The 261,121-nt window shown below is 53.5% G+C and overlaps 13 protein-coding genes and 1 long non-coding RNA gene across 20 annotated transcripts; 8 read left to right on the top strand and 6 right to left on the bottom strand.

The window, feature by feature from the left end:
* Window positions 1-27,221: 27,221 nt before the first annotated feature.
* Window positions 27,222-33,332, top strand: TMEM161A (transmembrane protein 161A). The gene is made up of 11 exons (XM_058821129.1): window positions 27,222-27,370; window positions 27,450-27,530; window positions 27,810-27,907; window positions 28,207-28,363; window positions 28,576-28,727; window positions 28,930-28,990; window positions 29,353-29,496; window positions 30,340-30,453; window positions 30,916-31,090; window positions 32,113-32,209; window positions 32,657-33,332. Exons 1-11 carry the CDS (start codon window positions 27,273-27,275, stop codon window positions 32,920-32,922), a joined length of 1,443 nt encoding a protein of 480 aa, XP_058677112.1. The 5' UTR covers window positions 27,222-27,272; the 3' UTR covers window positions 32,923-33,332.
* A 4,102-nt stretch (window positions 33,333-37,434) lies between these two features.
* Window positions 37,435-52,201, bottom strand: SLC25A42 (solute carrier family 25 member 42). The gene is made up of 8 exons (XM_058821096.1): window positions 52,188-52,201; window positions 46,090-46,206; window positions 43,883-43,994; window positions 42,131-42,156; window positions 41,179-41,345; window positions 40,367-40,483; window positions 39,883-40,034; window positions 37,435-39,252 (listed from the first exon to the last, which is right to left on the bottom strand). Exons 2-8 carry the CDS (start codon window positions 46,165-46,167, stop codon window positions 38,927-38,929), a joined length of 978 nt encoding a protein of 325 aa, XP_058677079.1. The 5' UTR covers window positions 46,168-46,206; window positions 52,188-52,201; the 3' UTR covers window positions 37,435-38,926.
* An 838-nt stretch (window positions 52,202-53,039) lies between these two features.
* ARMC6 (armadillo repeat containing 6) lies at window positions 53,040-59,526 on the bottom strand. Of its 2 annotated transcripts, XM_058820959.1 has the most exons (8): window positions 59,464-59,526; window positions 58,851-59,007; window positions 58,342-58,424; window positions 56,901-57,495; window positions 56,133-56,278; window positions 55,234-55,365; window positions 54,519-54,656; window positions 53,040-54,200 (listed from the first exon to the last, which is right to left on the bottom strand). In XM_058820959.1, the coding sequence occupies exons 2-8, from the start codon at window positions 58,969-58,971 to the stop codon at window positions 53,988-53,990; spliced, it is 1,428 nt and encodes a 475-aa protein (XP_058676942.1). In that variant the 5' UTR covers window positions 58,972-59,007; window positions 59,464-59,526; the 3' UTR covers window positions 53,040-53,987. The 2 variants fall into 2 exon arrangements, with proteins under 2 accessions (XP_058676942.1, XP_058676941.1); XM_058820958.1 differs by lacking the exons at window positions 53,040-54,200; window positions 59,464-59,526 and adding an exon at window positions 54,254-54,367 and having other exon boundaries at window positions 58,851-59,120.
* SUGP2 (SURP and G-patch domain containing 2) lies at window positions 58,970-73,330 on the top strand. The gene is made up of 13 exons (XM_058820957.1): window positions 58,970-58,999; window positions 60,175-60,286; window positions 61,245-61,383; window positions 61,444-62,846; window positions 63,788-63,905; window positions 65,033-65,345; window positions 65,790-65,946; window positions 66,591-66,702; window positions 67,569-68,071; window positions 69,337-69,401; window positions 69,990-70,126; window positions 71,637-71,757; window positions 72,392-73,330. The coding sequence occupies exons 1-12, from the start codon at window positions 58,970-58,972 to the stop codon at window positions 71,755-71,757; spliced, it is 3,210 nt and encodes a 1,069-aa protein (XP_058676940.1). The 3' UTR covers window positions 72,392-73,330.
* Window positions 73,331-76,445: 3,115 nt separating this feature from the next.
* On the top strand, window positions 76,446-92,147 carry HOMER3 (homer scaffold protein 3). The gene is made up of 9 exons (XM_058821030.1): window positions 76,446-76,466; window positions 85,527-85,683; window positions 86,420-86,551; window positions 87,083-87,190; window positions 87,356-87,477; window positions 87,931-88,087; window positions 89,438-89,548; window positions 89,847-89,927; window positions 90,555-92,147. The coding sequence occupies exons 1-9, from the start codon at window positions 76,462-76,464 to the stop codon at window positions 90,741-90,743; spliced, it is 1,062 nt and encodes a 353-aa protein (XP_058677013.1). The 5' UTR covers window positions 76,446-76,461; the 3' UTR covers window positions 90,744-92,147.
* Window positions 92,148-92,731: 584 nt separating this feature from the next.
* Window positions 92,732-101,286, bottom strand: DDX49 (DEAD-box helicase 49). Its single transcript, XM_058821011.1, has 13 exons — window positions 101,118-101,286; window positions 100,740-100,863; window positions 100,459-100,544; window positions 99,632-99,753; window positions 98,966-99,153; window positions 98,289-98,429; window positions 97,694-97,769; window positions 97,536-97,612; window positions 96,825-96,922; window positions 96,038-96,112; window positions 95,170-95,258; window positions 94,980-95,051; window positions 92,732-94,258 (listed from the first exon to the last, which is right to left on the bottom strand). The coding sequence occupies exons 1-13, from the start codon at window positions 101,284-101,286 to the stop codon at window positions 94,055-94,057; spliced, it is 1,521 nt and encodes a 506-aa protein (XP_058676994.1). The 3' UTR covers window positions 92,732-94,054.
* A 422-nt stretch (window positions 101,287-101,708) lies between these two features.
* COPE (COPI coat complex subunit epsilon) lies at window positions 101,709-108,419 on the top strand. Of its 4 annotated transcripts, none has more exons than XM_058821033.1 (10): window positions 101,709-101,847; window positions 102,025-102,087; window positions 102,725-102,831; window positions 103,534-103,686; window positions 104,121-104,174; window positions 104,383-104,464; window positions 105,149-105,265; window positions 106,526-106,594; window positions 107,334-107,408; window positions 107,877-108,419. In XM_058821033.1, the coding sequence occupies exons 1-10, from the start codon at window positions 101,731-101,733 to the stop codon at window positions 107,922-107,924; spliced, it is 885 nt and encodes a 294-aa protein (XP_058677016.1). In that variant the 5' UTR covers window positions 101,709-101,730; the 3' UTR covers window positions 107,925-108,419. The 4 variants fall into 4 exon arrangements, with proteins under 4 accessions (XP_058677016.1, XP_058677015.1, XP_058677017.1 ...); XM_058821032.1 differs by having other exon boundaries at window positions 105,110-105,265; XM_058821034.1 differs by lacking the exon at window positions 104,121-104,174 and having other exon boundaries at window positions 105,110-105,265.
* A 3,158-nt stretch (window positions 108,420-111,577) lies between these two features.
* On the top strand, window positions 111,578-124,130 carry CERS1 (ceramide synthase 1). The gene is made up of 7 exons (XM_058821201.1): window positions 111,578-111,799; window positions 118,891-119,050; window positions 120,136-120,316; window positions 120,859-121,020; window positions 122,101-122,248; window positions 122,818-122,954; window positions 123,778-124,130. Exons 1-7 carry the CDS (start codon window positions 111,578-111,580, stop codon window positions 123,818-123,820), a joined length of 1,053 nt encoding a protein of 350 aa, XP_058677184.1. The 3' UTR covers window positions 123,821-124,130.
* Window positions 124,131-125,657: 1,527 nt separating this feature from the next.
* GDF1 (growth differentiation factor 1) lies at window positions 125,658-127,494 on the top strand. Its single transcript, XM_058821010.1, has 2 exons — window positions 125,658-125,961; window positions 126,695-127,494. The coding sequence occupies exons 1-2, from the start codon at window positions 125,658-125,660 to the stop codon at window positions 127,492-127,494; spliced, it is 1,104 nt and encodes a 367-aa protein (XP_058676993.1).
* Window positions 127,495-130,825: 3,331 nt separating this feature from the next.
* Window positions 130,826-150,477, bottom strand: UPF1 (UPF1 RNA helicase and ATPase). 2 transcript variants are annotated; one of them, XM_058820917.1, is made up of 24 exons: window positions 150,229-150,477; window positions 144,937-145,079; window positions 144,336-144,425; window positions 143,837-144,004; window positions 142,882-143,062; window positions 142,277-142,438; window positions 141,599-141,683; window positions 141,355-141,453; window positions 141,046-141,163; window positions 140,112-140,271; window positions 139,876-139,994; window positions 139,478-139,642; window positions 139,183-139,297; window positions 138,928-139,071; window positions 138,040-138,253; window positions 137,400-137,517; window positions 136,276-136,432; window positions 135,191-135,333; window positions 134,309-134,483; window positions 133,598-133,679; window positions 132,631-132,792; window positions 132,332-132,549; window positions 131,883-132,005; window positions 130,826-131,645 (listed from the first exon to the last, which is right to left on the bottom strand). In XM_058820917.1, the coding sequence occupies exons 1-23, from the start codon at window positions 150,451-150,453 to the stop codon at window positions 131,886-131,888; spliced, it is 3,363 nt and encodes a 1,120-aa protein (XP_058676900.1). In that variant the 5' UTR covers window positions 150,454-150,477; the 3' UTR covers window positions 130,826-131,645; window positions 131,883-131,885. The 2 variants fall into 2 exon arrangements, with proteins under 2 accessions (XP_058676900.1, XP_058676902.1); XM_058820919.1 differs by having other exon boundaries at window positions 141,046-141,154.
* A 2,365-nt stretch (window positions 150,478-152,842) lies between these two features.
* On the top strand, window positions 152,843-157,444 carry LOC131569025 (uncharacterized). The gene is made up of 3 exons (XR_009275760.1): window positions 152,843-153,274; window positions 154,138-154,273; window positions 156,403-157,444. It is a non-coding gene; the product is annotated as an uncharacterized LOC131569025 (long non-coding RNA).
* A 10,824-nt stretch (window positions 157,445-168,268) lies between these two features.
* On the top strand, window positions 168,269-182,654 carry COMP (cartilage oligomeric matrix protein). 2 transcript variants are annotated; one of them, XM_058821259.1, is made up of 20 exons: window positions 168,269-168,431; window positions 170,802-170,885; window positions 172,061-172,149; window positions 172,560-172,611; window positions 173,230-173,402; window positions 175,090-175,227; window positions 175,760-175,837; window positions 176,246-176,413; window positions 177,170-177,274; window positions 177,392-177,499; window positions 177,871-178,030; window positions 178,816-178,934; window positions 179,210-179,262; window positions 180,051-180,244; window positions 180,620-180,798; window positions 180,958-181,006; window positions 181,176-181,372; window positions 181,479-181,651; window positions 181,821-181,960; window positions 182,106-182,654. In XM_058821259.1, exons 1-20 carry the CDS (start codon window positions 168,362-168,364, stop codon window positions 182,150-182,152), a joined length of 2,376 nt encoding a protein of 791 aa, XP_058677242.1. In that variant the 5' UTR covers window positions 168,269-168,361; the 3' UTR covers window positions 182,153-182,654. The 2 variants fall into 2 exon arrangements, with proteins under 2 accessions (XP_058677242.1, XP_058677243.1); XM_058821260.1 differs by lacking the exon at window positions 170,802-170,885 and having other exon boundaries at window positions 168,347-168,431.
* Window positions 182,655-183,209: 555 nt separating this feature from the next.
* Window positions 183,210-228,217, bottom strand: CRTC1 (CREB regulated transcription coactivator 1). The gene is made up of 14 exons (XM_058820961.1): window positions 228,092-228,217; window positions 209,490-209,606; window positions 205,353-205,490; window positions 204,698-204,759; window positions 203,853-203,947; window positions 202,273-202,358; window positions 201,851-201,894; window positions 200,871-201,091; window positions 198,867-199,000; window positions 197,880-198,131; window positions 195,519-195,620; window positions 191,783-191,869; window positions 190,309-190,489; window positions 183,210-188,280 (listed from the first exon to the last, which is right to left on the bottom strand). Exons 1-14 carry the CDS (start codon window positions 228,215-228,217, stop codon window positions 188,069-188,071), a joined length of 1,857 nt encoding a protein of 618 aa, XP_058676944.1. The 3' UTR covers window positions 183,210-188,068.
* A 10,164-nt stretch (window positions 228,218-238,381) lies between these two features.
* On the bottom strand, window positions 238,382-254,266 carry KLHL26 (kelch like family member 26). Its single transcript, XM_058821172.1, has 3 exons — window positions 254,163-254,266; window positions 242,588-242,770; window positions 238,382-239,996 (listed from the first exon to the last, which is right to left on the bottom strand). The coding sequence occupies exons 1-3, from the start codon at window positions 254,207-254,209 to the stop codon at window positions 238,415-238,417; spliced, it is 1,812 nt and encodes a 603-aa protein (XP_058677155.1). The 5' UTR covers window positions 254,210-254,266; the 3' UTR covers window positions 238,382-238,414.
* Between the last annotated feature and the right edge of the window lie 6,855 nt (window positions 254,267-261,121).

Below are 261,121 nucleotides of genomic sequence, written 5' to 3'. Positions count from 1 at the left end.
CGGCGGGCACCGGACACCGCGCGAGGCGGAGGTAACGGCGGCTCCCCCAGCTCCTCGCCGGCGGCAGCCCCGGGACGCGGCCGGTGGCACCGGAGGGATGCGCGGCAGGTGCGGGACCCGCAGGTGGTGGCGGTACCGGGAACGGCGGCAACTTCCCGGCCCGGGGACCCCGCTCGGTGCGCTGGGACGGGGCCCCGCGGCCGGCCGGGCTGTGGGGGCTCCGGGGGATGCGGGGCCGCCGTGCCCAGCCCCGCCGCTGCCTCCCGCCGAGGCGGCCGCCGGTTCCTGCGGCGAGCGCCGCGCTCGCACCGGAGCCCAACATGGCTGCTCCAGTGAAGGTATTTCAGCACACGGGGCTTGGGCCAGGGCACAACGGGGCACCGGGGGCGCCGGGGCCGGCCCCGCGCCCGCAGCCGCCGGGGAACCGGGCGCAGGCGGGCGAGCAGCCGGTAAGCGGCGGGAGGAGCGGGCCCGGGCGGGCCCGGTGCAGCCCCGGGCGCGGACACGCGTGGGGCGGCCGCTCCCCCGGTGCCGCCGGTGCCCGGCTCTCCCCGCGCCTCCCGGGGCCGCCGAGCCGTGCCCGGCGGGCACCGGAGAGCGGCGGGGCCGAACGGGGCCCTGCGCGGTGCCAGCGGGGCCCTGGGCGGCGAGAGCGGCACCGGCGGCGCCCCCGCTGCCCCGAGCGGCCCCTCTCGGTACCGGGCCCGGGCCGGAGCCGCTCCCGGGGCTCCGGCGAGGCTCCGCCGGTGCCGTTCGTTCCCTCGGCGCTCGTTGCTGGGTTTTACCCTTCGGGCAAACGGGACCGAGCCGTGGGCAGCGGGACACGGCGGAGCGGGCGGGCACCGGCGGCAGCGGGGCCGGGGCCACCGGCGGCCAGGGCGGAATCCCTGAGCCCCGGCTGGGAGGTACCGGCGGGGCTCGGCCCACGCGTAGAGCGGAGCGTGCCGAGGATGGCGGGCGGCAGCACCGGGGCCGTGCCGGGAACGAGCCGGGAATTTGGCACCGCTGGCACCGCGGCCCCGCTGGCCGCGCTCGGCCGCAGCCGCGGGGACGGTAACGGCGATAATTAATAGCCATAATAATGATAATCAATTAGCGGCAGCTCGGTGGGAGGAGCACGGACGAGGCACGACCCCGCACGGCCCCGGTGGCGGCGCGGCCGCCGTTCAGCACCACGGAGAGCGGCGGGGCCGGTGCCCGGTTGCCGGTGCCCGGTGGCGGCGGGAGGAGGCTCCGCTCGCTCCCCGCGATGCTGCGGCCGCCGCTGGCAGCTTGGAGGGCTCCGGCCCGGGGCTGCCCGGCCCTGGGGGTGCCCGGTGCTGGGCAGAGAGCCCCGGTGATCCCGGGGAGCGCCGGTGCTGGCGGGTTGGCATTTCCGCAGGCGCCGCCGTTCCTTCCAGCGCGGATATCCCATATACTCCATGGGTCCCGTAGATTCTATAGGTTCCATATATTCCATATATTCCATATATTCTGTCTATATAGGTGTGGGTATATAAAAGGCCGAGTGCGGGCAGCAGGGCCCGGGTCGGATCTCTGCCTCCCTCCCGAAACCGGAGCACCGGGCGCGGGAGCCGGGCCCCGCCGCCCAGCCCGAGCGGCCGCTCTCGGTGTGCATGGCCGGGGCACAGCGGGCACAGCCCCGGCCTCCTGCCGGTTTCGTTTTCCGCCGTTTCACCGGGGCTCGGGGCCATGAGGCGGCCCCGGGAGGGCTGCGGAGCCCGGGCCAGGCCGGGGGACCGGGGACGTGCCGAGCCTGGGGACAACCGGGGGCACATTCGGGGGCCCCGCGTGGCTGTGGGTGCGTGTGCGGGGACGTGCGGGCACCCGGGCGAGTGTGACCGTCGGTGTGAGCGGTGCACCGGGCAGAGGCGAGCGCTGCGTGTGCTCCGGTGTGCCCGGGCACCTCGGCGTGCTCCGTGCCCGCGGGGGTCGCGGCTGTGCCCCCGGTGGGTGCCGGGGAAAGGCCCCGGTGCCGCCGCCCCGGCCGGTGCCGCCCCGGGAGAGCGGAGCGGGGCCCCCGCACCGGGCAGCGCCGGCGGGACCGGCCCCGGGCGGCCGCACGGGGGGGACGTGGAGCCGGACCTGGGCCCAGCGCGCCGGGCCTGCCCCGCCGCCCCTCCGAGCCGCGGCCGCGCTTTCTCCCGGGCCAGGGGGGCTTCTCCGCTTCTCCGGGCCCGTCGGTGGGCTCCGTTCCACCGGGGATAACGGGTGGTTCGAGCCCCGCTTGACTCCCGAGCATCCTCCAAATTTCCCTCTGCGAGCGGCTCCCTGAGCGCAGCCCCGACGGGAGGGACCCCGCACCCCGCACCCCGGGGCCGCTGCTCCTCCCCGGGCGCGGGGATTGAGCCCGGCCCGGCCCCCGGCAGCGCCCGGCCCGAGCGGGGTTACCCCCGGGGCGCCGCCGCCTCCCCGACGGGGCGGGCCGGCTGCGGCGGCGGCGGCACCGGCGGGGCCCGGCCCGAGCAGACGGAGCGGCCCCCGGGGACAGCGGCGGCCGTGGCGAATGGCGCGGCCCCGCCCGGGGGGTGACCCCTGCCCCGGCCCCACGCCCGGGCCGTCCCAGCCCCGCCGCTCGGGCTTTGTCCCCGCCGGCCGCCCCGGCCCTCCCCCGCCTCCCCGCCCTGCAGCCAGCCCGCCTCTGCCTCAACTTTAGAGACAGGGCCCGGAGGCGCCGGGCGGCGGGAGAGGCGCCGGCACCGGCACCGGCACCGGGCGGGGATGGCCACCCCCGTCCCATTCCCCTTCCCCATTTCCGTCCCGTCCCCGTCCCCGTCCCCGTCCCGGACCGAGCCTCCTCCGCTCCCCGCCAGCCCGGGAAGGAAGCGCTGACCCGGAGCCGTCGGCAGCCGCGGGATGCGCAGGTACCCCCGTCCCGGGAGCTCTCCCGGGGCTCTCCCGGTGGGCACCGGGGCAGCCGCTCCGCCGATTCCCCTCCGAGCGGCCGCAGCTCCCCGGGAACGGCCCCGCCGGTACCGGGGCCCTGCCCGGAGCCCCCCGGTGGGGACGGGGCCATCCCGGGTGATCCCCCCGGGCAATTCCCGGCCCGGAGCCGCGGGAGGTGCGGGGTCCCTGCCGGGTTTGCGGGGCCCGGGAGCGGATGAGGGAGAAGGGGAGGAAGAGGAGAAGAGCGCGGGGGGACCCGGGGGGACCTTTGGGGCTGGGCCCGTCGCTTGCCCGGGCGCTTTCCTGACTCAGCAGTTCCGTGCCGGTAACTCCGGGAATTACCGGGTGGGCTGGGGCTGGGGCTGGGGGCGAGTCTGGGAATGCCAAGGACCAGCAGCTGGCACGGACCTGGCAGCGCCCTGGGCCTGTCTCTGGGGCTGTTCCTGGGGGGACACGCGGTGCCACTCCTGCCCTGTGCCACCCCTGTCCTGTGCCATCTCCACTCCCTGCCACCCCTGTGCCATCCCTGTCCTGTGCCACTCCTGCGCCATGCCACCCTTGTGCCCCCCCTGTCCCGTGCCAACCCTGCCCCATGCCACCCGTGTTCCATGCCATCCCTGTCCTGTCCCACCCCTGCCCCTTGCCATCCCTAGGCTGAGCCCACTTTGGGGTCCGGTTCCTTTTGGGGGCACCAACATCCCCCTGTGGCTCTGGGGTGGGCACCGGGGGTGGCAGTGCCACATTCCAGGGCGCCGAAGCCCATCCCCGCTGTGCCACCCTGGGGTTCCCTCGTGGTGGCACCGAGGGGACAACGCTGGGGCACCGCGGTGGCCCCGGGGCGCCGATGGCCGCAGAGCTGGGCGGGTTTTTCTCTTTGGTTATCTAGCTGTATGAGTGTATGTGATATCATAAAGCTAGAGAACCGAATGTAAAAACCCCCTCACCGTCCTCCAGGATTGGGGGCCTCGCTGCCCTCCGGGCTGCCCGAGCCTCCAGCCCCGCTGCCTCCACGGGATTTTACCTTTCATCGATTTTACCCAGGCCCAGAGCAGGTGCCTGTGCCTGGCTGGTGATTTCACATCCAAACTCCAACACCGGTGCTTTTATTTGACTAATTTTTCCTCTTTTTTTTAATTTTTAAATTTTTTTTAAAATTTAAAATTTATTTTTAATTTAAAATTTATTTTCTTTTCAATTTTAAATTTTTTTTTTCTTTTAATTTTTTTTTTTTTTTTTTTTTTTTTTTTTTTTTTTTTTTTTTTTTTTTTTTGCCTCCGTGGTTTTAATTTCCACCCCGACAATTAACTGGCGCCGCAGAAAAATGAAACGGGGCCAGCTCTGAAAGAACCCCCTGAGAAACGCTGCTTATAACCGAGTGGAAGGAAAGTTGCTTAAATATATTACAGCATGCAAATTTTAATTTAGCGCCAGCCCCGTTCCAAGGCCGATTTATCTGCCGGGGAAGGGAAATAAATCATCGCCGCTCTCACTGCGTCTGCGGGGATATCGCAGCCTTGTTCTTCCAGAGGGGGATTTGGGAGCATCAGATCCCCCCAGGATCCCCCTGGGATTGGGATCCTCCTTCCCTCCTGCTCCTCTCCATTGCAGGGATGTGGGGCTGCCCTGTGGGATCGGCCCCAAGGACGGTGCTGGGGTGAGGGACGGCTCCCCAAAAATCTGACCCCAAAGGCTGATCCGTGCCCTGTTATTGCTGGGAACCCCAGGAAGGCCTTGCCAGGAGGGGTTTGGTGACCCCAAAGGCTGATCCGTGCCCTGTTATTGCTGGGAACCCCAGAAGGGCCTTGCCAGGAGGGGTTGTGTCTCCTCTTCCACCCAAAGGCTGCAGCAGAGGAGGAATTTGGGTGGAAATCAACAGGTTTGGCCAGGAGAGGAGCAGATTCCCCGTCCTGGATCCCTCCCTGGGGTCCACCCCTGGCACTGATCCTGCACCCCTGGCACCCCTGAGCTCACCCAGTTCGGGGCCTTTCCTGGGCAGGGAGGACCTGGGCCGTGTTTGTGGTGTGGGATGGAGCAGGGGCGGCCCCAGACACCCCAAAATGTGCTGTGGGGTGAAGAAGCGATTCCCAATCCCCCCGTGCCCCGTGGGGGTCCCACACGGGCTGGGGCTGGGAATGGCAGCGCTGTGGCCTTGATGTGTCCTTGGGGCTGACCCCGATCCCGAGGGGAATGTGCCCTGAACTGGGGGTTCTGCCACCCTGGGTGGGCTCAGGGACCCTTCCCCGTGCCCCCGGTGTGTCCTTGGGGCTGACCCCGATCCCGAGGGGAATGTGCCCTGAACTGGGGGTGCTGCCACCCTAAATGGGCTCAGGGACCCTTCCCCGTGCCCCCAGCTGTGCCCAAGGGCTGTGGGAGCAGCGTTTCCCTTCTGCCACCCCCGGCTCCCCCAGCTCTGATCCCGCGGCTCCTGTGAGGGTTTGGGCAGAGAATTCCCGAGGTCCCGAGGCTGGAAGGAGCCTCTGGCTGATGGGGACAGCCGGGGACAGCCAGGGGCGGCTGTGCCACCCTGAGGGGGACACACAACCAATGCCACCCTCAGCTCTCCCACTCCCAACCCCAAAAACCCCAAATCCCAAATCCCAGCTGGGACCAGCCAGGGGAGGGATGGGGCCCAGAACCCTCCCCTCCCTCCTGACGCCTTGTAAACCTTTTAGCAGGAATTGCTTAAAATAGGTTCCACTTTAAGGACTTATCTGCTGAATACCATTAATTTTCTGGGGTTCGTTAAAAGCAAACTTGGTCTCATAGCAACGGAATCTATTCCAGGGAAGCAGCCAATTGCAGGGTGTGCAAGCCAAGGCTCAGAGAAAAGGAGCCTTTCAGGTTTATTCCAGGCCTCTGTGCCTTTTTTTGTTTCTTAAATTTATTTTTTAATTTTTTTTTTCTTTCCCAGAGAAGTTTTTAATTTTCAGTGTTTTTACTCCCCGGTGGAATATTTCAGATTTTCTACCCGGCAAAAAAAGGAAAATATTGTGGGGTGTGTGCGTGGGGTGGGTGAAATCGCTGCGGTTGTGTGGTGTTTGTGGGCAGGGATGGAGCCTGTTTGGGACAGGGGGTGGCACTGCCAACGTCACCCTGCGGTGGCACTGCCAATGTCACCCTGGGGTGGCACTGCCAATGGCACCCTGGGCATGGCATTGCCAATGGCACCCTGGGCATGGCACTGCTGATGTCACCCTGGGCATGGCACTGCCAATGGCACCCTGGGGTGGCACTGCCAATGTCACCCTGGGGGTGGCACTGCCAATGTCACCCTGGGCATGGCACTGCCAATGTCACCCTGGGGTGGCACTGCCAATGTCACCCTGGGGTGGCCCCGCGGGGTTTGGGAGCTGCTGGAAACGCGGGGCCGTTAATCCCCGGCTCATTCCCGGCCCGGCTGAAGGAATTGTCATAATTTCCCTTTAATCCCATCTCCTTCCCCGCCTCCATCAGGCCTGAGCTGCAATCTCCTTCCCGGGGAGGTTCCCAAGGGAAGGGAATATCCCACAGATAATCCCACAGATAATCCCGCAGATCTCGGGGGGCCCGGGCACTCTGGGGCAGGGGGGGTTCCCAGCCCTGGGCAGTGATGATGGGTTTGGAATGAGCTGGGAATCTCCATCCTGATTCCCAGCCACGGATTTGGGATAAACTGGGAATCTCCATCCTGGTTCCCAGCCCTGTTAGAGGATTTGGGTGAGCGCCCCAAACCCAGCACAGCAGAGCGAGGAGGGGGCAAGGGGGTGCTCCCAAATCCCCTGAGGATGGGAATGGCTCCGTTTTTGGGATGCTGGGATGGAGCTGCTGGTTCAGGGCTGGGGTCCGGCTTTGGGATCGGGGTTGGGATGAAGAGGAGCCCTGGGATGAGCAGTGCCAGGTTTGGGGTGGCGAGAGGAGGCAGCTCCACCCCGGCCTGGTGGTGGGATCAGCCAAAAACCCCAAAAACAACCCGACCTCCCCCCAGAAGCACAACATCCAGGATTTTATTGGGAATGGGAGTTTGGAGCTGTCCACACCACCAGCATCGTTCCCAGAGTTCCTGATTTTAACCTCAAATCCCGAATTTTCCATCCCTGGGCCAGCAGCCTGTGCCGCCCTCCAGCCCTGACATTTCCCACCCCAGTCTGACAATTCTTCAACCTGACAGCAGCGAGGGAGAGAAAATTATAAAAGTCCCACTTAAAGGGACACAAAAGGCTGGAAATCCCGGACAAAACCATTTACAGGATGGAGGAAATGGAAAATCCAGGGATGGGTTTGAGCTGAGCCTAATTTAGGAACCAGCAGAGCCCTGGCCATGGTGAAGAACGATTCCTCCCCATTGGGTTGGGGAAGATCCCGGATTTTTACCCTTTAGATGCTGATTTTCATGGATGGAAATTCCAGCCTGGAAAAATCAGGGGCTGGAGGAGGTGGTGGAGGAGGAGGAGGAGGAGGAGGAAGAGGAGGAGGAGGAGGAGAGATGGAGGGATGGAGGATAGAGGGATGGAGGAGGAGGAGGGTGGAAATTCCAGCCTGGAAAAGGAGGAGGAAGAAGAGGAAGAGGAGGGAAAGGTGGGAAACCCTGGCAGTGCTGGAGGGATGGAGCTGAGCCCACCTGGGCTGGTGCGACCCCAACTGCAGGGACAGTCCCAGGACATCGGGATCTGCTCCCAGCAGTTCAGGATTTCTCCCCCAGATTTCTGGGATCTGTTCCTCCGGTCTCTGTTCCCAGCCCCACGTGCTGCAGCCACGCGTTCTCTCCCTGGTTTTTTATTTATTTTATTTTTTTCTTAAATGGAGAAATTATTATTTACAGTTTAATATCTTCATGTTTCTATGGAAACTGCGCGGGGCGGGGAAGTCCAAACCAGCCGGGAAAAGCGGGAATGTGGGGAAGGAGGGCTGGGAATGCCCAGGGGGACGGGGATGCTGGAAATGAGAGGAGCAGGAGCTCGGCCTGGCGTGGGGACAGGACCCAGGGGTTGGTGACGCTCAGGGTGTGGCTGTGGGGTGGCTGCGCTTTGTCCCTCTGCAAAACCAAACCCAAACCCAAATCCAAACCTAATTACAAACCCGAATCAAAATGCAAACCTAAATCCAAATCCACGGGATTTCTATGGGATAATTTGATGGGATTTCCAAGGGATATTTCCATGAGATTTCCATGTGATTTCCATGGGATTTCCATGGGATCTCCATGGGATTTCCATGGGATATTTCCATGGGATCTCCATGGGGTTTCCATGGGATATTTCCATGGTATTTCAATGGGGTTTCCATGGGATAATTCCATGGGAGTTCAATGGGGTTTCCATGGGATATTTCCATGGTATTTCCATGGTATTTCCATGGGATATTTCCATAGGATATTTCCATGGGATCTCCATGGGATCTCCATAGGATTTCCATGGGATCTCCATGGGATATTTCCATGGGATTTCAATGGGATTTCCATGGGATATTTCCATGGGATTTTCATGGGATATTTCCATCATATTTCCATGGGATCTCCTTGGGATATTTCCATCATATTTCCCTGGGATTTCAGTGCCCGGGCGCCGCGGGCACCCCAGGCTGGCGCTGGCGCCGTTGCTGGTGCGGAAGGAGCGCGGTGGCGCGGCCCCGTTGCGCTAATGGCAGGTGACAGGGACGCGCCCGTGGTGACAGGGACGCGCCCGTGGCCACGGGAGGTGTCCCCGGCCCCGCTCGTGTCACAAAGGATCTGATCAGGAGCCACCAGGAAAGGTCAGCCAGGAAAAGCACCCGGGGATGTCACCGTGTCCGTGCGTCCGTCCCGCTGTCCTCGGTGCCAGAGCGAAAAACAAACCCGAGCGCTTCAAAATAGAAATGAAAATGAAAATAAAATTAGAAGTAAAAATGAAAATAAAATAAAGGAATAAAAAATATTGTAAAGGTAAAAATAAAATAATAATAATAAAAATTTAAATAATAAAAATAATTAAAATTTAAATAATAAAATGTTTTTTAAATTTAAAATTTAAAATTAGAAATTAATAGAAAGAATAAAAAATAAAGATAAAAATAAAATAACATTAACATAAAAATAAAAATTAAAAAACCAATATAATAAAATTAAAATTAAAATATAAATAAAATAAAAATTAAAATTAAAAATAAAGATAATAAAAATTAAAATTCTATCGGAGGGTTGTGCTGGTGGAGCTTTGGGGATGGTGGTTTTGAGGTTTCCTCTGCCGCCACCAGAAATGGATTTATTCTTTTAATGGAAATCATGAGCCCGGTGCTGCTCTGGGGGCTGAGGTGTGGAGTGACGGGGGTTTTTGGGGTCAAAAAGTCTGTGAAGTGTGCAGCGATGGGGGTTTTCGTGTCCCCATGTCTGAAGTGCGGACTGCAGTGTAGGACGGTGATTTTTGGGTCCCTGTGTCCTGCAGGACAGCAGTGTCGCCGTCCCCGTGTCCCCTCCCCTCTGTGCTCCCACGCCAGCCCCGGGCACCGCCACTTTCCAAACCTCATTTTTAACCCAAACCCAAACATTCCAACATGGGGGCCAAACCGGGGAGGGGGACAGAGACCCCAGCAGAGGAACCTCCCAAACCCCAAACCCCAAACCCCAAACTCCAATTCCCATTCCCCATTCCCCATTCCCAAACTTCTCTTTAGGGCTGAAATCCCTCCCCAGCTGCAATTGCCAAACCTTGGAGGGGCCACACCCCGGCCTTGCACCCCTGGCCTTGCACACCTGTGTGTCCCTGCCTTGCACACGCGTGTGCATCCCTGGCTTCGTGTACCCGTGTGTCCCCGCCGTTCACATGTGTGTGCACCCCTGGCCTTGCACACCTGCGCCCCCCACCCTTGCACACCTCTGTGTGTCCCCCACCCGGTGCTTTGCTGCTCTCCGGGAACAAGGAGCTGTGAGTTTGTGCTTTGTGGGTTGGTGTTTTTGTGGTTTTTTGCGGTTTTGTGGGTTTTTTTGCGGTTTGTTTTGTGGGTTTATGCTTTTATATGCTTTTAGCCACTCGTGAATGGGCTTTTTTTTTTTTTTTTTTTTTTTTTTTTTTTTTTTTTTTTTTTTTTTTTTGGCGCTGAAGGCCTGAAAAGCCGGCGGGGAAGGAGGGGAGGGAGGGCAGGGAGGGGAGGGGAGGGGAGGGAGCCCGTCCATTAGCTCAGTGCCGAGCGAGAACAGCTGTGAAAGGAGCCCGGGCCTTTTTCCCACGCCCGGAGCAGCGCGGGCAGGGAAGGAGCAGGAGCGCGGCCGGCGGGGTCAGGGCCCGGCAGCGACACACGGACACACACAGGGACAGACGGACGGACCGACACACAGACACACAGACAGACAGACAGACAGACAGACAGACAGAGACACACACACACAGACACACAGACACACAGACAGACAGACAGAGGCACACACACACAGACACACAGACACAGGCACACACACACACACAGACACACACAGAGACACACACAGACAGACAGACAGACACACAGACACAGACAGACAGAGGCACACACACACAGAGACACACACAGACAGACACACAGACACACAGACAGAGGCACACACACACAGACACACAGAGACACACACAGACAGACACACAGACACACAGACAGACAGAGGCACACACACACACAGAGACGCACACAGACAGACACACAGACACACAGACACGCACACACACACAGATATGCACAAACCCTCCCCGTGCCACCAGGGAGGAAAAAAAATTCCTCCTTTATGGGATGACGCAATGGAGAGGATGGAGATTCCATAAACTTCCCCCTTTTGGGATGGTGTGATGGGAAGGATGGAGATTTTCACCTCTTGGGGGGAGCTGGGATGGGGGGGAGAGAGAAATTCCAAAAATTTCCCCCTCTGGGGGATGATAATGTGGGGGAGATGGAAATTCCCCCATCTCTGGAGATGCTGAGATGGGGGAGATTCAAATCCTGCTGCCGGCACCCAGGGCGGTTTGGGGTTGGGTTTTCATTGATTTTGTTGGAGTTTTTTGCTGTTGTTGTTTTATTTTCCATCCCTCCTGTCCCTGTCCCGGCTCTCCCCACAGCTGACCGAGGCCAGGCCGGGCGGCGGCGCTCGGGGCTGGGGCTGGGCCCGCAGCAGCTGCAGGAATGCGCCCGGAGCCGCAGATGGGCCCGGGAGGGGCGGCAGGGCCGGGCCGGGGGAGAGCGGGGGCGAGAGGAGATGGGGAGGATGGAAATTCCTTCCTTCCTTCCTTCCTTCCTTCCTTCCTTCCTTCCTTCCTTCCTTCCTTCCTTCCTTCCTTCCTTCCTTCCTTCCTTCCTTCCTTCCTTCCTTCCTTCCTTCCTTCCTTCCTTCCTTCCTTCCTTCCTTCCTTCCTTCCTTCCTTCCTTCCTTCCTTCCTTCCTTCCTTCCTTCCTTCCTTCCTTCCTTCCTTCCTTCCTTCCTTCCTTCCTTCCTTCCTTCCTTCCTTCCTTCCTTCCTTCCTTCCTTCCTTCCTTCCTTCCTTCCTTCCTTCCTTCCTTCCTTCCTTCCTTCCTTCCTTCCTTCCTTCCTTCCTTCCTTCCTTCCTTCCTTCCTTCCTTCCTTCCTTCCTTCCTTCCTTCCTTCCTTCCTTCCTTCCTTCCTTCCTTCCTTCCTTCCTCCTTCCTTCCTTCCTTCCTTCCTTCCTTCCTTCCTTCCTTCCTTCCTTCCTTCCTTCCTTCCTTCCTTCCTTCCTTCCTTCCTTCCTTCCTTCCTTCCTTCCTTCCTTCCTTCCTTCCTTCCTTCCTTCCTTCCTTCCTTCCTTCCTTCCTTCCTTCCTTCCTTCCTTCCTTCCTTCCTTCCTTCCTTCCTTCCTTCCTTCCTTCCTTCCTTCCTTCCTTCCTTCCTTCCTTCCTTCCTTCCTTCCTTCCTTTTCGCTTTCCTCTTTTCCTCCTTTTCGCTTTCCTCTTTTCCTCCTCCTCCCCCTCATCTCCGCCGCCAGTCGCTGACACTCCATGGCAGCCCATTCAAAATGCATGCCCTCCCCTTTCCGAGCGCCCCGCTCCTTTTGAACTAAAAGGATTTTCTCAGAGGCTAAGTTCAAATGTACGGCCGTTATTTATTTATCACCCCCGCTATGTATTATTCATTTATTTAAAAATGTATGGCAGCTGGGAGCCCCGTGTTTAATCACCCCACGGATGGCGAGGGCCAGGTGGGGCCAGCCCCTCGCCCCGCCGCTAACCTGGCGCGGCGGCCGCACGGCTGAGCGAGCACGGAGCGAGCCCGGGCGTGCCAGCCTGGGCACGGCCTGAGGGGATGGAGGGGATGAGGGGATGGCGGGGATGGAGGGGATGAGGGGATGGAGGGGATGAGGGGATGGAGGGGATGAGGGGATGGAGGGGATGAGGGGATGGAGGGGATGGAGGGGATGAGGGGATGGAGGGGATGTGGGGATGGAGAAACTGCGGGGATGGAGGGGATGGGGGGGGGATGTGGGGATGGAGGGGATGAGGGGATGGAGGGGATGAGGGGATGGAGGGGATGAGGGGATGGAGGGGATGGCGGGGATGGAGGGGATGAGGGGATGGCGGGGATGGAGGGGATGAGGGGATGGAGGGGATGAGGGGATGGAGGGGATGAGGGGATGGAGGGGATGAGGGGATGGAGGGGGTGGAGGGGATGGAGGGGATGTGGGGATGGAGAAACTGCGGGGATGGAGGGGATGGGGGGGGATGTGGGGATGGAGGGGATGTGGGGATGGAGGGGCTGCGGTGCCCCCCGAGGGACGGAGGGGCTGCGGTGCCCCCCGAGGGATGGAGGGGATGCGGTGCCCCGGTGCTTGAAGAGCTGCCGTGCCCCGGTGGAGCTGCCGTGCCCCCGGTGCACGGAGGAGCTGCCGTGCCCCCTGTGCATGAGGAGCGGCCGTGCCCCGGTACCGGTGCCAGGGCTGTTTTCGCCCCCCCGCGCTGCTGTTCGGCCTTGGGGACGTTGCCGTGCCACCCCGCTGTCCCCAGCACAGCGCAGGGAGGCTGGAAGGGGCTGGCACTGCGCTCCGAGGAGGCAAAAACCGGCAGAAAAGCGAGAAAAGGAGAAAAGGAGCAAACGAGGCCGCGCTTTCCCTCCCGCAGCCCTCGGCGGGAGGAGGAGGGGACGCCCGCAGCCCTGCCGGCATCCCGCTGTCCCCGCAGGGCTGACAGGCCCGCCAAGGGTTAAGGATGCCGAGGGTGCCCCCCAGGAGCCCCCGCACCCCGCTCGGCTCGGGACAGCCGCTAATTGAGACACTCGGGCCGCCGCCTCCTGCCGTCCCCCGGGGCCGCGCTGCCTCTGCCCAGGGGGAGCGCATTGTCTGCTCGGGCGGGTTGATGTAATCCCTCGGCCCGAACAATGCCTCCCCACCCCGCTCCGCTTGAAAGGGTATTACCGGCCCAATGAGATAATTACTGCGCGGGCCACCCCAAGCATCCCCTCGGTCCCCGCCGCTCCTCCCGGAGCCGCCCGGCCCGGCCCCGGGATGGGGGTCGCGGTGGGAGCCGCTCGGGGGTCGTGCTGTGCGGGAACCCTGAAAAACAGCAGGGAAATGGGCCGGGAAAAGGGGAATGTGGGATCCGGATGGAACCTGCTGGAGAGTCTCATCCTACCCTGAAAAGCAGCAGGGAAATGGTCCGGGAAAAGGGGAATGTGGGATCAGGATGGAACCTGCTGGAAGGGCTAATCCTACACAGGAGCCCTAAAAAACAGCAGGGAAATGGTCCGGGAAAAGGGGAATGTGGGACCAGGATGGAACCTGCTGGAGAGTGTCATCCTATCCTAAAAAACAGCAGGGAAATGGTCCGGGAAAAGGAGATTTGGGGTTGTGGTGGAACCTGCTGGAAGGGCTCGTCCTACACAGGAATCTGAATCCTAAAATCCTCCAGGAAAATGTTCTGGGAAAAGGGGTGTGGGGTCGGGATGGGACTCACTGAGGAGCTTGTCCTACACAGGAATCTGGATCCTAAAAACGGACAGGAAAATGTTCTGGAAAAAGCGATTTGGGGTGGGGATGGAACCTGCTGGAAAGGCCAATCCTGCCCTAAAAGCTGACAGGAAAATGTCCCGGAAAGGAGGGATGTGCGGTCCGGGTGGAACCACTGAACCCCAAAAGCAGCAGGGAAACCTTCTGCGCTCCCGAGGTGCCACCTCCAGGCTGGTGGCTGCTGTCACCTCGAGATGTCCCCGGGAATCCCGGGGAGCTCCGGGCGATGGGATTTGGGATTTTCCCGACGTTCCGACCCCACCGTGACCCCTGGGAGGGTCTGGGCTGGTGCCAGATGTCCCTGCAGGGCTGGCAGCACACGGGGAACCCGACGGGCTGGTTGGAATTCGGGGAAACACAATTCCATGTGCTCCTTGGATGTCAGCACTCACAGAATAACAAAAGTCCAGATTCCCAGAATTACGGAATCCCAGAAGTCCAGAATCCCGGGATCCCAGAATAATGGAATTCCTGAATCCCAGAATCCGAGAATCCCAGAATCTCTGAATCCCAGAATCCCAGAATCCCAGAATCCCAGAATCTCTGAATCCCAGAAACTCAGAATCCCAGAATAATGGAATTCCTGAATCCCGGAATTCCTGAATCACAGAATCTCTGAATCCCAGAATCCCCAAAAGAATGGAATTCCTGAATTCCAGAACTCCTGAATCCCAGAATCAGAGAATTCCAGAATCTCTGAATCCCAAAATCCCAGAATCCCAGAATGCCACAATCCCAGAGTCTGGAGGCGCTCCATCAGGATGTGGAGCTGACAGAACCCCTCATATCCCGTTTTTTTCAGACCAGAGCTCCCGCCTGGCCCCGATGCATCCCCAGGAGCCTCGGGATGATCCCAAGCCTGGAGATCGCGGCCGGAGCAGCCCCGGAGCTGCCGCGGGCCGGGATTTCCTGCCCTGGAATCCCCGCAATTCCCGATTTCCCGGGAAAGGCTCCGCTTGCCGAGGCCGCACGGGGTAAGTTCGGGCTTTTCCCGATTTTCCCTCCTCTCCTGCAGACCCAGAATTGGGGTTTCCATGTGGGATCTCCCCCAGGGGTTTGGGGGATTCAGGGAGCAGCTGTGAGGCCCCATCCCGATCCCTTTCCCCCTCATTTTGTGGGGAAAACCCTCATTTTTATCCCCATTTTATTGACATTCCTCTTGGGAAATATTCAGATCCCTCCCCCTGCCGGAGCTGGTGGAAAACCAGATCGTTTGGGATCCCAAAAAAAATCGGCTTTTCCCCCATTTCCCTTTTAATTTACACCCCAAAATCTCCTCTCCCATCCTTTAATTCCCTTAAATGGGAATTTTCCTCCATTTCCCCCCTGCTTCTCCATCCAATCCCGATATTCTGTGATTTAACCCCTTCAAATCCGATTTTCCTGGGGTTTAACCCTTCCATCCCCATTTTCCTGGTGTTTAACCCTTTCCAACTCGATTTTCCTGGGATTTAACCATTTCCATCCCGATATTCCTGCGGTTTAACCCCTTCCAGCCCGACTTTCCTGGTGTTTAACCCCTTCCAGCCCGATTTTCCTGGTGTTTAACCCCTTCCAGCTCTATTTTCCCGTTATTTAACCCCTTCCGGCCCGATTTCCCCGGGGTTTTTGGGGTCCCAGCGCCGTCCCCCAGCTCAGGGCGGGCCGTGGGGATGAGCAGAACCCGCAGCCGCGGCTCATCCCATCCTCGGGAATCAGTCGAGGGGAAGGAATCCGCATCCCCTCAGGTCCTCCCTCCTCCGAGTTCTTTTTTTATTTTCCCGTTTTTTCCTTCCCATCTCCACGTGACAGAGCTGTCCAAAACATTAGGAAAAACAACTTTCACCTTTCCCGGGGTGAGCCTGGCAGCCTGGCCAGGATTTTCCGCAGGATTTGTTCACCTCAAGCAAGGGGGATGAGGGAAATAATCCAGATTTTCCCCCTAAATAATGTTAAATGGGGTTGGGTGGAAATGTGGGATCAGCCCTGGAGACGGGGCTGGGATTTTGCTGTGGGTTCCTCCTATCCATGGGGACACAAATCCCAAATTTGCCTTTGGGATGGGGGTCGGCTCTGTCCACCAGCCTGGGCTGGATTTGGGAGCCCCAGCTGAGCCCTCAATACCCTGAAATTTGGGATTTTTCCCACATTTCCCCCTCATTCTCAGCTTTTAACCCTCCAACGCCGTGATGGGGCTGGATTTGGGATCCCCAGCTGATCCTGAGGCCTCAAAAGCCCCAAATTCCAAACCTTTCCCACATTTTCCCCTCATTCCCACCCTTGAACCCTCCAAGGCCGTGATGGGGCTGGATTTGGGATCCCCAACTGAAGCTGAGAGGCCTCAAAGCCCTGAAATTTGGAACTTTTCCCACATTTTTCCATAATTCTCAGCCTTGAACCCTCCAAGGCCACCATGGGTGCCCTCAGCAGCTGCTCGATGCTGGGGCAGGGCCACCTTCATCATCCTCATCATCCTCATCCTCCTCGTCTTCGTCCTTCTGCTTTTCCTCCTCCTCCTCCTCCTCCTCCCACTTTTCCTCCTCATTTTCTCCTCTGCCTTCTCCTCTTCATCCTCCTCCTCCTCCTCCTCCTTCTTCTGCTTTTCTTCCTCCTCCTCCTCTTCATCCTCCTCATCCTCCTCCTCCTTCTTTTCCTCCTTATCCTCATCCTCATCCTCATCCTCATCTTCATCCTCATCCTCCACGTCATCCTCCACATCCTCCTCCTGTTTTTCCTCCTCATTCTCCTCTTCCTCCTCATCCTTCTCCTCCTCCTCCTCCTCCTCCTGCTTTTCTTCCTCCTCCTCCTCCTGCTTTTCTTCCTCCTCCTCCTCCTCCTCCTCCTCCCGGGCGGGTTCAGATCCTGGGACCCCATCTGCAGGGCCGGTCCCACGCCCGCCGTGCCCTTTTTATGCAAAGGGGAATTAATTAGATTTGAATATGGTAATTAGGCCACCAGCCCCCCCTGCCCTCCCTCGGCAGCCGGGGGCTCATCACCACATTCCCTTTTCTCTCCTTCCTCCCGGCCTTTCTTCTCAGCCCCTCTCCCTCCCTTCCCTTTTTTCCTCTCTTTTTCCCCATTTTCCCCAATTTCCCCCCTTTTCCCCCGAGTTCCTCCAATTTACCCCCAATTTCCCTCAGTTTCCCCCCATTTTCCCCCCCATTTTCCCCCATTTTCCCAATTTTTCCCCCATTTTCCCAAAATTTTTCCCCATCCCCAATTTCCCTAATTCTGCCATATTTTCCCAATTTCCCCCAATTTCCCCTCTTTTCCCACAATTTCCCCCATTTTCCCCAAATTTCCCCAAATTTTCCCAATTCTTTCCCCATTTTTGTGCTTTGAGCCTCTCTGATCCTCAAATTCCCAAAAATTTCCTTTTTTTTTCCCCCCAGCCTTGGATTGGCATTTTTTCGGGATTTCTCCCAGGGTTTTTTGGGGATTGGAAAGGAAAGAATTGAGGATTGAAGGAGATTCCAACACACACACAAAAAAAGGATTTTTTTTCCAACTGGGAATTCAAGACTTTCAAGGAAATTAAAGGAAAATAAATCATTTTGGGATATTTTTATAAAATTATATTTTATAATTTTATATTTATATTTGTATTTATTTCCCTTTTTTCCCCCAACTCCACTCATAAAACAAAGGAAATTTGGGAAAATTCCAGAAAAGCCCCCGGGGTTTTTTTTGGGAGACCTGCTGGGATTGCTTTGTTTGAAATTGGGAATATTTTAAGGGAATATTGGGAAGATTTTAAAGGGGCTAAGTTCCAGGGAAACTCGAAAATTCACCTGGAAAAAAGAAATAGGCTGGAATTATAAATATACAAATATATATAAATGCATAAATGAATAAATATATAAATATATAGATAATATATTTATAAATATATATGAAATAAATAAATATAAAATTACAAAACATAAAATTACAAAAATATATATGTGTATAAATATATACATATAAAATATGTAAATAAAATATATAATTATATAAAATTGCAATATAAAAAATTATAACAATATATAAATATCTAAAAATGGGATTTTTTAAACCCTGGCTCCTCCGTGGGCAGAGCCAACAGGAGCCAGGGGGGTTGGGATGAATTTTAGGGTTTTGGGGATGAATTTTGGGCCATTTTGGGATGAATTTTGGGTTTTTTGGGGGCTTTTGGGATGAATTTTTGGGTTTCAGAACACCTGGAATTTCCAGAAAAAAGATCAGGAAATGCCCCCCAAATTCCCAGGGAGGGAAAAAAGGGAAATGGGGAGAGAAAATATTTCTCTCCACAGAGCAGGAGAGAAAATAAACCCAAGAGGGAGGAAAAATGGAGCAAAAATCCTTAAAAAGTGGAGAAAAAGAGGGGAAAAAAAAAAATCGATATTTTGGCCTCCCTGTGTCCCTGTTTTCCATCCAGGTGGGCAGGAGGAAGGGCCGGGCTGGAAATCTCCCGTGGAGCTTTTCCAGGCAGGATTTATTTCTCCTCTTGCCACTTTTTAAATTATTTTTTTTCCCCTTTTTTTCCCCGCCTTCCCCACGTGGATTCCCCGCGGCAAAGGAAAACGAGCCAGGATGATTTTTCTTTTTTTTTCCCTTCTTTTGTCTCGGTTTTAATCCAGCCCAGCCTCCTCCTTTCCATTCATAATTTTCCTCCATAGCTGAGGAAAAAAAAGGGAAAAAAGTAATATATTTAAATTTATTTTTTAATAAATTAAAAAGGAGAAGGAAAAGGAAGGAAGGATGGAGGAGACCTGAGACGATCCCAAGGGTTCCATTTCACCTCCCAGTAATTCCTATGGATTAAAAAATATTAAAGAAAAAAATAAAATAAACATAAAAGAAGCGCTCAGGATTCAGAGAGAGATGGGGGAAAAAAAGGGGAAAAAGGAAAAAAAATATGGGCAAATTCAGCTGTAAAGGGGAAATCTCATCCTGGAAAACCCTGGAAATTTCGCTGTAGGGCTGAAATTTCATTTTGGAAAAATGGGGAAATTTGGCTGCAAGGGGGAAATCTCATTTTGGAAAACCAAGGAAATTCACCTGCAAGGCCAAAATGTCCAAATGTTGAAAAAACAAAAGAGGAAATTTACCTGCAAGGCCAAAATCACCACATTTTGCAAAATCAAGAACATTTGGTTGTAGGGTCAAATTCTCTCTTTGGAAAAAACAGAGATTCAGCTCTAGGGCAGAAATGTCCGCATTATGGAAAACCAAGGAAATTCCCTTTAAGCCCAGATTCCCCCATTTTGGATAATCAAGGAAATTCCCTTTAAGGCCAAACTCTCCCCATTTCACCAAACCAACTTTAAGGCCGAATCCCCCCCATTCTGGCAAACACAGGAAATTCTCTTTGAGTCCAAACTCCCCCATTTTGGCCAACCAAGGAAATCCCCTTTAAGGCCGAATTCCTCCATTTTGGCCAGCCAAGGAAATTCTATTTAAGCCTGAATTTCCCTCATTTTGGCAAACCTAGGAAATTTCCTTTAAGGCCGAATCCCCCTATTCTGGCAAACCCAGGAAATTCCCTTTAAGCCCGAATTTCCCCCATTTTGTCAAACCTAGTAAATTCCCTTCAAGCTCGAATTTCCCCCATTTTGTCAAACACAGAAAATTCCCTTTAATCCCGAACTCCCCCGTGTTGGGCGCCGCTCTCGGTTCCTTTGTGGGGTCTCTTTGTTCCTTCCCCCCCTCCCCGAGGAGCAAATCAGCGGCGTTTGCATATTCAGAGCAGGTGGGGGCCCAGATGCAGAGCAAATTAGCCACCACCGCCACCACCACCATCATCATCATCATCATCATCATCATCATCAAGAGCTGCTGGGGGCAGGGCTGCTAATTACGGCGCTCAGCGTGGGCGCTCAGCTTTGCCCCACAATTAAACCGAGCTCAGATAAACTGGAGATGAGGTTGGGCCCAGCCGAGGTTCCCCAGGGGTTCTGGGGAGCTCAGGGAGGGTTTTTTGGGGTTTGGGGGTTTTTTGGGGGGGTTTTTAGGGTTTTTTCCTGGGTTGGTAATTACGGCGCTCAGCGTGGGCGCTCAGCTTTGCCCCACAATTAAACCGAGCTCAGATAAACTGGAGACGAGGCTGGGCCCAGCCGAGGTTCCCCAGGGGTTTTGGGGAGCTCAGGCAGGGTTTTTTGGGATTCGGGTTTTTTAGGGGTTTTCTGGGGTTTTTTAGGGTTTTTTCCTAGGTTGGTAATTACGGCGCTCAGCGTGGGCGCTCAGCTTTGCCCCACAATTAAACCGAGCTCAGCTAAACTGGAGATGAGGTTGGGCCCAGTCGAAGTTCCCCAGGAGTTCTGGGGAGCTCAGGGAGGGTTTTTTGGGGTTTGGGGTTTTTTGGGGGTTTTTGGGGTTTTTTAGGGTTTTTTCCTGGGTTGGTAATTACGGCGCTCAGCGTGGGCGCTCAGCTTTGCCCCACAGTTAAGCCAAACTCAGCTAAGCTGGAGACAAGGCTGGGCCCAGCTGAGGTTCCCCAGAGGATTTTGGGAGTTTGGGAAGGGTTTTTTGGGTTTTTTAGGATGTTTTTCCCAGCTGGTTTGAGGCAGTGCCCCAGCGCCTTGGCCACGTGGTTAACACACAGTTCCCGCCTGGGTTTCTCCGGACGTTTCCAGAACGTTCCGTGTCCCTCCCTGTGTCCCTGCCCTGCATGGACAGCGCACGGAGCCTCCAAAGGAGCTCTGCTTTAACAGCTTTTTCCCAAAATCCCGAGGTTTTGGCCTCTCAGCCCCTCCCATCCTGCCCCGCTGTTTCCAGGGGGGCGTTGTCACTGCGGGAAGGGTGGGAGGTGACACCGGTGACATGCAGGGGGTGACAGCGGTGACATTTGGGATCTGGGTGTGGCTGGCGCCGCTGCAGGGCTGTGCCAGGCAGCGCTTCCCTGGAGGAGCCCCGGGAATGGGAATTGGAACGGGATTGGGAATAGGAACGGGAACGGGAATGGGAATGGGAATGGGATTGGGAATGGGAATGGGAATGGGAATGGGAATGGGATTGGGATTGGGATTGGGATTGGGAATAGGACTAGGAGATGGAATGGGAAGGGCGTGGGATTGGTAGTGGAGATGGGAATAGGAATGAGAATAGGATTGGGGTCAGGAATGGGATTGGGAACAGGGATGGGATCGGGAAGGGAAGGGAAATGGAATGGGAACGGGACCAGGAGATGGAATGGTACTGGGATGGGATCAGGAATGGGACTGGGATTGGGAATGGAATGGGAATGGGAGTGGGAATGGGACTGGAATGGGGACCAGGAAAGGGACAGGGATGGGACAGGGAAGGGACAGGGATGGGACAGGGATGGGACAGGGATGGGACAGGGAAGGGACAGGGATGGGACAGGAAAGGGACAGGGATGGGACAGGGAAGGGACAGGGATGGGACAGGGATGGGACAGGGATGGGACAGGGAAGGGACAGGGATGGGACAGGGATAGGACAGGGATGGGACAGGGATGGGACAGGGATGGGACAGGGAAGGGACAGGGAAGGATCCGGGAGGTTCTCGGTCGCTCGTGGCCCCGCCTGGGGAAGAGGCCGGCCCAGAGCTGGGCTGGGTGCCCCGGGCACTTCCCCCCGAGGAAGAGGAGGAAAATCCGGGATTCCCTCTGGGAAAAGGCGGGAAATGGCTCGGGACCATCCTCCTCCTCCTCACTCTGTGGGGTGTTTGGGGTCAGGAGACAAAATTCCCACCCAGCCCCAGGGAAAATCCCAGAATCCAGGCCCAGGCCCAGGCCCAGTCCCAGTTCCAGTTCCAGTTCCAGTTCCAGTTCCAGTCTTTTTCTGGGAAAAAACCAAAAAGGGAAAAGTGGGATAATCTCCCCACCTGCTTGGTTTTAAATTGGGCTTTGGGTTTTTTTGGGAAAATAAGAGGGGGGAATAAAGGGGAAAAAAGGGAAAAGAGGGGAAAAAATGGGGAAAAGAGAGAACCCCCCCACACCTGTTCGTTTTTAAATTGCTGCTTTTTTTTTTTTTTTTTTTGGTTAAAATAATGGGGAGAAAAACCAGGATGGGAAAAACTCCCAGGACGGGGGAAAGGCCCGGGCCAGGCCGAGCAGCAGCTGGAAATCTGGAAATGCCATAAATCCCGCGGGTGTCGCGGGCACCGCCGGCCCCATAAATATCCCGGGAGGGGACAAAGCCCCCATTGAGCCCCGGCAGCTGCGGGGACGGCCGCGGGTCAAGGGCGCCGCCGCTCCCGCCCGGGTTCCCCTGCGTCACTCATCAAAATCGCTGTTTGTCACCCCCAGCCCCGGGAAAATATTGGGGCATTTGGTGATTTTGTGGTTAAGGGTTTTAGGGAGATTGGGTGGGGTGAGGGGGTGATGGAGGGGAAACTGAGGCACGGGCATTGAGCCCAAAATGCCTTTTACATTTATTATTTTATTTTATTTTGTTTTATTTAATTTTCTAAATTTTTAAATATTATATTTTATTTTATTTTATTTTATTTTATTTTATTTTCGTTATTTATTATTTTTTGTTATAGTTTTATTTATTTTATTTTATTGCTATTATTGTATTTCATTTATGCATTCTATTGTCTTTTATTTATGTATTTATTTTATTTAATTATTGCTTTTTTATTTGGTTATTTTATTTATTTAACTTACTTATTATATTGTATTTAATTTACGTATTCATTTTATGTATGTATGTATGTATGTATGTATTTATTTAATTAATTAATTAATTAATTAGCACCCGTGGGTTTCCTACTATGGAAATTCCCTTTATGCATCCCAAATTTCTCTCATTAATGGGAATTTTAAAAATCTATTTACCTATTTTTATTTATTTATTTAATTTGCTTATTCTATTGTATTTTATTTATGCATTCATTTTATTTATTCGTTTATCTGTTTAATTTAAATATTTAAATATTTATTTATTTATTTATTTAAAGTTTTATTTTATTTTATTTTATTTTATTTTATTTTTTTATTTTATTTTATTTTATTTTATTAGCATCCGTGGGTTTCCCACCGTGGAAATTCCCTTTCTGCGTCCCAAATTCCTCTCATTAATGGGATTTTTTTTTTTTTTTTTTGAGGGGAGGCTGCGATTCTTGGGAAGCTTTTGGGGGGAATTTGGGGAATTTTCCACCCTTGGGAGCGGAGATTTGGGAGGGTCGGGATGGGCTCCGACATTCCCCGGGCTGGGGAGGAAGGGAGGAAGGGAGGAAGGGCGGCTCCTCCTCCTCCTCCTCCTCGTTTCCCACCTCCCCAGTCCCACGGGCTGCCGGGAAGGGTGGAATTAATCCCTATGGAAATTTATTTAAATGAATTCCCGCCTGGACACTCAAGCTGTTCCCAGCCTGGCGAGGGGGGAGGGAGTGGAGCCCCCCGGGATCCCAAATTCCCAAATTCTCCCCCTTTTCCTGGGGTTATTCCTGGCTGGAAGTGCTGAGTTCTGCCCCAAATCCACTTTTGGATTTTTGATTTTCCCCAGGGGGTTCTCGGAGAGCAGGGAGGTTCCTGTGGCTCTTGCTGTGCCCTGGAAAATGGGATTTTTTTGTGTTGGTTTCACCCCAAAAAACCCTCGAGTCTTGGTTGTTCCACGAGGGGAATATTGAGGATTTCCAGAGATGGGAAATCCTGGGTTTCCTGCCCGAAATTCCTTGGTTTATTTGTTGGAGTTGCTCTGAAACAGATCCAGCTTTTCCCAGATCACACGGATCCAAATCAAACAGATCCAAATCGAACAGATCCAAATCGAACAGATCCAAATCAAACAGATCCAAATCAAACAGATCCAAATTGAACAGATCCAAATCAAACAGATCCAAATCAAACAGATCCAAATGAAACAGATCCAAATGAAACAGATCCAAATCAAACAGATCCAAATCAAACAGATCCAAATCAAACCAATCCAGCTCTTCCCGTTCCTATCGGGATGGGACAGAGATTTCCTTGGGGTCATGGAGACAGAGTGAGCACCAAAATCCTGGGAATCCTGGAAATCCTGGGAATTTTGGGATCCTGGAATCCCTGGGGGCGTCCTTGGGGCCGGATCCTCCCCTGGCCCTGGATCCCAAAGATCCCGGGAATTGGGGCTGGGGGAACCAGCAGGGACCCCAAAAACAACACTGGGGTTTGTGCGTGCAGGCTGCCCTGATTAATTAACCCAGCTGATTAATTAATTAATGAGGGAATTTGGGCTCGGGCTGTGTGAGGGAGAGGCTGGGGTGACGTGGGATAGCCTGGGAGATGGGAACTGGGAACTGGGAATTGGGGACTGGAATTGAGAACTGGGAATTGGGGATTGGGAATTGGGAACTGGAATTGGGAATTGGAAATTGGGGATTGGGAATTGGGGACTGGAATTGGGAATTGGGAACTGGGAATTGGAAATTGGGGATTGGGAGCAGGGACATTCCTGGGGACTGCAAGTGACATCAGGTGTGTCCATCCCTGTCTATCTGTGTCCTCCTGTGACCATCTCTGTCCATCCCTGTCCATCCCCAGGCCGCTGTCCGGGCTCTTGGCTGACCACAGCCCCTGGCCAGGCCATCGGGCCCCCCTCGGGCCACCAGCAGTGACCAGGATGTGAGTGTGGCACTGCCACCGCCTGTCCCCGGTGTCCCCAGGAGAGCCCGCCCAGAGGAGGCGCCAGGTGAGGAATCCCTGGGAGGGGCAAATGTCACCTGTCCCCTTTCCCCTGTCCCAAAGTGTCACCTGTGCCCTTCCCCCTGTCCCAAAGTGTCACCTGTCCCCTTCCCCCTGTCCCAAAGTGTCACCTGTCCCCTTTCCCCTGTCCCAAGGTGTCACCTGTCCCCTTCCCCCTGTCCCAAAGTGTCACCTGTCCCTTTCCTCAGGTGGGACAGGTGGAACAGACTGGGGACAGACTGGGGACAGGTGGGACAGGGTGGGGAGAGGTTGGAGACAGGTGGGACAGCTGGCACAGGTTGGGGACAGGTTGGGGACAGGGCCAGGTTGCCCCATCCCCATGAGCTCCATTCCAGCCCCACAATTCCCTTTTATCCCATTTTTAAGCCAAATTTCAAGGCAAGCCCACAGCTCCAGCAGGAGAATCCCAGAGTTTGGTGACTCCAGCCCTGTCCCCTCCACAGGGGACAGCTCCAAAATGCCACCAAACCCTTCTGGGTGACAAGAGCCAGGCCAAACCTCGGCGGGGACATCCCCAAAACCCCCGAGCCCTCCCTCCCCCAAATACTGAGCTACCCATTGAATCGACGGTGGGAAAAAAAAAATTAAAATAAATAAATAAAATCAATAAAAGCGCTAAAAGGAGGGAGGAGGCCGCACGGGAGGGGAAGCGTGGCAGTTTGTTATGCTAACCGAGGGGGGCTCCGCTCGGGGGGACGAGTCGGAGAGGTCTGAAGAGCAAGGAGTTCACAGGCCCTCTCCCTTTGTCATGCTAAAAGTGCAACACAGAAAATATACACGGGCAGCTGCTCGATGGAGCGTGAAATACGAGCGATTTCTGCGGGCCCCGGGTAATGCGATGCAGGGCCGGGACAATGCCCGCCCGCCGCCTTTGTGCGCCGCGGGAAACTCGGGGTTTGTTTTTATTATTTTATTTTTATTATTTTATTTTTATTATTTTATTATATTTATTTTATTTTATTTTATATTTTATTTTATTTCAATTTTCCTTGCAGGGAGGGGGCACAAACGGCCGCAAAGAGAAACTCGGATTTTATTTATTATTTCATATTTTATTTTATTTTATTTTATTTTATTTTATTTTATTTTATTTTATTTTATTTTATTTTATTTTATTTTATTTTATTTTATTTTATTTTATTTTATTTTATTTTATTTTATTTTATTTTATTTTATTTTATTTTATTTTATTTTAATTTTCCTTGCAGGGAGGGGGCACAAACGGCCGCGAAGGGACGGAGGCGGGAGCGCCCCGAGCCGGGACGGGCAGCGCGGTCACCGCGGCTGGGATGGAGACGGCGCCGCCGCAGGAGCGATTTGGGGACACTCGGGGACACTCGGGGACACTCGGGGGCCGCGCACGGGCCGCGTCCCGCGGCGGGCGCTGCCTTTGCTGATGCTAATGGGGAGCGCTGTAAAATCGGCGCTCAAAGGCGCCTTTGTGTCCCCGGGGTGTGCGAGCATCCATCTTCCACCTTCCCCGCGGGCTCTGCGGCCGAAAGCGGCGCCCTGGGGGCTCCTGCGGAGGGGCCCAGCGTCAAATCTGGGGGGATCTGGGGGTTTTGGGGGGCTTAGAGCATGGAGGCAGCGAGGGTGATGGAGCGGGAGGTTTCCCTGGGCTCTGGCTCATTTTGGGGGGATTTGGGGGATTTTTGGCTCCGCATTCCATCAGTGGAGGGGCTCGGGCGGGGAGCTGCCCTGGGGAGGGGTTTTGGGGCGCCCCGAGCCTCCGGGGATGCTGCGGGCGCGGGCGGAAGCGACATCTAGCGGGAAGCGCATCCCGTCGCCAAGGAGATCGATATCCATGGCAACCCCCGGGAGCGGCCCGGGCTGGACCGGGGGCACCGCCGGGCGCGGGGCACCGGGCCGGGCCGGGAGGAGGGAACAGCCCGCCGGGGTGCCCGTCCTGGCACGGGAATGGGGGTCATGAAACCGAGATTTGGGTCCTGGCCCTGAGATTTGGGTCCTGGCACTGGGATTTGGATCCTGGCACGGGGATGGGGGCGGTGGAACTGAGATTTCGTTTTGTTCTTCATGATGCTGCTCTGCTTTGGTTGCTAATAAATTAAATTAATTTTCCCTAGTCGAGTCTGGTTTGTGTGGGTCAGCTGAGGAGGGAGAGTTTGGGTCAGCTTGGGTGGGTCCCTGGCGTTTGCCCGAGGTTATCCCAGGGTCGGGATGAGGGAAGACACGCGGATATGGTTTATTACCGATATTATCGATTGTCGATTATCCCGCGCGGGCTGGGCTCCGCCGGGACTCGAACCCGCGGCCCCGCTGCTCCCGGGAGGCCCCGCCCGCGGAACCGCGCGCCGCGCAGAGCCCGCCCCTCCCACAGCCGCCCTGCCATTGGTCAATAACTTGCCAATCAAAAGGAACACACCCTTGGATTGGTTGATTAGGGGGGCGTGGTTGAGGGGGCGGAGCCGCGGGCGGGCTTCCTGCGGGCGCCTTTGCGCTGACCCCCGGCATGGTGGGACCGGGACGGACCGGGGGGGAACCGGGCATGGACCGGGATGGAGCGGGGGGGAACCGGGGGGAAACCGGGGTGGATCGGGGGCGGAGCGGGAGTTCTGAGCGGGGTTGCGTGGCCAGGCTGCCCGGAGGGTCCCAGGGTTGGGCACGGCCGGGGGGTCCCGCAGTGACCGTGGGCAGGGGGTCACTGCCAAGTGACCACGGTGACCGTGGCCTGGGGGGTCACTGCCCGGGGGTCCCAGGGGGTCCCCACAGCCCCCCAACCCCAGAGGTGACCCCGGGTGTCCCCACGTCCCCCCAGCCCCGGTTAGCCGGGGGTGTCCCCAGGTCCCCCGTCCCCGCTGGTGACCCGGTGGCTGTCCCCGCAGGCGGTGATGGGGGTGCAGGTGGTGGTCACCCTGCTGGCCGCCAGCCTGATGCAGAAGATGGCCCCGCACTGCTCCTTCGCCCGCTGGCTGCTGTGCAACGGCAGGTACGGCTCTGTCCGTGTCCCCCGTGTCCCCCGTGCCCCCTGGGCACACCCCGCCCCTGTCACCCCCCTGTCCCCGCAGCCTGTACAGGTACAAGCACCCCTCGGACGAGGAGCTCTGCGCCCTGGCCGGGAAGCAGCGCCCCAAGAGCAGGAGGGACAGGTCAGCGTCACCTGGGGGTGTGAGCGGGACACGACTGGGGCTGGGGACACGTTTGGGTTGGGGACATGATCAGGGTTGGGGACACGTTTGGGCTTGGGGGCACACTTGGGGTTGGGGACACATTCGGGGCTGGGGACACGTTTGGGGTTGGGGACATGTTTGGGACTGGAGACGCGATCGGGGCTGGGGACAGCGGGAGCCACCCCAGGGTGCCAGGGGGGACAAGGGGACAGCCGGGTGTGACGCAGGGACAGCCAGGCGCTGCTGTGCTCCCTGCAGGAGGGCCAGCGGGGTGGCCGAGGACAAGCCCCTGTCGGTGCCACGGGACATCGAGCTGCAGCTGGACACCAGCCCCATCACGGCCGTGGACGCACTGGGTAACGCCCGGGGACGCTGCGGGGCGTCCCAAAGCGGTGACAGATGTGTTCCCAGCATGGTGACGTGTCCCCAGCCCAGTGCCATGTCCCTAGCATGGTGCCATGTCCCCAGCCCAGTGCCGTGTCCCCAGCGCAGTGCCATGTCCCTAGCTGTGTCCCATGTCCCCAGCTGTGTCCATGTCCCCAGCGCAGTGCCGTGTCCCTAGCATGGTGCCATGTCCCCAGCCCAGTGCCGTGTCCCCAGCCGTCCCCAGCTGTGTCCATGTCCCCAGCCCAGTGACACGCGTGTCCCCATGCAGTTCTGCGCCATTTCCTGGAGTACCAGTGGTTCGTGGATTTCTCCGTCTACGCCGGCGCCGTGTACGCCTTCAGCGAGGGCTATTTCTGCCTGGTGAGCCCGGCCCGGGAGAGCAACCTGGGCGTGCTCTGGTGCCTGCTCACCGTCCTCTTCTCCGTGTATCCTCAATTCTTGGGGTCCCACACAAAAAGGGGAGCCCCAGCACCGTTTTTCCACTCCCATCTGAGGCATAACACTGAATTTTAGGGGTTATTTATGAGGAATTCTGCAGGTGCCCCACAGAGGAGCTGGTGGTGGCTTCGTGGTGGGGATGGTTGGGGGTGAGCAGAGCTTTGGGGTCCCCATTTCCTTGACGCCATCCCCACCCCAGCAAGGTGTTCTGCGTGGTGATGCGTCACTATTTCCGCTCCGAGGAGGGCGGCGAGCGCTCCGTGTGCCTCACCTCCGCCTTCTTCTTCCTGCTGCTCGCCATGCTGGCCCTGGTGGTGCGCGAGGACTACCTGGAGTTCGGCCTCGAGGCCGGTGCGTGACGGGCACGGGGACGGGGACAGGGGAGGGGGCGCTGGGGACCCCGGCCAGGGGGTCACACGTCCCTGGTCACTCCCTTGGTCAGTCCTCCCTGGTCACTCCCCAGTGGTCACTCCCTGGTCACTCTCTGGTCACTCCCCAGTGGTCACTCCCTGGTCACTCCCCAGTGGTCACTCCCCCGTTGGTCGCTCTGCAGGTCTGGCCGGAGTCTCCTCTAACCTGGAGCCCATCCTGAAGCCGCGGGGCTGGGAGTGGACGTGAGTGGGGACCAAACCCCATTTTGGGGACATTCCTGGGGAGTTTGGGGTGGGAACTCTCCAGGAATGGGCACAGCAATGTCACCCTGTCCCCTGTGTGTGTCCCCAGGCTGGCACAGCAATGTCACCCCATCCCTGTGTGTGTCCCCAGGCTGGCACAGCAATGTCACCCTGTCCCCTGTGTGTGTCCCCAGGCTGGCACAGCAATGTCACCCCATCCCTGTGTGTGTCCCCAGGCTGGCACAGCAATGTCACCCTGTCCCCTGTGTGTGTCCCCAGGCTGGCACAGCAATGTCACCCTGTCCCCTGTGTGTGTCCCCAGGCTGGCACAGCAATGTCACCCCGTCCCTGTGTGTCTCCAGGCTGCCCCTGGCCAGGCTGGCCTTCAAGCTGGGGCTGGTGGCCCTGAGCTCCTTTCTGGGCGCCTGCCTGACCTTCCCGGGGCTGCGCCTGGCACAGACGCACCTGGACGCGCTCAGCATGGCGGCTGGCAAGCCCCTGACACAGTGAGTGGCACCTGGGGACAGCAGGGACACCTGGGGGGACAATGGGGACACCTGGGGATGAGGGGGCACAGACGCACCTGGACGCGCTCAGCATGGCGGCTGGCAAGCCCCTGACACAGTGAGTGGCACCTGGGGGGACAATGGGGACAATGGGGATACCTGGGGACACCTGGGGAGGGAGGGCTGGGCACCAGGACCCCCCAGCTCTGGAGGAGGTTTGGGGTGGGAGGAGAGGGGTCTGTGGGGGCTCTGTGGGCTCTCTGGGGTCTCTCTGGGGTCTCTGGGTTGGTGACAGTCCCTTTCAGGCTCCTGCTGCACGTGCGGTCTCTCTGGGGTCTCTGTGGGGTCTCTGGGGTCTCTGGGGTCTCTATGGGGTCTCTGGGGTCTCTGTGGGCTCTCTGGGGTCTCTCTGGGGTCTCTCTGGGGTCTCTGGGGTCTCTGTGGGGTCTCTGTGGGGTCTCTGGGGTCTCTGGGGGGTCTCTGGGCTCTCTGGGTTGGTGACAGTCCCTTGCAGGCTCCTGCTGCACGTGGGGTCTCTCTGGGGTCTCTGTGAGCTCTGTGAGCTCTCTGGGGTCTCTATGGGGTCTCTGTGGGGTCTCTGTGGGGTCTCTGTGGGGTCTCTGGGCTCTCTCTGGGGTCTCTGGGCTCTCTGGGTCGGTGACAGTCCCTTGCAGGCTCCTGCTGCACGTGGGGTCTCTGGGGTCTCTGGGGGGTCTCTGGGCTCTCTGGGTCGGTGACAGTCCCTTGCAGGCTCCTGCTGCACGTGGGGTCTCTGGGGTCTCTGGGGGGTCTCTGGGCTCTCTGGGTCGGTGACAGTCCCTTGCAGGCTCCTGTCCCTTGCAGGCTCCTGCTGCACGTGGGGTTCGTGGCCCCCGTGCTGGTGGTGCTGCTCTGGGTCCGGCCCCTGGCCCGGGATTTCGTGCTCCAGGCCCCGCTGGGCAAGCAGACGGTGCAGATGTGAGTGCCACAGCTGGGGGACATCCCCGGTGACCCCCGCGTGTGACAGTGTCCCCACAGTGACCCCCTGTGACACCCAGTGGCCCCCGTGACCCTCTGTGTCCCCCAATATCCCTCGAATGTCCCCCCAATGTCCCCTGTGACCATCCGTGACCCTCAGTAATCCCTGCGACCCCCAGTGTCCCCCAATGTCCCCCGAATGTCCCCCCAGCGTCCCCTGTGACACCCAATGTCCCCCAACAGCTCCTCAATGATCCCCTGTGACCCTCTGTGTCCCCTGTGGATCAGGGATCCCTGTCCCTATCCCTGGTGCCATCCCCGGTGTCCCCTGTCCCCATCCCAGTGCCATCCCTGGTGCCATGCGCAGTGCTCCCCCGGTGCCATCCCCGGTGCCATCCCCAGTGTCCCGTGTCCCCATCCCGGTGCCACCCCGGTGCCACCCGGTGTCCGGTGTCCCCGCAGCCTGTCGGACGCGGCCTTTGACACGCTGCGCCTCTGGGCCGTGGTGGCGCTGTCGCTGCTGCGGCTGCTGGGGACGCGCCACCACCTGCAGGCGTACCTGGCGCTGGCCGAGCGCTGGGTGCGGCGCATGCGGCGCCAGGCGGGGCGGATCCCGGCCCGAGACATCCAGCGGCAGGTGCGGGGCCGGAACGGGAGCGGGGATGGGAGCGGGAACGGGGATGGGAGCGGGGATGGGAACGGGGATGGGAACGGGAACGGGGATGGGAGCGGGAACGGGGATGGGAGCGGGGATGGGAACGGGGATGGGAATGGGAATGGGAACGGGGATGGGAGCGGGAACGGGGATGGGAGCGGGGATGGGAACGGGGATGGGAACGGGAACGGGAATGGGAGCGGGGATGGGAGTGGGGATGGGAATGGGAACGGGGATGGGAGCGGGGATGGGAACGGGAACGGGGATGGGAGCGGGGATGGGAACGGGGATGGGGATGGGAACGGGGATGGGAGCGGGGATGGGAACGGGGATGGGAGTGGGGATGGGAACGGGAACAGGGATGGGAGTGGGGATGGGAACGGGAATGGGAACGGGGATGGGAGTGGGGATGGGAATGGGAACGGGAATGGGAATGGGAATGAGAACGGGAACGGGGATGGGATTGGGGATGGGAGTGGGGATGGGGATGGGAGTGGGGATGGGAACGGGAATGGGAACGGGAACAGGAACGGGAATGGGGATGGGAACGGGAACGGGAATGGGGATGGAACGCGGGAACAGGATTGGGATCGGGAATGTGACCGGAATCAGGGTCAGGATTGGGATTGGGACTGGGAACGGGGTGGGGATTGGGGTTGGGATCAGGATCAGGGTCAGGGTTGGGATGGCGATGGGGATGGGGACCAAGACCGGGATTTGAGATTGGGATCAGCATCGGGATCAGGATCAGAATCGGGATTGGGATTGGGGCATGGCTCCCAGGATTTGCGCTGGGGACTCCCGCATTCCCTGTGAGCATTCCTGAATTCCCTGTGAGCATTCCCGCATTCCCTGTGAGCATTCCCGCATTCCCTGTGGGCATTCCCGCGTTCCCTGTGGGCATTCCCGCATTCCCGCTGGGCATTCCCGCATTCCCTGTGAGCATTCCCGAATTCCCTGTGGGCATTCCCGCATTCCCTGTGGGCATTCCCGCATTCCCGCAGATCTCCAGGATTTACTGCTACGTGTCGGTGGTGAGCCTGCAGTACCTGGGCCCCGTGATCCTCACGCTGCACTGCGCCCTGCTGCTCAAGACGCTGGGTGAGCAGGGGCTCGGGGGGCTCGGGGGGCTCGGGGGGCTTTGGGGGCGGCAGGAGGCCACCAGGACCCCAACTGTCCCCAGCTGTCACAGCCCCCAGCTCTGGATGTCCCCTGGTTCAGTCCCCCGGTTCTGCTCTGGTTTGCAGTGGGGACAAACTCAGTGCTGGGACTGTGCCACCAGCAGGGCTGGGGCACAGGGACATGCCAGAGCTGTCCCCTGTGTTCTTCAGACCCCCAGACCTGTCCCCTGTGTCCCCCAGACCCCAGACATGTGCCCTGTGTCCCCCATGCCCCAGACCTGTCCCCTGTGTCCCCCATTCCTGTCCCCTGTGTCCCCCATGCCCCAGACCTGTCCCCTGTGTCCCCCATTCCTGTCCCCTGTGTCCCCCAGACCCCATTCCTGTCCCCTGTGTCCCCCATGCCCCAGACCTGTCCCCTGTCCCACAGGTCAGCACTCCTGGGGGCTGTACCCCGCCGTGTCCCCCGCCGTGTCCCCAGCAGCGCCGGTGGCCCCGCCGCGCCCCGAGGGTGGCCCTGGGGACGCCGAGGACGTGCAGGTGGTGGTGCAGGAGATCTCGGGGCTCCTGGGCTGCATCTTCACCCCGCCCTTCTTCCGAGGACTCTTCTCCTTCCTCACCTGGTGGGTGGCCGCCTGCCAGGTGATCACCAGCCTCTTCGGCCTCTACTTCCACCAGTACCTGGCAGCGTCCTGACTGGGGGGACTGGGAGGGACTGGAGGGACTGGGAAGGACTGGGAGGAACTGGGAAGGACTGGGAGGAACTGGGTGCTGCCGGTCCCTCATTGCTGCTTTGCCTGCTTGTGCCACTTTGAGGACACCTGTGGGGACATTGGTGCCACTTTGAGGACACCTGTGTGGACATTGGTGCCGCTTTGAGGACATTGGTGCCACCAGGACGGGTTTAGTGCCACCGCTGTGCCTGCCCCTCGTGGGGACACTCCAGTGCTGCCTTTTCCTGGCGGGCAGCGGCTCCTGGCGTGCTGGGGACACGCTGGGGACATCCAGGCGTGGCACCAGAGATTTTGGGGTTTTTGTGGGGTCTCTGCACCCCCGTGCTCCGTGTGACCCCAGCAGCCTCGGGAGTGGCTGCTCCACAATAAACAAGTGACACCAGTGTCGTTGTCACCCAAAAGCTGCTCTCGGTGTCCCCAACTCCTACAGCAGGTCCCACTGTGCTGCTTTAGGCACCACCTGGGAGGAGCAGACCTGTCCCTGTGGTCACCCGGTGCTGGTGACACTGTGGGGTGGGGACACGCAGGGTCCCCGTGCTCTGAGCTGTCCCTGGGGTGGGGTGCTGCAGCTCCGTGTAACGGGATTAGTCGCTCTGGGCTGCCCGGAGAAAGGGCCGGGGCTCTCATCCTGTTTGATGGCCTTGTAATGGTCCCTGATTCCCTCTGCCAGCCCGGGAGCAGCAGCAGCAGCAGCGCTGGGCCGGGGTTAACTGGGCTAATCCAGCTCCTCTTCCTCCTCCTGCTGCTGCTGCTGCTGCTGCTTCCTGGGAATCCTCGCCCTGGATGGTTGAGGGGAAAAAATAAAAAATGAGGGGGAAATTCCCATTTTGTAAGTGGAGAATCCAAAGCCCAGCTCAGTGAGAGATGGGGAATCCAAACCCCAGCCCAGCCAAAACCCAGCGCAGTGGGAAATAGGGAGCTCAAAGCTCAGCCCAGCAGGAAATGGGGAACCCAAAGCCCAGCCCAGCTTAGTGGAAAATGAGGAATCCAAAGCCCAGCTCAGTGAGACATGGGCAACCTAAAGCCCAGCCCAGTGGGAAATGGGGAACCCAAAGCCCAGCTTAGTGAGAGATGGGGAATCCAAAGTTCAGCTCAGCCCAGTCCAGTGAGAGATGGAGAACCCAACGCCCAGCCCAGCCGGTTGGGAAGGCACCGTGCGGGGGGATTCCCGCAGGGTTTGGGGTTCCGGGGTGCACGCGCTGTCCCCGCTGTGTCCCCTGTGCGGTGTCCCTGCCCCGCTCTGGTGTCCCCTGTGCGGTGTCGCTGCCCCGCTCTGGTGTCCCTGCCCCGCTCTGGTGTCCCCTGTGCGGTGTCGCTGCCCCGCTCTGGTGTCCCCGCGCGCTGTCGCCGTGCCGCCTGTCGCCTGTCGCGTTGCCAGGGCCGGTGGCGGCGCAGGCAGACACGCAGCCGGAGCGTCCCGCGGGAGCTGCCCAGACGGGTGACCCCGCCCGGCGGCGACAGTGACAGATCGAGCAGCCGGCGGCGCAGACACGGCCCGGGCACCGAGGGGCCCCGCGGGGTTTGGGTCTGGGGGCTGCAGAGCAATGGGGCGGGCACGGGGGCAACGGGAGGGGATGGTGGTCCGGGGAGCCGGGGGATCCCATGGCTGGGGGGGCTCGTCCTGGCAGGGAGGGATGAGGGGAATCCATTTCCACCCCATTTTGTCCCAAATGGGATCCCTGGCAGGGAGGGATGTGGGGAATCCATTTCCACCCCAAATGGGATCCCTGGCAGGGAGGGATGTGGGGAATCCATTTCCACCCCACTTTATCCCAAATGAAATCCCTGATAGAGAACTCTTTCCCATCCCATTTCCACCCCGAATGAGAACCCTGGCAGGAAATATTTCCCACCCTCTTTATCCCAAATGAGATCCCTGACTGGGAAACCTTTCCCACCCCATTTCCACCCCAAATGGGATCCCTGGCAGAGGGGGATGAGGGGAATCCATTTCCATCCCATTTCCATCCCAAATTGGATCTCTGGCAGGGAGGGATGCAGGGAATCCTTTCCCACCCCATTTTATCCCAAATAAAATGGCAGGGTTTGTGACGGGATTTTTGAGGGGTTTTTGGGGGGGGTTTGAGGGTTTTTTGGGAGGATTATTAAGGAGTTTTAAAGGTTTTTTTGGGAGGATATGAGGGTTCTTTTTTGAGGGTTTTTTGGAGGTTGTGAGGAGATTTTGGGCAGAGGATGTGAGGGGGGTTTTGGGGGGTTATGAAGGGTTTTTGGGGGGGATTATGAGGGTTTTTTGGGGGGGGTTTGAGGTTTTTTTTTTGAGCATTGTGAGAAGGTTTTTGGAGGGATTTTGAGGGTGTTTTTTGAGCTTTGTAAGGGGTTTTTTTGGGGGTTATAAAGGTTTTTCTGGGGGGCTTATAACGGTTTTTTTGGGAGTCCGGAGCGGTTTTTAGGTTGGAAGCCCCAAAGCCGAGCTGGGGAAGGCTCCACTGCCCGAGCCGACAGCGCCACCTGCTGCCACCGCCTGGGGACAGCGACAGCGCGGGGAGCGCCGCGGCTCCTTCCCTTCCTCGGGATCCCCAAAATGCAGCAAAGCCCCAGCAATCCCCCCGAATCCCAGCAAACCCCCAGCAATCCCCCCGAATCCCAGCAAAGCCCCGACACAAAGCACGGCAGGAGATCAGTGCGGCCAAGGGGGCACAACCCTCAAAAAAACCATTAAAAAACCCTAAAAATCTTCACCAGGACCCCCTCAAAAATCCTCACGAGCCCTAGAAATATCCCTTCATAATCACCCCGAAAAACCTTCTCATAAGCACCCAAAAATTCCTTTAAAAACCCTTCATAATCCCCCCCAAAAATCCCCTCAAAAAACTGCAAAATCCTTTCATAAACCCTCATAATGCCCAAAAAACCCTCACAGCCCTAAAAAATCCCCTCACAACCTCCCCAAAAATCTCCTCACAAACCCCCAAAAGTCTCCTCATAAACCCCCATAAATCCCTTCAGAAACCCCTAAAACTCTCCTCACAAACCCCCAAAATCTCCTCATAACCACCTAAAAAACCCCTCAAAATCCCCCAAAACGTTCCAGGCCTGAGAACCCAGAGAAGCCGTGCAGAGCCCCAAAGTCAATCATATTTTTTATTAAATATACATCCTCTCTTGGCACAAATCTTAAAATATATAAACATTATATAACAAAGTGTCTTCACTGCAATAAAATAGAATCCAGATCCAAGAAAAGTCGTCAAAACCGACACGCACACGTGGATGGTGAGGGCACGGGAAAAAGGCAATTAACAGTGTTTGTGCTAATTCATTAATTAACAGATGCATAGACCACACAGGCAGTGACCGGTGCTGGGACACCCTGCAGCTCGTGGTGATTTTGGGGGGAAATGGGGGGAAAAAAGGAAGGGGGAAAAGAAAGGGGGAAAGAAAAGGGGGAAAAAGAAAAGGGGGGAAACAGAAAAGGGGGGAAAAAGAGGAAAAAAGGGGGAAAAAGAGGCAAAAAAGGGGAAAAAAAGGTGAACAAAAGGGGGCAATCAGCCCCTAGAAGGTACAAAGTGAAGATCCCAAACCAGCCAAGGAGCTCAGAAAGTTCCCCCAAACCATCCCATGGTGCCTGAAGTTCCTGGAGCATCCAGGCTGTGAGGGGAAAACGTGCTTGGGCTGTTGGGAAAACGCTAAAAAGCTGCAATTTTGACGATTTGGGTGCATTTTTCTGGACCTGGTTTTCTCGAAGTGCCAGTGCGGGGCTCAAGGTGCAGGAAGAAGCAGGAGGGGGGAGAGGGAAGGAAAAACAAAAAGCACAGATTTGGTGGTGATGCTTTAAGGACCCGTGATAAAGGGGAGTGGGAAATTAAATTTGAGAGGAATAAAGTGGAAAATTAGGGAATTGCAGGAAAGGAAAAAAGGGAAAAAAAGGGAAAAACTCCTGTTTTGAGTTGTTTCCTTTCTCAGAGTTCTCCCTGGCCAGCACACCTCAGAAAAAATCTGGAACGTGTGTGAATCCATGCAGGGAAGAAGAGAAGGGAAGGGAACACTCTGTTTCCCCTTTTCTACATTCAAAAAAGGGAAAAAAGGAAAAAAAAAAAAAAAAAAAAAAGCTTTTTAAACCAACCCAAAGCAGCAACAGGCTCTGAGAAACAAAAGCACCAAAACCATCAGAGGCTGAACTCAAGGACAAACACCCAGCCTGCAAAACTTGTGGGGAAATTGGCTGAAATTCCGAATTTCAATCAGGTGCAGCTGCTAATTAAAGAAGGGCTCGTCAGCGCCCCCAGGCTCCTGGAATTCCTGCTTTTCCCAGCGGGGAGGGGACCAGGAGGGACAGGACACGAACACTGCTGGGAGTTCCTCCCTCTGGATCAGGACTAGAGCAGGGTAAATTGGCTTCTCCATTGGAGAAAAGAAATGGGGGCCTGAGCAGGGGAAAGCAGAGCTGGGAGTTTTCCACAGCCCCCAGACAATGACACAGAACTCCTCCCAAAAGGCCGGGGAGGCCGCCACCTCCCAAAAGCCCGGGGATCTTCAGTTCCCAGGGAAATCAGGGAATGTGTCGCCCTGATAAAATAAATGCCAGTTCCAGTGTGCCCCTTCCAGTGCTGGGAACACGCTGTGTGCCCACACCCCCTGATTGCTAAGGAAACATTTGGCATCGGGAGCAGCTCCGTGCTCCCAAGAAGTGCAAAGACAAAAAGGAAAGGAGAAGGCTGCTCCTGCCCCCTTGTGCAATTCCTTCCACTGCCACCCATCCCATCCAGCTCAAGTACACAACAACCAGGAAAGGACAGGCTTGAAGGTAAATCTAATCTTTTTCTCACATTATGGACTCTCTCTGAAAAAAGGGATTTTTTCACCTTGGTTTGTGTAATCTATCATCAGAGGAGCCTGAAGTCTGCTCTGACCTCTGAATTTAACAGAGGGATGGATCACCCCACCAAAAAAAAATCTGCATTTCCCTGAAAACTGATTGGAAAGAGGAACAGGGAGAGATTAATCCCAGCTGGAAGTGATTGGCACGGCAGGGTTAAACTCCAAGGGGATTTCAGGGCTGAAGCAGCTGAGGGGATGAGTCAGTGAGCAGAGGTGCCAGGACCTACACAGCAGGTACCACAGGGGACACCAGGACAGCTCTGCTGGGGACAGCCCGGGCTGCAGCAGGGCTTGCTCTCCCGGGTGCACAGAGCAGCGCTAACACTGAATGAGACACACGCTGGGGGTTTGCAGGGTGAACAGCTCCTCCCTCAGCGCTGCAGCCCTGGAAAACGCTGCCTCTCCAGGGCAGGGCACACACGGGAAACACAGAGCAGCTGGAGCGGATCCAGTCTGCAATCCAGGCACAGCCCTGCCCGGCGACACCGACAGCACACAGAGGAAATCTCCTTCACGGAAGGGCCAGAACTGCCCTCCTCTGTGCCTCCAGTCTTTGGTAATCTCAGAGGGACACCACAAACGAGGGACATCGATGCAGCGCAACCCAAAAGCAACGGGGAAAGGGCAGCATTCCCAGCCAGAGGAAACATTCAGCTTTCAGAACAAGTGTAGCGTCCTGGGCCTGCTCTCACAGCCCAGGGGAATCTGCAATTCCCTACGGCCTACACTGGGGTATTGCACTTGGCAGAGTGTAGGGAGCTACAGCACTGCCCCTTCCCAGACCCAGGGGCTCCTTCCCACCAGCTCCGAGCCCCCTCTGCCACCACCCACCGCCTCCATGTGCCCACGGGGAGCCAGGTGAGGAGCCAGGAGCAGCACGGGTGGGTGGGAGGCTCCACTCCTGGGGCAGAGTCCAGCAGAAGGCTGAGGCAGCTGCTTGGGAGGACTCAGCTCTGCAGAATCGGGAATTTCTCACTCGGGGAACGGTTAGGCTTCCAAATTAAAAAGGGGAAAAAAAACCAATCCGGGAACAACAGGGGAAAAACCCCACCAAACGGGCGAGTTCCCAGCTGCAGGAGCACGTGGGAGGCCAGGGAAGAAGGAACTGCTCTCTCTGCAGGAAGCCACTACCTGTCGAGGCCGGGGCCGTGCTGCAGCTTGCGAAGCAGGATCTGCGTCAGGTCGAAGGTGGTGAAGCTGATGCCCACGGCGATGGGGCCCTTGACCCAGTTCATGCTGAGCCCCTTGTAGAGGCCCCTGACGAGTCCCTCCTCGCGCACGATGTCCTGCATGGTGTGCAGGATGGAGCTGTAGGTGTGGCCCAGCACGCCGGCCGTCTGCATGCGGCGCCGCACCACGTCCAGCGGGTACGAGGCCGACTGCCCGATGAGGCCGGCGCACGCCCCGAACAGCAGCCGCTCCGGGGGCGAGGGCTGCACCTTCCCGCTGTGCTCTGGGGGACACACAGCACAGGGGGTCCTTGGAACTCACTCACAATTAAAGTTTTGTTACCCAGCTTTCATTCCCCCCTCGCCCCGAACAGCAGCCGCTCCGGGGGCAAGGGCTGCGCCTTCCCGCTGTGCTCTGGGGGACACACACAGTGGAATTCACTCACAATTAAGAGAACAGGATGGAAGGATGGAGGGCTCCTTCCTGAGGTTGCGCTCGTGAGGTTTTGTTACCCCCAAAACTTGGGTTTTGTTTTCCCGCAAGTTGCTCTCCCGAGGTTTTGTTGCCCAGAGAGAGCTCCCAAAGCTTTGTTTTCCCCAAGTTTTGCTCCTCAGGTTTCATTCCTGAGGTTTTGTTCCCCAAGTTTTGTTCCCAAGCAAAATCTTCAGAAAGGCTCCCCAAAATCACTAGAAAAGGTCCCACAAAACAAAATCCCAAGTGATGAGACATTTACTGACATGTCACAGCTACAACTCCCCAGGTTTTGCTCCCAACTTAGTGCACAACCAAGTCCTTCTCCACCTGGAAATTCCCCTTTTTTTCCCTGCACTATTCAGGCCCAGCTTTCCTTGTTCCCACCTGGAGCTGCTCAGACCCCTCAGCACCCCAAACCCTGCAGCATTCCCTGCTTTACCTGCGTGCACTTTCTTCAGTGTCTCGTAGGTGAAGAAGCTGAGGCCAGCGTAGGGGATGACGCCCAGGATGGTGGGAGTGAAGCCCCTGTACAATGTTTTCAGCCCCTCCTCGCGGGATATGCGGATGAAGACATGCACAATGCTGCTGTACCTGCCGTGGGGACACGGGGAGAGCAGACCTGCGCTGGTCAGTGGCTGGGGTGCTCCCAGCAGGGCTCCCTGATGGATTAATTGGTAATTAATTTGGCTCCGAGCTCATCGGGCAGCTCGGAGGGGGTTTCAGCTCTCTTGGGTTCTCCTGGGTCCAGCTGCCCTCCTGAACTGGTCTCCCAGTACCCATCTCCTCCCACATTCACACCTCTGGGCATTGAATCATTGCTCAGACCCCGGAGCTTTATCCCACCAAAGGAAATAACCCAAAAAAGGGCAATAAAACCACGTGACCTCTTAAAAAACCCATAAAGTTGTGTATGAGGCACTTACATCTCCTTGGGTGTGACAGCCATGCGGGCACGGACCATGTCCAGGGGGTAGGTGAGCATGGCAGCCGTGGTGCCAGCCAGGGAGCCGGCAATGAAGCGAGGGAACGGCGTCAGTGCCCTGGTGTGGGGTGAGAGAGGAGACCAAACGTCACCTGCAGCTGCAGATCCCACTGGAGCTTCCCCCTCAGTTTCCTTCCCCCCAGAGCTTCTCCCTCAAAGGTTCCACCTCACAGCTTCCCCTCGGAGCATCCTCTTGGAATCTCCCCCTCAGAACTTCCCCTCACAGGTTCCCTTCAGAGCTTCCTCCTCAGAGTTTCCTCTCGGAGCTTCCCCTCACATCTTCCCCTCAGAACTTCCATCTTGGAGCTTCCCTCTCACAGTTTCCTTCCCCTCAGAACTTCTACCTCAAAGCTTCCATCCTGGAATTTCCCCTCACAGCTTCCCCCTCAGAACTTCCCCTCAGAGCTTTCCCCTTGGAGCTTCTCCTCACAGCTTTTCCCTCAGAGCTTCCATCTCAAAGCTTCCTCCCCAGAGCTTTCCCCTCACAGCTTCCACCTTGGAAGCTCTACCTCAGAGCTTCCCCCTTGGAACTTCTTCTCACAGCTTCCCCCTCAGAGGTTCCACCTTGGAGCTTCTCACAGCTTCCCCCTTGGAACCTCCACCTCAGAGCTTCCATCTTGGAGCTTCCCCTCACAGCTTCTCCTCAGAGCTTTCCCCTCAGAACCTCCACATCGGAGCTTCCCCCTCAGACCTTCCATCTTGGAGCTCACCCCTTAGGACCCCAGCAGGACCCCGAGTCCCGCTGCATCTTACTTTCCCTGGAATCCGTAGTAGTTGCCCAGGATCTGCTTGTACTCCTCGTGGGCGCAGAACTGGATGGCGGCGTAGGGGATCACCCGCACCATGGTGGCCGAGTTCCCCCTCCAGAGGCTCCAGAAGCCCTCGTTGAGGTAGGTGTGATAGATCAGCCTGTACGCTTCCTGAGGGGAAAAACCACCCATGGGGAGCAGGCCAGGGGGATAAGAGTGGATAAATCACCCGTGGGGAGCAGGCCAAGGGGATAAATCACCCGTGGAGAGAGGAAAAATCACCCGCGGGGAGCAGGAATGCAGGGCCGGGAGCTGACCCCACAGATAAACCCCTCCAAGCTCCTGCCCATGGCCTCCCCGGCACACCCACATGCTTTAAAATGCAGTTTGTGTGGGATAAATGGATAAATAAATAGAAATTAATTAAAGGAAAATATTGAAATTGCACTGTGCACTTGTTTTTCAGAGCATTTCCATGCCCAGATCCCAGAATCCAGCAAGGGCAGAGTGAAGCTCCACACAAGAGCAAGGAAGGGTTTTTAGATCCCAGCCTGCCTCAATTTCCCTCTCAGGGAAGGCACAATTTACACAAAACCCCTTCCCCAACCCAAATTCATCTCCCTGGGGCCAGGCAGGAACATTTGGATCACAAACACCACACATAGAAAAGCTGGAAAGGCACTCAGGAAGTCAGGAGAGCGATCAGATCCCGGATTTAATTCCCTATAAATGCTGGAACAACTCCTGTGTGGTTGGGGAAGGGAACGAGCACTAGAAATGGTCCCAAGATCACCAGGAAAGGTCCCCAAATCATGAGGAAAGGTCCCAAAAACACCATTCCCAGTCTTTCCCTCTGTGTTTTCATGGAATGCTGCTGATAAATCCCCAAAAAAGTGAAATATCAACAAAAGATTAATTAAACACTTCAGAGCAACAGCAGACAGACATCACCTCACCTTGGCAGAAAATCTTTTTGAAGACACTAAAAAGAAAAACAACAACAAAAAAAAAGATTAGGGCTTGCAAGACATAAAAATAAATATTGATCCATGAATCCCTAAATAAGGGATAAACAATCAGGTGTTTTGTCTAAAGGGATAAAAATAGAAGGAAAAGTATGAATGCAAGAGGAAATAGAGATTCTTTGTCTTCTAAATGCTCACATAATTTAACACAAAAGTAAATTTTTTTCCCCCTGCTGCCTGTTAGGAAAATTCAGTTTGTGCAGAATAAATGAATACATAAAAACAATTAATGAAAGAAAACCCATCAAAACTGCACTGCTCAGTTATTTTTCAGAGCATTTCCAGCCTCATTCCAGAATCCAGCGAGGGCAGAGCGAAGCTCCACGCAAGAGCAGCTCCAGCCCAGCCAAACTCAAATGAACTCCCTGATTTTTCTATTTTTTCCCCCCTTCCTTTGCATCCATCCAAAGTGACAGCACCTCCTTATCTGTGCAGGGTTTGGGAGCAGGATTTGTCTGGCAGGAAGGGAAAGCCCTGGCTGGAAAGCTTTAATGAACGTGGCTCCAATTAAGGGGCTGCTGCAGCTCCTGCCTGGCTCATCTGAGGCGCTGGGAGCCTCTCGAGTGCATCCAACAATTCCATGCAAATCCAGTTTTCCCCACTGCTGCTCCCCTGTGCAATTCAATGCTTTTATTTGGAATTTTTCTTTCTTTTTTTTTTTTTTTTTTTTAAGGAATAAAAACTACCTCGATGAACAGTGATGGTTATCAAGGGGGTTTTGTTCCTTTAAAAATTATTTAAAATAATAAAACGATTGAGTTGTGGGAAATTCACTGAGTTTGGGATGGCAAAGCTCATCCACCCCTCTGCCATGGACACTTTCCCCCATCCCAAGCCCCATTTCTGACTCAAGGCATCACTTTGATGATCCAAAGATATTTTCCCCTCCTCACAGACAGGGAATAAAACCCCTTAGGGCAGCAAGAACCCAAAAACCCTATCACATCCCAAAAAATTGCTCCCATTGGAAGATTTAAATCCCATCCTGGGATGGGCTGAAGCACACAGGGATTTTTGGGAATGCCCAAATTCCAGGAGATCCCCTGGCCCAGCCCAGCTCCGTGCCCCTGATGTTTCCACCCCAAAATGAAACCTGGGTGTGTGGTTTGGGTGGGAAAACCCCAAAATTCAGGTGCCAGGGGCAGCCCCAGCCCCCCTGATCCACATCCAGCAATTGCAGAGCTCCTTGCTCTGCCCAGAATGAGAATCATGTGAGCAGAAATCAATTCTAAATTAAATGTCAGCCAGGGATTAGGCTGAGCCCAACTCAGTTAATCTGGGACGTCACCAGGCTTAAAATTCTTGGCTTTCCCAAATGTCCACTGAATTAAAGGCCTGTGCTGTTCCCTTTGGGGTAATTGGAGGAGTTGCAGTGCAACAGATCCCACAATCCCCAAATCCTGCTAAACACAGGGAAATTCTCTGTTCCACTCACAGGAATGCGATTTTCTGTGGCAATTCAGGGGTGCCAGAGCACACAGATCCGGGCGTGAGCAGCTCCAGTACCTGCTGCCTCTCATTCTGGGGAGAGCTGACACCATTTGGGCACCCAGCCCTCAGCAGGGAACCCTCACAGCCCAATTCCCCCTTCCCAGAGCCCCCACATCTCCAGGGGAAGGAGCTGGATGAGCACAAAGGGCTCAAAATTAAAAACAAATTGGGAAAAAAGCCCGGAGGAGTCACCTTGGAACATGATTTTTGTCCTGTCCAGAGGAGCCACTGCAGTTTTAGCCACAGCCCCAGCCAGAGCCCCGGACATCAGCGAGTTCAGCACTTTCTTCTTCTCCTGGTTATCCTGGCAAAAAAAACATTGGATAAAGGGAAAAAACATTAAAAATCAATGCCACAAGGAATAACATTTCACCTTTTGTGCAGCATTCCCCCAGGGCCAGGATTTGGGTCAAAATGTCTCACTGAGTTTCCAGCACAGTGCACTCACTGCTGGTTGGACTGGGAGGCAGAATTCCAAGCATTCCTCCTGCATGTGTTGTTTGCTCCCTGTTATTTCTCTTTTTTCTCCCTCCCCACGATTTTTGGGCACGGGCAGAGGGGAAGTTTTGGAAGAGAAGCACCCCAGCCCTGTTCCCACACCATTCCCAAGCTCCTGAGGGTCAATCCAGGCACTTTCCCCCTTCTGTGGTGGAATGAGAGGGATTTTGGTGCTGGCATTCCTGCCACAGCTCACAGCTATAAAATCAGCATTTCTGTCCCACAGGGAACAACAACAAAAAGCCACAAAATCCAACCCAGTGGAGGCTGGGCAGTGAGAACAAGCCCAGGCTTGATGTGTGAACTTTTGCCACTCCGTGGAGGAGAGGAGTTAACATTTTCCTTGTGTTTCCCAACCCCAGAGTTAATGTTTATGACCCAAAACCCCTGGGTCAGCTCAATTCCCCCTCCCCAGCTGTGCAAAGGTGAACTTCAGCCCCAGATCTGGCTTAAACCCAGCAAGGCTGGGAGGAATCTGCCTTCTCCTGAGCTTCCAGGGGCAGGGAAAGCACAGAGTGGGGCAGCCTGACTAGGAATGGTCCTGGGTGTCACTGGGATTGTGTCCTGTGTGTCCCTGGGAATGGCCCTGGGTGTCACTGGAATTGTCCTGTGTGTCACTGGGATTGTCCTGTGTGTCACTGGGAATGGTCTGGGTGTCACTGGAATTGTCCTGTGTGTCACTGGAATTGTGTCCTGTGTGTCACTGGAATTGTGTCCTGTGTGTCCCTGAATTGTCCTGTGTGTCACTGGAATTGTGTCCTGTGTGTCACTGGAATTGTGTCCTGTGTGTCACTGGGATTGTCCTGTGTGTCCCTGAATTGTCCTGTGTGTCACTGGGAATTGTGTCCTGTGTGTGTCACTGGAATTGTCCTGTGTGTCCCTGGAATTGTCCTGTGTGTCCCTGGAATTGTGTCCTGGGTGTCACTGGGAATTGTGTCCTGTGTGTCACTGGAATTGTGTCCTGTGTGTACCTGGGAATGGTCCTGGGTGTCACTGGGATTGTCCAGTGTGTCCCTGGAATTGTCCTGTGTGTCCCTGGAATTGTGTCCTGTGTGTCCCTGGAATTGTGTCCTGTGTGTCACTGGGATTGTCCTGTGTGTCACTGGAATTGTGTCCTGTGTGTCCCTGGAATTGTGTCCTGTGTGTGTCACTGGAATTGTCCTGTGTGTCACTGGGAATGGTCTGGGTGTCACTGGAATTGTCCTGTGTGTCACTGGAATTGTCCTGTGTGTCACTGGAATTGTGTCCTGTGTGTCACTGGAATTGTGTCCTGTGTGTACCTGGGAATGGTCCTGGGTGTCACTGGGATTGTCCTGTGTGTCCCTGGAATTGTCCTGTGTGTCCCTGGAATTGTGTCCTGTGTGTCCCTGGAATTGTGTCCTGTGTGTCACTGGGATTGTCCTGTGTGTCACTGGAATTGTGTCCTGTGTGTCCCTGGAATTGTGTCCTGTGTGTGTCACTGGAATTGTCCTGTGTGTCACTGGGAATGGTCTGGGTGTCACTGGAATTGTCCTGTGTGTCACTGGAATTGTCCTGTGTGTCACTGGAATTGTGTCCTGTGTGTCACTGGGATTGTCCTGTGTGTCACTGGGATTGTGTCCTGTGTGTCCCTGGGAATTGTGTCCTGTGTGTGTCCCTGGAATTGTCCTGTGTGTCCCTGGGAATGCCCAGCCCGTTCCCAAGGGGACGGGAAGGTCTGGATCCCCTCCCACCCCATGGACTGCAGCTTTTGGGAGCCCAGAGCTCAAAGCCAACTCCTCCAGACCCTTCCAGGGCTGGAAGCAGAGCTGAGGCGGGGTCCCACCTGAGAGGGGGGAATGAATTCCCTCCCTGGAAATGCAGGTGGGGTCTCACCTGGGAGGGAGGAACTCTCTGCAGCCCAGCCCAGCCCCTGCTCTCACCTCTGCAGGAATCCAGGCTGGGCCGGGCTCCACATCCCTCTGGAATTCCACTGGAGCTTCTCTCACACCATTACCCATACCAGTCACACTGCCGCGGGGCCAGCAGAGCTCCAGCTCCTGAATGCAACCCAAAAAACAGAGGAAAAACGTCAAAAATGGGAAATATCCCGGTGATACAGCACAGGGTTAGGGAGCGACCCACCCCCAGCTGAAATGCCTCTCCCAGTTCCCAGGAAAAGGGCATTCCCAGGATCCTGGTGCCATTTCCTTCCTTTAAGGTGTAAATGGATTTTTAGGGGGGGCAGATAAAATTCATATCAACCCTTCTCACCCCACAAAGAACTCAGCTGCAATAAACCACCAAAATATCCACAATTTCCAGAGAAAAGGGGCAGATCCTGCCCTCTCCCCATGAGCACTTTGGTGGCTCCTTGGGACTGCTGAATGAGACACCAGAGAGGGAAGGTGGACATTTAAAACATCCATAATTTCCAAGGAAAGGGAGCAGATCCTGCCCTCTCCCAATGAGCATTTTTGGCTCCTTGGGACTGCTGAACAAGGAGACACTGGAGAAGGAAAATGGAAATTTAAAACCCTCTGGAAAAAGGGGAAAAAATAGTGCCAGGCCTGAGTTCCCCAGGGCAAGGGGAGGTTATTTTGGGCAGAGAGGGATCCAGTGCCTCACACGTGCCACAAGGGCCATTGTGGGTCTCATTGCTGCCTTCCAGGGCTCCCTCTCCTCCCAGGCTTTTCCTGCTCTGAGATGGCCCCAACCCAAGCTACAGGAGGAAAGGTCAGCCTGACCTTGGCTGCAGAGTGTGGACAAAGGAATAATTCTGTTTAAATGGAGTAATTCGCTGTTTCAGCTCTGACTTTCTGATATTTCTGCCTTTTACGCTGCAGCTTGTCCAGCCTGGAATCTGCAGGGCTGGGATTGCCGCTGTGCCAACCCCGAGCTGGCCCTGGAGCTGCTCAGAGGGGCCCTGCAAGGACCCAAATCCCTTTTCCAAGGCCCAGAGCTGCTCCCACAGCCCCATTTGGAGGGTGAAACCCTGCAGGGAAATGATGAGGAAATGAGAATTCCTGGATTCAGGCACCTCCTGCCCCCAGCACCTCCCTCCCTCCGATGCCTGCGAAACCTCGGGCACAGCAATTTGCTTACGTGGGCATAAAAATCCATTCCCAGCCTCTTTTCCCCCCTTTTTTTGACAATCTCAGGTACTTTATGCTTGTCAGCACCTTTCAGACGTGCTGACCTGCTTTTTCCCCCTCATAAATGAACGCCAGCCCTCATTTCCCAGCCTGGCAGCAGATTTCAAACACAGAGCTCAGCCCTGGCTGAACTCAGGCATGACCAATTTGGGATGAAGGAGCCTCACCCTCGCTCTAGAGTGGGGAAAACACACCTGGAGGCCTTTAATTATCCCACAATTAACGATGCTTGGGGTCGGGAGGACTTTTAGGATCATCTCATCCCACCCCACACCTTCCACCACCTCGAGTTGTTCTAATCCAGCCTTGGGATGGGGCGGCCACGGCTCCTCGGGGAATTCCCTCATCCCAAAATTCCTTCACACAGCTAAAATTCCTAAAATTCCTTCCCAATTAATTATCCCAGAATTAACGATGCTTTGGGTCAGGGAGGACTTTTAGGACCACCTCACCCCACCATCTCAAGTTGTTCCAACCCAGCCTCGGGCGCTTCCAGGGATGGGGTGGCCACGGCTCCTCTGGGGATTCCCTCACCCCAAAATTCCTTCCCACAGCCAGAATTCCTCCTCAATTAATTATCCCACAATTAACAATGAGGACTTTTAGGATCATCCCATCCCACCACCTTGAGTTGCTCCTACCCAGCCTTGGGCGCTTCCAGGTTTGGGGCGGCCACGGCTCCTCCGGGAATTCCATCCCCACCAGAATTCCCTCATCCCAAAATCCCTCCCCAATCTGCCAGTCCCACGTTCCCTTTCCCTGTGTGAAGCCGTTCCCCTTTCCTGCCTCTCCAGCCCTGGCAATCCCCTCCCTCTCTGTTCTGTTGTCCTGTGCCCCTCAAGGGCACCGTTTGGTGTCCCCAAAGCCTCTCCCCGCTTGCCAGAACTCTGGGGAATTTGGGAACCCCAAACCCAGGGGTTCCGACCCCTGAGGGCACTTTGGGAACTCAGGGAGGGACAAATGCAGATTTTATGGGATACAACACCCCACGGGACCAGAGCAGCGCTGCTGGAAAAGCTCCCTCACCTCACCCGAGCCAACACAAACCCCGCGAGCATCAGGAGCGGATCATCCAGAATTATCATTATTAATTATTCCCAATTAATTCTAATTCTTTCTAATGACCCACAGTCATTTCCTTCCCTTCTCACTCCTCCTTATCTGCCAGGCCTGGAAAAACACTCTTTGTTTCACACCTTTCAATTTTACACCTTTGGCTGTAAAATTCCCTTTTTTTTTTTTTTTGGACAGGTGCAGATTTTATCCCTGCCCTGCCTGCAATAAATGTAGGTCACAATATCAGATTTATCCCTGCCAAAAATAAAAATAACCCTCCTTCCCTTCACCCCCCAGAAATGGTGCTAAAGGGCAAAGGAAAGCAAAATGCAACTTTCTTTTAAAACACAACAATTGGGAAAGAGAGGCCTGGAGGGAAATTTGCCAGATTTAAATGATGGCATTAAGGCTGGATTTATTTTTGCATCATTTACTCCACAATATTCCCTTTTATCCTGTTCAGCCACATTCCTTTTCTATTTTTGGTGCCTGAGCCTACAAACACCTGTTTGTGTGCTCCATTTTACACATCAGCATGCACAGGCTCCAGAGCAAAAATAGCTTTTATTCATTTATTATTTTTATTCCCTTCTGCTGGCCCCAAAGCTGGATTTCATTCTGGCCTCGGGCTGGATTCTGAGGTCAGGGGATTATTCTGACCAAGAATTCACACCGGAACCACAAAACCCAAAAATTATCTTAAAATTCGGTCTGAATTAAAGTTTTGGTCTCAGTTTGCAGTGCCTGGATGTAATCACAATAATGGGAATAATCAGAATAGCAGGAATAATCAGAATAATTGCTCCTTCCCACAGCCAAAATCCCTTCACACAGCCACAGAGTGATTATTCAGATTATTGCTATTATTAGATTATTCCCATTTCCCCCATTATTCTGATTATTCCCATTATTAGATTATTCCCATTTTTCCCAGTGATTTGGGAACCAGCAGAGGGAACCTTGGCAAGGGAACACAGAGAGATTATTCAGATTATTTCCATTATTCAGATTATTCTGATTATCCCGATTATTCAGATTATTCCCATTTTTCTGATTATTCCCATTATTGGATTATTCCCATTTTTCCCAGGGGTTTGGAGCCAGCACAGGGAACCCTGGCAAGGGCACAGAGAGGGATTATTCTGATTATTCCCATTATTCCAATTATTCCCATGATCCCCATTATTCAGATTATTTCCATTATTGGATTATTCTGATTGTTGCCGTTATCCCCGTTATTCAGATTATCCCCATCATTGGATCAGTCCCATTTTTCCCGTTTTCCGTGGGATTTGGGAGCCAGCAGAGGGAACGCAGAGCTCTCCCTCCATCCCCCAGAGCAGCAGCCCTTATCAGCAGCAGCTTTATCTCAGGGAGGGCACAGCTCCTGCAGCACCAACAATTCTCCTTTTTCCAAGAAAAAAACCCAACCCCAACCCCTCCCTGAGCGCCAACGAGTTGCTTTTAAAATTTAAATTTGATTATTTTCTGGAAAATCAGGCAGTACAATTGCTGTTATTCATAATAAGCATGAAACAAAATTCATTCACAAAAAAAAAAAAAATTATTCACTTTTTGAAGTGAAAAAAAAAAAGGAAAAATCAGAATAAATCCTCCTCCAAGTAGCAGCAAAGTCACTCAAAACCAAAATAACTCCTGGCTCCTGAGGGTTTTATTTTTTATTTTCCTGACAGAAACCTGTCTGGCCTGTCCCAAACCCATCCCAGCTCAGGGCCCTGCTCTGAACTTTGTGCAACCTCCTGAAGCCAAACTCGTCACACCAAAACCACCTGGAGCAGGGCAGGGCAGGGCTAAAAAATAAAATAAAATAAAATAAAATAAAATAAAATAAAATAAAATAAAATAAAATAAAATAAAATAAAATAAAATAAAATAAAATATGAAATTACTAGGGTTGCCAAATTCCCTTGTCAGAGGATTCTTGCTGAAATCCAACCCCAGCCCCTCTTTTCTTCAGGTCCCAGTTTGGGAAAATAAAGATAAAATAAAAATAAAGATAAAATAAAATAAAAATTTTAAAATTAAATTAAAATAAAATAGAATAAAATACAATAAAAATAAAATAAAAATAAGAATAAAATAAGAATAAAATAAAAAAAATTAAAATAAAATGAAAATAAAATAAAATAAAATAAAATTAAAAAATAAAACAAAAAATAAAATAAAAACTCCGAACTAAACAGGACACGCACAGCTCTGTGGATGCTCAGGGCTGGAACCCAGCCATGGTTATTCTGAATTCCTGTCAGCCACAGGTTGGATTTTCTGAGTTGTTTAAAACCTCAGGATGTTGTGAAAATACTCCAGAAATGCACCTGAACCACGGAGGAGCAGCCAAACCCACACACACACTGAGGGTGGTGCAGCTTCAAAGCCACTCCAAACCAGCAGGCAGGAGGGAAAAACACCATAAACACACCAAAAAACGGGAAAAATCCATAAAGCCACACAAAAAATACGGAAAATCCCTAAAGACACAGAAAAAATTACGGAAAATCCATTAAGACACAGAAAAAAGGGGGGAAAATCCATCAACATACATTAAAAAATGGGGGGGGAAATCCATCAACATACACAAAAAATGGGGAAACAATCCATAAAGACATAGAAAAGAATGGAGAAAAAATGGGGAAACAATCCATAAAGACATAGAAAAAAATGGAGAAAAATCCATAAACACATACAAAAAAAAGGGGAAAAATGCCATAAATACACACAAAAAATGGGAAAAAAAAATCATTACTACCCCAAGCACATCCCTGGCAGCCGGGCGCAGGGTTTGGGTGGAACCCCGCCAGTTCCCCTGCACAGGCTCGGGCTGACCCCGCTGGGGCATTTCCAGCATTCCCGGCTCGCTCCGCACCCCGACAGCTCCAGCCCAGCCGGGGGCTCCGCGGAGCGCAGAGCCGGGAACCGTGCGAAGGTTTTGTTCCTTTAATTCCACATAATCTCAATTTCACACCCCCTGTGCAGGGGAGATCCCGCAGCACAGAAACTTCCCCGGGCTGGAACTTCAGTTTCTTGGAGATTGAAATGATCAAAAAAATTCACATTTATGGTTTGGGGCAGGAGGGGAACAGAGGCGGCACGGAGGGAAGGTGGCAGGGAAAGGGACACGGGGGTGGCAGGGCAGGGACGGGGACACCGGGACAGACTGGGGAGGAGAAGGGACACTGGGACACAGCGGGACCGGCTGGGAAGGTGGCAGGGCACCGAGAGGGGCTGGCAAGGTGGGAGCGGGGCAGGTTGGGGCTGGGAAAGTGTGGGAAACAGGGAAAACAGGGGCTGGAAAGGCAGGGAAACGGGCAGGGAAACGGGCAGGGAAACGGGCAAGGAAAGAGAGAACAGGTGGGGAGAGCTGGCAGGGGGGAAAGCAGGGAAAAGGAGCAAGGAGGAGAGCAGAGGAAAAGGAGCAGGGGAAGCGCAGCCCTCGCTCAGCGCTCCCGGAGCCGTCCCGGGGCCGTCCCGGAGCGCTCGCTCAGCCCCGCCGGGAGCGCTCCCGCAGCCCGGGCACTGCGGGCCGGGCCTCCCGCGCGGAGCCGCGGCCCGGAGCGAGCGCAGCCCAGGCAGGCCCCGCTCCCCGCGGCTCAGCCCGGTCCCGTTCCCCCGAGCGCACCGAGCGGCCCCGCCGCAGCCCCGGGCCCGCCCGGCACGGGGTGACCCCGCGGGAGGCCGCGCCAATGTCACCGGAGCCCCGCGCCGCCGCCACGCGCGGGCCGGGCGCGCCCCGGCAGCCAGGCCGCGGTGCTGGGGCACCGGGGCCGCGTCACTGCCCGCGGCGGGGCCGGCCCGGCCCGGCCCGCACTCACCGGCTCCGCTGCGCGTCCGCCCCGGCCGCGTCCGCCGCCGCCAGGCCGCCCCCGCTGCGCCGCGGGAGGCGGGGCCCGCCCCGGGGCAAGGCCAATCGGCGCGGCGGGGGCAGAGCCCCGTGCGCGGGGATTGGCTGCGGGTAAGGATTGACAGGTGAGGCGGCCAATGGATGAGGGGGGCGCGGCAGGAGGCGGGGCGCCTGTAGCGGCACGGGGCGGGCGGGGAGCGCTCGGTGCGGGGGCGGACCCGGGGAAGCGCCCGGGACAGCGAACGGGACAGCGAACGGCCCCAGGGCACCCCGAACGGCACCGCCGGGACTGCCCGGGACCCTGAATGGCCCCGTCGGGAGCCCGAACAGCCCGACCGGGACCCCGGCGAGTGCCCGGCTCGAGCAGCGACAGTCCTGCCCGGTTCCCCCCTGCAGCAGCGGTGCGGGGAGCGCCCGGGGATCCCATCCCGGGGATCCCGGCCGGTTCTGCTGCCCTGCACGGCCCCGGTGTCCTGCGGGCAGTGGCTCGGCCCGGTCCTGGGGGCAGTGGCGGTGGGCGCTCAGCTCCAGCCGCTCTCGGTCAAAGGGGATGGAACTGAAATCCCGCGGGTTGGATTCTGCCCCAGCCCTTGGGAAGGAAATGAAATCCGGCAGGAATCCCCCGTTTGATCCCCCCCAGCCTTTGGAGCTGCTCTCCCACCCCAAACCCACCAGGAAGGCAAAGCTCGGGAGCCCCGGGCTGCCCCAAACCCACTGCCCTCAGTTCCCCCCAAAACCCCCCAAAGATGTCATTCTGCACCTTCTCCCCAGCTCTTGCCCCTCTGGGGCCCTTCCAGCCAGGCTCACAAAAAGAGCCACGCAGTCCTGCAAAGTTTGTGTGTTTTATAAGGTCACCATTTTTACAGAGAGCATCACATTAAAAACATCCACTCACAAAACTGGCAGCGGCACAGGAGGAAGGCTCAGCAGCAGAGCCTTGAGCTGAGGCTTCAGAGCCTTTCTGGCCCACAGAGCCCCAGCTCTGCCTCCGTCTGTGAGGTTCATTGCTCACTGCAATGAAACGTTCCTGGGTCCCGGGCAGTGCCAAGGGGTGACAAAGCCTGGGATGGGATTGCCAGTGGCACCAGCGCCTGCCTGGTCCACACCACTGCCAGTCTCTGCCCTGCTCCTCTCACTGAGGGAGAACGTGAACTTTCCTCCTGGATGCCAACAGTTCCTTTGGATGTCATCCCAAATCCTTACTTTGCCTTTTTTTTCTTTTCTTATTTTTTGTATTTTTTTGTTGTTTTTTTGTTTTTGTTTAAAACATTACGCTGGTGGAAAAATCCCAAACAAAGCAGCGACACAAGAGTGGGGTCAGCAGTAAAAGAACAGGGCAACGGGACAGAGAGAGCACATTCACAAACGCTGGGGCTCCTCCTGACGCAGCCCCTGAGTGGGGCACAAATGGAACCAGCAGCAAACCGGGCAGGACAGAGCCAGCCCTGCTGTCACCGGGGCACCGGAGCAGGGACAACAGCCCCGTCCTGCCTGGGGGAGCAGATCATCCTCGGCCATGAGACGATCCAGGCAATGACCACTACACAGAGCTGGTGTGCAGGCTGTGAATGCAGAAGCCGTTTCAGCTGCAGCTCCCCAGGTCCAAGTTCCCTGCAGCCTCCCCGGGCTGGGTTTGCTCCGTCGGGCAGGACCATCCATGGCAGACCCATCCATGGCAGACCCATCCAAGGCAGCTCCATCCAACGCCGCCTCCGCCAGGCCCGGGGGCTCGGGCACTCTGCACCCTCCCTGCTGCTGCTGCCAGGAGCCCTCACTGAGCCAGGCCGCCCCTCTGGCCCGTCCAGAGCTCCCGCAGCTCCACCTGGCAGCCCAGGTCCCTGAGCGCGGCCCTGGCCACGTCGTCGCAGTCGCGGTGGGCGGCGCGCGCCTCGGCGATCAGCACCTCGGCCCCCAGCGCCAGGATGGGCCCGCACAGCTCCCGGCTGCGCGACACCAGGTTCCGGATCAGCATGCACGCCTGCTTCTGGGGACGGACACACGGACACACGGACAGACAGACAGACAGACAGGGTCACTGGGGGCTGCAGGGAACAATGGGGCTCACAGCTCCCGGCTGCGCGACACCCAGTTCCGGATCAGCATGCACGCCTGCTTCTGGGGACGGACACACGGACACGGGGTCACCAGGGGCTGCAGGGAACCGTTGGGTCAGTGGGTGTTACAGGGAAGCCCAGAGGTCTCTGGGCTTTGCAGGCAAGCCCAGGGCTCAGAGGACTCCTGAGGACGCCCAGGGCTCAGAGGACAGCCCTGCCCGCCCCAGCCCGTGCTGTGAGGGACCCACCTGCACAGCCACCTCCCGTGGGTGAGCCTTCATGGCCTGCAGGGCAGCCAGGGCCCCGCCGCCCTCCACGATGACGCTGCAGTTCTCGGGCTTGCGCAGGGCCAGCACGCACAGGGCAGCGCAGCCCTGCTCGCAGATCTGCAAGCACAGGGAGCACTGAGTCAGCTCACTGCCTGCCCCCCTGCCCTGCAGCCAGGGAAAGCGGCCTTCCCTTCCTGGCAGGGCGCTTTTGGAGGGGTTTGAATTGTTTTGAAGCTTCTCCCGCTGCTCTGGCACGTAAAGCAAGGGGAGGGTTGGGATTGTGATCTTAGAGATATTTCCAACCTTGATAACTGTGTGTTTGCACACCAACCGCCATCCCCGCCATCCATCTCATTGAGGAATAAGAAAAATAAACACTACAAGGTGGAAAACCCCTAAATTCACACAAATATTGGATTCTGTGGCCAAGGTCAAGGTCTATGCACTGCTCAGCTGCACACACACATCCTGCAGCTCCAGCAGAGCTCCATCCCCACCCAGAGGGGCTCCCAGGGCTCTGGGGAGTACCTGAGGGTGCTCAGGGGGTACCTGAGGGTTGCCCAGGGGTCCTGAGGGTGCCCAGGGGGTACCTGAGGATGCCCAGGGGGTACCTGAGGATGCCCAGGGGGTACCTGAGGGTTGCCCAGGGGTCCTGAGGGTGCCCAGGTGGTTCCTGAGGGTGCTCAGGGGGTACCTGCGGGTTGCCCAGGTGGTGGCTGATGGCCAGCACGATGAGCTCGGTGGCCCCGGCGTCCACGAGGGCGTCCTTGACGTCGTCGTTGCCGGCCATGGCGCGGATGGCGCTGAGCACCTGCTTCACCACGTCCTGCCCGCGGGAACAGCAGCTCAGAGAGCAGCACAGAGCTGGGCAGCTCAGAGAGCAAAGCACAGCATCCCCATTCCACGAAAACGCCTGTGGTAATTATCAGCTACCAAAACTCTGCCCGCAGTCACTGCCCTGCTGCACAAGGGACCTTGGAAACCTCTGCCAGAGCATCACCGAGGCTGAAAAAACCAGACACCAACCTCTGGGACCTGAGCATCCAAATGCTTTGTTTAAAGTCTCTTTTTGGGGGAAAACCAAAACAATTCAGTGTCCCTGTCATATTTTCTGGAAAAATCCCTTTGCCAGGATTTCTCTCCTGGGAAGCTGAGAAGCCTCAGAGAAAAAGGAAAACAATAATCATCTCATTTGCTTCTCCTGTGTTTTGCTGCTTTGGAATGTGGTTTGGAGACTGTTTGGTTGGTTTCATGTAAATTGTTTTAACTTAATGACCAATCAAGGTCAGGCTGTGTCAGACGCTGGAAGGAGTCACGAGTTTTCATTCTCATTCTTTGTAGCCTTCTGTCTGCATCCCTTCTCTATTCTTTAGAACAGCATTCTTTAATATAACATATTCTAGCATCATGAAATAATAAACTAGCCTTCTAAGAACATGGAGTCAGATTCCTTCATTCCTCCTCCGTCTGGGGAACCCAGAAAGCACCACAGGCCGAGGCTCACCCACTGCCATGAGCCCCTTGCTGGGGATGAGATGCCCCCAGCCCAGCCCAGCCCAGCCCAGCCCAGCCCAGCGGCTCCCCGCTGCTCACAGCGTGCTCCATGCAGTCAGCCAGCAGAGTCACCATGAAATTCAAGCCCCCCAGGTCCACGATCTCCTGGCAGAACTCGTTCCTGACGGAGAGGCGGGAGAGGGTGGCGCAGAGCTCGCTGAGAACCGCAGAGTTATCCCTGAAGGCTGCGGAGGAGAGAGGGATGCAGTCATTACTGCACCATTAACGGGGTTTACTTTGGTTAATTACGCAGGGAACACTGCATTTTGTTCTATGTATTAAAGCAGGGGAGATGACACCTGCTCACTTTGTTCACAATGTCCTCTCTGGACCAGAGGCAGTGAGCAGAGACCAGAGGGCCCTGAGCCTGTAAAACTTCCTAAATACACTGAAAAACTGTTTTGATCATCTGACTGCCCCACAGGCTATCAGCAGCACCACAGTGGCACTTTCTGGCTCTCTCAGGGCACATTTCAGGGATAGAACTAAACCCCAGTTGAGTTACAAATTCTTTAATCACCTCCATGAATGAGCTTCAAGTTATGACAATGAGAGAAGAAATCAGAGAATGGGAGAAGAGAAATCATAAGGGATTCCTGAGACAATGGGAGAAGAAATCATGAGTGATTCCAGAGAAGAAACCACAAGTGATTCCTGATATAGTGAGAAGAAACCGCAAGTGATTCCTGAGATAGTGAGAAGAAACCACAAGTGATTCCTGAGAAGAAATCACAAGTGATTCCAGAGACAGTGAGAAGAAACCCCAGGTGCTCCCCACGAGGATCAGCATCCCCAGGTCCCTTTCACCTTTAGCAGCCTCGATGAGGACTCTCAGCCCGTCGTTCTCCAGCACGATCATCTTGGCGTGGTCGTGGGCGTGCCCGAAGGGCACTCGGATGTCATCGTCGAAGGTCATGACCCTGAGGGCCGAGGCGGCGGTCCTGACGAGCTCGGCGGCGCTGCCGCGCCGGGCGAGGGCCCCGGTGATGGCCCCGGTGATGGCCCCGGTGAGCGCGGGCAGCACGCCGCCCCGCACGAAGGCCTGCCTGTTGTGCTCGTGCTTGAGGCAGGCGTGGCGCACGCAGCGGATCCCGGCCAGCGTCAGCTCGGCGTCCCCGCGCCGCTCCCGCAGGCTCCGCAGCAGCAGCTCCCGCCCCGCCGCGTCCAGCAGGTCCGGCTGCCCGTCCAGCAGGGCGGCCAGCGCGGCCAGGGCCCGCAGCAGCAGCTCCCTGTCCCCCGCGGCCAGCCGGCAGGCCGACAGCACCGCGGCGTAGGCGCCGTGGCGGCCGGCCAGGCAGCGGAAGGCGAGCTGCTCCTTGCACTGCGCCGCCAGCGCCGCCAGCTGCTGCGGCAGCTGCGCCACGTCCTGCTCTGCCACGGCCCTGGCCAGGCTCTCCAGGGTCTGCGGGACACACCGAGGGTTAGTGCTGCACCTCAGCGTGCAGGGGGAAGAGCGGGGTGGGGGTTCTGGGGCTGGAACTCGGTCTGGGGTAAAGGGAGCGGTGGTTTATGGTGATCGGGATTCGCGCACACAGCCCCTGCCGGGACAGGGGCTCCCCGTGCCCGGGGTCTGGGGGACGCACCGAGGGTTAGTGCTGCACCTGAAGGGCTCAGGAGGAACAGCAGCGTGGGGGTTCTGAGGCTGGAAATCAGTTTGGAGTAATGGGAGCGGTGGTTTATGGTGATCGGGATTTGCGCACACAACCCCTGCAGGGACTGGGGCTCCCTGTGCCACCACTGCCACAGCTCCCCTGGGCACCAGAACCAGCTGAACTGGGTCTAACCAGCTCATCCCAGCTCTGCAAGTGTCCACAGCCAGGCTGGACAGAGCTTGGAGCAGCCTGGGCTAAGTGAGGCTGATCCCCACCGTGTCCCCAGCCCAGAGCCACCTCCTGTCACCCATGGGACACCTCCAGGGACGGGGACCCCAAACCTCCCTGGGCAGCCCTGAGCACCCTCCCCACGAGGAAATCCCTCCACATGTCCCACCTGAGCCTCCCCTGGCACACCCTGAGGCTGTTCCCTCCTGTCCTGCCCCAGGAGCAGAGCCTGAGCCCAGCTCACCTACACAGAGCCCTCCCTGCAAAGCGCAAGGTGCTCCTGGAATGTTTTATATTTGCAGAATAAATAGGATTAACTGCCTGAAGAGCTCCCAGAGAAATGGGGCAGAGACAGAAGTTGGCCTAGTATTTATGTTATTATTATTATATAACCCTGAGAGAGAGAGAGCAGCAATCTGTGCTCCTACCAGCAGGATTTGGTGCTTTTCCCTTTGCCCGTTCTCAGAGGCAGGAGGTCGTACAGCCTTCACAATATTGCTCAGGTCCACACCTAAAAGGGGAAATAAAACCAAGTTTAATACTGGTTCCAGGACAATTGGAGTCAAATAAACAGTATCAGTTCCAGTTCTAGGGAAAAGCTGCCAAGGTAACCACAGAGAACAAAGATGAACTTGTAAACATGCTGAAATGTTCAATTCTGACTGTAAGGCCAGATTCTGCCTGGAACAAAGCTAGATGTCAGTTGAGGGGGGCAAAAAGAAGGAATTTAATTTCACTGACCAAATTTTGCCTTCCAGCTTCCCTCTAAGCAGTTTTGCAGTCATAATTAATCCACAAAAGCAGGTCAGCATTAACGGTGTCTCTGCTCCATTTCACAAAGGCTCCTTTCCAATGCTGCACGACCCACCTCTGCCTGCGGGACTCCTTTAAACCCTGAGGATGTGTAAAAGAGCCCAGCCTGCAGAGTGCACGGTACCTTGGGCCTCGAACTGCAGCACGGCTTCTCTCACAGCCTCCTCGGGCTCCATCTCGAACTCGGTGATGTTCTCCTGCACCGCCTCATCGAACGTCTCCTGGGCGATCTGCTTGGAGCCCATGGTGCCGGCACGGGCTGGGGCCGCCTCGGTGTCCTGCTGCTGACAGAGGCACGGCTCGTTTGGTGTAAAACCTTCTCAATGCCTAAAACCTTTCAGCAGAGCCCGAGCAAGGGGCCGGTTCCTCCCGCAGACAAAGGCTCAGAACTCTGAATCAGATACCCGCTGCTCAAAGGCACGGCCGCTGTTTTAGTTAATGGGGAAAGGACAGCAGGGAAGAGGGATAAGGAGGCATTTCAGCAGCATTTCTGGATTTCCGTGGGGTTTCAGAGTTGCCACCGTGACGGGGCTCTCGCTGCAGCGCTGAGGGCACCGCGCCCGCTCACGGCCCCGGCCCTCAGCCCGCCCTGCCCTGCTTCCCCCGGGCCCCGGCGCATCCCACAGCCCTCAGCGGGCCCCGCAGCTCCCAGAGACGCGGAGAGAGCCCCGCAGGGAGGCGGCGGTGCCGGGGGAGCTCCGGGCGCACCCGCGGCCCCGCTGCCCCTCACGACCCACCTGGGCTCCCGCCGGCCGCCCCCGCCGCACAAAAGGCGAGGGCGGGACGGCCCCGCTCGGCCGCCGTACGTGCCCTCTGCGCGTGCGCCGCGGCCCCAATTCGCACCGCTCGCCCTCACGCCGAGCGAAAAAGAACGCGGAGGGCGGCAACGCGCACGCGCGCCGCTCCCACGCACGCGCAGTAGGCGCAGCGTGCCCGGGCGCGCCCGCAGGGCAGCGGCGGGTCCCTCAGAGCGGGAGGCCGCGGCCCGCTCCCCTCGCTCCCGTCCCGCTTACCGGCAGCGTCCCGCGCCCGCCCGCACGGCTCCGCGCAGCGCAGGCGCGGCGGGAGGGGGAGGGACGCGGGGGCGTGGTTAACGCGTGAGGAGGCGTGGCCCGTGCGGAAGAAAGGCGTGGTTATACCGGTGCGGGGGCGTGGCCTAGGGGGGCGTGTCCACCCGGTGTCTCCGGGAGGGGCGTGGCCATCAGCGGGAGGGGCGTGTCTACCGGGGAGGGGGCGTGGCCAGCGGGAGGCCCCGGTGTGGCGGGAGGCGGCGGCGGCGCCGGGGCCGCCTCGGTGAGGGCGGGCCGGGCTCGGGCTCCGGCTCCGGTTGCTCCTCCCGGCGCTGCGCGGGGGGCGGCGGGGAAGCGTGCGGCTCCCCTCAGGCTGCGCCTCCCCTCAGGCCGCGGCGGGAGCCCGGGCCCGCGGCAGGCCGTGCCCGGTACCGTGAGGGGAAGATGGCCTCTCGGAGGATCACCCGCGACTCGTTCGAGGCCGTGGTGCAGGACAAGGTGAAGCGGTACCGGAGCGGTGCCGCGGGGGATCCCGGCCATCGTTTCCCAGGTAGGAGAGCCGGGATGGCGGGAGCAGCCCGGCAGCGCCTGCCATTTATTGATTAATTAATTAATTAATTAATTTATTTATTGGCCTGGCGCCGCTGTTTTTCCACATCCGTTTTAATGGAAGAGGCAGCAGAACAGCTGGGCAAGGACTGGCACCGGAACGGGGATAAAAAATGGGAATTGAGACAAAGGAATTGTCTTCAGCATGGCAGAGCGGGTCCGGGTCCAGGCGGGTCTCCAGGGCTGCAGGATGGAATTCTGGTCATGGATTAGAAGTTAAATAAATGCAGGAGTGCCCTGGAAGCCTTTGGGTCTTTGTGCTTGGTGCTGTTTTTGGGGAAAAAAGCTCAAAGCAGGGCATTGACCTCATGAACGTAACGCAAATGGTGGTCCCGAGATTTGGGATGTAAAATGCCCAGCAAGACACTTGGGTTGCATTCCCAGGGATGGACATTCACAAGAGAGCTTTAAAATGAAGTCTGGCTATTTTTAGAGTTGCATGAGCCCCGAAGAAATCATTCATATTAAACACTTCTATTTTTTTTTCCAAGTATTCTTTACTTTCTGAATTGAACCTCTGGGACTGGGGAACAAGGGTCTTGGGTAATGAGAATTTCCTGCGGTAACGAGAGAATTGTGGTTGAGTTTGCAGAAAATCCGAGTTCCTGTCCAGCTGTGGAATGGGAATTCTGGGCTGGGTGGCGAGGTGGGGATTGGCCAAAGCTTGGATGTCTTTGACAATTTATAAATTCTGGGAAAGCTGAAAGTTCAGAGTTCTGGTGGGTTTTGTGTCTCAAGTAGAAGACCAAGATGAGAAGGAAAAATTTGGTTTGGAGGAGAACTTGAGCTCTTGAACTTAGGGATTGGAGTACGGGGATGGGAATGTGCTGACGTGGATTTCCCACAGAAATCTCCCCATTTTGACTCTTTTCACCCTCTGGTTTAATTCCTCTGCCCAGCTCCCTCCCGGCTGCCCCGGCCCCGCTACCACGAGAGCTTCCAGCACGACGGGCGCTTCCCTCCGGCCAACTGCCAGCACCAGGACTGGAGCCAGGAGCCCGGGGAGGATTACCCTGGGGAGAGCTGCCCCGGGGAGGAGTATCCAGGGGAGAACTACCCCGGGGAAAGCTACCCCGGGGAGGATTACCCCGGGCAGAGCTACCCCGGCCCTTCCTACCGCGCCGCCAGCCCCCTGCCCCGCAAGGAGAATTATTTCCACGGACGCTTCTCCCGCCCTGCGCCCCGGGAGCGGGAGTTTGGCCAGGATTACAGGAAATTCGGCCGTGCGGCCGCCCCCAGCAGGGAGTTTGGGCAGCGCCCCGCTCCCCACGGCCGGGAGTACGGGCAGCAGGAGTACCGGGATTACGGCCCCTCCTCGGATTGCTGGGAGCCCGGCGGGCGGCGCGCAGCGGGGTTCGGCTCCCCGGAGCTCCTGGGGGATTTCAGGTCCCCCGGGCTGATGGAGGAGGAGGAGTACGGCAGCGCGGGGGATCAGGAGCACGAGGCCGAGGACGGCGAGTTCCGGGCGCGCAGGGGAGGCACGGGCAGGGCGAGAGGGCTCAGGGGGAAGCGCCTCAGCAGGGGCGTGCTGAAGGCCAAGGTGTTCAAAGGAGACCTCAAAAGCCCCCTCAAGAAGTGGAGCGTGAAGAAGGCGCAGCCGGGCCTGGATCCCAAAGCTCTGGAGCAGCCTCTGGAAGTGGGTGAGCAGAGGCCGGGGCCCCTCCAGCAGCACCCCAAGCTGCCCCCGCACCCCGTGGCGCCCCAGAGAGCCGTCCTGAGGCTGCCAAAGCCCGCCCACGTCTTCAGGAGCCTCAGCCTCGACCCGGTGGACAAATCGGACATCTTCTCCACCTTCGGCATGGAGATCATCAGGTGGGCCGGGTTCCACGCCGTCCGCAGCGACGCCGAGTTCTCGCGGCTCTTCGGGGCCCTCTTCGAGCTGGAGACCGAGACCTGTGCCAAGATGCTGGCCTCCTTCAAGTGCTCCCTGAGGCCCGAGCACAGGGATTACTGCTTCTTCACCATCAAGAGCCTGCAGCACGCCGCCCTGAAAACGCCCAAGGTGGACAACGAGTTCCTGAACATGCTGCTGGACAAGGGCGCCGTGAAAACCAAGAACTGCTTCTTTGAGATCATCAAGCCCTTCGACAAGTACATCATGAGGCTGCAGGACCGCCTCCTCAAGGGGGTGACCCCTCTGCTGATGGCCTGCAACGCCTACGAGCTGAGCCTCAAAACCAACGGCTTCGGCAGCCCCCGGGAGATGGCCGGCGCCTTCGAGACCACCGTGTCCCTGTGCAGGAAATCCCTGGCCCTGCTGGGCCAGACCTTCGCCCTGGCCTCCGGCTTCAGGCAGGAGAAGATCCTGGAGGCCGTGGGGCTGCAGGAGATGGCCCCGGCGCCCACGGCCTTCCCCAACTTCGACGACTCCACGCTCTTTGGCAGGGAGTACATCGAGCACCTGAAGGCCTGGCTGGACAAGAGCGGCTGCCCCATCCAGATGAGACAGGCAGGGGCAGGAGCCGGGGAGCAGCTCCGAGCAGCCTCCCCCGAGGCCAGAGGTAACGGGCAGGGAGCTGCCCTGCAGCAGGGGCTTCGTTCCTGTGCTGTGCTCAGGGAGGGAACTCCTGACTCGGGAATCCCACTCAGGGAGGGAATAACAGGTGAATTCCAGGTGAATCCCACTCAGGGAGGGAATAACAGGTGAATTCCAGGTGAATCCCACTCAGGGAGGGAATAACAGGTGAATTCCAGGTGAATTCCAGTCAGGGAGGGAATTCCTGACTCGGGAATCCCAGGGGAGTCCCCACTCAGGGCTGGAATTCCAGGTGAATCCCAGTCAGGGAGTCTGTGGGAGTTTTTGTGGTGAAATTGTGTCCTTTCTTCTCCTTCTCTCTTAAATCCAAGATTTTCACCCCAATTTCACCACCTCAAGGCAGGGAAACCAGGACCAACCTCTAACTGCCTTAATTGCAGAGTAAATATTTGCATGTATGCAAATCTGGGGATGTCACCATCACCACTTTAATCAGATCCACGTGCATTCCCTTGGAGGTGTTCAAATCCCATCGCTGAGCTGGGCCAGTGTTTCCTCCTGCCTAAAACATTCCTAATTCGTCCTTTTTTCCCTAAAAACCTATTTTTTCCCTAAAAACCTGTTTTTTCCTTGAGCCTCAGATCCCTTCTCAGGGAGGTTTTGCAGCACTGGCACCAAATGGTTGAAAATTTCTCACCCAGCCCTCAGAGCAGCATTCCAATAAACTGATTTTCCACCAAAACTCCTTTTGCTGCAGTAAGAAATTGCCTTTTTAAGGATGATTCCACTCGCCTGGCATGGCTGTGGACGTGTTTTTTAAACCAGGGTGTTTTTAATAAATAATAAAGTTTTGCTGCTTTTTTTTTTTTTTTTTTTTTTTTTTTTTTTTTTTTGCGATTTATAGATATATTTATTGTATATTTATTTATGTGGGGGGTTTTTGATGGGATTTCTTTCTCCCCACAGCCCCCCAGCGAGCTGACAGGAGGGTTCTGGATACCATTGAGCAGCTGGTGAGCAGCATCGTGGCAGGAACTTTGTCTGCCAAGGACAGGAATGCCCAGAAAAACTCTCCTGAATACTGGTGGGTGTGTGGGACCCGGCTGGCAAATTCGGGTTAAATTCATTAAAACTTCAGCCCTTCACTCCGTGGGAATGATCAAAGCCTGTTGTATATTTTTTTAGGCTTTTTAAATTTTTTAGGGGTTTTTAATTTTTTTTTTTTTTTTTTTTTTTTTTTTAGGGGGGAAATGTTTTCCTGCTATTAATTATCCCTGGAAATGCTCCTGGTGTTTGTGTTGTTGCTTTTGATGTGTCAATAATGGCTCTTTGTGATCCAAATTCAAGGTGTTCAAAGGAATTTGCATTTTAGGAGCAAATTCCTTTGCTTTTAGGAGCAAATGATGGAGACACCCAGCGAGGTGCCAGGGTTTAGAATTGCAGGGAAAACTGGAATTTGGAAAAGGGGGAGCTGAGGCTCCTCCAGGTGTGTGAGCTGATGAACTCCTGTCGATTATTTATTCCCTTGATCCCAGAAAAACCTGCTCAGCCTCATGCTGAACACCTGGAACAAACAAATGAACTGGAATGCTGAGGGGGTTTTGCTTCAAAAATGGAGATTTTGAGCTGAATTTTCCTATTTCTAAGTTTCTCAGGTTCCTGGGTGATGAGGAGTACAAATATCACAGTAAAAAATTGAGATTTTCAACAGATCCCTCATTTTTTTTGTGTTTCTGAGGTTCCTGTGCGATGAGGAGAGCCTGGAGTACAAATACTACAGGTTGAGACTGTAAATATTGAGATTTTAATCAGGTTTCTCCTTTGTTTTCTGTTTCTTAGGTTCCTGTCCGAGGAGGAGAGCCTGGAGTACAAATACCACAGTAAAAAATGGAGATTTTGAGCTGATTTCTCCATTTTTTGTGTGTTTCTCAGGTTCCTGTCCGAGGAGGGCAGCCTGGAGTACAAGTACTACAGTAAAATATGGATATTTTGAGCTGATTTCTCCATTTTTTGTGTGTTTCTCAGGTTCCTGTCCGAGGAGGACAGCCTGGAGTACAAGTACCACAGTAAAATATGGATATTTTGAGCTGATTTCTCCATTTTTTGTGTGTTTCTCAGGTTCCTGTCCTAGGAGGACAGCCTGGAGTACAAGTACCACAGTAAAATATGGATATTTTGAGCTGATTTCTCCATTTTTTGTGTGTTTCTCAGGTTCCTGTCCGAGGAGGACAGCCTGGAGTACAAGTACTACCGGCTGAGGCTGTCGGAGGTGCAGAGGAGCAGCCTGGCAGGGGAGGCAGCAGCCCCCGAGGCCCTGAGGGCCATGCTCTATGCCAGGAGGGTGGCCAGCATCAAAAGGAGACTTTTCAAGAGGAAAAAACCACCTGGGCTTGTCCCTGCCCGTGCCAGGAGGGTGAGGAGGGCGAGCACTGGCACCCAGACCCTGCTGTCGGCGGGCACGGGAGTGAAACACCCTGAGCAACATCTGTCAGCTGGCACGGGAGTGAAATGTTCAGACAGAAATGTTCCAGCTGGCAGAGGAATGAAACACCCAGACAAAAATGTTCCAGTGGGCACAGGAGTGAAACACCCAAACCAAAATCTGTCAGCTGGCACAGGAGTGAAACAGCCAGAGCAAAATGTTCCAGCTGGCACAGGGCTGGAACAGCCAGACAGAAATGTTCCAGCTGGCACAGGGCTGGAACAGCCAGACCAAAACCTTGCAGCTGGCACAGGAGTGAAACAGCCAGAGCAAAATCTGTCACCTGGCACAGGGCTGGAGCAGCCAAACCAGAATCTGTCAGCTGGCACAGGAACGAAACACCCTGACCAAAATGTGCCACCTGGCACAGGGCTGGAGCAGCCACGCCAAAACCTTGCAGCTGGCACAGGAATGAAACAGCCAGAGCAGAACCTCGCAGCTGGCACGGGGCTGGAACACCCACACCAAAACATTCCAGGTGCAGAGCTTGGCCTGGCCCAGCCTGGCCCCGGTGCCACCTGTGCCCCACAAGGTGCCAGCAGCAGCTGCCAGGTGCCCGTGGCAGCAGAGGGAAGAGCAGATCCTGAGGGTTTGGCAGCAGATCCTGAGCTCCTCCCAGCGCTGGGATCACAGTTTGCTGATGGTGAGTGCGGCCTTGGGGCTGGGTTTGGGGTTTTAATTATGGCAGGGAAAAAATTAACTGACATGGGGTTGGATTGGGAATGTTAAATTATATCCAGGAAAAGCAAACAGGGGTTGGATTGGGAATTTCAGTTATAGCAGGGGAAAACAAACAGGAATTTTGGGAATATTAAATTCTGTACAGGAAAACAAGCAGGGGTTAGATTGGGAATTGAAATTGTAGCAGGGAAAGAAGTAACTAATGTGGGGTTGGATTGGGAATTTTTAATTATAGCAGGGGAAAACAAAAACAAAAGAAAAACAAAACAAAAAATTTTGGGAATATTAAATTGTGTCCAGGGAAAACTAACATGGGGTTAGATGGAGAATTTAAATTATAGCAGGGAAAAAACTGACGCAGGGTTAGAGCTGGGATGTTACATTATAGCAGGAAAACCAACAGGGCTACGTTGGGAATTTTGAATTACAGCAGGGAAAACAGACCGGGGTGAGATTGGGAATTTCAAACCGTGTCCAGGAAATAACCCAAGCTGCAACCCACACACAAATTCCTGCTGGAAGCCCCAAACCCCATTTCCGTGACCCTGAATTTTGAAGCCCTCAGCTTTGCTGCCCCGTTTCACCAGAGCACTTTGCTCCTTGCAGTGGATGCCAAAACCATGGAGACTGCAGAGAAGCTGGCCAGGTTTGTGGCTCAGGTAGGGCCGGAGATTGAGCAGTTCAGCATTGACAACAGTGCAGACAACCCCGAGCTCTGGTGAGTCCCAGCTCCTGCTCCCTCCCGTCCCTGCCCACATCCCTGCCCTGCCCTTGGGGCTTTAGGAGCACAGGAACTGGGGGCAGCGCCCCAGCACCTCCGTCGATGCTGAATATCTGAAATGTCTCAGGGAAAAAAACCCATTTATGCATAAACGTATTGATTTCTGATCATCAACTTGGTTTATTTTTGAGCCTAATCACCAGCCTGAACCCTGAAACTGGGAATCCTCAAGATGATTCCAATGGATTCATTTGACCTTCATTTCCTTGGATTTTTGACCTTCTATCCCCTGGATTTTTCACCTTATTTCTCTGTCTCTTTGACCTTGTTTCCCCTGCATTCTTGACTTTATCTTCCCTGGATTTTTTGCCTTATCTTCCTGGATTTTTGATATTGTTTCCGTGGATTTTTGACCTTATTTCCCCTGCATTTTTGAACTTGTCTCCCCTGGATTTTTGATATTGTTTCCATGGATTTTTGACCATATTTCCCCCTGAACTTTGACCATATTTCCCTGGATTTTTGACCTTATTTTCCCCTGGACTTTTGACCTTATTACCCCTGGATTTTTCACCTTATTACTCCTGGATTTTTTACTTTATTTTCCCCTGCACTTTGACCATTTTTTACCTTATATTCCCCTGCATTTTTGACGTTATTTCCCTGAACTTTTTCCCTTATCACCCCTCATTTTTTTCCCCATGCATTTTTCCCCTTTTTCCCCCCTCATTTTTCCCCTTATCCCCCCTCATTTTTCCCCTTTTCCCCCTCATATTTCCCCTTTTCCCCCCTGCATTTTCCCCCCTCATTTTCCCCCTTTTCCCCCCTCATTTCCATTCCTCACCACCCATTCCTCCCCCCAGGTTCCTGCAGGACCAAACCAGCCCCGCCTTCAAATTCTACCGCATGAAAGTCCTGGAGCTGTGTCCCTCCATCACCTTCAGCCCCGAGGCTGCCGAGGCTGCCCGAGCTGCGGGGACAGCCCTGGACACCGAGGAGGACGACGAGGAAGAGGAGGAGGAAGAGGAAGAAGAAGAGGAGGAAGAAGAAGAAGAAGAGGAAGAAGCAGAGTTTGAACCCTCCCAAGCTGATGAGGAGGATGAGGATGATGAGGAGGCCGTGGCAGCAGGTAGAAGGGTGACAGAGCTAGAGGAAGAAGTGGTGTCCGTGGCAGGAGAGGAGGTGTCAGGAGGTGACGTGCAGCCCCGCGGCCGCTCTGACGGCGCTGTCCCAACTCTGTCGACACAGGCACCCCCCGGCCCGGGCCCCGGCGCGCGCTTCCCCCGCAAACGCGTCAGCTCCAAGTCGCTGAGGGTGGGCCTGATCCCGGCCCCAAAAAGGATCTGCCTCGTCCAGGAGCCCAAAGGTGGGTCGGCGCCGAAAGGGTTAAATTTTATTGTAAAATAGAGGAGGATTTGGGGAAAAAATCCCCGTTCTTTAGGTGTTGTGGCTTTCAAACGCGTCAGCTCCAAGTCGCTGAGGGTGGGCCTGATCCCGGCCCCAAAAAGGATCTGCCTCGTCCAGGAGCCCAAAGGTGGGTTGGCACTGAAAGGGTTAAATTCTGTATGGAAAAAAAGGGGATTTGGGCAAAAACACCCGTTCTTTAGGTGTTGTTCCTCTAAAATGGGGCATTTATCCAATATGAAACTCAGCTCCAAGTCGCTGAGGGTGGGCCTGATCCCGGCCCCCAAGCGGATCTGCCTCATCCAGGAGCCCAAAGGTGGGTTGGCAGTGAAAGGGTTAAGTTCTGTATGGAGAAAAAGGGGATTTGGGCATAAATCCCCATTCTTTAGGTGTTTTGCTGCTTTAAAAATGGGATTATTTAATGCAAGCAGGTCAGCTCCAAGTCGCTGAGGGTGGGCCCGATCCCGGCCCCCAAGCGGATCTGCCTCATCCAGGAGCCCAAAGGTGGGTTGGCACTCAAAGGGTTACATTTTATAGTAAAAGAGAGGAGGATTTGGGCAAAAACTTCTGATTTTGGAGGTATTTTGTCACTTAAAAAATGGCATTTCTCCGATACAAAACTCAGCTCCCAGTCCCTGAAGGTTGGGGTGATCCCGGCCCCCCAAAAGGATCTGAGCTCAAAGGTCGGTGGGCACTGAAAGGGTTAAATTTTATACTGGCATAAATGAGGATTTGGGTAAAAAAATCTGATTTTTTAGGTGTTTTGTCACTTAAAAAATTGTGTTTTTCGGTACAAAGATGAGCACAAAATTCACTTTAAATCTTCATTAAAGTGGCAAAGAATAGAACAGCCCAAAGGTCAGTGGGCACCGAAATATTTCAGAAAATAATTTGGGCAAAAATCCTGATTTTTCAGGTATTTTGTCACTTAAAAAATTGTATTTTTTGATACAAAAATGAGCACAAAATTCACTTTAAAAGGAGAAGCTGAAGAAATCATTTGTTATGGGCCAATATATTTCTATTTAATTGAGGCTATATTGATTTCTTTCATTAATTCTGATCTTTTTTATTGCTCTAATTTTTCTTATTGCTTCTGTTTTAGGTCCAGGCTTGATATGGAATTTTTCGAGGATTTTTAGCTGTGGTTTAGAGGAAAAAAGTTGAATTTTTTTACTAAAATAATTTGAATTTCCAGCTGAACTTTGTGGGTTTTTTGCCTTGCAGTGCATGAACCTGTCAGGATTGCTTATGACAGACCCCGGGGCTGCCCTGTCACAAAGAAAAAAAAGGTAAAAAATTCACATTTCTGCCACCAAATCCCGCCAGAAATGAGAAATGGTTTGGGAAAAAAACAATGTGGAAAGAAGGAAAATAATTTTTAAAATTTTATTTTAAAATTCCTTTTAAAGAAGGAAATTACTGTGAGGAAGTTCCTTTAAAAATTCCTTTGAATTAAGGAAAATTCCTTTAAAAAATTCAATTTACACTGGTCTGGATGGGAATTTCACACATTTTACCACCCTAATAAATTCCTTTATTTTTAAAGTTTTTTCCCATTTTCCCTCATTTTCCCCAGAAGAGGCTGAGCCCCAGAAACTTAAAAGTTCCTTTAAAAATTCCTTAAACAATAAGAAAATTCCTTTAAAAATCTCATTTAAGAGAAGAAAATTCCTTTTAAAAAAATCCTTTTAAAATTCCTTTAAATGAACGAGAATTCCTTTAAAATCTCATTTAAAATAAGGAATTTCCTTTAAAAAAATTCAATTTACGCCGGTGCGGATGGGAATTTCACCCTGATAAATTTTATATTTTTTTCCCCCATTTCACCCCAATAAATGTTAATATTTTTTCCCCCATTTTTCCCCGTGTTCTTGCAGAAGCCCAGGGCGCTGGAGGTGCCCCAGAAGAGGCTGAGCCCCAGGAACGTGGGGTTCCAGATGCTGCAGAGGATGGGCTGGCAGGAGGGGCACGGGCTGGGCACGCGCGGCCGCGGCATCCGCGAGCCCCTGCACCTGTAAGGGGGGAAATGGGGATTTATGGGGGGAAATAGGGGCTTGAATGGGGGAAAATAGGGGGATTTATGGGGGAAAATAGGGGGCTTTAATGGGGAAAAATAGGGGCATTTATAGGGGGAAAAATAGGAGTTTTAATGGGGGAAAATAGGGGGATTTATGGGGGAAAATAGGGGCATTTATGGGGGAAAAATAAGGGTTTTAATGGGGGAAAATAGGGGGATTTATAGGGGAAAATAGGGGCTTGAATGGGGGAAAAATGGGGATTTATGGGGGAAAATATGGGTTTGAATGGGGGAAAATAGGGGCATTTATAGGGGGAAAATAGGGGCTTGAATGGGGGAAAAGTGGGGATTTATGGGGGAAAATAGGGGGTTTAATGGGGGAAAATAGGGGGATTTATAGGGGGAAAATAGGGGCATTTATAGGGGGAAAATAGGGGCGTTTATGGGGGAAAAATAGGGGTTTGAATGGGGGAAAATAGGGGCGTTTATAGGGGGAAAATAGGGGCATTTATGGGGGAAAAATAGGAGTTTTAATGGGGGAAAATAGGGGGATTTATGGGGGAAAATAGGGGCATTTATGGGGGAAAAATAAGGGTTTTAATGGGGGAAAATAGGGGGATTTATAGGGGAAAATAAGGGGTTTTAATGGGGGAAAATAGGGGGATTTATAGGGGAAAATAGGGGCATTTATGGGGGAAAAATAAGGGTTTTAATGGGGGGAAAATAGAGGGAAAATAGGGGGATTTATAGGGGAAAAATAGGGGTTAAAATGGGGGTTTTAATGGGGGAAAATGGGGGCAATTATATGGGAAAATAGGAGTTTTAATGGGGGAAAATAAGGGGATTTATGGGGGAAAATAGGGGGTTTAATGGGGGAAAATAGGGGGATTTATAGGGGAAAAATAGGGGGTTTTAAGGGGGAAAATAGGGGGATAAATAGGGGGATTTATGGAGGAAAATAAGGGGGTTTTAATGGGGAAATAGGGGATTTTAATGGGGGGAAAATAAGAGTTTTAGTGTGGGAAATTTAGAGCTTTTAATAGGGGAAATAGAGGTTTTAATAGGGGAAAATAAGGGGTTTTTAATAGAGGACATAAGGGTTTTTAATAGGGGAAATTCATTATTTTAATGAGGGAATTAAGAGTTTTTAATGGGGGAAAATAGAGGTTTAATATGGGAAATTCCCTGAATTCCCATAAAATTCCCCTTTATCCAGAATTCTTTGCCATTCCCTGACCCCTCCTCAAATCCCAAAATCAAGATATTTCCACAGAAAACCAAACCTAAACTTAAAACTTATTCCACAATTCCCTCTCCCACCTGATTTTTTTCCCACAAAATCCCGTTTTTCAACTGGGAATTCACCTTCTAATGGCAATTGAGGGGAAAACATTAAAATAATTCTAAATAATTCTAAATAATTGGCTGCACCAGGCACCGAGTGGTGCGAAATGGATTGAAAAAAATCAGATTTTTTGGTTCTAATTTGTGACATTTTCTTCCCCAGGGGTGCAACCTCAGCTGGGGAGGGTTTGGGAGTGGCAGGGGAGGAAAACCAAGAAGATGCTTTTGACATTTTCCGCCAGAGGATGATCCAGATGTACAGACAGAAAAGGGCAAACAAATAGGTGAGTGCCAAACTCATCCAAAAAATTGGCTTTTACACCCAAATTCTCCCTTTTCCTGCAATTCTGGGGGAGTTCTGGTGGGGTCTGGGTGCCCTGGAGGCGCCGAGTGAGCCCAAAACTTTAATTTCTGGAGGTTTCTCTGATTTTTGACATTCTGGAGGTGCTGAGAGACCCCAAAATCTTCATTTGTTGGGAGTTTTTCGGATTTCTGAGAATCTTTTTTTCTCTCTTTTCCCCCTTTTTCCCCTCTTTTTTCTTTTCTTTCTCTCTCTCTCCCTTTTTTTTTCTGTTTCTCCCTCTGTTTCCTCTATTTTTACCCTTTTTCCCTCTCTTTTTTTTTTCTCTTTCCCCTCCTTTTTTCCCTCTTTTTTTTTCCATTATTTCCCTCTCTTTCTCTCTTTTCCCCCTCCTTTTTTTCCCTCTTTATTTTTCTTTGTTTTGCCCTCTCTTTTTCCCCCCTTTTTGCCCCTTTTTCCCCTCTTTTTCTCTCTTTTTTCCCCCTTTTTCTCTCTCTTTCTCTCTTTTCCCCCTCCTTTTTTTTTTTTTTTTCTCTTTACTTTTCTTTGTTTCCCCCTCTTTTTTCCCTTTTTTCTCTCTTTTTCCCCCATTTTTCTCTCTGTTTCTCTCATTCCAGCTCCAGGCTCTCTTCCATGAAGACCCCCGGGCCCCCTCCCCTCCCTCCCGCGCTGTCTCTGCTGCGTTTGCTCCGGTTTGCCTGGGATCCACCCAAAATTCACATTTCACACCCCAGACTCTGGATTTTCCGCCCCAAATTTCACATTTTCCTCCCCAAATTCTGGATTTTCCACCCCAAATTTCAGATCTTCCCTGGAATTCCACCCCAGGTTCCCTCCTTTCCGTCCCAAGAGATGGAAAACGAGGATTTTCCCCCATTTTGGTGTCAGTAACGCTTTGGTAGAAACGTTCAACCCAATAAATGTGGGGCTGGACAATTCCTGCTGCCTGTGACGCTGAATTTGGATTTCTGTTGTGGCTTTGGCCCTTTGGAGGAGATATGCATTTTTATTTTAATTTATTTATTTTGGTTTTGCTGGAATTCGGAATTCCTCTGGGTGCAGAGCAGGATTTTGGGGTCAAAATCCATTTTTGGGCTGGGATTCCTCACCAAAAACTGGAATTATTTCCCAAAAATCAACGTACGACTTTTTGTTTTTTTCCTCTTGACCTCCCACTCTACTTCCAGCTTTTATTTTACCCAAATAAATCCTCAAAAATCCAAATATTCTCCTTTTGGCTTCTCCCTACCCTAATTAAAACAAAATTTGAAATTAATTTGAATTTTGAATCCTGCATATCTCAGAGCTGAGTGGCCAAGCACAACCCGAGGTGAGTTTGAGCAATAAAATACCTGAAAATCAGAATAAAACACCTGGAAAATCAGAATAAAACATCTGGAAAAATCAGAATAAAAGACCTGGAAAATCAGAATAAAACGCCTGGAAAAATCAGAATAAAACACCTGAAAATCAGAATAGAACACTCAAAAAATCAGAATATGCTGAAACCACCTGGGGTTTTTCTGAAATAAAATCCAATTTTGGGGTTTTTTGGTGACCAGTTTTGGGGTTTTTGTTCCGTTTGGGGCTGGGACTGTTGGAGTTCTCTGTGCCAATAAAATTCTGGTGTTGGACATTCGGTGTTGGGATTTTGGTGTTGGTTTGGGGTCTGGGGATTTGGAATTTGGGATTTCGAGTTTTGGAGTTTGGGGTTTTGGGGTTTGGAATTTCAGGGTTTGGCATTTGAGATTTGAGATTTGGAATTTTTGGGGTTTGAGATTTGGGGGTTCCTGACCCCTGTGGGGTCAGGGCCGGGTTGGGGTGGGAGGGACCTCAAAGCTAATCTGGGGACACCTTGGGGACATCCTTGGGGACACTTTGGGGACACTTTGGGGACATCCTTGGGGACAGCCTGGGGACACTTTCTGCCATCCCAGGTGGCTCCAGCCGTGTCCCTGTCTGGTGTCCCTGTCCCTTTCCTGTCCCCATCCCTGTCCCCTCTGTCTGTCCCTCTGTCCCTTTCCCCATCCCTGTCCCCTCTGTCCCTCTGTCTGTCCCTCTCTCTCTTTGTCCCCTGTCCCCTTTCTCCCTGTCCCTTTCCTGTCCCCATCCCTGTCCCCATCCCTGTCCCTCTCTCTGTCCCTCTGTCTGTCCCTGTCCCCCCCCAAGTAGGGCAGACCCTCCTGCCCCGCCCCTTTCCTGCTCAGAGCTCTCATTAATGACCTGCCCCAATTAAGCCGGGCTAATTGCCTGGGCTGGGCTGGAACTGGGGGAGGAGCGGCTGCACCTCCTGCTGCCACAAATGCCAGATGTGGGCCCTGAAATTCCAGATGTTGGCTCCGGAATGCCGAATGTTGCCCCTGAAATTCCAGATGTTGGCTCCGGAATTCCGAATGTTGCCCCTGAAATTCCAGATGTTGGCTCCGGAATTCCGAATGTTGCCCCTGAAATTCCAGATGTTGGCTCCGGAATTCCGAATATGGGCTCCGGAACTCCAGGCGTCGGCTCTGGAATTAGAAATGTCGGCCATGGAATTCCAAGTGTTGGCTCTGGAATTACGAATATTGGCTCTAAAAATTGCAAATATTGGCTCTGGAATTCCAAATCTTTCATGTAAAACTGCTGGTCTTGGGAGTAATTATTGATGAAAAATATAAATACCCTCATTAGCAGCGTCATTAACATAAATTCAGTGTGGACACATTCGTGTGTTCGATATTAACGGACACAGCAGTATTTTATATTAACGGGATTGATCAATAACTCCTTAAAAACTCCTGGAATTCAAGGTTTTGTAACCTGCTAGAGCACACCAGGGTAAAACCGGGATTGCAGCGGCCTCAGGGGCACGGGGAGCCTTTAATGAGCTGCTTAAAACAGAAAATGAAAGGTGAATTTGGGTATTTTTAGTGCTGAAGGATGAACTTCTGTCCTTGGGAACAGAAAAGTGGCTCAGGGGCCGTTCTGGAGAGGAATTCTGAGCAGGTGTGGGGGGAAAAAAAGGAATTTTGGGGTTAAAAGCAGCAGATCTTGGGGTTTATTGAGTTCTTGTGCTCTAGGAGGAGATGGGGGGGTCCCTGCAGGAGGTTAAATTTCAGTGGTTTACATTGAAACGCTCAAACTTTTATATTTAATACTAAAATAACACTAAATACTAAAATAACAATAAATACTATTTCTACTCAACATTGTCAGTGTTTAACTCAGACGAAGTGACAGAGGGTGAGGGGAAATCCAGCATCAAATGGAGATTTTCTGTTTGGTTTCAAACAAACTCAGAATGGGAGGGGACAAGGGACAGGGTGGGGACAGGGACAAGGGACACAGATGGGGACAGGGTGGGGACAGGGGTGGGGACACCGGGGCCAGGGGTGACACCTGGCACAGGGAAAACAGCGCAGGATGGGGAGGAGGGAAAGGCTGAGTATGAGCAGGGGGGGATTCACACCTGGGTTATCACACCTGAGCTATCACACCCTGGTTATCACACCTGAGCTATCACACCCGGGTTATCACACTGGGTTATCACACCTGAGCTATCACACCCGGGTTATCTCACTTAGGATATCACACATGTGTTATCACACCTTGGTTATCACATCTCAGTTATCACACTTGGGTTATAACACCTGGGTTATCTCACTCAGGATATCACATTTGGGTTATCACACCCAAGTTATCATCACTTGTGTTATCACACCTGTGTTATCACACTCAGGATATCACACTGTCACACTTGTGTTATCACACTGGGTTATCACACCAGGGTTATCATCACTGGGTTATCACACCTGAGTTACCTCACTCAGGATATCACATTTGGGTTATCACACCCCGGTTATCACTCCTGTGTTATCACACCCGTGTTATCAGTCTGGGTTATCACTCAGGTTATCACACCCGTGTTGGTGCTGCCAGGGTGGAATTCTGAATTCCAGAGGCGGGGGGCTTTTGACACTTCCAGGGCTCAGAGCCGCGGTCCCGGCCGGCGGTGGCCCCGAGGGTGGCCCCGATCTCCTGTCCCGGCAGGCGGTGCCGCACCCGCCGCCAATAAAGTCGGGAGAAGAAAAGCGGCCAAACGTGAGCGGGACGGGGCGGCGGGAGCGGGGAGGGACCGGGTAGGGGGCGGACAGGGAGCGGCAGGGACCGGGAGCGGGCAGGAGCGGCAGGACCAGGTAGGACCGAACAAGGAGCGGCAGGGAGCGGGCAGGAGGGACAGGGAGCGGGCAGGGATCAGGTAAGGACCGGGCAGGGACCGGGAGAGGGCAGCGAAGAGCTCGGGCCGGCCGGGCTCGGGGCAAGGCTCGGGGCGGGGGGAGGAACGGCTCGGAGCGGCACCGGCTCCATCCAGCCGCTCCCTGCCCCGTTGGAACGGAGCGAGGGAACCGCGGAGCAGCGCCGGGGCCGCTCCCGGTACCGGAGCCTCGCCCGGAGCCCCTCCCGGTGCTGATCCCGGAGCCCCTCCCGGTGCTGATCCCGGAGCCCCTCCCGGTGCCGGAGCCGCTCCCGGTGCTGCGGAGCAGCAGCAGCAGCTGCAGCAGCTGCAACGCTTCAAAGTGAAATTCCGGAGGAAATTTAAAGAGCATCCGGATCCGGAGAAAGACAGAAAGAAAGAGGAAGGGGAGAAGGAGGAAGAGGAGGAGGAGGAGGCGGCGGCGGCGGCGGGAGCGGAGCGGTGCCGGCGGGGATGGGGTGAGAGCCGCGGCCGCCGTCCCTGCCCCGCTTTTGTTCTTCCCTTTGTTATTTCGCTGTTCATCGCTTCTGAGGCGGCGGGGACGGCAGCTCGAGGGTTAAATCGCTTTTTTTCCGCGCTCCAGCTGCAAAGTTTCGCCTCCCTTTTATTCCTGGGGCAGGGAGGCGGCCGAGGGCGAGTTGCTGCAAGTTCCTTAAATTAATTCCTGCGGAGGGGAAAGCTCCGGGATCTGCGGAACCCGCACCGGGAGGGCTGGAGCGGGGCTGCGCCCGAAAACTTTCCCGGAGTTCAAATTTCGGGTTTTTGTGGGGTTTGTGGCGGCTCTGGATGCAGGAAAATGGATCCCGGCTGTGCTTGGGGCTGGGAGCTGCTGGAGACTGCCCGGGGTTCGGTTCGCGAACGGGAGGGAAATTCTGGAATTTGGGATTGTGGGGCTTGGGATTTCGGGGTTTGGGATTTGAGATTTTGGGGTTTGGAATTTTGGTGTTGGGATTTTAGAGTTTGGGATTTTGGTGTTGGGATTTGGGATTTTGGTGTTGGGATTTTGGGGTTTGGGATTTTGGTGTTGGGGTTTTAGAGTTTGGGGTTTTGGTGTTTGAATTTGGGGTTTGGGATTTGGATGTTTGGGGTTTTGGGGTTTGAGGTCCTGCTGCGGGGATGTGGCGCTGGGTGGATTTTGGTGGATTTTGGGTGGATTTCAGTGGATTTTGGCGCGGGACAGGAGCTCGGGCTGGGTTTGATTCCCGTCCCAGCTCTCAGCCTCAGCCGCTTTTCGGACCCGGCGTTGTTGAAGTTTCTCGTGCGGTCGAGTCTGGAGGAATCCTGGCAGATCATTCCCTCCCAGCCTGGGCTTTGGATAAATCACATTCCTGGGGGCTCCTTTTCCTTTTTTAAAACTTACCATCCTCCTTTTTTAAATTTTTTCTGTTTTCCTTTATTTAAAAAATTCCCTTTTCTTCTTTTTTTAGTTTTCTGTTTTCCTTTTTAAAATTTTTCCCCTTTCCTTTTTTTTAAAATTTCCACAACTCTGAAATTCCAGCACGATTTCCATAATTCTGGCTACAAAGGAGATTTAAAAATCACCTTCAGGGTGCTGATTTTAGTTAAATTATTTTTAAAGCAATATGTTAATATATTAAATCTCCACTCCTCTGATTCTCATTTTCCCGTTTCTCTGATTCTCATTTTCCCGTTTCTCTAATTCTCATTTTCCCGTTTCTCTGATTCTCATTTTCCCGTTGCCGGGCGTTTTTTTTCTGGGATCGTTGAAGAATTCCTGAGCTGCAGCCTGGCTTTGATTTTTAAATTTTAATTGCTAAATTAAATTTTAATTTTTTTAAATTTTCATTCCGTGGTAGCAGCGTTTGTGTCCCAGAGCAGGAGGAGGAAGGGGACACCCGGGAGGCTCCAGAATTCCAGAAAAATCCGTTTATTTGGGGTTTGAAGCCTTGGGGGTGTGTGTGACCTTGCTGGGGCTGTCCCTGGGCCGGAGCAGCTGCCCAGGAACCTCCAGGGAATGGGGGAGAGCCGGATCCTGTTCCTGGAGCTGCTCTGGCCAAGGTCACGGCCTGGGAACCCTCCTGGGGAGGGGAAACCCTGGTTTGGAACCCAAAACCCCAAATTCCTGGTTTGGAACCCAAACCCTGTACCCAAAACCCCAAATTCCTGGTTTGGAACCCAAACCCTGTACCCAAAATCCCAAATTCCTGGTTTGGAACCCAAACCCTGTACCCAAAACCCCAAATTCCTGGTTTGGAACCCAAACCTTGTACCCAAAATCCCAAATTCCTGGTTTGGAACCCAAACCCTGTACCCAAAATCCCAAATTCCTGGTTTGGAACCCAAACCCTGTACCCAAAACCCCAATTCCTGGTTTGGAACCCAAACCCTGTACCCAAAACCCCAAATCCTGATTTGGAACCCAAACCTTGTACCCAAAACCCCCAAATCCATCTTCCCAAACTTTATTCCCAAAGCCCTAAATTCATTTCTGGAATCCAGACCTTGTCCCCCAAAGCACTTCTGCAGTTCAGCGTCCCGGGGAGGAATCGTGGAATATCCTGGGCTATGGAATATCCTAAATTGAGTTGTGGTATATCCTGGGTTGAAACGTGGAATATCCTGGGATATGGAATATCCTGGGTAGAATTGTGGAATATCCTGGGCTATGGAATATCCTAAATTGAGTTGTGGTATATCCTGGGTTGAAACGTGGAATATCCTGGGATATGGAATATCCTGGGTTGAAATGTGGTATATCCTGAGATATGGAATATCCTGGATTGTGGAAAATCCTGGATTGAAATGTGGAATGTCCTGGGCTATGGAATATCCTGGGTAGAATTCTGGAATATCCTGGGTAGAATTGTGGAATATCCTGGGCTGTGGATATGGGCTATGGAATATCCTGGGTAGAATTGTGGAATATCCTGGGCTGTGGATATGGGCTATGGAATATCCTGGGTAGAATTGTGGAATATCCTGGGCTGTGGATATGGGCTATGGAATATCCTGGGTAGAATTGTGGAATATCCTGGGCTGTGGATATGGGCTATGGAATATCCTGGGTAGAATTGTGGAATATCCTGGGCTGTGGAATATCCTGAATGGGGTCACCCGAGCCCAGCTCCAGGCCCAGGACAGGGATCGGGTCAGGGATTCTCCTGCAGCCCCAGAGGCTCTGCAGGGGCTGGAATTTGGGGGGAAGGAAGGCAGAGGGAAGGAGCTGGGGCTGAATTTATCGGCAGCACTGACAGACAGACAGGCAGACAGACAGACAGGCAGCAGCTCCCGGGGCTGCTGAGGGAGATAAAAGGAGAGCAGGCAGACAGCCCTGCAGCAGGAGGAGGAGGAGGAGGAGGAGCAGGGTTGGGCTCCCAGCCCCGCTCTGTGCCCCAGTTCTGCCGTGGGGTGCTGGGCTCGGCCTGGCCTGGCCTGGGCTGCCATTGCTGGGGGATCTTCCCCTCCTCAGGGGTTTCTGGGGGATCTTCCCCTCCTCAGGGATTGCTGGGGGATCTTTCCATCAGGGATTGCTGGGGGATCTTCCCCTCCTCAGGGATTGCTGGGGGATCTTTCCATCAGGGATTGCTGGAGGGATCTTCCCCTCCTCAGGGATTGCTGGGGGGATCTTTCCCTCCTCAGGGGTTTCTGGGGGGTTCTTTCCCTCTTCAGGGATTCCTGGGGGGATCTTCCCTTCCTCAGGGGTTTCTGGGGGTTCTTTTCCTCCTCAGGGTTTGCTGGGGGGATCTTTCCATCAGGGGTTTCTGGGGGATCTTTCCCTCCTCAGGGATTGCTGGGGGATCTTTCCCTCCTCAGGGATTCCTGGGGGATCTTCCCCTCCTCAGGGATTGCTGGGGATTTTCCTTCTGGGATTTCTGGGGGTTCTTTCCCTCGGGCAGGGCAGGCAGAGCCTGGCTCAGCCCCAGGCTGGGCTCTCAGCTGACTCAGCACGGCCAGGGCTGGGCTCATCCTGTCCTGCTCACTCTCATTTATTCCTGTCCTGCTCACTCTCATTTATTCCTGTCCTGCTCACACTCATTCCTGTCCTGCTCACACTCATTCCTGTCATGTTCACTCTCATTTATTCCTGTCCTGCTCACACTCATTCCTGTCATGTTCACTCTCATTTATTCCTGTCCTGCTCACTCTCATTTATTCCTGTCCTGCTCACTCTCATTTATTCCTGTCCTGCTCACTCTCATTTATTCCTGTCCTGCTCACACTCATTCCTGTCATGTTCACTCTCATTTATTCCTGTCCTGCTCACACTCATTTATTCCTGTCCTGCTCACACTCATTCCCGTCCTGTTCTCACTTCTGTCCTGCTCACTCTCATTTATTTCTGTGCTGTTCTCATTGCTGCTCTGCTCACACTCATTCCTGTCTTGTTCTCCTTTCTGTCCTGTTCCTCTCATCCCTGTCCCCCTCGCCCATCCCTGTCCTGCAGACCCCGCTCAGGGAGAGGCCCCTGAGGGTGGGAGGGCAGAGCCCGGGCCAGGACACTCGGGGACAGCGAGGACAGGCCGTGTGACACTGTGGCAGGACAGGCCGTGTGACACTGTGGCAGGACAGGCCGTGTGACACTGTGGCAGGACAGGCCGTGTGACACTGTGGCAGGACAGGCCGTGTGACACTGTGGCAGGACAGCCTGTGTGACACTGTGGCAGGACAGCCTGTGTGACACTGTGGCAGGACAGGCCGTGTGACACTGTGGCAGGACAGGCCGTGTGACACTGTGGCAGGACAGGCTGTGTGACACTGTGACAGGACAGGCCGTGTGACACTGTGGCAGGACAGGACAGCCTGTGTGACATCTGTGACAGGACAGACAGTGTGACACCCATGGCAGCCCACCCCTGTGACACTGTGGCAGGGCTGGACAGTCTGTGTGACATCTGTGGCAGGACAGTCTGTGTGACATTGTGGCAGGACAGTCCGTGTGACATTGTGGCAGGGCTGGTTCCTGTCCCTGCCAGCCCCTGGCACCTCCCGTGCCCGCTGCTCCCTGGGCACAGCCTGGTGCCAGTGCTGGCCCTGCTCGGTGCCATCTGTCCCTCCTGGCCCTGTGTCACCGTGTCCCCAACTCTCCTCACCCTGCCCTGCTGGGGCACTGCTGCTCTGCCCAGACCCACAACTGAGGGCACAGATCACAGATAACAGATCACAAATCACAGATAGCAGATAACAAATCACAGATAAGAAATCACAAATCACAGATAAGAAATCACAAATCACAGATAACAGATCACAAATCTCAGATAAAAAAATTCACAGATCACAGATAAGAAATCACAGATAGCAAACACTCCTTGGGACCTTCTCTGGATCCCTGGATCCTCTTCGGACATCCATTAAAACAAGGGATGCTTTTAAATGATATTCACTAAATTAAGGGGTTCTTTTAAAGGATATCCACTAAAAGAAGGGCTGATTTTAAAGGGTATTCACTAAATTCAGGGGTGCTTTTAATGGATATTCACTAAAAGAAGGGGTTCTTTCAGTGGATACCCACTGAAAGAAGTTGCAGCAATTCACAACTGCCCCCTTCCTTACCCTTAAAATAAGACGCAAGGCTAAACGTTCCAGCTCAGGACGTGTTAAAAACGCAGCATTTAACCCCTTCCTGCAGTGGCTATCCCCTCATTCAGTGCATATTCCCTCACTCAGTGGATATTCACTGGTCATTCTTAATCTCCCCGGGCTGTGGGATTGTGCCCTTCCCCCGGAGCAGGGGAGGGCCCTGGATCCCCTCCAGTGCCACCAGATCTGTGTCCTCCCAGCCTTTGCTCTGCTCCTCCTCACTTATCTGCCAAGGCCAGCCCCGGTGCCAGGGGTTTCATTTACACCGTTATTTATCCCTTTATTTGCACATTCATTTACCCACCCTTCGCTGTGGCCCTGAGCAGGGAAGGGGAGTCAGCATTTCAGGGAGGGGAGCGGGAGTGGGGACCCCCGAGCTGCTCTGGAAAGCTTGGTGGTGTTTGGGGAGCAGCCCAGCTCTGGCTGTCACCCTCTGAGTGTCCCTCTGTCCCGTCCCTCTGTCCTCACCTGCCCTTTGTGTGTTTCGGGCTGGAGCTGATGGGAAGGGCTGGGGTGGAATTCCCAGAGCAGCTGGGGCTGCCCCTGGACCCTGCAGGTGCCCAGGGTTGGAGAAGGGAGGGTCCAGAGGAACCTTGGAGCTGATCCCAGAGCCTGAGAGGCTCCAGGAGAGCTGGAGAGGGCATGGAGGGACAGAGACAGGGTCTGGACGGACAGGGACACAGGGACAGGGCTGCAGGATGGACAGGGACACAGGGACAGGGCTGCAGGATGGGCAGGGACACAGGGACAGGATGGACGGGGACACGGGGACATGGGGACAGGATCCAGGATGGGCAGGGACACAGGGACAGGATGGACAGGGACACAGGCATGGGATCCTGGATGGACAGGGACACACGGACATGGGGACAGGATCCTGGATGGACAGGGACACAGGGACAGGGCTGCAGGATGGACAGGGACACAGGGACAGGATCCAGGATGGACAGGGACACAGGGACAGGATGGACGGGGACACGGGGACATGGGGACAGGATCCAGGATGGACAGGGACACAGGGACAGGATGGACAGGGACACGGGGACAGGATCCTGGATGGACAGGGACACAGGGACAGGATCCAGGCCGGACAGGGGCCCAGGAACAGCTGCTGTGCCCGAGCAATGACTGCCAGGAGGGATTTCCATCAGCAGCACCACGTGGGCTTGGCCGGGAGCCCTGGAGGCTCCTGTGGCCCCTTCCCTGCAGCCGGGGGGGTTTGCTCCGTGCTCAGCTCACCCAAATGTCCCCCACAACAGGGAATAAACCTTGTCCAGTGCTGAGGAGCCACTGCAAACGAGCAGCTCTGTGAACCCTGGGGGCTCTCTGCGGGTGCCTGTCTGCGTGGGGAATAACAAACCACAAATAACTTCGGGTTTTTCCCTTGCCAGGGAATGAATCCCTGTGGAGGCAGCGCTGGGAAGGAGCCCCAGAGCAGCTGAGAGAGCCCCGAGGAGCAGCTGCTGGAGGAGGGGACGCCCCACTAACTGCACCAGCCTCCCGCCCCTACTAACCAATGTCAGCAACCCGGTAAATCCCGCCTGGGTCCTGCCCAAAACCAGCCCGGCATTTGGGGCTTTAGGGGCAGAAAAATCCGTTTTTCTGTGTGCCAAAGATAGGTCGTGATCCACGTGGAAACAGAGCCTGGGAAATCAGAATCTCACTCCAGAAATGCAGGCAGAGAGGGAGGGGAGGGGGAGAAACCTGAGCCAGGGCTGGGAGGAAATCAAATATTCCCTGCTGAGCTCTGGGAGGCTCCAGGGTGCTGGGATTGATGGGGCAGGCTGCTGGGAGCCCCCAGAGAGCTCCAGGGTGTTGGGATGGATGGGGCAGGCTGCTGGGAGCCCCTGGGGTGGGCAGGGAGCAGCGCCATTTTCTGTGCCTGTGTTTGTGCCACAGCAGAATGCAGTGTGGGGACTGTTGGTGGTTTGGTGCCTTGGCCTGTCAGGAAATAGCCCCACGTTGCTCTGCACACAAGAAAAGCAAGGCACAATTATTCCCAAGAATATTTCTGGGTTTCACATTCTCTGAACCTCAGAGAAAGGAAAAACACAATTCTCATCATTTGCTGTGCCTGTGTTTGTGCCACAGCAGAATGCAGTGTGGGGACTGTTGGTGGTTTGGTGCCTTGGCCTGTCAGGGCCGAGTGTGCAGCCCCACATTTCTCTTGACAGAGAAGAGCAAGGCACAAATCTTGGCAAGAATATTCTTACCTCATTTTCTGTGCCTGTGTTTGTGCCAGAGCAGAGTGCAGTGTGGGGATTGCTCACCCACAGCGATGGTGTTTGGTGCCTTGGCCTGTCAGGAAATAGCCCCACGTTGCTCTGCACGCAGAAAAGCAAGGCACAATTATTCCCAAGAATATTTCTGGGTTTCAAATTCTCTGAACCTCAGAGAAAGGAAAAACACAATTCTTACCATTTTCTGTGCCTGAGCACAGTGCAATGTGGGGATTGTTCAGCCACAGTGAGGGTGGTTTGAGTGCTTGGCAGATTCAGTTTAGATGCAATGTAATATAATGTAATGTAATATAGAATAATATAGTATCATAAAGTAATTAATTAACCCTCTGATAAGATGGAGTCTCCTCATTCCTCCCTGCCACAGGGATTGTCCTGTTTCGATAAATGGTTACAGAAAGAGAGGCAGTAATTGTAGGAATTCTTTCCTCTGAGTTTCCCTCAGCTTCCCGGGATTTTCCTGGGAGAGCCGTGGCTCAGAGGATCTGTGATTATTACATAATGCTCTCTGTTCCTGGCAGAGCCCCTGCAGGGCTGGCTGGCACCTGACCAGGACAGAGGGAAGGGAACAAGGCAGGAAATTGCTGCACTTCCCCTTCCCTCAGCTGCCCTCACCCTGAATCGCCGAGACCAGAAATCACACACGATTCTGAGACGTGTGACTGCGCTGCGCAAGGCTCTCGCCTTCTATTTATTTCCCAAAATAATCCATTTGCATTAGCCCAGCCCCTCCCATCCCTGCTCTGTGTGAAATGAGGTTATTAGTGCCTCACACGTGTGCGGTTCTTCTCTCTAATTGGGCCAGTGGTCTCTAACTGGGTCAGGGATGAAGTCAGGAATGTCTTCCTCAGGTCTCTGGCACCATCCAAGCCCCTGCTTTGTGATGGATTAACAGAGTCCAGGTGCTGGGCACTGTTCTGCTGCTTCCAGTAATTCCTGTAATGCTTCCCTTGCTCCACTTCCTTCCACAAATGAGCTCATAATAGAGCAATTAGCTCAAATTGTTATTTCTACAACAGATTTAAGCATCTAATAATCACTAACTATCACTGGCGTATCTAACTTCAGTGGGAATTGGTTCTGAACCTCAGCTGAAATCCTAACCTTGTAAAATCAGGATTCAACAGCCCTGGTGTATCTTACTTCAGTGTAAATTGGTTCTGACCTGAAATCCTAACCCTATAAAATCAGGATTCCAATATGAATTGGTTCTGACCCTCAGCTGAAATCCTGATGCTATAAAATCATGATTGAAAGCATTGTTCTCCTGTTGTTGTATCTAACTTCAATATGAATTAGTTCTGACCCTCAGCTGAAATCCTAACCCTATAAAATCACGATTCACAGCCCCGTTGGTGTATCTAACTTCAGTGTGAATTGGTTCTGACTCTCAGCTGAAATTTTAGCCTGATAAAATCAAGATTCAAAGCCCTGTTCTCCTGTTGGTGTATCTGACTTCAATATGAATTGGTTCTGACCTGAAATCCAAACCCTATAAAATCAGGATTCTAATATGAACTGGCTCTGACCCTCAGCTGAAATTTTAACCCTATAAAATCACGATTCACAGCCCTGTTGGTGTATCTAACTTCAATATGAATCAGGACCCTCAGCTGAAATGTTAACCCTATAAAGTCAGGATTCACAGCCCTGTTGGTGTATCTAAATTTCAATATAAAGTTCAGCTGCAGTCCTGCCCCTGTGAACCCACGGTTACCAGCCCTGTTCCCCGTCCCACAGGGAGCAGCCCATCTTCAGCACCAGGGCCCACGTGTTCCAGATCGACCCAGCCACCAAGAGGAACTGGATCCCGGCCAGCAAACACGCCCTGACCGTCTCCTACTTCTACGATGCCACCCGCGGCGTCTACAGGATCATCAGCGTGGGGGGCACCAAGGTGGGCACTGCCCCGGGCACTGCTTGGCAGCTCTGTCCCTAAAATGACGGCTGTGTCCTTAAAGTAACAGCTGTCCCCCTGGAAAACGGCCGTGTCCCTAAAGAGCAGCTGTGCCCTAAAAAGCAGCCGTGTCCTTAAAAAACAGCTGTGGCCCTAGAAAAGCAGTTTCCCCCCACAAAAAGCAGCTTTTCCCCAAAAACCCCAGCTGTTCCCCTCACAAAAGCAGCTGATCTCTGATCGGTTCCCTGATTCCCTGTTTGATTCCTTGAGTCCCTGACTCCTTGATTGATTCCCTGATAAATTCCCTGGCTGATCCCCTGACTCCCTGATCAACGATTCCATGATCAATTCCCTGATTGATCCCCTGACTCCTTGATTGATCCCCTGCCTGATTCCCTGACTCCCTCACTGATTCCCTGATCAATTCCCTGGCTGATCTCCTGACTCCCTGATCAATGATTCCATGATCAATTCCCTGATTGATTCCCCGACTAATTCCCTGTCTGATTCCCTGATCAGTCCCCTGATCAATGATTCCCTGATCAATCCCCTGATCAATGATTCCCTGATGGATTCCCTGATCAATCCCCTCATCAATGATTCCCTGATCAATCCCCTGATCAATGATTCCCTGATCGATTCCCCGACTAATTCCCTGATGGATTCCTTGATCAATCCCCTGATCAATGATTCCCTGATGGATTCCCCGATCGATGCCCCGCTGTCCCCTGCCCAGGCCATCATCAACAGCACCATCACCCCCAACATGACGTTCACCAAGACCTCGCAGAAGTTTGGGCAGTGGGCTGACAGCAGGGCCAACACGGTGTACGGGCTGGGCTTCGCCTCCGAGCAGCACCTGAGCCAGGTGAGACCTGGGGAACATGGGGAGACCTGGGATCCTGAGCCAGGTGAGAGCTGGGAACCTGGGGAACCTGGAGAACCTGTCCCAGGTGAGCTCAGGAACCTGGGAAACCTGTGGGAACCCTTCCCAGGTGAGCTCAGTGACCCTCCCCTGGAGAAACCCCTCCAGAAGATCCTCAGGCACCTGCTGAGTGCTGTTCTCACCGGGCTGGGATGGAATTCAAGGTGCAAAAGTTCCAAAAACAGCTTTGGAGTTGTGTTTGCAGAGGGGTTTGGGCGCCACAAATGGAGCTGGGGCTGCTTCTGTGCTGAGCCCACGGCCCCGAGTGCCAAACTCAATCAAATCCCTGAATTTTGGTGTTGGAGAGAAATTCAGAAGTGTTTTAAACGAGGCTGCAGGCAGAGCATCACTATATATTTATATAATATATTGTGTATTATATGTTTATATAATATTTCTATAATATAAATGTAGTTTGTATTATATTACTCTGTTGGTCCCCAGCCCCAGGGTGACTCTCCCCTTCCCCTGCAGTTTGCAGAGAAGTTCCAGGAGGTGAAGGAGGCAGCTCGTGTGGCCAGGGAGAAATGCCAGGACAAAACTGAGCTCACCAACCCTGCCCTGAGCCTCCCTTCCCACCAGGTGAGGCTGGGGAATGGGGAGAAAAGGGGAGGAAAAGGGAGGTGGCCCTGCTGGAGGTGCCCACCTGTCCCTGTCCTTGCCCCCAGGTGCTGACCAGCTCCATCATCATCACCTGTCCTTCCTCCCAGCCCCATCCTCATCACCTGTACCTGTTTTTCCCCCCAGGTGCTGCCCAGCCCCATCATCAGCTCCAACGGGCCCGGGGAGGACAAGCTGTTCCGCAGCCAGAGCGCGGATGTGGAGATCAGCACCGAGAAGGAGAGGCTGAAGAAGATGCTCTCCGAGGGGTGAGGCTGAGCCCCAAACTCTCCCCTCTGGCAGGGCTGCGTGCTCGGTTTCGTCATCCCAAATTATTCTGATCCGTTCTGCACTTTCCATTCTCTCTGCCTGCTGCTCAAAGCCTCGGCTGGATTCACAGAATCACAGAATCCCAGACTCAATCCCAGAATCATTCACAGATTCACAGAACCATTTAGAGAATCACAGAATCCCAGAATCAATCACAGAATCACAGACTCAATCCCAGAATCATTCACAGATTCACAGAACCATTTGGAGAATCACAGAATCCCAGAATCAATCACAGAATCACAGAATCCCATATCAATCACAGAATCAAACCCAGAATCACAGAATCAGAGAATCCCAGAATCAATCTCAGAATCCCAGAATCAATGCCAGAATCATTCACAGAATCAATCCCAGAACCAATCTCAGAATGTTTTCCCCTCCATCCCCAGCTCGGTGAGCGAGGTGCAGTGGGAGGCCGAGTTCTTCAGCCTGCAGGACAACAACTCCAAGCTGGTGGCGGCGCTGCACGAGGCCAACGCCAGCGTGGAGCAGTGGAAGAAGGAGCTGGCGGCCTACCAGGAGGAGACGGAGGCGCTGCGCCAGCGGGTGAGCCCGGGGGACGGGGACACGGGGGCTGGGGTCGGCATGGCTGAGGGACAACGCCCGCCATCCCTCCCTCGGGACTGACAACATCCATCCCTCAGGGTTCCCTCAGGGTTCCCTCAGGATTCCCAACATCCACCCCTCAGGATCCCCAACATCCTTCCTCAAGATCTCCAATATCCATCACTCAGGATTCCCAACGTCTGTCTCTCAGGATTCCCTCAGGATCCCCAACATCCCTCCCTCAGGATTGCCTCAGGATTCCCCAGTGTTATTCCCAACATCCCTCCCTCAGGATTCCCTCAGAATTTCCAACATTCCTCCCTCAGGATTCCCTGGTGTTATTCCCAATATCCCTCCCTCAGGATTCCCAACACCCATTCCTCAGGATTCCACGGTGTTATTCCCAACATTCCTCCCTCAGGATTCCCTTGGGATCCCCAACATCCACCCCTCAGGATTCTCTCAGGATTTCCAACATCCACCCCTCAGGATTATCTCAGGATTCTCTGGGGTTATTCCCAACATCCCTCCCTCAGGATTCCCTCAGGGTTCCCTCAGAATTTCCAACATCCCTCCCTCAGGATTCCCCGGTGTTATTCCCAACATTCCTCCCTCAGCGTTCCCTCAGGATTCCCGGGGCCTTGGCAGGATCACAGAAGAAACCATAACTCAGTGAAACACCTCCATCATTGTCCCAAAATCAGGACATTTTGGTGTTCAAAATCAGGAAATTTTGGTTTGGTTCTGGCCGCCCTGACACTCAGGGAATTGCAGGATCTGCTCCCGGTCTGGGTGAGCTCCTCGGAGCTGTCTGCAGAGCTCAGAGCAGCCCCAGCAAGAACAGAACCATTTTAAAAATGAATCCTGCTCATGAATAATCCAGGGCACCAAGCTGCATTTTCCAGGGGAGCTCTCCTGGGCAAACCCTTCAGCCCAGCTCTGCAGCAGCTCCAGAGCTTTTGGAGATCTCCAAATGGAGCTGGAGGGGCTCAGGGGCTGGGTGTGAGCCAGCCCAGCTGTGCTGGAGTGCACAATTCCTGCAGAAAGCACAGGCACGGTCTCTAAAGTGGGTTTTTTTGAGCACAAAATGGTTTTTTGAGCCACAAAATGGGCGTGATCCCATTCTGGAATTGTTTTCCTCCCAGCTCCAAGCAGGAGCTGCCAGGTCCAGGTGAAAGCCAGGTGGGTTTGCAGGGAGGGCGGACCATGGTGGTGGTGCTGAGGGTGAGGAAATTCCTGAGGGAATGATTTCCCCTTGCAGTGAGTTATTGAGGGGTCAGGAGATTCCTGAGGGAAGGATTTCACCCTGCAGTGAATTATTGAGGGGTCAGGAATGATTTCACCTTGCAGGTGGCAGAGCTGGAGGCTCAGGGCACCCCCGACTCCTCCAGTGACAACAACAAGGAGGAGCTGAGCCAGAGCCTGGAGGAGCTGGAGCTGCTGCTCAAGGCCAAGGATGAGGTGAGAACCCCAAAAAACCTGCCAGAACTCCCCAGAACCTGCCAGAACTCCCCAGAACCTGCCAGACCCCCCAAAACCTGCCAGATCCCCCAGCTATCAGAGCTCTGAGGGACAGGGATGTGCTGGGGTGGAGAGGCTCAGGATCTTGGCAGCTCAGAATTCCCTCCATCACAGAATTCACAGAATCACCAGGCTGGAAGAGACCTCCAGTCATAAACCCATGCTTTTCACACTAACACACGCAATATTCACTCCAATATTTGCAAGAAGCCAATCACAAATCCCCCATTTTCCCCAGGAGATCCAGCTGCTGAAGAGCCAGAGGTGCGGCCGCTGGGAGGCCGAGGGCGAGCGCGAGGAGACGCTGCAGAAGCTGCAGGTAAAGGGGGAGGTGGCACCTGAGCAGATCAAGGGGGAGGCGGCACCTTGGGGACATCCCTGCTTTGCCCAGGCTGTGATGGAGCCAACCCCACCAGGCTGGGGAGGATCCAGAGCAGCTCCGGTGCCAACCCCACCAGGCTGGGGAGGATCCAGGGTGGGATCCCCATCTAGGGAGGCTCCAGGGCTAACCCCACCAGCCTGGAGAGGATCCAAAGCGGCTCCGGTGCCAATCGCGCCAGGCTGGGGAGGATCCAGAGCAGCTCCGGTGCCAACCCCACCAGGCTGGGGAGGATCCAGGGTGGGATCCCCATCTAGGGAGGCTCCAGGGCTAACCCCACCAGCCTGGAGAGGATCCAAAGCGGCTCCGGTGCCAATCCCACCAGGCTGGGGAGGATCCAGGGTGGGATCCCCATCTAGGGAGGATCCAGGGCCAACCCCACCGGGCTGGGGGGTCCCTGTGGGCACAGCTGCCCTCCCACAGCCTCACCCCGCGGGCAGGGCTGGGCACAGAGCTCACCCCCAGTGACCCAGGACAGGGACCCGGCTCAGGAAGGGCCCTGGGGTGGCACTCAGGCTGTGAGCAGTCTGTCTGTCTGTCTGTCTGTCTGTCCCTCTGTCCCCGCAGGAGCTGGAGGCCCGCAACGCGGAGCTGGAGCAGCGGCTGCAGCTGGCAGAGCAGAGCCTGGCAGAGAGCCTGGCACACAGGGACAGGGTGCACCACGAGGTCACCAAGGTGGCCGAGATCATGGATGTGAAGATCTTTGAGCTCAGCGAGCTCAGGCAGGGCCTGGCCAAGCTGGTGGAGAGCAACTGAGCAGGGCAGAGAGCCCTGGAGAGGGGCACCTCAGATGGGGCTGGGCACCACCCAGACATCCTGAGGGCACTGAGAGATCCTTGAGCACCACCAAGAGCTCCTGAGGGCACCGAGAGATCTTGCAGACACGAAGGAAGATCCTTTGGACACTGAGAGCTCCTGTGGGCACCACCCAGAGATCCTGAGGGAATCACCAAGAGCTCCTGTGGGCACTGAGAGATCCTGTGGGCACCCAGAGCTCCTGTGGGCACCACTGAGAGCTCTTTTGGGCACCAAGAGCTCCTGTGGGCACTGAGAGATCCTGCAGACAGCAAGGAAGATCCTTTGGACACAGAGAGAACCTGTGGGCACCACTGAGAGCTCTTTTGGGCACTGAGAGTTCCTGTGGGCACCAAGAGGGCTCCTGTGGGTACCACCCAGAGCTCCCGTGGGCACCCAGCAGCCTCGGCCCTGTCCGGGCAGGATTTGCCACCCACCAGCAGCTGCCCGGCCAGAGCGGGCACCAGGCTGGGCACTCAGTGCCCAGGGAGCCCCCGAGCAGGGCACGGAGCTCCTGAACCTCTCCAGGGAGCAGCTGGACCCCCAGATCCTCTCCAGGGAGTACCCAAAGTCCTCAAATCCTCTCCAGGGAGAGCCTGAGCTCCCCGTTCTTCTCCAGGGAGCACAGGAACCCCCAAACCTCCAGGGAGCACCTGAGCCCCTGAACCTTTTTCAGGGAGCACCTGAAATCCTCAAATCCTCTCCAGGGAGCACCTGAATGCCCAAAGCTTCTCCAGGGGGAACCTGAGCCCCCAGATCTCCTCCAGGGAGCTCCTGAACCTCTCGAGGGAGCAGCTGGACCCCCAAATCCTCTCCAGGGAGCAGCTGGACCCCAGAGTCTTCTCCAGGAGCACCTGAACCCCCAGATCCTCTCCAAGAAGCACCTGAAGTTCTCAAATCCTCTCCACGGAGCACCTGAGCCCAGCCCAGGGGTGCCAGCTGTGCCCAGGGGTGCCACGCCCCACAGCTGCCCCCAGGTTTTTACATTTTCTAAGGGCAGGGCCGAGCCCTTTGGGGTTGATTTTCCTGTCGTTTTTTAGGAACCGTTTGCCTTCGGCAGGCCCTGCCTGCTCCCCTGGCTGGGCACAGCCAGCACTGACTTCCTCCTCCTCTTCCTCCTCCTCCTCTTCCTCCTCCCTGGGCGTTCCCAGCCCTTGGACATCCCAGGGCAGCGGAGATGGAGGAAAACTCTGGAAAATTCTGCATTTCCCCAGAGGAAATTCTGCGGTTTCACAGCTCGGATGAGCTGAGCACAGAGGATTTCGGGACTGCTGGAAATTTGGGGCTGAACACGGGGAATTTGGGACAAGGGACATCCCTGAGGGCACCAAGCTGCTGGGTTGGCACCTGTGAGGTCAATTGAAATTAAATGGAGCAAATCTCAGCTGCTCTTGGGGTTTTGTTTCTTTTTTTGGTCCTTTTTATATTGGAAGAAGCCCCCAGGGATGTCCTGATGTGTGGGACAGGGACAGGGCCCAGCTGGGGCCAAGGACAGAGATGGGGACGGTGCCCTGAGGGGCTGGGGGACCCCAGAAACTCAGGAGTTATTACAGAAAATTGGGAGTTGTCACAGAAATTTGGGATTAATCCCAGAAGTTTGGGAGTTACCCAGAAAATTGGGATTAATCTGAGAAGTTTCAGGGTTAACCCAGAAACCTGGCAGTTACCCAGAAATTTGGGAGTTGTCCCAGAAATTTGGGATTGATCTCAGAAATTTGGGAGTTGTCCCAGAAATTTGGGATTGATCTCAGAAATTTGGGAGTTGTCCCAGAAATTTGGGATTGATCTCAGAAATTTGGGATTGATCTCAGAAATTTGGGACTACCCCAGATGTTTCCCAGCCTCTGGAACTGAGCAAGGCCTGAGGGAGGCCCTGGCTCTGCTTTACCACAACTTCCCTATTTTATTTTAAGCATCATTCCTCTTGCTGCCTCATCTCTTTACTCAACTCTATTTCTTTCATTTCAATGCTTTATATTTGGTTTTTTGGTCAGAAAGTTCCAAAACCTTTCTTTGTGTCTGTTTTGGACACAGCAGATCCAATCAGCATTTGCTGATTCCATTGCAAATTGACACAAAACCACACAAAACTGACACAAAAAAATGCACAAAATCGACACAAAAATGCACAAAAAAACCCCATTTTCCCAGCAGGTTTGGGGCTGTCCCTGAGGCAGTGCCAGCCCAGGGTCCCTTGCTGGGCTGGAGCCACTCTGATCCTTGCCAGAACCTTCTGGAAATCCTTGTGGAGCAGCTCAGGGCCGTGCTCAGCATTGGGAATAACAAAAGCTTTGTCCAGGCTGTGATGGATGGCTCTGGGTTCTCTCCTTCCTCACTGATAAAATCCCATTTATCACCAGCAATTCCCTCAGCTTCCCTGGGCTGCTCCAGAGCCCCAATTCCACAGGATTTTGGTTCCGATTCCAGCCATTTCCAGGGGATTTTATTTATTTTTTGGTTGTGTTTCAGAGCAGGGGCACCAACACCTCCCTCTGCAGCCCTGATTAATTCCTTTTTTTTGTGCTAAAGTGGAAAATCTTGTGCTGCAGAGGTGACAAAGCTGCAGTTTTGTGTCTGGCAGCAGCACTTGGTGCATTTTTGTGCATTTTGTGTCTGGCAGCAGAATTCTGTGCATTATTTTCGTGTCTGGCAGCAGCTCCATCCCAGCGCCCTCCTGGCTGAGGCCTCACAAATGAGCATTTTAATTATTCACAAGGCAGCCAGAGCGTTAATAACGGGATGAATTAATCACACAGGAGAGTGGGATGAGCGGGGAAAACTCTTGGAGATTCCCCCTGAGCACAGAGGGGGGATCCAAGGAAAACTTGGAGCTGCTTCCAGAGGGGGAAGGGGCTCCAAAGGAGCTGGAGAGGGTTTGGGATGAGGGGCACAGGGAATGGATCTGGGATTTGGGAATTCCAGGAGCCAGGGAATGGATCTGGGATTTGAGATGGAATTCCAGGGCACAGGGAATGGATCTGGGATTTGGGAATTCCAGGGACAGGGAATGGATTTAAACTGGAAATGGGAATCTGGGTGGGATTTAGGCTGGAATTCCCAGAGGAGCTGAGGCTGCCCTGGATCCCTGGGATGTCCAAGGCCAGGCTGGGACTGGATGAGCCCTGAGCTCCTCCCAACCCAATCCCAATCCCAATGGTTCTGGGATTCTTCCCTCCTCCCCAGCATTGTTTTTTTCCCACATTCAAGAGTTCAGTCCCAATTTTCCCAAAGCTGCAGCAATTCCAGGGCACTCTGGGCCGGGCCCAGCCGCGTCACTGCTCCTCCTTTTCCTCCTTCTCCTTTTCCTTCTCCTTCTCCATCTTCCTCCTCCTCCTCTCCGCGCTCTTGTGCAGTTTCCTGCGGAGCTGCAGCTGCCTCCTCCTGTGCAGGCTCTGCTGCAGCTTCTGCCGGCACTCCCTGTTCCTGCTGCGGATCCGTGACAGCTCTGCCTTCCTGCGGGCCTCCTGCTCCGGGTCCTGGGGATATTGGGGACACCATTGGGGACATTGGGGACCTCCTGCTCCGCCCTCCTGCGGGCCTCCTGCTCCGGGTCCTGGGGACATTGGGGACATTGGGGACACCGGGGACAGCTCCACCTTCCTGTGGGCCTCCTGCTCCGGGTCCTGGGGACATTGGGGACATTGGGGACCTCCTGCTCCGCCCTCCTGCGGGCCTCCTGCTCCGGGTCCTGGGGACATTGGGGACACCACTGGGGACATTGGGGACACCAGGGACACCATTGGGGACACTGGGGACAGCTCCACCTTCCTGTGGGCCTCCTGCTCCGGGTCCTGAGGAACAGGGACACCAGGGACATTGAGGACATTGGGGACAGGGAACACTGGGGACAGCTCCGCCCTGCGCCGCGCCTCCGGCTCTGGGTCCTGAGGGACAGACACCGGGACACTGGGGACACCGGGATTGGGGACACACCCGGGACACTGGCGATTGGGACATTGGGGACAGGCTCAGGACATTGGGGACACACCCAGGACAGCCCCAGGACACTGGGGACAGGACACTGGGGACAGGATGATGACAGGCCCAGAGATGTTGGGGACACAGCCAGGACACTGGGGACAGGATGGGGACAGGCCCGGAAGGGAAGGGAAGGCAAAAGGAAGGGAAAAGGAGGAGGGACTGTCCTTCCCCTTCCCTTTCCCACATTTCACCAGCTCATCGAGCAGCAGCTCTCACCTTCCCCTCCAGGATCATCTGTTTCCTCTTATTGATTTCCTTCTTCTCATCAAAATCCATCCCCTCCAGCTCCTGGCAAAGGGAAGAGCAGCAGAGCCACAAACCTCAGCCCTGAGCAGCAAAAACCCCTGGAAAAACCCAAAAACCACAGGGGGAGAGACCCAAATCCAGCTCCCCCAGGGCCACTCACGATCTCACACTCCCTCCTGGTGACGTTCACTTGGGTCAGGATGTCCAGCACCAGCTGCTCCTCCACCGAGAACTCGGGCAGCTGCAGCTCTGGGGACATGAGGGGACAAAGCCCACAGGTGACAAAGCCCAAAGGGACAAAGCCCACAGGGGACAAACCCCACAGGTGACAAAGCCCATAGAGAACTCGGGCAGCTGCAGCTCTGGGGACATGAGGGGACAAACCCCAAAGGGACAAAGCCCACAGGTGACAAAGCCCAAAGGGACAAAGCCCATAGAGAACTCGGGCAGCTGCAGCTCTGGGGACATGAGGGTGACAAACCCCAAACCGTCAGGGGACACCCAGCACAGCCCAGGGGTACCGGTGGGGTTTTCTGTGGTTCAAGGTGGGGTTTTCTGTGGTTCAAGGTGGGATTGCTGCCCTCGGGGCTCCCCTCTGCAGCTCCTGCAGCACTGGGGCTCCAGGAGCTGCTTCCCCAAAAAAATATAAATATAGGGAATGGGGTGCTGAGGAGGGGAGTGGGGACCCTGACACATGGAACAGGGAATGTGAACCTGAAGATTGGAATAGGGAACCTGAAGATTGGAATAAGGACTAGGAATGGAATGGCTCCACATCCTTAAGAGCAGAGCAGGGAATGTGAACCTGAGGAGTGGAATGGGGAATGTGAAGATGGGAACACAGGGAATGTGAACCCTGTTTTTGAGGAAGCAGCTGCTTTCACCAAGAACAGCTCCACACAATTTCTGCTCCACCAAAAGCAGCAGGGACACGAGCAGGGTCCTGCCTGAGCCAGCCAGGGACCCCAAATCAGGGATGGAGCAGTTCTGGGAAGGGGAAAGGGGAAGGAGGGCCCAGCCCCACTCACTGATCTCCTCCTCAATGGCGTGCACCAGGTGGATGTCGTACTGTGTCACCAGGGTGATGGCCATGCCCTTCCTCCCTGAAAGGGTTAAAAACAGGGATGGGACAATCCTGGCAGGCACAGGGGAATGGACCCAGGGCACTCCCAACCCCTCCATGCCCAGGAGCCACAATGGGAGAGCTCTGCTGGCCCTGAAAATCCCATTAATGATCCCGTCAGAACCAGCAGGGAGCTGTGATCCACCCTCACACACCCAGGGCAGGACCCGGTGGTGTCTTAAAGGAGGGGGAAAACGAGGATTTTGGGAATTACACGCAAAAATGGAAGGTGTCCCTGCCTGTCCCATCCCTGGAATTGTCCCAGGCCATGCTGGAGCACCTCAGGATTGTTGGAGGTGTCATAAACGAAGGGGAAATGAGGATTTTGGGAATTAAAGACAGAAATGAGAGGTGTCCCTGGAGTTGTGCCACTTTTCCCACCCCAGGAATTGTCCCAGGTTACTCCGGAGCCCTCTGGGATAGTGGGAGGTGTCTTAAAGGAGGGGAAAATGAGGATTTTGGGAATTAAAAGCAGAAATGGGAGGTGTCCCTGCAACTGTCCCAGGCCGTGCTGGAGCACCCTGGGCAGCGCCTGCCTGTCCCAGCCCTGCCCTGCTCCATTCCTTGGCGCGTCCTGAGCATTCTCCCGATGCTTCCCCTCCCCTCCAGGAATGCACACGGTGCTGAGGGCGCCGTGGGGGTGCCCCCGTGCCCCCTCCCTGGGGTCTGTCCCCCCAAGGTGAGCCCCCGACCTGCCCGCGCCGTGCGTCCCACGCGGTGGATGTAGATCTTGGGCAGCCCTGGGGTGTTGTGGTTGATGACAACCTGCACTGCTGGGATGTCCAAACCTCTGCAATCCAGGGGGGAAAACGCAGCCAGGTGAGGAAAACAGCTTAAATAGCACAGGACTGTCAAACGGCACAGTGTTTGGGGTGGGAGGGACGTTAACACACATTTAGTGCTTGCCTTGCCTTGGGCAGGGACACTGCCACTGCGGCAGGGATCTGCTCAATTCCTGCCTTCTCCAAAAGCCCCAGAATCCCGTGGATAAAGCCTTTGTTGGCTGGTTGGAGGAGAAATTCCTTCCTCATAACAATTCCCTAATTCCTTCTTCAGGGTTCAACAATCCCCTAATTCTTCTCTCAGAGCTCAGCAATTCCCTCTTCCCTTGGAGCTGCTCCCTGGCAGCCCCAGGAGCCCCTCAGGACCCCCCAACCCTCCCTGGGCAGAGCCTCAGGCCCCCCAGGCCCCAAAGCTCAGCCCAGACAGGCTGGGAAGAGCCTGTCCCACACAAATCTGGGGTATTTGAGGGTCTGCTCTGGCTAAACTCAGCCCAGACTGGTTCTGGTGGACAAACCCAGGTGGGAGAGTCTCTCCCACAAAATCCGGGGCATTCCAGGCTCTGATCCTGCTAAACCCAGCCTGAGTGAACAAACCCAGGGCGGGGAGAGCTCTGGCTTTACCTGGCAGCCACGTCTGTGGCAATGAGGATCTTGAAGATGCTGGACTTGAACTTGGCCAGAGCTGCAAATCTCTGTTTCTGTGAGGGGAACATTCCAGGTGAGGGCTGGGAGGAGATCCCGGGTGGGAGCAGTCCCTGGCAGGGCCCTGCTGCCCTCACCTGCTTCATCATGGAGTGCAGGGCCACGGAGGGGAAGCTGAACTTCCTCAGCATCATGTTCAGCACCTGGCAGTCCCTGCAGGGGAGGGAACGTCAGGAGAATGCTCAGGAGGCACCAGGGCATGGAGCAGGACAGGGCTGGGACAGGCAGGGCCTGGGACACTCCTGGGGTGGGAAAATGGGACAGAAACTTCACGTTTCCATGTGCAATTCCCAAAATCCTCATTTTTTCCCCTCTTTTATGATATCTCCAACAACCCTGGGGTGCTCCAGTATAGCCTGGGACAATTCCAGGGGTGGGAAAACTGGGACAGGGAGGAGAAAACGAGGAGGCAAAGGGAGGAGGAAATGAGGAGGAAGGAAGAAGGAAAAGGAGGAAGGAAAGGAGCAGGGAAAGGGAGCAGGTAAAGGAGGAAGGAAAAGGAGGAAGGAAAGGAGCAGGAAAAGGAACAGGAAAGGGAAAAGGGAGCAGGAAAAGGGGGAGGAAAAGAGCAGGAAAAGGAACAGAAAACGGAAAAGGGAGCAGGAAAACGGGGAGGAAAAGGAGCAAGAAGAGGAGCAGGAAAAGGGAACAGGAAAAGGAGCAGGCTCTCACTTGCAGGTCTTGGTGAAGATGATGATGGCCCAGTCCTCGTGCTGGTCCTGGAAGCTCTGCACCAGGTGCACCAGGTAGGCGTCCTTGAGCGCCTCGGGCACCAGCAGGTACCTCTGCTCCAGCCCCTCCACTGTCCTCACCCTGCAGGGACAGGGACAGGGAAATGAGGCTGGAAAAGCCCCCCAGGATCACCCACAGCACCCCCAGCCCTGCCCTGGACTGCCCTTCCCATGAGGAAATTCCTGCTGAGGTCCCACCTGGGGCTGCTCCCTCCTGTCCTGGTGTCCCTGGCACCCTGCTGGTGTCCCCTCCTTCTGGGGACCTGTGGGCATCGGGAATGTCCCCCTGACCTGATCCTGCTCTGCTCCAGGCTGGGCCCCTTCCCAGCTCCTCAGGAATTCTCCAGCCCCTTCCCAGAAAATTTCCAGCCCTTTCCCAGCCCCTTCAGGAATTCCCAACTCTCCAATGCCTTTCTCATCTCTCTCAAGAATTCTCCAGCCCGTTCCCAGAGATTGTTCAGCTCTTTCCCAGCCCCCTCACCTCAGGAACTCTCCAGCCCCTCCACACCCTTCTCCCAACACCCCCAAATCCCTGGCAGCGCCTCAGCAGGGCCAGCACAGGAAAAGGCAGCAGAAGGAGCCGAACCCCGGGCAAACAGGGGGACCCCGGGCACTCACGGGGCCGAGGCCTCCCAGAAGAAGGGGCTGTTGGCAGCCAGGCCCCGCAGCTGGCACAGGGTGCCCGTCAGGGTGGCGCTGAACAGCAGCGTCTGGCGGCGCGCGGGCACCGCGCCCAGGATCAGCTCCAGGTCCGCGCTGAAATCGGCACTGCCCTGCTCCAGCAGGCGGTCAGCCTCGTCCAGAACCTGGGCACGGCGCCCTCAGAGGGTGGGAACGCCAGGGAGCCACCAGGGAAACCCCGGGAGCCACCAGGGAATCCAGGAAATGGGCCCAGGGATGGAGGGACCCCTCAGGATACCCAGGAACCCACCCAGGGAACCCCTCAGGATTCCCGAGAACGCCCCCAAGGATGAAGGGAACCCCTCAGGATTCCCAGGAACGCCCCCAAGGATGAAGGGAACCCCTCAGGATTCCCAGGAACGCCCCCAAGGATGAAGGGAACCCCTCAGGATACCCAGGAACCCACCCAGGAAACCCCTCAGGATTCCCAGGAATGCCCCCAAGGATGGAGGGAACCCCTCAGGGAACCCCTCAGGATTCCCGGAAATGCCCCCAAGGATGGAGGGAACCCCTCAGGATTCCCAGGAACGCCCCCAAGGATGGAGGGAACCCCTCAGGATTCCCAGGAACCCCCCAGGAGCCCCAGGTGGATTTGGGGCTCACCAGGAAGCGCAGCTTGCTGAGGCTGAAGGTGCTGGAGCTGCGCAGGTGGTCAGCCAGGCGCCCGGGGGTGGCCACGACCACGTGGGGCCTGCGGGACAGGGCCAGAGCCTGCGACACCATGTCTGGGACGGACAGACAGACAGACAGACAATGGGAATGGGGCTGGGGCACCATGTCTGGGACGGACAGACAGGCAGACAGGGAATGGGAATGGGGCTGGGGCACCATGTCTGGGACGGACAGACAGACAGACAGGGAATGGGGCTGGGGCACCATGTGTGGGACGGACAGACAGACAGACAGGGAATGGGAATGGGGCTGGGACACCATGTGTGGGACGGACAGACAGACAGACAGGGAATGGGAATGGGGCTGGGGCACCATGTGTGGGACGGACAGACAGACAGACAGACAATGGGAATGGGGCTGGGACACCATGTCTGGGACGGACAGACAGACAGGGAATGGGAATGGGGCTGGGACACCATGTCTGGGACGGACAGACAGACAGACAGGGAATGGGGCAGGGAATGCTGAGAACACTGGGAACGATGGGAATGGGCTGGGAGCACTGGGAGTGGAGCAGGACCCCCCAGACCCCCCGAGCCCCCCAGACCCCCCGAGCCCCCCAGTGCCCCCCAGACCCCCCAGACCCACTGAGCCCCCAGACCCCCCGAGCCCCCAGACCCCCCAGACCCACTGAGCCCCCCAGTGCCCCCCATACTCACCGAGCCCCCAGTGCCCCCCAGACCCCCAGACCCCCCGAGCCCCCCAGTGCCCCCCAGACCCACTGAGCCCCCCAGACCCCTCAGACCCCCCAGACTCACCGAGCCCCCCCACCACCACGCAGTCCTTGAGCCCCAGGGGTTTGCCCAGCACCCGGAACTGCTCGGCGATCTGGCACGCCAGCTCCCTGCACGGAGAGGGGAGAACGGGTCAGCGGCACCGGGGGGTCCCCAGAACTCCCCAGAACTCCCCGGGACCCTCCCCAGTCCCGGCCCGGGGCTCTCTCTGGCTGCCCCCCAGTTCCCCGGGACCCCCCAAGTTCTCCTCGGTTCCCCCAGGACTCCCTCCAGAGCTGCCCCCGGTGCCCCCGCGGTGCCGGTACCGGGTGGGGGTGAGCACGAGGCAGAAGATGCCGTACGGGTCCTGCGCCAGCACGTGCAGCACCGGCAGCACGAACGCCGCCGTCTTCCCGCTGCCCGTCTGCGCACAGCCCAGGCAGTCCCGGCCTGCGGGGAAACGGGCAGTCAGCGGGAACGGAGAACGGGAAACGGGAACCGGCAACGGGAGGGAGAAAGGGCAACGGGAACGGGACCGGGGAACGGGACGGAGAACTGGGAGGGGAACGGCCGGACCGGGACCGAGGAAAGGAGCACAGGGGGAGAACGGCCGAGCCCGAAGGAGGGATGGGGACCCTGAGGGGCCGGTCCCGGGGGTGGGACGGGGACCGGGAGCGGCGTTCCCGGGAAGGACCGGAGCCCGCCCATGGCCGTCCCGGGGCCGTTCCCGTTCCCGGCCCGCACTCCCGCGCGCTCACCCTGCAGCACGGCCGGGATGCAGGCGGCCTGCACGGGCGTGGGCCGGAGCAGCCCCACCTGCCGGGCCTGCTCCGCCAGCCACGGCGCCAGCCCGAGCGCAACGAACTCCGCCATGCCGCGCTCCGCCGCTTCCGCGCCTTCTGATGGCGTCACCGCTGTGCGCGCCGCTCATTGGCCGGCTGGCTCTGACCCCGCCCACGCGCGGCGCCGCGCGCCCCGATGGCGTCAGCGCCATTCTCACCATTCATTGGCCGGCTCTCTCTAACCCCGCCCTGATGGCGTCACCGCCGCGCGCACAGCTCATTGGCTGGCTCGCTCTAACCCCGCCCCAATGCGTCAGCGCCGTGTTCGTCGTTCATTGGTCGACTCTCTCTAACCCCGCCCCTATGACGTCACATCAGCGCACTCCGCTCATTGGCCGTCTCGCCCTGACCCCGCCCACACGTCGCTTTTTGCTGACGTTTCCCCCTCCTCGCGTTGCTATTGGCGGTTCCCATGGCGACGGCGGCTCCCGGCAGCCCGCGCGGCACGGGCGCTTCCGGGTTCGTGTCTGCGGCGATGGCGGCCGGGACGGGCGCGGCCCCGGCGGGGGAGGCGGACGAGCTGTTCGACCTCCGCAACAGCTTCTACATCGGCGCCTTCCAGGCCGCCATCAACGAGGCCCAGCGCGCCAAGGTCCGGGCCCGCCGCGGCTCCCGGGGCTGGGGAGGGGGAGGGGGGCCGGTTTGTGTGGGGCTGTTTGTGTGGGGTGGTTTTCTGAGGGCGTTTGTGTGGGGTGGTTTTATGGGGCCGGTTTGTGTGGGGCTGCTTTGGGGTCCCCACGGCCCTGAGGATTCCCCATTTCCCTTCCAGCCCAGCAGCCCCCAGCAGGAGGCCGAGCGAGACGTGTTCCTGTTCCGATCCTACATCGCCCAGGTGAGCCTGGGAGGGGTGGAGCCCTGGGATTCCCAAATCCCTTCCCTGGGCCCTGGGATCCCATCCCAAATCCCTTCCCTGGGCCCTGGGATTCCATCCCAAATCCATTCCCTGGGCCCGGGGATTCCATCCCAAATCCCTTCCCTGGGCCCTGGGATTCCCATCCCAAATCCATTCCCTGGGCCCTGGGATTCCCATCCCAAATCCCTTCCCTGGGCCCGGGGATTCCCATCCCAAATCCCTTCCCTGGGCCCTGTCTCTGCAGATCCTTGAGAGTTCTGCTCAAACCCCAACCTCCCTTCTTTCCCTTCCCTCCTGCTTTTTTGGATTTTCCTTCTTTTCCTGCTCTCCCTGCCCTTCCTTCTTTTCCTTGTTGTTTTCCTTGTTGTTTTCTTTGTTTTGTCCTTGTTCTTTTCCTTGTCTTTTCCTTTTTTTTTTTTTTTCTCTCTTTTTGCCTTGCTTGTTTCCTTGGTTTTTTCCTCCTTTTTTTTCCCCTTTTTCCCCCTTTTTTTTCCCTCTCTTTTTCCCCCTTTCCCCCCCCCCTTTTTTTTCCTTTTCTTTCCTTTCCCCCCCTTCTTTTCCCTTTCTGTCCCCTTTTTCCCTGGCCCTGGCCCCGTTCCCCGTTCCTGTGTTTCAGAGGAAGTTTGGGGTGGTTCTGGACGAGCTGCAGGGCAGCCCCAGCCCCGAGCTGCAGTCTGTCAGGATGTTTGCTCAGTTCCTGGCCAGCGACAGCCAGAGCCAGAGGTGAGCCGGGGGGCTTTGGGGGGCTTTGGGGGGTCCCGGCCCCTGCCGGGGTCTGCGGGGTGGCAGCAAAGCTGGAATGGGCACAGTTCCTGCACTCCCAGGGGGTTTTGGGGGCTTTCATGTCCAGGGATCCCTGCCAAGGATGGAGCAGCCACAGCTTCTCCTCTTTTATCCCCTTTTTTTCCCCCATTTTTTCCCCTTCCCCCCGCATTTTTCCCCCCCTTTCTCCCCCATTTTCCTCCTCATTTTATCCCATTCCTCCCACCACCATTTTCTCCCTTTTTCTCCCCCTTTTTCCCTCCCATTTTCTCCCCCATTTCCCCCTCGTTTACTCCCCATTTTCTCGCCCCTTTTTCCCCCATTTTCCCCCATTTCTTCCCCATTTTATCCCATTCCTCCCACCACCATTTTCTCCCTTTTTCCTCTCTCTTTTTCTCCCCCATTTTCTGCCATCCTCCCCCTTTTCCCCTCCCATTTCCTCCCTCATTTTCTCCCCATTTTCCCCCCCCCATTTTGCCCCATTTCTTCCCCATTTTATCCCATTCCCCCCCCCCTATTTTCTCCCCCTCATTCTTCCCTGTTTTCTCCCAATTTTCCCCCGTTTTCTCGCCTGTTTTTTCCCATTTTCTTCCCCATTTTATCCCATTCCCCTCCCATCATTTTCTCCCCCATGCCCACCCCATTTTCCCTTGTGCCCCCCAGGGACTCCATCATGGCAGAGCTGGACAAGAAGATGGCCAAGAGCGTGGACGTGGCCAACAGCACCTTCCTGCTGATGGCAGCGTCCATCTACTGCCACCAGCAGGACCCCGACGCTGCCCTGAGGGCCCTGCACCAGGGGGACAGCCTGGAATGGTGAGGGGACCCCAAAAACCCGGGGGGGCAGCCTGGAATGGTCAGGGCATGCTAAAATATGGGGTGACATCCTCCCCAAAGCCAGCCTGGAATGGTGAGGGAACCCCAAAAATGGGGATCTGCACCAGGGGGACAGCCTGGAATGGTGGGGGGACCCCAAAACGGGGTCACACCCTCCCCAAAAACCCGGGGGGACAGCCTGGAATGGTCAGGGCATGCTAAAATATGGGGTGACAGCCTCCCCAAAGCCAGCCTGGAATGGTGAGGGGACCCCAAAAACGGGGATCTGCACCAGGGGACAGCCTGGAATGGTGAGGGCATCCCAAAATGGGGTGACAGGCTCAGAGCTTGGGTCGGGAGGGACCCTCGGGGCCATCCCAGGTGGGGTTTGGGGTGGCTGCAGCTGCCTCAGCCCCTGTGCTCTGTCCCTGCAGCCTGGCCATGATGATCCAGATCCTGCTGAAGCTCGACAGGCTCGACCTGGCCAGGTGGGACTGGGCTTTCTCTTTTTCCTTTTTCATTCTCCTTTCCCCTTTTCCCCTTTTCCCCTTTTCCCCTTCTCCCTTCCCATTTCCAGGAGCCAAGCCAGGCCTCTCCTTGTGCAATAAACCCCACAAACCTTGAGGAGAAAACCCCAAATTTGTTCGATTTTGTGCTGAGATCCCTTTTCCTTTGTGATTCCCACCTGTCCTGCAGGAAGGAGCTGAAGAAGATGCAGGAGCAGGATGAGGATGCCACCCTGACCCAGCTGGCCACAGCCTGGGTCAACCTGGCCCTGGTGGGTACCCAGGGGGAGCCAGATGGACCCAAAATATCCCCAGAACATCCCCAGAACAGCCCCAAAACAGCCCCAGTTCCCCAGGGAGCTGCTCTGGTGCCCCATCCAGGCTCCAGGACACAGAATGTCCCCAAAGGGGTTTGGGAATGAGGCAAAACCACCGAGTTTGGGGGTGACCCCAGGCGTGGAAATCAGGAGTTCCCAGCCCAGAAATTACCTTGGGGATGGAAATGGGGAATTCTCATGGCCCTGAGGCTGTAAATCAGGAATTCCCAGCCCAGAAGTGACCCCAGGGATGGAGATCTGGAAGTCCCGTGACCCTGAGGATGTAAATACAGATTTCCCAGCCCAGAAGTGATCCTGTCTGTAAATCAGGAATTCCCATGACCCTGAGGATGTAAATACAGATTTCCCAGCCCAGAAGTGATCCTGTCTGTAAATCAGGAATTCCCATGACCCTGAGGATGTAAATACAGATTTCCCAGCCCAGAAGTGATCCCGTCTGTAAATCAGGAATTCCCATGACCCCGTGGCTGTAAATGAGGATTCCCCATCCCCGGGACGTCCCCGTGGCTGTAAATGAGGATTGCCCAGGCCCAGGGTGACCCCGTCTGTGCGTCTGTCTGCGTGTCTGTCCCGTCGCAGGGCGGGGAGAAGCTGCAGGACGCCTTCTACACCTTCCAGGAGCTGGCAGACAGGTACAGCCCCTCGCTGCTGCTGCTCAACGGGCAGGCGGCCGCTGCCATGGCCCAGGGCCGCTGGGACGAGGCCGAGGGGCTGCTCCAGGAGGCCCTGGACAAGGTAGGGACCCACGGGGTGTCCTGGGGACGGGGACAGAGCCACAGGGACGGGGACAGAGCCACAGGGACAGAGCCACAGGGACAGGGACAGCCCCACAGGGACAGAGCCACAGGCACAGCGACAGAGCCACAGGGACGGGGACAGAGCCACGGGGACAGAGCCACAGGGACGGGGACAGAGCCACGGGGACAGAGCCACAGGGACAGGGACAGAGCCACAGGGACGGGGACAGAGCCACGGGGACAGAGCCACAGGGACAGGGACAGAGCCACAGGCACAGCGACAGAGCCACAGGCACATGCACAGGGACAGAGCCACAGGGCCAGGGACAGCCCCACAGGGTCCCCCTGGGGACAGGGACAGAGCCACAGGGACGGGGGACAGACCCAGAGAAATCCCTGATGCACAAGGGACAGCCCCAGGGGGACAGGGGACAGCACAAAGAGTCCCCAGATGGACAAGGCAGACCCCAAATTCTCAGATGGACGAGGGACACCCTAAAGAGTTCCCTGATGGACAAAGTACAGCCCCAAATCCCCACAGGGACAAGGGACAACCCCAAATCCCCAAACGGACAAGGGACAGCCCCAAATCCCCACAGGGACAGCCCCAAATCCCCAGAGGGACACGGGACAGCCCCAAATCCCCACAGGGACAAAGTACAGCCCCAAATCCCCAAACGGACAAGGGACAGCCCCAAATCCCCAAATGGACCAGGGACAGCCCCAAATCCCCACAGGGACAGCCCCAAATCCCCACAGGGACACGGGACAGCCCCAAAGTCCCAGGAGTTTTCCTGCTCAAATCCACAGCAGTGGCAATTTATGGATCCACCTCGCTGTGCTTGGGCTTGCAGACTGGTTTGGTTTATTTTATTTCATTTCGGTATTTTATTTTATTTCACATTTATGGTATTTTATTTTATATTTTGTTTATTGTATTGTATTGTATTTTATTAAATTTTATTGGTTATTTATTTTTATTATTTTTATTTTAGTATTTTATTTTATGTTTTATTTCACATTTCTAGTATTTTGTTGGTTATTTTGTTGGTCATTTTGTTGGTTATTTTATTTTATTTTATTTTATTTTATTTTATTTCAATTTCTTTTTCCACCCATTCCATTCCACCTGCACGATGCCAGGTGGGTCCCAGCCCTGGGGCAGGCAGGGATTTCCCTGGGGATCCCACCCCAGAGTTCCCACATCCCTGTCAGGGATCCCCCAGCCCCTTTTGCTGTGATAATCCCATTTTTGCAGGACAGTGGGCACCCTGAGACGCTGCTGAACCTGGTGGTGCTGTCGCAGCACCTGGGCAAGGCCCCCGAGGTGAGACCTGGGGGAAATGGGCTCATTTTGGGGGGAAATGGGCTCATTTTGGGCTCATTTTGGAAATAAATGGGGTCATTTTGGGGATAAATGGGGTCATTTTGGGGATAAATGGGGTCATTTTGGGCTCATTTTGGAAATAAATGGGGTCATTTTGGGGGTAAATGGGGCCATTTGGGGAATAAATGGGGTAATTTTGGGCTCATTTTGGGGATAAATGGGGTCATTTTGGGGGTAAATGGGGCCATTTGGGGAATAAATGGGGTAATTTTGGGCTCATTTTGGGGATTAACGGGACTGTTTTGGGGATAAATGGGATTATTCTGGAATAATTTTGGGAATAAATGGGATCATTTTAGGACCATTTTGGGATGGGCAGCTCACAGGGAACTGTTTGGGGTTTTGGGGAATTTAGCTTTTCCCACGGAATTTAATGGTCCTTGATGTCCCTTCCAACCCAAACCACTCCAGAACTCCAGAATTCCACATTATTGAGGAAAAAACCTGGATAGAAGAAACATTTGGAGTTCCAGGTTCAGCTCTTCCTGAATTTTAATTTTTTAACTTGGAGCCACCATAGAAAGTTGATTATTGAAGTGTTTTATTCTTTATTTCAAGTGTGTGCATGGTTTGAACTGGGACAGTGAGAAAATCAGGATTTTAGGTCTAAAACCCCCACATTGAGGTGGGATTTGTGCCACTCTGCCATCCCAAAATTGAATTTTTTTGTCCCCCCCAGGTCACCAATCGTTACCTGTCCCAGCTGAAGGATGCTCACAAAAACCATCCCTTCATCCAGGAGTACCAGGCCAAGGTAGGGGATGGCAGAAAATAGAAATAATAACAGAAATAAAGCAAATAAATTGCATTTTCCCCCGTTGTGATGGAGCCAGGGGAATTAAATCCCAGAGGGCAGCTCAGTCTCGTTCAGTTTTCCCTTTTGGGAATCCCAAGGCTGGAGGAAGAGCTCTGAGATGCAGATTTTTAATCCAGGTGGAAATTTGGGCTCAAAACAGGAAAGAAATGGGAGAGGGAATTTGGGGAGAGGGGAAGGGAAAAGCAGCAAAAGACAAAAAAAAAGGGATAAATGGGATTTGCTGTTAATTTAGTGTGAATTGGAATGAGATAAATTGGAATTAATTTAGTTTTAGGGAGCTGGTTGTGGTGGGTTCAGCTAGAGGAGAGGTAGTCCATGTAAATTGGAGGGGGATTGATTGGTAATCATTATTCAATGATTAATTAATGATTAATCAATTCAATTTATTTTTGGCTGTGGTTGCAGGAGAACGACTTTGACCGCCTGGCCCTGCAGTATGCACCCAGTGCCTGAGCCTGGCACCCAAAAAACCCCTTTGGGACCCAAAAAATCCCTTTGGGACCCAAAAAATCCCCCTGGAACACAAAAAATCCTCTCTGGGACCCAAAAAATCCCTTTTGGAACACAAAAAATCCCTTTGGGACCCCAAAAATCCCTTTGGGACCCAAAAAATCCCTTTGGGACCCAAAAAATCCCTTTGGGACCCAAAAACATCCCTTTGGGACCTAAAAAATCCCTTTTGGAACACAAAAAAATCCCTTTTGGAACCCAGAAATCCCCCTGGAACACAAAAAATCCTCTCTGGGACCCAAAAAATCCCTTCTGGGTCCTGCTGGGAGGGTGGGAAGGGGAAACTCCAACATCTCCAGGATCCATCCCAAATTCTGCATCACCTCCTGCCCTTCTGACAATTCCTTTGGGATGAAAGCCCCTGGCGAGAGGGAAAACCCCAAAATAATAAAGAAATGAAAATAATAAAAATAAAAAGAAAAGTAAATAAAAATAATTTTCCTGTAATAGGCTCAGGCTGAGTCTGGTGTCCCTGCTGCAGTGTCCTTGTCACCAACCCCTGCTGGCTCCAACCTGGATTCTTTAGGATTTGTTGTGGCAGAGGTTTAGAATTTTCCCCAATCCCTGCCAGATCCAAACAAGATTTTTAGGGATTATTTTGGCACAAATCCTCATGGGAATTTCTCCCAGTCCCAGCCAGATCCAACCTGGATTTTTTAGGAATTACTGTGGCAGAGATCCCCATGGGAATTTCTCCCATCCCTGCCAGATCCAAACAAGAATTTTTAGGAATTATTGTGGCATAAATCCCTCTGGAATTTCCCCAATTCCTGCTGGGTCCAACCTGGATTTTTTTAGGATTTATTGTGACAAAAATCCCCATGGGATTTTCCCCAGTCCCAGCCAGATCCAACCTGGATTTTTTAGGAATTATTGTGGCAGAAACCCCCAAGGGAATTTCCCCAATCCCTGCAGGGTCCAACCTGGATTGTTTTAGGATTTTTTAGGAATTTTAGGAATTTTTTTTTTTTTTTTTTGGAATCATGGCCCCTTCCCCATGGGAATTTCCCCCAATCCCAGCCAGATCCAACCTGGATTTTTAGGGATTATTGTGGCAGAGATCCCCAAGGGAATTTCCCCAATCCAAACCAGATCCAACCTGGATTTTTAGGGATTATTTTGGCAGAAATCCCCATGGAATTTCCCCAATCCAAACCAGATCCAACCTGGATTTTTAGGGATTATTTTGGCAGAAATCCCCATGGGAATTTCCCCAATCCAGACCAAATCCAGCCTGGATTTTTTAGGGATTATTGTGGCAGAGATCCCCACTGGAATATCCCCTATCCGTGCAGGGTCCAACCTGGATTTTTTAGGATTTTTTAGGAATTTTATGACTTTTTAAAATTTTTTAGGATTTATGGCCCCTTCCCCATGGAATTTCCCCCAATCCAAGCCAGATCCCACCTGGATTTTTAGGGATTATTGTGGCAGAGATCCCCATGGAATTTCCACAATCCAAACCAGATCCCACCTGGATTTTTAGGGATTATTGTGGCAGAGATCCCCATGGGAATTTCCCCAATCCAGACCAGATCCAACCTGGATTTTTTAGGGATTATTGTGGCAGAAACCCCCAAGGGAATTTCCCCAATCCCTACAGGGTCCAACCTGGATTTTTTAGGAGTTTTATGACTTTTTTTAATTTTTTAGGATTTATGGCCCCTTCCCCATGGAATTTCCCCCAATCCAAACCAGATCCCACCTGGATTTTTAGGAATTGTTTCCGCATAAATCTCCCTGGGAATTTCCCCTACCCCTGCTGGGTTTTTAGGATTTCTGCCCCCTCCCCACGGGAGTTTCCCCGGGTTTGGGCAGTTCTGGTTTCCTGAAAGGTCCCTTTGTGCCGCCCGGCCGGGCTGTGGTGTCCCCTCGGTGTCCCCTCGGTGTCCCCTCAATGTCCCTTTGTGCCGCTCTGAAAGGGCCCAGTGTGCTCGGCAATTCCTGCAGACACCGCGGGCATTGTGCGATGGCAGATTTGCATAATTTGTGTTCTGTATTGGTACGGTTTTATTTTAGATTTACATCGTTTGTACTCTCTATTTACATCGGTTTTATTTTATGTTTATATAGTCTTATTTTAGATTTACATCGTTTGTGTTTTCTATTTATATCGGTTTTATTTTATGTTTATGTAGTTTTATTTTAGATTTACATCGTTTGTGTTTTCTATTTATATCGTTTTTATTCAATATAATTTGAATTTTATATTTATATCATTTTTATTTTATATTTTTATCATTTTATTTCATATTGATATAGTTTTTCCTTTCCCTGGCAGCTCCAGGGGTGCTTGTGATGATGATGATGGTGATGATGATGATGATGGAGTTCATTCAGGTCTTTTCATCAGGGGTGACCTTTGAGAGGAAGTTTGATTTTTAAGATGAATTTTGTTTTTCCAGACCCATTTTCAGAGTGAATTTTATGATTCCAGGCCCATCTTAAAGGTGAATTTAATTATTCCAAACCCATTTTCAAGGTGAATTTTATATTCCAGACCCTTGAGCTGCAGCAGTGCCCCAACCCGAGCTGTGGGAAATTCGGGCACATCCAGAGGGTGAGGAGGGAAAGGCTCCGAGGTTTCCTCTGAGGTTTGTGCCAAGGGAGGACAAAGAACACCTGGATAAATGAATTTATTTTCTTTGTACATCCGAGGAAACGGCGCTGCAGGGGCAAGGCTCTGGCAGGGATCCTCAACGCAGAGCTGTGTGCACCTGAACCCCCAATTCACACCTGAACCCCCCAAAATTCACATTTAAATTCCCCAAATTCACATTCAAATCCCCTCAACTGGCACCCGAGACCCCAAAGTTGCCCGACTCCCTGCAGTAGCAGCTCCGTGCCGTGCCATGCTGTGCCATCTCTGTGCCATGCTGTGCCATGCCGTGCCATGCTGTGCCATCTCTGTGCCGTGCTGTGCCATATCCGTGCCGTGCTGTGCCGTCTCTGTGCCGTGCTGTGCCATGCTGTGCCATATCCGTGCCGTGCTGTGCCATGCCGTGCCATGCTCTGCCGTGCTGTGCCATCTCTGTGCCGTGCTGTGCCGTCTCTGTGCCATCTCCGTGCCATCCCTGTACCATCACCGTGCCATGCCATGCCATATCCGTGCCATGCCGTGCCATCTCTATGCCACTGCCATGCCATCTCCACGCCATGTCCGTGCCATATCCGTACCATCCCTGTGCCATTCCGTGCCATTCCATGCCATATCCGTACCACCCCTGTGACATCTCTGTGCCATCTCCATGCCATCCCCGTACCGTCCCTGTGCCATTCCGTGCCATTCCGTGCCATTTCTGTGCCATTTCTGTGCCATCCCCGAGCCATCCCCGAGCCATCCCCGTGCCATGCCGTGCCCCTCCCAGCGGGCACGGCGCTGCCCCCGTTTCCACCGCCCCCGGTACCGAAATTCTCTTTGTTTCCCCCTGCCCTGCCCGGCCCTGCAGCGCCCCCCGCGTTCCTCCCGCGCTGTCCCCGCGGGGGCCGGGCCGGGCCGGGCCGTGCCAGGGGGCGGCTCCAGCCCGGTACCGGGCGGGGGGAGCGGCGCCCGCCCCGCCGAGCGTGCGCGGGGCCGCGGCCGTGGCAGCTCCGCGATGCCGCCTCCGGAGCCCATGCCCGGCTACGGGGAGCTGCTGCGCCGGGGCCTCGGCAGCCTGGCGGCGGCGGCGCGGGGCTGCGGGGACTGCGGCTGGGAGCGGGCGCTGCGCACCTGGGCCGACAACGCGCACCTGGGCTGGGCCGAGCTGCTGCTGTGCGGGATCTGCGCGCTGGGCTGGACCGCGCTGCGCCGCGCCTGCTCCCGCCGCCTGCTGCGGGTCAGTGCCGGGGCTGGGAGCGGGGAACGGGGGGGAACGGGGATGGGAACGGGGGAACGGGGATGGGAACGGGAAACGCGGGGGAATGGGGCTGGGAGCGACGGAACCGCGCCGCGCCGCGCCTGCTCCCGCCGCCTGCTGCGGGTCAGTGCCGGGGCTGGGAGCGGGGAACCGGGGGGGAACGGGAATGGGAACGGGGGAACCGGGCTGGGAGCGATGGAACCGGGGATGGGAGCGATGGAACGGGGCTGGGAGCGATGGAACCGGGCTAGGAGCGATGGAACCGGGGATGGGAGCGATGGAACCGGGCTGGGAGCGATGAAACCGGGCTAGGAGCGATGGAACCGGGCTGGGAGCGGGGGGAACGCGGTGGGGAGGTTTGGGGTGCCCGCACCCGTTGCGGGATTCGGGGATGCGTTCATGGGATCACGGCTGAGCCCCGGGAGCCGCGATCGCCGAGCGCGGAGCATCCCGAGGATGCGGGAGAGCCCCCCCGCCGCCTTCCCCGCCTCCCCCGCCGCCGCTGAGGTTATTTCTGCAGCCCCGCAAGGCTGAGCGCGTTTTCTTCCAGGTTATTCGCAGGTTGTTCCGCGCCTGCCTCCGGCGCTGCAGCGCTGGGGATGGAGCATCCCGGTGCACCGGGAGAGCCCCCCCTGCTCCCTTTCCCCCTGCCCCGCATCCCCCCGGATCCATCCCCGCATCCCCTCGAGGCTGACGTTATTTCTTCCCGGTTTTTGTGCCTTTCCCGGCGCTGCATCCTGCAGGATTTGGGCACCGGCAGAGCCCCCCCTGCTCCTTTTACCCTTTAATTCCATCCCCACAGGGCTGGGGTTATTTCCATCCCCGCAGGGCTGGGGTTATTTCCATCCCCGCAAGGCTGAGGTTATTTCTCCCCGGTTATTCCCGGGTTTTGTGCCTTTCCCGGCGCTGCATCCCGGAGGATTTCAGCCCTCCCCGCTCCTCCCCCGCTGCCGTTCCCATCCCCGCATCCCCAGAAGGTCGCGGATTGTCCCCTTGCCCGGGAGGAAAAAGAGGGGACAGCGAGGGGACAGCGAGGGGACACGGAGGGGACAAGGAGGGGACAGGGAGGGGACATGGAAGGGACACGGAGGGGACATGGAAGGGACACATTTCTGCGGTTTTTGGAGCAGATCTCGGTGCTCGGCTCGCTGCTGCAGCGCTGCCGTCGCTGCTGTCCCCACTGTCCCCTCTCTGTCCCCTCTCTGTCCCCTCCGTCCCTGTGCTCCTGTTCCTCAGGAGATGCTGCCACTCTGCCCCGGCCTCCAGCACAGAACCCTCGGGGATTTGGAGGATTTGGGCTTGGGGACAGTTCTTTGTCACCCCATCCAGGCCTGGCTGCCCCTCCCTGGCCGAGCTGGGCGCTCTGGGGGTCCCTGCAGGGTCCCGGGGGCTCCTGGCCTTGGGCGAGCTCCAGCCGAGCCCTCTGGGGCTGGGCATGAGGGCTGTGAGGGGGATTTGTGCCACGATGGTTTCCCCGTTCCCAGTCTGGCCACGGCGTGTGGAAGGGGCTGGAGATGAGGATTGTGAGCGGAATTTGTGCCGGGCTGGATTTCCCCATTCCTTGTGAGGGGTCAGAGGGGCTGGGGGTGAGGATTGTGAGCGGAATTTGTGCTGGGATTTTGTGCCAGGCTGGATTTCCCCCATCCCCTGTCTGTCCATGAGGTGTGGAAGGGACTGAAGATGAGGATTGTAAGGGGAATTTGGCAGGTCCTGGCAGCCCCATGGCAGGTCCTGGAAGCTCCATAGCAGGTCCTGGCAGCCCATGACAGCCCCATGGCAGTCCCTGGCAGGTCCTGGCAGCTCATGACAGCCCATGACAGCCTGTGGCAGCCCCTGGCAGGTCCTGGAAGCTCCATAGCAGGTCCTGGTAGCCCATGACAGCCCCATGGCAGCCCCTGGCAGCCCATGACAGCCCCATGGCAGCCCCATGGCAGGTCCTGGCAGCCCCTGGCAGGTCCTGGCAGCCCCATGGCAGGTCCTGGCAGGTCCTGGCAGCCCCATGACAGGTCCTGGAAGCTCCATAGCAGGTCCTGGCAGCCCATGGCAGCCCCTGGCAGCCCCTGGCAGCCCCTGGCAGCCCATGGCAGGTCCTGGCAGCCCCATGGCAGGTCCTGGCAGGTCCTGGCAGGGCCGAGGTGCCGCTCCCTGGGGAAATGGGTCAGTCTGTAACTGCAGAAGGCCCGGGGGGTTCAGTGGCTCCAGCTCCTGTGCCTGATGCTGATGAGATGCTGAGCAGGGCTCCGGTGGCATCAGCTTTCCCCCGGCTGCAGGCAGGCACAGCTCGGGCTCCAGGGCTGTATTTTAAAAAGATTGGAAAATTCCCTGGCTGGAATGGCTGTGGGCAGGGATGGGAATTGTGGATTTTCTCTGAAATCTGACAGGTTTGGGTCTCAGAGCCCCAGGGAGGGCAGGGCTGGGTCAGGATGGCCCGAGGGGAGGAAAAGGAGATGTGTGAGCACAGGGGCTTCGCCCTGCTCAGGATCTGGATTTTTGGGGCATCCTTCCTCCCTTGGAGGCTGAAATGACTAATCCTAACCCTAACTCTAATCCTAACCCTAACCCTAACCCTAACCCTAACCCTAACCCTAACCCTAACCCTAAACCTAGCTCTAACCCTGACCCTAACCCTAACCCTAACCCTAACCCTAACCCTAAACCTAGCTCTAACCCTGACCCTAACCCTAACCCTAACCCTAGCTCTAACCCCGACCCTGACCTGCTGGTGTTCAGGTTTTCAGGCCATCCCCGTGTCCTCTGCAGGGAGAAATGTTGGGAAATGTGCTCAGGGAAGGGGAGCAATCCAGAGCAGCCCCAGGAGGATGAGGGAGCTGGAAATTCAGGGTTCTGGAAATTTGGGATTCTAGAAATTTGGGATGCTGGAAATTTGGGATTTTGGAAATTCAGGATGCTGAAAATTCAGGATGCTGGAAATTCAGGATGCTGGAAATTTGGGATTCTAGAAATTCGGGATGCTGGAAGTTCAAGATTCTGGAAAATGAGTATTCTGGAAGTCCAGGATTCTGGAAATCCGGGATTCTGGATATTTGGGATGCTGGAAATTCATGGTTCTGGAAAGTAAGGATTCTAGAAATTCAGGGTCCTGGAAATCCAGGATGCTGGAAATTCAGGGTTCTGGAAATTGGGGATTCTGGAAACTCGGGGTTCTGGAAATTCAGGATTCCTGGTGTCCTTCTCCCCCTGCAGCCCTGCCAGGAGCTCATTTCCCAGCCTTGGGAGTGGGGGATGTCCCCAGGCTGTCCCCAGGCTGTCCCCAGCCCCGTGCGGGAGCTGAGCACAGGGACCCGGGCCAGGCTCTGCCTTTCCCTCCCTGAGCACAGAGCAGGGGCAGAGAAACCTCAACAGCCACAAAGGGGCCTTTGTGCCGGGGCCGCTCTGCTGTGTCAGCGCCGCCGCTGCTGCTGCTCCTTCCCCGGGACACGGAGCAGGGCACGAAATCCCTTGTGCTGGGATAAAATCTCTCCTGGTGGGAATCTGGGGGGGAAATCGCCTTTGCCCGCGGGTGCAGATGGGGAGTGGCGGCCTGAGCTTGGCTCGGGGCGGGGAAACTGAGGCACGGTGCAAGGAAACTGAGGCACGGAGCTGCTGCGTGGACGGGGAGAGGAGAGCGGGGCCGGTGGGTGACACGGCCCTGGTGTCCCCAGGGCACTCTGGGTGGGTGGCAGTCACTGCCCCCACGTCCCCCAGATGCTCTGGCCTCACAGATCAGGGACTTTTTCCTGTTTTTTCCTGGTTTTTCCCTTTTTGGGGCTGCCAGGGTGGGATTCTGGGGAGGAACGGCTCCATTTGGGGCAGAATTCCCAAAGAATGCCCCAAAAAAGCTGTGGCTGCCCCATCCCTGGCAGTGCCCTGGGGGGGTGGAAGGTGCCAGGTTTGGGTTGGGGGTCCCAAACCCATTCTGGGATCCTTTGGGAGCCCCAGCCCTGGAGTGGCTGAGCTGGGAGCAGAGGGACAGAGGGGACAGAGGGACAGAAGGACAGGGGGCACAGAGGGACAGGGGGCACAGAGGGACAGAAGGACAGGGGGCACAGAGGGCACAGAGAGCGCCGAGCCCCCCAGGGCACCCCCAGCCCTGGCGTTGGGCCGGACCCCGGCTGGGCTGAGGCCGGGCAGGCTCTGGGGCTCTCCTGGCTCGTCCTCCCCGCTGGCACCGCCAGTTCCGGGGCTGCTCCGTGCCAGCCGCTCCTTTGTGTCCCTGGGGAACGTTCTGTGCCCCGGCCGGCCCTGGCACCGGCCCTGGCACCGCCGGGCTCCTTCCAGCCCTGGCACCAACCCTGGCACTGGGTGCCCCTTCCCCCTGCCCGGCTCTCCCAGCTCCTGCTGCTGACCAAAGATGGATTCAGCGTCCCTGGGGGTGGATTTGGGGATCTCTGGAGCTTGGGATGGATTTAAGGATCCCCAGGTGTGGATTTAGGGGTCCCAGGGGCTGGCTTTAGGAATCCCCAGAGTTTGGGGTGGATTTAGGGATCCCCGGATGCTCCTGTGTCCTGCTGCTGGAACTGGGGGTGCATTTAGGGATCCTTGGCTGTGGATTTAGGGGTCCCTGGGAGTGGGTGTGGATTTAGGGTTCCCTGGAGCTGGCTGTAGATTTAGGGATCCCTGGAGATGGATTTAGGGATCCTTAGCTGTGGATTTAGGGATCCCTCAGGTGGATTTAGGGATCCCTGGGGATGGATTTAGGGGGTCCCTGGAGGCGGATTTAGAGATCCCTGGGTGTGGATTTAGAGATCCCAGCTGTGGATTTAGGGATCTCTGGAGATGGATTTAGGGATCCTGGCTGTGGATTTAGGGATCCCTGGAGGCCGGCAAAGGAGCCTTCACGTTCTCTCCTCCCCGCGGGTGTTCCTGACCCCGGGGCAGCCCCAGCCCGAGGATGATGAGGATGAGGATGAGGATGATGAGGATGATGAGGATGATGAGGATGATGAGGCTGTGCCCTTTCCGCAGGCCCCGTCACATCCCCGCCCGCAGCCCCGGGCTCCTCCAGCCCCAGCCCCGGCCCAGATCCCGGCGCGGCTCCGTCGCCCCTGGCAACGGGCATCCGTGCGCCGTCACCATGGCAACGGCAGCCGGGTGATGGGAGGACATCCCCCAACCCCCTCCCCCACCCCGGGGCAGAGCCGGGTCCGTGGGCAGCCCCGTGACACCCCCGTGACACCCCCGTGACACCCCTGTGTCCCCTGTGTCCCCCTGTGTCCCCTGTCCCCTGTGTCCCTCTGTCCCCCCTGTCCCTCTGTCCCCTGTGATACCCCCTGTCCCCTGTGTCCCCCTGTCCCCCCCTGTCCCCCTGTATCCCCACCGGAGCCCCCTCCCACTCCTGAATCTCTGCCCCACAGACCCCACGGATCCCTGTGATCCTTTCCACCCCAAACCCTCATGGTGTGAGCAGGAGAGCTCAGGCCCCAAATCCAGCCCGGGACAGGGAATCCCTGCCCCACAGATCCCTGTGGTCCTTTCTGCCCCAAACCCTGTGGGGTGAGCGTGGCTTTGAGGATCCCAAATCCCCTGGGCTGTCCCCATGTCCCTGCCGTGTGGGCACCCCAGGAACTGAAGCTTTCCGTGCATTTTTGATTCCCCCTGCTCCTCTTCTCCCCCTGGAAAAGGCAGCAGGGGACGTGTCCAGAAACCCCAGAGCTTTTGGGATTGAAGCCCAGGAACCCCAGAGCTTTTGGGATTGGGATGGGAGCCCAGGAACCCCAGAGCTTTTGGGATGGCAGCCCCTGGAGAAGGGGCCAAGCACCAGGGACAGCTGGGGCCTTAATTTAGGAGCAGAAAGTGCTGACCCGGGCCGGGTCCTGTTACCCTGCCGAGTTCTGCTTTCACCTGGGGCTCACCCGCAGCAGTTCTGGGGGGGATTTGGGATTTCTCAGGGCTTTGGTTCCCCCAAACCCCTCCCTGTGCCTTGCTGGGTCCATTTATTTCCCCCAAAATGGGGCTGGCTCAGTTTATTCCCCCCAAAAACGAGTCTGGATCCATTCACCCCCCAAAAACGAGTCTGGATCCATTTATCCCCAAACCCTGTTCCGTGTTCCCTGTCACCCCCAGCCTGTCCCTGTCCCCCTGCGCAGCCAGGACAGGAATTTCAGGAATTTCCATGGATTCTCCCCAAGCAGAGCAGCCCTGGGGAGGGGCTGGAAAAGGCGCTGGGGGTGCGGGGAGGGTGGCACGGCTCCATCAGCACCGTGTGCCCGCCGCTGGTGGCACCTGGTGGCAGCGCCCAGGGCTGTGCCCGGCCCTTCCCTGCCCGTCCATCTCCCTTTTTCCCGGGAGCCGCCCGGGTGATGCTCTTGGAGCTTCTCCTCCGGGGCTTTCCTGCGGTTTATTGGGATTTTCTGCATTCCCGGCTCCTCCCTGCCAACGCCGGCCGCGCCAGGGTGCCCCGGGAGGGAGAGGATGCTCAAAGGATGCTCCGGGGATGCTCTGAGGAGGGGCAGGGTGCTCTGAGAAGGGAGGGGATGCTCCTGAGAGGAGGAAGATGCTCAGAGGATGCTCCGAGGAGGGGGAAGATGCTCCAGGGGTGCTCTGGGGATGTTCCAGGGAGGGGCAGGATGCCCCGAGGAGGGGGAGGATGCTCCTAGGATGCTCTGGGGATGCTCCAGGGAGGGGCAGGATGCTCTAAGGAGGGAGGGGATGCTCCTAGGATGCTCTGGGGATGCTCCAGGGAGGGGCAGGATGCCCCGAGGAGGGGGAGGATGCTCCGGGGATGCTCCGAGGATGCTCCAGGGTGGGGCAGGATGCCCCGAGGAGGGGGAGGATGCTCTGGGGATGCCCCGAGGAGGGGGAGGATGCTCCTAGGATGCTCCGAGGATGCTCCAGGGTGGGGCAGGATGCCCCGAGGAGGGGGAGGATGCTCCGGGGATGCTCCGAGGATGCTCCAGGGAGTGGGGGAATGCCCCAGGCTCCCCTTGCACAGCTCCAGGAGGGTCCCCCCCCTCCCAGTTTCCCCTCCCCAGCCCCTTCCTGCTGGCAGAGCCTGGCTCTGGCACTGCCCCCGGGCGCTGCTGAGCCCCCCGGGTGAGGCTGCCCGGATGAAATTCCCCCTTTCCCCGCAGCCCTTGGCGGAGTGGTGCCAGCTGCAGCCCAAAGATGCCGCCAAGATGCCCGAGAGTGCCTGGAAGTTGTTCTTCTACTCGGTGTCGTGGTCCTACGGCGCCTACCTGCTGTTCTGCACCGAGTACCCCTTCTTCCACGACCCGCCCTCCGTCTTCTACGGTGAGGGCAGCACGGACACCCCCAAATTCCCTCTTTTTGTCCCTTTTTTGTCCTGCTCTGGGTGCAGAAAGGGCACAAGGGGGTGTCTGGGCGTTCCTTTCTTCTGGTGGCGGCTGGAGGGGCTGAGTGAATCAGGAACCAATGAAATAAATCATGGACGATTAAATCATGGACAATTAAATAACAGACAATTAAATCATGGAATGGGTTGGGGTGGGAAGAATCTTGAAGATCAGCTCATGGCCATGGGCAGGGGCAGCAAGTCAGGGCTCAAAAATCTCCTCGTTCCAACCCCTGCCCAAATCAGGGTTAAAAATCTCCTCATTCCCCCCTCGGCTGTGGACAGGGACACAAACCCACACATATACATCGTATATAAACCCATGGTGATTGATCACAATTTGCAAAAACGAATATAATAACATAGATTATTATTTAGCAATAGTCGATAATAATATAAGGTATTTTTATTTTCTATAGTAATATAGATTATTTTAATTTTTCTATAATAATACGTATTATTATTTAATAATAATATAATAATCTATATTATTTTTATTTTATATAATAATATAGTTTTCCTATAATAATATAGATTATTATTATCAATATTGTTATTATGTAGATTATTTTATATAGTAATATAGATTATTATTATTATTATTGTAATATTTATTTTAATTTTTATTTTCATTTTTATTTCTATTTTCATTTTTACTCTTACAAACACAAACCAAACGGGAGTGGTTCCAGGCTGGCAGCAGGGCACTACTACTACTACTACTACTACTATTATTATTATTATTATTATTATTATTATTATTATTATATCATTAATTATTAATATATTATATTATTAATATTATAATATTATAAAATTATATTATTAATAATAATAATTATTAATTTTTTAATTTTTATTTTTATTTCTATTTTTCCCCTCTCAAACCCAAAAACCCAAACCCCTCGGTGGTGTTGCAGGCTGGCGGCAGGGCACTATTATTATTATTATTATTACCATTGTTTCTATTTTTATTCCCATTTCTATTTTCCCCCTCTCAAACCCAAACCCCTGGGTGTTTCAGGCTGGCATCGGGGCATGGAGGTGCCCAGGGACATTGCCCTGGCATACCTGCTGCAGGGCAGTTTCTACGGGCACTCCCTCTACGCCACGGCCTACATGGACACGTGGCGCAAGGACTCGCTGGTGATGCTGCTGCACCACGTGGTCACCCTGACCCTGCTGGCCTCCTCCTACGCCTTCAGGTGAGCCCTGACCTTCCTCATCCTCCTCATCCTCCTCCTACGCCTTCAGGTGAGCCCTGACCTTCCTCATCCTCCTCATCCTCCTCCTACGCCTTCAGGTGAGACATCTCCCCATCATTTTCCCCTTTTCGTTTCCCCATTTTCCTGGTTTTCTCCATTTCCCCAGCTGTTCCCCACATTTCCCCCATCTTTCCCCACTTCCCCATGGTTTTTCCCCATTTCCTCATGCTTTTTTCCCATTGTGTTTTTCCTTATTTCCCCACGGTTTTCCCCGTTTCCCTGCGGTTTTTCCCGTTTCCCCACAGTTTTCCCCTATTTCATTTCCCCATTTCCCCGCGGTTTTTCCCCATGGTTTTCCTCATTTCCCCGCAGTTTTTCCCATTTCCCCATTGTTTTTCCCCATGATTTTTCTGCGTTTCCCTGCGGTTTTTCCCCATTTCCCTGCAGTTGCCCCCATTTTTCCCCGTTGTTTCCCCCATTTCCCTGCAGATTTTCCCCATTTCCCCGCAGATTTCCCCCATTTTCCCCGCTGTTCCCCCCAGGTACCACAACGTGGGCGTGCTGGTGCTGTTCCTGCACGATGTCAATGACGTGCAGCTCGAGTTCACCAAGCTCAACGTGTACTTCAAGCACCGCGGCGGCGCCTTCCACCGCCTCAACGACGTGCTGGCCAACGCGGGCTGCCTGGCCTTCAGCGTCAGCTGGTGGGTCTGGGATGGGGCCCTGATCCTAAATCCAATCCTCCCTGCTGGCTCTGGGGTCCTGATCCTAATCCTGAACTCCCCTGCTGGGTCTTGGTCTCCTGATCCCAATGATCCCAATCCTGACCTGGTGGGTCTGTGTCCCCTGATCCTAATCCTGATCCTAAACCCTGCTGGGTTTGGGTCCCTGATCCTAATCCTGACCTTCCCTGCTGGGTTTGGGTCCCTGATCCTAATCCTGATCCTAAACCCTGCTGGGTTTGGGTCCCTGATCCTAATCCTGATCCTAAACCCTGCTGGGTTTGGGTCCCTGATCCTAATCCTGATCCTAAACCCTGCTGGGTTTGGGTCCCTGATCCTAATCCTGACCTTCCCTGCTGGGTTTGGGTCCCTGATCCTAATCCTGATCCTAAACCCTGCTGGGTTTGGGTCCCTGATCCTAATCCTGACCTTCCCTGGTGGGTTTGGGTCCCTGATCCTAATCCTGACCTTCCCTGCTGGGTTTGGGTCCCTGATCCTAATCCTGACCTTCCCTGCTGGGTTTGGGTCCCTGATCCTAATCCTGACCTTCCCTGGTGCGTTTGGGTCCCCTGATCCTAATCCTGACCTGGTGGATTTGTGTCCCCATCCCAAACCCGATCTTCCCTGCTGGATTTCTGTCCCTGGTCCCAATCCTCACCTTCCCTGCTGGGTTTGGGGCCCTGATCCCATCCTGACCCTCCCCTGCTCCCAATCCTGGCACTCTCTGGAGGATTTTTGTCCCCCTGGGCCCCTCTCCCCTGATGGTTTTTGAGACCCCCCCAGCATCTCCTGGGGCTCCTGCTGGGCTGGGAATCCCTCTGTAGTGCGGGGTCTGAGTGTCTGTGAAATTCCTGTGACACCGCTGGTGACACCCTGGTGACACCCTGGTGACACTGCTGTGACAAATGGCCCGGGCAGGGGGAGGAGGAGGAGCCGATGCCGGATGGACGGACACAGGGATGGATCCATGGATGAACGGGCTGTGCTGGCTCTGCCCCTTCCCCAGGGCCACACCGACCCCGCTCTGTCCCCACTGACCCCTCTCTGTCCCCGTCCCTGCAGGTTCTGGTTCCGTCTCTACTGGTTCCCCCTGAAGGTGCTCTACGCCACCTGCCACTCCAGCCTCCAGGCCGTGCCCAACATCCCCTTCTACTTCTTCTTCAACGCGCTGCTGCTCGTGCTCACCCTGATGAACATCTACTGGTTCCTGGTGGGTGATCCGGGGCTGGTGCCACCCCAGGGGACAGACTGGGGACAGCGGGGACGTGTCCCCTGTCCCTGGGGCCAGCCCTGTCCTCGGTGCTGCTGCGGGGGTGGCAGGGATGGGGAGGTTTGGGGGGTCAGGCTGGGGGAATGCAGTGTCTGACACCTGGGGGAGTGATAACAGCAGGGAGAGAGGTGGGGACGGTCTGGGAATGCTCCGAAGGGGATTTGGAGAGGTGTGAATGATCTGGGAACATTCGTGCATCCCAGAAAGGGGATTTGACAGAGGTGTGAACATTCTGGGAATGTTCCTGCGAGCCCCAGGCTGTGGGGATGGGTGGAGAGGGGAGATCCATGGGGCAGGGCAGGGAGCTGCTGAGCCCATCGCCCCTGGGATGAACCCAGGAATTGTCCCTGGAGTTCTGCTCCATGGAGCCCCAAACCCCATCCCGGGGCTGTGGCCATGCCGGGGGGGCTGCCCTGCCCGAAATGGGGAGGGGGCAGCAGGGAAAGGCCCCCCTCGGGCTGGGGCGTGCCTGAGGGTCGCTGTCCCCTCCTGTCCCCTCCTGTCCGCAGTACATCGTGCTGTTCGTGGCCAAGGTGCTGCTGGGGCAGATGCAGGAGGTGAACGATGTCCGTGAGTACGACCTGGAGGAGAGCAGGAAACCCGGCAAGGAGCCTGGGATCCCGCTGCCCCGGGCTCTGAAGGAGGGGTACGTGCAATTCCGGGCTGGTTTGGGTCAGGAAACCCCAAAGCACATCCAGCCCCACGCCTGGGACACCCCCATGGGCCTGGGCTCCGGCCTGGGGCACTGCCAGGGGTCCAGGGGTGGGCACAGCTGCTCTGGGAATTCCATCCCCACCCTCCCAGCCAGGAATCCCTCCCCAATATCCCGCCCAAATCTCCCTTTTCCCAGTCTAAACCCATTCCCTGGGTCCTGTCCCTCCATCCCCTGTCCCCAGTCCCTCTCCAGCTCTCCTGGAGCCCCTTCAGGCCCTGCAAGGGCTCTGGGCTCTGGAGCTGCTCCTGGTGCTGGAGCCACCAAAGAGCACAGATCTGGGGACAGGAGTGGCCCCAGGATGGAAATGAGGGGAAATTCATGTGTTCAGGGCCTGGAGCCATCAAAGTGCACAAATGTGGGGGTAGGAGTGGCCTCAGCGGGGAAATGAGGGGGATCTGTGTGTTCAGGGGCTGGATCCATCAAAATGCACAGATGTGGGACAGGGAAATGAGGGGAATTTCTGTGCTCAGGGCCTGGATCCATCACAGAGCACAGATCTGGGACAGGGAAATGAGGGGGGATCTGTGTGTTCAGGGCCTGGATCCATCACAGAGCACAGATGTGGGGACAGGGCAGTGAGGGGAATTTCTGTGCTCAGGGCCTGGAGCCATCACAGAGCACAGATCTGGGGACAGGGAAATGAGGGGGGATCTGTGTGTTCGGGGCCTGGAGCCATCACAGGGCACAGATGTGGGACAGGGCAGTGAGGGGAATTTCTGTGCTCAGGGCCTGACCCCGGCTCTGCTCTCCCCAGGCTGCACCTCAGGAACGGCCTCGTGAAGGACAAGAGGTTGTGAGGGCGGCGTGGGCACGGCTGCGGGGCTGGCACTGCCCGGGACCTGCTCTGGGACCCTGCCAAGGACAGGCACTGCCCCCCTGCCCCCTGCCAGCCCTGGCACTGCCAGCACCCCGCGCCTGGGGCTCCCACTTCGGCCCAGTCTGGCCCAGTCTGGCCGGGACGCTGGTGGCCGCGCTGGCCAGGGGGGACCTGGGGCTGCCTCGGTGTCCCTGGTGTTGCTCCACGTCCTCAGCCCCGCTGTGACACCCCCAGACCCTCCCTCTGAGCCCTCCCAGCTGCTCCAGCCCGGGCAGGGGAGCTCCTGTCCCGCCCTGGGAAGGGACCCCGAGGCCAGATGTGCTCCAGATGTGCCCCAGCTGTGCCCCAGGGACTGCAGAGGTGCCCTTGTCACCTGAATCCATCCCGGGAATCCAGCCCAGCCCTCGGGAGGAGGCTCTGGAGGTTCAATTTCCTTGGAAAAAATCCCCGTGTAGGTCTTGGAGTGGCTTAGAAAGGGTCCTGCAGGTCCCTGCTGGGAGATTCCCCCAGGACTGGCCCCTTGCTGGAGGAAAAACAGAGAATTCCTGCTTCAGGGCTGGGATTTTGGGGAGAACAGAGAATTCCTGCTCCAGGGCTGGGTTTTTGGGAGGAACAGAGAATTCCTGCTTCTAGAGTTGGGATTTTGGGAAGAACAGAGAATTTCTGCTTCCATGGTTGGGATTTTTGGGGAAGAACAGAGAGTTCCTGCTCCAGGGTTGGGATTTTGGGAAGAACAGAGAATTCCTGCTGGGTTTCCAGGCAGCTCCAGCCCTGCAGTCCCAGGTCCCCATCCCGGGCAGCTCTGTGGGTTTGGGTCCCTTGCTGTCCCCTCGTTGTCCCCTCGCTGTCCCCTCCCAGGCCAGGACCCTCCGCTCCCTGCCCCAGCAGCCAAGGGGGATCTGATCCAGGGCATCAATTCCATTTGTGGGAATTTGAGGGATTTTTCCATGTTTGGTTCCCCTCCCCTGCTGTGCCTGAGGCAGGGACAGGCCCTGAGTGGGGCTGTGGGGATGTCCCCAAGCTGTGGCAGGACCTTGTCCCCCCCTGTCACCTCCAGGGTGTCTGAGGAGCCTCCCAGTGCGGAATTCCTCGGTTTTCTGTGGGGTTTGCAGGGCAGGAAGGGCCGGAGCAGAGCTGGGGTGGCCGTGGGGGGATTAAACTGAATTTCCCAGGGCTGGCGTTGAGCTGGGTGGCTGCAGCTGCCTCTGGGGGCTGTGACACCGAGCTGGTGGCGGTGGCAGCTCTGCTGTGATGGCCAGCAAGGGACTGGGGGACCTGGGGGTGCCTGGCTGGGGCCTGTGGTTTTTGGGGCCGATGGTTTTTGGGGCCAGTGGTTTTTGGGGCCATGTGAAGCAGACTGTGATGGTTTGATGTGCCGGAGGCCAATGGCTTTAAGAGAGAAGCGTTGGACGCCGTGATTGAGTTAAAAAAGGGAATTTTTGGGAGGAAGAGCCCTTTCCACGTCTGCCCCCGGCTCTGGGCAGGGTTTTTGGGAGCAGCGCTGGATTTCCATCGTCATCCTGACCCCACATTGAGTTAAAAATGGATTTTTTGGGAGGAAGAGACTGCTCCGGGTCTGCGCCCAGCTCCGGGCAGGGTTTTTAGGAACAACGCTGGATTTCCATCCTCATCCCGACCCCATGGAGCCGCAGCGGGCGCTCCGGAGCTGCGGGAGAGCCCTGAAAGGGTTAAGGGGTGCCGGAGCCGCAGGGATCCCACCCCGAGCCGGGATCCCGCGGTGCTGATTGAGCTCCGAGCCCATCAAAGGCTGCGCTCGGCCCCAGCCCCGGCGCTGCCGCTCCTTGTGCGCACGGGGGATGTCCATGAGGATGTCCATGTCCACGTGGATCTGGATGTGGCTGTGGCTCCTCCGCAGCCCGGCCTGGGCCCTGCTCAGCCCCGCTCTGCCCTCGCAGCCGCTCTCCCAGGACCATTCCCCGCTGCGCTCGCTGGGGCTCAGCGCCAGGCCCAGCCCCAGGAGCCCCGCGCCGGTGCCGCCCCTGCTCTGGAGCATCTTCCACAGGCGGAGCGCCCGGCCCCGGCCGCGGGCAGCGCCCGAGCCCTGCACGGTGGAGGAGCTCAACGTGCCCGGGAACATCGTGCGAGTGCTCGCCGACCAAGGTACAGCCGCGGCCGCGTTCGGGCTGCCCCGGGCTCCGCTCCCTCCTCCCTGCCCCGTGTCCCGAGGCCGGAGCCGGATTCCAGGAGAAATCCCTGCGGGATGGAGCCCTGTGGATGCTGCCGGTGATGGTGATGGGGTTGGAACCCCGGCATGGGGGTGAGGGGGGCAGCTGTGCCTGGCTCTGTCCTGGAGCCCCCTGAATCCCTCCCGAGGCGCGGCTTTGATGCCAGGCCTGATCCCGGTCCCGATCCCGGTCCTGATCCCGAGATTGATCCCGAGATTGATCCCAGGGATGGGATGCTCCATCCCCAGGCTGTGTCCCCCCTCCTCATTGTCCCAGCGCCTCTGGCTGACCCCGGGGCACATGTGGCTGACCCTGGGGCACATCTGGCTGCTCTGAGCCGTTCGCAGTCCCCTGGGGACTGATCGGTGTCCCTGAGGGCTCAAGGCATCCCAGAGCTCTTTTCTTTCGTGGCTCCAGTTTGGCTCGGGCTGGCTAAACCAGGCTAAACCCAAATTCGCTGCTGTTCGTCCTCTTTTTTCCCCGATCCTGCTCAGCCCCAGCCCAGCCCTGGAGCTGATCCTGCTCATCCCGAGGGTTCCCCCAACCCCTCCTGGAGCCGATTCCACCCAGCCCCAGGGTTCCCCCATCCCATCCCATCCCATCCGGGAGCCGATCCTGCCCATGCCCGCGTCCAGCCGCCCCCACCGCTGTTTCTCCTTCCTCGCCAGGCCGCCTCCTGCCCGCGGGGCAGCCCCAGCCCCGGCTGTGCCTGCGGCGGCTCCTGCTCTTCAACCTCTCGGCGCTGGAGGAGGGCGAGCGCCCGACGCTGGCGCAGCTGGAGCTGCGCTTCCAGCACAGCTCGTACCACGGCCCGAGCCCGGGGCGGGTGCTGGAGCTGCGGCTGTCCCGGGGGTCCCCGCGGGGTTCGCCGCGGCCCGGCCGGGCCCCGCTGCTGGAGCGCTCGCTGGTGCAGCTGCGCCGATCGCTGCTGTTCGGGCTGGGCGCGGCGCTGCGGGACCGGGCCGGGCCGGGCCGGGATCATCTGGCCCTGGTGCTGGAGCTGTCGGTGAGCGGCGGCCCCGGCGGCCCGCGGAGCCCCTGCGGCAGCTCCGCCGCCTTCGCGGGCGCCTCGCTGCTGCTGGTGACGCTGGGCCCGCAGTGCCGCGCTGCCCGCGGCCGGAGGAGCGCCCCGAGCCCCGCCGTGTCCCCCAGCCCCCTGTGCAAGCCCCGCCGGCTCTACATCAGCTTCAGCGACGTGGGCTGGGAGAACTGGATCATCGCCCCGCAGGGCTACCTGGCCAACTACTGCGGCGGGGAGTGCCCGTTCCCGCTGGCGGCCGAGCTCAACAGCACCAACCACGCCGTGCTGCAGACCATGGTGCACTCGCTGGACCCGCGGGGCACGCCCCAGCCCTGCTGCGTGCCCGTGCGCCTCTCCCCCATCTCCATCCTCTACTACGACAACAGCGACAACGTGGTGCTGCGCCACTACGAGGACATGGTGGTGGACGAGTGCGGCTGCAGGTAGCGGGGAGCGAGCGGGAACGATGGACAAACGGGGGAAATTCCTTTGTATTCCCGCTGGGAAACCCTCGCTGCGCTCGGGGGCTGGGCCGGGGTTGGGCTGGCGCTAAGGGCGGTGCTGGGTTAGGATTAGTTGGGATGGGGGTGTGGGGTTATGACCAAACTCGGTGCTGGGTCCCTTCTCCTCAGGGGATGCTGGCACCGGGCTGTGAATCCCAAATTTCCCCCTTTGTTCGTGCCAGGCACCCCCAGGGCTGCAGGTTTTTGGGGTTTTGGCTGTGAATCCCAAATTTCCCCCTTTGTTCGTGCCAGGCACCCCCAGGGCTGCAGGTTTTTGGGGTTTTGGCTGTGAATCCCAAATTTCCCCCTTTGTTCGTGCCAGGCACCCCCAGGGCTGCAGGTTTTGGGGGCTTTTGGCTGAACTCTGCAGATTTCTCAGGGCATAAATGATTTTTCTGGGTGAATCGGGGCTGGGGTTCCCTGCGGTGTGGTCCAGCTGCAGGGACAGGGATGGGGTGAGCAAATCCCTTCCCAGGGGAGGCAGAGCCGGGCAGGAGCTTTCTCTGTGCTGTGGGAGCTGCTCTCAGAGCGTGGTTGGTGATGGGCTGGTTTGGGAACAGGGCTTGTGCTGGGTAGCCAAATGCAGTGGAGGTTTTGCCTAAAAATGAAGGTTTTCCCTAAAAAATATGGAGATTTTACCTAAAAAAATGAGATTTTACCCAAGAAATCCGCTGGGATTTCAGTGGCTCTCTCCCCTCGCAGCCCGCCTGGGTCAGTATTAATTTACCTCATTAGCAAATCCATGAGCCCGGGCTGTCCCCTGCGTGTCCCCAGGTGGCAGCCGAGCCTCAGGCAAGGGCAGGGCTCAGAGCTCTGCACATTTTTGCTGTTCCGGGTTGTTTTTGGTGCATTTGTTGGGTTTTGTGCCGCGTGGCAGCCCCAGCCCCTCTGTGGTGTCCCCGAGGGGCACCAGGGACCCCAATTTGGGCCATTCCCATCCCTGAGCTTTGAAGTGGAAACCACCAGAGCGAGGATTTTGGGATTTTGGGGCAATGGAATCCCAGTTAGACTTGAATTTTTTCTCTTTATTTTGAACTGTGAAGCCGTAGTGCAGCTTTGGGGTTTTTCTTTTGCTGCTTTCTCCTTGAGCTCTGATGGTTTTCCCACCTCCTCCCCCAGGGGAAGCACTGAGGGTTTAACCACTGGGGGGGCCTTGGGATGGGTTTTTTGTTATTTTGACACCCAAAATGTGGAACCTTGGGATGGAGATTTTTGGTTTCACACCCAAAATGTGGAGCCTTGGGATGGTTTTTTTTTTGTTGTTGTTTTCACACCCAAATCGTGGAGCTGAAGAGCCAGCCTGGAGCAGCTTGAGCTGAATTCCCATTCCCAGTCCTGCTGTTTCCCACCCTGCCCTGCTCTGCTCCATTTCAGTGTTTTAAGGGCTTAACTCCAGCCAGCAGGAGCCATTCAATTATGAGTTTAGATGGGCAGAAGAAGAAAACCTCGAAGTGTTCCCGGGTTTGTGCCACCCTGGGGGCAGTGAGAGCCACTTGGAGCCCCCAGCCCCAGGCTGGCAGGGCAAAGCCATTCCTGTGTTTGCTGCAGGGCAGGGGGAGCTCCCCCCACACCCTGGGGCCCTTCCCAGTATTCCCAGTTCTCCCAGTCGAGTCGCTCACCCCCTCTGCTATGCACACCCCCCCACTTTTGTACTAGTCTTGTGTTTAAAAAAAGTAATAAACTTGAAGTTTATACAATCAGACTAAAGCTTTAATGAACGTTGCATGGTTTCCTCATTGAAACTTAGGGGCCACCTTGAATGCAAGAGCTGTTTATTCTTTTTCTGGTTTTTTTAATTGATGACAAACAGGTTTTAAAACAAAACTGAGACAAAAAAATTAATTAATTAAAAAAAAAAAAAAAAAGAAAAGAGTTTTAACACCGTGCTAGCACTGATGTCTGGATTTGTAGAACTCAAAAAGAGTTTGAACTGCTACAAAGGAAAAAACCAGCACGAAGCAGAGGCAAGCATTCCCAGCAGTGAAATAAAGGGTGAGGGCAGAGGAGGGGGCTACAATACTCATGGAAAGCTTTGCACAGAGGGGTTCAGCTTAAACCTACCCGAAAATCTACGCCACTACGCTGCCTACCAAGGAAAAAAAATTAAAAAGCCCTTCGGCAATGTTAATAAATAAAACAAGTCCATCTCACGAGGAAGGAAGGTGGCCTGTGTCTCCATTCTTTCACTGCTTTAGAATCTAAACTCTGGAGGCTTTGGATGAGAAAAGAATGGGTTTGTGAGTTGAGATTTTTGTGGTTTTTGCAGTTTCTGCAGCTCCCCCCCGGGCTGGGGGTGCTCCACACCAGGGCTGCTCTGGGGCAAGTCCAGCAAACCCAGGGCAGGATCTGCAGGAAGGACAGCAATGGAAGGGTCTCCCCTCCCCGGGTACAAAAGGGGCTCTGAGCTGTTTGTTTAAGTACATTCAGATGAGAGGTATTTGAGTTTCCCCCCCCAAAAAAAGGACTAGAAACACTTGGAGCCCTTTGAGTGTAAAGCTAAACTCAGGCTGAGAACAGCCAGGCTCTGATCAATCTCTGCTGCTGCTGCTGCCCAGTTGGGAGGTAGAGGCTCCTCTGACTCAAGATCTGCTAAGAACGGGGCTGGAGGAATCACTTGTCTCTGTGCTGCTCCTAGAAAAGGTCCTGACAGAAATGAAAAGCTCCCAAGTGTTCCCTGTGAGTGTTTCACACACCTCAGAGCGTGGATGGCTTCTCCTCCCAGCCCTGCTCCCAGCTGGGCTCACAGCTCTGCTGCACAAAGCACAGCTTGAACAAACTCTCTTCCCCTGAAGCTTCGCTCCAACTCCTCCCTCTGTCCTCTCCTGCTCCACACCCCAAAGCCTGACCCATTCTCCCAAACTAAACCCAGCTCTGTCTCTCAGAGGCCACCACCTTCCACCACCTGCCTGCTTTGTCCGTTTGTCCGTCCTGCTCCTGCAATGGCGTGGAGCCTTCCCTTCCATCCAAAATAATCCCCAATTTCCACCGGTCCTCCCCAGGGCTGCGGGGACCAAAGCAGGCCTGGCTGCACCTTCCCTCCAGGGCCGAAGGGCACAGGAACCCGTCCCCTTTCAAGCATAAAGTTCATCTTACAGAAAGGCTGTTTTTCACAGAGTAGAGTCCAGACAGTTGCCAATTAAAGCATACAGAAAACACTTTGAAACCCTCCTGCTCGAGCACGCAGGCTCCTCTCGCTCTAAACCTATCCCATGTAGGAAGAAGAGGCTGATTGCTGCAACTTGAAATCACACTGAAAGTTCTCAAGGATGGTGCTCTAATTTTTGTTTGAAACGGTTTTTTTTTTGTTTTGTTTTGTTTTTTTTTAAGTTTTTTTTTTGTAATATAAGCTTCTCAGAACAAGGATCTAAATCTCCCAGGTCCACCACTAAGAATTCAGAGACAAAACTTCTTAAAAAATTCAGTGCTCTTTTTGAAAGAATCTCTTTAAAACCACCTCGTTCAGAATGTGGGCGACACGATGACAACAAATTTCAGAGCCAGTGTTGGACAACAAAACCTGCACCTCAGAGTTGAGCAGCAGCTGATTTCTGCTTGGCTGGCTCTCACCCAGGCAGGGACTTTCTCTCTCCTTTTTTCTCCCCCCCTTTCTCTCAGACACTCTGCTTCTAAAATGTAAACAGTTCCTGCTAAAATGTTTTCAGTACCCTCGCAAAACGAGCCCAACTCTGAGATGAGGGTTTTCCTCTCCCCATCTGCTCTGAAAGGTTAATAATGCCCTGCTCGCCAAGAGAAGTATGGAATGAAGTGAAACCTGCTTTGTTAAGGCCCTTCTCCGGAGCTGGGGGGACTCAGCTGAGCACTCTGCTGGGTGAGTTCCTTCCTCAGGGCTCTCTCTCCTCTCTCAGGCTCCGTGGCTCAGTGAGCTCCAGCAGTGGCTCTCTCCTCTCTCGCGCGCTCCTCTCTCTTCTCTCTCTCCTCTCCGTTGGTTGGTTTCTTTCTCCTGTTGCTCTCACACAGTGGTGCTTCAGTTTTAGCAGTGGAAAACAGGTATCCATTTTATTTTATTTTTTTTATTACCCAGAATAAAATGCTGATGAACTAAGCTCCACACAAGCTTAGCTCTTCTTCCTCAACCTGGGGGCACAAGGAGAGCTCAGTTAGGGGAGCCCTGCTCACCCAGCCAGGCTTAAACCAGGGAGGGGACAGCTTAAACCAGGAGGAGGGGATAGTTAAATAAGGGAGGGGACAGTTATGATCAAGGAAGGGACAGTATAAATTAGAGGAGGGAACAGTTTAAATCAAGGGGAGGAGACAGTTTAAATCAGGGCATGGGGACAGTTTGGCTCAGGGGAGGGGCACAAGGGTGCTTACACTCTAATACTGTGACAGTCCCGTCACTCCACCATGTTGATAAGCTCGTTCCCCCTGGTAAGTTGAGTCCTGTGACAGCGCCACGTCAATCTGGGATTTAAACTCATCACCAAGGTAACTGTCCTGCAAGGGGAGAGGTGAGGGAAGCCTCAGCATCAGTGTCCAGCTCAAGTGCAAGGCAGAACCAGGTTAACCATATAGCTGAGAGCATTTGCGTGTTTTAAATCTGCTTTTTTTGGTGCAGAATTTCCCTAAATTGAGGGGTTTCTGAGCTGTTTGTCAGCTGAGGCAACATTTCCCTTCCATGCCCCCATCAGTGCAGTGCAAACGCTGCAGCTGAGCCACTGAGAGCAGTTTCAGTTTCGTTTCCCTCAGCAGGGAGGAGGTGCAGGCACGGATCACCAACACAAACCCCAGGCAAAGCTCCTGATATCCCAAACTCCACTCACCTGGGATAATTCCGGCTGGGAGAGCCCAGGCTGGCTCATCTGAGAGGGCTGGCTCATGGAGATGTAGCCCTGGGTCAGGGGGCCCTGCGAGAAGGGCTGGGACACCACGTCCTGGCTGGCCTGGCTGTTGGGCAGGTTGGACTGGCTGGCGCCAGGGATCCCAAAGCGATTTTTCTGCCGCCCGCCACGGCCCGTCTTCCCTTTGGGAGCCCCACGGCCTGCAACAGAGCCCCGGGAGCAGTGAGAGCCTGACAGGCACGGCCTGACCCCCCGGTGCCCCCAGGCTGGTGTGCCCTCACCTGCAGCGGGGCCGTTGGCCTGGCCGAAGTAGCCCGGGGGCGGCATGGGGGGCATGACGAGGTTGAAGGGGATGGGAATGTTCATGGCAGTGACGTGGCTGGGGCCAGCACTGATCATCCCAATCTGGTCGTGGGTCTGGAAGTACATGTTGGATGGACGCCCTGGGGAGAGAGAGCACAGGAGGGGCTGCAGGGATTGCTCCAGGAGGCAGCAGCGTCTCGGCCTCGCTGCCGATTCCACACCAGGACATTCCATAAATCCACCTAACACAGGCTCATCCACAGCTCCTCCTCCTCACAGCACCACCTGAGATCCCTGAAATGCTGCTCACTCTCCTTTTCCCCTCAGTTTGCACCCGCTCTGCAATTGTCAGGCTGATTCTATTTACAGAGAGCCAAATCCAGGCTCAAGACTTTCAGCTCTCAAATTCATCCCAAATATTGTCAGTTGTTAAATTAAATCTCAAACATTTCAGCCCTCAAATTCATCCTAAGCATTTTCAGTCCTTAAATTCATCCTGAGCATTTTCAGTCCTTAAATTTGTTCCATTTTCAGCCCTCAAACTCATCCCAAAGATTTCAACCTCAAACTCATCCCAAACGTTTTCAGCCTCAAATTCATCCCAGACACTTCAGTCTCCAATTTACCCCAAATACTTCAGCCTCAACTTCATCCCAAACATTTTCAGTCCTTAAATTCAATCCATTTTCAGCCCTTAAACTCATCCCAAACATTTTCAGCCCTCAAATTTGTCCCAAACATTTTCAGCCTTCAAATTCCATCACTTCCAGTTCTCAAATTCCATTTCTGTAGTTTGAAGTTCAAACCTTTACAAATTCAAAATCTGCACAAGTTTAAAAGCTCTTAAGAAGTTTCAAAGTTTGAAGTGTGTAAGATGTGACCCCTCAGTGGCTGGTTAGGGGAAAAATAAACCTTTAAAAAGTGAATTTTGGGGATTTCCTTTACCTTGGCTGCTGCGGTCGTAGACAGAGCCGGGGATGATGGCCTCGCGTGCATCATACATGGCAGTGGTCATGAAACGGGCACCCTGCAGGGATTTTGGCAATTAGCATCCATCCTCATTCTTTCCCCACTAGAAAACCTTGCACTGCAACCTCAGTGGAAGCTATTTTGGGTAAAAATCCATAAAACTCCCCAGATCGCGCAAATGTTGTGGAAATTAATTCTAACACATAGAAAACCTTTAATTATTATTTCAGCCACATCCTGAACACCCAAAGTAAGATTTTCCAGCAGCCTGTCCCAAGCTGTGAGACATTTGATGAGTTTTCAGTCTATTCTGAGGCCCTGGCAATTCCCTTGCTCCATTCACTGTCCTCTGGTGGCTGCCAAGCTCCCCCAGTAGTAATTTGTATAACACTTGCAGCTTGAGGGTTAAAAGTGAGTTTTCCCTTTCTACACAAACCAGTTCCTTAATTTCATTTCATTCACCTCAAGACGTACCCCCAATAAAATCCTGCAATTAAAGAGAAATGATGAAGCTTGCTCAGCCCAGGGACAGCAGCAGCTGCTTCCCCTGCAGTCACGCTGCACCAAAAGGCAGCAAAAATGGAAACCCGTGGGGGTGTGAGGCTGTGTGGGTGCCTCATCCCGCCCATTCAGGATTAATTAAGGCGTCAGGGCTAATTGGCTGCTGTCAGGAGCAGGGTCACTCACAGGGTTGATGGTGTTGACGAGCTTGCGGGGTTTGCTGAACTGCATCAGGCTCTCCCTCAGGTTGTTCAGGGGCCCCTCCACCAGCACCTTCTGCTCCTTGTAGTAATTCAGGAGGTGATTCCAGAGGGGCTGCTTGGACAGGGCCTTGGGGTTGCCCACAATGATCACCCCGTACCTGTGCACACAGAGGAACCACGATTCACTGGGGGATTTGTTACAAGGATGTTGAACAGAGCAGCCCCTGGGTTCTCCTCTCTGGGAGCTGCAGGAGGAGCCTGGTGCAGCTGGAACTGCTCACAGCAGCCATTCCAGATGTGGCTCAACACCTGGGAGGAGGCTGCAGTTCCTGCAGCAGCACAGAGTTCCTCCTTCAGGCTCACTCTGTGTCCCACCAAACCCCCAGGGCACGATTTGGGGCTTGGGAACAGCAGGGAAGCCAAGCAGCACCATGCTGGGCTCCACCTCAGCCTCTCTGCAATCAGAAGCATCAAAAAAACCCAAATGGGCACAAAATGGCTGTGGAAGTGATAAAGCAGCAGATGAAAGGAAGGGATCTGTGCTGGAAATGGGAAGGACTTCCCCAATGTACTGATGCCAGATGGTGGCAGGGGCTGAGATGAGAGATAAAAATGGCACAGAATGGTTTGGGTTGGAGGGACCTTAAAGCTCCTCCATGCCACCCCTGCCATGGCAGGGACCCCTTCCAGCTGCTCCAGCCGGGCCTTGGGCACTGCCAGGGACCCAGGGGCAGCCAGAGCTGCTCTGGGAACTGCACCCCAACCCCTCCCCACCCTCAGAGGGAAGAATTCCTTCCCCAGTCCCCCCAAGGAAGGCACTCCCTGTGTCCTGTCCCTGCACCCCTCCATGCCCGGTTTGCCCCACCTGGCTCTGGTCAGGGCCACGTTCAGCCTCCGGGGGTCGTTGAGGAAGCCGATGCCCTGGTGCTCGTTGGCCCTCACACAGGACAGGATGATGAAATCCTTCTCCCTGCCCTGGAAGGCATCCACACTGGCAATTTCCACTTCCTGCAACACAGGAAAACACCTCAGGCACGGAAGCAAAACAGCTCTGCCACCAGCAGGCACTGCCAAAGGGCCTGGCCAGCACTGAGCCTTCCATCAGCTGAGAAAAATGTTGATTTGGAGGGAGGAGTGATTTGGTAATTCCTCTGGGCACTGAGCAGCTGCCCCAGAGGGGAACAGGGACTCTCAGTTCAGGAGAAATTCCTTTCATGTTCAGCTTTATGGTCCTCCTGTTTCCCAAAACTGTGCGAAGCAGCTCTTTGCTTGAGGATGTTGCCAAAAAGCTCTGACTGTTCCAAAATGTTGGAGGATGAAACATCCAAATTAGCTCTGAGAAACCTCAGTGAGAGGGACACATCATTCCTGGCACAGGGAAAAATATTTCCACCAAGTTTCCCTGCAGTGAAAACACTGCTCAAGTTCTCAATCTTGCAAAACAAGATCATATTGAACACAAAATTGTCCTGTTTGTAGCAGCTCATTTTTCTGTTTGGTGGAGGAGTTCCACTGCTGGCAGGATGTGTTCCCAAGCACATAAATCGTGTGGCCAGCAGGATTTATGTGCTTGGTTTCCTGCACGTCCCTTGGCACCGAGGGCTGATGAAGGCACAAGGTTTTCCACAGTGACCTCTCCCTTCTGTGTCTCACAGGATTTGTTACAACCTCTTTCCACAGAGATTTCAGCAGGCTTTCCTCCTTCCCCTGTTCCCATGGGTACCTCCTAACTCCTCTCCTTGATTTTAACCAAAACCAACTCAAAAACTCGATCAATATTAACCAAAACCAACTCAAAACCTCAAAAAATTGATCGATATTAACCAAAAGCAACTCAAAAATTGATCAGTATTAACCAAAACCAACTCAGAAATCCTAAAGGCTGAGCCTGAAGATGGAATAAAAATGAAAACCATTGAGGATTTCCTTTTGGGCTGTGTGCAGCAGTACCTGGTAGAGCTTGGTGTGCAGGGAGCCACTGAACTGCATGTACTGCACCAGGTAGGAGCGCTGGCCCTCGTAGGGGGTGATGATGCCGATCTGGTCGGGCTTGGCCCCAGCCTTGAGCAGCTTGGTGGTGATCTTCTCCACATTGGCAGCCTCGGTCCTGCAGGGGCACAGCAGGACAAGGAGGGTCAGGCCAGCAGGGCTCAGGTTTTAGCAAGTTAATGGGGTTTAAAAGGCTCCCACGTGAGGGTGCTTCAATGGAAAGATCAATTCTGCTCAAGCACTGCAATTAATTCAGCTCCAGCTCCTCACTCTGGACATGCACAGAGGAATTTGGGCCAAAACCAACATCCCAAAGGCCTCAGAACCACAGACTTCACCTCCCCCTCCTCAGCACTGCACAACAAACAGCAAAACCTCCTGAACTCCAAATGGGATTTCTTGCTGCAGTTAAATGTACACAAGGAACTTTTACAATCACCATCATTCCAAACATCCCCCAGATCCTTCAGCTGCTTTATCTTAAAGCTTTAAATATAGAATGTTTTGAATGTCAATGCCCCCTATCAGCCAGGCATTGTGCTGTTTGTTTGTGCACAATCTGCTCCACTGTATCCAGTCTTGCACATGCAGCTCAGGAAACAGACTGAGATTAAAAATATCTCACTGATATTTTGTTCACAACTTGGGCTGGTTTTCCTGCCAGGCACGTGAACAACCATGACCCAAGAGGAGCAGATTTTACATTTATTTGTTGAAATTGAAGGTTGAATATGCAGAAAAAAGGGATAGGATAAAAAAAAAGTGCATTTCCATCCCTTTTGAAGTAAATCTGAGATTCAGGATTCTGCTTGAGGAGTTACAGGAATTCAAAATGTGACTTGATCAGCAATTCCTGCTGGCCCAAATTCACCCACATCAGGCACTTGATCATGGCCTGCTCCTTCTCTACCCAGTGAGGTGAGGCGGTGCATTTTCCTCCTGGTTTGCTGTGAGAGGAGCCCAGGGAAAAGCAGCTGGGGCTGCAAGCCCTGAGGGAGGCTTTTATTACACCACAAGTGAGGATTGATCCACGAGGAGCCACCAGCCCTGCCCTGCACGCGGCCAGGGCAGACCCCAGAGCTCACCTGTTCAGGTAAGAGGTGCCTGAGCTGGCAATCTCCTCCTGGCCCTGGGTCACGTAGAAGAACATGGGCTTGTCAGGCTGGGGCCACTGGAAATCAAAGCCTTTCTTCACCCTGTCAGCTGAGGAGCACAGCAACAGGAGCAGTACAAATCAGCAACACCACTCGTCAATTTCCATATCAAAGAGCCTCAAAATGAAGCGTGATGCAAATTTTTTTATTAAAAAAACCAAACCCAGATGAGAGAATGCCTGCTTTGATCCCTGCTCAAGATTTGCAGCTCTCCCCAAAGGCTCAGAAACCTTTAGTGTCACTCTCTTTTCAGATATCATTTTCATATAAAATCATATTCACTCTCCAGATTGTTCCAACAGCACCAACACCTTCCAGGCCATGGAAACTGAAACTAGCAGGGCTGAGCCCAAATGAACAGGGCTGAGCCCAAGTGAACAGGGCTATCACAAAATGAACAGGACTAACCCCAAATGAACAGGGCTGATCCCAAGTGAACTCAGCCGGGTTTCTGTGATGAAAAGGGAAACACTTGGCATGCCTACACCGGCACTGTGGCTGCTCAGTGCTGCTCCCTGCTGTGTCCCCACAGTCCATTGCTGCTGCGGAGGCTGCCCCAGAGCCCCCTTACCTGCAGTGACCCCGTTCTGCAGCGAGCCCTCGTAGAAGATGTTGGAGGGGAAGGCGCTGAGCGCGGGGTGCATGCGGTACTGCACCTGCAGCCGGATGGGCCGGATGCCCAGCACCACCAGCCTCTCAAACAGCGACTGCGACAGCCCAGCCTTGGCTGCCTTCTTGCACATCACCACAGGGCCCAGCTGGCAGTGGTCACCCACCAGGATCAGCTGTGGGGAGGTTGGGGAGAGCTCAGTTTGGTGCCTGGAGGTTGTTTGGAATAACAGAAATATCCTACAAAAATGGGGGATCATAATTTGGGATGGGAGGATCTTAAATCCCACCCCGTGCCACCCCTGGGGCACTTCCCACCATCCCAGGTGGCTCCAGCCTGGCCTTGGGCACTCCCAGGGACGAGGCAGCCACAGCCTCTCTGGGAATTCCATCCCAGCCCCTCCCCTCCCTCACAGAAACTATTTCCCCTAAATATAAAACCCAAACCCACTCTCTGTCAGTTTAAACCATTCCCTGACATATTAGGAATTAATCATTCCAACTTGTGATAGGCTAAAGCTCTCCCCAAAGGCTCAGAAACCTTTAGTGTCACTGTCTTCTCAGATGATCATTTTAATATAAAGACCTTGGTAACTCTCCAGATTGTTCCAACAGCATCATGACCCTCCAGGCCATGGAAACAGAAACTAGCAGGGCTGACCCTAAATGAAGAGGGCTAACACTAAGTGAACAGGGCTAACCCCAAAATGAAGAGGGCTGAGCCCGAATGAAGTCAGGTAAGTTTATGTTCTAGAAAATGAAGAATGTTGTGTGCCTGCACTGGAAGGTGGCTGCTCAGTGCTGGTCCTGCTGTGCTCCCAAACCCTTTTCAGGGACCCCAGGGCTCTACCTGCTTTGCCCCCAGCACCACGGGCACCATGCACTCGGGCTCGGTGGCCTGCGTGCTCTCGTCGATGAGGATGGAGCGGAACTGCATCTTGGCCAGCCGGGGGTCCCCAGCTCCCACACACGTGCAGCAGATCACGTCGGCGTTCTGGGCAGCAGGGAGCACGGTTAGCACGGGATGGGGGCACGGGGATGGGGGCAGCATGGATTTGGAGGGAACAGTCCCAGGGATTTTTGGGGATCAGCCCCAGGCCCTCACCATGAGCAGCTCCCGCTCCGCCGTGCGTTTCAGCGCCCGGTAACGCTTCTCATCAGCAGAGGAAAGTTCTCCAGTCTCATCCTTGAGCTGCTGCAGCTTCTGAAGCTCTGGCATGCTGAAAAAAAACCCAGGAATTTTGCTTTACAGCCCAAACAACTCTGTAGGATTGCAGTGCAAGTGATTTTTAACTAAAGTAAAATAAACCCATTAAGCAAACAGCAGTACTGCAGCGACAGCACCCGTCAGCTGTGCCCAACACAAACACCAAAACCAGAGGTCTTTCCTCATTGCTCACCTGTCCATGTTCCTGATCTGGTTGTGCAGGGCCAGGAAGGACACGGGGGAGTCGATGGCCTCGCGGCTCTTGGCACACAGACGAACCACCTTGAGGCCAGTCTGGTGGATCTTCTCTGTCAGCTGATCCACAGCGATGTTGCTGGGGGCACACACCAGCACAGGCCTGCCAAAATCAGCCAACAACCTCAATAAACTGGAATTTCTTTCCACCAGACTTGCAATAAAATATAAGTAGTTACACATCAATAAATATGCAGGGGAAGGGTATTATGTGCAATGAGCCCAAGTCTCCCCAGACAGTACAGTTCAATGACACAAATTATTTTTGTTTTTTAATCAAGGTGATTCTTTGCATGACTCAAGCTCATGCATAAGGGCTCAGAGAGCAGGTCTCACCCATTGCCCTGCCTGGCCAGGTGATACACGATGGTGGCTGATGTCACTGTTTTTCCAGTGCCAGGGGGACCCTGGATAAGGCTCAGAGGACGCTGCAGGACAGTCTTGACAGCATAAACCTAAAAAATAAAAAATATTTATTGTTATTTAACATTCCCAGCACAGGCTTTAAGTTGTTTAACCTCTATTTATAAATCCTTTCTGTCATCCTGGGCACAGAGAGGAGATGAGGTTACCTGAGAGTGGTTGAGATCAGGGAGTCCCTGGGCTGTGAAGCGTTTTGGCAGCTGGCATTTGATGATGACATCTTCCACCTCATGGCCCAGCAGTTTGTGGTAAATGTACCCAGACACTGAGGTCTCATCCACTGCAAACGTTTTCAGAGCACTCTGCATCCTGAAATAAAGGAAAAGCAGGAAAATCATTCCTAAAGATCAGTGTGAAGCACCCTCAGGTGTCCTACAGCAGGTATCAGACACAAATGGCAAAGAGAACAATGGCCAACACTCATTAACAGAATTAAAATCACAGAAATTACACTCTGAGAACTCAGATTTTGCTTTTTCCCCACGTGAACATTACAAGGTATTCCCAGAAAATGTGGACAGGAACAGCAGCTTCGGTGACACAATCTGGGACAGTAATTTCAGGTGCAAGAACCTGTGACAGGAATTTAGGTGCAAGATTTGAAGTAAATTTGCAGCCATAATGAATAAAATAATATGATCAGAGGAGATAATAGTAATAGGATCTATTACCAATAGGAAATTCTAATAATAGGATAAGAAGCCAACTCCTGGCTTACCAAACACAGACTTGGCTGAAGCCTGTGGGCTCCACAGCCAATTTTTGATATTTTAACAGTTTAAAGCAATTTCAGGAAGCTCAATTATAAACTTGTTTTTCTTCTTCTGTTTCAATTCTTATTACACATAAGGTAAATTTCTCCCTTTGATGTCTTTGCAACAAACCCTTCAAAATGAGAACAACTGGCCATTTTGCGCATTAATTCCATTTCTGAACCAGGCACCAGGTGCTCACCACACACTGGGATCTCTGGTGGCTGCTGCCAAACCAACACAAACTCTTTGGTTGGAAAACGCTCAGTGAAGGCAAAGAACAGAAGTGTACAGCGAGTGCCTGCCCAGCTGTGAGGTGCAGCCTCCATACCTGTCAAAGGAAGTGGATTTCCACACAAAATCCACCTGGAAGTTGTGGGTGACCTCCACGGGAGCTCCCACGCTGCTCCTCAGCTCGATGGCGATCTCATCACCATAATCTGTAGAACCTCGTTAAGTAGTAATTTCGAGCAAAATTTTGAATTTTATTCTCCCCAATTTTGGTGATTTTCTCCAGCAGTTCCCTCCCCCACCCACCCCAAATTTTAAATTAGCAGAAATTACTTTTGGAGATGATGAATGGCTTGTTACTGACTCCAGCTTTGGGCAGCCCTGCTGAGGCTCCCCAAGTAAAGGATACTGTCAGGAACTTTGATCACGTGCCCAATTCCTTTCCAGAGGGGGGCCAGGTCTCCCTTGTACCTCAGGCAGATCTCATCTCCCTGCATGAGGCGCATGTCTACAAAGGAAAAGGGGAAAAAAGCTCTGAGCAACCACAAAACCCTTCCAGAGCCTCCCCAGGCCAGCCTCAGAGTGCTCTGAACTCTGCTTTTATTCAGAAGGTACAAAAACCCCTGACAAAGAGACAGCCCAGGTGTCCTCACCTGAATCAGTCTTTGGCAAAGTGAAATAAGCAATTCTCTTCTTGTTCAAGCCCAGGTCCCACCTGACTGTGATGTTATCTTGGGTCTGAGGGTAAAGAAAAGAGCAGCTTTTATTTTCCTGAAGAATTGTTTGCCAACCACCACAGTCCTGTGCTTCAGAACAGTGCAGAAATGACAACACTTTCTGTTCCCATGTCACCAAAATCTGTGTTCATTCCTGTGCTGAGTTCACAGCACCTGCAGAGGTGAATTCTGTTCTGAGAGCTAATGATGAGAAACAAAGTCCTGCTCACCAGCTGTGGAATTCTCCCCCTCTTCAAACACCCAGGAAATGTTTCCAGGAGCTCTCAGAACTCCCACTGCCCTGGCAGGGACCTGCAGCTTCTGAGGGGAACAAACAGCTGCACTTCTGGGACACAAGGTGGTGTTTGGGAAGGAAAACTTGAGCACAGCAAAGGTGACAAGTTCCCAAATGTTTCAAGCTCTTAAAACCCCTCAGTGTGAGGGTTTTCCTCTCCTCTCCCTGCTCTCACAGCACCATCACTGCTGATATCCCAGTGCTGCTACACCACAGCAATTCCAACATTTATTTATTTATTGCACTCAGGGTGCTGTGATTCCGTGTTTGACCCCAGCACTGTCAGGAGTCCCTCAAAAGGAAAATCTCACATATTTTACCTGAGATTCCTTGAGTTTCTTGTCATAATCTGCCTCAAGCTTGACCAGAGGACCAAATATATTTTGGTATTGATAAGCATCTTCATATCTAAGCAGGACATGCTGGGGTTCCTCATCAACACCAGGTTTTTCCAAGTCCTCGAGGGTTGCAGATGGATTTTCCTGGAAATAAAAGCAGAGATGTTTTGTTTCACACTGTGAAGTATAAAATTGACAGCAGGACTGCTAAAATTGTGTTTTACTAATACTGGGAGTGATATCAAGTTGGAACCACCCTTAAAGCTACACCAGGGCATTACAAATCGTATTAAACCCAGTTAAAATTTTAAAGGATGCACAAAAAACCTCTCAAAAACCCCATAACTGAATGAGCAACATTTCCCTGCACCACTTAAAGCAGAACTATTTGGAAGTCTTGATATGAGCAAGGAAAGTTGGTTTTCAGCTTGGTGAAGCTTTCAACAATTCCCTGAACACTCTGAGTGCTGTGGCACTGCAGGATTTAAACCTTGGGGGATTTCTGCCTTCCAGAGCTCCTAGAACTCTTGTCCTCCCTCGAAAACCCCAGAACTGGTGAAACCAACCCCTCAAAGGCCAGGCTGTACCTTCCACAGCTCCTCCAGCTTGTTGATCTGCTGGGCCGTGATCTGGCGGGCGCGGAGCTGCTCCTGCTCCGAGGGGATCTTCACCAGCCACGAGAGGAAGCAGCGGTCCTGGATCAGGGGCTGCCACTGGGAGCTGTCCCAGTTGATGTCCTTCAAGCTGCTCTGGCTGGCACAGGGCTGCCTGCAGGACCAAGCACAGCCAGCAGTTGTGACTTCACACCAGTCTGCTGTGGAGGGTGAAAGCTGGGCTGGTGTGCCCCTGAAACTGCTCAAAAACCAGGGAAAACCCAAGCAAAACAACCCCAGGCTGCTGGGAAAATCCATTTCTCAGTTCTTCTTTCAGTATTGTGAGAAGTGTTGCTTGGGTGTTTCCAGGACTGACAATGCATTTGAAATATTAAATGTGACACCTTTGGAGGTGGTTATACTCCATGAGGACTGTGCACACACAGACCAGAAAAAGAGCTTATTTCCCAAACAGAACTTCCTCCACAGAAATACAATTTCTACCAGCAACCACACAGTGACAGCACCCAATTAAAACACTCACAATTATAAATTTTTAGTTATGACTTAGCCTGTCAGAACAATTTCTGATTTACTGTGGCCTCAAATGACTCTGTGAGCAGAGAGAAAAACACCCTGAGTGAGAGTCACTGTTCCATGCTCCAGAGTCACTTCCTGAATGGAGCTGTGCCTCTTCCAAAGCTCAAAACAGAGGGAAAACCACCTTCCTTCCATTAAGGAATGCAGAATTTAGGAAAAAAAAATACTACAGCACTAAGATGTTTGCCCAACACAACAGAACTCCCTTTGCTGCATTATCCACCTGCGCCCCTGAACTCTGTGCGACCACCTGAAGGGAAAAGGGTGGCAAACCAGAATATAAAATATATTTTGGGCCAAAATGCAAGCAAGGGCTGCTGTTTATAAAGGCAGCAGAGGCCTGTCTGACCTGCAGAGCAGAACCACCACGGAGTCAGCCTTGGCTGGGATGAAGCCCAGCAGGAAGACGTTGCGGCAGCCGCAGTTGTAGCACTCCAGGACCGTCTCTCCCAGGGGCCCGTCCTTGTGCAGCGTCACCTCCTTGCACTTGGCTCTCACCAGGTGGTTCACAATGTGGCTGCAGGCAAACAGCACGGGTCACAGCTCAGATTACAGCTCAATTTACAGCACTTTCACACCAGAAACACCTCTGTTAGCAATTAGTAACACACTGATAAATCTATTTATTGTGGCACGCATTGGGAGGATGTGGCTCCTTCCATCCATGCATGCAAGGAACATTGCTCAGAGCATGGGAGCTCTGAGAGTGAAAGAAATGGGTACAAAGTTGTGGCTGGCTCTCTCCATCCATGCAGGGAACATTGCTCAGTGCATGGATGCTCTGACAGTGAAAAGATGAGGAAATGGGTACAGAGTTGACTTTTCTGTTTCATGGTTCCATCCCTTACCTGCCAGAGGTGTTCCCACGGCCGTTGCAGAACCATTTCTTGCTGGTGTTGCAGTAAACCACACAGGCAGGGTCGTGGATCCCACAGTAGCTGCAATTGCAAAGGGAAAGGCAGTGAGTGAGTGGTTATTGCTGAGAGGAAAATCCAAATCCAAGCTCTAGCTGGATTTACAGGGCACAGAAATAAGGGGAATGGAAACTGGGGAACATCAGTGCTGGGAGAAGCACCAAACAGGAGCCAAATTCCTGTTGTGAGTCACAAATATTTTAATATTTAATTAATAATTTAATATTAAATATTCTCAATATTTAATATTCCCATCACTGGGGTGGCTGAGCCTGGGATTTATCCCCCAGAGAGCTCTGAGCTGGCCAGAAGTGGACGTGGCAGCTCCAAATCTGTTCAGGAGCCCCAGGAGCAGCACAGTTTTGGGGAGCTGTTCCCAAACCTGTTCAGGAGCCCCAGGAGCACACAGGGAGCTGTTCCCAAACCTGTTCAGGAGCAGCACAGTTCAGGGAGCTGCTCCCAAACCTGTTGAGGAGCAGCACAGTTCTGGGAGCTGCTCCCCATCCCCTGTCCCTGGGCCCTCTGGCAGCCCCACCTGCAGGCGTGCACAGGCAGGTCCTTGGTGTAGTAGGTGTCCTCCTCATCCTCCTCGAAGTTGAGCTCTGCCAGGAGCTGGCTGGTCTTGGCCACGTTCTCATCCACAGCTCCATTCTGCAGGATCCCATCAGGGCCATTCACCTGGATTGGGGTGCACACCCAAATGAACCCCAAATCTCGTGTGGCACTGAAAACCCCCCACAGAAAACACTGCCAAGAGCACTAAATGCACACCATTACACAGGGATCCCCATTACCAGCATTTGCTCCTGTTTTCCAGGATTATTTCGCTCCAGCTGATAAACTGGGATACAGTTTCCAGGAGGAGATTGCTTTCCTGCAGATTGTATTTTTCCATACAATCCCACAGTCAATACCTGCTCCATCACCTCCTGTTTCACAGGATTATTTGAACTCCAACTGATAAGCACGAAAACAGGGAGATTGCTTTTCTGCAGTTGCATTTTTCCACAGCCTTACATAACAAAATTCCATTTCACCAATTCCAGCAGCTGTTTTCTCACCTTTCTTTTTATCCCAGGGATCCACCTGGGAACAGGAATTTCCCCCACCTATTCCTGTACCCACCATGGGCTGCCAGAATCACAGAACTCTGCAACATTTGATGCTGTCTCAGCAACTTTCCACCCCCAGCCTTTCTCCTGACCAAACTCACTCCATTTTTGGGCACTTTTAGCACCAGGAGGTGTGGATGTCACACTGGGATTTTGGCATGGCCACTGCAGCTGCTGCCCCTTGGTGTCCTGGGTTAATTTCTCCAGCCCTGAGAGGCTTTAGCACCTCAATACTGAGTTGGGAAAGACCCCAACATTTGGTTTATTCTCTGCCTTCTTTAGCCAAGATCCCAGCAAAAGCTGAACAGGGATAAGTTTACCTTAATCCATGTTAATTTTGAGTGGGAAATGTGGGAAAGGGGCCACCAAAGTGACTGGGATATTCATAGCACAGCTGAGCGGAGGGCTGGGGTCATTTCCCTATCAAAGGGATAATTAGTAACCCCAATGTTTGTAAAGTTAAGATTGATTTATAAATTCTAACCAGCCAAATAGGACAAAAATCACTCAAGGCCTTTGTCTCTGAATACAATATTTGAACAACTTGGATTTAATGCAATTTCTCTGGGAGGTGCAACTTAATTCTGACAGAAAGCTGAGAACACAAAACCTTTTGTAAAAGACATCAAAAAATAAATTTAAAAGTTGCCCTCTTCAAGCTGTAATGAAGCAAACTCAGCTTATTCCTCATTTAGAGAGATCCACATTAAAAATTTAACAGCCAATTGCAAGAGTTAAAGTCCAAAGCCAACTTCCCACTTGCCCTGAGCCATCAGGGCCTGCCCTCAAAGCCACCAGCCCTGCAAATGAAATGAGGAGCATTTAAATAAAATAAAATAAATAAATAAATGGGCTGCCTTTTATTGGTGTTATCTCCAAGCTCTGCCTTTTAATAGGAACAATCAGCCCAAAGGAACTGAAAGTGCAAAAGGGAAGATGGAAAAAGGAATCAAACCCCACAATCCCATGAGTGGGGTGAGGGCAAATCCCACCAGCTCGGTGTGGAACAGACTCTGCACAGGTGTCAGCACATAAATGCACACTTCAAATCTCCATTTCTTCCAATCTCCACCTCAAATCTCCATTTCCAACTGATAGAGCCATTCCCGAGGAGATAAACAAGGCCAGATCTGGCCCAGGTGGGATTCAAAGCCTGGAGTTGATCTGAACTCCTTCCCAGCACTCCCAGGCATTCCTATTTTAAGATTGGTTGATTTTAATACATTTTTGGGTGCTCATACAAACCTGCCTTTGTGTTTTTAAAAAAGCAGCAAGGTTTGGGTTCCGTTTGGGGTTTTCTGAGGCAGAAAAGGCAGCAGTGCCAAGGGCAGGAGGCAGCAGTGAAGTCACCTGCGCTGTGCAGAGCAGCCCCAGCCCTTGGCAGGCCGTGCACGAGGAAGTGGTTGCTGCGCACCCTGGTGTGATGCCAGCCCTGCACTGAACCTGGCACGGGCAGGGCTGGTGCCAGGGGGCACTGCTCTGCTTCAGAGAGTGTTGGCTGCAGCTCCTGGCACGGCCAGTTTGGCAGCTCCGGGCTGAACACTGAGGTGCCACAGAGCTGCTCCCAAAAACTGCTGGGGCTGCTCCTGTGCTGGCCCCAAAACCTTCCTGGGACACAAAGCAGGCCAGGACAGAGCTGAGGGACAGACACCAGCAGGGGACAGGGAGCTGGGGCTGCTCCATCCCTGGGAACGTCCCTGGAGGGGGTCTGGAGCAGCCTGGCACAGTGGAAGGCGTTTCTGTCTCTGGGACTATCAGGATTTAGGTTTTCCACCCCAAATCAGGCCGGGACTGTGGGATCCTGCTGCCTGTGGGTCCCCAGGTGGGTACACCTGCTGCTCCTCAGCCAGCTCTGCTTTCAGGTGCTGCATCCAAGCTGCAACCAGAGCCGCACCTGAACTCCAGCAGGATTAGTGCTCACAGCCCCACAGCGAGGCTTTGGCACCACCCTGCTGCTGGATTCTCCCCACAGGCCAGGGAACCCCCAAACCCCCATTCTGCGCCGGCTGGCAAAGGCAGCTCTGCCGTTTGTGCCTGCCCTGTCCCAGCGAGGGCCATTCCCTTTCCCTTTCCCAGGAGGAAGTTGGGAAAGCCTCGCCCCGGGAGGGACCCGAGCAGAGGACGGGTCTGGCCCGCACAAACCAGCCTTTGTTAGGGCTGCAGCCCGAACCCAGCCTGCCCGGGCCCGGCGCTCACCCACACCGAGGGAGGGGCAACTGCAGAGAACCCGGGGGGCTCTGGGCTGGGGAGGGACCCTAACGCCCAGCCAGGGGCGCCCCAATGACCCCGGGGTGCTGCCTGGACACTGCAGGGACCCCGGGATGGTTCGGGGTTCCAGGGGCGCCCCAATGACCCCGGGGTGCTGCTTGGGCACTGCAGGGACCCCGGGATGGTTTGGGGTGGGAATGGACCCTACGGCACCCACCGTGATCCCGGGGTGCTGCTTGGGCACTGCAGGGACCCCGGGATGGTTCGGGGTTCCAGGGGCACCCCCATGATCCCGGGGTGCTGCTTGGGCACTGCAGGAATCCAGGGGCAGCCACAGCTGCTCTGAGGGGATGTGGTGGCACAATAATTGAAAATCCTGCTCTGAGGATTTTAAATTCCTCCTAAAACGCTTCAGAAAATCAATTCTTATGTTTGCTTATTCTAGGAAACAATGGAAATAGAGTATCCTATAGAAAATGTTTGTGCTCTACTCCTACTTTTCGCTATCGACCATTAATCAATTGTAACGCTATTAAACTATTAATGAAATATATTGGGGAAACACATTCTTTTAAACTAAATACATCAAATTTTCCTACAACATGAGGTGCCCTGCATTGCTCAACTCATCTTTTTAAAAAGACCCCAGAAACAGCAGAGCAGAAGTTTCCACCCCCAATATTCCTCAGCTCTAAGTAATTTTTTTTATTTAATTAGCTTTAATTATAATCACAGGGCTAATATTTCATTATGCAAATCCAGATCAATTGGAGAAGTCATTATTTGAGATGCCAAAAAGAACGACAAACTTCAATTATCTGGTGAGGGCAGCAAAAATTTTGCCCAGAACCTTTTAAAAACCCTAGATGTTGTGATTTTATCAGCCCTGAGCCCTTGAGAGGGGCAGGTCTGAGCAGATCCTGGGCTTTGTTTTACTTCACTCCACCTCTCAGAGTCCCTCCCCAAAAATGACATTTCTGACATCAAAATGAGCTCCACGACGACCACAAAAGTTTGCAGAAACTCAAAACCACCCTGTTTTTTTTTAAAAATCAACATAAAATCCCTTTCTTTTAGCCAGGAGACAAAGCCAGTACTGAAGGTGCTCTCCAGAGCTTTTATTTTTTTTTACTTTGACTTCAAAGGTTTTCAAACATGTTTAGACAAAAAAAAAGGCCAATTAATAATCCTCTTGTCTGGACTTTCAGCTTATGAGGCTGATTTTGGGGTGGTTTTTCTTCTCCTTGGCCACAAATTCCCTACTGGGAGCTCTGGAGTGATCACAGCCCATTAAAGGTTTAAAATTACATGTGATTAAAATTCCCTTTTAATGTACAGTCACAGAGATTTTACTGCTGGTAGAAAATAATTCTGATCTCAGTGGCCAAACTGGATCAATTCTACCAAATCTAAAAGCTGCAAATGAACAGAAAACAACCCAAAACTCTGAGCTCTGCCTCACCACCACAGCGACCTGAGCACATCCCAGCTGTCACCGAGCACTTTCAGGCATAAAAATTGATTTAATTTGTGCTGGGATAGCCCCCAGGACAGGGGAAATCCTCCCTGGGCGCTGCCCTGCACACCTGTGGAGCTGCTGCGCTCCCCTCAGACCCAGCTGGGGCTGCTTTTGCAAATAAAAGCACCAAAAGCAGCCCCAGGATGGTTGGTTTGGGGATAAAAACTCACCCAGAGCTCTCAGCTCCTGTCTGAACTCATCCCTCAACACGTGGGTGATGCACAGGCATTTCATGGTTAAAAATGGGATTCCTGTGAGGAGCCTGAGTATTCCACGATCTTCAAACCGGACAAAAGTGTGGCTTTTTTAAAAATACGGGAGAGTTCTTTGGTGTTTTTGTTGTTTACTACGGGCACACTGAGATTGTTATCTCCATTTCCAGCACTTCTTGGGAGCTGTAATCCTAATTCCTCCCCTGCCTACGAGCTGTGAATTGCTAAATAAACACAATTTCATTTTCTTTTAGGTACCAGCCATCAGTTGTAATAATAAAAAACCCCAAAACTAAAAGTTGTTTTTGAGCCACGAGGAAGCAGAGCTCAGAACTTGTCTCGGGCCTGGCCCTGCCTCACAACCCCCAAACAAACCAGCCCAACAACCGTGCGGCAAAGAAAGTGGAAACTGAAATAAAAAACCAACATTCACAGTAACAACAAGAAGAAATTAACGCGTATTTTAGAGAGGGGAAGTAAAAAACCGAATTTCCTCAGCGCCCAACTTCCGATGAGCAAACACCCCCCAACCCCGCGTTTGTTTTAAGGAGAAAGGACCCGAAGTGACACCCGGCCCCGGTGGCTTTTCCTCCCCCTATCGCAACCACACAACTATCGCGACCGGGCCAGCCGGCCCGAGTTTCCGCCCCGAACAACCCGCTCGGTTCCGCCTCCGGGCCCCTCCACACGCGGCCCCCGCTGCCCGGCGGGCCCGAGCGCCCAACCCCGCCCGCCCCTTCCGGACCCCGCTCCGCCGCCCCCGGCCGGGCCCTCACCTGCGCTTCCAGCGGGCCCGGAGCTCCCTGCCCCGCGCCCGGGGGCCCCTGGCCCTGGGCCGGCCCTGCCTGGCCGGGCCCGGGCGGGGTCTGGGTCTGGCTGGGGAGGGTGAAGTCGGTGAACTCGAACTCGGAGCCCTGCGTGTCGGCGCCGAGCAGCTCGGCCTCCTCGGTGTCCAGGAAGGTGAGGGTCTGCGAGCTGGGGCCGTACGCCTCCACGCTCATGGCGGCGGCGTTTCCTCAGGCCGGGAGCCTTCGTTTCCCACCCCCCCCCCAGCCCGGGCCTCCCCCTCAGCGAGCCCGGGCGGCCGCGCTACGCGAGCGGCGGGATCCGCCGCGCGCACCAGGCCGCGCGCCCCCCCCACACACAAAAACGAACCCGCCGCCGCCGCGCTCGGGCCGCTCCGCCGGGCGGCTCCGGAGCCAACGGGCGGGAGAAGGGAGAGGAGCGGGGCCGCGTCCGTGTGTCCGGCCCGGTCCGAGCGTCCGTCCGGCCGCGGCCGCCGCGCGCCAGGCCCGTGAGCGGTGACGCGGAGCGCGCGCGCGCGGGAGGGGACGGGGGGTGCAGGGGGGTGACGCACACGTAGCACGTACGGGGGGGGGGGGGGGGGGGGGGGGCACGGCGTGGCCGCCAGGGGGCGCGCTGCCCTCATGGGGCGGGGCTTGGCTCTGAGTGATGGGTGCGGCGGCCAATGGGTTGTTGAAAAGGTGAGGGGGCGGGAGTGCGCGCCCCGCCCGCCCAGCGCACGCGGAAGGAAGGGGCGGGGTTTGGTTCTGAGTGATGGATGTGGCGGCCAATGGGCCATCGAGATAATGTGAAAGAGGGGGGCTGGGGCGTGTCCAGAGCCTCCTGGAGGAGGGCTGCCCTCCCACACACACACGGGGAGGGGCGGGTTTGAGGCTGAGTGACAGGCTTAGCAGCCAATGAGAGCGAGAGGGCGGGAGTGCGCGCTCCACCCACTATCGCCCACGTTGTCGGGCGGGGCTTATCTCTGAGTGACTGCCCTGGTAACCAATGGGTGCTTGAGATTAGGTGTGGGCTGTTCCTGGTTCTGAGTGACGGCTGTGGCAGCCAATGGGACACCGAGATGAGGGGCAGGGGCTGTGGGGGCTGAGGTGGTGGAGAGGTCACTGAGGGGGGTGTGGTGGCAGTGGGCACTTGTGAGGGTCTGAGGTGGTGGACAGGTCACTCTGAGGGGATGCGGTCCTGGACAGGTCACTCTGAGGTAGCCCTGGACACTCCTGAGGGGCCGAGGTCCTGGACAGGTCACTGTGAGGGGATGTGGTGGCACTGGACACTCCTGAGGGGAAGGGCTGAGGTGTTGACCCCGTGGTGACCGTGGGGTCACTGTGCCCACCATGATCTGCCAGCTCGGCCTGTTCCCTTGGAACTGAACCCCTGTTGGGGTGAAGTGGGAATTAAGGATGGGGAACTTTAGGAATTCCTGCTCCAGCTGTAATTCCTGTCACACCTGCAATAGCCCTGAGTGAAAGCTGAGCTGATCTGGGCCTGCTGGACTGGGGATTCTCTGAGGTCAGTGAGGGGACCACCACACTTCTGCCTTTAAATACAAAAAACTCATTCTGTTCGATCAGCACACAATAAATCCCTTTTAAGAGAAATCTGTGTGTTGGGAAAGGCTGGATATTCAGTCCCTCTTCCCTTCCACGTTGAGATGCAAATATATATTTTCTCTTATAAATAACTTGGATTTTATATCGCTGCTTTTGGTGTAGGATAAAGCCCGGCCTGAATCAACGTGTTCCAGATCTGCAGCTGCTGGGCTGAAAAGATGGAGACTGGAAAACATCCCTGTCCTGGGAATATTGTGCAGCAAAAGGAGGGGGAAAAACAAATCCAGAGAATCCACTTCTGCAGAGAGACTGAATTAATCTTGTTTTTGAGTAGAATAAACTGTTCAGACCAAAGAGAACGGGGAGAAAGCGTGAAATAACATTTGAGGATGAAAGTGGAACCAGAGTGGGGTGGAATAAAAAAAAACCAGCACAAAGCCAGGTGGCTGCTCGCTACAAACACTTTTATTTATTAATAAACACAACACACTCCCGACATTTGGCTGCTTGACAGAATCCTCAAAAGTCTTGGCAAGGGATCAAAGCTGTGCCGGGTTCCTGTCCCTGCCCAGGAGTAACGTGCGAGCTGGAAATGTCCCTGCCTGCCAGCACAGGGGATGTGTGGATGTGTCCCCTCAGGGTGCGCTGGGGACACTCTGCTGCTGCTGTCTGAGGTGCTGAAGCTGCACGGCCTGCCTGAGCTGGGAACCCAAACTGGTTTGAACTGGGACATGGGATTCCCGTTACACCAGCCCAGAGCACAGACATGTGAATTGCGGGATAACTTTGCTCCATTGCAGCGCTGCAAGCTCAGGGGGCACTTGGAAGCCTTTCAGGATAGAACGGATGCCCAGGCAGGCTGCAGAGCTCCCAGGCTGTGATTTTGGGGCGATTCGTGCAGGTTTTGTCCCTCAGATCCGGGCTGCTGCACAGGAGACAGAGGCTGTGACTCGCCGGGCCTGTGTGCTGAGCAGCCGGTGTGGAATTTAAACAGGCAAAACCGGGCACAGTTCCCTTCACACCGCGCTGAGCTCCCCGTGTCCCTGCAGACCAGCAGCTGGCATTCACCAGAAGAGCAGGAACTCGGGTGAATTAGTATTTAAAGTGTGTTTTGTGTGAGCGGTGCCGAAGCCCAGCAGCCGGAGGGAAGTGCCGGTGCTGGGAGGGAGGAGAGGCCTTTCCCGGGGCTCACTGGGACCCCGGAGCAGCCCAGTAGCTGGGATCCTCCTCCTCCTGCGTTGGGGCAGGGACGGCGTTGTGGAGAGAGTCCCTGTAAGATCTATGTGTTAGATAAGTGGGTCCCAGCTATTCTAAATGAGCTACAGCTGCAAAGTCCTTAGTTGGGCAGCAGCTGTAGCTTGTGAAGGCAACTGGGATAAAAGGGGTGGGCCGAGAGCCCAGGATGAGCCCCTGTGGAAGCCATGAGGAACTGTGCTGCGGAGAGGAGCTGCATAATAGGACCAGCAAGAAGGTATGGACTTTAAGATGGGACTCCAGAAATATGAAATACAATAAGATGACGACAATACGGCATTGCTCTGCAGCACTCCCCAGCCATGCAGGTAAGGCTGCCGGCGTGAGGGGCACAGCCAAGGCAGCCAGGCTGGCCGACACCGGGGAAAACAGGGGGAAAATGGGATATTCTTACCCTGGCGTGGATAAAAATGGCCTAGGGGGAGGTGAGGGTGGAGCAGGGCTCAGGTGGGCAGGGAAGCTCCCACCCAGGGCAATGAATGCACCCAGGGTGTTCGTTAGGGACTATAAATAATAAATGAAGCTAATTAATCACTTTATTTCCCCCCTGCTCTGGTCATATTTTTTTTTTTATTTTGAAAATCACAGAATTCCAGGCTGGTTTGGGGTGGAAGGACCTTAAATCCCATCCATTCCCATGGCAGGGACACCTGCATTATTCCAGGTTGTTCCAACCCCATCCAGGCTGTCCTCGGGCACTTCCAGGGATGGGGAATCCACACCAATGTCTTCCAGTGCCTTTCATAATAAAGAATTCCATCCAAATTCTCCGTTTTCTTCATTTTCTGTCTCTGTTTATTGCCCTTTTCTTTCCTTTTCCCTTAAAACCAATCCGAAATGAAAATGCCTTAAAATTTTACTTATTTCACCTTTATTGCCTTTTTCTTTCCTTTTTCCTTAAAACTAAATGAAAATGCTTTAAAATTTTATTTATTTATGAATACCAATAAATGAAAGAACCAACCAAGTGGTATTCAATTTATTGAATACCAATAAATGAAAGAACAACAACGAAAAATGTTTTTAAACAGATTTTTTTTTTGTCTATATGCTGACAAAATTCCAATTTATTTTTTTAAGGGTTAAATCCATAGGGAAAAAATTGGGATTGAGTTTTTCCGGTGCAGCCGGGCCATTTCTCCTGAGCTGCCACGAGAGGGACACAGAAGGAAAGCAAAAGGAGCTGGGAAGGGAAGAATCCGAGGAGCAGCTCGAGGTAGGATCACAGCAGCCCATTTCCCTTTTGTTTGGCAATCACAGCATTCCTACAGCTCCCATAAAACCCTAAAAAAAAATCCATAAAATCCTAAATTCATCCCGTAAAATCCTAAAAAATCTTCACAGATAACGAGCTAAGAAATTTGAATAGTTAAAATGAGTTTTTTTTTTCCCCAGATTTTCCTCATTTCCCCTCAGCTTTTTCCCTTTAGAATGTCAGGACAGGGAGGGGTTGGGCTGGCTGGGATTTTGTTCCATCCTGAGCTCCTGGAGCAACAAATCCCCCAGGATTTTGTGGGTTTGGGCAGGTAATTCTGTTTATTCCCAGGGAATTTGTGTTTGGGGAGGTAATTCTGTTTATTCCCAGGGAATTTTCACTAATTACCAGCTGGTGATGCAAATGCCAGGAAATCCCAAATCCCATAAAATTCCTGCATGGAACAAAGGCCCCATGAAACCCCCTGAAGTAAATGTTGAATATTTCGTGGGCTCTTGTGGAATTCAAATCCCAGGCCTGCAATGCCCTGGCTTGGAATCAATGCAGAGTGGATTTTTAGGGATCTGCAGTTGATTCATCCTTAATGTCAGCAAAGCCCTGGCTGGGATTGGGATGAAAATGCTGAGAAAAAGGAAAATGGGAGGGAAAAAATCCTTATTTTTAAAAAATTATAACTTTATGGGCTTCAGTCTTACTCTTCTGGGACAGCATTTTAATATCACATTGAAAGGCCCATTGAGTGCTGGGACACTGAGTGGTCATTTAATATATATATTTATATAACTATTTTTATTTTATACTTATATAAAGTATTTATATATTTATAAATACTATTGTATTTATATATTTTTCTATTTTTGTATTTATATTTGATATTGTTGTGTATTCCTAATTGATATTTATTTTATCATTTCATATATTAGTGCAGGAAAAAAGCTTTTTATGGCAGAACTTGTGCCTGTTGTAGGTTCAGAACCACCGTGGGAAGGTAAAACTCACTAAGAAAAAACCAAGAGTTCCTAAACCCCAAGGAAGAGCTGCTGGAACTCCTGAATTTATTCAAGGAGAACTTTGGGAGGATCTGTTCCCCATTAAAGCTGCCTCTGGAAGGAGCAGAGTTGTTAAAAATCCTCAATTTCCAAAGCTCTGGGGGAAAAAAAAAATAAAATAATTTTAAAAAGGGATTTCTCCAGAGCAGATGTTGTTGGAGCTGAGTTTAAAAACAAAATGTGGAGCTGTTGATGGGCTCCAAAATGTCCCTGTTTGTTGGGATTGCTGGCAGCTTTCCTGGGCAGATGCAGGGGTTGTGGAGTAATGGAAAATGCAGATTTCCCACAGGGCTCTGGGGCTGCTGAGCCTCCCCAAACCAGGGGAAAATGGGAGATTTCCAGGTTATCCCATGGGAATTTGGGAGTGTGGGCAGGTTTGGATTTCTCCTCAGATTTTGTGCTAAAGCAGGTTTTCCATCCTGGGGCAAGGCAGAACACTCAGGGTTAAACCTGAGCTTGGGTTTGTATCTTCAATGAAAAAAAAAAAATCCCTTCAAAATCAGGAATTTTGGAGTCCTACCCTGGCTTTTGGTGTAATGGAATAACATATTTACATTCTCTGCATAGAAAATAAATCCTCCCAAGGAAATCCTTCTTTCCTGCTGTGGAAAAATCTTAATTTGGCTCTTAATGATGAAATGATGCAAGGAATCAATAATTGGGGTTTGGCTGAGTGTCCCAACGTGTCCAAGCTGTGTTTGGCCACACCAGGACTTCAGGAGGGCTCCAAGACCGAACACCCTCACCCAAAAATGGCCTGAAACAGGAAAATTTCATTTTCTGGCTTCCATCCCTGAAGAATTTTCCTTTTCAGTCCCTTTTGATGTTAAATTTGCCCAGCTTGGCCTTATCTTTACCTTGCAAATTCTCCAAGTCTGGAAAACAAGGAGTGTAAAGTCATTTATGCTTCCACAGCTATAGGAAAAACTGGTGACATTTCATCAAATTTAAAACAGAATGGAGGGAGCCCAGAAGTGTTGGAGCTGCTTTGCCATGGTGGAAGGCCCTGCACGGAGCTGTTTGTGGTGTCTGGGGATGGTCTGGGGAAGGACAAGGAACGTTTTAGTGTTTTCCTTGCAGGATTCTGTGGATTTCGGGAGGAAGGCGGCCAGGGCTGCCCTCAGGCCGTGAATGGTCCCAGTGTAGTTTTGTGAGGCCTTCCCAGAAGTGAGGAGCTCCTTGGAAACGAGCCCAGGAACCATCAAACAGCCTGGGAGGAGACCAAGGGGGCTGCGGGCTCCCAGACTGTCCCACACCCCCAGAGGGAACGTTCCCACTGCAGCATGGCCCCAGCGCCCTGGGGCAGAGAAAGCAGAGAAAACACAGAAAACACAGAAAACAGAGGCACCCTTGAACTCAGCCTGTGCCCCTACGTGCTGGGAAGGCTTCCCTTATCCCCCAGTGTTCAGGGCTCTTCCAGCTGCTCCTTTCCCTTTTCCCCTCATCCTCCTGATGTTCAGGGCTCTTCCAGCTGCTCCTTTTCCTTTCCCCTTTTCCCCTCATCCCCCAATGTTCAGGGCTCGTCCAGCTGCTCCCTTTGCCAGGGATGATCCCTTTTCCCTTTTTTCCCTTTTTCCACGTGGGCAACGAGGCTGGTGAGGGACCCAAACCACCCTCACTGTGGGGAAACCATGCCCACACTGCATTGTGCTCTGGCACAAACACAGGCACAGCAAATGAGATCAGAATATTCTTGGGAGGAATTGTGCCTTGCTCTTCTCTGTGCAGAGCAACGTGGGGCTATTTCCTGACAGGCCAAGGCACCAAACACCATCGCTGTGGGTGAGCAATCCCCACACTGCACTCTGCTCTGGCACAAACACAGGCACAGAAAATGAGGTAAGAATATTCTTGCCAAGATTTGTGCCTTGCTCTTCTCTGTCAAGAGAAATGTGGGGCTGCACACTCGGCCCTGACAGGCCGAGGAACCAAACCACCAACAGTCCCCACACTGCATTCTGCTGTGGCACAAACACAGGCACAGCAAATGATGAGAATTGTGTTTTTCCTTTCTCTGAGGTTCAGAGAATGTGGAACCCAGAAATATTCTTGGGAAGAGCTGTGCCCTGCTCCTCTCTGTGCAGAGCAGTGTGGCGGCACAGGCCGGGCTGCTTTTGCTAAAAACGGCACCGCTGGCCCTGATTTATGAGCAAACAGGAGTTTGCAAAGGCCTCGGGAGCCTGGCCCAGAAATCCATGAGCCTGATGTCATGTGGAGAGGGCCCAGAACACAGAATTATTTTTATGGAGTTGTTAGCAAGTGTTATTAAAAAATTGAAATGTTCGGTTGGAATTTATTTTCTTGGCTATAGGATGAGGACAGAGCAAAAGTCCTGGAATGGATGTGGACAAGACATCCCAGTTTTAGGCCACTCTTCCTGGCTCCAGATGAGAGCACGGCTTTGCTGGAAGAGGGGATTGCAAAAGGGGATGTGAGGGAGGTCTGGAGCAGTAATTTTAAACAGCACTTCAGCCATGATGTCATTTCAGCTGAAAAATAATGTTCAAGTTTGGGCAAGCAGAGCCCGGGGCCAGCAGCCAGGGTGGGGAGGAACTGCAGCAAAATGGAAAGTCCAACAAGTGGAAGGTCATGGTGGAAAACCAAATCAGAATAACCTCAAAAAAAGGTGGATGAAAACTCTGGAATTTTCTGTGAGCAGGAGGACTCCAAGGAATGGAGGGGAGGAAGATGTTCAAACCCTGGACAGGGCTTTCACTGCTCTGCCTGGAAGTCAGAAGCCAAATCCTGGAGCACAGGAACTGCCTGAAGGACTGCTGTGACCCCAGACTGAGATCCCAGATCTTCTGCTGGGATTTAACCCAAATCCAGCCAAAAGCTGCATCCACTCCTTGCCTGGAGAGGCCAAAAGGCTGAAACAACCAAGGGACGTTGTTCCAGTGGGCTGTTGGTTTGTCCAGTGTCACTGAGAGGTGGCACTGTCACCCTCCAACCCACTGTCACTTCTGGAAATCTATAAATGTTATCTATAAATCTATATATGTTGGGGTCAGAAATTTAAAATTCTCTTTTCACCTTGTGAGAGCTGCGTGTCCATGCTGTGCTATGTTGTGTCCTACGGGGGATCCCAGCTGGAACACCCTGACCTCAGTGCCACCCCCAGGAAAACCTCCCTGCCCAGGGAACGTCCACCAGGCACCCAGAGCCTGCCCAGGCCGCTCAGGAGCAGAGCAAAGGGTGAAGAGGAGCAGCCCTGCACCGTTTCACTGCTTCCATCACCTCCAAAAAGAAGAAGCTGAACTGTGATTCCCCCGAGGCAGCTCCCAAGGAATTTACCCAACATTCCAAGAAAAAAAACTATTTTTCTTTCCCCACCCCCCCCACCTACAGAGTTGGCTGCAAAATCTCATTCTCACTGCACAAGAGGAAAAACCATTTTGTTGGGGAGAGCCCAGTCCTGCCCAAGAGCCTTCCCCGCCTCAGAGCTGCGGGATGGCGGGGCTCCGCGCCGCCTGCAGTCCTGCCCAAGAGCCTTCCCCGCCTCAGAGCTGCGGGATGGCGGGGCTCCGCGCCGCCTGCAGTCCTGCCCAAGAGCCTTCCCCGCCTCAGAGCTGCGGGATGGCGGGGCTCCGCGCCGCCTGCAGTCCTGCCCAAGAGCCTTCCCCGCCTCAGAGCTGCGGGATGGCGGGGCTCCGCGCCGCCTGCAGCCGCGGCCGTGCCGGCGCTGCCTCCGGGCCCGCCATGCGCCCGCCGCCACTGCCCACGCGGCCGCAGCGCCGCAGCACGGATATCACTCCGCGCCCCCTCATCCCACCGCAGCGCCGCTTCCGGGATCAGCCGCACGCATGCGCAGGTCTATCTCCACGGCCCCGCCGTCACCCCCCCCCGGCTGCTGTGGCCGCAGCTTCGGTACAGCCCGGTCCCGGTTCCGAGCCGCTGCACGCCGCTGTCCCGCCACAGCCGGCATCCCTGTGCCCTGTCACGCCGCTGCTGCCGCCACCGGGTCTATACACGGCACCGCGGCAGGCGAATACTGCAGTGCCTTGCATGTGTCCTTCCGCGTCTCTCCCTCTGCCGGGCCTTGATGTGGCACGGCCACATCACCGAGAGATCCCTCCGCAGCGCGCGATGCTGCACAACCGAAGCCTGATATCCTTCCGCGTTCTCGCCTTCCTCACACCTAGCACTGTGGGACTACTTTGTGTCACGGTTCGTCCGCACAGCCACATCCACGCACACAAAGAGGGGGAGGCTGGAGTATGACAGCTGCTTTCATAAATGCAGCACAGACAGAGAATTATTTTGCCCCTGCAAATGCCAGCCCTTGGATCCCAACAAAAAAAATTGGAAGGGCTTTTTTACAGCTCAAGCAGCTTCTCCTTCACAGGCCAAAATGGAATCACCTCACGGGATCTGGAATGGAATCACCTCACGGGATCTGGAATGGAATCACCTCACGGGATCTGGAATGGAATCACCTCACGGGATCTGGAATGGAATCATCTCACGGGATCTGGAATGGAATCACCTCATGGAATCTGGAATGGAATCACCTCATGGAATCTGGAATGGAATCACCTCACGGGATCTGGAATGGAATCACCTCACAGAATCGGAAATGGAAGTGAGGGCGATGAGGATCACCCTCAGGCCAAGCTGTGGGATCAGCCCTTTCTGTGGGTTTTCAATGAATTCCCACTAATCCAGCCTTAGAAAGCTGGGCCTTGCTCAGCCTTGGGTAAAGCCTTGCACATTTTGTCCTTTTCTCGTTCCCTGTTCCACCACAAACCTCAGCTGGGGAAAGAAAAACCCAACAGAGCAAGCAAAGGAAGGGGCACCTGCAGCTGGAAATGACAAAAATCTCCTGTTCTAGGAGGAGATTTAGGACTTGGAGCTCCCCAGGAACAGCCTCTGTTCCCGCTGTGCGGGGAGCCAGCAATGAGCTCAGGCTGTGAGATCAGATTTTGCTGAGTCTACAGGGCCAGGCTCCTTCTTTCCTCTTTTCCAAAAGCTCCCCTCTCCAAGCCATGCCTGGATTTTTGATTTCCTTGGGAAACCTCGGCCCCCTCAGCAGCTCTGTGTCCGGGACACTCAGCTCTGCCAGCACAAACGCTGCTTTTGCCATTCCCGTTCCTCCACCTGGGGCTTTGTGGGGTTCCTGGAACTGGGAGAGTTTCCTGGAAGAACAGGGCAGAATGGTTTGTGCAGAAAGGGCTGCAGAGACATCCGGGAGGCTGCTGGAACTCAGGGACAGCTCCTGGAATTCTCTCTCCTGGTGGGGATTTCTCTGGCTCGTGGTGAGCACCCAACGTGCTCTGGCTCCAGGGGATGTTCAGGGAAGGAACCTGACCCTGTGCTGGCCAAAAGGAGCTGGAAATTCATGGAGGGAACGCTGCAAAAATGCACAGATCAACGTGGTTTCCATCTGGATTTCAAGTTAAAGGAATTTGGGTCCATCACCATCAGGCCAAGCCTGTGCCCTTGCAGTTTTGGGGTGGGAAGAGCAGCTCAGATGGAGCCAGAGCTGACTCTGGATCTCTCCACAGCCCATGATCGTGAAGATGGTGATGGAAAAACAAAAAGCAAAAAGCAGCTTTGCCCTTGGGGCTGTTTGTCAGCCCTGGGTGGGGCCGGGAGGAGGCACTGCCAGCTCTCTCCAGAGCCAGTTCATTCCTGGGAGATTTTCTGGAAAACTCCAGAGGTTTGGGTCAGTCTCCATCCTCCTGCTTTCTGGAGAGCTTCCCGCCCCTTGTGAGCCTGCACACGCCGTTTTTCCATTCCTCTGGAAGCCACCAGAAACCCCAAAACAAGCCCAGAGCCTGGATGATGCTGGATTTTCCTCTGAGCTCATCGAGGATGTCCAAAGCAGCACCATCTGCAGATGGGGCCAAGAATCTGTAACGTCTCAAAGCTGAGCAAAATAAAATGTGTGGGAGAGGAGAGGTGGGTGATGAGGGGAGCTGAGGGGTGCAAAAAGATGGATTTGGGAGCCAGGGGCTGTCCCAAAAGCCATGAGGGGCTGAAATGAGCATTTCCACAAGTGCAGCTCTTGGTTTGAACCTCTTTAATGAATTATTTTTAATTAGATTTATTAATTACCTTCAGGAAGGAGCTGCAGCTCCAGACTGGGAGGATTCTCCTGCATGGAAGTGTTTCCCACTGCTGCAGGTTTTTATGGCTGGAATTTCCTCTTTTTCTGCTCTGGAAATTCATCTTTTTATTGGAGGAAACTGGAGAGGGACAAAGGGCAGGGTGAGGAACCCTGAGGGTGTCCCCGTCCTTCCCCACGCGCAGAGCATTGCAAGAAGGATGGAGACAAAGCTCTGCTCCAGCACCCCCAGAAGAGGAAGAATTTGATAATAAATCCATTTTCTTATTCGGGATTCTCATTTTGCCTAAGGGCAACGAGACCACTTCAAAGAGCAGCATGGAAAATTTGCTGTTTTCTTTTCTTTGTGCTCTTCCCAAATCTCCCCATTCCACAGCAAAAAATCCCCACCTCTCCTGGAGAGTTCTCATTGTAATTCAGAAAGGTTTTCTCCCCCATTTTCCTAGATAAGAAAAAGCCCTTTTTCCTCACACTAGTGCTAAATGACTCCTATTAAAACCGAATTTAAGCGAATTTAAGTGAATTTAATCTCTTCCTGAGACGAGACAGGGAATATTACATTCAATAATCAATTTATTTCCCCCGTTTTCTCTGTCTCACTCAGTATTTCCAGTTGGGAGAAAGGGAATTAACACAACCCACAGTGATCGATCCTTTCTTCCTCTCCTTACAACCCAAATCTCATTTCCAGCAGGGAGAAGGTTTCTGTCTCCTGCCAAGAGCTGGCTGCACAATCATTTGTACAGAGCACCTCTTTGATCACTGGTGTCCTGAAAGGACCTGATTGCTGCGTTTGCCTTTTTCCAGCTGTTAAATCATCCCAGATATCTTCCTGCTGGGTTTGTTTAGGGTTTTTTAACGGAAAAAGGGAAAATTGGGAGAGGAAACCAGGTCCTGCTGCAGTCAGTGGGAGGAAGAGGCAAGAGAAGTGGGATTAGTTTTGAATTAATGAATGAAAAGTTGGTTTTTGCTGTGTGTTCAGGAGATTTGGGCAGGTTTTCCTTGAGCAAAGGCCTGGCATGGAGAATCTCTGGAGTTCCCTTGGGATGCCCATCATTTGGGACCCTGGCTCCCCAAATCCAGGAGTTTCACCCCAGAAATCAGTGGATGCATCATTTGGGACCCCTGGTTCCCCAAATCCAGGAGTTTGACCCCAGAAATCAGTGGATGCATCATTTGGGACCCTGGCTCCCCAAATCCAGGAGTTTGACCCCAGAAATCAGTGGATGCATCATTTAGGGTAAAAGGAAAAGCCAGGCTGCTTCAAACAGCTTTTGGTTCCAGGCTCTGCCGTCCCAGAGGGTTTTGGGAACACGGAGCAGTAGATGTGTGTTATTGTCATTATGGCTCTGGGAAGTGTTTTGCAGGAGAAAATCCCAAAAAAAAGAAAAAGAAAAAAGGGGAGATCAGAGCCAAAGGGCTTTGAGTGGGAAAAGCTGAAGGCTCAGAGCACGAAAGTCCCAACGATTCCCAGCAAGCAGCGATGGCTTTTCTCTCTCTCGTCACTTTGCACCTCTCCCAGACAAAACATCCCCAGCCTCCCCCGATTTCCCAGCGCAATTCCAGGGAATCCTTCCCGGATTCCTCGGCGTGTCTGGGCTCCCGCTGGCCGCTGCAGGAGGAGCAGCTCATTGTTAGGAGCGATGTTAATCCCGAGCTCCAGACCGTTCATTGTCCCCGCTAGGGAAGGCCGTGAATAGTGCAGGAAAAAATGCGAGCGGTTTCCTGCGGGGGTTCAGGGAGCCCTCCGGGGGCTGGGATTGCGCCATGGACGGGCCGGGAATGCTCCTGGGGAATGGCTCCTGGGGAATGGCTCCTGGGGAATGGCTCCTAGCCCTGGATGGGGAATCGCTCCTGGGGAATTGCTCCTGGGGCTGGGATTGCGCCATGGACGGGCCGGGAATGCTCCTGGGGAATCGTTCTCAGCCATGGATGGACCAGGAATTGCTCCTGGGGAATCGTTCTCAGCCATGGATGGACCAGGAATTGCTCCTGGGGAATCGTTCTCAGCCATGCATGGACCAGGAATTGCTCCTGGGGAATCGTTCTCAGCCATGGATGGGGAATCGCTCCCATTCATGGATAGGCCTGGAGTTGCGAATCGCTCCTGGGGCTGGGATTGCACCATGGATGTGCTGGGAGTGCTCCTGGGAAATCACTCCCAGTCATGGATGGGGAATCTCTCCTGGGGAATCGCTCCGGCCATGGATGGGGAATTGCTCCCAGCCATGGATGGAGCAGGAATGCTCCTGGGGAATCGGTCCAGCCATGGGAATCGCTCCTGGGAAATCATTCCAGGTTGGGCCTGGAATCGGGAATCACTCCTGGAGAATTGCTTCTGGGGAATTGCTCCTGGCCATGGATGGGGAATCTCTCCTGGGGAATCTCTCCCAGCCATGGAAGTGCTAAGGGATCACTCCCAGCAATGGACGGGCTGGGAATCGCTCCTGGGGAGTCGCTCCAGCCATGGATGTGTCAGGAATCACTCCTGGCCATGGGTGTGTGGGGGAATCGCTCCCAGCCATGGATGGGGAATCAATCCCAGCCATGGATGTGTCAGGAATCGCTCTCGGACGTGGGTGGACCAGGAATCGCTCCTGGGGAATCGCTCCCAGCAATGGATGTGCCAGGCAATCTCTCCCAGCCATTTATTTGGGAATCGCTCCTGGGGAATCTCTCCCAGCCATGGCAGTGCCAGGAATCGCTCCCAGGGGGTGGCCCCAGCACAATTCCCACATCCCACCCCCCTGTGCAGGCTCCTTACTGGGCAGACTGGGAGGGATGGGACACAGCTCCTCCTGATCCCACCTGCCCCAGAATCCATCCCCTCTGTCCCTGCCGGGGCTGCCTGGGGACATTGGGGGACCTGCCTTGGCCTGCTGGTCACGGGTGGGTCCAGCCCAGGTGAGTCCCAGGTGTTCTCAGGATCCTGCTGCCACAGGGCTCAGGTTGATTGATCAATCCCAGGTGAATTCCAGGTGTTCTCAGGATCCTGCTGACACCAGGATTGGGGTTGGTGAAGCCCAGGTGAATTCCAGGTGTTCTCAGGATCCTGGTGACACCAGGGCTCAGGTTGATTGATCAATCCCAGGTGAATCCCAGGTGTTCTCAGGATCCTGCTGACACCAGGATTGGGGCTGGTGAAGCCCAGGTGAATTCCAGGTGTTCTCCTGGGACAGGATCCTGCTGACACAGGGCTCAGGTATTCCACACTTTGGGTGCTCCATGTGCAAATTCCCCAAATCCCCCATGGGAACAGCTGGGCAGTGCAGCTGGAGGCAGGAGCCTCCTTCCTGTCCCCAGACCTGACAAAATCCTGCTGCTCTAAGCCTGCACAAGCAAGAATTTAAAAAGATCAGGATCCAGATTTTATAAAGATCAGAATCCAGATTTTAAAAATATCAAGATCCAGATTTTCCAGCTTGATCCTGTTCAAAGCCCAGTCCCATCCGTTGCTAAAACAATCCCAGCAAACAGATCCCAACAGGATCCCTCGGAGCTGAGCTGACGACCTGCAGACGCTCATTAATTAATTAATGATGGGCAGCAGCAGCAGCAATGACGTGAGACCAACACCAGAGTGATGCAGAAATGAGAAATAACCCCGTGAACCCCTGGGTTCGTCATCAATGACCCATCCAGGGCTGCTCCCAGCCTGTGCACTCTGCTTTGTGTCTCTCAATTCCTCAGCAAATCAAGGCACTCGTTTGTTAAATCGTTTAATGCTTTTTATTTTTCCGTTTCATCAGTGGCAAAGTGAATCAAACCTGGAGACAGCTCCGTTGTGCAATTTAGCCTCGTTTTTTTTTAACTTCAGCCTTAATTTTTTTAAATTTAGCCTTAATTTTTTCACTTTATCCCTAATTTTTTCACCTCACTCCTAATTTTTTTAACTTCACCCCTCACTTTTTCACTCTGTCCTTTATTTCTGCAGCTCTTTTATTAATAGGATCTGAGCCGTGGCAAGGCTGGGTCAGCAGCAGGGACTGGCACCTTGGGACCAGGATGGTTCTTCCAAGTAAGGTTGGGCTTCCAAGCATAATTTCATTGGGATTTATTGGGATTTTATTGGGATTTATTGGGATTTTATTGGGATTTATTGGGTTTTGGGGTTTTTTGGGGGGTTTATTGGGATTTATTGGGATTTATTGGGGTTTATTGGGGTTTATTTGGTTTAATTGGGATTTATTGGGGTTTATTGGGATTTGTGCTTATTGGGATTTATTTGGGTCCCAGGATCCTAGGAAAGCACGGAATTGCACTGCAGGTTTTCCAAACCACACTGAAGGGACAAATCTGCTCCTGGAGTCCCTGGGGAATTAAAAACGGAGGAATGGCCTTAAAATTCCCTTAAAACTGGGAATGTCACTGCCTGCATCCCCCTGGCTGGAAGCATTTCAAAACAGGGAAAATAAACCTTTGGAGGCCCAAACTGTGATGGAAATGAGAAGGTTTTTGAGGCTTTCCTTGTGTCTCCCCTGTAAATTTGGATTTTCACCCCAGAAATGCACCAGAGCCCCTCAGAAACCTCCCCAGCCCAGCTCCAGGCCGGAGATGTTTTCCACTTATTTTTAGACCCTGACCTTCCAAGCTGAAAAATAACATTTTCCTCCTCCTGACTTTTGTCCTTCTCTTGGCAGGGGCCTGCTCAAAACAGAGAAATGGAAAATATTTCAGCTTGCAGCAGCAGGAGCTTCACTTTCTGCTGTTTGTTTGTGAGCTCCTCTCGTTTGTGATGTCAGCTCCAGGCAGGAAAAAAAGGTGGAACGAACCTGGCAGTGCCCAGACTCCCAAAAATCCCAAAAAATAATTTTCTGATGCGTTTTTGATTTTGTTTTCAGTCAGTAAAGCTTCAGTAATAATCCTGCTCCAGGCTGGGAGATGTTTCCCCATCAGCTCCTCCTGAATTTGGGTTTTTTCAACAGGAACAAGCAAAAAAAAAAAAAATACAAAAAAAGATAGTGATAATGATTATAATAAGATGATGATAATAAATAATAGTAATAATAGTAATAGTAATAATGATAATAGTAATAATAGTAATATTACTACTACTGCTACTACTATTGCTACTACTACTACTAATAATAATGGGTTGATTTATCCAGAAATCCTAAAACCAGGGAAATTCCAAAACTGTCACTGAGCCCAAATTCCTTTATTTCCAGTGGGAATTTGCTGCAAAAAAAAAAAAAAAAAGGTAAAAATCCATAAATTCCAACATTCCTGGCACACCAAACTGGGAATATTTATTATTTATTTTTAAATTTATAATATTTATTATTAGTTCGTTATTAGGGGGTTTTATTTTTATGTTTTTATTATTCATTAGGTTTTATTTAATTTAATTTTTATTATTTAGTAGTTATGAGTAATTTTACTTTTACTTTTAACTTTTTAAAATTTTTTTATTTCTTTTGTGGCCTGGGTGGGCCCAGCAGCGCCCTCAGGGACCTGGAGCTTGGGAGGTCTGAGGTAAAAAATCCCATTTTCTGTAAATATCCCAAATTCCTGCTGCTCCCACGTTTTCCAGACTGAGCTCCTGTTTCCTGGGGCTTTGCTGCATTTCTGGAATGTTCCAGCCCTTCCCAGCTCCCACCTGGAATTTTCTTGGGAAATTCTTGGAAGTTTTTCCAGCTTTTCCCAGGGTGGATTCCTCACTCCTGTCTGTGCTTCCTGATGGACACAAAAATCTGCAAAATTCGCTTTTCCCCCTCATTTTTGCACTTTGTCCTTCCTGCAGGAATAAAACTAAAACGCCCCCTCAGCCCCTCTGGAAAAGGGTTTGGGAATAAAAACCCTGGGGATGGGAGCGGATCCGATTTCATGCGGGGGAAATTTGCCCTCCGGGAGTTTAAAGGAGCATTTTCTGTAATCCGGGGCACTCCGGATATCCCAGGGCACTCTCAGGAGGGAAATGCAGCCCTGAATCATCGTCTGCCCCGTGTCTGCGAGGGGTAAATAAACCCCTAAAAAACAAATGATAATGGTTTAAAAATCTGGAACTTTCTTCCCTATTTTAGCGGGAAAAAAATTTTAAAAAAATCTGGAATTTTCTTCCCTATTTTAGCACAAAAAAAAAAAAAAAAAGGACACCCCCACCCCCCCCCCCCAAAAAAAAAAAAATCCCACCTAAAAACACCTGGAATTTTCTTCCATATTTTAGCACAAAAAATATAATAATTTCTTAAAAATCTGGAATTTTCTTCCCTATTTTAGCACCAAAAAAACCCAAACCTCCCCTCCAAAGAAAAAAAAAAACAAAAAACCCCTAAAAATAAAAACCAAAAAGTAAAAAGACCCTGGAATTTTCTTCCATATTTTAGCAAAAAAAACCCAAACAAAACCAAACCAAAACAAAACAAAAAAGCAACAAAGAAACAAAAACATCCCAAAACCACAAAAACAAACAAAAAAAGAAAAAGAAAAAAGAACAAAAAAAAAAAAACCAAAAACCACTGGTGTTTCTTCCAGTTTTTTCTTCCAATTTTTTTTTTTCTTCCCTATTTTAACACCAAGAAAAGAAAAAAAAAAAAAAAAAAAAAAAAAAAAAAAACCACGGGGAATTTTCTTCCAATTTTCTCTTCCAGCTTTTTTTTTTTTTTTTTTTTTCTTCCCTATTTTAACACCAAGAAAAGAAAAAAAAAAAAACAAAAAAAAAAAAAAACAAAAAACCACGGGGAATTTTCTTCCAATTTTCTCTTCCAGCTTTTTTTTTTTTTTTTTTTTTTTTTTCCCCTGCCTATTTTAACACCAAAAAAAAAAAAAAAAAAAGTCCCAAAAAAGCCAAAAAAGAAGCGATTTGCGCGCTCCGCGGCGCTGTCTGTGTTCTCTCCGCAGCTGGCGCGGCGGCGGCGGTGACGCGGGCCGGGGGCAGGACGGACACGGACGGACGGACACGGACGGACACACGGCCATAAATAGCGGCCCCGCGGGGGCAGCCGGGCAGAGCCGCCCCCGGCCAGCCCCAGCATGGTCCCGGCGCTGCTGCTGCTGCTGCTGCTCGGCTGGCCCGGCTGCTGCGGCCAGCAGAGGAGGATCGGTAAGGGCCGAGCCCTGCTCCCGTGATGGGTAACGGCGGTGTGACCGTGGTTTAACTGCGGTTTAGGGGTGCTGTAGTGATGGTTCAGCTCGGATTTAATTCTGCTTTAACTCTTCTTTGACACTGATTTAAAGCAGATTTCATTCTGATTTAACTCTGATTTAGTCCACGTTTAACTCTGATTTCATTCTGAGTTCATTCTGATTTCAAACTGCTTTAGCTCTGATATTATTCTGGTTTAACTCTGCTTTAACTCAGATTTAACTCCACTTTAACTCTACTTTAACTCTGACTTAACTCTGCTTTAGCTCTGATTTCATTCTGATTTAACTGTGATTTAATCCTGATTTAACTTTGCTTTAACTCGGATTCAACTCTTCTTTAACTCTACTTTGACTTCATTCTGCTTTAACTCTGTTTTAGCTCTGCTTTAACTCAGCATTAACTCTTCTTTAACTCTAACTCTGATTTAACTGTGATTTCATTCTGCTTTAACTCTGCTTTAACTCTGATTTCATTCTGATTTCATTCAAGTCTGATTTCCTTCTGCTTTAACTCTGCTTTGGCTCTGCTTGAACTCTAACTCTGCTTTAACTCTGATTTCATTCTGATTTCATTCAAGTCTGATTTCATTCTGATTTAACTCTGCCTTAATCCTGATTTAATCCTGACTTCATTCTGATTTAAATCTGCTTTAACTCTGATTTAAGTTGGATTTAATCCTGATTTAACTCTGCTTTAACTCTGATTTTATGCTGATTTCATTCTGCCTTAACTCTGCCTTAACTCTGCTTTAACTCTGCTTTAATCCTGATTTAACTCTGCTTTAACTTTGCTTTAATTCCACTTTAACTCTACTTTAATCCCAACTCAGTTCTGATTTTTTGAGGGTTTTTTAGGCTGCTCTGAAAATGCTGAGGGGTGGAAAGGATAAAGAGGGAGGATTTTTCAGCTGGGGCCTGAAAATGTTGAGGGGGATTTTGTAGGAAAATTTTGTGTAAATAATGCTCCATGAGATTTTTTAACCCAATTTTCCTCCTGAGAGGTGAAACTTTATTTAAGGAAAATACAGGAAATAAATAATTTAATGAAAGTTTTGTTTAAGGAAAATAAAGGAAATTAATGATCCCCATCCCACAGCACATCCTTGGATTTCCTGCCCTCCAGGAATGCTCCAATTCCACTTCTCCAAATCTGCTTTTGGGGAATTCTCAGCTCCAGGAGGATTTCTGGCAATCCAAGTTATTCCCAATCCAAAATTTACTGGAGATCTCACAAATATTCACCCTTTTTTTCTGGGGGGGGGAAGATCCACGAGGTTTTTGGGTTTGTTTGTCTTGTGGAAATGAGGAATTTTTATGAATCAGTGCTGGGAAATTCTCCCTGCTCAGGCAGAGCCCAAATTCCAGCTGATTTTCCCCCTGCACACACAGAGGGGTTTGTGGGATTTATTCCTGGTTTTCTCTTTGCTGTAGGTATGGGGTGGTTTCTGTTAGGGGATTGGCAAATCTGGGAAAGAAGAGAGAAATTATGGGGAAGAAAATTAGAGAAAGTAGGGGGGAATGGAGAAATTAGAGGAATAAATAAATTATAGGGGGGAAATTGAGAAATTATAGGGGGAAAATTGAGAAATTAATAGAAAAAAATGAGACGTTATGGGGGAAAATGATAAGTTATAGGAAAATTGAGAAATTGTAGGGGAAATGGAGAAATGGGGGAAAATAGGGAAATTATAGAAAAAATTGAGACATTTTGGGGGAAAATGATAAATTATAGGAAAATTTGAGAAAATAGAGAGAAAAATAGAGAAATTATAGGAATAAAATGAGAAACTCTAGAAAAACCCAGAGAAATGAGGTTGTGCGTCCTCATGGCCAGTGAGGAATTTGACGCTGGGATTTTGGGAGAATCCCTGAGTCAAACTCTGTGCCCAGTTACGTTCTCACTCCCAAATTATTCCTAAAATCCCCGATCCCAGCAGCACCAGCTCCATCCCTCCCTCCCTTGGGCACATCCAGATTTTTGCCCCATCCCAAAGGGGCCCTGCAGACCCCAAATCCCAACGGGAGGGAACGGTGGGATCGCATCCCTGGCTGAGCTCGGGAGCTCGTCCTGATCCTGTAGAATTCCCAGTTTCCCCTGGAGAGGATCCTGATCCTGCAGAGTTCCAGATTTCCCCTGGAGCTCATCCTGACCCTGCAGAATTCCTGATTTCCCCTGGAGAGGATCCTGATCCTGCAGAGTTCCAGATTTCCCCTGGAGCTCATCCTGACCTCCAGAATTCCCAGTTTTCCCATGGAGCTGCTCCTGACCCCCTGCAGCATTCCCGGTTTCCCCCGGCTGAGCCCCCCTGTCCTTTGTGTCCCCAAGATCCCAGCCGGCCCTTCCCCAGCGCCGCCGCCCGCAGGGAGCCCGCCTTGAGCCGCGGCATTCCCGGGAATGCGCTGGGAGCAGGTGAGAGAATTCCGGGAATGAACCTGGGAAAGGGGAGAGAATTCCCGGGGATGAACCTGGGAGCAGGTGAGAGGGGAGAGAATTCCCGGGGATGAACCTGGGAGCAGGTGAGAGGGGAGAGAATTCCCGGGAATGCGCTGGGAGCAGGTGAGAGAATTCCCGGGGATGAACCTGGAAAGGGGCAGCATTCCCAGGAATGAACCTGGGAGCAGGTGAGAGAATTCCTGGGAATGAACCTGGGAGCAGGTGAGAGAATTCCCGGGAATGAACCTGGAAAGGGGCAGCATTCCCGGGAATGAACCTGGGAGCAGGTGAGAGGGAAAGGAGCTCTGGGAATTCCACGGGAGCAGGTGAGAGGGGCAGCATTCGCAGGGATTCCATGGGAAAGGGGCAGAATTCCCGGGTATTCCATGGGGCAGCATTCCCGGGTATTCCATGGGGCAGCATTCCCAAGAATTCCATGGGCAGCATTCCCAAGAATTCCACGGGGCAGCATTCCCGGTTTTCCACACCCAGAACAGCCTCGGGCTCCAGCCATGCCCAGCCCCAGCCCAGGATTTGCTGCTCTGGGCACCAAATCCCTCCCCAGGTGTGAGGTCCAGGGCTGGTGCCAGAGCAGATCCCAGAGCTGCTCCCAGATTCCAGCCAGGAACTGCTCGGGGTGGAGGCTGAATGTTAAATTATTCATATAATAATATATGAATGTTATCAATATAATTATTATATTCTCTAATATATACAGAATGTAATACAGTAATTATGTAGTCTATATATATATATTATAGATAATATATATTATATATAATTATTATTCATGTATTAGAAAATATTATAGGAATAATAATTAAAATATTATTCCTATCATTATTCACATTATTATAATGAATACTTTATAAAATATTATGTGAGTAATAATTAAACATTATTAATATCATTATAATTAATATAATAATATGTGAATATATAATATAGATATATTCATATAAATATATGAATATACTCTCATATATTCATATTTTCATATATATTAATGTATTTCATATAAATACATTCAATAAATATATATGTATTCATATAATATATATGAATAGAAACCTTCCCAGGTTTATAATCAGCCTGGATTATAAACCTGGGATATTCTGGGATTTTTCCCAACAATTTTGGGGTTTTTTTAGGAGGAGGAGAAGTCGGGCCAGAAATGCTGCAAGAAATGAGGGAAACCAACCGGGTGCTGCTGGAAGTTCGGGATTTGTTGAAGCAGCAGGTGGGTGGAAAATTCCTGATTTCCTGAGGTCTAGGAATTCTCTGCTCCCTGTGCAGAGTGAGTGAGTTATTGCTGCAGAACAGAGTCCAGAGGTGGTTTGTAATTGGGGGATAATTGGGAAAAACTCCCAAGTTGGGGGAAACTTCAAGGTGGAAAAAAACCCCTTTAAGTTGGGAAAGAATTCTGGTTGAAAAAAACTTCAGGGTGGGGAAATCTTCAAGGTGAGAAAAACCTTCAAAAAAGGTTTTATTTATTATTATTATTAGTAGTAGTAGTAGTGGTGGTGGTAGTAGTAGTACTAGTAGTAGTAGTATTTATTTATTTATTTTTGATTGATTGATTGATTGACTGATTGATTTCACTGGCCGGGCTCCCGGCCCCGGCTCAGCCCTGCTGCTGTTCCCCTGCAGATCAAGGAGATCACGTTCCTGAAGAACACGGTCATGGAGTGCGACGCCTGCGGTGAGTGCCCTCTGTGCCCTCTGTGCCCTCTGTGCCCTGTGCTGCCAGCCGGGGGCAAATCCCAGTCAGTCCTGGTTATCGCAGTTAGTCCTGGTTGTCACAGTTAGTCCTGGTGATCCCAGTTAGTCCTGGTTACCGCAGTTAGTCCTGGTTGTCACAGTCCTGGTCACCACAGTTAGTTACTCCTGCTCATCACAGTTGCTCCTGATCCTTGCACTCTTCACCCCCAGCCTTTGTTTCTGCCCCTCTGCCTCTGAGCTGGGGTGGTGGCCCTGGGACACCCCAGAACTGTACTGGTGGCTCTGGGACATCCCATAGTGGCTCTGGGACACCCCAGAACTGTACTGGTGTCTTTGGGACACCCCATGGCAGCTGTGGGATACCCCAGAACTGTACTGGTGGCTCTGGGACACCCCAGGTAGTTCTGGTGGTTCTGGGACACCTCATGGTGGCTTTGGGACACCGCAGAGCTGAGCTGGTGGCATTGGGACACGCCATGGTGGCTTCGGGACATGCCAGGCAGTTCTGGTGGCTCTGGGACGCCCCAGGCTTGTTGTGGTGGCTCTGGGACACCCAGTGGTGGCCCCGGGCGCTGCCCTCACCCCGCGCTGTCCCCAGGCATGCGGCCGGAGGTGACCGGCCCCGTGGTCACCGTGACCCAGTTCAAGCGCTGCGTGCCCAACCCGTGCTTCCCGGGCGTGCCCTGCACCGAGAGCGGCACCGGCTTCCGCTGCGGGCCCTGCCCGGCGGGCTACAGCGGCAACGGCACCCACTGCTCCGACATCAACGAGGTACAGAAACCGGGCATCGGCGGGGTAACACCACCGGGCACCGGTGGGGTAACACACGGGGCACCAGCAGGGTAACACGCCGGGCATCGGCGGGGTAACACGCCGGGCATCGGCGGGGTAACAACACCGGGCACCAGCGGGGTAACACTGGGCACCAGCGGGGTAACAACGCCGGGCACCAGCGGGGTAACACTGGGCATCAGCAAGGTAACACCACCGGGCATCGGCGGGGTAACACCACCGGGCACCAGCAGGGTAACACCACCGGGCACCAGCGGGGTAACAACACCGGGCACCAGCGGGGTAACAATACCGGGCACCAGCGGGGTAACACTGGCACGGGAATGGCAGCACGGCCACGGGGCTGCCCCGGGCACCGAGAGACTGTGGGAGATGTGGGAGCTGCAGTTCTGTGCCTGGCACACGTTGGGGTTTCTGCAGGAGCTAGGATTCCTACAGACTCTGGAATTCTGTGCCTGGCACACACTGGAACCCTGCAGGAGGTGGATTCCTGTAGGAGCTGCAATTCCTGCAGGAGCTGCAGTTCCGTGCTTGGCACACGCTGGGATCCATGCAGCTCTGGAATTCTGTGCCTGGGACATGCTGGGATCCCTGCAGGAGCTGCAGTTCTGTGCTTGGCACACATTGGAATTCCTGCAGGAGCTGCAGTTCCATGCCTGGCACACGCTGGGGTCCATGCAGCTCTGGAATTCTGTGCCTGGCACATGCTGGGGTCCCTGCAGGAACTGCAGTTCCGTGCTTGGCACGCACTGGAATTCCTGCAGCTCTGAAATTCTGTGCCTGGCCCTCCCCAGGGAGGCTTTAGGATTTCTCCCAACAAAATAAATCCTGAGGTTTGTGCCACACAGGGAGGGGAGTTTGGAGCACCAGAGCCGCCTCCTTGGCTGAGGAGTTGTAGAGATAAGATTTATTAGGTGTGGAATGGGATCAAACAGTTCCCAGATAATCCTTGAAACAGCAAATCTCAACCACAGGGCTTTGCTTCTGCCCTTAAATCAAACCTGGCTGGGCAGATACTGTGTATTATTTTTAGGAAATTTTCTCTTTTTTTAGGAAATGTGGCATTCCACCAGTTTTAAGCTCTGTGTGTGTGCAAAGCTCTGCTCATCCGTGGATTTTTTTGTAGGGCTCCTGAGCTCTGTGCTTCCCAAGCTATGAACTTGATTTTCCCACTCTTGCACAGCCTCAATTGCATTTCAATTTAAAAACCTGCTGAAGGCTCCATGGGAGATTTTGGGATTGTCAGGCCAAAATGTGGGATCCACTGTATCCCTGTGATGCATCTGCCAGCACAGAGCATAAAATGCAGGGAAAATGATGAAGTGTTGGAGGAAGCAAAGCATTCGGAGCGGTTTTGGAAAGAAAGAGTGGTGAACAAACAACTCGAGTTGTGTTTCAGAGCCAGGGTGGGGAATTGTCCAGTCCCCTGGGCTCTGAGGATTCCAGGAAGGAAAAGGTGAAGCCAGAGCAGCTCCCTGGTGTCACCTGAGGAGAGTCACAGCTCAGAGTGGCTTTGGCTCTGTTCTATTGCACCCAGGGCACACCCGGGCTGAGGAAGTTCTGTGCCCTTTTATCTTCCTTCAGACCAAAACCCCGAGAGCTGGAGGTGCCCCAGGGCTGGAGCTGCCCCCTGGCACCGCCCTGGGCACCGTGTGTGTTATTTCAGTGCAATGCCAACCCCTGCTTCCCGAAAGTGCAGTGCATTAACACCAGCCCCGGCTTCCGCTGCGACCCCTGCCCGCCCGGCTTCACGGGGCAGCTGCTGGAGGGGGTGGGACTGGCCTTTGCCAGGGCCAACAAGCAGGTGAGGCCTGGAATGTTCCGTGCCCCTCGGGAAATGGCAATTCCCTCCCCACTGCAGCTGGGAGTGTGAAGGAACGGGAGGGAAACACGAGGTGATGGTTCCCAGGGATGGAAGGGACTCCTGGCTGATGGAAGGGAGGGTGGAGAGGGGCTGGGAGGGAATTCCCATCCCTGGAAGGGTCCCAGGCCAGCCTGGAGCAGCCTGGGATGGTGGAAGGTGTCCCTGGGAATGGGGATGGGAATGGGAATGGGAACAAGAATGAGAATGGGAATCCTTCCTGCTGGGACACAGAAAAGTTCCTGCAGCTGCTGCCACCCCCTCCCGGCTTCTCTGACAGCTCAAGGCAGATCAAAAATCCCAACAGCCTGGGCTGATTGGGGTTTTTAGGGATAACTGTCCCACATGTGATTCTGGGAATTTGGGGCTGATCATGGGCTGTGTGTCCTGTTCTCCCTGGGGTGGGATGGAGGTGAAGGTGTGTCCTGTTCCCCCTGGGGTGAATATGAAGGTGAGTCCTGTTCCCCCTGGGCAGGTGTGCACCGACATCAACGAGTGTGAGACTGGAGCTGCCACGAATTGTGTCCCCAACTCCATCTGCATCAACACTCGGGTAAATCCTCAGGGATGCGGGGAGGGTCCCGGGGCTGGAGCCGGGCTGGGAGAGATGGGGGGGCTCACTGGAGAGGAGAAGGATCCAGGGAGAGCTCAGAGCCCTTCAGGGCCTGAAGGGGCTCCAGGAGAGCTGCAGAGGGACTGGGGACAGGGGATGGAGGACAGGACACAGGGAATGGATTTAAACTGGGAAAAGGGAGATTTGGGTGGGATATTGGGGAGGGATTCCTGGCTGGGAGGGTGGGGATGGATGGGATGGAATTCCCTGTGGCTGTCCCTGCATCCCTGGAGTGTCCCAGGCCAGACCCGGGGCAGGGGAGGTGTCCCGAGGCTGGGCTTTAAAAGCGAATCCCGAGCAGGGATTTCCGGGATTCCCGTTGAGTTCCTGCTCCCGTTCCCCCCGCAGGGATCCTACAAGTGCGGGGCGTGCAAGCCGGGCTTTGTGGGGGATCAGATCAGCGGCTGCCGGAGCCAGACGGCGACCGGGGCCCGGCGCTGCCCCAACGGCGAGATCAGCCCGTGCCACGAGAAAGCCGAGTGCATCGTGGAGAGGGACGGCTCGCTGTCCTGCCAGGTGGGCACGGCTGCCAGCCTGGCACCGGCGTGGGGCACCCTATGGAGACTGGGGTGTGGTGCCACCCTATAGAGACTGGGGTCTGATCCCGCTCTATCGAGAGTGGGGTCGGGTCCGGGTCCCACCCTCCCGAGTCTGGGGTCTGGTCTGACCCTCCTGCACATGGGGACTGGTCCCTGTCTCTGCCGAGACTGGTTGGGGTCTGGTCCGACCCCCGCCCCGGGATTTGGGTCTGGTGCAATCCTCCAGCAATTGGGGTCGGTTCTGATCCCAAACTCCCTGCGATTGGGGTCCGGTGTGATCCCAAATTCTCTCGGTCTGCTCGCTGCTCGTTCCCTCGTCCCTCGCTCCTCTCCCGGGTCTGCCACTGCCCTCTCCTGGAGATCGCCCTTCCCGAACCATCCGTGTGCCCCGAGCTCCTCCCTGGGCCGCTCCCTCCCGCTTTTGGGGTTTTGATTTTCTCTGAAGCGCTGCGAACCTGTCGGGTACAGAATTCCCTGGGGCTGAGCAGGGAGTGTCCAGGGAATCGAGTCGGGGATCGGCGGCCTCAGAGCCGAGCTCTGCTCAGCTTGTGCTGCTCCTCCTCACGTCCCAGCAGCGCAGGGAGCAGATCCGAGCTGGTGAAACCCCAGAAATGTTTCTCCCGGGCGTTATTTCCCCGTAGGGTTTCACATCCCGGATCTGCACCGTTCCGTGCCGTGTCTCGGGTAGATCCCGGGATTTTGGGGGCTGACTCTGTGCGTGTGTCCCTCGCAGTGCCTCGTGGGCTGGGCAGGGAACGGCTACGTGTGCGGCAAGGACACGGACATCGACGGCGTCCCCGACGAGAAGCAGCGCTGCTCCGACAAGAATTGCCGCAAGGTGAGGGGGGAAATGCGGGGATTTCACCCCAATTTCCCTCCAGGCTGCTGGGACCCGCGCAGCTCGGGCTGGGTGCAGTCCCACACCCCCGTGTCTGTCTGTCTGTCTGTCCCGCAGGACAACTGCGTGACCGTGCCCAACTCGGGCCAGGAGGACGCGGACCGGGACGGCATCGGCGACGCCTGCGACGACGACGCGGACGGGGACGGGATCCCCAACGCCGAGGTGCGGGCTCGGCTGCCCCGGGGCTCCTGCGGGGGGATCCGGGGGTCCCGGTTGGGATTTAGAGATTCCAATGTGAATTTAGGAGTCCCAGTGGGAATTCAGGGGTCCCAGTTTGAATTGTGAGGTCCCAGTGGGAATTTAGGGATTCCAGTAGGAATTTAGGGATCCCAGAGTGTGAATTTAGAGGTCCCAGTGTGAATTGAGGGGTCCCAGCAGAGTTCAGGGGTCACAGTGTGGCCTCGCCCTGGGGTCTCTGAGGCTCCCAGCCCAGGCTGAGACCCCCGAGGTCGGTCGGGAGCCCGTGCTCAGCAAGCCCTGCTGGGCACAGCCCGGGAGGTGCCCGTGTCCCCAGCCTGTCCCTGTCCCTGCAGGACAACTGTGTGTACACCAGGAACGCGGACCAGCGCAACGCCGACAAGGACAACTTTGGGGACGCGTGTGACAACTGCCGGCAGGTGAAGAACAACGACCAGAGGGACATCGACGGCGACGGCAAAGGCGACGAGTGCGACGAGGACATGGATGGGGACGGTGAGAGGCAGCTGGCCCGGGCTGGGCCTGTTTGTGTCCCCCAGCTCAGCCCTGGGCACAGGCAGGGCTGTCCCCGTGTCCCCCAGCTCAGCCTTTCATGGGTGCTGCCCTCAGCCTTGGGTTTATTTTCATTTTATTGGCCGCAGTTGTGGTTTCTTCAGGGTCCCCCGTGGCAGGGAGGAAATGATGAATCTGAGTCCATGTTCTTAGAAGGCTCATTTATTATTTTATGATCTATATTATATTAAAGAATGCTATACTAAACTATACTAAAGAATAGAGAAAGGATACAGACAGAAGGCTTAACAAGAATGATAATGAAAGCTTGTGACTCCTTACAGAGTCCTGACACAGCCTGACCCTGATTGGTCATTAAGTTAAAACAATTCACATGAAACCAATCAAACAATCTCCAAACACATTCCAAAGCAGCAAAACACAAGAGAAGCAATCAGACAATTATTGCTTTCGTTTTTCTCTGAGGCTTCTCAGCTTCCCCGGAGAGGAAATCCTGGCGAAGGGATTTTTCAGAAAATGTGACAGTGACGCGCAGTCACAGCCTCGTCCTGGCTGCCTTGTGCTGCATTTTAAGGGAGAAATTTGGGAATATCTGAGTTGCCAGCAGCTCCTGGCTCGAGGCTGGGGGAGTCCCCTGGGGTGGCTTTGGAAACTGAGCTGATCACAGCGTGCACAAAGCTGCTCCCAGCAGCCAGGAATGCCAGCAAGCGCCACCCCAAACCCTGAAATCCTGGATCTGTGTGGATCCACTCTCACCTGTTTTGCAGGGATCAGGAACACCATGGACAACTGCAGGAGAGTGCCCAACCCTGACCAGAGGGACGGGGACGGGGACGGCGTGGGGGACGCCTGTGACAGCTGCCCCACCCTCAGCAACCCCGACCAGGTACGGAGCCCAGAGCGAGCCCCTCCTGTCACCCAGCCATGCCAGGGCACAGTTCCAGCTGCCACCCTCCTGTGCCACAAAAGGAAATTCCCTCCGGAGCAAATACCAGGAAATTTGGCGCTCTGGGCTCTCCCTTCCTGCCCTGTCCCGCTGCTGGAATTCCTCAGGATCCTCCCCAAAAAATCCCACAGAGTCTCCTGCTGTTGGCAGCTCTCTGTTCTCTTCCTTGCCTTTTCCTCTGGGAAATTTAAATTATTCTTCCTTTATTTTTCTAGAAAGACACTGACCACGATCTGGTGGGAGATGTCTGTGACACCAACCAGGACAGGTGAGCTGCAGAAATTAAAACTTCTATTTATTTGCATGAAATCCTGGGAATGAAGGGACCAAAAGGCTGTGAAAACCTGGCTTGCCCTTCTCCTATAAAAAATGGAGGTTTAGAGGTGGAATTTTCTTCAGACCTCACAAAAAGTGACCACTGGAAGGAAGCAGATCCCAGAGCTCCATCTCCAGCAGGAATGTCACTGACATACTTAATGAAAATCCCTTCACTGGGATTTTTCTCCTGAGAAGCCTCAGAAAAGAAATGTGAACAATAATTATCAGATGGCTTAGAATGTGCTCTGGAGATGGTTTAGCAACAGCTGCAGCTTTGGTTGGTTCCATGAGGATTATTGTTAATTAATGGCCAATCACAGCCAGCTGTGTCAGACTCTCTGGTCAGTCACAAGATTTAATTATTCATTCTTTTCCAGCCTTCTGATGTCTCCTGTCTCTTTCTTTAGTATAGTGTTAGTATAGAAATAGAATAGAATATATAGTGTAGTATAGTATAGTATAGTATAGTATAGTATGTGTAATATGTGATATGTGATATATAACATGTAATCTAAAATATAATATAATAAAATAATAAATCAGCCTTCTGAAACATGGAGCCAATTCTCATCTCTTCCCTCGTGCTGGGGACCCTCCAGCGTTCCTGAGCCAGCCCTGGGGTGCCCTCCAAGGCTGAAATCCCGGATGCAGCTGCAGCCCCCAGCCCCGGGGGCGCTCCCCGTGCCGGAGGCCGTGGGTGACGTGTCCCTGTCCCTGTCCCTGTCCCTTCTCCCCCAGCGACGGCGACGGGCACCAGGACTCGCGGGACAACTGCCCCACGGTGCCCAACAGCTCCCAGGTGGACACGGACGGCGACGGGCTGGGGGACGAGTGTGACGAGGATGATGATGATGATGGCATCCCCGACTTCAGACCCCCGGGCCCCGACAACTGCAGGCTGGTGCCCAACCCCGGCCAGGAGGACTCGGATGGTGAGGGAGGGATGGGTCCCTTGGGGCTCCCTGGGGTCACTCCAGGCTCTGGAAGCCGCAGGAATTTGGGTTTTGTTGGCACTGAGTCGTGCCAGGCCTGGGACACTGCAGTGTCCACAGTGCCAGCGCCGGGTCAGGTTTGGGGCCATGTTTGGGATCATGTTTGGGGTCAGGTTCTCTCTCCCAGAAGTGTCTGGGCTTTGAGGGGTTTGTCTGCCAGCAGGAGAAGCCTCCAGGTTTCTCTGCAGCTCCTTGGGGTGCCCCAGTCCCTCGGTGCCCTCAGTGCCCCTGGTGCTGCCCGAGGCTGAGCAAAGCCAGGGCAGGAGCTGCTGCTCCAGGCTCCTTCCTCCTCCTCCTCCTCCTCCTCGTGCCCAGGGGACGGCGTGGGGAACCTGTGTGAGGATGACTTCGACAGGGACATGGTGATCGACAGGATCGACGTGTGCCCCGAGAACGCCGAGGTGACGCTCACCGACTTCAGGGCCTTCCAGACCGTGGTGCTGGACCCCGAGGGGGACGCTCAGATTGACCCCAACTGGATCGTCCTCAACCAGGTGGGGAGAGCCCAGCTGGGAACAGTCCTGGGGGGCTTTCCCTCAAGGGCTCTGTGGTTCTGCAGTGCCCAAATCCCCGAGTCACAGCCCTGGGGCAGCACAAGGGGGGGTTTAGTGTGTCTGGAACTGCACTAAAGAGTCACCATTCCTCTTTCTCAGGGCATGGAGATTGTCCAGACCATGAACAGCGACCCTGGCCTGGCTGTAGGTGAGGAATTTCCCTTCTCCCTTTGGGAAATCATCACTCGGTGCAGCTTTGATCAGCCACTGCTCCGTGACTCCATCCCCTGTTTCCTGTAGTGCACAGAGTCCAGATTCCCCCTGGCAAAATCCACGTCCCCAGCTGAATCCTGGCTCTGTTCTGCTGCCCCTGACAGGGTACACAGCCTTTAACGGGGTGGACTTCGAGGGCACCTTCCACGTCAACACAGCCACGGACGACGACTACGCCGGGTTCATCTTTGGCTACCAGGACAGCTCCAGCTTCTATGTGGTGATGTGGAAGCAGATGGAGCAGACCTACTGGCAGGCCAACCCCTTCCGGGCAGTGGCAGAGCCTGGCATTCAGCTGAAGGTACAGGAGCCCTGCAGGAGGAATTCCCTGCTGGAACTTTGCCTCGGGATCAGCAGCTGTGTGGAAGCCTCTGTGCACACCTTGAGCAGGCTCTCCTCTGTCCCAGGCAGTGAAATCCAAAACGGGCCCCGGGGAGTACCTGCGGAATTCCCTGTGGCACACGGGAGACACCACGGACCAGGTGAAGCTGCTCTGGAAGGACCCCAGGAACTCGGGCTGGAAGGACAAGACCTCGTACCGCTGGTTCCTGCAGCACCGGCCCCAGGTCGGCTACATCAGGTGAGGCTCGGGGCAGGACCGTGCCCAGCAGGGAAATCAGCCCCGGAACGTTCTGGAAGGGAGCCCAGCCATGGGCAGGGACCCCTGTGCTGCCCCTCGGGCATTCCAGGGATGGAGCAGCCCTGAGGCCGGGGCAGCTCCTGCCATTCCCCGCCTTGCTCCCCTCCAGGGCTCGGTTCTACGAGGGCCCCGAGGTCGTGGCAGACACCGGCGTGGTCCTGGACACCACCATGAGAGGGGGACGCCTCGGGGTCTTCTGCTTCTCCCAGGAGAACATCATCTGGTCCAACCTCCGCTACCGCTGCAACGGTGAGTTGGGAAAGGCAGCCTGGGAATTCCGCTCCCTTTTCCAGTCCTGGACACCTGCACAGCCACGGGACGGGGCAGCAAACGGGACCCGAGGCTGTTTTCCCTGCTGTTCCTGCCCCTGATCTCTGTTTGCTGTAACCCTCAGACACCATCCCAGAGGACTACGAGACGTTCCGGTTCCAGCAGGACTGATCCCCGCGGCGCCTCCCGCCCCAGCCCGTGCCCAGCGCCCGCTCCCGCTCCGGAACCGCGCCCCAAGAGCTGCCAGCGCCTCCCAGCCCGCCCCCAGCGCCCCCCGCTCCCCTGCCCCACCAGCAAACCCTGAGAATGGCACACGAGTCCCCCGGGAAGGGCAGAGTGCAGACAGGGAGTGTGCCCAGAAGCCTGAGCTGCTGCAACCCCGGCCCAGGGCCGTGCTGGGAGCTCCTGCAGCAGCTGCGATGGTTGGAGCTCCTCTGGCGCGGGTGATTCCCAGGAATCTTCTCCCTGCTCCAAGGCTCCTGAGTGAGAATGTTGTTTTCCTTTTCAAGAGCTGCTGCAAAGCAAGCTCAGCACGAGTCTGAGAGGGAAGGGACGTGTGGAGCAGCCTCGGTACAAGTTGCTCATTTTAATAAATGAAAAAGCACTTTAAGGAGAGTATCTTTGTTCTGGAATGTTGGAAAATAAACACTTGGAATGCTGGATAATAAATTCTAGATTTCTCCTTGGTCATGTCTGTGTTCTCTCCACTCTTCTGAAGCTTTTTCCTTGCAGATGTGGAAGGGAGGAACCTCCAGGGCTGAGCTCAGTGGGGCTGAGAGAGCCCTGGGCTGGATTGGGAATTTTCTTGGGAATGCCAATGCATGGAGGCACCTTTTCCTCAAGAGCCTCCCTGTCCTCAGCCCTGCCCTGCCTGGTTCTTGCTGGAACAACAATTGAAGTTTCTCCCTTTTTCCCACAGGATTCTCTCAATTTTTCCCACAGGATTCTCTCAATTTTTTCCACACTCTCCCCATCCCATCCCATCCCATCCCATCCCATCCCATCCCATCCCATCCCATCCCATCCCATCCCATCCCATCCCATCCCTCCACCCCCTGAAGACAAGAGCCAGCGGATTTTACCCCTTCAGGCCTTTATTTTGATAAAATTGGTCAAGCCCACATAAGGCAACGCACACACGGCTCCGCCCGCCCCCCCCGCCCGCCCCAACCGCCTCGGAAAATAAATAACACAAACCAAGAGAGGACTCCATGTAGTGTTTGGCTCTGCAGTATAGAAATTCCACACAATGATTCTGTTGTGTTGTTGTTATTTTTTTTTTGTTGTTTTGTTTTGTTGGTTTTTTTTTTCCCTATTTAAAAAGGTAAAAATGATTTATAATACACAGTCAGAATGTCGTGGTGCCCGCATAGAAAACCGACATGCAATCCATGCCTACACTGCGCCGTATAAATAAGATGCAACTCAAAATACAAAGAACAGGAACACTACAAAGTTTAATTCTAAGAGGGAGGGAGGTTTTTTTGGGTTTTTTTTCTTTTTCCTGGTTGTTTTTTAAAAAGGACAGACACACGTAACAAAGGCTACCTGCGCTTTCACATTGCCATCACAGTGACGGGGGGGCCGTTGCTCCGAGGAATAAACGCGCTGGTTTTGGGGTTTCTCCCGAAAAAACAGCCAAGGTCGGGATCTGCGGGGGAGGAGGGGCCTTCCTGCTGCCCTCCTGTCCAGAGGGGGTTTCCAGGCTCTTTCCTTGAGGGAATTAACCAAATTAAGCTCAAGCCTTAATTGTTGTTTTGGCAGAAACCCGTGGTTTTAGGTCCAAGGGTTCGTTTTTGAGGGAAATTTAGGTAAACTGCTTTTAGATAAATTCAGGGCAGCTTTTGCTCTTGGAATCGTGGAATTGAGGTTGGGACAGAGCCACTGAATCAGGGTTGGAAAAGAATCACTGGATTAAGGCTGGAAAGGAACCTGAATCAAGTTTGGAAAAGAACCTGACTCAAGTTTGGAAAAGAATCACCAAATTAGAGTTGGAAAAGAACGACCGAATCAAGGTGGGAGAAGGAAAACCAAATTAAGGTTGGAAAAGAATTCTGGGATCAAGGTTGGGAAGGAACAACCAAATCAGGGTTGGAAAGGACCTCCAGGACATCAAACCCAACCTCCCTCTGAGCTGAAGGGTCACCGTGAGCTCTCCTAACACAAATTCACCAAACAATCCACGTTCCCTCCCCGAGGCCGCGGAACTCCCGCCGTTCTGGGGAGGTTTTCCCCTCTGGAAAAGGAGGAGCCGGCCCCGGGGGCGGGGGCAGAGCCAGCCCGGGCCGTGTCGGGGGCACAGGGGGGCTGCCAAGCGCTCCCTGCCATGCACAAGCCGTGGGAGCCGGGCCGGGTCACGCGTGCCCGGGGGGACGGGGTCTATGTACAGGGACAGGAGCCTCCCCCAGCCCCAGCGCCAGGGCCGGGCTGGCCGCTGGGAAAGAATCACAGTTTTGGATGCACCGAGGGTTTATTCCTGCTCTTCCCCATTGTATTGGCAAATGCAACAGTCTAGCTTGGGAATTGGGGGGAATTCCTTATGGAGATAGAAAAACACGGAGGGAGGGGGGTCAGGAGGGAGGGTGGGACAGTCACCCCTGGAGACACCAGACAGCTCCACCACCACTGCAATCAAACTCAGCAATTATAGCAATTAACACCATTTCCTCCTTGATTTTTTTGTTTTTTCCTAAGTGATGGTTTTCCCTTTCTGCTCCCACCCGTGGAGAGGGAGCCCCAGACACCGGAATGAGCACAGGGCTGTCACATTTGGAATAAAAGCAGATTATTTGTTCTGGGAACACTTAGGATCCGTTCCACGCTTCTCTCTGGGTTTGCTCCCACATCAGCCTGATGCCACAAAACTGGAATTTGAAGGAGTGGGAGAAAAGGGGAATCCTCTGGGGCAGCTCCCACGGGAAAGGCAGGAGCTGCAGGAACCCCTGGATGTCACAGGGTCGGAGGAGAGGCAGCTTCTCCCTGGCCACAGCTGAGCCCGTCCTGTCGCACTCCCACGGGGACATCCCTGCTCCTTCCCTCTCCCCAGGGACCAAACCTGGATCTCTCCCAGCTGGAGGCTCCCTAACTGCGACAGTTGCATCCAAGGTGTGTTAGTTTGAAATTAAGGCGATTTTCAAGGTCTACTTACAAGTCTAAGAAACAAAGAGCTCTTATTTACACACGGAGTTAAAAAACCGAGCAGGAGCCGGAGCTGCGGTTCCCTGCCCGAGCCTCCCTCCCGTGAGGAACCCCAGACCCTGCAGGACTGAACCCCAGCTCTGCTGGTGCCTCCCCTGCATGACTCTGCTGTTCCAAACACAGCACACACAAGGACTGCACATGCACGGAGTCGTTCCAGCAGGAGACAAACACAATTCCCACATGGAGCTGCACAAAGCTCTCACTGCACCTTCAGCAAGGGGCTCTGAGTCACCTGCGCCCAAATCCCTCCTGGTTTTCTCCAGGTTTCCTCCTGTCGGAGCTGCCTTTTATCTCCTCCTTAAACTGGAAAAGGGGAAGGGATCTGAAAGGAGCAGCCACCAGGAGTGAACGTGTCCTACCGAGCTCAAACCCTGCCAAAAAATCCCAAAACATTCCCAAGAGATGCAGGGAAACCTCTGGAGGGCGTGGAGAAGGATCAAATTAAAACAAAACAAAACAAAACAAAACAAAACAAAACAACAAAGAAATAAAAAAGACACAGGGAAGCCAAGAAAAAATTCCACATTTTTAGTGCAAATGGTCAACAAATGGCACAGAAGGTGAGGGGACGCCCAGGGCTGGGGAGATCCTGACCCTGACCCAGCAGAGCAGGCAGGAACCTCAGCAGGGCAGCCCAGGATTTCTGGAAGCACACAGAAACTTGGATAACTCATTAGGAGAACTCAGGAGAGCAGAGAGGAGTCGTTAATTGCAGGGGACTCTCATTAATTGCAGGGGAACTCATTAAGAGCAGCCCAGGCTGTTCCCAAAGAGGAGAAGCTTTGGGGTTGGGATTGGGAATTCCTTGGGCTGGGGCAGAGAGAAAATCCAGGGGGGCAGGAGGGGTGAACAAAGCCCAACTGGTGGGAACGGGAACGGGAACTGGGAGCTGAACTGGGAGGGGATTTTAGGGATGGAATCCACGGGGCTGCTCCCAGCCCAGGCTGGAGGCGCCTCCCTCAGGGTCCGTTAATTAGCTAATCAGTTAATGACTCCAAATCCTGTTAATTCCTGATGAATTCCTGCCTTTCCCCAGTGGAATGAGGATGTTCCAGCAGTGCCCTCTAATTCCATTCGTTCCCACAAATCTGGGAATCACCTTCCCTCAGCCAGAGTGAAATCCCCAATTCCGACCCTGGGGAATCTGGATGGGATTTTCTTTTTTTTAATTTGCAGCACAAAATATTCACAAGGACCATCGGAAATAATTATTTCTCCATTTAATTAAACAGAAGTTTGGAGGATTTAATCCTGGTCATTGTGGAGCAAGAGATTTTTTTTTCCCCCGGGTGAATGAAGGAATTTTTAAGTTCCAACCACCCTATTCTGCCTATTCCAAAGGAAAATATCTAAACTTGCCTTAGGCTTCCTTATTCCTGCTTAACATCTGTTTAAAATTCCAGTTAGTTTAAAAATACCTACATATATAATATATATAATATATTTCTGGAATAAAACCACAAAAAAAAAGTACTGTACAAATATTATGTAGAGTGCTTCCATTGGCTGTATGTAGTTGAGCTACTTTCCTAATATCCAAATATTTAAATAAAATTTAAAAAAAAAAGAAATGACAACAACAACAACCAAAAAAATCATAAATAAGTAACAGAATAAGTAACGAATAAGAATAAAAAATTAAAAAATCATGATTCTACGAGCCTGGCATTGCTATGGAAATGCCCTTCCTGTTGCCCAGGAATCTCTCACAAAGTAAAAATTAGGATTATGCAGGTTAGTCTCTATCTTTTTTTAGCTGCTTTAAGATGTTCTGATCCTCTGTCTAATCAAGTAATGAATTATAGAACTTTCATGTGTGCTCAGAAATGCTCTCTATATATGTAGCCATATATAGAAATAGATATATATTACATATATATTAAAAAAACAAAAACAAAACAAAACCATAGAAAGCTTGGAACCAATAGTGTTTGAAGAGGATCCGTGGGCCTGGCGGCTCCGCTTGGCCGGGACTGCTGGGGCAGGAGGGAGGGACGAGAGGGTGGGGACACACCTGGGGCCGGGCAGGGCTGGCAGTGCCACCAGCAGAGTCCCGGGACGGCGGCACTGCGGGCATTGGCTTCCCAGGGGGGCAGGGCCCCTCCAGCCCCGCAGCCCCGGCCCTGCTCCGCTGCCCAGAGCCCCTCTGGGGGGCACAGGGACCGGGGCAGGGGAGAACCGATGGCAAACCAGGATAAACCACTGGGACAAACTGGGAAAACCAATGGCAAACTGGGAAAAACCACCGGGACAAACCGGGAAAACCACCAGGACAAACCACCGGGACAAACCGGATAAACCACCGGGACAAACCGGATAAACCACCGGGACAAACCGGGATAAACCACCGGGACAAACTGGATAAACCACCGGGACAAACCGGACAATCCTGACTGCTGGACGGCAACGAGCGGCTCGGGGGACACGGCTGGGACGGGCTGGGCAGCGCGGCAAGCTCAGAACAACAAGCTGGGGACCCGTGGGACAGGGACACGGAGAGCTGCTCCCTCCAGGATGGGCCCTGGGCTGGGGGGGACCCTGGGGCGGATGGACCCTCGGGGTGGGATGGAGCCCCCGGGGTGGGATGGAGACCCAGGGTTGGGATGCAGCCCCTGGGGTGGGATGGAGCCTCCAGGATGGACCCTGGGCTGGGATGGAGCTTCCAGGGTGGGATGCAGCCCCCAGGATGGTGGCTCTGGGGTGGGATGAAGCCCCCAGGTTGGGATGCAGCCCCCAGGGGGGAGCCCCCGGGATGGATGCAGCCCCCGGGATGGTGGCTCCAGGTTGGGATGAAGCCCCCAGGGTGGATAAAGCCCCGGGATGGTGGCTCCAGGTTGGGATGAAGCCCCCAGGGTGGGTGAAGCCCCCATGTGGTGGCTCCCCGGGTCACAGCCGGTCCATGCGGAACGTGTCCTCTGTGGCGGGGTCGGTGAGGACCATGTCGGGGTCGTTGAGCATGTGAAGTCCATCCAGGGTCAAAGGGTCAATTTTGAGTTCATCCAGAGGGAACTGGGAATCCGTGTCGAAGCTGACGTCCCCCACTCCTGCCAAGGAGCTGGTCAGTTCTTTTGATAAGCTGGGGGGGGATTCTCCTGTCACTGCAGGGACAAAACACACAGGGGTCAGACACCAGCGTGGCAGCCAGGAAACAGCTCCCAAAACCCTGGAAATGGTTATGGAGCTCTCAGCTGAGGAACACCCACCCTCCTTCAGATTGCAGATTCCCCACAGCACCTCCAAGGCACCAAACACAACCCAAAATTTGTGTTTGCTGTGACTGGAGCCTTTTCTCTCCCTCAGCTTTAGGAGGAATAACCTCAATTCCACCGTTCCCATCAGCAATCCCTGGGCAGGGATCGTTTCCAAAATCCCACTGTGACCAGACTGGCCACCATATGTGACACTCCAACCCTCTGCTGGCCAGCTGGGGCTGAGCAGGCAGAGCTTGGCTCCCACAGCTTTTCCTCACTCTAGCACAGGACCCAGGGAATTCAGGAGGACAAATCCACAGCAAAACTGGTGCTCTAGGTGCTCTACCTGTGTGCAGGTGAGCACTGGGACACACACCTGGACTCGGGTTAGCAACGGCTGAAGGAAGACATTGGCTCCAATGCTCAGAAGACATGAAGTGAGATTTATTAGGAACTCTGCATATTTATAGACAGGACTGTTCACTCAGAACCTGACTGGTCCTTGAACAACACCTCTCACACCTTTGGCTAAGCAGGAACAACACCTTCTTGTAAACACCTTTCCATAAACACCACGTACAAACATTCCACATATTCACAAACACCAGGGGCAGAGATTGAGGTAAAAACTGTTTTAATTCTTTCTCTGAGCGTTCTCACAACTTCCCTAGGATGAAGTTACCTGTTTCTGTCAGCAGCCACACTGGACTGGCACCACAGCCCAGGTGAAACAAAGCCCTCAACAGCAACAACCCCCAGGTTGGGACCACGGAATGATGAACCGTTCTGAGCTGGAGGGACCCCCAGGGATCACGGATCCAGCTCCAGCCCTGCACAGACACCCCAAAGCCCCAGGCTGTCCCTGAGCACTGCCCAAACCTCCTGGAGCTGTGGCAGGGTTGGGCCATGCCCTGAGGAGCTGCTCAATATGGTATTTGCAGAGACCCTGTAAAAAGTTTGTTATTTTGCCTTTTATTAAAATCTTTTTGTTTCTAATACTGCAATAGAAGCTATTTTGTTGAATTTGTGCCTTGTAAGGTAGCTGAGCTATTTGGGTGTGAAATAACCTGTAAGAGCTGATGAGAGCTGACTGGAGAGGAGGCTCCAATTTCACACAGAGTCAGCTCCATCATTCCTCCCTACAACAGGAGGATAAAACCCCACAGAGCCCACAGCAGGGCAGCTCCCAGGGTGGATTTGTACCTGTCAGGATGATGTTCGGGAGGATAAAACCCCACAGAGCCCACAGCAGGGCAGCTCCCAGGGTGGATTTGTACCTGTCAGGATGATGTTCGGGAGGATAAAACCCCACAGAGCCCACAGCAGGGCAGCTCCCAGGGTGGATTTGTACCTGTAAGGATGATGTTCGGGAGGATAAAACCCCACAGAGCCCACGGCAGGGCAGCTCCCAGGATGGATTTACCTGTCAGGATGATGTTGGGGATGTTGCCGTGGCTTTGTAAGGTATCTGAGCTACCTGGGTGTGAAAATAACCTCTAAGGGCTGGAGGAGGCTTCCATTTCACACAGAGATCCATAATTCCATCAGGATAAAACCCCACAGAGCCCACATCAGGGCAGCTCCCAGGGTGGATTTACCTGTCAGGATGATGCTGGGGATGTTGCTGTGGCTTTGTAAGGTATCTGAGCTATCTGGGTGTGAAATAACCTCTAGGAGCTGATGAGAGCTGGCTGGAGGAGGCTCCCATTTCCCACAGAGTCAGCTCCATCATTCCATCAGGATAAAACCCCACAGCACCCACATCAGGGCAGCTCCCAGGTGGATTTGTACCTGTCAGGATGATGCTGGGGAGGATAAAACCCCACAGCACCCACAGCAGGGCAGCTCCCAGGGTGGATTTACCTGTCAGGATGATGCTGGGGAGGATAAAACCCCACAGCACCCACAGCAGGCAGCTCCCAGGAGGATTTTTACCTGTCAGGATGATGTTGGGGATGTTGCTGTGGCTGGAGTAGTTGAGCTGCTGCGAGTCCTGCAGGCTGCCGTGGCTGCCAGTCAGTCCCATCATGGCAGCCTGCGAGTAGTTGAGGGTGGAGCAGGGGCTGTACAGGCTGTTGGAGCTGATGGCGTTCTCGATCATGTTGAACTGCTCCAGCTGCAGGGGGACACACAGAGGGTTAACTGCCAGCCTGGCGTGGACAGGGGACAAGGACACGGCTCCAGGACAACACAGACAGGCAAACAAATTCATCTTCCCTTGCTCCAAACGGGGCCCTGGGCCCTGAGCTGCATGGGCCAGACCCTGCCCAATTTGGGAGGGGGGTACGAGCCAAACTGGGGAGGGGGACAGAGAAAAGGGAGGGTGGGAGGGGAAAAAAGGGAAATGAAGGGAATTCAGGCTCATCCTGAGGTCTCTGCCCAGAAGAATTCCCTCCAAGACTCATCTCAGTTTAAGTATTTAATAATTTAATCAATTCGATCCATCCACTGGTGGAAGACTGAAAGGGAAATAAAGAGTTGAATTCTCCCTGAGGTCTCTGCCCAGCAGATTTCCCTCCAGGACACACCCCAGTTTAAGTATTCAATAATTTAATTAATTTAATCCCAGAATTAAATTCAATAATTTAATCCATCCATGCTCTGCTGGAGGGTGGAGAGGGAAATTAAGGGATGAATTCGCCCTGAGGTCTCTGCCCAGCAGAATTCCTTTTTCCAAGCTGATTTTCACTGCTTAAACATTTTTGTTTCACTATTCTCCCTTTTCAAAGCTGCCTGGCATTATTTGAATCTTTAAAAGCTTTATTATTATATATATTTAATTGATCTCCCATTCTAAAAGCTTCATTATTATACATTTTTTAAATTGATACCCCATTTAAAAAGCTTGATTATTATATATATTTTTTAATTTATCTCCCATTTTAAAAGCTTGATTATTATATATATTTTAATTGATCTCCCATTATTATATATATTTTTACTTGATCTCTCATTTTAAAAGCTTCAATATCTATTTTTAATTGACCTCTCATTTTCAAAGCCTCATTATTAATATATATATTTTTAAATCGATATCTCATTTTCAAAGCCTCATTATTATATAATTTTAATTGATCTCCCATTCTAAAAGCTTCATTATTATCTATTTTTTAATTGATCTCCCATTTTCAAAGCTTGATTATTATATATTTTTAAAATTGATCTCCCATTCTAAAAGCCTCATTATTATAAATATTTTTAATTGATCTCCCATTTTTTTGGCAGAACACCTGCGTGGGATGGGGAGGACAAAGAGAGGGGAGGAAGGGAAACCAAACAAAACAAGAAACAAACAAAAAGCAGGAGAACTCTACATGGACAAACGGGGACTGACGTAAATTAACCAGGCGTTAATTGGGGTTAATTTGAGGCGGGAGGGGCCGAGGAGGCCCGAGATGAATTTGCTCACCTGGTGGGAGAGGGCATTAGCCTGCCTAGCTGTCATCTGCTGCTCATAATAGGAGTCCCCAAAAACACTGCCCAGCATGGAAGAATGCTGAAAACAAAACAGAGCTTCATGGTGCAAAACCCCCACTGCCCCCGGCGCGCCGGGAAAAGCGGGAATGCCGGGAATGAACGGGAACGCTGAGAAAAACGGGAATGCTGAAAACCCGGGAATGCTGAAAATCTGGGGATGCTGAGAAATCTGGGGGATTCTGAGAAATCTGGGTATGCCGGGAAAAACTGGAATTCTGAGAAATCTGGGAATCCTGAGAGAAACAGGAATGCTGAGAAAAACGGGAATGCTGAGAAACCTGGGAATTCCGAGAAATCTGGGACTTCAGGGAAATCTGGGAATTCCAGAGAAATCCAGGAATTCCAAGAAATCCGGGAATTCAGAGAAATCAGCACGGAGCAGGCGGGAATCACCCGGGGCCCTCACGGCCCAGGGGATCCCACAGGATCCACAGGGAGCAGGAGGGAATCCCTCAGGACCACAAAGATCCCTCAGGACCCTCACGGAGCAGGAACGTCCAGTCCCTCACTTATTCTCCATCACTTATCAATTATTCTAAAGGTGACCAAGAATCTGAGGTCCATGTTTTAACCCTGATCAAAAATGCCAGATAAAATCAGCACCACTACTCCTGATTTAAAATTCTAAATTCTGATGTTCCAGCTGAAAATAAAAACCATTAACTGACAAAGAGAACATCTCTGAAAGACAATTTCCATGGAGTGGTTGTCTCAGTCTTGGAAAACAAAATTCAGTTGCTGGTTTATCCACATGGCAAAAGCAGAAGGCCACAGATGGCCTCCTTAAAAACTTAAGCATGGGAAATTCAGGAAAAGTTTAGGAATAATCAGAACAGGCACGGATTTTAGACCCTCAAAAAAAACCCATCTTGTATAAAAAAATAATTCAAAAATCACCTGAATTGCCCCTTCCATGAGGGGAAAGAAGCACAAAGATATTCCTCAAAAACCTCCCCACTTCCAGGCAGACCCCAGGGCTGTCACATCCCAGGGTGGAAACTTTTCCAATTTATCACCAATTTATCAACACTCCAGAGCTGCTGGATCCCAGGACAAAGGGATCAAACACCAGGAGGGATCAAACACTACAAGAGCCACTGCTAAGATGCTGACAGGAGAAAAGCAAAGCACCGCTTAAAGTAAATTTGGGGGTTTTAACCAACCTAAATGCAGTCCAACCTAAGGTTTATAACCATTTCCAAGGAAAATGTGAATTTTGGGATGGCACAGACTTGACAGGAAGCAAAACCAACACCAAAATCCAAAGGACATTTGAAAGCTCCAAAGGGGATCGAGGTATTTTGCGCCTTTCACTCCTGTGGTTACATTCCACAGAATGGGAATGAGAGGACAATTCCCAAAATGAGGATAATCCCTAAAATCTTTGTGCTTCACCAAGCACTGTTTCCATCCCAAAAACCTCTGGGGAACATGAGAAGAAATCAGGAGGAGAGCAGGATGTGCTTGTGCAAGTCCAGGTCAGAGCCTCCCACCCAGCCCAGCCTGGGTTTGCTCCTCCTGTGACGTGTGCTGGTTCCTACAGCTGCAAGCACAGAAATTCCCAAAGGAAACCCAAAATCCCCACTGGAAATGTCATTCCTTCAACACCTCAGAGCCTCAGGATCATTCACAACAACTGCAGGCAGGCCATTGTGCAAACACCATCTCCAGAGGCACTGGAGAGCCACCAGAGCACCCTCTGGGGTCCATGGAGTGACCGTGAGGAAACACCACGCCCAGTCCCTGGCCGGGATGTCCATCTCCACATCTCCACATACCTACCAGTTCTCCAGGTCAGAGGCACTAGAGCAGAGTGTTTGTGTCTGACTGGAACAGGATGAGGTGAGAGCAGGGGAGCAGAGCCCAGGCACCGGGGTGGAAGCCATGCAAACACAGAGCTGGGGCAGGCACAGCTCTCCCGGCCCCGCGGGCACTGGGAGCACTGGGAGCACTGGTGGGACACACACACACGGCTGGGACAGGGGAGCAGGGGCTGGGCAGAGCTGGGAGCGTGGAGGGGAACCTGTGGGACACAAATCAAAGCCCACAGGGGGTTTGTGGGTCAGGGAATGTCCTTTGGCATCAGGGAGGAAGAGGAGCACGTGGAGGCACTCAGCAGTGCCAGGTGCTCCACAGTGGATGCTCTGCCTTCACTCTGGGCAGACTGAGGGGTTCTGCTGCCTGCAGCTGCTCCATCTCCACACCCAACCCCATTTCCCCTCCAAACTGGTTTTCCTCCTCTCCACACTTCATGTCTGTGACCACCACCAGCTTTGGGGCATTCCTGGAGGCACCGAATCCACCTCAGTTTTAATTTAGCAAAACTAAAGAATTCTGGGGGCATTTAAGAGGCCAAAACTACAGAGAGAAGAATTAATAAATCCTCTGCCTTCAGTCAAGAGTCGTGGTGTCCCTGTCAAACACAGCAAAACCTGAGGAAGTTTTTACAGGATAAAACCAGCAGGAAAATCACAGCCCAGTGTGTGCTCTGGTCCTTGGCACTGACCAGAGGGGACAAAACCAAGCCAGAGTGATTGAGAAATCAAAGGTGGGGGGGGGAAATAAATCAACATAAACCCCAAATGTGGATGCACTGCCCAGTGAGAACTGAGTGTGCAGCATGCTCTGCTCTAGGGGACAGTGCTGGTTTCTGGAGGCACACAGAACTCACAGCAGCAGGCAGAGAGAGAGGTTAAGAAGCACTTGAGGCAGGGTTAAGGAAATGCAGACAATTCCTGCCACTCGGATCCAGGGCTGAGCTTACCATCACCTGGCTAATGAAGGAGACCTGGAGCTTCTGCCTGGCAACCATGAAGGGGCAGCACTTATTTAGAAAGGATCCTCCTTACAGCCTTCACCGTTCAGTGATGAAACAGAAAATGGATTTTCAGACTCTTGTGATGCTCTGGAAGAACTCCCTGCACTTCTTTTCTCCAGGTGGGATTGTCCAGAGCAGCCAGCTGGGGCTCTTTCAGCAGCATCAGGCACTGAAAATGCACTTTCTTACACTGGGGCACCCTCCAATTATGCCTGGGTTTAATTTCTTGCTGCTGGCAGGTAAAAACCTCCCCTTCAGAGGATCACACACTCCCCCAAGCTGTGATTTCCATCCAGGCCATGTGGATGTGTGAGGAGATACAGGCAGAGCAAGGAGAAGCAGCTGGCATGCAAGGGAGTGTGCTGGGAACCCAATCCCTGCCAGCCACAAGCTGCTCATTTTAAGAGCATTTTCTCCAGTGTTTTCTCTCACTGGGTGTGTTCTCACATAAAAAAGATCCTGATCTAAATCAGTTTGGGATATTTAGTGTAAATATTTAATATTTAGTGCCCAGGGGTTTTCCTGCTGCAGGAGGCACCGAAATTGCCCCTTTGCTGCCCTCCCATCAGCTGCCCTGGCACCCTGGCCATTGAAAGGGCTCTACCTGGAGGTTCTGCCCCCCAAACAAACACCACCCCAGTGCTCCACCAGCAGCCTGATCCTGTGGCTCTCTGCTCACTGCAAAAGGCAACTCAGCAGCTCCTGAAGCCCTGTGGGAGTGGGGATGGAGGGCGTCGGTGATGCATGAGGCACACACGGACCACAGTGAGACAACTATGGGGCAGTGATGGAGAAATCCAGCTCAAACACACACGAGAAGCAAGGCCTGTGGAAGCACAGAGTCCCTTACTTGAGGGGAGCTGCCAGGAGAGAAGCCTTGATTGGAGACAGGAGAGGTGGGAGACTGGTTGGCTGGGGAGCCAGCATTACTGCGGTACTGCTGGAGTGAGGCCTACAGAACAACACACAGTTAAACTCTGCACTGGGGAGCCTGCAAAACACCCACACCTGCTGGGGAAACCACCCTCCTCGGCTCTGTGGGGGAAAACAGGGCTGTGTCAGTGAGGTCCCCAAACTGGGGAGAGCTCTGGGACAGCTGGGAGCATTTCCTGCCTGTCTCACTTCTGCTCGCTTCAAAATGTGTTCAAAAAATCAGGGCAGCCAAGGATTTAGGGCAGAGAAGTCTTGGAAGCTGGGAATAATTCAAAAGGAATGTCATTCATGCTTCAGCAGCATGGCAGCCCCACGTGTGTGCTCAGTGGGTGCTGCCCTGCCTCCAGCTGTGTTATCAGCACGGGGCAGGTGAGAACACCTGGCTGATAAACCTGAGCCCCAAACTCCCCTGCACCCCAGGACAGGGAGCAGGCACCCCCAGGAATTCACATTGTGCTCTGCAGCCTTTAGCTGGGGTTTTTATACTCTTCTCAGCTGTCCTGAGAAGTTACTTTCCAGGATTTATTCCCATCATAAAGAACCCTGGCTTGGAACAAATTAGTAATATTAATGGGATTTAAATAATGCTGCACTAATTAACATGAAGAGTAGCCCAGCTCTTCTTATTTTATTTCCATTAGAAATTAAGGGATGACTGAGGAGAACCTGCACTCCAGTGAATTTAACCAGATTTGGAGTGTGGGAGAACTCTGCACTGCCAGTTTTTGACCCCAAATTCTGTAAATCCCAATAAAATGTCTCTTTTTGCTCTGCATTGCCACTTACAACCTGTCAGAAGGTTGTACAAACTACAAATACATTTCAATTGTGCTTTACAAAACCTGTGCAGAAGTTGCCAGCGAGGTTTTGACAGCTCCAAAGGCTTTTTGATAAAGTGGCTTTAAATCAGTTTATTTAGGAATTACTTGAGTTGCTTTAGAAGATAAACACAGCAGCCTAAAAGTTCAGGTCATAAAGAGGTTTAGGATGAGGAAAGCAACACAGAAAGCAAAGGATGAGATCAGAATTGTCTGTACTGGTGCTAGATGAGGATTAGAATCAAACAGGGACAGGTTTTGAGTGGGGTGGGATCCTCTCCACTGCTGGATTGCCCTTCCCTGCTCCCCTCCCCAGCCTGGGAGGGAAGCAGCTGCTCTCAAGGAGCACCAGCTGCTGAAACTCCATCCACAAGTGAGTGCAGGTCAGCAGGATGGATTTGTTTCACTGCCAAAGCCAATCCTGTCCCTCCAGCACTGCCAGGACACCCCGGGTGGGACCCCCCAGGGCAGGAGGGGCTGGGGGCGCTGGGACCTCCCTCCTTTCCTGGCCTCTGATTCCTGATCTGGGATTTTCAGCTGCTGACACAGAACATTTCCTAACAGGCCACCTCAGAACAAGCAGGAAAATGGATCTGTCCATAAATCCCTGTTCCAATTCTTCAGGGCACTGGAGGCAGCCACAAGTCCCATTTTGGAATAAAATTCCTCCAAATAAAAGGGCTCTAAGTAGTGATCCTGCAGAGAATACCTGGTTCTAGACAACTTTTGGAAAGTAAATTTTCCAGCTGGTATTTAATTGGGAAATGGTTGTTGTGGTTGGACTCTCCCTTGAGGCTCTGGGAGTTCCCCCAATCTGTATCCTGATGTGTTGGGGGACACTGAACACCCTGCAAATCCCTCAGTAAAGGCTGATGGATTTAAGCTGGGTCTAATCAAACCTGCCACAAAAATTCCCTCTAGAAAACACTTAAAGGCTCATTTAACCAAAACCATTTGAAGTTTACCTCAGCCTCCCTCACACCCTCATGCCCAGGGGTTGTCCAAGCAGATTTCCCAGCCCACAGTGCCCGTTCCCAGCCCACAGTGCCCATTCCCAGCCCACAGTGCCCATCCCAGCCCACAGTGCCCATTCCCAGCCCACAGTGCCCATTCCCAGCCCACAGTGGGCACTCCCAGCCCACAGTGCCCATTCCCAGCCCACAGTGCCCATCCCCAGCCCACAGTGCCCATGCCAGCCCACAGTGGGCACTCCCAGCCCACAGTGCCCATCCCAGCCCACAGTGCCCATGCCAGCCCACAGTGCCCATGCTAGCCCACAGTGCCCATCCCAGCCCGCAGTGCCCATGCCAGCCCACAGTGGGCACTCCCAGCCCACAGTGCCCATCCCCAGCCCACAGTGCCCATCCCCAGCCCACAGTGCCCATCCCAGCCCGCAGTGCCCATGCCAGCCCACAGTGGGCACTCCCAGCCCTGCCAGGGCCAGCCCCTGCCAGACTCACCGAGTTGATGTCGATGCCCACGGAGGGCTGGCTCTGGCTGCCCGGGGGTGACTGGGGGATGCTGGAGGGTACCGTGACAGACAGGGGGGGCAGCTGGGGGCCCCTCTGCAGCCCCGAGCTCTGCAGCAGAGGGGGGGGCTGGGGCAGGGAGCTGGCCACTGCCGGCTGCTGCTGCTGCTGGGAGCTGGTCTGGGTGAAAAAGGGGTACGGGGGGAGCTGCTGCTCCAGGGACAGTGCATCCATGGCCACGGCCTGCAAAACAAGCAGCGGCGTCAGCCGCCTGGCAGGGATGGCTCTTCACACCAACAAAGTGGAGTCGGGCTTGGTTGGTGTGGTAAAAATGGCACCTAAAGGTTCAGAGAGTCAAGAAGCTGCTCTGAGATGTTGCTGGCCCTGGCAGGGGGGAATTGGATGAGGTTTAAGGTTCCCTCCAAGCCAAAACCATCCTGTATAAACCGATTGAATCTCAAGGTCAGAAATCACCCACCTGGGCAGTCACAGAGCCACAATAAAATCAATTTTAAAAGTTAACTGAGTTTCTGTCATAAATTAGAGAAATGGCTTTCAAATTTCACAGTTCACTTTGGGACAAGAAAATGTGGCCTAAGAGATGGTTTTTATCAAGGCTCTAGAAAGGAGCAAGTAATATCTGTCCCCTCTACAAACCTCTCCTGTTTTAGGTTCTGAATTAAGGAACACCTTTAAAGGAAGAAATTACAGAACAAGAGATGAAGTTCATGGAATCATGGTTTGGGCTGGAAAGGACCTTAGAGCTCATCCTCTCCCATGGGCAGGGACATTTTTACTCTGCCAGGATGCTCCAAGCCCAGTCCAGCCTGGCCTTGGGCACTCCCAGGGATGGAGCAGCCATTTCCCCCCACCCTCCCAGCCAGGAATTCCTTCCCAGTGTCCCTGTGGCTCTTTGATTAAGCAAATTAAACCAATATAGATGCGACTGGGAAGCCTGGCTTGCCCCTGAGCTCCTACCTGAGTGATGGGTGACAGTGGGGACAGCGTGGGGGACATTTGCTGGGACTGAGGTCGCCGTGAGTCCGTGCCCAGGGACAGGGGGCTGACGCTGGGCTGGCGGTGCTGGGACGGGGCCGGTGTCGTCGTCATTCCTGCTGGGAACAAAAAACACCCTCAGAACAGCAGGGACAGGGCAGGGACAGGGCAGGGACAGGGCAGGGCCCTGCTGAGCTCTGGACCCAAAGGAATTCCCCAAACCCAGAGCAAAGAGCGGCCCGAGCGAGCAGCACCGGAGGCACCTTGGCTGATGGCGCGGGAGCTCGTTAGGTGATTTGTAATTAATTTGGTCAGGCTGAGGAGCATCAGGATGAGAGGAAGAGCCCTGTGGGTTGTCCTGGCTCAAGCCCAGGCACGCTAGGTGGGGCTGGTGGCCAGGCTGAGGAATTGGAAGAGGCAGAGCAGCCTCAGCAGCTCAGACACCGCGGGCACTGTGCTCGCACACCTGCACTCGGGCAGCCCAGGAAATGCAGGTTCTGCTCTGTTTGTGTGGGCTCAGGCTCTGGGGCTGAGATAACAAATCCTGGAACCAGCCTTATCAGAGGGCACTTGAGGTACTGTAAAAGCAAACACCTCTTTAATGGAAAAAGCAGAAGCAGAACTGGTTATGCAGGAAGAGCCCCGTTTTTAATGGCACAGCAGGGCAGGAAATGTCCACCACACTGCCAGGAGCCACAGCCCGGCACGGGGTGAGGATAAACAACCCAGATATCATCATTTTGTTCAGACCAAGCCAAAAATCTGGGAGTTTAGAACCCTCCCCTCTTTTCTGCTTCACCCCAGAGGAAATGAGGGAAGGATCTGAGGCCAAGACAGCGTGAGCAGGAGAACTCACAGGAGCCCGCAGCTCCCGGGCACTGGCACGGGCTCAGGGCTGCCAGGAAGGCCAGGCTGCCAAGGGGCAGCAGGAGAAGGGGCTCGGGCAGGCAGGTGCCCAGCCCAGCACTGGCACTCCTGTGGGCACCAAGGCGCTGGCACCTGGCAGTGCTGTGTGCCCACGTCCCCTCGGGGTGCTGGGGCACAGCCCTGAGCAGGGCACAGGGCACAGGACACTCGGGGAGCTTCCAGCAGCAAGGGAAGGGTGGGAAAATCAGTTTGGAAAGCACCCAAGGCTGAGGGGGCACTGCATGAAGGGTGGGGTGAGCTCCAGAGAGAAGCTGCAATGAAGTCAGCGAGGAAATTTCAATTTCTTCTATCTTTGGCAGATCAGGGAACGTTTTCAAAGCAGTTTTACATTCAGTTTGGGTTCATATCATTTACTTTGCTAATTATGGGGGAAAAATGTGGAGATCCACTGTGGCTGAAATCATGATTTCTAAAGCCATCCCTGAAACTCTGGAGCCCAAAAACTCCTCCAAGGATGCTGAAAAGTGAAAAGGGGAAAGGGGGACTTTGCAGCTGAAAGTGCTGCCCCACTCTGTCCCCACATGGCCAAATCCTTTAAAGGGTTAAATTCTCTTCTTGCTTCCCAAACTCACCTATTGCAGTCATTTCCTTTTCCCAGTCCAGGAGAAGTGGGAAAGGGAATCCTGCCCAGCACAGGAAATAGATTTGTATTTTTGGCTACAACTCCTCATTGCTATTCTAGGAATCAAGAGACTGTCACTGATCATTAAAAAAAAAAACAACAAACAATCATCTTTGTTGATGAAAACATAAAAAAAAAAAAAAAATTTAAACCATAAAAAAATTTTAAATAATTTTTAAATTAAAATTTAAAAAAATAAAATGAAAAATTTTAATTTTATTTTAAAAATTAAAAATGAAAATATTTTTTAAAATTTAATTTTAAAAAAATTAAAAATAAAAAAAAATTTAAAAATTTTAAAAAATGAAAAATAAAAAAGGCCCCAAATCCAATCCCCAAAAAGCATCAAGAACAGCAGCTAAAGGTCCTGTGAGTAAATAAATCCCCGTTTTTTGCACACGCGACCCAAGGCCAAGGAGAAGCAGGGCTCTGCTCACCCTGGCTGGCAGTGCTGATGCCCAGGTGGGTCAGGTTGGCAGCCAGGTTGCCCGTGCTGCTGGAGCTGCTCAGGGCAGGGAAGGAGGACTCCTCGGGGTCCAGGGGCGTGGGCAGGGGCGAGGGGAAGTGGATGTTGGTCAGGTCTGGCAGCGAGCCGCCCGTGTTGTGCGTGCCAGGGATCAGGGCTGTAGTGTTCTCCTGCTCGGCCGAGGGGAAGATGCTGCAGGCACGAGAAAAAACAAATTCATTCACAGCTCAGTCTGCACAGAACTTTCTAAATTTATTTCGCAAGAAAAATTAATTTAAGATTTTTTTTTAGCTTTTTAAAATTTACTTCATGAGAAAATTTCATTAGGAGTTTTTTGAGATTTTTAAAATGTATTTCACAAGAAAAGTTTATTGATTTTTTTTTAATTTTAAAAATGTATTTAACAATAAAATTTCATTAAGATTTTTTTGAGCTTTCTAAAATGTATTTAACCAGAAGATTTCATAAAGAAGATTTTTTTGAGTTTTTTAAAATGTTTCTAACAAGAAAATTTTATTATGATTTTTTTTTAGATTTTAAAATGTATTTAACAAGAAAATCTCACTAGGAAGATATCTCTCACCTTTTAAAATGTATTTAACAAGAATATTTTATTAAGACTTTTTTTGAGATTTTTAAAATGTATTTAGCAAGAAAATTTCATTAAGAAGATTTTTTAAAGCTTTTTAAAATTTATTTCACAAGAAAAATTCATAAAGAAGATTTTTTGAGCTTTTTAAAATGTATTTAACAGTTAAGAAGAGTTTTTGAGCTTTTAAAGTATCTTTTACAAGAAATTCCATAAAGATATTATTAGTATTTCTGACCCTCAGAGGGTCTTGTTTTGTACCTAGAACCTTCCCAGAAAATTCCAAAGCAATAGGATATTCAATCCACAGTTCTTCTTAAAGATCTCAGTGCCTTTAAAATAAAAAATTGCTGAGAACTTACTTGATTCCTGGAACTTCACAGGATTTAGGTCTCGATGACCCAGTCTGAAAGAGAAGGGAGAGAGATTTGAAGGCAAAGATGCTGCTGGAGGCTCTTGCCTCAGAAATATTTCAATTTATAAGTTCAATTTAATCATTTCTGTGTAAGATCTGGGAGCTCTTAGAAGATATTTATCTTTTTTTTTTGTTTTATTGGTCCAATAAATCTTAAATTTTGAGAGTTTCTCCTCATATAACCAAGCCTGTGCATTCACACCCACATAAAATGCTCTTTCTGCTCTAATAGTTATTATTTGTTTTTAAATACAGCATTTAATCTCCAATCTCAAGTAGTTTATTAATACTGACAGTGACTAAAGCATTAATTTATCTAAATATGTTCAGAAAATAAAATTTCTACTCTTTGAAAGGTGCAATCCCCACCTTTTTAGTGTCCCAGCCTTGCTTAGAGAGGGTTTTGTCTGCATCAGAGGTGGGTTCTTCCATTCCAGGGACAGTCAGCAATAAAACTAAAAAAGAGATGAAAAGGAATCATTAATAATCAATAATATTCAGCTTCTCAGTTTAACCTTTGGGAAAATCTTACAAAGTTTAAATTCTTGAGGAGGATGAAACAATAAAAAATTGCTGAGAACTTATTTGATTGCTGGAACTTCCCAGGATGTAGGTGTTTGTTGAAGGGTTAAATTTTGGAGTTTTCTTTGGGAGCAGGGATTTGAAGGCTGTTAAAGCCCTTTAGGATCAGCAATTCCCGATTTTCCTGAGCTGGAGCAGGAGCAGGGCCCAGCAGAGGGCACCAGAGCTGAGGGTGCCGGAGCTGCTCCAGCCGGGAATTGCTCTGGGATCCTCTGGAATCTGCTTCTCCCCAAGCCTGGAATTGTTCTGGGATCCTCTGGAATCTGCTTCTCACCAGTCTGGAATTGCCCTGGGATCCTCGGGAATCTGCTTCTCCCCAAGCCTGGAATTGCTCTGGGATCCTCTGGAATCTGCTTCTCACCAGTCTGGAATTGCCCTGGGATCCTCGGGAATCTGCCTCTCACCAGTCTGGAATTGTTCTGGGATCCTCTGGAATCTGCCTCCTTTCCCATCCTGGAATTGCCCTGGAATCCTCTGGAATCTGCTTCTCCCCCATCCTGGAATTGCTCTGGGATCCTCTGCAATCTGCTTCTCCCCAAGCCTGGAATTGCCCTGGGATCCTCGGGAATCTGCCTCTCCCCCATCCTGGAATTGCTCTGGGATCCTCGGGAATCTGCATCTCCCCCATCCTGGAATTGTTCTGGGATCCTCTGGAATCTGCTTCTCCCCCATCCTGGAATTGCTCTGGGATCCTCGGGAATCTGCCTCTCCTCAAGCCTGGAATTGTTCTGGGATCCTCGGGAATCTGCCTCTCCCCCAGCCTGGAATTGCTCTGGGATCCTCTGGAATCTGCTTCTCCCCAAGCCTGGAATTGCTCTGGGATCCTCTGGAATCTGCTTCTCCCCAAGCCTGGAATTGCTCTGGGATCCTTGGGAATCTGCCTCTCACCAGTCTGGAACTGTTCTGGGATCCTCGGGAATCTGCATCTCCCCCATCCTGGAATTGTTCTGGGATCCTCGGGAATCTGCCTCCTTTCCCAACCTGGAATTGTTCTGGGATCCTCAGGAATCTCCCTCTCCCAGGGATGCTCCTGGGGATCCCCCAGCCAGAATAAACTCGGGGTGCAGCCTCTGCTCCTTCCCTGCAGGTCCCTACTGAGATTCTGGAAATTCCACTCTGCCCCAGGAGCTCCTCCAACCCTCCCCCAGCCCAGAGGATCCTCCTCAATTTTATCATCTGGGGCTCAGGAAAAACTTCTCCCTTCGTTTTGTGTCATTTTTCCTGGATTTCAGCAGCCAGAAAGGTGAATGTGACCCAACTGCTGTCACAGGAAGTGTCAGCACTCCTGAATTTTACAAACACACGGAGCCCAGTCTGTGGGGATTCCATTGGTAGAAATATTTTTATCTCTTTTTTTTTCTGCTCACCTCTTTTCTGCTGCATGTCCTGTGACCCTCCTGAAAAGGACTCCTGCTGAGCTGGAGTCATGGTGCTCTGGTGCAAGGCAGAATCAGAATTTGTCCTGAGAGAAAGCGAAACCCACAATATTTTTATTGTCAGCTTCAATAAATAAAACAAATTTTCCTCTGAGATAAAAGCAGCAACTTGGTAAAACCTCAATGTTGTGCATTAAAAGCCAAAACTCTCTATATGGCAGAAACCAGGCAGAATTTCCTGGTGAAACAATCAATTTGCAGAACAAATTAGTTCAAGTTTGAAGAGCAACTGTTGCAATAATGGGATTGAGAGGAACACAGGATAAATTGGTTGCCCTTGTTAGAACAGAGTTTTATCTGCTTTGTTCAGATTAAATATGATCAAATAATGCCATTTTTAAGCTGTTTAACCATACTTTGGTTATTGTTGTGGTTAAAACAAACATTCCTGTTGGGAGGAGGAAAAGGAATGGTTCAGGATGTTGTGGAGATGGGAATTTTCATGGCCAACACATCTCAGGATGAATTTTAAGTGTGGCCACCCTCAAAGTATAACTCTGTGTTCCTTCCCACTGGAACATTCCCAGCCCAGTTTCTGCACCCTGAGAAATATCCAAGTCTTGGGCTGTGCCTGGGAACATCTGGATTTCTAAAGATTTTTAAAGATTAAACTTTAAGGATTTACCTTTAAAAAGGTATCACTTGCAGACACCTCAATTTTAACACTCATCTAAAACGAGCACTAAATTCCAAAGTGAGTTTCTGAATGTCTAAAGGCACCATCCCCAGTGCTGCAGGGCCAGAGCACAGCCACAGCCCAGCACGGGGACACCCACCTCCTCCAGCTGGTGTCCGACGGCGGGGACAGGTACACGGTGCCATAGGGACAGCTGTCCACGTGGGCCAGGTTAAGGCAGCAACACTTCCACTCCAGCAGGAAACCTCAGCCCAAGAATAACCCCAATTATCCTGTCAGAACCACCAAACTCACAGATTCTCTGTGGGGAACTAGAGGGGATGGGTGGTGTGGCACCCCCAGGGATGCAGCAGGAGGGATGGGTGGTGTGGCATCCCCGGGGATGGATGCAGCAGGAGGGATGGATGGTGTGGCACCCCCAGGGATGGATGGAGTTGAAGGGATGGATGGTGTGGCACCCCTGGGGATGCAGCAGGAGGGATGGGTGGTGTGGCACCCCCGGGGATGGATGCAGCAGGAGGGATGGGTGGTGTGGCACCCCCGGGGATGCAGCAGGAGGGATGGATGGTGTGGCACCCCTGGGGATGGATGCAGCAGGAGGGATGGGTGGTGTGGCACCCCCGGGGATGCAGCAGGAGGGATGGATGGTGTGGCACCCCCAGGGATGGATGGAGTTGAAGGGATGGATGGTGTGGCACCCCTGGGGATGGATGCAGCAGGAGGGATGGATGGTGTGGCACCCCCGGGGATGCAGCAGGAGGCACGGCCGGGCACAGCCCTGTCCCCAAGGATATCTGGCGGCCGTGCTTGTCCACGGAGAGCGGGCGGCGGTGGGGCGAGCCCAGGCGGTTCCGGTCCCGGTACACTCTGTCCACCAGCCCGTGGTGCCGCGTGGTCCTGCTCGTGTCCAGCACCGACGACTGGAACGGGGTCTGGGAGAGACACGGCCATTACCCCCAGGGGACAGCCCAGCCTGCCCAGAGCCTCCTCCTCCTCCTCCTCCTGCTGCTGTGCCAGGCTGGCTCGCTCTGAGCAGTCCCACTCCAAACACCATGTGCACGTTGTGTGGTTGTTTCTCCTCCACAGCTTTTTGGGAAAGCTGCCTCCTCCAGAAGGGCCATGCTGGAGCGCCCTGGCCTGGCCCAGCACTGCCCTCACAGCCTGGCAGCCCTGAAGCCCCGGGCTGAGCGCGGCAGAGCTGCCAGGCGCTGGCCACATGCCCTCGGTGCAGCATGCAGGGTGGAACATGCCAGAGCCTGACCCGGGCCAGGAGATGCAGGAGGAGCTGCACGCTGAGCTCAGCATTCCCCAGGACACGCTGCCCGCTCCCAGGGCTGCCTCTCACCCCTCCTTGCAGCACATTTATTTGAAGGGGACACTGAGAGAATGAAAAGAAAAAGAAAAGCAGTTTCCTTCCTCCTCTGTCGGATGGCTTTGAAGTGATTTTCAGCTCCTTCAGTGACCCGAGGTGGGATGATCCCACCTGGACTCTTATCTCACTGACATCCTGAGCAGATGATTTCAGAGCAGGAGGATGGCAGGGGAAGGACAGGGAAGATGAATTCCCAGGCTGAACTGGAAAACTCTCACATTTTCCACAGCCCTTCCCAGTGCGTACCGGGGGGACGGAGGAAGCACCGAGGGGTCAATCTCTGCTCGTACTCCAGCAGCAATTTATGGCTCTCCAGGGAGAGAAATCCTCCCCAGCCCTGCACTCCCTGCCAATGTGAACAGCTTTGCTGAGTCCCTCAACACCATCTGTTTGGAAATCCAAAATTTCCTCCTCCATTCAGGTGCTGCACGTGGCAAATGCACTGTCCTGTCTGCCAAGCCATGAAACCATCTGGCTCCCACATTCACCCCTTTTTCTTTGGCTTTTTTGCTTTTCTTTTTTTTCCAAGTGTCAGCTTTGGCTGTTGAAAAGATTATTTCTATAAAGCTTTGCATTTATTTTGAAAGGCTTTGTTTGTATGAACTTTTTAAAGAGCCTTTCTACTATTTTAAACCTTTTTCTCTTCAGCAAATATTGGGCTCCTCACCCTCTCTGCACACACAGGCTGTGTTAACAGAGCTGCAGAGGGGCTGTGGTGTTTATTTTCTCATTTCAGGGCCAACATTTTATATGCAGCAGAATATTTAAGGCAACAGGGGACTAGAAAGGAGCACAGTGACTTTTTACAGGACTCTCAGCACTTCAGATCGTGGGGTTTGTGCTTCACTTCCTCACTTGGCTGAGAAATCTCAGATAGAATCTCAATTTTAAGGGGTTTAAATTCAAACACGGTGCTTTAATCTCTGCTGCGAGCACTGAGCAACAATCCCCACACACAAGTGGGAATATTCATCATTCCAAAGTGACAAAAGGTCTCAAACTCCTCCTTTTTGCTGTTGTTACAGCCCAAAAGGCAGCAAAACTTGCAAATACGTGCCTGGAAGGTCAACAGGAAAAGCAATTTCCTATGTCAGTGGTGTCAGCACAGTGCTGCTAAAAAAGGAGCAGCCAGCCCTGAGCACAGGGCTCACCTGGAATTTAAAGGGAGACCAAGGCAGAAAATTAGAAAGACAAAAAGTTCCATGTAAAAACAGCTATTTCGTAGGGTTTTACCTTTCACTGGCACAATTTCCTTATGAAAAACACAACAAAAATCTCATCTGAGTGCAGCAGTGGCACAAACATAGAATGTGTCCCAGATCAGGGCTACAGCTCACAGAAAGAGGGATTTGGGGGCAATGCTGTTCCCTGGCTTTCCAGGAACCAGGATCCCAAAAGAATCCTGAATTTAGGGGAACAGAAAACACCTGAGGAAATGGGTATCACCTCCAGCAGGTCTGGCTGCTCTCTGCAACCTTCCTATGAAATTTATTTAGGGCCAAACACCAGGATGGTGTTCCTGGATTAAAACTCCCCATCTCTGCATAGCATGAGATATTTAACTCTAGGGAGAAAAACTGATTAAAAATAATTAATAGATCTGAGCACTGATTGTATTTGGGAACATGAAGAACTACAAGGGTTTCACTCCCCTGAAGAACATTCAAGGGTTTGAGAGCAGACCCCAAAGCCCCCAAACCATGGGAAAAGCAGCTCAATGCAGACAGGAAGGAAAAAGCTCCGTGCTCTCCAAGTGTCCTTTCAGGATTTGTCAGGAAATGAACCCAGTGAGGGGGATGGGGGGGAAGGAGGAGTGGTACCTACTGCTGGATGATGCTTTGGTGCCTCCTGGTGCCAAGCAGGATTTGGGAATTCATTCTGCCCTTCCCCATGATTTAAACATGCAGGCTGAGTGCACATGCTCAGAGATTGCTGAAACCACAGGCCAAGACTGGATAATCCCCTGGCTGCACCAAAGAAACCCCCAAAAACCAGAAAGAGCCACACGACAGCAAGTGCAGGGAGCCTGCACAGGAATTATTTGCACGTTCCAGACTGGGATGCATGGCACAGCCTGGCTTTGTGGGGCAGCCCTGGGGTGAAGCAATAACTCCTGTGCAGGGCACAGCTGTGCACAAATACGTATCCACCTGGGCTAAGGGACCAGTCCTAAATACGTATTTGCACAAACCTAAAAACTTGTTTACCAAAGAGACAGGAACTGCTCCAAAGGCTTCAGCCAGAGCTCCGTTGTGCTGCAAATCAAAGAAGCAGAAGATGCTCAGACACCAACGCTCCCAGCAGGCACAACCACGCAGGCTCTGCCTTCACACCATCCCAGAGACGTTTGCAGTCGCGCTCTCAGCCTCAGATTGGAAAAACCTGGAAAGCTTTTCCCCCTGCTACAAACACACGGGCTTGTTTTGTTGTTTGTCACCATTTGTTATCTGGAACAACATCAATTTGGGTTTTTTTTTAGTGTGTGTGTGTGTGAAAAAATATAAAAAACCCCAGGGTGTAAGGATAGTTTGTTTCTGTCTCCTCCTCCAGTCATTCGTAAATATTTGAATATTCCCTTTTCAGCAGTCAGGATTAAAACAGTCCAGGTCCATCAAGCACAGAAATACTGCAATATTGTTGTTTAACAGGAATTCTTAACCTGCTTAGCAAAAAGCTGAAGAGAAAAGCTTGAACAGAGGAGACACTGTGGAGTAACACTGGGGACTCCAATCCACTACAAACCTCTGCCCTGCATTCCCCAAAGAATTAAAGGTTAAAATAGACTTTTGCCTCTCCTCTTGCATGAGATTCAAGCTTTCAACCTGCCCAAATCCAGCTGTCTGCACCTATTTCAAGCAGCAGTTAGAGGAGGTCAGCAAGAGTTTCTCCATCTTTATTAAGCAGCCTTCATCAGAAAACCACAAACTGCAAAATTTCCTTCCCACCACATCCTTGTGAGCTCAACTGTAACTCTGACTGCTCAAAAAAGGAAAACCAATGCAGAAATGTTCATTATTTTGAGCTCTCTAAATCAACTAAACGTGGAAATCAGGAGTTCACAAAGGATCCACCAGCTAATCCTGTCCTTGGACAACATCCTCTGTCCAAACACGCTTCAAACAGCAAAATATTCACCTGAAACTCTGATTTTGTTTAAGGTGCATCATTCCTGGAGTCACAAAACCCAGCCAGGACTTTCTTACATTTCCTTTCCAAAAAGAAGTGATAATTCTGATACCACTTTGTGTCCCACTGCTCTCCTCCTCTCCCAGGATTCCTCCCACAGAACATGCACATCAATTCCTCCACCCCAACATCATCTTTATTTCCTCCCATTTTGCTCTGAATTTACAGCATCTTCCCAGACTCCATCAGGAATTGTATCTCTCAGAGAACTAAAATCTACCACAATCAACATAAAAAATACCCCCAGATCCCAGCCCAGCAGGAGTTTTCAAAGCAAGGTGTGACTTCTGGAGCAGCAGCTGCCTGGGGGGACACAGCAGCATCCAAGCCCAGAACTCCTCACCAAACCCAAGGAAAAATCCTCAGAACTCACCTGGAAGGGGAGATCCATGGCACTGTTCCCAATCTGATTCACATTTGGCAATGACCCCCCATAGTACTGGCCACGACTCTGCCCCAGTTGCAAATATTGGGTTTTCTGCAGCTGTAGCTGAAAGAAAAGAAGGAGGAAAACACAATTTCAACAGTTATAACCAGCACACTGTGATCACTGAGAATGGAAATCATTAAAGGGCATCAATCCAACTTTCACAAAGGAGGGTCGACCTTCCCCACAAGTTTCTTGCAGCAGGAAAAGCCCTGGAGAAAGGGCAGGGAGGGATTTCCAGGGAAAGGCAGAGCCAGGTTCTCAAACAAAGCACAGAGAGGATTTCACAGAGAACCCCTCCAGCCACGGAGCACCCAAAGCACCACCAGGAATTCCCTGTGGCACAGGCACACATGGAGGGCCTGCAGAGCTTCACTGGATTGCAGGAACCACCCTGCAGTAACGTGGTCCAGGGGTTTGCCCAGGGCTGGAGACACTGCTGGGTGTTCAGCTGGCGTGCTGAGGGAGCTCAGGGTGCTCAGGGGTGCTGAAGGTGTTCAGGGATGTTCAGAAATGCTCAGGGATGTTCAGGCATGTTCTGGGATGCTGAGGAATGCTCAGGGATGTTCAGGGATGCTCAGGGGTGCTCAGGGATGTTCAGAAATGCTCAGGGGTGCTCACGGATGCTGAGGGATGCTGAGGAATGCTCAGGGATGTTCAGGGATGCTCAGAAATGCTCAGGGGTGCTCAGGGATGCTCAGGGGTGCTCAGAAATGCTCAGGGGTGCTCAGGGACGTTCAGGATGTTCAGGGATGCCCCAGGTGCCCACAGCACAGTGCCAGCACCCAGACAGGACACAGAGACAAGGCCCAGCCCGTTTGCTCCATGCCAACACTCTGGGCAGTGTCCATGCAGGATCACACAACTCCAGAATGGTTTGGAATGTAAGGGACCTCAGGGATCACCTCATCCCAGCCCTGCCATGGCAGGGACACCTCCCACCATCCCAGGCTGCTCCAGCCCGGCCCTGGGCACTGCCAGAGATCCAGGGGCACCACAGCTGGGCTGGGAATTCCATCCCAGAGCCTCCCACCCTCCCGGGGAGGAATTTCATATTAAAATAGTCCCTGAGTACAAGCTCACCCTGAGCACGCATCTTCCTGACATTCAAACAATTCCTAGAAAACTCAAAGACTTTTTATTCACAGAATCTCCCCCAGAAACCAGCAATTTCCAACTGCACAGACAGTTAAAATCCCTGTGCCTGAGCTGAGGGACCAAACTAATGCCTGACCTAGGAGCTGACTGTGGAGATGAAACCTCCCCATGGAGCACAGAACCCCAGGATCACTGAGGTGGGCAAACAGCCCCAGGGTTGTGTCCAGCCTTTTCCAGGGGGCTCCCAAACCCTCAGCACCACCCACAAAGTGGTTTAGGGTTCTTTCCCTTAAAAAAAAGCCAGATAATCCCCTCAGGCTGAAGATTTATAACATATTCCCAGTTCTCCCTATCAAATGGCTCGGAAAGGTCCCGTGTAAGGAGCAGGAAAGGCCCCTTTGCCTTTCTTGTGCAATATTTTGCCACGCAATTCCTGAAGCAAGACATGAAATGAGAGAAAGCCTGTGCTAGTATCACTTAATGAGTCACAGCCCCTCCAACTCAGAGCACAAAAAGCACAATGTCAGAACTAGCTGTGCTTTTTCCCTGGCCCCTGCATATGTTTTTGTTGTTAAAGAAAAAAAAACCCTTGTTTGGGATTTGGGCCAAACATTGAAGTAACTATTTCAACAGGTGTTGGTTTCCTTTCAAGAACCTCCAAAAGGCACCCAGGGAGGAGGGGGTGGCTCTGTGTTTTTTTAGGATTTGGGGTTTTTTCTCAGGATATTCCCACCTCAAAGCAGCACAGCACAGGGAGGTCAGGAGCATTTGTCTTTCTGCTGCACCTCATGGAAATGAGGCGACCCCAGAGCTGGGGAGCCTTGGCTGCAGCGTGAATTAAACAAGGATAAGCAGGGCTGGAGATGTGTGCCAGAAACGAGAGCAGGGACCGCTGCTCTCATCCATCAGCACGGGGAGAGCTGCTCAGCCCTGCTCAGCCCAGCTCCTGCCTTGCAGGAGAGCAGGACCCAGAGCGGCCCCCAGGCTCTGCACTCATTGAGCCCATCAACAGCTGCCACTTGCAATCTGGGGAGATCAAGAGGAAGCAGAGCAGGATTTGTGTCCTGAGCGCTCCCAGCCCCGGCTCCTCAGCTGGAACTAAAGTTGGTTTGGATCTCAGCACTTTGCTGTCACTGCAGCAGGAAATCAGGACTGAAGTCAGCTCCTTTCCCCTCCCTCCAAACAAAAAGCTGCAAATTAGTCTAAGATACTTCAGTGCACAGTGAGAAGCAGCAGCAGCAAAATCTAGAATACGAGTTTGGGAAGGGACATTAAATATGATTTACTTCACCCCACTCCTTCCTCTATCCCAGGCTGCTCCAGGCTGGCCCTGGACACTTCAGGGATGGGAAATCCACAATTTCTCTGGGCAGGCTGTGCCAGGGCCTGCCCACCCTTTAGGAAAACAGATGCTGCGGCTGAAATGAAATTATTTCATTTTCCTCTCCATCCACCCTGCGAGGTGCAGCAGGTACATGGCCCAACTGGGGATGAGGTTTGGAGAGAGCTTTGATTCTAAAAGAAAGCAACAAAAAGGAAAAGCATTTTCGTAACAGAAAAATTCCAATTACTCTGGAAATGTTAACAAGTCTCAGGGCAGCCCCAGGGTTATCTCCTGGGGTTGGATTCAATTAGTGCAATTTGGATTCTGGACGAATTCAGACAGGGGAGGATGATAAGGAATTACTGAGGGCTCACCAGATTTATTAATTTCATGAACCACGAGAACTCGGTGACTCCACTCTGCAGCTTCTCCATTTCTCTGTGCTGTGGCCAAGAGCAGCTCCCTGACAGCTGAAATATTGTTAAATAACCCAGATCCTTCCCAAGGAAGCTTTAGCTAAGGAAACAGCTTTTGCTTGTTAAACCACTTCATTTCTACTCGGTTTTCTTGTTCTGAAGAAATGCTCCCCAAACACCAGATCCAAATGGAATCTGTAATTTTCCTTCCACCAGCCTTTCTCTTACGCCACTTAACTTTAAATCCTCATTTTTTTCTTTAAAATGCAATGTAGTAATGAAAAATCACCATTTTTGTGAACATTTATATGAAATACATCAACTTTTCCTTTGGGGTTACCATTTGCTGGACATCCAGCTGTGTTTGTAGGGAGAGATTCAAGTTCTACAATTAAAAAAATAATAAATAAAGAGAGAAACAAAACCCTAAATACAAATTCAGTTTCCTACAGATTTTCTAATATGCAGGTGGAAATTAAACAAAGCATTTATTAAGAATTCAATACTTGAAGTTATTGAAACTCCGAGTAAATTACAAATTTGAGGGCAGAACTCACTGGGCAGTTTGGCAGTTCTGGCACTGCAGATCAACCCAAATCCACAGTACAGGTTTTTCTCAAAGTGCCTTTTTTAGCAGCTGCAGCTGGAGTGCCAGCACGATAATGACAGGGTGGGGTGTCCGTTTGATAAAGCCCCAGATATCTGATGACTGCAGGAAGCAGAGATTTGGTGATAACAGCTTGTGCACTGCCTTGCAGCTTCCACACCGAGCTTTCTTACAATTTCATGTTTCACCCTTTAAAAAAACCCTTCCTCTTTAGCACCTCCAGCCTAACGAGCAGCAAAATCAGCGCAGATTAAAATTAGAAAAGTATTATCGAAGCTTAATTGGGCCCTCAGTTCTGCAGGCAGGGTTTGGTGGGAGTTCTGCATTGTTGGGAAATCCCCTCATGCCAAGCTGAGTGTGGTGCTGCCACCAGCTAAAATCACCTCTTTCATTAACCCTTAATTATTTTTAAAGTTCTTTAAGGTGCCAAAACCTCTCCAAACACCCAGACTTTGGCTTCTCAAGGGAACATTTTTCTGTTAACACTGCAAAATCCACACTAAAATTTGAGTTTTAAAAACTCAACACTTGCTACTCAAATAATTACTAAAATTAATACATGCAAATAACTGCTCGCTCATGAACCCACCCTCCCTGAAAAGTGCCTGGGATTTCTTTAATGAAATGAGGAAAGAATCACAAATGGAAAAGGGAAACTCCTGGTAAAGCAAGGAAAAGGGAATTTCTGTTCATTCCAGCAGCTGCTGGTGCCTCTGCACATCCCCAAGCTGAAAATGAAAACCAACAATGAGCAGACACCAAGTTCTGAGCACAGAACAAGTTTCAGGGGCAGAGGATTTGGTTTCAGGTCCCAAAGTGTCCCCATCTCAGGGATCCTCCTGGAAAATGGGAATAATCCAGCAGGGAATTCTGGAGAGGCTCCTCTGGGACTCCTCAGTGCTTCCCTGCACCTTTCACTCTCCCATCAGAAACTCAGGGTTTGTGTGGAGCTGCAAGCCTGGAGCAATCCAGGGAAAATGGGGAGAAATGAAGATATTCCAAATATTCCAGGGGCTCCCAGTCAGCACCAGCACCTCTGGGCCCCTCTGGGGAGTGAGGATAAATGAATTAAAATATCCTGCTGCCCCCAGGGGAGAGGAATGAAGGTTGGGAAGACTTTTGGAGACTTTTTAATATCTATAATGCCTTTAAAGCTTGGGTGAATACTGATTGTTTTTATCATTTTATCATGCTTTGGATAATTTATTGCAAATAATTACAAATACTTCCATTATTTACATGTTACTGATATAAATTCACCCGTGCTGTTATCAAATACTCAATAGGTGGCTGAGGAGATGGATTTGCAGGTTTAGCTTTTTATTTTAATTTCCCATGTAATTAAAAATTAGTATTATGAAATCTAACAACAGCAATATTTTCACCTCAGCAAGCACCTGCAGTATGTAAATAATGGAGTTTATCTGCAATGCCCCGATAAACGAGGGAAATAAATCTCATGGTGCAAAGGCACATGTTTGAAATTGTCTATAGAGCACCTCAGAGAAAGGAAAAGGTGTGATAACAGCAAACCACAGCTCCAATCTGTGATAACACACCCTGATCCTCTAGGAAAGGGCTTGAGAGCCAGGAGATAAAACATATCTGCAACTCCAGCGAGGTGAGCAGGCTGCTGTCAGCTGGGAGATAAAAAGGGGCTCAGAAATCCCAACCAGAGCCCGTGTGAGCACAAAGAGCCCCTGCAGCTGCTGAAAAACCCCTCAGAATTCAGGCAGAACTGCAAATCTGTGCTCTGACAGAGAGGGAGGGGATGGAGAGAGTTCTGGGATCACCTGAGAGAGGCATTCCCACCCTCTGGATTTGGGATCCAAACTGGGGTTTTTGGGAATAACCAACATTTCAGGGATATGAGGAGGAGGGAACAGGTCCAGAGGCCGCTCCCTGGCTCTCCCACCCTCTGGATTTGGGACCCAAACTGGGGTTTTTGGGAATAATCACCATTTCATGGCCATGAGGAGGAGGGAACAGGTCCAGAGGCAGCTCCCTGGCTCTCCCAGCCCCGTCTGCCAGCCCATGCCTGGCTGTGCCTGGGCTCACGCTCAGAAGAGGCAGATTTCCACAGTCACCCATTTCCTGCATTTCCAGCCCTGCTCCAAGAGCAGCAGAGGCTCCAGAGGCGCAGCTGTTCCTCCCAGGAAGGAGGGGAGAGGAAATGAAGGCTGCAGTTGAGAGGAAAGGGATAATCCACAGCGAGAGCAGCTGCTCTGCTGCCTCCACGGGGACCTCAGGGATTCCAGCAGCAGCTTGGAACAAAATGTTTTGCAACAGTTGGGGGGGTGGTTTGAATGTTCTGGGTGGTTTTGGTGTCATGAAAGTGAAGGTCTGAAGGCTGGCTTGGACACAGGAGTGAGGACAAGCCCAGCAAAAGTTTCCCTTGCTGCCTGTGCCAGTCCCTGCTGGGCTCCCGAGGACCCTGGTGTCCTGGAGAGATGGATTTTGCAGGGGATGGGACAAAAGCAAAGCCAAAACAGGAAGCCAAATGTCTACTAGAAACAAGTGAAAATTGCCCCGAAAAGCTGCAGACACATGGGCTGAACTGGCTGTGACCCCAGCCCGTGGAACTGCTACATCATTGTTTACTCCTCCACAGCACAACTGTCACTGCAGCCACCTCAAGGATTTGTTCCATGATCCCATCGCCGTGGCAGGACACAAACACGGCTCAGGCCAAGCCAGCGCAGCCAGGAAGAACAAAAATGCAGGAAAAGGCAAAAAAAAAAAGCATTTTTGTTGCCTTTTTGGGTTCTTTTTTTTTGAAGGGAAGGAAGCTGTTGTAATATCTTGGAATTTAGCAGCCACAAAAGAGCAGCAGTTTTGTTTCTGCCACTGAGACACTTCCCAAGCAACTCCTTCCTCAGGCCAGCCTTGATTTTCAGGGATTTTAACTTCCACCCCTATGCACTAAAACACCCAAATTTTCTCCAAAACTTCAAAAATGAACAACAAAACGGGAGGTGACACCTCCAAGGACCAGGAGCAAAGGGTTGTGCTGCTGCCTGGAACTGTTCCAGCTCCCACCAGCTCAGCAAGAGCAAAGGGGAAGCAAAATCCTCCTCCTGCATCTCCTGGAATGAAACAGGAGCTCCATGGAAAAACAAACTGCGGTTCAGAAAAAGGGGTTTGCACTGGGAGAGCAATAAAAACAAACTGGGGTTCAGAAAAAGGGGTTTGCACTGGGAGAGCAATAAAACCTGCAGGCACAGGGAAGGGCAGAGCCAGGCAGCTGACTTGGGACTTTGTAAATGGGATTATTTTGAAGGTTACCTGATAGCATTGCTTCAATCCTGCTCTTCCAGTGGCTTCCCAGGAAAATCCTGAGGGCTCAAAGGCTGCAACACCTGCAGGAGGCCCCTGCAGCTGCTGAGAAACCTCTCAGAATTAAGGCAGAACTGCAAATTCCGTGCTCTGACAGAGGAGAGGGAGGTGATGGACTGAATTCTTCTCTCCAGTCTGGGATAACTGAGCAAGGCATTCCCACCCTCTGGATTTGGGGCTAAAACCACTCTTTTTTTTTTTTTTTTCAGCCTAAAATTAATTTCTCACAGGAAAGTCTGAGTTGAAAAGGACCCATGAATTTATCACAGAAATGCTGAATTCAAAGGGACCCATCGGGATCAAGCCCAGCTCCTGGCCATGCACAGGACACCCCAAGAATCCCAAATCAGAACTGCAATCCCAATAATCTCCTGCTAAGAGCATTAGAGTCCAGCCCAATAAATTGCATTGATGAGAGCTGAGCTGTTATTGATCAGCAGAGCAGGAATCAGCTGAGCCCTGGCCCAGCCCCAGCTCTGCACTTTTAGCACTCCAAGAGAGCCAATTATTACTCATGAGTTCATGTTTTCTTCACCTTCCTGTTGAAGAGATTATTTAAGACCTCAAATCACTTAACTGGATTGTTTTGTCCTCTCATGAGTCATCTCCAAATTCCAAGGCCCCATCAGGTTCTCCTCCAGGAGCTGCAGCAGCTCCTCAGCTTGCTGAGCTGTAAAACCGTGAGGAAAGGGGCTGGAAAATGAGCCAGGCTCCCAGCTCTGCCCCAGCTGCCTCCTGCAATTCCTGTCAGAGCGCAAAGATCTCACAGCCCAACACTATTTACAGCCCCCAAAACCCACAGCGCACTCAAATCAGGATTTTTTAAAGAATTTTTTGTTTTACAAGAAAAAGACAATTTTTTTTCCACAAGAAAAATATGTTATTCCTTGTGAACCCAAAGGAAGAGGAGGGAAGAGAGGAGGTAACAGCACTTAATGCTGTGATTATTTTTTATTCTTTATTTCTTTTCTAATTTCTGGACAGTAAAACCAGAGAAAAACTGCCTTTTTCTCCCCAAAATGAATGAATATAAATCACTGGGTGGTCGAGGGCAAAGACTCATTAGGAGCACACCTTGCAGGATTTAAAGAAACAAACAAACCCATCACAATGAGAATGAAACTCAACGCACGGGCTGTGACTCGGTGTTTAAAAAACACTTTGCTATTTCTGGTGAACAAAGGTTTACTGTTTAAAACTTCACAGTCACAACTGAGCAGCAAAAACAGGATACAGCAAAGTGGAGCCTTAAAATAGTGACTGTTCTTGTGAGTGGGGCTCTATGGGCGGGCAGGGAGCCAAGCACAGCTCCAGAGGGGCACCAGAGCCATGGCAGAGCCGTGCACACACAGCACAGACCCTGGCAGCTCCAGAGGGGCACCAGAGCCATGGCAGAGCGTGCACACACAGCACAGACCCTGGCAGCTCCAGCGGGCACCAGAGCCATGGCAGAGCCGTGCACACACAGCACAGACCCTGGCAGCTCCAGAGGGGCACCAGAGCCATGGCAGGGCCTGCACACACAGCACAGACCCTGGCAGCTCCAGCGGGCACCAGAGCCATGGCAGAGCTGTGCACACACAGCACAGACCCTGGCAGCTCCAGCGGGCACCAAAGCCATGGCAGAGCTGTGCACACACAGCACAGACCCTGGCAGCTCCAGCGGGCACCAGAGCCATGGCAGAGCCTGCACACACAGCACAGACCCTGGCAGCTCCAGCTGGCACTAGAGCCATGGCAGAGCCTGCACACACAGCACAGACCCTGGCAGCTCCAGCGGGCACCAGAGCCATGGCAGAGCCTGCACACACAGCACAGACCCTGGCAGCTCCAGCGGGCACCAGAGCCATGGCAGAGCTGTGCACACACAGCACAGACCCTGGCAGCTCCAGAGGGGCACCAGAGCCATGGCAGAGCTGTGCACACACAGCACAGACCCTGGCAGCTCCAGAGGGGCACCAGAGCCATGGCAGAGCTGTGCACACACAGCACAGACCCTGGCAGCTCCAGTGGGCACCAGAGCCATGGCAGAGCCTGCACACACAGCACAGACCCTGGCAGCTCCCACCTGCCCTTCCCTGCACCACAGGCAGGCATGGATAGTGCTGAGAATCCAGCAGAAAGCAGAGCAGCTCCTTTAGTGCTGGATATCCAGAATTCCTTTTGGTTGTACACTCGAAATCCTGTTTGTTTTTGTGAGGGTTATTAGCTGACAATGAATGGTGCAGAGAACTGGGAGCAAGGATCACTTTGTCTTCGTTATCATCAAACTTTGGGCACTCGGTGACTTGTGGAGAGCAAACCCAAAAGCCAACCCCAAAACCCAACCCCAAAAAGCAGAGACAGCCCTACCCCACGCAGCTGAGGTGCTACACAGCACTGATTACTACAAACCAACCTAAAAATTAATTTCTCACACAAAAGGCTGAGTTAAAAGGGACCTTCTTTTCTTAAAGCAAATATTCCTTCTGAGCGGGGATCTGATGGAGAAACAATCGTCCAGCTCCACTAAAAAGCTCCTCAACCATCCCCATTCCTCTATTGAAATGCCTCAGAAAAGCTGAAATAAAAGCAGAGATGCCCTCATTAAGTAAGATGAAAATAGCTTTTATGTTCCATTTTTTATTTTTAGCTAAAGAATGAAAATTCAGTTATGTAACCCTACAAGTTTCGTAAATTAGGAGCCAGGCAGGGCATGTTTGTACTCTTTGGGGTTCAGGGCCACCTCACCCTGCCCTCAGATGGCCAAAAACTACAGAAAATTGTTTGTGGCTTGAAAGTGTGGCATCAGCCAACCATTCAGGTATCAAAAATATCCCAAACATCATCAGAGTCCAAATCCTTCGAATGCAAAAGGCTCATTCAGCACCAGCATCTCCCTGAACCAGAGGCAAATCTAATTACAGGGAGAAGGTCAATCAGACATCTGAATCTGAGCTGGCTGCTGGAAACTTTGCAATATTTAAGATATTAAATAAATATTAAATCAGATATTCTCTATCCCTCTTGCTGCCAACAATACAATCTGCACTGAGCCTGCAAGGAACCAAGAAGTGAGGGTGTGAAACAATCCCTGCCTGCCCCTCTCCCACAGAGGTTCTTCATTCCTTTAATCCAGCTTACAGATGTTGAAATCCCACTCTGAGGCTCCAGAGCTGGAGAAATCTCCTGCACAAGGCCCCATCCTGTCACCAACAACTGCTCCTCTGTCTGAGGTGGGGTGGGAGCTATCACCATCTGCCTGCAGGTTCGTGTATTTGGGATATCAGCTGCAATTCCCTCCCCTCCGAGACCTCAGCCGTCCAAGGAAAATCATATTGGCATAAACAGTAATAGCTGGGTACCAACATGAACTGCAAATTCATCTGCCAGAGCTGCAGTGTGCAGTTTACACATCTCACTGCTCTGGAGTGCTAAGTAACCAGAGTGAGAGCAGCAGTGAGCAGCTCAGCAGGGACAGCACACAGGAGATTCCCCATCACCAGGAAAAGAGAGAGCACAGAGGAGATTCCCCATCACCTGGAAAAGAGAGAGCACAGAGGAGATTTCCCATCACCTGGAAAAGGGAGAGCACACAGGAGATTCCCCATCACCTGGAAAAGGGAGAGCACACAGGAGATTCCCCATCACCAGGAAAAGGGAGAGCACAGAGGAGATTTCCCATCACCAGGAAAAGGGAGAGCACAGAGGAGATTTCCCAATCATCAGGAAAAGGGAGAGCACAGAGGAGATTTCCCAATCATCAGGAAAAGGGAGAGCACAGAGGAGATTTCCCATCACCAGGAAAAGGGAGAGAGCACAGAGGAGATTTCCAATCATCAGGAAAAGAGAGAGAGCACAGAGGAGATTTCCCATCACCAGGAAAAGGGAGAGCACAGAGGAGATTCCCAATCATCAGGAAAAGAGAGAGCACAGAGATTTCCCATCACCAGGAAAAGGGAGAGCACAGAGGAGATTTCCCATCATCAGGAAAAGGGAGAGCACACAGGAGATTTCCCATCATCAGGAAAAGAGAGAGCACAGAGATTTCCCATCACCAGGAAAAGGGAGAGCACAGAGGAGATTTCCCATCATCAGGAAAAGGGAGAGCACAGAGGAGATTTCCCATCACCAGGAAAAGTGAGAGCACAGAGGAGATTTCCCATCACCTGGAAAAGGGAGAGAGCACAGAGGAGATTTCCCATCATCAGGAAAAGAGAGAGCAGGCAAGGAGGGGAAAGACACTTGCAGAAAATCTGCCTGTGAGCAGAGACCTGAAGCCAGGGCTGGGGAATTCTGGCTGCAGCCTCAAGCTGCAGCACTTCAGCCTCCCCCAGTTCATTATTGAAGAGCTGCTTATTGTGGGTGTGTGGTGTTGTTGTTTGATTGCAAAGGATTGTTCTGCTACGAGGGGAAGAATTTTCAATTCCTGAGAAATAATGTGCAAAACAAGGCTGTTATCAACACTTGGTTACAACTTTATAAATTATGAAGTCCCAAGGAGATCAGGCCAAAACATAAAACATGAAATGATCAAGAGGGGCTGCTCAGTGCTCACAAACACTGCTGGAGATACTCAGAGATCCTCATTCCTGGATTCCACTTCAACACCACAAAATGCAAATCATCTCAAACAAATCAGAGCAACATTTGAAATATTAACTCCAGAGATGCTGCTAATACAGACTCACACCCAGCTGCCCCCCTCGAGCTCAGGAATTCCAGGATGGTTTGGCTTGGAAGGGACATTGAGGACCCAGGGACAATTCCCACCACCCCAGGGATAGCACCACAGCCTTTGGGAGCACATTTGTTTCACAGAATGGGAGGAGTTGAGACCAAAAGAGAAAAAAGTGAAGCAGCAGCAAGGTCACAGCTGGTCACTGCCACAAAATGAACCCTGGTCCCAAAATCCCACCTGATTTGGAATTTGCTGCTGTTCACTGCCCTACTCCAACCCCTCACTACAAAACAGCAGGGCAGAATTGCAGCCAGCACAACCAGGAATGGTTCTAACCCAGAAAACCCTATTTCCTTCACTTTTTCCTTTCCAAGATACAGCCTTGTATTTGCTGGAAAGTGCCTTGAAGCCTACTTGAGTTTCAGAGCTTCATTAGGCACAGAAATATCGATGCCAGAGTGGAACAGAGCATTAGGGAGCGATCGATGTGGCGGGGCCATGGCCCAAACTGCCCTTGCACTGCTCAAGAAAATGTTCCCTTGCAATCACAGATGGATAATGGGGAACACACACAAATATTTAGCCTTGAATACATTTTGGTTAAATCCCTATTGATCATTTTTGAGAGGATGTCTGGTTTTTGCCAAATTACTGTTTGATTACCACTCCAGTGCTCGATAACACTCGGTAATGTCACAGAATCCCAGACAGGTTTGGGTTGGAAGGACCTTAAACCATCAAATTCCACCCTGTGCCAGGGGCAGGGACACCTTCCACTACCCCAGGGTGCTGCAAGCCCCCGGCCTGGACACTTCCAGGGATGGGAAATCCACAGTTTACTGTGAGTGACCCCTGCCAGGGCCTCCCCACCCTCACGGCGAGGGATTTCTTACACAGTGCAGGAATCTGGGTTAAAACCCCCCCAGAAGGCCCAAACCCATGGGTTGGGTTTAATCTGCTCCATCCCTGCTGCAGCCACACGTGGCCACGCTGGATGAACACAGGAGGGAAAAGTCTCACTGAAATGTGCCCGGTGCTGCTGCCCCAGCACAGCCAGGGCTTTGATATTCCTGAAGTGCAGGAAGGGCTGCTCAACCAAAATCAATGGCATTGATAAATTGATTATAAAATGGGGAACAGAGTGTCAGTGAGAGGAGCAGGGGGATTTCAATAAACGTTGTTTCTGAGATAGTCAGCAATATAAAATTGCAGTTTACTTGATAAGATTTGATAAGAACCAATCTGATGGAGAAACCCAAGAACAATAAAAATGTTCCCAAGGCCACGTCCCCACCCAGCCACAGCCACACTCTGGGGTTTTGTGTTCCCGGCCCTGGGGCTTCCCCTCCTTCTCCTCTGTGCTGGGAGGAACAGCTCCTTTCTGTCCCACCTCACAGGTCCTGAGGATAGCTCACCCAGGCCACACTGCTGCTGAAATCACTTTCCAATAGCAAACACTCCTGAAGATGCCTTCGAGCACAGTTCCTGGGGCTGTTTTGGGGGTGGTGTTTCACTCACACAGAGATCTCCCTTCAGCCCTGGCCAGCACAGAGCTCAGATAACTCAGCACCAGCCCCTCCTGTCCCCAGGCTTTGGCACCTCTGGCACTTCCACAGTCACAGCCGCAACTCCAAGGCTGCACCACAAGTTTCAATTTCTGACTGCTGAACCCAGAGATTCAGTACCCACACCTCCCCTTTTCAGGGTAACCACAGGCTCAGCTCCCCTCTGCAGCTTGTCTGGAGGGGAAAACCCCAAATCAACCCCAAGGAACTGGAAGAACTGACTGTGCCTCACCTTGAGAACAAACTCCCTTCCTAAACGAGCACCTTCTATAAATGCAAATTACCACCCAGAGCTGATGCTAAATAAAACCCAAGCGCAGCAGCCGGAGCGAGTCCCACATGTTCACCCTGAGAATTACAACCAAACACCCGAAATGCAGCAGTTGTACAATCCAGCCTCACGTGCTCCCAGAGCCTTCCCAGCCTTGCTGCATCTTTAACACCCAGGGATTTGCCCACTGCACACAGAGTGACTCTGTCCAGCAGCAGCTGTGCTGTGTGGGAGTGATGGGACAATCAGGAAAAAAGTCACTGTCTCCTTAAAAAAAAAAAAAAATAAAAATCTACCAAAAGCTGAAGCAAGCCTGCCCTACTCAGCGCAGTTTCCCAGGATGGCACAGCAGAGCTCTCTGTGTTTACCTTGGACAGCTCAGGCAGGCTGAGGGAAGCCAAGGGTTGCACAAGAACAGAGATTCTTTGTGCCCTGGCAGGTCCCTCTGCTCTCACCCTCTGATTTACAAACATTCCTTCAAAGAATGGGGGGCCCTGCTGGCTCAGGCTGCCTGTGATGGTGCCACAGCCCGAGGTGGTGGCACCTGAGGCACCTCAGGGGCTGCAAAGTCCCTGCTCAGCTTGGGGCCCTGTCCCAGGACAAGGGAACGGCCTGGAGCTGGCCAGCAGCAGGAACTCCTGCAAGGAAAGGGTGCCCGGGACAGCAGGAATTCCTGCAAGGAAAGGGTGCCCAGGACAGCAGGAATTCCTGCAAGGAAAGGGTGCCCGGGACAGCAGGAATTCCTGCAAGGAAAGGGTGCCCGGGACAGCAGGAATTCCTGCAAGGAAAGGGTGCCCAGGACAGCAGGAATTCCTGCAAGGAAAGGGTGCCCAGGACAGCAGGAACTCCTGCAAGGAAAGGGTGCCCAGGACAGCAGGAACTCCTGCAAGGAAAGGGTGCCCAGGACAAGGGAACTCCTGCAAGGAAAGGGTGCCCAGGACAGCAGGAACTCCTGCAAGGAAAGGGTGCCCAGGACAGCAGGAATTCCTGCAAGGAAAGGGTGCCCAGGACAAGGGAACTCCTGCAAGGAAAGGGTGCCCAGGACAGCAGGAACTCCTGCAAGGAAAGGGTGCCCGGGACAGCAGGAATTCCTGCAAGGAAACAGTGCCAGGCACCGCAGGGGCTGCCCAGGGGGCTGCAGGTGGCACAAGCTGATGTGCCAATGAGGTTGAGTTTTCCAACCTCAGTGATCCTGGGGCTCATCAGAGAAGGGAATTCAGCAGTGGGTGAGACCAGGTGAAATCCAAAGCACTCATTTCTTGGTCTGGAAATGTGCAAACTCAGGGTGCAAACCGTGCGAAAGTTAATGAAGGAAAAAAACACCCCTAGAGCTTGGAGAATTCCCATTGGTGTTTGAGAGAAAACTCACTTTTAAGCTGAGCTGCCAGCTGCAAGCATCAATCTCGGTGCTAGGAGGGCTCAGTCCTGGTTTTGATGCATTTCTTTAATATCTCTCAGACATTCAAAACCACTCTTACGTCATCAGGAATTTCTTTTGTATCACATTATTTAATAAAAACCTGCTGAAGACATCAGGGACCACTGCAGCTCTGTATCATCATCATCATCATCAGTGCTTCTCATTTTTCAAAGCAGATTAGCATTCCTGATTTAACTAAGCTTTTAAATACTGTTTTGCATATTATCTGCATCCAGCGCTGAGCTGGGGATGTACAAAGAGACATTTTGATCTCCTCTACAGGAACCAGAAAACCACTGAGTGCCTCAGTTTTGAGTACAAATTTTGTGGCAGGGGGGTGTGTGTGGGTTTTACACACACTCCATCACAAACTGCAGGGTTTTACTTCATTTTTATTTCAAAAAAAAAATCAAATCTATGCTATTACAACATATTCCACTTGACAAAATTAAACTACAACAGGATTTTGCATTAAAATTAGCCAGGTTTAAAATACAAACACGAACTTTTCACTTCACATGGTTGTCAGGAACTCAACAAAAGCCATGCAGAACTTTGGATAACACCTAAAAAAACACAAGCAAAGGGTGATGGAAACTTGCACAGAGTCTCCAAACGTCACCATTAAGCTGGGTTTGATTCCCTGGGTTTGCTCCAGGGCAGGTGGGGCTGGGTGACAGCACCCACTGGCAGCTTTCTGGAGTTTGGGGGGGTCTTTTTTCCAAGGGAAGACTGCAAGGCCCATCAGAGGGAGCTCAAACACAGCTCTGGCTGAAAGCCCTCAAAATTATGTGACTTTAAGTGAATATTAAAATAAAATAAAAGCAATCCTGGAAACTTGAGAAGATCTCCAACAAGAACAACCCTTAAAATGCAGGTCACAAATTGGCTTTAAAAATCTTACATTTTTTACCATTTCAACAGTCACATCTTGGAGGGCTCAGCAGTATCTGCAGTTAATTTTTTGGTTAATTACAATTTGAAAGGGCAGCAACAACCTTGGATGAGTAAATAGCTGCATCAAAGCATCCCTGGGCTGAGAAATTGAGACAGGCCCTGGTAAACAAGCCCAGAAATCAGTGCAGTCCTGAAACTCCAAAAAAATTAAAAAAGGGAAGGAGGAGAGCCACAAACAAAACACAGGAGTCAATGTCACAGAAAAAAAAAACGCCAACTCCCCCTCTGCTGTCCTCACCCACTTTGTTACCAAGGGACTGGCAGCAAGCTCTGCATTCTGAGCACCAAGGTCCCACTCACAGACAATTAAGCAGCTCCAGAGCTCGCACGGAGCACCCACCTCCGCTGCGCGCAAGGTCTGCGCCTCAGCAGGGCTGCACCGCCAGGAACGCGCCGTGCCACACAGCTGCAGCCAGCCCTGCTGCCCCTCAGCCTGGCACACCGCTGCTGGGCACACTGCAGCTCCCCAGGAACACACACACCGTGCCACACAGCTGCAGCCAGCCCTGCTGCCCCTCAGCCTGGCACACCGCTGCTGGGCACACTGCAGCTCCCCAGGAATGCACTGTGCCACACAGCTGCAGGAGCCCTGCTGCCCCTCAGCCTGGCACACCGCTGCTGGGCACACTGCAGCTCCCACACAGCTGCAGCCAGCCCTGCTGCCCCTCAGCCTGGCACACCGCTGCTGGGCACACTGCAGCTCCCCAGGAACACACACACCGTGCCACACAGCTGCAGGAGCCCTGCTGCCCCTCAGCCCGGGACAGCACTGCTGGGCACACTGCAGCTCCCACACAGCTGCAGCCAGCCCTGCTGCCCCTCAGCCTGGCACACCGCTGCTGGGCACACTGCAGCTCCCCCGGTGATTCCTGGGCTTGTCTTTGCAGGAGGGATCAGAAGGTAAACACCCCACGCGGGTGCCATACCGTAAATAGGTGGAAGGTGATGGTGGAAGTTCAGAATTTCTGCCTCTGCTCCGAGCAGTAACCAACAATAAAGCAGACAAGATGGTAAACATTGCAAAAAGACAATTACTAATAATGAAAAGGCAACAGAAATGTTGGGCTGCTTCCACCAACTGAGTAAGGCGTTTTCAAACTGACAGCAACGTGCTGCCTGCCAAATGAAAATGAGAGCAAACAGCAAAGTTGTGCTTAACCCCTTTTTGCTCTTATGCTGCATTTTAAACCCCGATGAAATCATGGAATTTGCAAGAAAAAGTCTACAAAGGAGACATTTTCCTCAGCTCTCTGGTCAGTGTTTCCATCACTTCAGTACCCAAAATGCTCACAAAAGTTATTCATCTTGGGTTCTCTCCTCAAAACCCGGTTCTTGAAAGCGTGGTGGGTTTCCAAGAGCAAAACCTGGGCTAGGAGCACTCGGATTTGGGAGAAAAGTAAACTCAGGAGAAATGAACCTGGATTCTGACTCCTGCAGAAGGTGAGAGCCCAGCGTGTGAGTTAACTGAAGGACAACCTGTAACTGCAGATTGCAAGGAGTCCCTCAGGAGCACCCAGCTCTGGAGCAGCAGCAAGGACTGAGCATTGAAGGCAGAAGCCCGGGATCCTGAGCCACACAGGATGATTCCAGGGACTAAAACACCTCCAAATTATCCTCACTCTGGTGCCAGCTAACTGCAGCAGGAACATCCAGCATCCAGGTGAGCGTGAGCTCCAGCCCCACACCTCCCCAGGCAGGTGCCTTTCCTTTCCATCCAACCAGCAGCACCACCAATTCAAAACAAATATTTACCCTCTCCTGACAGAGGAATAAAAGGGAACCTTTTCCTGCAAATCCAACCGTGCCTTCTGTTGTTCTTGCAAAGCTTCCGCCGCAAACAGGCTCGTAAATTTTCTTGAAACAGTTAAAAACAAAACACTGACACGAGCAGGTGAGACGGGAACAGAACAGCCCCGACATCCCCGAATCTGGACCAGGAAAGGCATCTCGTGCCCGGAAAGCGCATTGGTTACGCCGGGAATTTCTGCTGATGGGCTTTGCAGAGACATCACCAGCCAAGGGAGGCTTTGGAAGTGCAGCAATTTGCACCTACGACAACCGGAGCGTAACGGGAACAACACCGGCCCCGGCGAGGCCGGCAGCTCCCGCTGCACAGCCGGACAGCGGGGGATGCTCGGGGGGCTCTGAGGGACCCCGGCCCGCGGCTCAGAGCCAGGAGCCCACGGCACACTCCGGCCGAGGAACCGCGACACCTGCTAGGAGCTGCGGGCGAGGCACAGCCCCGGCCTGTGCCGGGAGCCGGGCATCCCTCCCGGCGGGGACGGAGAACCGGGAACCCCTCAGGGCCGGAGGAAGCGGGATCCCCTCAGGGCCGGAGGAACCGGGATCCCCTCAGGGCCGGGCCCGTCCCGGGCTGATGCAACTGGCATCTCCCCTCAGACACCGGCAGAGCATCCGGGATCCCCCTCCCTCCGCCCCGGGGCCTGTCCCGGTGTGAGGAACCGGGACCCCCCTCAGCCCCCTGGCAGGGACACGGGGGTGCCCCCGCCGCAGCCCGGCCCGGCACAGCCCCCTCCCCGCCGGGCCCGCTCCGGCCGTGCCGTGATGCCGCTGCCCCGACCCTCCGGCGGGCGGCACCGGGGCCTCCCCCGCGGCAGGTGCCGGTCTCCGGAGGATGCCGCGGGCCCCGTGGGCCCCGGTGGGCGGCGCGGGCCGGGCCCGGTGCCGCTAAACCGGGGGTGGGGGGGAACGGGGGGGCTGAGGGGGCCTCTTCCCCCCGCCCGCGGGCGCCGCCCGCCCCCGCCAGGGGGCGCTGCCCGCCCCGCCCGCCGCGCGCCGCCGCTGCCCCCGGCCCGAGGGGCTCCGCGGGGGGGGCGCCGCCCCTCGCAGCCCCCCCGCCCGCCTCAGCCGGGGGCGGCGGCAACGAGGCTCACCCGGTGCGCGCGGGTCAGGCTCAGGTCCTTCATGACCTCCTCGAAGGCCGCCGTCTCCTCCGCCTGCTTCTGGTTGTGCAGCGCGATCTTCTCGCTGAATTTCCGCGGGTTGTTCGAGGCCGCCATCTTCCCCCGTCCGCATCCCCCTCCCCGCGGCCGAGGGGGGGCGACGCGCATGCGCCGGCGCAGGGAGGGGGGGCGGCCGCAGGGCGCCTGCGCGGCGGCGGCGGCGGGGCGGGAGGGGGCGGTGAGGGGGCGGAGGTTGCGCATGCGCGGGGCCGGGCGCGCGCGGGAGGGACGGCGCGGGCGGGGGCGCGCGCGCGTGCGCGGGGCCGGGGCTTCCCCCGGGGCGGGGGCGCGCGCGGGGCCCGCACCGGACCCGGACCCGATCCTGTCCCGATCCTGTCCCGGTCCTGGTCCTGTCCCGGACCCGATCCTGTCCCGGTCCTGTCCCGGTCCTGGACCCGGACCCGATCCTGTCCCGATCCTGTCCCGGTCCTGGTCCTGTCCCGGACCCGATCCTGTCCCGGTCCTGTCCCGGTCCTGGACCCGGACCCGATCCTGTCCCGATCCTGGTCCTGTCCCGGTCCTGGTCCTGTCCCGGACCCGATCCTGGTCCGATCCTGTCCCGGTCCTGGTCCTGTCCCGGACCCGATCCTGTCCTGGTCCTGTCCCGGTCCTGGTCCTGTCCCGGACCCGATCCTGGTCCGATCCTGTCCCGGTCCTGGTCCTGTCCCGGACCCGATCCTGGTCCGATCCTGTCCCGGTCCTGGTCCTGTCCCGGACCCGATCCTGTCCCGGACCCGATCCTGGTCCCGGTCCTGTCCCGGTCCTGGTCCGATCCTGTCCCGATCCTGGTCCCGGTCCTGGTCCGGTCCTGGTCCTGTCCCGGTCCTGTCCCGGTCCTGGTCCTGTCCCGGTCCTGGTCCTGTCCCCCATCCCAATCCCTGTCCCCGATCCTCATTCCTGTCCCTGTCCCCATTCCTGTCCCGATCCTCGTTCCTATCCCCATCCCTGCCTCTGCCACGGTCCCTGTTCCTGTCCCCATCCCTGTCCCCCATCCGAGTCCCTGCCCTTATTCTTGTGTCTGTCCTAATCCCGATCCTGGACCTTGTTCCTGCCCTGATCCCTGTCCCCATCCCTGTCCCAGTCCCTGTCTATTCCCGTCCCAATCCCCGTTCCTGCCCCTCTCCTTGTCCCTGTTCCCTTCTCTCTTCCATCCCTGTCCCCCTGTCCCTGTCCCGTGGTGGCCGCTCAGTCTCCTGCTGGAAAATCGACTTTACTGATGCTCCCACTTCACTGAAATAAGGGAAACCCGGGAGGTGCCCGAATGATTTATCAGGATTTCATGCAAGAATCACCTGTAACCAAAAACCCACCCTGAGTTCTCCACGCTTTGATTTATTTGCTTTTAATCCCTACCGAGTGAAAATGGGGCTCTGCCTCGCAGGTGAGGGACAGAGCAGAGCTGGGGTTCGCGCCGGGATGTGAACCGGAGCCGGGAATAATTCACCGTTCTCCCTCGGGTCCCTTTGTCATGCCGGGGGTCGGTGCCAGCCTCGGGCAGGGGCATCAGGAGCAGGAGGACCCCGGCCGGATGAAAAGCTGAGCGCTAATTACCGTTAAAGAGAGAGAATGGATTGACCGGCGGAAGGTGGGGCGTTAATTAATAAAGAGTCCGGTGATTTCTAGCCGGGGAGCTGCGATTTCTTTGTTTGCTAAAATCACTCGCAGTGTGGAGGTTTGGAACTCCTCGGGCTCGATTTGTGGAAAACTCCTGCAGGAAAAGCTGTGCAGAATGAACTCCTTCCTAAACCTGTCCTGGTCACTTATTCAGCACTTTTTCAGTCACTTTCACACTGATTTGGTCACTGATTTTGCCTTTATTCGGTCACTTTCACACTGATTTGGTCACTTATTTAGCCCTTTTTCAGTCAGTTTCACACTGATTTGGTCACTGATTTAGCCTTTATTCGGTCACTTTAACAGTGATTTTGGTCACCCATTTAGCACTTTTTCAGTCACTTTAGCACTTATTCAGGCCTTTTTCAGTCACTTTCACACTGATTTGGTCGCTTATTCAGCACTCATTCAGTCACTTTATTTGGTCACTTTTTCAGCCCTTTTTCGGTCACTTTCACACTGATTTGGTCGCTTATTTAGCACTTTTTTGGTCACTTTAACACTGATTTGGTCACTTATGCAGCACTCCTTCAGTCACTTTATTTGGTCACTTTTTCAGCCCTTTTTCGGTCACTTTAACACTGATTTGGTCACTTATGCAGCACTCCTTCAGTCACTTTATTTGGTCACTTTTTCAGCCCTTTTTCGGTCCCTTTCACACTGATTTGGTCGCTTATTTAGCACTTTTTTGGTCACTTTAACACTGATTTGGTCACTTATTCAGCACTCCTTCAGTCACTTTATTTGGTCACTTCTCCAGCCCTTTTCGGTCCCTTTCACACCGATTTGGTCGCTTATTTAGCACTTTTTTGGTCACTTTAACACTGATTTGGTCACTTATTCAGCACTCCTTCAGTCACTTTATTTGGTCACTTCTCCAGCCCTTTTCGGTCCCTTTCACAGCGATTTCTCAGCGTTTCCCACCCGGTCCCGCTGCTGGATGCTCAGCGCCCGCTCCGGGCTCGGCTCAGCCCCAAAGCCGCGTCCTGCCCTGAATCCCCGCTGCCAGCCCGCGCTCGGCACCTCCGGCAGAGCCGCGATCCCGCTCGGGGCGCTCCCCAGACCGGGCAGGACCAGCCCGGCTGGCAGATGCTGCTGCGAGCCCTTCCTGGCCGTTCCCTCCAGGAATAAACACCATTTATTTCCCCTGAAACCCCGCTGGCTGCGTGCACCAACGGCACACGAGCCGCGGAATTGGCCTGCCGCGCTAAAAGCGCATCAATCACCGAGATTTACCGGGGAGATACCGATTATCCACATGGTTTTCGCTCCGGGAGCGGGACAATGGGCCATAATGGGCGCAGTTGTCCTGGATTTCATCCCGAGGTGCTGATATCAAACATCTCCAGCCCCAGCTGCCACTCTGCCTCTGCTCCAGCTCCAAAATGAAGTGTTTGAGATGGAGCTTGATAAATTCTCCTCTTTGGGAGAGATGGGATCTCCACGGAACGCAGATGGAGGCGAGGGGAGGGGGCTGCGGCTTCCTCCCCTAAAAACCTCCCTCAATTCTCATTGTTTCCCCGTGCAGCTTTATCAGATCGAATTCCAGCGTGAACCTGGGGCTGCTTCCTGAAAATACCCGCGTTTGCAGCACAAACTTCTCCAGTTCGGGGCTCCAGGCACTCAGAGCCGCGGGTTTTGGGGTGGCTCTGCCCCTGCAGGTCCAGGTGAGGGCAGGGAGAGGCTCTGGGGAGGGCCAGGTCTCCTCCTGTCCCCAGGGAATTGTGCATTCCTTGGACAGGACCGAGGGCCATTTGTGCCTCCTGCCTCACCTGGAGCACATCTGGGGCCATCTCTGGGGCCCTTCTCATCTGAATGGCCCCATCTCACCTGAACTGAATGGGTCCGTCTCACCTGAACTGAATGGGTCCGTCTCACCTCACCTAAAATGTCCCTTCTCACGTGAACTAAACTGATCCATCTCACCTGAACTGCTCCTTCTCACCTCACCTGAATGGCTCTATCTCACCTGAACTGAACTGTCCCATCTGACCTGAATGGCTTCACCTCTCCTGAACTGCCCCCTGTCCCCAGAACGCCCCTCTGGGACCCCCCACTCCTCCTCCCAGCCGTGTTTGGGCAGCGATTTTGGGATCTGAGGCTCCGGAGCGCTCACAGAGCCCCCAGAGCTGCCAGAAACGCTCCTCCAGGACAGGTGAGGAGCTGCTGCTGCTTTGCTGCTTTTCCCTCTTTTCCCGCTGGGTTCCATCCTCCAGAACGCCCTGCAGACAAACCCAAAATTCACACAAAAGCTCACAAAAAATTCACCCAAAATTCACACAAAGGCTTTCCCAGGAAGGTGTGAGGGACTCAGCACCAGGACAGCTGAGCTTGTGCTGTGATCCTCACGTGAGCTGACTGCTTTCTTTTCTTTTCTTTTCTTTTCTTTTCTTTTCTTTTCTTTTCTTTTCTTTTCTTTTCTTTTCTTTTCTTTTCTTTTCTTTTCTTTTCTTTTCTTTTCTTTTCTTTTCTTTTCCCTGCAGACACAAAGATTTGGATCTTTCACACTTCCTACTTAACGTCGCTGTTGACATTCCCATTATCCTCGGAGAAGAAAATCCTCAGAGTCCCCAGTTGTTTTGAACGGGACTCCAAACCCTGCTTGGAGTAGGAAAACATTCTCTTGTTTCACTTGGAGCTGGTGATAATTTATTTAATTCGAGATTTCCTTGTTTTCAGAGGGCAAACAAAAGCACCTGGAGCACTCTCCCCTTGGAGAGCCCCCAAATTCACTCACACAGAAGGCTGGCTCATCCCTGCATTATTCCCTCCAATCTTTGGGAACTTCCAGGGATGGAGCAGCCACAGCTGCAATGGGAATTCCGTCCCAGCACCTCCCCACCCTCCCAGAGAAATTTCTTCCCAAAATCCCACCTGGATCCCCCTCTGACCCCCCGGCACTCAGGGTGACACACAGAGGGCACCTCTGCCCATGCAGGGGTTAATCCTCCCTTTTTCCACGGGGAAAATTCAGATTTTCTCCCTCAGAAACCCCAAGTCCAGGCTTTTGGCAGCTTTTGGCAGCCTCCCCTCACGTGCAAACCCCAAATCCTGCAAAAAGGAAGAGCCCAGGCACGTTACCTGCACCCCAGGGCGACCTTGCTCATGAAATTCAAACATTCCTGAGCAATCCAGCTGGAAATGCAGCTGCAGCCTCCCTGGAGGGGCTGAGTGCCAGCACTGATCTGCCAGGGACTCCCTCTGCACCCTCAAACCCCACAGCAGAGAGGGGAAGCAGAACTTTGCATTCACAGCTAAATAATTGCCAGCTCTGTGGGCAGGCCCAGATCAGCAGCCTGCTTACAAACATCGTTTACCCATATGGAAAACAACTTTCAGTGCAGTTTGCAAAGTGCTGGGGCCCAGATGATCGAAAAATAAAATTTAAAAAAGGATGAAATACGTGAAAGGATCCATTCTGCTCGAGGTGCTCCTGATGTGGTGCGAGCCCTGGGACTTCAAAGGCTCCAGCTGGGCTGAGGGGCAGCCAGCACAGGCTGGGCCGGTGGCCTGCACAAACAACCCCAAAAAAAGGAGATTTTCATTTCTTAAGAAGCCACATAAACCAGTGTGAGCTAATTACAGGGGCCTGGGTGTGAAAGAGCAACTGCAAAGCCTCGGGGACCCGGCCAAAGGCTTTGATTTCCCTCTCCAGCTTGTAAAACCCTCTGAGAAGTTTTGCCCTGGCAGCGTTTCTGCTTGCAGAGATCCCAGAGTTGGTGTGGGATGGATGAAAATCATCTGGGGGCAACTTCCACCAGCCCAGGCTGCTCCGAGCCCCTCCGGCCTGGCCTGGACACGCAGGATGGGAACCGTCACCCTCCTCTTCCTCCTGAGCCCTTTCCTGGAGCTCTGAGGCCGATTTTGGGACAGGGGTTTGGGTGCAGCTCCAGCAGCAGCTGTTTCCCAGCAGAAAATCCCATTTTGGGCTCATTTTCTGGTGTTGGAGCAGTCAGAAACGTCCCTGCCCCACAAATTAAAGCTGGAGCTCCTCCCTGGAGCTGAGCTATCAAGCAGAGAAGCGCCAAAAAGAAAAGACGCCTGTTCCTGGAGCTCAGAGAGGAGCTGGGAAGGAGAAAATGAGAGAAAACAAAAGTTGTGCAGGCTGTGGGATGCTGCTGAGCCCACTCAGCATCAGCATCAGCATCAGCATCAGCATGCAGAGCTGACTCTGCTCACAGCACCTGGGGGGAATGGCTGGGGGATACTCCTGTGCTCCCAAATATTTATTCCTGTGCTCCCAAATATTTATTCCTGTGCTCCCAGATATTTATTCCTGTGCTCCCAGATATTCACTCCTGTGCTCCCAGGATGTCACCCTGATGTTTGCTGAAAAATCCTTCACCAGGAGTTCTCCTGGTGAGATGAGAAGCTTCAGCTTCTCCACATTTTGCTCCTTTGGAATGAGATTTGGACAATTGTTTACCCAGCATGTGAATTGTTTTTAATTAATGGCCAATCCCACCCAGCTGTGTCAGACTGAGTCTGTCATGGGTTTTTGTTATCACTCTTGTCTAAACTTCTGATGTCTCCTGTCTCTTTCTTTAGTATAGTTTTAGTATATAATTTTCTTTTAACATAAAATAATATATTATAAATATAATAATAAAATGCAATATTATATACATTATACATATTATATATTATTACATATTTTATATATTATATATATTTATTATATCGATATTTTATAGAAATATATTATATTATATTATATTATATTATTGTGTTATAATGCATAATGCATAATTATATAAATATATTATTATGTGTTATGTAATATTAATTTTAATATATTCTATAATAATATATGTAATTATATATAATTATATTATATACCATATATATATAATATAATATACAACATATATATAAAGCAATAAAATAAATCAGCCTTCTGAGAACCTGGAGCCAAATTCTCATTTCTCACCTCGTCCCGGGGACCCCAACACCACCACACCAATTATTAACCCCACAGGTGGAAGGCAGGGGAGCTTGGAGGGCCAGAGCATCCAGCTGAGCTCCCTGTCCTGCCCTGCCAGCACCCCAGCCTGTGAATTCCTGCAGCCACATCCCCTTCTCCTGCTCCTCCAGCCTCCCGTGATGAAATCCCATTCACTTGTGCGAGCAACGGGAAGATTTATTGTAAATAAAGTTCTGCACATTACACAACTGGCTAAAAATCATAATTAGAGCTGCACTGGGGAACATGTTTTATTTATCCTGACAGCAGTCTGGCTCCAATGATCCTGCCGTGATGAATGTCCCGCAAGTTTGTGGAGTTTCAGCAGCTCCAGCCCTTATCACAGGGCTGGGAGGGGGAATTTCTGCCTGGGTTTGATGTGGCTCCCACAGCAGCATCCACACCAGCACCAGGCTGGCCGGGAGCTGCTGGCAGCGCCTTGCTTCTGTCTGAACCAAAGACATTGACATTTTCCACGGCTGCTCGAACCCTGCGGGGCCGCGGCCACGCCGGAGCGAATTACGGGGCTGGGGGGAAGGGGCACAGGGGCTGGGGGCAGCCGGGGGCTCGGTGACACCCACAGTGGGATGCAGACACCCCCATCCCTCCTCTCCGCACCCTGCCAGGGCTCCCAGCGCTGCCCGCACGGCTTCAAGCACGATTTCAGGCCCATAAAACGTGAGAGGAGACAGGAACGATTACCCCAGGCCCGAGAGGAGCCTCTGGAGGACACGGGGCTCTGTGCTGACGATGCTCCGGCTTCTCCTGCTCCCCATCTGCTCAGGGGCATTTCCAGATTCACCCAATTCACCCCCAGCGTTTTTATGGCTGCCCCGAGGCCCATAAATGGCTCTGAGTGCAATCAAACATTTATCTGGCTTTGCTCGTTCCTCGGGAAAAGAGGAGCCCAATCCACCTCCCTTCCATGTGGGACATCCTGGGAGGTGTTTCCACACAGTCCCATCTGTATTTATGGGGAAATCCTCCTGAAATCTCAATTACTGAATGCACCAAAAGCACCAAACCCATTTACTGTCAGAGTATCAGAGAGGCTGTGCCCAGCCCAGAGCCACAACTCCATCCCCTGCACAGGGGTCAAGCAAAATTTATAATCCAAAATATTTATGGTCCACAAATATTTGAGCCTCTGCTAAATTTAGAGTGGCCAGAAGATTTCCAGCTCTTTTGATGAGAAATAATTATTTACTCTGCTATAAAAAGAACATTCCAGCACCAAAGAGCTGCAGTGCTCTGATCCAGAGACCTCCAGACTCTTTCCCAGCTCCTGCTCTGGAAACTGGAAGGAACAGGAATGGCAATGCCAGGCTGGCTTTGCTTCATGGCAGGCAACTGTTTAATAAATAGAATTGCAGAAGGGCTTTGTGCATCCTCCTGTCTGCAAACAACATTTCCAACAGGAAGGAATACCTGGGTTAGGTTTATTTTTGTAAGGCTGTCCTTAAAAGTGAGACCAAACAGGCTTTTCCCTGTTTTCCAAGGATTCTCCTCTTTCCCCCCAGCACACACACACCTACCTGAGAAGCCTGAAGGGAAAAATAAAATAAATAAAGTTTGGTTTCCTCGGGAAGGGATTCCAGAGATGGGCTCCACATGTATCCCTGGAATGGGAACCACAGCTGCACATCCAGAAAAACTCAGGGGTTACAGAGCACCCAAACCACGTACTGCTGCCCCAGGAATCAGGGGACAGTTCAAGTAAAACAGGAACATTTAAGTGCTGCAGAATCGTGGAATTCCAGAGTGGCTGGGGTTGGGAGGGACCCTGAGCCCACCCAGTGCCACCCCTGCCATGGGGACATTTCCCACTGTCCCCAGTGCCCAGCCTGGCCCTGGGCACTGCCAGGGATCAGGGGCAGCCCCAGCTGCTCTGGGCACCTGTGCCAGGGCCTGCCCACCCTGCCAGGGAAGGATTTACCCCAAATACCCACCTGAACCCCTCTGTCACTCTGGATGAAGGAACAACACCCTCAGAGAGGGATTGAGCAGATCCCGCACACAGGAAAGGAGGAACACCTCCACTGTTCCCCACCTGAAAAATTCCATTTTCATACACATGTGGAACCGTTCAACAAGGAAAATCCGTTCCTTTGGAGCTGTGAAGCTTGCAGTGAGCTCCAGCTCATCCTCTCAGCACCTCCCGTCTCTGCCAAGCCCATCCCGGGCGTTTCTGGCGGCCAGGCCGGGCCAAAGGAGCAGAGAAAAGGAGCCAGGGAAGAGCCTGAGAGCCCTCCAAGTGCAGCATTCCACACTGCAACACGTCCTTTTCATCCATTCAGTACTGCAAACCAGCACACGGAGAGGAACAGGGGAAATTCTGCATGGATTTATCTGGAATTCAGATTGCCAGCACCCTCCATCCCACCCAGAGGTGCTCTGATCCCCTGGATTCCAGAAAAATCCCTGAGCTGTGGAGCTCATGCTTCACACAGACCCCTCCAGGACTCGCCAGCACACCAGACACAACGAGTTGTCACTAAAGGTTGCAGCCCAGGATTTATTTCAGAGCAGAATGCAACAGCTTCTCCACAAAAGGAGACCGCGTGCATCCAAATCAAGCTGACACAGATACAAAACAAAGCCCTTGGAAACAGAATTCCTGATAAAAGCAGAGGTTTTTGCAATTCATTCGTCAAATTAAATAAGGAAAATGGCTTGGAGGAGAGGAAAGTTCAGGAAGTGTTCTGTGCAGTGAAGATTTTACAAAAATGGCAGAGCCATCACAAACCAACCCATTAATTGAAAATACCACCACAACAACAAAAGCACATTCCACCGGGGCTCCCATCGTCTGGGGATGCCAAGCAGCTCATCCACGTGGCAGGGAAGAAAACCTTGCAGCTGCTGAGGGAGTAGCACCCACCTCCTTTACTGGAGGAAGAGTTGGGAAAGGTGAAAACCCTGACCCAGAATCTGCGGGAGCTCTTGGCTTCACTGACTGCAGAGCTCTTATTGCCAGGACAGCCAAATTTTTGGCACTTCTAAACCCAAATAATCATGCTGTTTATATATAATCAAGCTTTCACCATGGCTTTAGTGCTGCAAACCCTGCACGCCCCAATTAAGGGAGAATTTCTGCACTAGAGGAGCTGGAGGGGCTGAGGAACTGCAGCGTGATCCGAGCAGTGAAGACGAGAGGTGTGCAGGGATAAATATTCCCTTTTTCAGGAAGGGGAAATAAAAGGAAAAGTCACCTTTGAAAAACAGGGATCTGCCTTCCCAATCCAAGCACCTGAGCTCCTGTAGCTCCCACTGTCCTTTTATTGCTTCTGGAGGTCAGTGTGTTACACAGGTTTTGGTTTTGTTTTGTTTTTTTTGTTTGCTAAAAAACCAACAAAGCGTCGCACGATGATTTTTTTATTTTTGGAGCTATTGATAAAAAACCCTCACCTGATCTCTTGGAAACAAGACTCCAGTGCTGAGTGACTCCTGAGCTGCCAATGTTTGCAGTGCATTAAAAATACGAAAAGTTGGCAAAACGCTCCCCCCGCCACAAAAATGGCTGAGAGAGGAGAGAAAAGCTTTTCCCAGCTGTAACATCTGTTCAGTCTGCCTGGCTGGCAAGTGCTGCTGCTGGAGCTGGCTTGCAGGGCTCCCCAGCAGGAGCAGGGACATTCTGGAGCTGTTCTGTCCTTCCCTGTCCCCCGGAGCCCCCCGAGTCACCTCTGGCTCGTCACCTGCGGGAGGATGACGGGGGCGCAGGCGATGCCAGCAAACGACTCTGGGAAGTGCAAGTCCCTCTCCCACTCGTCCGTCTCCGTGTTGTAGACCTGCACGATGCTGGTGACGTTGTTGAGGTGCCAGTTGTAGCCCCCCACGATGTAAATCTTTTTCTCCAGGAGGCAGCAGCCGGCCTCCGACTGCCCCGCGCGCATGGGGCTCACCGTGGTCCACTGGTCCGTCTCGGGGACGTAGTACTCCACGGCCAGGACGTCGAAGCAGCGATCCACGTGGTCCATGCGTCCCCCCAGGGCGTAGATCCTGCTGTTGGCGCTGACCATGGCGTGCAGCACCCGCGGCTCGTTCATGGGCGTCTTGAACTCCCACTGGTCGGCGGTGGGGTCGTAGCAGTGCAGCGCCTTCTTGTCCTCCACGGAGATGCCGTAGCCCCCCGAGATGTAGAGCCTGTCCCCCGCGGTGGCGCCGGCGTGGCCCCACGTCCTGCGCTTCAGGGAGCACACGTAAGTCCACTCGTTGTCCTTGGGGCAGTACTTCTCCACCGAGGCCAGGCTGCCCGAGCGGTTGCGGCCGCCCGTGGCGTACACCATGCCGCGCAGGACGTTGAGCTGGAACTGGATCCTGCTCTCCTGCATGGCCTGGATGCGCAGCCACTGGTTCAGGTGGGGGTCGTAGCGGTAGGAGACGTCGACGGCGCCCTCCCCGCTGCGGTACTGCAGCTGCTGCCCTCCCACCAGGTACACGAAGTTGTCGAGCACGGCCACGCACGAGTGGCTGCTGCCCACCTCCATGGCGGTGAGCTCGCGGAACTGGCGCCCGGCCGCGTCGGGCAGGCAGAACACCTTGGGGCTGACGGTGCGGTCGTTGTCGGTGTAGGGCGTGCCGCCGAAGGTGACGAGGGACAGCACGTCCGAGCGGATGGCCGTGCGCGGGGACTGCATCTCGTGCTGCCGGAAGGGCAGGATCTGGTAGTTGAAGGCCTCCAGCAGGTACTGGCGGCACAGCACGTCCTCCACCATGATGTCCAGGGTCTGCACGCTGTCCACCAGCTCCGAGGACTTCATGAGCGGGAAGCGGATGTGGCAGAGCACGCGGCTGGCGCTGGCGCGGCGCGCGGGGTCGAACTGCAGCCAGCGCACGGCGGCGCGGAACAGCTCGATCTCGCTGCAGCTCTTGAGCTTGTTGCTCTGCAGGAAGAACACCAGGCGCTCCAGGGGCAGGTGCAGGAAATCCTCCTCCTCCGAGATCTGCAGGAAGTGCCTGAAGGTGAAGGCGTCCACGGATTCCTTGAGGGACGCCAGGCTGAAGGTGGTGGCCATCTGGCCGATGTTGAGGCACGTCTCCACGCTCATGGCCGACTTGAGGAACTCCTCGCACAGCTCCACCACCGGCACCATCTGCAGGAAGACGGCGGCTCCCAGCACGTCCTGGATGCAGTCGAGGTCCAGCGTGACCTCGGCGCTGTAGGCGAAGTCGATGATGTGTTTCAGGCCCTTGGCAGACACGCCCTTGAGCTCGATCACGTCCTGGCTGGCTTCTCTCATGCCGCCCGTGAACATGGCCCTGCAGGTCAGCAACACAAACACAAAACCCCCCCTGCTTCAGCAAGAGATGCAGCACCTCGGAATTGGGTTTTGTTTAACGCTCTGATTCTCTCGGGGCGGGGAAGCGGGGAATAAATCAAGGCTAAATCTCTACGAGCCAGGAGAAATGAGAGTGTGCAATGACTTACATAAGGCTTGCATAAACAGTGCACTGAGGAGGAATATTCAGCAACTGGAGAAGTTTTTCAATCCCACTGGCAGCAGGAATAGGAGCAGACCACAGGACCAAGCTCCAGGAAGAGGCAGAGCTGCCAGAGCAGGAGTGAACAATTCTGGACACCAATAAATCCGTGATATCCAACCAAAAAGGATCCCAGGGGATGTACACCAGCTGACTGGGAGCCGTACCCTGAAGGGTTTTAGGTGGTTTTAGGTTTAGGATTTGGGGGCACAAGGAGGGAACACACCTGTGGTGGGAGTTCAGTGACCCCTAGCAGTGAGGCCTTTAGGCCCTGTTATCCTTTACCTCACAGGCAACTATGAAATGGCTCAAAAATTGCAGGTGCAGCACATCTCAGGAACAGCTTCGGTCTTCCAGCAGAACCTCCCCTGCAAGGCTCCCTCCCAAGGCCTGAAAAAATGGGAGCTGCAGCCCGGGCAGCAGGGGGCTGACAGGCAATTAAACACAAATGGGGGGAAAAAGGCTCAGTTACAGCACAGCTGCGAGCACAGCACCAGCCCAGGCCAGCAGAGCTCAGGCCCTGGATCTGCTCCTTGGGAGGCTCCCCAATTCCACAGGAAGCACATTCCACACCGAGGCCTGGAGGCTGCGGCTCCCAGCGCGGGGCCGCGGTGGGGCTGGGGCTGCACCTGTGGGGTTTGGGCCCTTTTTGGCGTTTGGGCCATTCCCAGCCCGTTCCTGAGGGGTTTGTTGCCCAGGGGTGGTTGGGGGTGAGGGTTTGCACCCCGTGGTGCTCAAGGAGCAGTGGCAGAGCAGTTGTGGGTCAAGCAAAGTCAGAGCAGGTGACATGGAGTGACACTGGTGACGGGAGTGTCACTGCTCCCTGCCACTGCACACACATCCCAGCAATCCATGAAATGTCACACCAAAGGTCTCAAACCTGCACTTTTTGGGCTGGTTTTTTCCACCTGCTCTTTTCCATGGGAAAGGTAAACCCGTGGTGTCACCAGAGATGCCTGTGCCGACTCCAAGGTGAGAGTCAGCCCCAAAAAATGCTGAGCAGACCCTGCCTCGACACGGGAATAAAGGAATATCTTGGGAACGCTGTCAAAAGACAGGAGTTCCAAGTTTCCTGTCCAAACCAGGCTAGAAAACCTGCTGCCTTCCAGCATAAACCCAAGAAATCCTAAATGACCTAAATGAGGAAATATCTGCCTGTGAGATCAGCCTGCTGTAACCCAGTGACCAGGAACGCTGTTCCCAATTATTTGTCCGTGCAGCAGATGAGAGCATTGTGCAGAAATCCCAGCACATCCCCTGTCCCAGCCCTGATCCCTTGCCCCAGAGGACACACAGCCACGTGTGTGCTGCTGCACCAGCTGAGCAGGGAGAGGAAAGCCTCCACTGAGCCTTCATTGTTGCCATGCTGAAGACAAATCATCAACTAGAATGCAATTCCCTTCAAAAGTGTTATGGTTCTAAAATGCTGATTATATAAATGCTTCAATTTCACTCTTTTCCCTCCCCCTTCCCTCAGAAAAAAAAAACTACAGAGTGGTTTCAAAACCTGGATTATTCTGCTGTTGTTCCCCAGGACAACCTTCCTGAGCACCTCTGAAGTTCTGAGCAGGAACCCACTGAAGGTTCTGAGGAGGAACCCACTCAGCAATGAGACTCTGACAGTGGAACCACCCTGGCAGGGAGGAACAAACAGTGCCATTACCAACCCAGAGCAGCTCCAAGGTTAATGATGTGTCCTCAGTTTGGAGCCCCCATCCCTGGAGGTGTCCCAGGAACTCCTGGATGTGGCACTCGGTGCTCTAGGCTGGTGACAAGGTTGAGCTCGATGGCCTTGGAGATCTTTTCCAACCTCACAATCACAATTCTGTGATTCTGTGACGGAGGCAAGATGGATGAAACTTCTATTTTCACTCAGGACTCTCTCTGCATTGATTTGGCTGCAGAACTCCTCACAGTGCTTTGGTTTTCAGCCCACACCAGCTGGGACAATTCTCCCAGACCTTCTGGGACCACACTTGGTGCTCTCAGCCCAGGGGCAGGGAGCCCCACAGGCAGAGCAGAGGTGGCTACACAGAACAGGAGGATGGGGTGCCTCATTTTGGAGCCTCACTGCCACTTCCAAACCAGCTCAACAGCAAAAGCAGCACCAACACCTGCCCAGGTGGGGTCCAAACCTCAGCTTGGGCTCCTGCCTTGGCCCAGCAGCTGCAGCTGAACAAACCTGAGTGCAGAGGGACTGCTCCTGAACCTCTACCTGCCTGCAGGACACTCGTGGAGCAAACCAAACCTCCCAAGGCTTCTGCAGGGTGGGACTTTGGGATGTGGTGGGGAAGCTGGGATGGGGAGGATGGGGAGACAGCAAACCCACGGGAAAGGTGAAAGTGCCTGCTTCCCTATGGGGTTCTCACCTGAAATAGTCACTGCAGGCAGCCAAGACAACTTTATGAACCTGAAACACTTCATTATTTATAGTGAGGATGACATCAAGCAGCTGAGCCTGGGCTCGGAGCGAGGCCAGTCCCTGCAGCAGCGTGGTGCTGTGGCCAGGAGCAGAGAACGTGCATTTCAGGGTGCTGTTCTTGTCAGCCATGCTAAAAACAGAACAAGAGAGACAGCCTGGTTTGAGATGAGCACAGAATGTCACACACCCACCCAGCCAGATGGGGACACAGCAGCTGGCACCAGCTGGAAGGCAAACTCCCACCTCAGAGCCACCCAGGGAACACCTCGAGCTCCCTTCTCCCAGCACAAAACACTTGCACGATTTGCACACGATTATGCTCTGGCACTGCTGACATCCCTGCAGCACACGTGGGGCTCCAGACACCAGCCAGACATCTCCTGGGGCCACAGCCTCCAGGGAACGTTGGTGTCTCCACCAGAGCCCACCCTGACCTGCACTCCAACCACAGCACCCAGCCACACTTGCTGCTCCTGCCCAGCACCTTCCCTGGTGCAGCTGCTGCATCCCTGCTCCTGCCTGCCCCACCTGATCCTTCCCTGCTGCCCGACCCCCAGGAGAGGAGCAAAAAGCAGAATATTGCACGGCACCGGCTGCCCTGAACCCCGTCAGGTGTTGGAGCTGTTGGTCAGCAGGGTAAACACCTCCCTGCTCTTGCCAGAGCCTCTCACGCCGCTGCCCACGGCAGCCCGGGCTCTGCCTGCCCTCACACGCACTTGGCAGGGGCAGCAGCAGGGCCCTGCTCCAGGGGAGCACCCTGGGGATGCTCTGCAGAGAGCTCCAGGAGCCACTGCAAGGCGCCCTGAGCTGCTCCTGGGGAATCCCAAATTCATCTGTAGAATTTAATCCAGCTCTGGCCGACTTTTCGGGATCACTGGGGAGAAAACACAGGGATCAACGGTCAGGATGGAGCTGATGTTTCCAGGAGCATCCTGCTGCTTGGTCCCTGCCTTTTTGAGGAATCTCTTATGGAAACATGACCTCAAAACAATCCCAAGGAGATTATCCCGAGTCTGGGAAGGTGTGTGAGCTGCTCCAAATCCACAGTGGGAGAGTGCACTTAGGACTGCACCTAGAGGGAATTATCATCACTATTATTATTGTTATTATTATTATTATTAGTATTATTATTATTAATTAGGTGGAATCAAGCAAGGGAGCCAAAAAGGAGCAGGCAGGGTTGAGTAATCCCAGGGTTTGCTCCAACCCTCCTCCCTAAGAACAACAACAGCCACACACAATGGACCAAACGCGCCGGCGAGGTCAGGCAAGAGTCAGGGAGATGGGATAACAAAAAAGGGGATGTAAACAATCCTCAAACAATGAGGGACAGGGGACAGGGCTGCTCCTATCGGGTTGCAATTTCCTGCAAGCTTTAGGGAGAGGGGAAATCTGGGATGTCCATCAGAGCTCTGGGAGGCAGCTCTGGAGCTCAAAGCAAACCTTGGCAGGCTGGATCAAGCTCCTCAGGCTTGGGAATGCTCCTCAAAATCCGTGGGAGCTCCTGCTGGGATGGCTGGGGGTGCTCAGCTGGGGTGGGGTGGTCTGAAATGCCCTCCCTAAAATCAAAGCGCTCCAAAGAGCCTCAGAGCAGAGCGTGGGGTGCTCCTCGCTGGAATAAAAGGGATTAGCACGAAGGCAGCTGCTGACAGGACCTTTATCCACACTCTGCAAGCCAAGAAATGTCTGTCCCGAGGAAAAGAGAGGGAAGAGATTGGAGGGATTCTCAGCATGTCAAACCCCGTTCCCTCTCCTGGCCGGAACCTGTATTTGCTGGGGAGGAAGGAGGAAAGGTCCATGAGCAGCACAAAAGCCACAGCTCCAGGCTGGACAGGTAAAATCCACAGGGACGGATCCAGCAGGACCCCAAATTCCTGAGTTTGCGTGACTTTGTCACACTCCATCTCTGCAGGAGTCTCCTCATGCGAATTTTCCTCAGTTTTTAAATTTTTTTTTGGTACTGATTTCAAACATTCGCCTTCCCAGCCTTGGGGTTCCTCCCTATGGGGATGCTGCCCCTGGATCCACAGGCAGCACAGGTTCAAACAACCAGTGTCACCTGCACAAATATTCCTTTATTTTTTCCTTTTCCTCAATTCTCTTTTACAGGATTAGCTCAGGGCGGGTTGGGCAATCTGTGTGGCATAAAGGTGTTTGGATGTGGCATTCATTTCAACAGGTAATGGAACAGCCACTCCAGGAAAAACTCCGTGTTCTGGTCCCTTTGTCTATTTACAGGGATAGAATAAAAGGATCCAATGATTACACAATACCCTGAAGGAGGGAAAAAAAAAAAAAAAGTAAAACAAAAGAAAAGCATCACTAATGTCCAGCAAAAAAAAAAAAAAAAAAAAAAAACAAACCAGAAGGATTTTAAGGAGGAAAAAAAAAGCTGGAAACAAAACAAAGTCCACACAAAGCATGAGAAATCAAGTAAGGGATTTCTGGAAAACAAAGGGGGAGGATGAGAGGTGAGAGAACAGCACCAAGCCGTGTTTGCTCTGCGGGCAGGAAAAAGGGATTTGTGATAAGAGCAGGCTTGGCTGGGCACGACGGCATGCCTGAATCCACGGCCTTGGCAGCACTGGCAATGGAGGAAGAAGAGGAGCAGCAGTTGGATGCCAGAGAGTGAAAAATAAATATAAAAAAGCCCGGAGCACAAAAGGAAGCCTTGAACATGTGAGAGCGCCTTTGTGAGGCTGTCGCTATCTCATCCCAGATCTCCAAATGCCGTGTACTTGTTGCTTAACAATTTGTTACAGCAGGAACAGCCTGGAAGACAAAACTTGGGAAGAGTTTTGTCTCCTCCTCCTCCTCCTCGCAGCTCAGAACGTGCCCCGGGAGATAAAAGCCTTTCAGCACGACGGGGAGAAAGTGTTTATTCTGCTGCTTCCCTTTCCTCGGAGGCAGGGATGGGGAGCTTCTGGAATTTTCCTGGGGATGCTCAAAAAGCTGGAGTTTCACGGGGGTTTCACTGGGTCAGCGTGGAGCAGGGTCAGCCAATTTTCTCCATTGGAAAAACGCAGGACACAAAAATCACACCCGCACCAACATCCCACTGTGGGCACCCCAGCACCCAACACCCTGCCACCAGCAGGCCCTCACGTGGCTCTGTGGGCACAAAGGTGGCTTTGCAGAACAGGATTGCCACTTTCCATACGGAAACAGCTGTCAAAGGGATCTTTTTATACCCATGGCACGCACGGCAGGGGCAGCTGGAATCCCACAGCAGAGAGCCAGGGGGGTGATGCCTTATGGGCAGCAGCCTCAGAGCTCTGGGAACATGCCGGGAACATCCCTGTGACATCCCTGTGACACCCCTGTGACACCCCTGGACCATCCCTGTGACATCCCCGTGACATCCCTGGGACGTCCCTGTGACCTCCATGGGAACATCCCCGTGACATCCCTGTGACATGCCCGGGACATCCCTGGAACACCCCTGGGAACATCCCTGTGACACCCCTGGAACATCTCGGTGACATCCCTGTGACATCCCTGGGACACCCCTGTGACCTCCATGGGAACATCCCCGTGACACCCCTGGGACATCCTCGTGACATCCCTGTGACACCCCTGGGACATCCCTGGAACATCCCTGGGACATCCCTGGGAACATCCCTGTGACACCCCTGGAACATCTCGGTGACGTCCCTGTGACATCCCTGGGACACCCCTGTGACACCCCTGGACCGTCCCTGTGACATCCCTGGGACACCCCTGTGACCTCCATGGGAACATCCCCGTGACACCCCTGGGACATCCCTGGGAACATCCCTGGGACATCCCTGTGACATCCCTGTGACACCGCTGGACCATCCCTGGGACATCCCTGTGTCATCCCTGGGACACCCCTGTGACACCCCTGGAACACCCCTGTGACATCCATGGGACATCCCTGGGACACCCCTGGAACACCCCTGTGACATCCCTGTGACACCCCTTGGAACACCCCTGGGACATCCCTGGGACACCCCTGTGACACCCCTGTGACATCCCTGTGACACCCCTTGGAACACCCCTGGGACATCCCTGGGACACCCCTGTGACATCCCTGGAACACCCCTGGGACATCCCGGTGACATCCCTGGAACACCCCTGGGACATCCCGGTGACACCCCTGGGACACCCCTGGGACACCCCTGTGACATCCCTGGGACATCCCTGTGACACCCCTGGGACATCCCTGGGACACCCCTGTGACATCCCTGGGACATCCCTGTGACACCCCTGGGACACCCCTGTGACATCCCTGGGACATCCCTGGGACACCCCTGTGACACCCCTGGAACACCCCTGGGACATCCCGGTGACACCCCTGGGACACCCCTGGGACACCCCTGTGACACCCCTGTGACACCCCTGTGACACCCCTGGAACACCCCTGGGACATCCCGGTGACACCCCTGGGACACCCCTGGGCACCTGCACAGCCCAGAGCCCCGGAGGCCGAGATGCTGAGGGCCACAGCTCCAGGACCAGCTCAGGCACAAAGAACACCCCAAGAAGAAGCGGCCCTGGCGCTGCCTCCTCCGCTCCCCACGGCGTCACGTGGCAGCCAGGATGCCTTTCGAGCTAATGAATCATTTTTACCAAATCTGTCCTGATGATTAAAAACATCAAAGCTGGAATTAAAGGCTTACCGAGCATGAGTTCATATTTCAGCATGTTTGCAACCACTGCACAAGCACAAGTGGAGAGAATTAGAGCAGGACAGATTGTAACATTTCAGTGATTGAATTAAGGGAGAAAAACCTGCCCGTCGCGTTCCTCCTCTCCTTTTACAACATGGAAGGAGGGGCACTTTGGTGCTCTCCATCCCAGCTCAGCATCCCCACGTTTCTGGGCAGGTGGTGCTGGGTCATTTTTCATCCAGCAGAAACTGGAGGGGGCTTGGCAGGATTCCTGAGCAGGGCAAACTTCCAAGAGCCAAACTCTTCCAGAAACGCCAGCTCCAGAGGTGGGACCCTGCAGGGAAGGGCTGGGGGACAGCAGGGGAAGGGGGGAAAGCAGCAGAACGTGTGGAAAAGCACCAGGAACGGAGTGGCACAGCTTTTCCAAGGCTGAGCAAAAAGGGCTGGGGTTGCAGAATAGCCAGCGAGGCACCTGCAAGGCATTTTTTGTGGTGAGAGAGGCAGAACTCCCATAAAGCTGGAGAGTAACTTTATTTAGAACATAAGGTATGAATATTAAGGACCTTCTTTAGGAACCTTTGACAGGCAGCATTATAGATATTTTAATAATGCAAATCATTTAATGCCTTTAGTTTCATGCCTAAGTAAAAAAACACATTTAGATTCTGATTTTTAAACTACAATTAAGACACTTAAAATCAAAACAAAAGTCAAACTCCCTCAGATAAGTCACTGGTAGCCATGGTGACTGTAATATTTCAGATCCTGAGGCTTTATATCACATGCCCAAACGATGAAAATGAGTTTTCAGCACTTCACACTCACAAATGCTATGTTAGGGCAGAAAGGCTGAGCCCTTCACTGCGGATTTGCTGCCTCCCAGACTCTCATTTGGGATTTTGGGGGAATATTCCTGTGGCCTTTGCATCCCTCTAACCAGACACAGCAAGGAGCTCCCTTGGGAGTTTGGGGCAAGGAAGATGAGGCAGAAAATTCCTGCCCTGTTAACCTGCTTGTGCTCCCAACAGCACTCACAGCGATTTCTGGCCAAATCAGAAATCCACAATAAGCACTGAATGATCAGCAACTAATTAAATATTAACACTCTGATTGAAGGGGATGCTTTCCAGCGAAACAAAATCATCCTCAAGAAAGATATGGGCGCAAAGAAAAAAGTGTTTAATCGATTTCTTTGTTCCTTTTTCCAACTCCTTCCCTTAATTTCTCCCATTTCCCTCCTCTGCCTCCACTCATTTTCCACTCCTGACACCATCTCTTTCATCAAAGTAATAAATAAAAGGAGAGAGCCTGAGACTAATATTGCTGTTTAAAAGTGACTGGCAATTTGCAGGGCTCAAATGAAGAGCTCACAAGTGGGGCTGAGTTTCAGGAGTGATACCCTGTGTGAAAATAATGCACCCATGGAAAACGCCCCAAGCGCAACGGGAAAGTTTGAAAAGTCTCCAGCCTCAAAATTTCAGGGAATTTATTGTTTGGCAAAGGGAGAGCAAAGAAACATTCACTATTTAAGAAAGGAAAAGGACAAAGCCCAGCGAACAAAGCTTTTTTTCAGTTCTGTTTCAGGCTCCAAAGGCCGGTCCCTCTCCCAGCAGCCGGACTGGTCAGCCCTGGCACGGGGCTGGGCACCGCTGTGCCCACACTGACCACTGCTGGCCAGCCCAGGCCTGACCAGCCCTGCAGCTCCGTGCAAACAGCAACTAAAGCTGGATTTTACATGAGCCAGGAGGCAGCTGGCCCATCGTCCAGTGCTTTCTGCCTCAGGTCCTGCAGATCCCCTCATTTCTTTATCTGCATCCCATTTCCCCCAGGCTGCAACCAAGGACACCCTGGAGCCCAAAGGTAAAGCAGCAGGAAGCTTTTCCATTTATTTATTTGCTAAATATTATTTTTTATGTCCTTAGAAGCCTGAGACATTTCCAAAATCTCTGTTTTTCTTTTCTTCTGCGCCGGGCTCGCTCGGGGCCCTGCAGACACACACGAATTTCACTCTGCTCCCAGGCATCAATCAGGAGGTTGTTTGCAAGCCAAAGGAGGTGGGATTTTGCTTTCTGCACTAATAAAACTGGATGGCTGTCAAAAAGCTGGCTGGCCTGGTAAAACAGAGCAGCGAAAAAGTGGAGGGTGAAAGATGTGAACATGTTCAACTCTGCCACCGCCCGGGGTTCCAACGTGAGGTCTGGGCAGGACATGCCGTACCCAGGAAAAACTGAGAGGGGGAAAGGAAAATAGCAATAAAAAAACCCCAGAATGAGATTTTTTAATGCTTCTGTCACAGAGCCAGAGGCATCTTGGTGCTGGTGCAGTTTGGTGCTGGTCCTTCAGCAGCCAGAAGGCGCAGAGGACTCTCAGGTGAGAGGTGCATGAGCCCAGGTTTGGACACCAGGGCTTGGAGGGGCAAAAATGTCACAGTGAGATTAATGACAAGGATCTGCCATTGCTCTTTTTTCATATTTAGAGCTACCACAGGGGGTTTGTCCTGTACCGGCTTTTCCTCAGTCCTGCCCAAAGCTGGTGACAGCAGAGAGGTGACATCTGGAGAGGTGACATCTGGAGAGGTGGCACCCATCGCCACCCATCCCTGCCCTGTCACCACCTTGATTGAAAATGAGAAGATGCTCACTCACACCACAAACTTGATGATTATTTTTTGCCAGCCCCAAACCTGATCCCTCTGAGGCAGAACAAACAGAGCAAACACAAAAACCACTTGGAGCACGCCCACGCCAGTGACAGCAGGGACAGAGCCAGGCACCCAGGGACCCTCAGAGTGTGGAGTTTACATCCCACAAAGTCCATGTACAGCCCCAAGCTGGGGCTGGTCACACACTCAATACTCGCTGGCAGCCCTGCCTCAAACACTGCACATTTCCCCAACGCTGCAGAGCAAAAAGTGAAATTCGAGCGGTGCCACGTCCGAAATAACCCAAAAATGCGAGCAGTGCCCGGCTGCTGGAACAGCCCGAGGGAGCAGCGGGTGCTCCTGAGCCTCTCCCAGCAGTGCAAAGGCCGGGAGGCACCTAGTGGTGTCGGGAAGCACAGCAGAGCCACCAGGGCCACCCCACAAGTGTCACCTGGGCCACACAGGCACTGCTGGACCTGCCCTCCTGCCTTGTGCCCGGCCCAGTGCCACCCTGACACCTCTGGAGCCCAAAATCTGCCAGGACCTGCCAGCTCTGGGAGCCCAGCAGAGCTGATCCATGGCATGGTGCCCATCCCAAAATCTGACAGGACCTGCCTGGGCTCTGCACAGCTCAGCCACCTCTGTGTCCCCTTCCCTGTGGGGACAGCCCGTGCCAGCTGTGCCAGCTGTGCCACAGCTCTGGCAGGAGGGTCCCCAGTGCCAGGAGCCCACTCCCCACTTTATCCCACACCCCCATCCCGCTCCACACCTGGGGAGAAGTCAGGGAAGTTCCAGCTTTTCCAGAGGTCCTTGGAGCAGAGCCTGTGCCAGGCCGTTTGTGCAGCAGGATGGCACACCCTGGGCAGTGTGGCAACAGGACAGGAGCAGGTACGTGCAGGGCAGGTGCTCCTCTCCCCTCCCTGCACCTCCACCCTCCACACTGGAGCCTGGCAGCAGCCAGGGAGCTCAGGCAAACCCAGCACAAAGTGATGGAGCAGCAGAGAGCAGCAGCAAACACAGAGCCCCGTTGCTCCACAGAAATGGAGGAATTGGTGGTTTCCAGCACTCAGCATCAAATTCCAGCTCAAATCCACTTGCAGCCCATTGCTCTCCTGACCTGAACCCTCTGCACTCAGGTGTGTCCCCATCACAACATTGTTTTCTCTCCCAGCTGTGTCTTGCACAGGCTTTGTGCCACCCAGAACAGCTTTCCTTAAAGATCCCAAATTTCTGTGCAACTCCAGCATTTCTTAATAAATGACAAAGTGGGAGAGACACTTTAACCACGTCCTGCTGTGCAAGGCTCCTCCTCACAAAGCCACACAGCACTCAGAGGTAGGACAGGAACCTGTGGAGCATCCCCCAAGTTCACTTTTGGTGTAAATAAAACCCCCAGCTCAGGGCTCTCCCCACACTGCAGGAGCAGGCTGCAGTTATTTTTACAGTGATTCAGCTCGAGCATAAACATTTACACCACGTCTACCAGATCTAACAACTAAATCTGTCTGAAACTTGCCATGTGGCAGAGGATAGATCATAGAAACCCCACAAAAACTCCACTTCAGCTCCAAAAGGGAAAAAATACCGAGGCTGATTGAAGGGTGAGGCTGTAGGAGATGACAGGAACACCAAAGCAAGGCAGGCTCACAGCCCTTATCTTCCCCCTTTGGGGTTTTACTCCATCCCCATGGATATTCCTCTCCTTCCCAGCACTTTCTCAGAAGGAATAAAGTTTGGGAAGCTCAGGTCAGCACTCCCTTGATGGGAACCCAGACATTTGTGACAAGACCTTGCCTGCTCATCCTGATTTTCACAGCAGACACTCCAGTGTGCCCTTCAAGGGATTTCTCCCAATTAATTCCTCAGCAGCTTGTCTGTACACCTCCATTCATTCCCATGGAAAGGCCTGCAGAGGGACATTCTCTCCAGCATCTGGGATGATGTTTTTCCCAGATTTTTGTGCTTTGCACAACCCCACCTCACCAAGGCTGCAGCAACGACGGCTCAAGCGCAGAAGCTTCTCCTGCTGAGGGTCCCAAAAGGTCCCAAGTTTCCTCTCCCCAGTCCCTTGGAGTGAATTCTGCAGCCTGAAACTCTCCCTCTACGTGACAGAGAGGACTGGGAGTAAAATATGAAACCTAATTGTAAGTCATGACATTCTACCCAAGGAGGAAGAGAGGAAAAAAACACCCAAACCCCGAGTTTATTTGAAAACAGAAGATCGGGGCAATTTGCTTTTCAATGCCCAGGAGCGGCTTTATCAGCATGTCCTTTTGTCCCCACGGTCCCGCAGAGCCTGCGGTGAGCGAATGGAAGGGCAGGATCCCAGCAGAGCAGCGAATTCAGTGAATTCTCCTGCTCGGGGCAGCTCCCGGGCCAGCGGTAGCAATTCCAAAGATGGAAATTCTGCCCGGGGCGTCGGAGCTGCAGTGCTCCATCCAAATGGCATGTGTGAAACAGCCCCGAGCCTCTGTCCTCCTGCCTCAGGGAGCAGAGAAGTGCAAAAAGCCACCAGTGGAAGCACCTAACAAGGAATCACTGCTGACAGGGAATGCCCTTGGAATCCTCCTCACGCTCCACAGCACATCCCAAGTCCTCCATCAGGTTTCTCCTCCTATTCCCCAAGAAATCCACCTTCAAACAAGCAAAAAAAAAAAAACGTTTAAACTGCCGGCCAACAAGAAGCAGGATCCAAACTTGAACGGGCTTTGCTTTAAAATTAACAAAGAAAATAAACACTCAGCGATAGGGAACATGACGGAGCTGCAGCTCGGGGGAATAAAACTGCTGCAGCTCCAGCCTGGGTGATTTATCACAGCCCTGAAACAAATTACTTCCATTTCTCACTGCTGCACACCCAGGGACCTCCCAAGTGCCAGGGGAGAAGTGCTACCAACACCTGGAGTGAGAAGTGCTGGGATTCCTGCCTGAGAAAGGAAAGGGAGGCGCAGAGGGATGAAATGAGATGCTGCAGGTGACACAGCGTGGAGCTCCACAGAGCACAGATGGTTATTAGGGGGAAAAAAATAGAATAGATCTATAGGTGAGGATTCAGAGAGGCTTCTCCAGGCTGAGCAATGCCTGGGAGAGCTTCCCCTCCGCGGTGTGACACAAACGGGTGGGGATTGCAGGAGGCAGCGCTGAGGATAAACCGGGCTTTGAGGGGAAGTGACAGCCAGAGAGCAGCAGGGAAACATCCCCGGGACAGGCAGCACAACTGATGCAGACAGCACCAACATCCCCGGGACAGACAGCAAAACTGCCCCAGACAGACAGCACAACTGCCCCAGGCAGACAGCAAAACTGCCCCAGACAGACAGCACAACTGCCCCAGGCAGAAAGCACAACTGCCCAAGCGATGGTGAGGCAGGGAAACAAACCCTGGGAACAGAAACTCCTCCGTGAGCAGGTACCACCTGCAACACCCAGAGCATCCCCCTGAGAGGCACCACATCACCCAAACAGGTACCACATCACCCGGAGAGGCACCACATCACCCCAAAAGATACCACATTACGCTGACAGGTATCACATCTCCCCAACAGGTACCACATCACCCTGACAGGTACCACCTGCCCCGTGCCCCCTTCAAAGCCTGAATAACCCTCCCAAAATCAGGGACTGGGGGTCTGCAGGCACAGCAGAAGGGATGGGGGGCAGCAGAATGGCAAAACTTGGGTGTCTCTGCAAGTGCTACACCTGGGGCTTTGATAAACCCACAGAGCTGGTGGCTCCACAGAGCTGACCCAGGGTGGGACTCACTGGGTGGATTCCCTGTGGGATTCACTGTGTGCATTCACCGCAGGATTCACTATAGGATTCACTGGGTGGATTCCCTATGGGATTCGCTATAGAATTCACACTATTTTCTACTTTAGAGCCTCCCCCCTCACACACCCCACGAGCAACAGCATCTCTGCTCATCACGGTCCCCGCTCAGGACAATCCCTGGCCTGGGTACACCGAGCACCGGGCACCGAGCACCGGGCACGGAGCACCGGGTACACGGAGCACCGGGCACCGAGCACCGGGCACGGAGCACCAAGCACTGAGCACCGGGTACACCGGGCACCGAGCACCGCGCACACCGAGCACCGGGCACCGGGCCGTGCTGCCGCCCGCCAGCGCCCCCGGGCAGCGGCTCTCGGTGCGGCCCGGCCGGCGCTCGGTGAGGCCGGGCCCGGCGCCCCGCGGGCCGATGGGGCCCGGCCCCGCTGCCCGGCCTAGGCCGCGCCGGCCCCGCTCACCTGCTCGGCCGCTCCGCGCCGAACTCGGCCCCGCCGGACTCCGCCATCGCCGAGCGCCGCCGCCACAGCCGCCGGTGCCGCGGGGGAGGCGGCGGGGCCGCCGCGTTAAAGGCGCAGCAGCGGCGGGGACCGGGAGCCGCGGGCTCCGCTGCGAGCCCGCCGGGCCTGGCACCGCCCCGCCGCCACCGCCACCGCCGTGTCACCGCCCCGCGGGAGAGCGGGGCTGGCACCGCTGCCGGGATGGGGACCGGGGACTGGCACCTCGAACCGGGGACTGGCACCTCTGCCGGGGCTGGAGTGGCTGTCACTTCTCCCGGGGTTGTGGGATTGGGGCTGTCACGTCCCCATGGCCAAGGTGATCGGGGCTCTGTCACCCCCCAGAGTGCAGGGACCCGGACTCTGTCACCCCTCAATGAGGACTTTGAGGCTCTGTCGCTGCCTCCTGGGGTTCTGTCCGCAGGGATGTCCCAGGAGATGTCACCTCCCTGCAGCTGCGGGGTCTCACGGATCTGTCACCACCCCCAGGCCACCAGCTCCTTCCCTCCGAGCATCATCCAGCTGATGTCCTCCTTTGCTGCAGCCTGAAATCCCAGCACTTCCCTCGGGATTGCACCTGCGGAGCGCTCAATGTCACCTGCGGATCATTGTGTCACCTGCAGAGAGCTCAGTGTCACCTGCGGATCGCTGTGTCACCTGCAGAGCACCCAATGTCACCTGCGGAGCGCTCAATGTCACCTGCGGGGCGCTCAGTGTCACCTGTGGATCGCCCAGTGTCACCTGTAGATCGCTCAGTGTCACCTGCGGATCATTCAGTGTCACCTGTGGATCACTCAGTGTCACCTGCAGATCACTCCGTGTCACCTGCGGATCCCTCAGTGTCAGCTGCAGAGTGCTCAGTGTCACCCGCGGATCACTCAAGTGTCACCCGTGTATCCCTGAGTGTCACCTGCGGCACCCATCACCTGCAGCCAGCCAGGACAGCCGCGGTGGGGACAAAGCTGCCGCCAGGCCGCTCGGAGCAGGGTTGCTGCCCGCAGCCGCCCGTGCAGGAGCAGCAGTTCCCTCCAGAGGGTGCCGTGCTGTCGCCGGAGCTCCCCGCGGTGCCAAAGCCGCCTCCGTCCCCACACATGGTCGGCATCAGAGCCCTCCCGGCTCTCCCCAAAGCCGCCGGGGCCGCGCGGGGTCCGTGTAATTCCTAAAGCCGCCTCGCATCTGCTCGAGGGGGCATTCCAGGCAGCAGTGGGAATCAGGAAATTATTCGTAGCGCCGGCCCTGCCAACGGCCGGGGGTAGATTTCTTTGATTTCCCATGCTCGGTGTCCACATCTGTAGAAGGGAAAGGGGGGGGAACTCGTACATGAGAATAAACGCGTTGGAGAGCCGTGAAAACTCCCTTTCAAGTCAGCCTGATGAAAACTTCATGTTCTGGAGCTCTTTGCTTCGAGGGGAGCAATCTGTTTCGAAGAGGAAAAGCTGTGTATTTTTCTTATTTAAACCTCCTAAATCTGCTGGAGCATTAAAAATATTTGGCATTTCCACAGCGCATTTCATTCCCAGCTCCGAATGCGTTTTACAGACGTTCATTAATTAAGCCTCGCGAAACCTCGGGGAGAAGGGGAAGCAGTGCTTATTAATTTGCTATTTGTGTTGCTGCAGCACACGGAGACCCCGGCCAGGACCTCGGGGCCTTGTTATTTCAGACACGACCTGCACAGAGCAGGAGCTGTCAGCAGGGGAAGAGGCCGTGCACGGACCCTCCTGGTGTTCCATTCCCCGTCCCTGCTGGAATTTGGGGCTGCAGGAGCTGCCCCCCAGCTCTCCCCCATCTCCAGGGGTGCTCTTTTTGTGTTCTGCTGCTTGGGGGCAGCTCCTGCCCCTCCTTCCCAGCGCCTCGTGGTTGTCCCGCTTCCAGCTCAGCTTCATTTGACACCTTCCCCTTCCTCTGGGGGTCACTTTATGGAATCTCAGAGTTATTTGGGTTGGAAAAGGCCTCCAAGACCACTGAGTCCAAGCTGTGACTGATCCCCAGCCTGTCCCCAGCCCAGAGCTCTGAGTGCCACCTCCACGAGCTCCTTGGACATTTCAAACCTCCCTGGGCAGCCCCTTCCTGACCATCACCATCCTTTCCATGAGGAAATTTCCCCAATACCCAGCTTGAGGCCGTTCCCTCTGGTCCTGTTGTCCCCTGGGAGCTGAGCCTGAGCCCCCCAAGCTGTCCCCTCCTGTCAGGAGAGCCCAAAGGTCCCTCCTGAGCCTCCTTTTCTCCTCCTGAGCCCCTTCCCCATCTCCCTCAGCTGCCCCTCACCTGGTCAGCACACCCTGATCTGTGAAAGACTTCAAAAAAAAGCTCCCCCTCTGTTATTTTTATGTCCCCCCTGATATTTTTAGGTCCCCCCCTGATATTTTTAGGTCCCCCCTGCTATTGGAAGTGCAGCTACCCCTGTCCCCCAAGGGCTGTGCCCTCTCCATCCCAGGTGTGGTGGCAAGGCTGTGAATGTTCCACCTCTGCTTCCCCTGCAGGAAAAGCAGGGCCGGGCTGGATGCTGTAAATGCCTTTCACGTGTTCCCCAGATCCCCGTTAAATGGAACCCCAGAAGGTCTCTCAAAGCAGGAAAAATGCATTTCTAAGACCCTGGGAGGAGGATGTATTCCATAACGACTCTGGTGACCAGGCGTGCTGACTTGTGTCATGTGGAGAAGGAGCCAAGGGGGGGATTTCTTGTTATTTCATATTGCTGATGGGATTTTACCTCTGGCAGCAAATCCAGGAACTTTTTAGTTACCATTATTGTTTGATTTTATGGGCCATTTGATATTTATTTTTATTTCTCTTCATTATTTGTTGAGTGCACTTAGCCCCCTTTCCCGAGCAGCCTGCCTTATATCTAAGGTGAATTTTATGACCAGTGTTAGCACAGCAATCTGAGCAACTCACACAACTGTAATATATTTATCCTGTGCACTCAGTGCATCCAGGCAGGCCTGGAATTCCTACTGTGGAGAGCAGTGGTCTGCCTGGAAAATGCCAACTCTAACTGGACTGGGTTGAAAAAAATAAAAGGAATAAACTCCAAACTACTCTGCATTATTCTATTTACATTCTTCTTCTTTCTGATCTTGATTTCAAGCCTTCAGGATCTATTTGAGTCATATTTTCACCTTTTTTTTCGTTTGTTTTTCCCCTTGCAAAACATGAGGTCTCTCCATGTACCTTTTGCTGCAAGCCAAGCTCTTGCGTATCCCACGGCTCCCACAGCTGGACTTTAAAATCCACAGCCAGCACTGGGAGAGTAATGACAAAATCATGAGCTGGCAGCTCTGCCTTTCCCTCAGACCTCCTCATTTCATCCTGCTCAGGAGCAGGAATTCCTCACAGCTCCCAGCACCACCATCCAGGAGTTTTATTAATTTTTTTCCCAATTTTTGTTAGATTTTTCTCAGCACGGGGTTTTTTCCCCAATTCTTGTTACATTTTTGGCTGCTTTATTTTCTCTCATCGTGAAGGAGGCTGCAACGACCTCCCTCGCTCCTCCTGGTGATATCCCAGCTCTGTGTCCTGCCTGCCCTGAGGGTGTGGTGGTGTTTCTCAGTGCCAGCGCTTCTCCCTGCTCTTATTCCCTCTGGATTTCTGCTCCCTGCTAATCCCTGGGTAATCCTGACACGGCGTGAGCCTGGGCAGGGTCAGGAGCACAGGCTGGGGTGTGGCTGCTGTGCCAGCTCGATGGACCAGCCCTTCTCTCCCTTTCATCCTGCCCCTTTGGATGCATTTCCCGTGGAGATGTTTGAGATGTTCGATCTGCTGTGGGCAGGGGGACGTGGATCCTCCATCCCCTCCTTCCCCTGCAGCTCCAACACTGCCAGGGCCCACTGCAGAGAGAGAATTCCATGGGGAGCAGCCACCAAGGGATGTGAGACCCTCAAGGGTGTGAGACCCCCAGGGATGTGGGACCCCCAAGTCCCTGAGGATGAGCTCTGTGGGATGAGCTCTGTGGGCTCCCACCATCCTGGGGTGCAGCCAAGCCCTGCATTCCCAAACTCCCCAATTTCAGAGACAATCCAACAGAACCAGCACAAAACCTGGCGACAGCAGCATCCCTTCCGTGCCGGGATGGAGCCAGCCTGGCTCTCTGGCTGGATGCCCACCCTGGGGAGCAGCAGTGCCACCTTCCCCAGCAGGATGGAACAGGAATATGGGAATACTGCGCCCTGTGAGGAGCAGGAACGAGCAGGACACAGAGCACGTGGGGTCTGGCCTGGGGGAAGGATCAACACCTCTGGCTGGAATCTTGGGCTCCTTCCAGTCCCACATGGAGAGCTGACCCCCTCAGGAGCTGGCTCCTGCTCAGCTGGCAGCATTGGCCATTCCCAGCTCCATTTGGCACCGTGGTGAGGCCACGAACCCACAGGTCCCCTCCGTGTCCCACACGTGTCACCCCCAAACACCAGGGATGGCTCCAGGGGCTGCAGCACCACCCCAGCCCATGGGGAGCCTGGTTCCCTTCAGGGAGCCTGGTTCCCACCCAAGCCAGCCAAACCCAGCTTGGCTGTGCTCCTCACCTGGCAGGAGAACACAGGAACGAGCGGGGAGCGCAGCCCCTCGTGTTCCAAGCAGTGACAATGGAGGCCAGGGGATGGAAAATGCCTGTCCTGGCTGCAGGATAATGCCTGTCCTGGCTGTGCTCTGGGGTTCTCCCCTTCCCCACGGCAGCGCCAGGGCCCAGCAGCTGCGCCAGGCCCGGCACCACGCTCAGCTCTGACATTTGAACACGAGGAATAATTTGGCTTCATTATCCCCCCCCCCCCCCGCCCCCCGAGGGTCCCTCGAGCCGGGCTGGAATGTGCGTGGTAGGGACAGAACCAATCCCATTAGCACCAGCAGATTGTTTTTCCTTTGGTTTTGTTGTTGTTGAATCACCCGTGGCTCCGGGCTCGGTAGGAAGGAGAGGAGACCCATGGATGTGTTTTACCGGGCAGAGGAGACACACAGATGTGTTTTACCGGGCAGAGGAGACCCATGGATGTGTTTCACTGGGCAGAGGAGACCCATGGATGTGTTTTACCGGGCAGAGGAGACCCATGGATGTGTTTTACCAGGCAGAGGAGACCCATGGATGTGTTTCACTGGGCAGAGGAGACCCATGGATGTGTTTTACCGGGCAGAGGAGACCCATGGATGTGTTTTACCGGGCAGAGGAGACCCATGGATGTGTTTTACCAGGCAGAGGAGACCCATGGATGTGTTTTACCGGGCAGAGGAGACCCATGGATGTGTTTTACCAGGCAGAGGAGACCCATGGATGTGTTTCACTGGGCAGAGGAGACCCATGGATGTGTTTTACCGGGCAGAGGAGACCCATGGATGTGTTTTACCGGGCAGAGGAGACCCATGGATGTGTTTTACCAGGCAGAGGAGACCCATGGATGTGTTTTACCGGGCAGAGGAGACCCATGGATGTGTTTTCCCATCCCTGGCATGGTGCTGCCCTGCCCAGTTCCAGCAGCTCCATGGGGTTTCCATCTCTGAAGGCCTTGAGGGCTTTGTGCTGGTTCCAGGCACAATTCAAAGGAGAATTTGTAAGGGATGGGGCTCAGCTCCACATGTGGGGTCAGGAAGGTGCTTTGAGCCCTTGTCCAGCTCCCCATCTCACCTCCTCATCCTCTCTCCATCCCTGGGTGGGGATTTATCTCCATTGGGGTTAATAGTGAGTTTACAGCTCCGAGTGTTGGTCAGGAATTCGGGATTGCAGCTCTGTGCTGGCAATCCATCAAAGTTTGGTCCCAAACCATCAAAAGGGGGATTGGCACACTTGTCCTCCCTGCTGAGCCAGTCCTGGGGTTTCTGCCCTCTGAGGCTTCCCAAGGACCCCAGTGCTGTCCCCAAGCAGGGACATCCTGGAGGAGCAGGCCCAGGGCTCCAGGAGAAGGAGCTGGATGCTCCTGAGGGGAACGGGGTGAGGAACGGGGACAAAGGCACGTTGGGAGCAGATGGCAGGAGGGGAGGGAAATCCCTGCCTGGCCCCGCTCCTCGGGCATTGTGTGAGCTGGTGGAGCCAGGCCAGCTCCCGGCAGCTGAGATCTTCTGGAGGGGACAGCAGCAGCCCAGTGCAGCCACCAAGAGCAGCCAGGGGGGTGCTGACCCTGATTACAGCTGGTGGGACCCCCACAAACCTTCTGCACCCACTGCTGGCACAGAGACCAAGCCACAGCCAAGGGGGAGAGGCCACAGGGCTCTGGGTGGAAGTGTAGGGGAAACTTGCTGGGTTTTCCCCACTTTTTGGGGGTACTTGCCACAGACACATCTGGGGTTAGTTGTGGAGCTGTGCTTGGACATGTGGACACACAGAGGTGAGCATGGACATGAGGGTGTGAGCGTGGACACGTGGACATCAGGATGAGCATGAGGGTGGGAGGGTGGACATGAGGACATGAGGATGGACACGACATGAGGATGGACATGAGGACATGAGGATGGACACAAGGACACGGTGATGGACACAGGGACATGGTGATGGACACAAGGACACAGTGATGAACATGAGGATGTGAGGATGGACACAAGGACACGGTGATGGACACAAGGACATGGTGATGGACACGAGGATGTGAGGATGGACATAAGGACACAGTGATGGACACGAGGACATGAGGATTGACACAAGGACACTGTGAGGGACACAAGGACACCGTGATGGACATGAGGACATGAGGATGGACACAAGGACACAGGGATGGACATAAGGACACGGCTATGGATACAAGGACACAGTGATGGACACAAGGACACTGTGAGGGACACAAGGACACAGTGATGGACACATGGATGTGAACGTGGGCACGCACACACTCACCCCAAGGACGTGACCCACCCCATGCCCTCAGCACCACCACGGGCTGGAGGGTGACTCCTCACAGCCTGGCCTGCCCACGGCCACCCACCAGGAATTTCCCTTCCCCTGTGAA

Source organism: Ammospiza caudacuta, chromosome 28, assembly GCF_027887145.1.
Source record: "Ammospiza caudacuta isolate bAmmCau1 chromosome 28, bAmmCau1.pri, whole genome shotgun sequence".
NCBI classification, from domain to species: Eukaryota; Metazoa; Chordata; class Aves; order Passeriformes; family Passerellidae; genus Ammospiza; species Ammospiza caudacuta.
This window is presented reverse-complemented; position numbering and strand designations above follow the sequence as displayed.

Coding starts and splice junctions, on each gene's coding strand:
- TMEM161A (XM_058821129.1), top strand. CDS start 27,273: ATGGGGGTGCAGGTGGTGGTCACCCTGCTGGCCGCCAGCCTGATGCAG. Junction 27,531..27,809: donor CCCAAGAGCAGGAGGGACAG/GTCAGCGTCACC, acceptor TGCTCCCTGCAG/GAGGGCCAGCGGGGTGGCCG. Junction 32,210..32,656: donor CCTGCTGCTCAAGACGCTGG/GTGAGCAGGGGC, acceptor CCTGTCCCACAG/GTCAGCACTCCTGGGGGCTG.
- SLC25A42 (XM_058821096.1), bottom strand. CDS start 46,167: ATGGGTAATGGTGTGAGAGAAGCTCCAGTGGAATTCCAGAGGGATGTG. Junction 43,995..46,089: donor CAGCCTGGATTCCTGCAGAG/GTGAGAGCAGGG, acceptor TTTTTTTGCCAG/GATAACCAGGAGAAGAAGAA. Junction 42,157..43,882: donor GACAAAAATCATGTTCCAAG/GTGACTCCTCCG, acceptor TTTTCTTTTTAG/TGTCTTCAAAAAGATTTTCT.
- SUGP2 (XM_058820957.1), top strand. CDS start 58,970: ATGGTGCCGGCACGGGCTGGGGCCGCCTCG. Junction 61,384..61,443: donor GAGAGCTGCCCCGGGGAGGA/GTATCCAGGGGA, acceptor CCCCGGGCAGAG/CTACCCCGGCCCTTCCTACC. Junction 69,402..69,989: donor CTGTCACAAAGAAAAAAAAG/GTAAAAAATTCA, acceptor GTGTTCTTGCAG/AAGCCCAGGGCGCTGGAGGT.
- ARMC6 (XM_058820959.1), bottom strand. CDS start 58,971: ATGGGCTCCAAGCAGATCGCCCAGGAGACGTTCGATGAGGCGGTGCAG. Junction 57,496..58,341: donor AAAAGCACCAAATCCTGCTG/GTAGGAGCACAG, acceptor TGTGTCCCGCAG/ACCCTGGAGAGCCTGGCCAG. Junction 54,201..54,518: donor CACGGGAGGTGGCTGTGCAG/GTGGGTCCCTCA, acceptor GTCCGTCCCCAG/AAGCAGGCGTGCATGCTGAT.
- HOMER3 (XM_058821030.1), top strand. Junction 88,088..89,437: donor CGGAGGCGCTGCGCCAGCGG/GTGAGCCCGGGG, acceptor TTCACCTTGCAG/GTGGCAGAGCTGGAGGCTCA. Junction 89,928..90,554: donor AGACGCTGCAGAAGCTGCAG/GTAAAGGGGGAG, acceptor CTGTCCCCGCAG/GAGCTGGAGGCCCGCAACGC.
- DDX49 (XM_058821011.1), bottom strand. CDS start 101,286: ATGGCGGAGTTCGTTGCGCTCGGGCTGGCGCCGTGGCTGGCGGAGCAG. Junction 98,430..98,965: donor TTCTGGGAGGCCTCGGCCCC/GTGAGTGCCCGG, acceptor CTGTCCCTGCAG/GGTGAGGACAGTGGAGGGGC. Junction 97,613..97,693: donor TGCACTCCATGATGAAGCAG/GTGAGGGCAGCA, acceptor TTCCCCTCACAG/AAACAGAGATTTGCAGCTCT.
- COPE (XM_058821032.1), top strand. CDS start 101,731: ATGGCGGCCGGGACGGGCGCGGCCCCGGCGGGGGAGGCGGACGAGCTG. Junction 102,088..102,724: donor TCCGATCCTACATCGCCCAG/GTGAGCCTGGGA, acceptor CCTGTGTTTCAG/AGGAAGTTTGGGGTGGTTCT. Junction 106,595..107,333: donor ACCTGGGCAAGGCCCCCGAG/GTGAGACCTGGG, acceptor TGTCCCCCCCAG/GTCACCAATCGTTACCTGTC.
- CERS1 (XM_058821201.1), top strand. CDS start 111,578: ATGCCGCCTCCGGAGCCCATGCCCGGCTACGGGGAGCTGCTGCGCCGG. Junction 111,800..118,890: donor GCTCCCGCCGCCTGCTGCGG/GTCAGTGCCGGG, acceptor CTTTCCCCGCAG/CCCTTGGCGGAGTGGTGCCA. Junction 119,051..120,135: donor CCCGCCCTCCGTCTTCTACG/GTGAGGGCAGCA, acceptor TGGGTGTTTCAG/GCTGGCATCGGGGCATGGAG.
- GDF1 (XM_058821010.1), top strand. CDS start 125,658: ATGTCCATGAGGATGTCCATGTCCACGTGGATCTGGATGTGGCTGTGG. Junction 125,962..126,694: donor GCGAGTGCTCGCCGACCAAG/GTACAGCCGCGG, acceptor CTTCCTCGCCAG/GCCGCCTCCTGCCCGCGGGG.
- UPF1 (XM_058820917.1), bottom strand. CDS start 150,453: ATGAGCGTGGAGGCGTACGGCCCCAGCTCGCAGACCCTCACCTTCCTG. Junction 144,426..144,936: donor CTGCCTGTGCACGCCTGCAG/GTGGGGCTGCCA, acceptor TTGCAATTGCAG/CTACTGTGGGATCCACGACC. Junction 136,433..137,399: donor GGCACCTCTTACCTGAACAG/GTGAGCTCTGGG, acceptor GTGCCCCTGCAG/GACCGAGGCTGCCAATGTGG.
- COMP (XM_058821259.1), top strand. CDS start 168,362: ATGGTCCCGGCGCTGCTGCTGCTGCTGCTGCTCGGCTGGCCCGGCTGC. Junction 176,414..177,169: donor ACGGCTCGCTGTCCTGCCAG/GTGGGCACGGCT, acceptor TGTCCCTCGCAG/TGCCTCGTGGGCTGGGCAGG. Junction 181,373..181,478: donor AGCCTGGCATTCAGCTGAAG/GTACAGGAGCCC, acceptor CCTCTGTCCCAG/GCAGTGAAATCCAAAACGGG.
- CRTC1 (XM_058820961.1), bottom strand. CDS start 228,217: ATGGCGGCCTCGAACAACCCGCGGAAATTCAGCGAGAAGATCGCGCTG. Junction 201,895..202,272: donor AAGGCTGGGACACTAAAAAG/GTGGGGATTGCA, acceptor CTTCTCTTTCAG/ACTGGGTCATCGAGACCTAA. Junction 198,132..198,866: donor CACTGTCACCCATCACTCAG/GTAGGAGCTCAG, acceptor CTTGTTTTGCAG/GCCGTGGCCATGGATGCACT.
- KLHL26 (XM_058821172.1), bottom strand. CDS start 254,209: ATGGCGGAGTCCGGCGGGGCCGAGTTCGGCGCGGAGCGGCCGAGCAG. Junction 242,771..254,162: donor GGCGCGGAGCGGCCGAGCAG/GTGAGCGGGGCC, acceptor TTCTGTTTTTAG/CATGGCTGACAAGAACAGCA. Junction 239,997..242,587: donor GCCTGCAGTGACTATTTCAG/GTGAGAACCCCA, acceptor GCTGACCTGCAG/GGCCATGTTCACGGGCGGCA.